Source organism: Peromyscus leucopus, chromosome 5 (assembly GCF_004664715.2).
Source record: "Peromyscus leucopus breed LL Stock chromosome 5, UCI_PerLeu_2.1, whole genome shotgun sequence".
Taxonomy (NCBI): Eukaryota; Metazoa; Chordata; class Mammalia; order Rodentia; family Cricetidae; genus Peromyscus; species Peromyscus leucopus.
Window position 1 is genome coordinate 134640352 of NC_051067.1, and position 288358 is coordinate 134928709.

Here is a 288358-nt window from a genome sequence, read left to right on the forward strand (position 1 = left end):
AAAACATAAAAGAGAACACTGTATACATAATAAATAAATAAATCTTTAAAAAAAACATAAAAGATTGTAAGTGTTATGATGTGAGAAAAGAAAACCCTCACACACCGTTAGTAGGAACAAACAGTACAGCCATTATGGGAAAAAGTAGTTTCCCCAAAAAGTAAAAAAGATAACTACTATTGTTGGGGAATATTATTTTAAGGTGTGTTATTTTTGTTTATGTTGCATTTGTTTAACTCTGTGAAGCTATGTTACTTTACCTATCTAAAACACCGGATGGTCTAATAAAGAACTGATTGGCCAATAGTAAGGCAGGATTAAGGATAGGTGGGGCTGGCAGAGGCAGAAAAAATTAATAGAAGGAAAAATCTGGGAGAAGAAGAAGAAGGAATGGGAGAGGGAGGAGGACATCAGGGGCCAGCCACCCAGCTACACAGCAAGCCATGGAGTAAGAAACAAAGAGGTATACAGGAGTAGAGAAAGATGAAAGCCCAGAGGCAAAAATAGACAGAATAATTTAAGTTAAGGAAAGCTATCTAGAAGCAAGCCAAGCTAAGGCTTGGCATTTATAACTAAGTGTAAGCCTCTGTGTGTTATTTATTTGGGAGCTGGGTAGCAGGCCCCCAAAAGAGCAAAAACAAACAATTACATACTATCCAATCCAGCTGTCCCACTACTGGGTATGTATCCAAGGGAAATGCAATCAGTATGTCAAAGGTATCTATGTTCCCATGTTTACTGCAACAATATTCAAATCAGCTAAGACACAGAATCAATCTAAGTGTTTACCAATAAATGAATGGATAAAGAAAACATGATACACACACAATGGATACTCTTCATTCATTTAAGTAAAGGAAATCTTGCCATTTGTGTAATATGGAAGAACATGGAGGACATTATGTTAAGTGAAATGAGCAGGCTGAGGATGTAACTTCATTGGTAGAGTGCTTGCCTAGCCTGCATGATGTCCTGGTTCCAACCTCCAGCATCACACAGAAACCAAGCATGTTGGTACACACCTGTAATCCCAGCACTGTTATGGTGACGTGAGAGGCAGAGACAGGAGAATTGCCTATCAAGCCAGCACAGGAGCAGAAACAGCAAGGGAAAGCTTGCCTCTACAAGATAGAAGAAAACTGACTCCTGAAAGTTATCCTTTGACCTCCACCAATGAACCCATACTCATACACACCACACACACATTCACTTATACAACAACAGTAATAAATTAAAATTAAAAATGTAAAGGTCATATTAATTGCATAGAAAGTCTAAAACAGTCTGGGTTACATGATACTCCAGCTTGAAAAAAAAAAAAAGTGAAATAAGCTGGGTACTGAAGTACAAATATTTCATGTTCTCAGTTATATATGGGATCTAAAACATAGATTCATAGGAGTACAGAGTAATGGCCAGAGAATAAGGTGGATAGCAAGGGGGAGTTGGAGAAGATGTTGGCCAAAATATAAAAAATGCCATTGAAATGGAAAGAACAATTTCAAGACATCTATTGTAAACAACATGGTAGTTAACCGTGTGGTATATTCTTGAAATATGTTAAGAGAGTACATACAGAGTGTTCCTATTGCAAAATGATAATTATGTGAGGTAATGCATATGTTAATTAGTTAGATACAATCACTCCACAACACACACACACTTCAAAGTCTCATGCTGTATACTTTAAATACAATCTTATCTGTTATATTTAAAAATAACTTTTAAAGATTTATGTTTATTTATATGTGTATGTGTCTATGCCACGTGTGTTCAGGTGCTCTCTGAGGTGAGAGGACATTGTAGACTCCCCTGGAGCCAAAGTCTCAGGAAGTTGCAAAGCCACCCAGCATGAGTGCTGGGAACCAAACTCTGCCCTCCACAGGAGCCGGAAGGGCTCTTAACCCCTGAACAGTCTCTCCAGGCTCTCAAAAGATTTTTGTAAAAAATAGCTTTTAGGGTGCTGGGTGGGCATGGTGGCATGCACCTTTAATCCTAACATTCTGGAGGCCAGCCTGGTCTACACAGTGAGCTCGGGACAGCCAGAGGTATAGAGAGAGACCCTGTCTTAAAATAAAAATAAAAATAATAGTTTTTTAGAGGTTGAAGAGATGGCTATTAATAACCTATCCTAGAAGCCCATTCTGAAAGCCATTTCACAGAAAATATAAAACACACTTTTAGAGTAATACTGTTCTAGACAGTAGTTATGACAGATCCTCTCCAACTTTGCATGTGTGGCTGTTTCACCTGCTTGTATGTCTGTACATCATGTGCATGCGGTGCTTGAGGCCAAAACAGGGAGTTGGATCCCCTGGAACAGAAGTTGCAGATGGTTGTAAGCCTCCGTGAGGGTGGTAGAAATCAAACCTGGGTTCTTTTGGAGAACAGCCAGGACTCTTAACTTCTAAGTCATCTCTCCAGCCCCCTCTCCAACTTTAAAATTTTTAATTACTCTAGAATGAAGTCCAATCTAAGTACATTCATTACACATGAACTACATTTTGCAAGTTTATTTCTGGAAGACAAAATTTAAATTCCAAGTTGCAGGAGCATCTTGAAACAATAACTGTTTTATTGTATTTAATGATTTTATGGACTAGGAATTTAGGCAGGCCTCAGCTGGTTGCCTTTCCTGCTCTGCGTGTCAATTGAGATTACTTACTGGCATTCAACTAATGGATAATGCTGGCCTGCATGTCTAAAATGGCTTCCCTAACAAGTCTGGTCCCTAGGTAGGAATGGCTGGGAAACTGAGATCGTCTGAGACTATTGCCTGGAGTGCCTACACATGACCTTGCTAGCATGGTGCTTTCTGGGTGGCTGGTCTTGATGTGGCAGTCAGAACCACAAAAGGAGTATTCCAAGAGATCAAAGTTGTCACTACAAGCTTTCTTCACAGTTAGTTTCAGGTATCATGAAGTGTTACAATTCTTCCATATTGAACAAGGCTCACAGGGCCAGCTTAGATCTTAGGAAAGAGGTCACACGAAGGTGTGAATCCCCAGAGGCCTGGTTCATTGGAGGGCTGTCACTGAAGACTAACTTAATCTGTACAGATAAAGGTATCACATTTTCCTTAGGATGTTGTGTTGACAAGTCATGACCTGTTTCACTACAAATGTTGTATTATGGAGAGTGGAGGAAGCCCCAAGTGAGTGTGTAAGGAGAAGAGGGGGTCCTGAGTGAATGCACCTTACTGACAAGGACTCCCATGCCTTAGACCAATAGGAATCTGCAAAGCCTTCCCTGGGTCAGGCTCAAGGTACCAACCAGCCTTCCTATGATCTATGTGCAAATGTTGACAGTTTACAGAAGCAGCTTCATCCTGGATCTTAACAGCTTGAAACTGCTCCCATACAGAGACCTCCCACTGAGTCCAGCTAACCCCTCCTTCTCCTGCTGGACAGAATAAGGGCCTCTTAGAGCACAAGCTAACCAATCCCAGCTTTTCTGTATGTCTGTCTGTCCTTTCCTCATTCCCCAGTCACCCTCGTCAGGTTTCCAGGACCAAGTCATGAAGGATCAGCAATTATATAATTGTCTTATTTACATATGGATGAAAAACTGGGATTACCAAATTTTAAAAATCAGTCTTGAGGGGACTGAAAAGGTAGTTCAAGGCCTGGGGAACATTTGCTACTATTCCACAGGATACCAGTTCGGTCCCAGTACCCACCATCAAGTGGCTCACAAAACCTGTAACCCCTGCTCCAGGAATCCTGTGCCTTAACTGGTACCTGCACACAAGGCATACACTTATATAGACATACACAATACACACAAATAAAAAAATAAAACAAACTTTTTGTTTTCTCATTAAAGTATTCCATATGCTTTTATTACCATAATTGTTTATTACCACAAAAGGTTGAGAAAGATCTTGTTTTAGAATTTTTCTCCTTCTTGTTTCTATGATGACAGGATGTGGGTGCTTCTGTACCCAAGTATGTACAGCAGGTCTGAAAGCGAAGGCTCTTGCAGGACACTTCCCTTTATGGCTTTTGTTTTTATGAGGCCTGAGCTTCCCAAATCTGCTATGAAGGAGGAAGAAGCAAGGGTGGAAAGGCCAAAGACGCTGGTTGTTGGGTCCTTTGCTCAGAGCAGCACCCCAGAGCATCCCTTCCAGGCCCGTTCATCTTTCTTTGCTTCCCATACCCAGGAGGCCTTCTGAATCACCTCTTGGGCATTCGTTTCCATGTGGAAGTCAAGGCTCTTAATCAATCATCCTTCAGCTATTCTGAGTTGGGGAGCATGGGAAAACAAGGGGGAACCATGAAGTGGAGGCTGAAATTCAGATGTGGACTACCACACTTCTCTTTTGCATGTAAGGAGATTAGGAAGCTGTGGTTCTCACTGATTGTAATTTTCAAGCCTGGGGGTATGGAAGAATGCTGATATTGGTAATTTAGCCAGAGAGTTGAGTAGTCACGTATTTGTAGGAAGTAGAGAATAATGGACCCAATGCTCGGAGTCTCTCCAAGGTTATTAACAGTCTTGAACACAGGCGCCTGTAAGTAGCTGGACAGATGAGGGTGCCACACACATGAAGCAGCCAATCACAACTGATACCGCTGGTCAGGTTTTACTTAAATCATATGTGCTGTGGGATGTTCTGTATGTCCTGTGGGAGCCCGTTCTCGGGTTCCTCATGGCTTTACCCAGCAGGTCTGCATAGAGGATGATTAGGACCACGGGCCTGAGTGCAGGTGTCTGAGATGGTCTGCACTTGGCTGTACTGTGGGATGGTCTGTATGTCAAGTTGCTCTGATTGGTCAATAAATAAAACCTGATTGACCGTGGCTAGGCAGGAAGTATAGGCGGGACTAACAGAAAGGAGAAATAAAAGAACAGGAAGGCAGAAGGAGTCACTGCCAGCCGCCACCCTGACAAGCAGCATGAAAAGATGCTGGTAAGCCACGAGCCATGTGGCAAGGTATAGATTTATGGAAATGGATTAATTTAAGCTATAAGAACAGTTAGCAAGAAGCCTGCCATGGTCATACAGTTTGTAAGCAATATAAGTCTCTGTGTTTAATTGGTTGGGTCTGAGCGACTGTGGGACTGGCGGGTGACAAAGAATTGTCCTGAGTGTGGGCAATGCAGGAAAACTCTAGCTACACATATGTTGTATAAATTATTCTTAAATTAATGGCTAATTTAATTTTAAAATTGGGGACTTACATCTAGACCTTCTGCCTTTTTTGGTGAGCTGAAAAAAAAAAAGGAGGAGGAGGAGAAACAGTTAGTGGCAGAAGATGAACTAATTCCTTTTGAAATTAGAGATAGTGATGACAGGCTATAGATATGATGAAGAAATCAGATGCAGGATAATAGGGCTGAAGAGGCAATAAAGTTAAAAATCTCAGTAGACTGGACTAATAATAGACATAAAGACAGATACAAACGGAGCAGAAAAAGGTATCCCTCTCAAGGACATGTTCCATCCATACAACATCACAGCCAATTCCTCCTATACTGACTGGGTTGCTTACTGAAAAACTGTTCTCTAAAACCACAGACTACCAGAAACTGTGGCTCCAAATATCAGCAAAAAGAAAACCTTCCACTCATGTCTGGAGGATCACAGAAACAGCAAAGCAGCCTTGATTTGAAGAGCTTCAGAAAAAGGGTATTCCCAAGACAACATTCTGCATACGTGGTAACTTTGTCATGTTCAAGGAAGTGGAATCTTGGCCCACTGTTATCTAGACCTGAGGGTGGTACCTTTACTCGGAGTTCTTCTTTGCTCGGAGCCTCTCAAAATACTGGATCATTTAAATTGTATCCAAATTCCACACTTTCGAGGCCTGATACTCCCGTCTTTTTCTTTATTTCTAAGATTCTCCACTGTTCCTCTGTTGTGAGCTCTCCTCCACTGCGGTAGACCAATGAGGCTGACTCTGTTGAACTCTGGATTTGTTTCCGGAGGTGCTAGAATGCTCCAGTGAGCTCAGGGGTCAGTGGAGTTTTTCATAGTTCCATCATTCCTTTTCCCAGCAAAGTCTGGAAAGCAGAAGAAAGGTTTCTAATTGTCACTGAAGTTTTTTCCCTTGTAGCACCTCAGAGCCTTTTCCACATAGAATTTTGTGGTATTTATCTTCTGAAAGGAGAATGCTAAGACATTTGTTTGTTTTTGCAGTGCAAGGGGGTGGTCGAAGCCTCCTGCTTTCTAAGCAAGCACCACACCAGAGCTACAACTCCAGCCTCCACAGTGTTTTTCTTATTAATCTAGGGCCTAGATTCTAGAACTTTGAAAGCCTTAAGCAATCCGTTCCTCTGTGTTGCAGCTGGGTTAAGTTTCCAGGTGGTGGGGTAGTGGTACCTCAGATTCAATGAATACCTTCTGGGATGCTGTGGGCCCACCTGTGTCATGGCCAAGCCCTGGGTAGCTGAAGGTGAGAAGTGAGGGGTTCTTCTTCCATCCCACCCTGCAGTTCCAGATCTCTTCGGAAACTTTTTTCGTTACTTAAAAGAAACTTCCCCTTTGTTATGTCTGTCCAAGTCATACCGAACGGGGGGGCAGGGATGGGTGAGTACTGCTGCACCCGGACCATGCCCCACCCTTCATTCAAATCTTCCCCAGTTTTGGCAAAGCAATTTGAAAAAGAAACAAAACCAAACCACCAGTGCATCAGTTATCATTTTCCCCTCTAAGGCCAAAATGAAAGCCAACTCTTCCTTTTAAGGGATCTGGTGTCATATTAAATTAAACAACACTGTGAAGTGGTTAAAACAAACTTCTCCAAAGAAAAAGATGAGTGAATCTTCCAGAGTTGTAAAGAATTCTGCTGCGGCCTCGGCACTACTCGCAGGGAAAACTTGATCTGGAGCCCAAAACCCACAGCTGAGGTGGAGCCAGCGGTGGCCTGCGGCCCGGCGCGGGCTATGATTGGCTGCTCGGCCTCTCTCCGCGCCTGCGCAGTGTCCCTCCCGCCCGCCCAGCCCGCCGCCGGTCCGGGGTCTGTGGCCTTTGGAGGGTTCGAGCGTCAGCTGGCGGGGAAGCCGGCGAGCTGCCGGGATAGGCTAGCGGGCCGAGCCGTAGGCCCGGCTGCCCCTCCCGGGAAGAAAGGAAGGAGCTGCTCTCCAGTCCCCGCAGCCTGCGGAGGCCGGTGAGGGAGGCTGAGGAGCACGGAGACGCTGCGGGCGCCGCCAATGGCCGCCATGATGGAGCGGAAGTGAGCTCCGGGCGCGGGCTGCCGGCGAGAGCGCTTCGGTCTCGCTGCCCGGCGCTGCCCGGGGTCCCCCGCGCGGCGCTGCGGAGCCCGGCCCTCCCGGCTCTCGCGACCCCTGCCCCTCGGCTCCCGCCGCTTAGCCCCGAGACCGAGCGGCGGGGAGTGGCTCCCGGCCTGCGGCCCCGGCTGCCAGAAAGATGGCGGACCCGGCGGAGTGCAACATCAAAGTGATGTGTCGCTTCAGACCTCTCAACGAGTCCGAGGTGAACCGCGGCGACAAGTATGTCGCTAAGTTCCAGGGAGAAGACACGGTGATGATCGCGGTGAGTGCCCCCCCCCCCCAGTCCCCACCTCGCGCGAGGTCGGTAAGGGCGGTGAGTTCTGGGACGTGGCCGGTCGCGGAGCCCAGAGGGAGCAGGGCAGGGCATGCTCTCCCGAGCCGGGTTTGTGGGTTCAGAAGGCCAGAGAGGAACGAATACTGATCAGGAGACTCCGTGATGGTTCGAGGGTCACCCCCAACTCCAGTTCCAAGCTCTGGCAACGGGGAGGTGTCTTGTCTTTTAGCCTGGACACTCCCCTACCTGGTACTCTGGAGGCCACATCCCAGGAGCTAGTTTAGGGCACGTGTGTGTGTGTGTGTGTGTGTGTGTGTGTGTGTGTGTTCAGGATACTCTACGGGAGCTGTCCGTCTGTCAGTCTGTGTCTGTATGTTAGGAAACTCTCCTCCCTGGGGCTCTGGAGGTTACGTCCTGGGAGCTAGTTTAGGACATATTCGTGTGTGTGTGTGTGTGTGTGTGTGTGTGTGTGTGTGCGCGCGCGCGCGCGCGCTTGTGTGTGTGTGTGTGCGCGCGCGCGCGCGCGCTTGTGTGTGTGTGCGTGCGCTTGTGTGTGTGTGCGTGCGCTTGTGTGCTTATTGTTCCTGATGCTGTTGGTGTGCACTATCTCCAACTTGAGAAGAATTCAGAGTTCACCCAGAACACTGAGCTATGGGTCTAACTGTACTGTACGGTAAATAATAGATACCTAGTTTTAAGTTTTAAGGAACATGCTACTGGAGTTGAAATCCCAGGGAAAGAGGAAAAGCAGCTACAATAATGCTTGTAGCTCAAATGTTCACCCTCTAGACTTTGCATGTTAACCGTAATAAGTGGGAAATTAAGGTCTGTAAAAAGAATTAGTGGCTTTTCTTTGAAATTAGAGTAATTATGTCTAATGTTACAGTAGATATAAGTGGATTCAGGTTGGGCCAAATAAGTGTCAGAAAGATCTAGAATTTCACTCTTTACTGAGTCTTATGGGATAACAATGTAGGAAATTTAGCTATAAATGAGACAGAGTGTTGTAAAGACCTTATTAGGGCAGGAGAAATCACCGTTATTACATTCATACTAATACAAATACAATCTATCTTGAAGAAAGATGATCTTGGTAATCTGAGAAGTAGTAAATATTCCTTTGTAGTGTAAAATATAACTGAGGTGATCGATTATTGTTAGAGAAACCTGAAAGAGAACTTTTCATGTATAGCATTGCAAGTTCTCTGAAAACAGCATTCTGAATTAAAGATTAAAGGTAAATAAGAGTTTGTATACAAAACAGCAAGCCAAACTAAAAAGAAAATTCACCATTAGTGATGATGCCATGTTCATTGTCACTAGGATTCCATTTTTAATGTCAGTTTTTACTCTCAATTGTTTTCTTGAGTGGAATTTTATATTTAGTCTATCATTTGGGCTACTTAATATAGAAATAGGGCAGAGAGGTCACAGGAGACAGACCATTGATGATTGAAAGCATTGGCCTGAAGATGGTACTAAAGTTCTCTAATGGGTGTGTTAATGCAAAGATTTCCAAAGCTCAGTTTTGGAAATTGAATGTGTTAGTACCACATCCTCTTGGTAGGCTTTTGGCAGAAAAAGGAAATCATTAGGTCACTACCAGCTACCGCTGTGTGGAGACTGTCAGGCCGGTTCTTTGTTAATAAGCCCTCAAGATGCTCTTGCTATAAATGAGGTCATCATAAGGAAGGGAAGTTAAGTGTAGGGATCCTCCTTTTCTTTAGGCGCCTGGGAGTGGGGGAGAGGGGTGTATGTGTGTGTGTTGTGCCTGCAGTCAGTAGAAACTTTAAACTTCAGGATTTGTTATCAAACTTGAGGCTACTTATTTCTGTAGGATCTATGATTATTAGCTTCAGCAGTAGTTTAGACAATAAGGGTGCATTTCATTTTCCACTTGTATTAAGATAGTCTTAGTTCTCTGGGGTTTGTGCATATTTAAACAAATCTATAAATATCACTAAGATTATTTTGTCTGGAATGTCAAAATTTAGGATTTCCAAAATGTTTTCAGTTATGGTAGCTCACACTTTTAATCACAGCACTTGTGAGCCTGAGACAAGAGGCTTGTGAGAGCCTGGTTTTGTTTGTTGTTGTTTTAAAAAGCCAGAGGTGGTAACTTAGACCCTTGATCTCAGCACTCCTGATGCAGGAGGATCCCCATGAGTATGAGTTTAGCCTGGGCTGTGTATCATCTCACACACACACACACCCCAGGGAGAGAGGGAGGGTTGAGAGAGATTAAATTAGAAAGTAATTTTCTAGTGTGGGCCAAATTTGGCATATAATACACAAAGAAACAAAAGCTAGCCACTACTACAGAAAACACATTTCTTCTAGGTCCTTTCCTTTGGGAAAATTGTTCATAATTTCTGTTTCAAAGTTTCTGTAAGTAATACAAATAAGTTTAAGTGATGAATCGAAACTTTGGGTAGATGGTGAATAAAAAGTATAGGGAAAGTACACTATAAAACCAAGGGAAACATTAAGGACACTAAGAAAATATTTAATGTATTTCATTCATTATTTTAGGAACTGGTTTCTTACATTTTAATATGCTGGAGTCTTTGTATTCAAAGTTTTAGTGAATTCTATTTTAAAAGCCTATTGGGAATTCATAAGAGGGTTTAAGGAATGAAATGGAAGTCTCTATGCCAAAGAACCAGATTGAAAAAAATTATAAAACATGATTTATTTTATTCATTTTATTGGATCCTGAACATGATAAATTAGAAGTAAATAGTTTAGAAGACTTGCAGCTGGTTGGTGGTGACATATGCTTTTGATCCCAGTGCTTAGGAGGCAGGCTGATCTCTGAGTTTGAGGCCAGCCTGATCTACAGAATGAATTTCAGGGTATCCAGGGCTATACAAAGAAACCTTGTCTCAAAAAACAAACTGGGGGGCGGGGGAGAGAATTTCAACAGCATAACATGTAAAATTAAATTATTATATTTTTAACTTTTATTCTTCTCTCATACATTACATCCCGACCACAGTTTCTCCTCCCTCCATTCCTCTCCCTACATCCCTTCTCTCCCAGATCAACTCCTCCTGTTTCCCTTCAAAAAAAAGGGAAAAAAAAAAAAAAAGAGCAGGCCTCCCAGGGATCTCCACCAAACATAGCCTAACACGATACAATTATACTGGGCACAGACCCTTATATCATAGCTGGACATGGCAACACAGTAGGAGGAAAAGGGTCCCTAGTGCATGCAAAAGAGCCCAAGACATAACCCTACTCCTATTGGGAGTCCCCCAGAACACCAAGCTACACAACCATAAGGTATATTCAGAGGACCTAGCCCAGACCCATACAGCGTCCGTGTTTGACACGTCAGTCTCTGTGAGCCCATATGAGTCCTGCTTGGTAGATTCTGTTGGCCATGTTCTCATGGTGTCCTCGTCTCCTCTGACTCCTACAATCCTTCCTCCCCTCCTCTTATTTTAAATATGATTTTTTAAGTATCTTGTCCATTTTCTTTAAGTCAAATCAAAATTTAAAACCTGATTGTGTTAATTTATAATGTCACTGAATAGTAATCATAACACTGCTCATAAAGGAAATAATTAAGGACTCTGCTTTTCTTCTAATTTTAGTTTTTAATATTTTGTCCAAAATTTTTCCTGTTACCCTCCAAATCAATCATTTTAATATAATATGACATTCTGATAAACAAACATTTTGATCTTATAGTATTGTGTATGTCTTATGTAGCTTTTAGTTTTATTTGTGACATAAATACTTGGTAAGGTGTCATAAATACCACACTGAATGAAACAAATTATTCCCTGAAAATCTTTAAACACTACAAAATATCCTATTTCACTTAGAGAGCTTACAAAAAAAGAGAGAAAACAAAAAGCAAAAACCCCACATGTTCCCCTGAACTTGATGAAAACCCCAAAGCTAAAAAGTTCATAGAAATTATTTCTGTATCTGTGTGTGCAGGATTAAATGTCTTCTAATCATAGTTCCTTATACAGTATATTGTTCAGGTTGCCAGGACCTAAGCCAGCCTCCTGTAATTCATTGACATTGGAAGAGAATTAAAACTAATTAGATTATCTTGCCCGTTTCCTTACCTCAAGCAAAACATAACTTGCACTTACAAGTCAAATACTGGTTTGATGTTTAAACCTTGGTTGCCTTGAATGAAAACTGAAAGAGAAGAGACATTCTTACTTACCTTCATGTGTAAGGAAAATTCAGCACACACTACAGTTTGAAAGATCACTGTTCAGAATTTCTATCGGTAGCATATCCCTGCTTCATGACCAAATTTGGTTTGATCTGTGCAACCTCATGGCAATCATTCAAGAAATCTAAGGTATGATGCAGTTCACTTAAACTCATTCCTTGGATTTATCCTCTTGAAGGCTAAGTCAGATAGGGATGCATCTTGTGACTTAGACTTGTAGAGTAATTTTGAAAACATAGAATTATAGGTTGTATAATGTGTATTTCAAATCAAAGAAGTGAACTGAAAAAAAATTAAAGAACTGATATATAGGTTTCCTTTGTTTAATTTATTCAAAAGATAAGAGATGTGTCTTAACTGTGAAATTTTCATTGACAAGGTCTTGATTTCTTCCAAGGAAGCCAGGTTCAGTTAGTAAATTCATGACTATGTCTTTAATGATAACATTTGCCTTACATAGTAAAATAAGTTATTTATTTTTAATATTTTTGTTGGGGTTTATGTGTGCATATGTGTATGCATGCATGTATGCAGGTACCCATCGAAGTCAGGAGAGTGCATTGGATTACCAGGGGGTAGTTACAGGCTTTTATAACCTGCCTGGCATGTTAGGAACAAAACTCAGGTCCTCTAGAAAAATAGTAGGAAATCTTAACTCCTGCGCCATCTCTCCAGTCTCAAAATTAATATCTTAGAACTGTAATCCAAAAAGAATGTTTTGTCAAACAAATTATCTTAACAAACCTATACGTATGGGATTGAATGTCAATGTGTCAGTAGCATCTTAGCAGAAGGATACTTTTAGAATAATCAAAATTGATACCATTTTAAATTGATGCCCAGATGAAGTCATTTTTCCCATTAGGAATGCTTCCAGTTGCTGAGGAAAAACAAGTGGGGCTTAAATAAGTAAAGTTTTATTTTTCTCATGTCATAGCAATTTTAGAAATAGGTTCATATTGCTGCTGCTTCCAAGCCCCTGTTATAGTCTGTCATGCTTAGTTACTCACTTTTGATTATAATATTACATTTGCAATATGGATGCTACAACTCTAGATTTAATTCCACCAAGAAGAAAGCAGTTTCAACTGGGTAGTCCCTTTTATCAGGGAAGTAAGACCTTTTCAGAGGCCTCCTAGCAGATCACCACTTTATATGCTCCAGAACTGGGTCATAAGACCACCAGTTGCAAGTGGGCTAGACTAGTAGAAAGTCAGAGGGAAAAGAGAAGGTTTGGTATAGGTAGCCTTGTAGAACAGGGCTTCTTAATCTTTTCCCACTTGCCTAAGGGATTCTTATGGTACTTACAGTATATGGGTATATAAAACATAAAATATCAGACATTTACTGATAATGGTAAAATTATTTTAAACATTCCTTTGATACTACTTGTTAAAGTTGAATACGATTTTACATATTAATGAGGTAGTTGTGCTTGTTTACTTTTACACAAAGAATTAAATCTGCAAGATATTGAGTATCTTCGTAGGTTGAAAAGAACCAACTCCTCCAAGTTGTCCTGAATGTCTGTGTGCAGTGCATGTACACACACAAATAAATGTAATTTAGTGATTTTTTTCTCTGTTTGTTTACTTATTTGTTTGTTTTGGTTTTTCAAGACAGGGTTTCTCCGTGTAGCTTTGGAGCCTGTTCTTGAACTCCCTCTGTAGATCATGCTGGCCTCCAACTCACAGAGATCCACCTGCTCCTGCCTCCTGAGTGCTGGATTAAAGGTGTTTGCCACCACCACCCGGTGTAATTTAGTTTTTAAATTAAGAAAAATCAGAATATAAAATGCATATACTCCAAGGAAAGGTAGTTGTGAACTGAAAAATCCCCGGTAACAAAGGTCAGGTTAGTGCCAGGGGTATGGGTCAGTGATAGAGCATTGACTTCAAAGGTCAGGTTATAATAGGTTAAAAAAGAATAAGAAGCAATCAAGTAGAGCAGAAGATTTGTCAGTGAGTCTATGAAGATTTAATTAAAAAACATTTTACTTATTTTTATGTGTACTGGTGTCAGTGTGAGGGTACCAGATTCCCTGAACTGGAGTTACAGACAGTTGTGAGCTACCATGTGGGTGCTGGGAATTGAATCCAGGTCCTCTGGAAGAGCAGCCAGTGCTCTTAACTGCTGAGCCATCCCTCCAGCCCCAGATTTAATTTTTAAAATAGGTTGAACACTAGTAGGAACAGTGTAATCATTGTGGAGAGCTGGCTTCTAAAGATGAGAAAAAGAGGGACAGAAGTTCTAAGTAGACACCTGAAAAAAAGCTGGATCTCAAAATATACAACAGTCATGTTTTTCTAGGGAAAACAATTTCAACATTATAGAGTAGTACTTACTAGGCCTCCTAACATGAGCACCAGGGGCTGAACTCATGTCATCAGGCATGGCAGGCTCTTTTATCAACTGAGCCATCTCACTGGCCCCATGTTCCGAATTTTTAAAATTGTCTAGGCTTCTGGCTATTTCGTAGACTATCGAAGTATTTCTCCAGGTGTGGTCTCTGTGGTCCCCAGTGTTCTCATATTACTTTCCATAAGGAATCCACAAGGCTTAAAGGACTTTCAAAATATGATTTTCACAGGGTTGACATTTGCATTTGATCCTTGCTGCTGCCACTTCAGACTTTGGTTTTTGAGTGTTCAAGCTCCTCTTGACTCTGGGCTCTTGAAGCATCTTAGCAATGCCTGCACTGCTTCCTCAAGCCAGCTGGCATTATGGCTGGTGATGGAAAGCGGGCCAGTGAGTCGGTGCTTTTTCTGTGACTGTCTGACGTTCTGCTCTTCTCTAGTGTACTCTCAGCACATCAGTTAAGTGCTGTAGTCACTCAGTTGTGTCGTGTGTACCCCACTGTTGCTTAAGCTTCCACTGAAACAGAGAATCTGTCTTGGTCAGTATGTCATCTGCATTCCATAAACATTTGTTAAAGAATAAAAAGCTGAATCAAAGTTGTTGAAAGAGGACTGAATTTTAATTGACAGATTTGTCTATTTTAATGTCATCATTAACAACAGTTTTTGTTCCTGTAAAAGTTCTATTTTTCTTATCTGCAAAGTAATATTAATATTGAAAATGGAAGCCAGTCCTGGAGGTGAAAGGCCTGAAATCTAAACTACTTTGGGAGTTTGAGCCAAGAGAATTTTATGTTAAGGGCCAACTTGGACAACTTAGTGCAACTCGGTCTCAAAACAAAAGTGCTTTTAAAGAAGGTGAGGAGGGCTGGGGCTAGACCTCAGAAGTGGCGTTATATGGATAGCAAGTGGAGCGGGAGAGATAGAAAATTGAATCTCAGTACTTACCAGAATAGATCCTCGGTACGAGGAGAGCAGAAACGGCTATGCTTGTTTTCGTGGAGCTAATTTGCTAAGATTTCTTCCCCTTGAGGTGCAGAGTAAGTATACTATTTTTAAAGAATGTCATGACATCTTTGAGTTTTAAAATGCCCACTCATCTGTAATTTGTGTAATACTTTTGCTTTTATTTTTCAGTCCAAACCTTACGCATTTGATCGTGTGTTCCAGTCAAGCACATCTCAAGAGCAAGTATACAATGATTGTGCAAAAAAAATTGTTAAAGGTAAATATGTTTAACTTAAACTCTGTCCCAGCAATAAGTAAAACTTTGTTTGTGATCTTTCCCATTTCCAAACATTGCTTTTTCTTTTTAATATCCCTTTCACATACATTAATTAGAAGAAAGTTAAGTAACAAAAATATGAATACAATTAGTTAATACATTGTACTTTTCAATGACCGTGATCTCATATATTGCACCTACTTAAGGCTGTTACAGGGATTATGTTACAAGCATATTCTTGAAAAGTGAGTTTCTATTCACTATTCACGGGAGAATTTCCAAGGTAGTATTATAGAAATGAAACAGTGTGAGAATGAAGTGGCTAGATAAATTTCCAAAAATTAGAAAATACATCTCTTTTTTCCTATTCCATTGTTCCTTCCTCAAAGGCTTAACTTATAGTCATTAATGAAACCCTAAGGAGTTTATTAGGGATTTCCAAGGATTAAAAGAAAAGTAACACCTATGAGAGTATTTTCCAGTTTTATATTTTCTAAAACCGTAGAAATCTCAAAGCAGAGTGGGTGCTAAATACTTAGCTGGAGTTCATGTTTACTGTAAAAATGCCTTTTTATCAAAGGGCTTTCACAGTTTAATTGTTTATGATTATTATATTTATTGATAGTTCTAAAAATACTGCTTAGTTTGAAGCAAAAATCTTATGATATCTGCCAGACATGTTAGGATTAAATATAAAAATAAATAAGTAAGGACCAGGCCTGGTGGCACAAGTCTTTAAGTCCTGGACTTGGACAGCAGAGGTAGGCCAGTCTCTATGAGCTCAAAGCTAGCCCGGTCTACATAGTAAGTTCCAGACCAGTCGAGTCTACACAGTGAGATCCTGTCTCAAAAAAGAAAAAGAAAAGCAAATGAGTTAGGATTAAATAGCAGAGGTAGTATAGTATATCTTAACAACAAGAGAAAATTGAGTTTATAGATAAAAGCAGGTTTATAAATGTGATGGGGAAAACTATAGACATTCTTTTCACAATAATTATATATTGCATATTGAATGTAAGAGCCAAAATCATCACAAAGAGTGAAGAATGGGGAGGTGGTTCTAGGAACAGGCATGAAATGGATGGATTGGGGCATGAGGAAGCATTGCTAGGCAGCATTAAGGGCCCAATTGAAGTTAGCTTCCAGAAGAATTGAATTTACCCATTTGGAGTTTTACCAGGCAAGGACAAAACAGGAGAGAGAAAGGCAAGAGAACTGATGATATTGTCAGTGTAACATTTATAGTGGTGTACCATGGTACCTAAGGTAAGTTCAGTATGAGGAACTGTGAAAGACAGGAAAAAATGATGGTGGATAATGGGCAAACTGGGAATGCCTATAATGTCAGCCCTTGGGAGGAGACAGGAGGATTACCAAAACTATGAGGACAACCTGGGCCATCTAGGGAGTTCCAGACCATCCAGGGCTACATATTAAGATCCTGTCTCTAAAAAAGCATAACAAACTGATAGAGAGGTTAATAGGTTATAGGTTCCAGAAGACAAAAGGCTTCTTGGACTCCATCAGTCAGGTGTAATAGAAGGTGAATGTTTAAATTAAGATTACAGTGGTGAGGGCTGGAGAGATAGCTCAGAGGTTAAGAGCACTGGCTGTTCTTGCAGAGGTCCTGAGTTCAATTCCCAGCAACCACATGGTAGCTCACAGCCATCTATAATGAGATCTGACGCCCTCTTCTGGCATGCAGGAAGAACACTGTATACATAATAAATAAATCTTTAAAAAAAAAAAAAAAAAGATTACAGTGGTGCTGTGGTTAGCTAACAATGAAAGGCCAGGGTCTCATTGTGAAATTGGCTGTCAGTCATATCAAGTATCTGAGAGGGCAGTCAGTGTCCCAGTCAGGTTATATACTGTTTGGACTTTAACTCCACCAAGAATTACAACAAGAGTGATATCGGTGAGAGGCAGTGAACTGGCTGCTAAAATTTTTGTAAAATGAGGGAGGATTAATTTGTCATTCTATAACTGCAACAAAGAGGAACAGTGGTGCTATACTGTGTTATAGCATCAATAATTTTTCCCAAAGATTGGATTATGGACTGTACTTATATTGCATTCTTTGCAACCCTACTTTGTGTATGTGTTTGTATGTAGAGGTCAGAGGTTAACCTCAGATATCTTCTCAATTGCTGTTTTGCTTTTTAAAAAAGATTTTTATTTTTAGTATGTGTACCTAGACGTCCATCTGTTGGTCTGTTTCTGTTTGTCTGTGTGAATGTTTGCCATGGATGTACAGGTACTCATAGAGGTCAGAAGAAATTGTCAGATTCCTCCTCCTTTTCCTTCTAAAGACTAAAAGCAAACAGTAAAATAGTGTTAGTGGCAGATTCTTGTTCATGGGAGTATTTACCATAGAACTCATTCTTAATATTACATTGAAAAATGTTGGCAATAAAATTATTATAAAAATTAAAGTCTGAAGCCAGGCAGTGATGGCACACGCCTTTAATCCCAGCACTCAGGAGGCAGATGCAGGCGGATCTCTGTGAGTTCGAGGCCAGTATGGGCTACAGAGTTAGTTCTAGGAAAGGCTCCAAAGCTACACAGAGAAACCCTGTCTCAAAAAAGCCAAAAAAACAAAACAATACAAAAATTAAATTTGAGTAGATTTGAAGATATGAAAAATTATTACAGTCAACCGTAAGTCTACCAACCTTTGGTCGAAAGTCTTTGAAAAGTAAAATATGCCATACCAAACATATACACCCTCCCACCACCCTGTTCATTATTCCTTAAATGATACAGTATAGCAACTGTATAGCATTGGCTTACATTTAGTAGGTAATTAGATGATTTAAGTAAATAAGAGGATATGAATAGATTATATGCAAACATGCCTGTCTTGTGTAAGAGACTTGAGTACCTATGCATTTTGGTAGGTACTCAGAGGTCCTAAAACTAGTCCCTCTTGATACTGTTCTTAACTGATAAAAATGCAATTGCTGTTGCCATATTTGAATACTTAAATGTAATCTTAGCATTTGTTGTCTTTTCCACACCCCAAACAACATAGATAATAGTAAGTGCTTAGTAAATATTTGAACATTGCATAATTCACACTCTCTGTAATTATATAAAACTTTAAAAGTGGTGCTTAAGTCTCAGATGTGTTATTGCCTCAATGTTATACAACTGTATGTAGTCTGGCAAATGTATTATGTAGGCATTTCTCTACAAATATTTACTTAGTACCAATTGGGAAGTAGCAGGATAATTTAGATCATATCATGAAAGGACATTTTACTTCTATTATTTCTAAAATACTTTAATTTTATTTTATGTGCTTGGGTATTCTGCCTGCATGTATGACTGTGCAACACTTGTGTGCCTGGTGTCTGCAGAAGTCAGAAGAGGCGTTGGATCCCCTGGAGCTAGTTACAATTTTGAGCCTCCATATAGGTGCTGGGAATTGAACCCAAGATGCTAGAAGAGTGGCCAGTACTCTTAACTGTTGAGCCACCTCTCCAGCTTCAGAAGGATCTTTTTAAAAGATATATCAAAACATTGAATTGTATGCTTAGGTATGTGATTGGTTGAAAGATCTTAAGCAAGAAGACAGTTTGACATAGACCTATTGAGAGTTATATATAAAGTGAGTAGGAATGGGTCTGGTCCTGTTTGCCCTGTTTCTTTAGAATTGCTGGCATAGGTATTACTATCCCATGTATTGTAAATGTGACTCAAGAAATGATTTTATTTCCCTTAAAAATAAAGGAGCCGGCGCTGGTGGCGCACGCCTTTAATCCCAGCACTCGGGAGGCAGAGGCAGGCGGATCTCTGTGAGTTCAAGGCCAGCCTGGGCTACCAAGTGAGTTCCAGGAGAGGCGCAAAGCTACACAGAGAAACCCTGTCTCGAAAAACCAAAAAAAAAAAAAAAAAGAAAAAGAAAAAGAAATGACCTACAGGCTTGCCTACAGCCAGATCCTATGGAGATATTTTCTTAACTGAGGTTTCCTTCAATGAGATGACCCTAGCTTGTGTCAAGTTGACATAAAACTAACCATCTCTCCATGCATTCTTTTGATGACTTTATAAACTCTTTACATACTAAACTTTAATCATTTCTTTTTTTTTTTTTTTTTTTTGGTTTTTCGAGACAGGGTTTCTCTGTGTAGCTTTGCGCCTCTCCTGGAACTCACTTGGTAGCCCAGGCTGGCCTCGAACTCACAGAGATCCGCCTGCCTCTGCCTCCCGAGTGCTGGGATTAAAGGCGTGCGCCACCACCGCCCGGCAAATCATTTCTTAAGTATTTATTATGAGAGCAATGCTTAAGAGAAAAAGTCCCGGAAATACAAGGTCTTTTGTTTTCTCATAGATGTTCTTGAGGGCTACAATGGAACAATATTTGCATATGGGCAGACATCATCTGGGAAGACACACACAATGGAGGTAACATTTCATAATCTGTGCTTGAATATAATTTGTAGCATAGATAAGCCACCCATTTTAATTCTTGCAGTTAATTCACCATGCTTAAATGTTTTTGTTTGAACTTTATTGCCTTTTCTCATACAAATGATACAGAAGTAAGTGTTGGGTTCTAATTAGCTCTCAAGTAACCTGTACTTGTATTTTATATTATAAAGTTTTGTCTTACTGGTTAGTGTTACTGTAAAATAAGGAACATTTTATAATTAAATATGAGTTTTTCTACCATGTGGAAAAATGTAGATGGTATTAAAAGTGATTAATATCTCCTGAGTATCTGCTATACTTCTGAAAAGATTGTTCCCGACTTTCTCAATTCTGCTCTTCAATACTAGATATGGCTGGCCCTTTCTAACTTTGCTCCTAGAAAACTGCCTGTGATTGGCCCCTGCTGCAGGCCCTCTGGGTTTATCATTTATCCAAATGTACTGTATAAAGTAAATGACAACTTATTTTGGTTATTTTTATAAAATAATAGAAATAAAGACATTCCTAGCATTTACATGAATTTGATTTGGTATAGAAAATAATGTATATTTATATGGAAAGAAATTAAAATCTTCTGTTTACTTTACAAATGCAGATTATCTAAATCTAGTACTTAAAGAATGTAGTTGGTGGCTAGGTGATGGTGGCACATACCTTTAGTCCTAGCACTCAGGAGGCAGAGGCAGGCAGATCTCTGAGTTTAGGCCCAACCTGGTCTACAGAGCAAGATCCAGGACAGCTGGGGCTTGTTACACAGAGAAATCCTGCCTCAATAGATAGATGATAGATAGATAGATAGATAGATAGATAGATAGATAGATAGATAGATAGATAGATAGATAGAAAAAGAACTTAATTGGTATATGCTTGTACAATATTACATGTAATAGTTGAAAATTTTAAATTAATTATAGAGCAACTTCTACAAAAAAAGGTAGTCACAGTTCTTATCCTATTAATTATATATTATTAAAGAGTCAAAGTGTTATCCCAGCACTCGGGAGGCAGAGGCAGGCGGATCTCTGTGAGTTCGAGGCCAGCCTGGACTACCAAGTGAGTCCCAGGAAAGGCGCAAAGCTACACAGAGAAACCCTGTCTCGAAAAACCAAAAAAAAAAAAAAAGTCAAAGTGTTTTGTTTTTAATTTATCTCATAAAATTTGTTAAGAATTCTGCTTTTCTTTACATGCAGGGTAAACTACATGATCCAGAAGGCATGGGTATTATTCCAAGAATAGTGCAAGATATTTTTAATTATATTTACTCGATGGATGAAAATTTGGAATTTCATATTAAGGTAAATTCCTGTGGGAAAGTTATTTTCCAAAATAGCTGCTTCCTGAAAGTCAGTTTCAAAAAGTTGTTAGAGATAGATAAGGTTGAAGGATCATTAGAGGTAGCAACCTGACTCTAGTACCTATGACATTAAATGACTACCTGGGTTAGCTAAGTCTGTTCTTAGCTTCTCTCTGTGTACAAAAGGCAGTTTGACTACAAAGCTTCAAGGTTCCCACCACACTTAACTGGTCTGTCCATTGGGGGTGATTTGTAACAGAAATGGGCTTTCCATTATTTCAGCAGCCTGGTAATCACACTTTCTATTAGAGTGTGAACTGCAGCTGGTGTAATGTCCTAGTGTGCATATCAGACACTTAGACTGCGTGGTTTACAAAGTGGACGAGCTGTTGTAATTTTGGTGGATTAAGTTTTTTCTTTGTTTTGCTTTAGGTTTCGTATTTTGAAATATATTTGGATAAGATAAGGGACCTGTTAGATGGTAAGTTAAATTCTTGCTCTAATAATTTTAATAGCACCTGTTGCTCTTCTAGTAATTTCATGAAGTGATATGTTATACATAGGATTACTTACAGCATATGCGTACATCTATTTATAAATTTCTTTCTAAAGGCAAGCAAAATTTATTAAGTAAAGGAATAGCTCTTTGTAGCTGGGAAGCTGGGAGGGGACCTGAACATGAACCACCATCATGTGGGCAATTCTTAAGTGATAACGAGAGCTTCAAACTAAAAGTTGTAGGCTTAAACCCAAAATGTTTGTCTCAGTTGTTATATTCATTGTCCTTCCCACGGGCCTAATGTTCTTATTTATAAAATGTAAGTGGTAGAAGTTTGATTGTACCTAAATTCTATATTGTTACATTCATTTCTAGATTACTCTCCTAGTATATTTAACAGGCCTTGCTTTTTTATAATAATACATATATAACATGTATAATATATATTTTTTAAGTTTTCCTCCTGTTGGGCTGCTAAGAGAAGCCTACCACTTGTAGTTATTTCATAGCTGATATTAGAGTTTAGGTAATACTGCTAATACAACTTTTCTTTTTCAGTTTCAAAGACCAACCTTTCAGTCCATGAAGACAAAAACCGTGTTCCTTATGTAAAGGTACTTATGAAAGAGAGTGATTACTGTAGAAAGCCCAGTAAGAGATTTTTAAAAGGATATTAATAATACTTTTTAAATTATTCCATAGGGGTGCACAGAACGTTTTGTATGTAGTCCAGATGAAGTTATGGATACCATAGATGAAGGGAAATCCAACAGACACGTAGCAGTTACAAGTAAGTGTAGTATTCATTAGTACTGGGTAGGGCATGTCAATCTTACATGAGGATAATGCAGTCTTAATTTCAAGATATTTCTAGTATAAAATAATGCGTATGGGGAAATTATTTGAAGGAACTGTATTTATAGTTGCTTACTAATTTCGTTGCAGATATGAATGAACATAGCTCTAGGAGTCACAGTATATTTCTTATTAATGTAAAACAAGAGAATACACAAACGGAACAGAAACTGAGTGGAAAGCTTTATCTGGTTGATTTAGCTGGCAGTGAAAAGGTAAACCCCCTCTTGAAATTCTGATAGATACTTAGGCATTTCTGTAAATTTTACCTTGAATTGAAATTTGTATGCTACCTACCTATTGTTGCGTCTTGAGAACTTGTGAAATTGAATTTGGTAATCTGATAATTGTAACTGGTGATACCAATTCTCTATGATAACTGAAAGATAACTTGTTCCCAAGTTACTGTCATTTAGCTGTATTTGATTCAGTCGGTAGATATACTGTTTGAATTAAGGTGAATGTCCTTACTGACAACTTGCTAACATGCCCTTATAACTTTATTCTCCATCCCTCTCTCTGCGACCTTTCTGGTTTGGTTGTACTGTTGTCCCTTGATATCATGGGGGAATGTTTTTAGGACCCCTCAGCACCCTCACCAGTATACCAACATCCACAGATGCTCAGACCACTGATAAAATGATGTAGTGTTTGCATAGACTCTACACACATTCTTCTATATATATTCTCTAGATTACTACTAATACCTAATGTAAAGACCATGTAATTGGATGTTAAACTATAATGTTCAGAAACTGTTGACAAGAGACTAAGTTCATATATATTCAGTACAAATGCAGTTTGTTTTGTAATGCTTCTCTTCCTTGGCTAGTTGAATCCATGGGCGTAGTTGGATTTTTTTTGTTCTTTAGGGGCCTGCCACCCAGCTCCCAAATAAATACACGGAGGCTTATTCTCATGAATGCCTGCCCTTAGCTTGGCTTATTTCTAGCCAACTTTTCTTTTCTTTTTTTTTTTCCTTTTTGGTTTTTTGAGACAGGGTTTCTCCGTGTAGCTTTGGTGCCTGTCCTGGAACTCACTCTGTAGACCAGGCTGGCCTCAAGCTTGCCTCTGCCTCCCAAGTGATGAGATTAAAGGCGTGTGCCACTGCCGCCCAGCTAGCCAGCTTTTCTTAATTTAAATAATCCTGTCTACCTTTTGCCTTTGGGCTTTTACCTTTCTCTATTTCTGTATATCTTTTCTTTCTTCTTACTCTGTGGCTGGCTGTGTAGCTGTGTGACTGGCCCCTGGCATCCTCCTCTCCTCCTTTTCTCCCTCCCTCCCTTGTTCTTCTCCTATTTATTCTCTCTGCCTGGCAGCCCTGCCTATTTCTCTCTCCTGCCTAGCTGTAGGCCATTCAACTCTTTATTAGACCAATCAGGTGTTTTAGACAGGCAAAGTAACACAGCTTCACAGAGTGAAATAAATGCAACATAAAAGAATGCAATACATTTTTGCATCATTAAACTAATATTCCACAACATAAATGAACATCACATAAATGAACATCACACATCTTGAACTACTTCCACAACACATGGGTATAGGAGGGTCATTTGCACTAATGGGGATGTTTGTCCTATATAATTCAATCTTAGTCTATAAAAAAATCAGTATATTTAAATGTTTTAATATGGACTTTGGTGACCATTATGCTATTTTGCTTCTTCTGATTTATAATGATGTAACTAGTCTTGTTTACCAAAAGTCTTATACATAGCTTATCTATTATTGATGATTACCTCTAATCTTAAAATTCTAGAAGCCATTTAGATAGTATACTTGTTTTTTTTTAATCATAAGTTAGCTTATGTAGTACTTTAGAACTGTGTCTTATTTTTAGCAGTTATAACATCTTCATTATGATTAGGTGATTTTCAGTTTCTCATTTTCTAATGTAGCAAAGAGATTAAAAATGAAAACTACATATTTACATCTAAATTTGTTATTGCCACAGATACACTAAAAATACAATTTAATATTTCTTTAATCACATTCTTATACAACTAGTTATTTGACCAAGTTCTTAGGATAATAGTAAGGGTGCAAGGAGTCTTATTTCCTCAGTATGAATACCCGTTTTCCTTTGTAATTTTATACTGCTGTTCATTGATGATTTTTTTAAAAGTTGAAAGAAAATTATCTTAACTTATTGTAATTTTACTTCATTCTTTGTGTTCTTTCTTATAGGTTAGTAAAACTGGAGCTGAAGGTGCTGTGCTGGATGAAGCTAAGAACATCAACAAGTCACTTTCTGCACTTGGCAATGTTATTTCTGCTTTGGCAGAGGGCAGTGTGAGTATACATGTCTGTTAGTTTCCTTTCCTATGGGTAGTTATTTATAGAGACCACATGTGTGCCGGAATGTAAAACTGAAAGAGCCACTGAATGAGTATGTGTGCTGTCTTCTGAGCTAGTGTTAGTATGTGCATCCTAGTTCCTATCTTGAAATCAAAGTTAAACGAAATGAGCCAGACCCGGGAAAGCACATCTGATCACAGCACTTGAGGCACAAACAGATGATTAAGAGTTATGGGACTTAATCCCAGCACTCAGGAGGTAGAAGCAGGTGGAGTTTAGTGAATTCCATCCAGGCCAGCCTGGTCTACAAAGCAAGTTCCAGGGCGACCAAAGCTGTTACACAGAGAAACCCTGTCTTAAAACAAACAGAAAGAAAAGTTGTCGAACAGATTTGATGTATAACCCCCTGGCTTTGTGTTCTTGGTTTTGTTTGTAGACCTACGTCCCTTACCGAGACAGTAAAATGACCAGAATCCTGCAAGACTCACTAGGTGGCAACTGCAGGACCACCATTGTCATCTGCTGCTCCCCGTCATCCTACAATGAGTCTGAGACAAAATCAACACTCCTCTTTGGTCAAAGGTTTGTCGTTAAGAAGTACAAAATCTAAAGCCGGGCGGCGGCGGCGGCAGCGGCGGCGGCAGCGGTGGTGGTGGTTGTGGTTGTGGTGGTGGCACACACCTTTAATTCCAGCGTTCAGGAGGCAGAAGCAGGCAGGTCTCTGTGAGTTTGAGGCCAGCGTGGTCTACATAGTGAGATCCAGGACAGCCAGGGCTACACAGACAAACCCTGTCTCAAAAAATCAACAACAACAAACAAACAAAAAACAAAGTCTAAAGACATTTTTGCATGAAATTTATTAATGTCAGATGGCTACTACTTTGTAAATCCAAATCCATACAGAGAGCTAGATCCTGTACATAGATCAGAACATAGGTAATATAAATTAGATCCATATTTTAGACTAATGAGCTTTAACTTTTCATAGACATTACAATTAATTGTGAAATTTAGTCACATTTTTTGTGGGAATTTAATTTCCCATTGATGAAGTAAGCATTTGAATCAGATGAAAAAGTTGAAGTTTGTCAGATATATGAGCCTATATTTAGCTCACTGACATACTTAACAGGGCTCAAAGTAATGTACATGAAATGGCTACTGTGGTTGGCTCGAACTGTTTGGGGGGCACCCAGGCAGGGGGATCGGGATCTGACCCTGATGCATGGGCAGGCTTCTGGAATCTGGTGCCTGTGGTGTGACACCTTGCACAGTCTTGGTGCAGTGGGAAGGGGCTTGGACCGGCCTAGGCTCAGTGTGCTGGGCTCTGCTGACTCCCCATGGGAGACGTCGATTTGGGTGATGTGGGGATGCAGGGTGGCGGAAAGAGGGCTGGGGGGTGGGAAGGGGGGGGTCTGTGGATAGTATGTGGAGTGAGTAGAAAATTTCTTAATAAAGAAAAATGAAAAAAAAGGAAAGAAATGGCTACTGTAGGAAAGTCAATGACAACATTATCTTAGACCTGCAATAATAATGTATGTTATTAATTCAACCTTGCAAGGTGAGTTGAGAAAATAAGTATATATTCTTAGTTTTGATTTGTTTGTTTGTTTGTTTAATGTTACTAAAGATTTAGGACTGACAGAAATTTATTTGGGTTATGAATAAACAATACTCTATGTGATATCTTTTATTGTTTATTCTAAGAAAAAACTAGATAATCTTGGACAAGTTGTTACTTAGCTATATATTCATATATTAAATAGGGATGTCAATAAATATTTTCATTCGTATCTTTTTTTTTTTAACTGCTACTCTTAATTATGTCATCTTTTCTGTAATTGCATCTCTTAGGGCCAAAACAATTAAGAACACAGTCTGTGTCAATGTAGAGTTAACTGCGGAGCAGTGGAAAAAGAAGTATGAAAAAGAAAAGGAAAAAAATAAGACTCTACGAAACACCATTCAGTGGCTTGAAAATGAACTCAACCGATGGCGTAATGGTAATGACTTAAGGATTTGTCATTTAAATTTTCTCACTTGGCGCCATTTTACATACTTGAAATCTTTATATGAATGCTAAATGAAAATAAAACCTATTTTCAGGTTTTAAGCATGTTTCGGTCTTCAAATAAAGATCAAGATCTGTCATTAAATGTTTGCTTTACTTAAAACACTAAGAGCCGCCGGGCGTGGTGGCGCATGCCTTTAATCCCAGCACTTGGGAGGCAGAGCCAGGTGGATCTCTGTGAGTTCGAGGCCAGCCTGGGCTACCAAGTGAGCTCCAGGAAAGGCGCAAAGCTACACAGAGAAACCCTGTCTCGAAAAAACCAAAAAAAAAAAAAAACAAAAAAAAAACACTAAGAGCCATAGCTGCTACAGTATAGTAAGGTGCCTAGGTTAGAAAGGAGTCAGTAATAGGCAAGATGTGATGGATTTCAAAGAAGCAGGTAAGATCAGTGAAATTCCAGATGTCCAGACCTCAGGGACAGAGCTTTGTGGTACTTGCCTAGCACTTGGGAGGCAGAACCTCAGTACTTTTGTAAGTCTGGCCCTGCCTAGCCTGTGTAACAATGCCTTGTATAAAATATGTGTACGTAAATACAAACACACATATTTTCGAACATATATATTTATGTGTATTATATGTAAAACAAAACTGGGAGTGGTAGCACATGATTTTAATCCGAGCATTTGTAAGGCAGGGCCTGGTCTATATGGCAAGACTCTACCTGTCTCAAAAACAAACAAAAAACTCAAGAACAGAGCCGAAGGCAAAGTTGTTGAGAGCTGCTGACATTGAGTAAGGAGGAGGAACAAAGAAGAGTGGTAAAATGGGAAATGCTACCTATCACCCTTTGCAAAAACATTAATTTTAATAACAGGTGAAAAGTAGAACTTGATGTAGTTTAATAATAAGCAAAGTTTCAATGAAAATGTAAAAAGGACACTTTTAGATTTCTTGGGTCTCCCTATTCCTTACCCAAGATAGGGAGAAGGAAAAGGAAATAAGTGTACATTGTACCCCACATCTGGGCAAACTTCCTCTGCTCCATACCTCAAACAGATGCCTACAGTCCCGACTCAGTGCCGTATGAGAGCTTACAGATTCAGGCTTTAAGTCTGTTAAATGGACTCTTGTCTCCAACTTTAGCAATCCCAGAATTTGGACAGCTTTCAGCAGCAGGCAAGCCTCATTGGTGCTCCAACTGCAGAAGCCCTGGGCTTCAGAACCATGCATACTATTCTCTCCAGCATCTCTGGATGGGCTGACTTTTGCTGGTCTTCGTTGAACAAATATAATCTGCAAAGACTAGAATAAGTTGGTTGTTCTTCAAATGTTGACATCAAAGTATACAATAAGGATTATATAGGAAAACATGGCGCCACAGAGATGTGAAATAAAGTGTCAATGGTTAATCCTAAAGAAATAGAGATAAGTGAATCACCTGATGATTCAGAGTAGCTATTGTAACCAAGCTCTGAAAATCTGCAAAGTATAGAGAGACAGTTGAAGGAAATGAAAACTGTGACTAGACAGAAATTAAAGTACTTTTTAAAGCTCAGACAAACCTGTGCTAAAATGGCAGGAGGAAGCACCAGCAGCAGACTTGGTCGAAGCAGAGGAAAGTGGACATGCGGAGGGAAAAGAATGTGTGTGTGTTTTAGATGTGCAGATTTGTAGTGACCATTTCGTTGTCTTATTTTAGGGGAGACAGTGCCTATCGATGAGCAGTTTGACAAGGAGAAAGCCAATTTGGAAGCTTTCACAGCAGATAAAGATATCACTATCACCAATGACAAACCAGCAGCTGCAGTTGGGGTGGCTGGCAGTTTTACAGATGCTGAAAGAAGGAAGTGTGAAGAGGAGATCGCTAAATTGTATAAACAACTCGATGACAAGGTAGATTTTGTTTTACTTGTTTTATATTTGTCTGTTTTGTTTTAGAATGCTGTTGAGATCAGTATTTTTAGTTTTTAATTTCAGTTTTAAGGTTCCTTGTGATTTACATTTTTTTCCTTTTATTTCTTTTAGCTTTTAGAAAGCCATGATGTTGTGGGTGTGGTAGAACATGCTGAAATTCTTGCACTTAGGAGGTGGAGGCAGGAAGATCAGGCATATGCTACCCTTCATTAAATAGTGATTTTGAAGCCAGCCTGGGCTATAATGAGACCCAAGATGATTAAAAGGAGTGGGGGAGTTATGTTAACAGGAAATTGAAGAGCTGATTTCAGGAGTTTGGGGATGTAACTAAGTGGTAGAATGTTTGTGCCGCATGGGGCTTTGGATTCCATTAGCAGCACAGGGGAAAGAAAATACAAACTGTTCCAAATGGGGGGACATACCTGTAATGTTAGCATACAAGAAGCCAAGGCAGAAGACTCGCCAATTTGAGGCCAGCTAGAGTTACCCTATCTGAAAAACAACAGCAGCAGCTCATTGGCAGAGTGCATGCCACGTGCCTGGAATGACCTGGACGTCCTACCAACCCCTTAGAAACAGACAGACAACACTGAACAGGAAAATGTGCAATGGGTCACTGAAGAATCATAATGAAGCAATCATTTCAAATTGGGGATCTTAGGACATAAGAGATCATGGAAGAGAAGAGAGGAAAGAACAAAGAATGGAGGGTTATCATCTTCCCTGCTTACATTGCTTAGCAAGAAGGCAGCATGAGCACAGTAGAGATAGAAAATCGTTTGGTTTGGTTTGTTGTGGGGGTTTTGTTGTTTCATTTTGTTTTTTTGGTTTTTCAAAGCAGGTTTCCCCATGCAGCTCTGGCTGTCCTGGAACTCACTCTATAGACCAAGCAGCCCTCAAACTCAGAGATCCACCTAGTCCTGCCTCTGAGTACTGGGATTAAAGGTGTAAACTAGGATAAACTAAGGCTATTTTTAGCCTTTAAAGTTATTTTATAAACTTTGGACCTTTTCTTGGTTGTATAGCACATGGTACATTGTTAATGAAGAAAAGCCTTCCCTTTTCAGTTTTCCTTAGGAATTTAATTCTGGGCCTGGTGGTGGTGCACACCTTTAATCTCAGCACTTGGGAGGCGGAGGCAGGTGGATTTCTATGAGTACAAGGCCAGACTGGTCTACAGAGAGAGTTCCAGGACAGCTAGAACTATTACACAGAGAAACCCTGTCTCCAAAATAATGATGATGATGATGATGATGATGGTGATGATTCTGCCAACTATTTTGAAGGGGTTGGTGTTGGGAAAGAAGCCAGGTTATAGTCTACTTTGCTAATGGGATCCTTTACATTTTTAGGATGAAGAGATTAACCAACAAAGCCAACTAGTGGAGAAATTGAAGACACAAATGTTGGATCAGGAAGAGGTGAGTTAAATGCTCCCTGAAAAGCTTTGGTGTTTATCATCTGAAGATATAGGAATCTGTGCAGCTCAGCTCGTGCTAGATATTATGCCTTACACCAGTAAAGTTGTAGAGTGGTGTGTGCATGCTTGCCAGTGTGCTATGAGATAAATCATGCCGTGTATTGAAGCAGAGACTGATTTCCTCCTTTAGATGCTTTTTGTGGTTTGGTTTTAAAGTTTGGATTTCCTCTTATATGGAAAGGAGAAGACAGCTTCTATAAAATGTTTATTCCTTGCCAGGTATAGTGGCATATAGTCCACATAAGCCTATAATGTCAGAAATAGGGGTACTGAGGCAGAGGAATTCCAAGTTTGAGGCCAGTAAAGACTACATAAGTGAGACCCTTTCTCAGAAACAATAATAGTGAAATTCTGGACCGTATGCTTTTGGGCTTTTTAACTGACTGACATATCATGGTTTGCTCAGCCTGCTTTCTTATAGCACCCAGGATCACCAGCCCAGGGGTGGTACTACCTCCTCTGGGACAGCTCCCACCCACATCAATTATCAGTCAAGAAAATTGACCATAGGCTTGCCCACAGGCCTGTCTGGTAGGGACATTTTCTCAGTTGAGGTTCCCTCTTCCTAAATTAATCTAACTTGCATCAAATTGACATAAAACAAGCCAGCATGGGCTGGAGAGATAGCTCAGCGATTAAGAGATGTGGCTGCTCTTCCAAAGGACTTGGGTTCAATTCCCAGCACCCATATGGCACCTCACAACTGTCTGTAATTCCAGTTCCAGGGGATCTGAAACCCTCACATGTAGATGTAACAGTCTTATTGAATAAGAAACACAGAGCCAAATGCAGAGTTAAATGCCTAAGAGGTCAGAGCAGTAGCTAAGAGCTGAGACTTAAAACTGCCTTCTTACCCTTCCTGCTGCTGCCGTCCTTCCCCTGAGAAAGGACCTACTTCCTGTGTATCTGTCTTTTTATTGACTTTCTGTTCTGCCTTCTCATTGGTTGTAAGCCCAACCACATGACCTCCTCATCATTGCCTATCTATACAGACCTCCAGGTCCTCTATGGTTGGTATTGAGATTCAAGGTGTGTGTCTCCATGCTGGCTATGTCCTTGAACACCCAGAGATCTATCTGCCTGTCATGTGATTGGGATTAAGGGCATGTGCTACCACTGCCAGACTTCTGCTATGGCTTGCTATTAGCTTTGACCTCCAGGCAACTTTATTTATTAACATACAAATAAAATCAATTTCTGCACAAATAAGATATCACCATACTCACACAGACATACATGCAGGCAGAACACCAGTGCACATAAAATAAAAATAAATAAATCATTTTTTTTAAAAAAGCCAACATGCTGGACGGTGGTGGTGCACACCTTTAATTCCAGCACTTGGGAGGCAGAGGCAGGTTGATCTCTGTGAGTTCAAGGCTAGCCTGATCTACAGAGCAAGTTCCAGGATAGTCAAGGCTACACAGAAAAACCCAGTCTTAAAAACAACAAAGAACCAGCCAGTATAATAGGTATATAAATCAAACATTTACTTGTAATAAATTAATAAGAAATTCATTTTAGAACAGTTCTTTGGTGTGCATTTATGCTTGCTACTAAAAATGAAAGTAGATTTGAATACCAATGAGTGCTTCACCATTTTTATATAAAGAATTAAATCTTGGCTGCACATTTGATACTGCAGAACACAGCATCTTCAACACTGAGTTGTTCAGTGTCTTGATTTTTTCATGGTTGATGCTGAGAATGGCACTTAGCATAAATATGTAGTACAAACAAACGATAGAAGTATGTTTAAGGGCCATTTCATAATTGCTGAAATTTCTGTCCTAATCCCAAGCCAAAACTCACTGAACAATTTTATGACTTAAGACAGGAACTCATGGCAGGTTTTGTTTGTTTGGTTTTGGTGTTTCAAGACAGTATGGTGCACGCCTGCAATCCCAGACCTCAGGAGTCAGAGACAGGCAGATCTCTGGAGTTCAAGGTCAGCCTGACCCATAGATCAAGTTTGAAAACAGCCAGGGCTACACAGAGAAACCTTATCTTGAAAAACCAAAATAATAATAATAACAAATTCTAAAACAATACCTGTGGGAGCCCACAGAGGTTTCCTAGTGAGACCTGAGCTTGCTTTACCCAGCAGGGCTGCATAAGGGAATGGATTGACCACATGGGTGGTTACCAGGTGTTTGGAAGGGTCTGCACTTGGCTGTACTAGGGAGAGGTCTTTTGCTCCACCCCTTGGCATTCTTTTAAAAAGCCCTTTACAAACAAAAGGGGCCAGTAGGTAAGGATCCAGGCCCTCCCAAGGCTATCCTGTGTTTTTATCTGTCTCCTTCTCCCCTCTATATTTCTATCTAAATCTCTTATCCCTCACTCCTTAAGAGTACCCTGGGGACCCCCCCCCCCACAAATACCACCATAAATTTGATATTTACATGTTGGGAGATGATGGTAGGAAAAATATTTGAAGTTTTATTTTCCATAATTAAATCACCTTATTTCTATAACAGCAGAAAACCTTGTATGCAAATTTAAAAACACTGTAGTTAATAACATACAGTAGTCTTGGAACATGAGCCCAGATATTTAAACAAAGTTCTTTGGTGTTACAGGCCTGAGGATGCACATATATTGTGTGTTCATATCTCAGGCTGCTGAGTTATGTGCTGCAACATGGCGGCGGAGAGGTGTGTGTGTGTGTGTGTGTGTGTGTGTGTGTGTGTGTGTGTGTGTGTGTGTGTGTGTTGTGTATTAAAGGGGATTTATCAGAATACATTACAGGCTATAACAACAACAGTTCAACAACTGCTGTCTACCAACTGAAGATCCAAGAATCCAGTAGTTGTTTAGTCCACAAGGCTGGATGTCTCAGCTGGTTTGCAACAACAGAATTGCAAAGAAGTAGGCCATAATGCCTACTTGGGAGGAATGGACTTAGCAGCCACAGTGAGGGCAAACAGGCAAGAGTAAAAAGTTCCTTCTTCCATGTCCTTATATAGGCTTCCAGTAGAAAGTGTGTCCCAGATTAAAGGTTGGTCTTCTCACCTTGAAAGATCTGGACTAGAAATGGGTCTTCCCACTTCAAACGATTTAATTAAGGGGAAAAAAATCCCTCACAGGTGTGCCCAGCCATTTGGGTTTTAGTTAATTCCAGATATAGTCAAGTTGACAACCAAGAATAGCCATCACAGTTGTTAGTAATTGTGTAATTTTCAATTTGATTTTTTTGGGGGAATGTGAATGTCACATGAATAAACTTACTTTTACTCCTTCATGCTGGCTTCCTACACCCAGTCTGTGCTACTTTTCATTTCATTTCTCCCATGTTTCTCTTAGGAGTTAGTTTGGATCCTTATTTTATTTCACCCAATATAGTGGAGATAATTGAAAAATAGTCCCTATTTAAGGTTTTTTTGAAAGTCTGAAGGAGTAGAAAAGGCTATAAGCTTCAGTAGGATGAAATATCCATCATCAGAAAAATCAGTCTTCATCGGTTTATCTTTTTGGTGTATGGAGACACGGTCTTGCTTTTTAGTTGGCCTGGAACTCCACATTGAGCCCCAGCTAACCTCAGTGTGTGTTGCTGCCTCAGCCTCCTGGTGTGTGCCACCATGCCTGGTGTCTTTCATTACTTCAACCATAGCGTTGTTCTTGGGGGGACTCTTAGCATTTGGGGGTTGATAATTTCTTTGCTGTTCTGTCCATGTACTGTGGGACATTTAGCATTTATGATTCCTGTTCCCCAGTGCTATTAATAACCACTACTAACATTCCCTTGCATTTCCAAATGTCTTTGCTGAAAAGTAACTGACCTGGATGATCTTTTGTCTTCTCTCCAGTTCAAACTTTAATGTGTTGAAATGTTTCTCTGAGGCATAACTCAGAGGCCACACTTAGTTTCCTAAAGTTCTTTAAAATCTAAGTTCTTTAAAGATGATTTACTTTGATTCCAAATGTATATGTGAGTGCCTGCATGTATGCATGTGTACAGAGTGTGTGCTGGTGCCCAGAGAGAGCAGAAGGCATTTGATTCCCTGAAACTGGAGTTAGAAGCAATTGTGTTCCTCCTGACATGGGTACTGGGATCTGAGTCCAGATCTTCTGAAGAGCAGCATGTGCTCTTAAGTGATGAGCCATGTCTCCAGCCCCAGATCTAAATTTTTAAAGAACTATTCATTTTGGATTTGAGGTTTTGTACATGGTACTCTCAAGTCTAGAATCTTTTTTTTTTTGTTTGTTTGTTTTTTTACATGACTAAACTCTACTTCTTCACTAACTTCTCCATGAATACTATCCAAAAAGATAGCTCTTTCCTATGGTACCAAGTGATCTGCTGTCTATGCTATTAAACTGTGCCTTGTATTGCCCTTATTTTCCTGGACTTCAGTTTTAGTAGATTCCTCAAAGTTAGAGTGTTACTTTTCTTCCTTTCTGTATTCCACACATGTAGCACAGTGCCCACGCATAAAGTATCAGTACCTTTAATAGTGCTACTCTTCATTTCTCTTGTTTTTGTAAATCATGACACGAATGAATGTTTTCTCACAAGTTTGTTAAAATTCCGTTTTACTCTTTCATATAGCTTCTGGCATCAACCAGAAGGGATCAAGATAATATGCAAGCTGAACTGAATCGCCTCCAGGCAGAAAATGACGCCTCTAAAGAAGAAGTCAAAGAAGTTTTACAAGCCTTAGAGGAACTGGCTGTTAACTATGATCAGAAGTCTCAGGAAGTTGAAGACAAAACCAAGGAATATGAATTGCTTAGTGATGAATTAAATCAAAAATCTGTAAGATGTATTTTGTTTTCTTTATACTTAACTACAAGTTATGTTAAATGAAAAGTTATTTAAGTAAGTTATTCCTGTATATGCCTAAGATATTAGTAACATCAGCCCTCAAGACACTCAGGTCTCACTCTCACTTCTTACATATAAAGCCTAAGAGGTAGAGTAACAGGGTTATAATTTTGGTTCCTAAAAGTATATTGATATGTAACTTAATTGTTAATTTAAATGATGTTAGCTGTTTCTTTTCTTTTTCTTTCTTTTTTCCCCAAATGTTGGCTATTTCTAATGTTAGGAAAAAATAGTAATATATATTTTAGTAAACCTATCAGATGATCAAACTCAAATTAAGAAATACACACTTGGGGCTGGAGAGATGGCTCAGTGGTTAAGAGCACTGACTACTCTTCCAGAAAACCTGGGTTAAACCTGGGTTCAAGTTCCAGCACCCACATACATGGGAGCTCACAACTGTCTGTAACTCAAGATCTGACATCCTCACACAGTCATACATGCCCCAAAATACCAATGCAAATAAAATAAAAATAAATAAATTATATTTTTAAAAAAGAAATACACATTTAAAAAATAATAAATGTAGCCAGATGTTGTGGCATGTGTCTTTAATTGTAATACTGGAGAAGGAGAGACAGGAAAATAGCTGCAAATTCTAGGACAGCCTGGGCTATATAGTGATGCCCTGTCAGCAAAACCAAGAAAGAGGGAGGGAGGGAGGAAATGCCATGTAATTGAGTTATCAGAGTAGTCATGGGATACATTATTCTGAATAATTATTGGTTTGCTTACTAGAGTACTGACTGTTCATACCTTCCCAACACAAGGAATAGGACCTCATGGTTCTGTAGCAGGTGGTGATTTGTGTGGGATACCTACTTTCTGGAGTGACGTCAGAAGTAGTAGATAGCTGTTATTATTTGAACAACACTGGTCTCATGTTTCAGTTACTAATACTTTCTGCTTAGAAATCAGTTCCTATTTGTATTCAGTATTGGTACCTTCCATATCTTTCCTATCTGTGCCTGCATTTTGGTGCCTTGCCATATCTTTCCTATCTGTGTCTGAAAGAAAGTAGTCAATACTAAGAAATAGTGCCTTTAAAAAGGTTTACTCCTCCTGAAGTGTTATCGAATAGCACCTTTAAAAGATTTACTTCTTCTGAGTTACTGCGAACTAATGCCTGTAAGGTGCTCAGTGGTTGAAAGCATTTGTTGCTCTTTCAAGACCAGATTTGATTCCTAGCATCCACATCGGGGGACACAAACCACCAACACTCATACACATAAAATACATTTTAAAAGAAATAGAGCTTTTAAATGAAAGGATTACTGCTCCCGATGAGTTTGTTTTCTGTTTTTAATTTCGAAAGTTAACAGTTAGGTTTGTCATAGTTAGTTGACAAGGATATCTAAGAAGGTTCCCCTTCTTCCCTGGTTGAATTATTTTATCAAACCTAATTGCTGTTTGGTAAAACATCAGGTGAATCTTAGAAGCAGTAGGTGGGCCTCTGTCCACTGGTTTTGGTGTTTAAGACAGTTGTGCTTGTAGCTCAGATGTGGAGCTGAAATCACCAGATTTTGTTGCTTATATATTTAAGCAGTATTGTTGTTTAGATATTAATGAAAATACCTGGCAGTTTGATTATGATAGAAACATGCTGAATTATGAAACCTGGAGGAGAGCTAGTATATTATAAATTGGGAGAACAAATGTTCTGCTGATAGGCAGAAACTAAAGGAAATGACCAACCACCAGAAGAAGCAGGCAATTGAAATGATAGCACCTGTACTCAAATATTGACTAAAAGACAATAAATTGCATTTAAAATGCTACATTTGATATTTGATATGTCATTTTTAACATGGGCCAAAATGGATTGTACTCTTCCAAATGTAATGACTTTGTAGCTGATAACCAGGTATTATTTTTAATGTACAGTTAGAGTAATTAAGCTTGATAACATTGATTCATCATTAGCTTTTAGGTAATTGCTTATATCATAGTAGTAAAAATAATAATTATGACTAGGTAAGTTCTCTTTAGTGAGCATATACAAAGTAAATAAAGGAAGCATACTAACTGCATAGAAAGCAGCTGTCCAAAACCAGGGAATAGCATTCCAAACATTAATTTCAAAAGATAAACAAAATATAGTAGTAGATGACAGTAGTACATAATTAATACTGAAGTTCCCCATTTCTATGTAGAAAATATCCAATCTGAGGAACTTAATGATACATTTATTATTATACCTGCTTTTACTGGGATATAAGAATAGAACATGCCTACTTTACATAGTTTGAAGTCTTATTTTTCAAGCTTGAACTAGAAGCTACTTCATCATTCATTATAGATGAAGAATCTCAAAACAAGAAATAAAATAAATGCTTTTATAAAGACTATAATGAATATTTGAAGATTCTCGTCTGTACTGTTTTCACTCCGGCAGGCAACTTTAGCAAGTATTGATGCTGAGCTTCAGAAACTGAAGGAAATGACCAACCATCAGAAGAAACGAGCAGCTGAAATGATGGCATCATTGCTAAAAGACCTCGCAGAAATAGGAATTGCTGTAGGAAATAATGATGTGAAGGTAATAGGGTTATTGAATATTACATGTAATTTTCTGTGTACAGCTCACCCTTTGGCTTACTAGTTTATTGTGTGTGTGCATTATTGTGCGGTGCAGATGCACATGTTTTCAGGTATGTGTGAAGGTCAGGGATGAATCTTGGGTGTTGTTTCTGAGCACCCATTCACTTTGGAATTTTCTTTTTCTTTGCGTCTTACCTTGTGTTTTTGAAGTAAGTCTCCCAGTGGGATCTGGGGCTTCCCACAGGGACTCTCCTCTACCTTCCTCCCAAGCATTGAATACAGTTACATTCCCACTACACCTGGCTGTGTTTTGTTTTGAATTTTGGTATTTTTAATGTGGATTTAAAAAAAAAATCCTCAGACTTTTGTGTCTTACTAACTATACTATATTCTCAGTCCTGCTATTTGTTTTTTTTTTACAAAGTTCTTTTCATACCTATTATCCTCATAACCATGTATGGCAGGTGGTATTAACTACACTTTTAGATTATTTTATTTTTTTATTTGTGTGTGCATACCATGTGTGTGCATGTGTCTTGAGTGCAGAAGAGGGTCTGGGATCTCTTGGAGCTGGAGTTAATAGGCTATTGTGGTGCCCCAATTGGGTGCTGGCAACCCAGTTCAGCTCCTCTGGAAGAGCAGCAAGTGCTCTCTCTTAACACTAAGACATCTCTCCAGCCCCTTAATTCTGATTTCAATAGATGAGAAAAGAGGGGGTAACAGGCACAGAAACAGTATTCACTAAGCAACCTCATTGGGCCATGTTGGATTCTTTCCTCAAATGTGTAAAGGTTTTCACTTCAAAATCACCTCACTGGGCTGGTGATGTGGCTTAGTGAGTAAAGGCTCTTACCACATAATCCTGATAACCTGAATTTGATCCCTGGAGCCCATGGTGGAAGGAGAGAACTGACTTCATGTACTTTATCACATGCACATTGGCATTTAAGCACATCATACATGTGCATGTTGATATTGATGGTAAAGTCTTTAAACGTCTTTATTTATTTGTGTATGTATTTGATTAGAACAGTAGTAAATGAGCTTGGAGAGAAAGCTCATAAATGAATTGACCTATTGTCACTTCATACTTTTTTGAAAATAATATGTGTATTTGTGAATGTGTATGGAGGTCAGAGATCAACATCAGGTGTCTTCCTTATTCACTCCCCTTCGTTATTGGGACTGGGTCTTTCACTGAACCTGGAGCTCAGTTAGCTAGCTTCCTGCCATAGAGATCCTCTGCTCCTGAGTGCTGGGAATTCACAGTGACCATTGTGATTGCTGAGCTTTTACCTGCGTTCTGCAGCTCAAAACCTCAGTCCTCAATCTTGACAGCAAGCATTTGACCTGTGGGGCCATCTACCTTCATACACATATGTTTTGGAACAAGGGTCTCATTGACTTCCTAGTCTGGCTGGCCAACAAGCCTAATTTGGGAAAATAGACAGTGAACAATTTCAGCTTTAACTTATTCTTTTTTGTTTGTTTGTTTGTTTGTTTGTTTGTTTGTTTTTTAAAGGGGGTGGTGTTTGTAGTGTTTTATTTTGAGACAGGTTCTCAGTTGGTTCAGTTTGTAAAGCAGGCTGTTCTTGAACTTACAGAAATCTGACTGCCTCAGCCTCCCAAGTACTGGGATGTTTGCTACCACTCGGCTCTAGCTTTAACTTACTACCTCATGTTTTTCTCCCAGCAACCGGAGGGCACTGGTATGATAGACGAAGAGTTCACTGTTGCAAGGCTCTACATTAGCAAAATGAAATCGGAAGTAAAAACCATGGTGAAACGCTGCAAACAGCTAGAAAGCACACAGACTGAGAGCAACAAAAAAATGGAAGAAAATGAGAAGGAGTTAGCAGCATGCCAGCTCCGCATCTCCCAAGTATGTGCTACAGAATGGTTTTCAAGTTCCTAAAAAGTTATATGTGTAAATTTTATTATAAAGGTTTTCACAAGCTACTGTGTTTTTCAGTAACAAAAGGCCTAGTTTTCTTAGTGTAGCTGTTTCTTAGTGTAGTTGAATGATTTAACATGTACATCCTAAGTATGGAAATTACCTAGAAATATGTGACTGACAAAATGGATGAGCAGAACTGCGGGGCCCAGTGTTCTGTCTTTCCTGATGCATAATGGTAGGTCCTACCCTGGAACTGTTCAGGGAGGGTCAGGAATAGCAGTGTCTCAGGTTTCAGGTGGTACATTTTAACAGCACAATGTATGTGCGGTATTTCCCTGCTTCATATAAGTATTTTTTCCCCAAAAGCACGAAGCCAAAATCAAGTCACTGACCGAATACCTTCAAAATGTAGAGCAGAAGAAGAGACAGCTAGAGGAGTCTGTCGACTCTCTTGGGGAGGAACTGGTCCAACTTCGAGCACAAGGTACTGGCTTCCAATTGCTATGTCCATATTCGTACTCTAATGTAAATTGATGTACACATATTCCCACTGAAAGAAAATAGATAATTTGGAATAGTAAATAAATTATCCACTTCAATGTGACTTTTTTAAAATTAAGGAGTGTCTGACCTCCAGACACATACACACACAGATAAACACATCCATATGAACATATGTGGCCGAAACATACATGTTTTGAAAAAGAAAAATTGTATTGAGTACAAATAGCAATTCAAGGGATTTCCCACAGAGTTCTTGTATGCGTGGGAGGGAGTAGGTGTGTATATGTAAATTCTAACATGCACTGGGCGGTGGTGGTGCCCGCCTTTAATCCCAGCACTCGGGAGGCAGAGGCAGGCGGATCTTTGTGAGTTCGAGGCCAGCCTGGTCTACAGAGCGAGATCCAGGAAAGGCGCAAAGCTACACAGAGAAACCCTGTCTCAAAAAACGAAAAAAAGAAAAAAGAAAATTCTAACATGCAACACTTAGAAACTATTTCATTTCCCTTTTGTGATATCAATACATTTTTGGTAATGAAGTATCCTAGTGTTATTGAACGTGGAGAGTTTGGCCAAGTTCTTATAGAACATGCTTGCTTTACAGTTTCTATTAGGAATCTCAGGCTCACTTTGGTCCTCCTTTTTTCCTCTCTCTCTCACACCCAAACAGAGAAAGTCCATGAAATGGAAAAAGAGCACTTAAACAAGGTTCAGACTGCAAATGAAGTGAAGGCAAGTGTGATGCTGTAGTGGGTTCTAAGGTTTTTAATCCACCACTGCTATTGACTTAGTCTAACTTTAATATCTTTCTCCTTCCAAACTCATTTAGCAAGCTGTTGAACAGCAGATCCAGAGTCACAGAGAAACTCACCAAAAACAAATCAGTAGTTTGAGAGATGAAGTTGAGGCAAAGGAAAAACTAATCACCGATCTCCAAGAGTAAGTGTTGCACTGGCCGCCTCTGCGTTGCTCAGTGCTAATTCAGAAGGTTGACTGTTCAGACAGGAGGAGCTCATTGGGTACTAACGGACAGACACAGTCTCACTAGAAACCTGCTGTTTTCGGCAAAATTAGATTTATTTCCACATTTTTAGTAACACTTCCCAAGTTTCAGGTCAGTTTTGGAAATATTTTTTAGACTGTTTGATCTGAATATTTTCTAAAAGATAGGAAAAGGAACAAGGGGCCCAGCTTGAACTCATTTGTGGAGAGATAGTTACTAGCTTCTAAGAGGTTTGAGAAGGGCATCCTAGAAAACTATGGAGATGTTTCTTTGTTTTTAAATAGTCATTGTCTTCTATCTAGAAGCCATTTCTTCTCTTCCCATGTTTCCTAGCTTCACATACATAGACTAAACAATAGAGAAATCTGTGATAATTGGAGTAAAAACCGAAAGGAAGGAACAGAATAGTGATGACAGTGTTCTGGGAGGTGGCTCTTGATCCTAACACCTGAGGAGAGTGAAGATAAAAGTTAGGGGAGCAGAAAACAGTGATCTCAGATGGTCAAGTGATGGAAAGGTCCAGGCCCTCCCTTTCCTGCCCTTAGAGAACGGAGCAGTGAGGTCCTGGCCAATTGGCAAAGGAGATAGAGCATTTTAGAGTTCAAGCCCAGTGTAGTGGCACACATCTGTAATCCTAGGCTGATGCAGGAAGGTTTCAAGTTCCTGGAGAGGAATGTGTAATTTCAAAAAGCAAAGCCCCCAAAAGTTCAATTTTGATGCTGACATTCAGACACCTTTGAGGTTGAGTCTTGTATTCTATTCTTCCATCAGCCAAAACCAGAAGATGGTGTTGGAGCAGGAACGCCTAAGAGTGGAGCACGAGAGGCTGAAAGCTACGGACCAGGAGAAGAGCCGGAAGCTGCACGAGCTCACGTGAGTGTCACCTGATTAAAGCCTAGAGTACAAGGTACTGCGGGCACTCCCAGGGCATGGCTGCCTTCTGCCTTGCTTCATTTGTGACACGTACTTGTCCTGTAGTGAAAGCAAGTTCTCACATAGACTATAGTTCTGGGCTGGAGAGATGGCTCAGAGGTTAAGAGCACTGCTTGCTCTTCCAAAGGTCCTGAGTTCAATTCCCAGCAACCACATGGCCCATGGGGATATGTGCAGACAGAACACTGTACATAATAAATAAATAAATAAATCTTAAAAAAGGGCTGGAGAGATGGCTCAGAGGTTAAGAGCAGTGACTGCTCTTTCAGAGGTCCTGAGTTCAATTTCCAGCAACCACATGGTGGCTCACAACCATCTGTAATGAGATCTGGTGCCCTCTTCTGGTGTGCAGACATACATACAAACAGAACACTGTATATATAATAAATAAACAAATCTTGAAAAAGAAAGAAGGAAAGAAAAGGGAATAAAAATAAATAAATAAATCTAAAAAAAAAAAGACTCTAGTCCTGTTTCTCAGACTGCCTGTTCTTTTCTTAGTGTCTACAGTACTTCAGAATCTATCATAAAAAAATCTTAAAATCTGATAATAATAATTTAGAAAATTGTAGAATATATTTCTAATACATTTTGTCAAATTTGGTTTTTCATAAAAAGGACATTGTTTTGGCTTTTTTAAAAAAAATTTTTTGAGTTTTTTAGTTGTTGGTGGTTTGTTTGTTTGGTTTGGTTTTTTGTTTGTTTTTTCTGTCTCTCTTGATGTGTATGGAGTGGCCTGCCCAGATTTATGCGCATGCTCACCATGTGCATGCCTGGTGCCCACAGAAGTCAGAAGAGAGGAACAGATCCCCTAGAACTGGAGCCACAGACTGTCTTAGTTAACGTGGTTGCTGGGAATCAAATGGGTCCTCTGTCAGAGTGACAAGAGCTTCAACTGCCAAGTCACCTTTCTAGCCTCTGACTTAAGGTTTTGAACAGAGAATTTTCACCATACTTTTCCTCATTCACTATGAGTTACTTTTTCCCCAGTCTGAGTAGGTAGATAACTCATGATAATAGTCTTCCACAGGCTTCCATAGTCTTAAGAAATGATTTGCAAATGAACTATGGTGGTTAGGATAGTTAAACTGTAAGACTAGTTCAGCAAGGATGGCATAAAGGTTCTGCTGAGGGCCGGGAATGTTGTCCAGTGGGTGGGGAATGTGCCAGGCATGCACAAAGCCCTGGGTTTAAGTCCCAGCACCACAGCACAGGGGGTTCTGCTAAATTGCAGCTGCAGTTTTGTGTAATATAAAGTATTTCAGTTTCAGACAAATTTTTCCACTGAATGAGTGTTATTTTGGATAAATTAACAGTATACTATATGTAGCATGTTTTAGAATAAAAATTTAAGCCATCCCTTATGTGAACTCTGCCACATACTGTTTGATCTCTTCCATTGCTATATGAGGGCTGTTTCTCCCTAATCAATTATATATTGAAAAAAAAAGACTGAAATATATACATACAGATTTCTTTGAAAGATACAGCACAGCCGGGCAGTGGTGGAGCATGCCTTTAATCCCAGCACTCAGGAGACAGAGTCAGGCGGATCTCTATGAGTTCAAGCCAGCCTGGGCTACAGGACAGCTAGAGCTGTTACACAGAGAAACCTTGTCTGAGAAAAAACTAAAAAAGAAAAAGAAAGATACAGCGTGGGCAAACACAAATTGTTGTTGAAATATGAGCATCTTTCTATTTGAGTTTAATAAATTTTGATTTAATTTTTGCTAGATAAAACTGATTTTTAGAGTCAAAGCTGAAAACATGTACCTGTGTTGCTTCAATTTAGGGTTATGCAAGACAGACGAGAGCAAGCAAGGCAAGACTTGAAGGGTTTGGAGGAGACCGTGGTAAGAAAATGTGAAAATCAATAGGACTGGGGAGTGTGTTTGGATTTTTCTGCTGTAGTTATTGTGAATGTAAGACTGGTGTCTTTATTCTTAATTCAAGGCAAAAGAACTTCAGACTTTGCACAACCTGCGGAAGCTCTTTGTTCAGGACCTGGCTACCCGGGTGAAAAAGGTGACCTCATAGTGCGAGGGCTGCCTGAGGAGTGCTTGCGGTGGGGGGCTTTTTAGTATGTGTACGTGGGCGTGCTTCGTGCGTCTTGCAGCATCCGTGTTCGTGTGGAGAAAGCCCGGTGTTTGATCTGCACACTCTCTGCTTTTGTCACCCTCCTCTCAGAGTGCCGAGGTTGACTCTGACGACACTGGTGGCAGTGCTGCCCAGAAGCAGAAGATCTCCTTCCTGGAGAACAATCTGGAGCAGCTTACCAAAGTGCACAAGCAGGTAACAGAGCGCGTCCTGTGGCAGCATTGCAGACCATAACTGGGGAAGCATGTTAACCCTCAGAGCCCTGAACCGTTAGCATTTGGTTCATTGCTCAGTGGTTCATTGAGCAGTTGTACAGAGACCAGGAACTTGCTGGGAAGTTCACATTTTCACTTGTTACTTTCTGAGCCTGAGTCTCATGTAACTCAACAATCTTCCTGCCTCTGTTTCCCAAATGTTGTGGTTATAGGTATGAACTACATGTTTTTACTAACCCTGTTATTATACAAATCCTTTGAAAAGTATGAAATACCCTTATTTCCTCTGTAGGAGTTCAAGGTTGAAATTTCTTGTAAATTTATTGGAAAGGCTATATTTTATAGTTAAAGCGTGGTCTTTTTCTTTGTTGATCTTTCTGAAATACGTAATGTAACATAAGGAGCAATTCATATTTTTTCAAGCATGTGTATGTTTGTTTTGCCAATTTTTAAAAATACAACTTTGTTACTACAAACTCAGTGATTACACCACTATAAAGTTAAAAGACTTTTTATTAGTGTGTTTACTTGGGCTTTTCATATGCCTAAAGAGCAAGCTGGAGACTAAGCTCAGTTAGTAGTGTTTGCCTAAGATGCTCGAAATCCTGGGTTCAATACCCAGCACCCCCATAAAAACTGGATGTGGCGATGCTTACCTGTAATCCCAACTGGGGCATAGAGACCAGAGGATCAAGGTCATCCTTCGCTACATGAATAGGAGGCCATGTGGGATACGTGGAACTCTGTCTCAAAAACCTACCCAAAGGGACGTTTGCTTTACCAGCTGAGTTGTACTACTGAAGGAAGTAACTGCACTAGCACTGTGGTCTACTTTATTGTCTGCCTAGGTACAGAAAGATTACAGTCAATCAGCCCCATAAAAAAATGAAAAGTAATGAAATGAACAGGGCTGGGATGTTAGCGCCCAGCATGCAGGACACCCTGGGTTCTGTCCTCAGCACCACAGAAAACCTAGTGTGGTGATGATGCCTCTAATCCCAGCACTCAGTAGAGTCAGGATCCGAAGTTTAAGCTCATCTCCACAGGGTGAGTTTGAGGCTATTCTAGGTTATTGTCTCAAAACAAATAACTAAACAATGTGTGCTTTGTGAGATGCATGTCTAGTGTGTATATGTTTTCACATGATGCTGCCTAAATGGAAAAGCTCAATAGAAAATGTAGTTTTATTTACTTTTCTAAATTGCAGTTATGAAATGCTCGTTTTCTTAAATCATCTTGTTAAAGCTGTCCATATTTTCTTTGCCTACCTTTAGTTAGTACGTGATAATGCAGATCTTCGCTGCGAACTTCCTAAGTTAGAAAAGCGACTTAGAGCTACTGCTGAGAGAGTAAAAGCTTTGGAGTCAGCCCTGAAAGAAGCCAAAGAAAATGCATCTCGTGACCGCAAACGCTATCAGCAAGAAGTAGATCGGATAAAGGAAGCAGTCCGGTCAAAGAATATGGCCAGAAGGGGGCACTCTGCACAGATTGGTTAGTAGAATATACAAAAAACAAAATCAAACTTTGACATGATGCCCAAGTAGCTTGTCCTTCAACTTGAAAGCATTTTCTCCTTTATCATGCTTTGTCAGGACAGTATTTCCTGTCTTTATTTTCTAAACTACTAAAAAGTGACAGTGTTGGGAAGGAAGATAGAAACCAAGAGATAGCCACACTCACTGGATACCTTATTAAATGACTTGTCTAGGTAAACACCAGGAAAGTAGAAGAGAATTTCTAGAAAGGAGAGACAGCAGCCATACTTAGTTATTCATGTATTAGAATAATTATTGGTGCAGAAAAAGAGATTGTAACAGCATGCAGGTGAAAACACTTCCTGTGCGAGCCTGATGGTTTGAGTTTGATCCCTAAATCCCATAGGTGTAAGAGAATTGACTTCTGAAAATTACCCATCTGTGAGTTCTAGGCCAGCCTAGTCCACATAGAGAGTTCCAGGACAACTAGAGCTATATGGAGAAAACCTACTTCAAAAATGAACAAGTAGTCGATAAATATTTTGAAAGATTGTTAGAGACAAGAGATTATATTGATAATTTCTGGAGAATGGGAAATAACCAAGAAAAAGAGATCAAGAAACAAAAATACAAAAAGAAATTAATACATGGAAATACTGGGGAATGGGTAGAAACCTAAGTAATCACTGCAGTCACTGTTAAACCATGTTCTAACTCCATTGTCTGTCACACAGCAAAACCCATCCGTCCTGGACAGCATCCAGCAGCCTCTCCAACTCACCCTGCTGCAGTTCGTGGAGGAGGCACAGTTGTTCAGAACAACCAGCCAGTGGCGCTTCGAGGTGGCGGAGGCAAGCAGGCGTAATCCTTGACACATCGCAGGTGTGGGTTCGGGCCTGGCTTTTGAGTTGTCACTGTTTGTGGAAGTGCTGAGCTACAGGCTTAGGATTAGTTTCACATTAGGATCAGAATTTTTTTTTTTTAAATGTGTGTGGTTTTATGAACGTAACTTGGCATGATTTCTTATGTCTGTTTCATGATTCAGATAATCTGTATTTTCAGTTTTATGTTTTTAAACTCTCGTTGGATCATTTAAAATAGTTATTTGTATCCTACCTAATGGTTATGCCCTGGTTTATAATATTGCCTTTACTAGAAATTTAATAAAGCACATTAATTTTGTTTCAAAATTGAAACTTCTATAAATGAAATGTGAAATGTGAAGTGTCTTTTATACTATCGCATCCTTTAGATTACTATCTGAAGATGCCCCAAACTGGAATTCCAAGGAGTGAACGTTTTTTTTTTTTTTTTTTTTTTTGGTTTTTTTTTTTTTTTTGGTTTTTGTTTTTTGAGACAGGGTTTCTCTGTGTAGCGTTGCGCCTTTTCCTGGAACTCACTTGGTAGCCCAGGCTGGCCTCGAACTCACAGAGATCCTCCTGGCTCTGCTTCCCGAGTGCTAGGATTAAAGGCATGGGCCACCACCGCCCAGCAGTTTTTAAGGCTTTTATAATTGCTTTTTAGAAGGACAACCTCAAATTGCATCTTAATAAAAATTAGCATTTGGTTGCATCTTTGTCAGCATTGAATATTGTTAATTTGTAATCTTCTAATTTGATAAGCCCCAAATAGCATCCCATTGGGTTATTGAGTGAAGGTGGATTCTATATGCATACTTATCTCCGTTTATGTTTCCTTTTTAAACAAGTTACTTCTTTATGTCCCTTTTCCATTCACCTATTGTGAGTTGATTTTTCTTTTTTAAAATTTTTAGTTTTATGTGTATGAGTATTTTGCCTGCATGTGTGTCTGTGTACCACATGCATGCAGTGCCCTTTTGGGTCAGAAAAGGGTGTTGGATCTCTGGGACTGGAGTTATAGGCAGTGAGCTGCCATGTTGGTGCTGGAAATTGAATCCTAATCCTCTGGTAGAGGGTACTGCTCTTAAGCACTGAGTTATCCGGCCCCTGTGAGTTGATTTTTCTAATGGGTTTCTGAGTTTTCCTTCTTTTCTTTCTTTTTCTTTTTTCTTTTCTTCCTTACTTATTTGATGTACATGTGTCTTCATGTTGTGTGTAGAAATTAGAGGACAACTTGGAGATTCTGTTCTCCTCCCACCATGTGGGTCCCAGGGATCAAATTCAGGCTTGTCATCTGTTCCTGGCAGGAAGATGTCATTTGAGGGCTTTCTTTGTATAGAGAGAGAGAGAGAGAGTGTGTGTGTGTGTGTGTGTGTGTGTGTCTGTGTGTCTGTGTGTCAGTGTGTCTGTGTGTGTGTAATAGTTGAGCACTTTTATTTATATACTATAACTTTGAAATTTAAGGTTCTGGAAATAACATACTGCACGTGTTCTTCATGTGGTACTTGATAGCTTTCTTTCTAATTTAGTGATAACCTCAAACTTTGTTCTGTATCACATTCATTAATAAATAGCTACCTAATAGTTTATGACACATTGCCATAAGTCTGACTTTTAGCTACAGAAGTCCCACAGTAAACGCTGAAATTTTGCTGGGTGTGGTGGCACACTCCTTTAATCCCAGCACTCTGGAGGCAGAGGTAGGTGGATCTCTGTGGGTTAGTCCAGCCTGGTCTACAAAGTGTTCCAAGACAGCCATGACTGTTAAACAAAGAAACCCTGTCTTGAAAAAAACTACACAGACAAAAGCTGAAAACTTAAAATACTAGATAATTATGAGATGGTAAACTCTTACTGCTTCTGAGAAATGCTAAAGCTGGTTTATTTTGGTTTTGCTTGACACTTTGCATTTTACTGTCTCTAACTTTTGAATAGAGATTAAAGCAGCAGTATCTAGTGTAAGATTTTAGTGAGAGATAAAAAGTGTGGGGTTTAGAAGTGTCAGTCTGGCAGCAGTCAGCCTGTTGCATTCGTGAACTTGAGCTAGTAACTTTTTTTTTAAGTTAATTCTTCCTGGGCTGGGGAGATGGCTCGCTCTTCCAGCTCAATGTCTGCCATAGAAGCGTGAGGACTTGAATTTGGCTTGGCACCCATGTAAAGGGTAGACAAGGAAGTGCACATCCGTAAACCCTGCTTGGAGGAGGGGAAATCCCTAGAGTTCACTGGGCAGCCAGCTAGTAAACCAGAGTTCTAGGTTCAGTAAAATGTCCTGTGTCTAAGAAATATATCGGTGAAGCAAATTACCCCTCTGGCCTCTACACACACAACAGACAGCACACATGAAAAGTTAACTCATTCTCCTTTTTAATCCCTTTGAAATTCACTATAAAAGTAAGTTATGGATTCATGAAAAATAAGTGTTTGGGGTTTTTTTGCGCAGCTGTAATAACAATCACATTTAACAAAATTAATATGTGTAATAGTATCTAATATCCAAATTGAGATTTCTCTCTTGTGCCTCTCTCTTGGGGTGCTGAGGACTTAACCCAGGACTTGTACCTGCTAGTCAAGGGCTGTGCCATTGAGCTATACCCCTCAGCCCTTCTATTTCTTGTTAATATCCTGTAAAGCTATTCTAAACCAGAGCATGATCTAGGACTTTTTATTTTTTCCCTAAATTTTCTTTTAATCTAGAATATATCTATACCCTTTTAGTGAGAGTGATTTACTAAAGATACCCCTTACCATGAATGTATGCTACCTTCTGGATGTGTTTAATTATGTGTGTTTATTCCTTTATTTATTATATATGAATGTAGATTGACTGATACAGCGTAAGCTTTTTGTTTGTTTTCTTTTTTTTGAGCCAGGGTCTCACTTGTATGTTTTGGCTTGCCTAGACTTGCTGTGTAGACCAGACTGGCCTTGAACTTACAGAGATCCATTCGCCTTTGTCTCCCAGGTGCTGGGATTAAAGTTGTGTGCCACCATGCCCATAATGTAAGCATCCCCACCTCCAACCCCCAACCCCCAACCCCCAACCCCCCCACCCCTGAGACAGGGTTTCTCTGTGTAACAGCCCTGGCTGTCTTGGAACTCACTTTGTAGACCAGGCTAGCCTTGAACTCACAGATTGCCTACCTCTGCCTCCCGAGTGCTGGGATTACAGGCGCCCAGGTGGTAACGTAAGCATTTTTGATTGAGCTATGCTATAGTGACACAGGAGATAGCATAGTTGATGTTCCTACACTGAGAGGTGCCCTCCACACTCCATGTCCTGTCTGCCCACTTTGGACTAATAACTGACTTCAACCCTCATTTATTAGTAAGATGGAAACAGTTCTTGAGAATTATATGAGTTAAGGTATCATCATGTAGCAGCAAGCTTTCATTACAGAGAAGCTGCCCCTTCTGCCTTCCTAGAGGAGGGAGTTTTAGAGCTGAAGTTTCTATCTTCAGATGTTGTTTTCATGTTAAAATTCATATGTAAACCTTGAACTCATTTCATTCGCATAGAGTAGACCATGTTCTTCTGTTAAGTGTGTACAGCTCACTTGTATAGCGCTAGCAGTTTAGCACATAGGGAGAAAGCTGGCTCAGCTGAGTGGCTGCTCGGGAGCTGAAAATGGATTATGAAGTATAATTGCTGATAGGTTTGTTGATTGCTGTATCAAAGGATGGTCATTTTTTATTTAATAATTTTAACTTTTTAATTTTTTGGTTGGTTTTGGTTTTGGTTTTGGTTCTTTGAGACAAGGTTTCTCTGTGTAACAGCTCTGGCTGTCCTGGAACTCAGTTTGTAGTCCAGGCTGTCTTCGAAATCACAGAGATCGACTTGCCTCTGCCTTCCAAATACTGGGGTTAAAGGTGTGTGCCACCACCGCCTGGCTTATTTTTATTAATATTTTTTAATTGTGTGTATATGTGTAGTGCCCACAGAAGCCAGCGATATCAGCCCCTCTGGAATTGGAATTATAGGTGACTATGGACCACCCAGTGGGTGCTGGGATCTGAACGAAGGCCCTCTGCAAGAGCAGCATCCCTCAAGCATTTTAATTTATTCCAGTGTATCTTAAACTGTGATGGGAAACTGATGAACTGTTGTTGAAAAGTTAAATATCCTGAAGATAAATTTTTTTATTTTTTAGAAAAACATTTCAAAATATGGATACATTTAGGGCAGTGGTAATAGTTTGTAATAGTGTTAATATGTTTTGCTTCCAGTTTTACATAACCAGTCTTCTGTCACATAGCACTGTGAACAGGATTTTACTAAATGCAGGCACTTGAGGATAATTGTGTATTGGGGGGAGTATGTCTGCAGGCCCCCAAGTACCACAGCATGTTTGTGGAAGTCAGAGGTCAACACTGGGTGTCATTCATTGTCCTCGACCTTGTTTGAGACAGACTCTATTCTGCACATTCCAGTCTAACTGTCCCGACAGCATCCAGACATTCTCAGGTCTCCTAGGATACACAGGCATGCACTCCTGTACCTTGCTTCATGTGGGTTCTGGGGATCCAAACTCAAGTGAGCACTTTTACCCAATGAGGCATCTCCCCAGCACTTCCTTATGTGTATTTAAGCCACATATATTTGTAACTAACTGCTGCTAATTAGTGGTCCTTTGATTTAAGAATGTCATGTTTAGCCGGGCGGTGGTGGCGCACGCCTTTAATCCCAGCACTCGGGAGGCAGAGCCAGGCGGATCTCTGTGAGTTCGAGGCCAGCCTGGGCTACCAAGTGAGTTCCAGGAAAGGAGCAAAGCTAAACAGAGAAACCCTGTCTCGAAAAAAACCAAAAAAAAAAAAAAAAAGTTTAAAAGATTGACAAGCCTGCTTTCCCCACTTCTCCATGCTCCCCATGCCCCGCCTCCAACTCATGGTTAAGCCTTCTTCCTGAAAATCCCAAATACTAGGATTACACGATTGAGCCACCATGCCCGGCTCTATTTCTTTATTAAAATTATTCATATATCAGCCCACCTATGGCTTTATTACTAGGGATGAAAAGAAATGATGGGCTGACCTTGTATGTATTGTCCTGCTCATAAATGTTCAAGTTAAAAGATAAGTAAAAGGGGCTAGAGAGACGGCTCAGCGGTTAAGAACATCTGGCTGCTCTTCCAGAGGTCCTGAGTTCAATTCTCAGCAACCACATGGTGGCTCACAACCATCTGTAATGAGATCGGGTGCCCTCTTCTGGTCTTCAGGCATACATGCAGACAGAACACTGTATACATAATAAAAAATTAAATCTTTAAAAAAAAAAAATAAGTAAAAGAAAGAAATCGGGCTGGAGAGATACACATTGATTAGGAGCGCTTGCTGCTCTTGCATAGGACCTGAATTCCTTTCCCTTTACCCACATACCTAATTCCAGTTCCAGGGGCTCCCTCATCTGAACTTCATGGGTACCAGTCAGTCATGTGGTGCCCACACAGGCAAGACACTTACGCACATAATTCTAATTGAAAAGTATTTTTAAAAGAAATTAAGTCATTCCTGTTTTCATCCTTCATTATTATCTCAAACATGAGTTTTATTAAAACTAAAATTTTCTCTGCTTTCTCCCATTTCAGGTGTTGAAAAGTAATTGAAGTTTGAAGAGGACATAAAATCAAAACAGTCTTTCAATAACTCTAACCTCTACCCCCTTGGGATTGTAGACTTTTGATTTTTTACTGTGTAAATTATTCCTAACCTGTACAGCTGTTTCCTATCTACTCTTGTAAACTCTGCTGCTTCCCAACACTAGAGTGCAATGTTGATGTCCTAGAAGGGAATGACAGTTACAGCTGCGGCCTATTTATTACGGTTTGTCTTTGGTGTCTGCACTGTGCCGAGTAACTCCATGACAGGACTGTGTTCCTTTGGATGCCTTTCTGTGTCTTTAATCTTGTTTACATTACCTAGCTGCTATTGCTGTTGGTTTCTTTTCCTACTAAATGTCTTCTTTTTTTAAAAGGAAATATGGAATATTTAGATTAAATGTCTTAAATTTTACCACTTACAAGACTACATGCCACAAAATATATCAAATCAGTGAGTACTATATTTCAGAAATCCCTTGAGCAGGGTATGGTGGCACACATGTTTAATCCCAGGCAGAGGCAGGTGGATATCAGCCAGTTTGAGGCTAGCCTGGTCTATCTATTACGTCCCAGGAGAGACCCTGTCTCAAAAAACAAAGACAAAAACATTAATAAATTTAAAAATAAATATCCCTTGAAATGAAATCAGAGTTTATGTCTCTGGAGTCTCTGAAGCTGGCCTCTGAAAACATTGAACACTGAGACCTGTGATTGTTTAGCCAGGAGTTCAAGACTGAGCAGGCTGCTTGACTGTTAGCTCATGAAATTCCTGTTGCATATTACTTTAAATGGAAGTATTTTACATATCAAAAGCAAGTCTCATCTTAAGGATGAGTGTGGAAATGAATATGTATTTCTACTCCTGCACTCAACATAGCTTAATGGGACAGCAGTGCCCTGCTTCATTCTGTTAGACCTGCCTGCTAGAGCAAGAATTGACAGATGCTAATGTCATCTTTAATATTAGGAAATATTATGGATTAAGACATTATAGAATTAAACAATTGTAAATTGTTAAATAATTGCATTGACTGTTATAAATTCATAGCCCTTGAAAATTGAGAAAAATTGTGAATAGGACAGATAAACCATAAACTTAAAAATACATGGTTAATTCTGCTCTGAAATCTTGAAGGTGGTTTTCACCTGCTACACTAAGTCATACACTATAATTTGTTTGGTTAGAAATAATAAATTGTTTGCAAGTCACTAATAATCCTCAAAAAAGTTAGATTGTTGGCTATAGTGCATAATTTTGTAATTAAAACTGTGTGTACCTATTTTTGCCACTCATTTTTCAGATGATTAAATTCAAATCAGGTTTATTTTAAGGAACTATAAAAGTAACGGAAAGATTTCAACATCTGCTTCCTCAGTGCTGGGGTAACTGCAACCCTATTAGCAGAAATCCACAGGAAATGGGGTATCTGAGGTTATTCAGTTGATAGAGGAGCTTTGGAAGTTCTGTGTTAGAATCTGGCTGTCAGAATCTTTGGAAAAGTTTTATATACAGATATTTGTATTATTAAATTTGGAGCCATAGTCAGAAGACTCAGATCGTAATTGGCTTATTTTTCTATTTCCTTAACTATTGTAATTTCCACTTTTATAATAATTTTGATTTGAAAAATAAACTTATTTATTTTTTTAACAGTCAAAATCTTTGCTGTTGTAGTCTGCAGCCTTTAATGATTGTGTTGCTTTTATGATTGAAAGAAACACTCCACAATTGAAGTGAAACCTTGATGCAGCAAGGTGTGTAAGTCGTGGTTAAGTAAGGTGCACGGCTCCTCTGGTCATCACTGTCTCTGTGAGAGACATCTGGCTGCATTCATAAGGACATTCTTTCCAAGTGAAAGTTTGCTGCTTTGGCAGTTTTCATAAAGGAAAAAAATCCTCTTTTGTCTGAATACAGTAGTTTTAAAATGTATCATGGGTATTGGTGCTGTGTAACACAATGAATTGTGACTAGCATGTTGTTAAGAAAACACATTGTTAGGTTTTTTTAAATTTTAATGTTTCTTTTCTATTTATAATTTCAAACTTTCATAAACTATACTAAGAATTTCATAAATTTCTTTTTAGTGAACTGAACTGCTCTTTTTTGCTATGATAGGTCATTAAATATAGCATTCACTTGAAATGGACATTTTTTTTATCATCTAGAATATTGAAAATATTTTAATTTGCAGTGTCTTTTTTGTGACTGGATATATTAATGTCCTTCTGAGTGGTATTGGTAATTGGTTCAGAAAAAGAAACTCGGTGAAATAAGAGTAGTATTTATTCATGGTGATCAATTAAATTATTTGCCTAACTTAAGGAGACTAACTACTATGCATAACTGAATTTATTTGCAACTCTCAGTTAGACTTGAGATAACAGAAGAGAGTCTGAGTCTACCTGTGGAATATGCTGGTGTATTGTCAGTGCTTAGAGTTCCATTCACACAGAATTGGTTTGGGAAGACGCCATACAATTTTAAGTTAACCTGCATGCTGTAAATGAGTTTAAATAAAGGAAAATCTTTTTGAAATGTAATGAATGGCATTTTTGAACTTTACTTAATGAAATATTAGCTTGATTTTATATAACTGAATGGCCTGCCCTGACAGAATAGCGGTGTGTGTGTATGTGTGTGTGTTTAATGTGTTGTTGCCTCTCGAACAACAGGCCAAAAATTAAGACCTAGAAATCATCAATCTCATTTTTGTTATTTTAATGTTATTTTGCATCTTTCTACTCATTTGTGTATATTTTAGCAATGAGTGACTTCTACTAAATTCAGGTGGGATTGGCTTGTATTTTGGTTTGTATCTTAAAATTATTATGGAAAGTTTTAATCATATATCAGCATATTATTTATGTATGAGTGCTCAGCTCTATCTGCATGTTCCTCTGCTCTCCAGAGGATGCCACTGATCCTATTATAGGTGGTTGTGAGCTACCATGTGGCTGCTGGGAATTGAACTCAGGACCTCTGGAAGAGCAGCCAGTGAGTGGTCTTAACCACTGAGACATCTCTCTAGCCCTCGTCCATAGTTTTTTAAAGGTATTTTCATGATGCTGTTATTGTCTACTTTTTAAAAATAAAAATGCCCTAAAGCATATAGCAAAGATAAATATGGTGGAGCATGCCTTTAATGTCAGACCCTGGAAGCAGAGGCAAGGTCAGCCTGGGCTGTATGCTTCTGTCTTAAAAAGAACACAAGACACACCAGATATCATTATCACACCAAAATAGAAATATATATTTTTTTTTGGTTTTTCAAGACAGGGTTTCTCTTTGTAGCTTTGGAGCTTGTTCTGGAACTGGCTCTGTAGCCCAGGCTGGCCTCCTCCCGAGTGCTGGGATTAAAGACATGCACCACCACCGTCCGGCAGAAATAATTTCTTAACCAGATTTTTAGTTTTTGTAAGAATTTTGTTTGCATCAAAATCCAGTTAAGGGCCACCCACATATTGCAGAATCCTCTTCTATTATTTTTCTCTTGAAATTAGTTTATGAAGACAGCCAGTAGGCTGCCATAGTTTCCCAGATGTTGCTGATTACAATCCTTGAGTATTTAACATCACTCAGTTGTTTTCTGTACATTTGTTTTTACATCCATTGGGATTTAGGTACTTTGTTTCATTAGAAAACTTACCAGTAGTACTACTAGGATTACATCAAGTGATACATAGTACCTTATAGTCTCTTATGAGTTATCAGGCATTTAATAATGCCATAGATGTTCAATAGGAGTTACTGAATGGCACCACTGTAATCCTATCATTCCTTTTGTTAGCTTCAGTAGAATAACTTGCCCTCTTCCTATTTGTTTACCCAAAGGTTAGTTTGCATAAGAAAGATGGAATAAATACCTGATTCTCTTCCCAGTCTCTCTTAAGTTTCAAAACATCTGTTGCTTCTCTTCATCGTTAGTGATGAGCAGGTGGTTGCTCAGGTTCCTCTCTGTATATACACATGTGAATGTACATATGGAGGCATGAGGCAAACCTCAGCTTTCCTCCTCAGTTGCTGTCTACCATTTTTGAGACAGGGTTCAAATTGAACCTGAAGCTCATCAATTCAGCTAGACTAGCTAGCTAGCCATTTCCATCTCCCCAGTTGTCAAATACTGTAGGTGGAGTTTTCCTGTCCCACCAACCAGCTTCCAAACTACCACACAGTCTTAATATTATAAATGCTCAGCCAAAAGCTGGGGCTTGTTACTAGCTAACTCTTACATTTATGTTGGTGCATATTTCTTATCGATGCTTTGCCATGTGCCTTAGTAACTTTTCTCAGTATGGCATGCCCATCTTGCTTCTCTCTGCATCTCTGGCAACTCTCTAGTTGCGCACTTCTTTCTCACAGCATTCTCAGTTTGGCCCTCCCACCTAACCTTATCCTGTTCAGCTATTGGCCAGTTAGCTTCTTTATTAAACCAATCCAAGTGACAGATCTCCACAGTGTAAAGGAGGATTATTCCACAAAGCCCTTTACCAGCCGAGCCATCTTCCCAACCCTGTTTCTGTTTTTTAGGTGTCATAGAAGTCTTCAGGGTGTTTCCTTTTCTGAAGAAATGTAAACAAAAAGAGGTTTCCAAACAAAATCTACAGGTAGTCCAAGTAAAGGGTGGGGTGATAAAGGGCTCCATCGAGTGAAGACGTAAGTGCAGATGTGTATGCTTGCATTAATGAGGCAAATCAGGATAGGGAGTAGATACATTTCAGTATCTAAATGAGAGGAAGGACCAGAGAATTTGGTTATTTCTTGCTAGGTAGTTGTTGCAAAACTCTTAAAGGAGTTCTAATGCCTTTGAAGTGATGGTCATAAGTAATGACAAATCCTCAACCATTAAAGGGATCAGAACCCATGGCTCTAATTCTCAGGCACAGGCAATAAAAGTTGGCATTGTTCTTTGAAAGTTAAGTTTCACATTGGCTACAGAGAATTTATAGTTTTGTATTCAAATATTGATAGTCTAAAGAAATTTACATAAAGCTGGAGCTGAAAGATATCTCAGCTGGTTGTGAGGACTTGAGTTTCATCCCCAGTAACCACATATAAAAGCTGGGTCCAATGGGAGCCTGCTTGTAATCCAGTGCTGGGGAGGCAAAGACTAACTGATCCCTGGGGCTCATTTGCCAGGCCATCCTAGCCTGAAGGATGAGTCCCAGGCCAATAAGAGGCCCTTGTCCCAAAAGACAAGGTCGGGGATATCTCAGGAATGCTACTCAGGTTGACCTTTGACCTACAAATTTATGTGCACACAATTTGTGTGAAGCAGTGGAGTACTGCAGGATTAAATTTGTGTTGTAAAACTCTGACAGTCAGGACCTCTAGGTTATAGGGGAGGGGACACAATGTTCCCATGGTCACAGAGACATGGGGTGGGGTGATAAATGGGGTTTTGGTGCTCCCTTCTGCTCCTAGAACTGTGTCCTTTTGGAAACAAAGAACTCAGAAGTCCTCAGATGAGTGTACTGTTCTGAAGGACAGTACTTCATTCTTAAAAATGTTTGTTTTTAGATGGCCTTTCAGTTAACACCGGCATCAAACTACTCTTACGCTACCATGCCAGCAGCTTGTGGGCTTTGAAGTGAGTGATCTGATCAATGGGCCCACACTCTGTACCTCTATATGAAATGAGAGTCCTGGTCTTAGAATGAGCAAGCTGTTGTAACCTCTGTCAATACTGCTTAAGATCCAGAAGCAGAAGAGACAAATCTCCAGCTCTTCCAGGGTAGTAGACTTAATGTAGTTACCTTACCGCCAGGCTGCTAGCTGATCTCTTCAAGGATGGCCAAGCCCATTGCCAAGAGGTAGAACATGCTGCCAAAGCAGTGACTGGATCAGACTTCCTAAGTTGGTGTCCTTGTTTTAGGAGCAGGTATGGTTTTGATGGAGCCCACTATTGGCACTCGGTTTAAGTACCATTCCATGCTGTGTAGGAATGCTTCTTCCTGGTATGTGTAGTAGTTCATATGTAGTTCCTGGCTTGCTCCAGCCTAAGCCTCTGTTCTCATCCAGCTAGTCATTGAAGTTTGAATGCGAAGTGTCCGTTTCATAGGCTCGTGTTTAAACGCTTCGTTCCCAGGCAGCACTGTTCAGGAAGGTTCCGGAGTCTTTAGAAGGCAGAGCTTTGATGGAGGAAGTACACTCGGGATAGCCTGAGGGTTTACAGCTGTGCCCTACTGGATGCATTCTAACAGGCTGAATTCATGCTTCTGCCGCCATGCCATCATCCCCATGACGGACAAATGGCATACCATTTGCTCTTACCTGTGAATACACACAGATTGATATTTCCTGATCTTTCTGCCAGAGTAGCTAGTGCTGACTCCCTTTGTGTTGTATGACAGGAGGAATCTCCCTCGTGACTAGGGTTGGTTTTTAGTGTGTTCCCTCTCCACGCTCTTCCTTTCTATAGGCCTGACTGAGCTCTTCATTTTAACATTCTTGCCAGGCACATCTTCCAGTGACATTCATTTCGTCTAGCTTTATCTAAGAAGTACTGCACATTCAGTTTTGAGGGGGTAACTGGATCTGTGGTGTTTTAGTTTTTGAGACAGTGTCTTCTAATAGCTAGGCTGCCTTCAGTGTGAATCCCCTGCCTCTGCCTCCCCAGGTCTGGGACTGCAGGTCCACAGCACCATACCTGACCAGATCCGTGGGTTTGTATCCCTAGTTTTAGGAAACTTAGGTTGTTCCTGCTGCAGACACTCCTTTACTGTCGTTATGTGGATGCCTTTGTAATTGTGCAAGTTCTTAGTCTACTGAGTCGTCCCCTCACTACATCTGGGGGGGTTTGACGGTTAAGAATTTCCCACTCGGTTTTCTGTGTTGCTCACATTTACTATACCAACTCTGTATATCCATTATACATTTTCGGGTTTGTTGTTTGTTTAGCGACAGTCTCATGTAGCCCAAGCTATCCTCAAATTCTTTCTGTAGCCAAAGATAGCCTTCAATTTCTGATCTTCCTGTCATCACCTCCTAGTGTTGGATTACAGGTGTGAGCCACCACACTCCACTTATGTAGTGCTGCTCAAGCTCAGGGTTTCAGACATGCTAAGCAACCCATAAGTTACTTTAAATTCTTAGTCTGATCCAAAGTCTATACTGATATCTGAATATGCTTCTGATTCTTTTCTGTATGTGTTCCGTCAAGAAATGTCTTATAATGTTTTGTTAGAAGCTGGACATGATGGTCTGAAGTTGAGTACTGGCTCCAAGAGTCATGCATGTAACTCCTAAAAGCATCACTACTTCTCCAGTTGACCAGGACTCTGTTCTCCTGTGTCTCCAGTTTGGGGACCAGGACTTTGTCCATGTCTTTTGGGAAGACCCCATATCTACCATGCTGAGGGCCTTAGGCTCCGTCTTCAGCACTGTTGATGAGGGCAGCATCGGGTCCAGCTTTTCTTTTGTGAGAATGGAGTGATGTCTTCCAAACTCCTGATCTGTTGACTGGAAACCAGAAGTCTCCCCCAAGTCACTATTGTTCAAGACTGTACATGAGATACTGCAGTCCATATTTGACCTGAATATATTCACGGAAACAGCCCATCTGTAACACAAACCTGGGATTTTCCTCCACTTCACATGGGATCACTCACACGATGATAGGTGTGAAGTAAGGGGAAAGGTATTGTCAAGGTAGTGATAGATGATACAGGTATCTGGGGGACCAGCACTTGGATTTTGCTTGTACCTGTGGTCTTGTTCATGCTCAATCCTGAATGCACCACTGACCTTGTAACATTCTGGCTTTGGTAAAAATCCATCTCTTGGTGTCATTTCCAAGTGGGATGTCACTTTGGGTTCTGTGTTCAGGTCTCCATCTCTGCTAGACCCAGCATTACACCAGAATTGTTTTTCCAAGAGCGTACATTTTACTGTAGAGTTCACAATCTTACTGCGGAGCTTTGGGGCCTGGGACTTTGGCCTCTGGGCGTTGCCGCTCATTGCATTTGGCCTCTTGTCCCATCTCCTGTGGAGCCCTTTCCTAGGCTGGATCACACTAAAGCCTAGCAGGTTTGTGTCCCAGGGGTATTAGTTACTCATGCATTGCTATGAGCAAAATACCTTAGAAACAACATAATGGAGGGAAGGTTTATTTGGACTTAGAGTTGTAGAGACGTTTGGGGTTGTCATGGCAGCAGGAGCATGCAGCAGAGGCTGGTTCACAAAGCACAGGCGGGCAGAAGCAAAGATGCTGACAGTTGTCAAACACCCACCCCTAGTTCCACCAGCCAGGCTGCACCCCCTAAGTCTCCACCACCTTCAGAGTAGCACCACTACAGGCTGGGGGCCACCGCTTGATATCTGAGCCTGCAGGACGCACTGCAGACTCAGACCAGAGAATCCCACCCCAGCCCTAAAGGCCATGGTATTCAAGCTAACATCAAGCCCATCATTTTAACAGATCCAACACTGAGTGTTCAAAGGTCAGTCTGCTAAGACGCAAATGCTTTACGTATTGTGTGAGTGCAGATGCGTGTGTCCCACAGCGTGTGTGTAGCTCCGAGAACTCTCAGAAGTCAATCCTCCCCAGCCACTTTGTGGGATCCAGAGGCTGAACCCATCCCATCTGCCTATGTGCAAGTGTCTCTACACACTGAACCGCCTCACAAGCCTCGAGCAAACTCTCAACTGCCAGAGTCTAGAACAGAGCTACCTCCGATATACAATGGCATGGGGTAAGCATTCCTGTCCTCAAAGGGAAGAACAGAGGAATAGCAAGATGGGACCCACAGCAAGGCTGAGACGCAGCAGGGCAAGCATTACATTCTCTGTAATCTGTCCAGCCTCCAGGCTACATGGTAGCACGATGTGAGCCTGAATTAGCTTCCCTTATACCTGTTGCTTGTTCTACTCAGTACCTACAGCTTTCCTCAGCAGACAGTCTGTTGGTCTCCAATATCTTGGGGTCTCACAACTTCATACATAGCCCACTTGGAGGCTTCCAGAAAGTAATCCAACCTCAGCACTCACGAGGCAGAGGCAGGCAGATCTCTGTGAGTTTGAGGCCAGCCTGGTCTACAGAGTGAGTTCCAGGATAGCCAGAGCTAACACACACACACACACACACACACACACACACACACACACACACACACACACACCTGTCTCAAAAAACAAAAGTAAAATCAACAAAAGAAAGGACTTGAGGCTAGAGAGATGGCTAAGCCATTAACAGCACTAACTGCTCTTCCAGATAACCTGAATTCAGTCCCCAACATCCATATTGGCTGCTCACAACCACCTGTAACTCCAGCTTCAGAGCTCCATGGGCACCTGCACTCAACGTGCACATGCACACACGCAGGCACATGTACCTACACATAATTGAAAACAGTGAAGTCTTTGAGAGAACTTGAAAGGTGACTGCATGCAGGACACTCAGTCCTGGCTCGGGCAGGCTGCCAGCGGCTAAGTTTCTAAGAAAAAAAAAATGGGACAGATTAATTGATGTATCATTTTGATAGGAGAGTTAATGCAATTGGAGTGCAGCTCAGGGCTGAGAAAATAGTACATAAAGCACAAAGAAGAAAAATTACTGATTCAGAAAAGCATAGGGCTTTCTAGATAACCCAGCGGTAAGGCCATATGCTTAGCCTGTACACGACACTAACTTTGATTCCAGCACTTAGGGGGCGGGGGGAATCAGAGAAGAAAGGAGACGTCATCATACTGTGTTATATGGCTCAGCTATGATTAGCAGTTCACCAGATTAACAAAATTCATAATTGAGAAGGAGGGAGATGGGGCAGTGGTCTGGTGGTGAGTTCACTCCTCATCTTACCTAGTGAGTTATAGGTGATGCCTAAGAATGGATAATTCAGAAGGATCAGAGGTTCGGAGATGAAAGTCGTGAAAGTGGGTGCTTGCTCCTGGGAAGGAAAGAAGTGAGTTGGGATGGAGAGCTGTGGCTATGGAGCAGGCATCCTGGAGCCAACTGCCTTGCCGTGTGGTCCTAGTTTCCGACAGTACTAATCCCTTTTCTCACTGCTATGACAAAATATCTGGTGAAAGAGTTTCTTGTGACTCCTCGGTAACGGGTTCAGTCCATGTCTGGGGGTCATGGCAGCAGAAGAGGGGCGGCTGGGCACATGGCACCCGCCGGCAGGCCGGGATGAATGCTGTCGCAGCTTGCCATTCAGGGTGGGTCTTCCCTGCTCATCGGTGGAACAAGGAATTGTCATTTGAAAACCTCAGGGTGACCCTTAGGTTTCTTGTTGCTCTCTGATTCCGAGATGTTGAGTGATCTTTTCTGAAATTATCAGTGTAGCAGTGAAGGAAGGGTCGGGTTTGCTCTAATGAAGCCTTCATAATCACACTGGATAAGAACAAGCCCACCAGATCTCGGACTTGGTGAGGTTTGCTATTGCCAGCCAAGGCCACGCTCAAGTAACTTGTTTTTCTAGACTCTTGCCCTACTGACCCCAGAAACGGAGGCCACGAAAGATGCTTATCCATTACCTGACATTCTGAAACTCCACTCACCTAGTTTCGCTTGCTACTCCCAGCAGCCACCAACCATGGACCAAGAAATGGGAAACATTCAGTCCCCTTGCCCCCTCCTAGCCACCCCAGGCTGTGAGTGGAGCACAGGCTCTGGGGCCCCTGGACTGGAGCACCCCTCTGCAGGTCTTACCCCTGCTGGTGAGCCCCTTCTCTGTCCGTTTTCCTTCTTACCAACTTCACAGTTACTGTTATCCTTCTCGAGACAGGTTCTAACTTGTAGCTCACGTTGGCCCTGTTGTCACTAAGTAGCCCAGGCTGGTCTCCCACTTGGAGCAATCTTTCTGCCTCAACCTCCCATCACCATACCCATCTGGAGTATAGTTACTCAGGGTTAAATAAGCAGATAATGGAAGAACTCCTTTCTTTAAATGAGTGCTTCCAGATTTTGACGATCTGAAAGAGAAATGTACTTTATTTAATTGTGGTAAAACACATACATACAATATTTACCATCTGGGCCACTTTCAAGTATACCATATGCAATGGTGTTGGAAGGAGTCTCCCCCCACCCCCAAGGAAATGCACGCAGAAATTGGCTCAGAACTAGAAAAGCTAGTGTCTTTTAAAAATTAATTTACTTAGCTAGGTGGTGGTGGTGGTGGTGGTGGTGGTGGTGGTGGTGGTGGTGGTGCACGCCTTTAATCCCAGCATTCAGGAGGCAGAGGCAGGCAGATCTCTGTGAGTTCAAGGTCAGCCTCCTCTACAGAGTGAGTTCCAGGACAGCCAGGGTTACACAGAAAAACCCTGTCTTGAAAAACAGAAACAAACAAATTACACTTACGTATTTGGGGAGGGTGGTGCATGCACATATGCCACAGCATGCTTGTGTGTGTCCGAGGACAATATTGCCAGGGTCACTTCCCTCCCTCTACCACATTACCACATCCCAGGGACCGAGCCCAGGGGGTCAGGCCTGGCAGCAAGTGCCTTCACCTACTTAGCCATCTGTCTAGCTCCACCAACAAACTTGCCGTATGTTTCATAACCCAAATCAAAATACTTGCTTAGAGTTTGTCACTTTCTATTAATTTACCAAAGTAGTGTTAATATTATGCCATACATTCAAACCATTCTTCCATAGCTAAAATTAAAATCAATGACAACTATTTAAAACGTTTAAGAAACTGGCATTTCCCACCCATTTATTTCAGAGTTATTTGAACTGAAAGCCACACAACAAGGTCCAAGCAACCAAGTTGGGTGCCCATTGTTTCCTGAGACAGACAAGATGCCACCAGTATGCACCACAGAAAATCACCACGTTCGCATCTCCAATATATTATTTTCTCTTTGAACAAAGCATTAGGCACACAGCTTCCCTGTACAATGACTAGAATTGTGCAAAACCTCCCTCTCACTGCTCTGAAAATGAACTTTTGTTTTAGGCAGATGTAGGCGAATCAGAATGCACAAAGGCCCACATTTTAAGGCTGAGAACATTCAGCTGAACGTGACAAAGGGGTTTTTCTTCCATTAGACGGGCGACCACATGGGTTAACAGACCTGAAATCTGTCAGTTGTCTCTGTTTCCGAAGGGCCTGAACACTAGTACTCTCTGAACAGTCCTGCTGAAACAGAAAGAAGCTGAAAGATCTCCAGGACTCCCGTGGCCCATACCTGTGTGGAGGACCGGGTGCCTCCCACACCACTGCCTCCCACACCACTGCAGCACCTCGTTCCTCAAAAGGTCTGGACTGCTGTTGTCCCACAGACACAGTGGAGGGGCCAGAGACTTCTCTGGACCACTAACCAGAACTCTTACAGGAGGGGAGGCCTTACCCCCATTCTTAAAGGGACACTGAGAAGATGCCTGGTTATTAAGGGACGCTGAGGTCCAGAGGCTCTTAGTAGAGGGAACTTCGAAGCTCTTCCCACCCAGTGCCACACGTACATTCCACGAGACTGAATTCATTCTGAATCCCAAGAGCTATCTCTGTGGAGAACCTCCCGGCCATCCAAGGGCCACTGTGTCCTCCATGGCTGTGGTTATTGGCCACAGCCCAGCAACTAGCATACCTCTGCTAGTCCAGCTTCCCTTACTCAGCACTTGCCCACTCATGGACTCTTTGAAATGAATGTGTATGAGTGAGTCTATCTGTGTGTTGGGGTGGGGAGTGCATATGCCCGAAGAGATGGAGCACTGGAGTGCTCTTAACTGCTCATCCATCTCTTCAAGCCCTGGAGAACTCTTAAAATGTGTGTGCTGTGTGTGTGTGTGTGTGTGTGTGTGTGTGTGTGTGTGTGTGTGCATGCGAGCGCGGACTCGTGTGTGATGGTGGGGGCACTGGTCACAACATACACGTAGAGGTCAGAGTCAGCCCTTGGGTGGTCTTCCTCACCACTGTGGAATGCTTACATTGAACTCAGGTCATCAGGCGTGCATGACAAAGTGCTTTTCCCTGCTAGGAGCTTTTTTGCTCCTGCAGCCCTGGAACTTTTTTGGAGGTAGTTTTGCTGTGGTCCCCAATCTGGCCTTCTATCCCTGAGCTCAAATGATCCTCCTGCCTCAGCTTTCTGACTATCTGGAACTAGAGGTGTGTATTAATAACACCAGGCATCATGGACTTTTATTTCTCCCTCCCTCTCCCTCTCTCTTTCTCTCTCCTGCTCTTGCTCTCTTGTTGGCTTTTTGTTTCAAATTGTTTTCCAAGACAGGGTCTCACTATGTAGGCCTGGCTGTCCTGAAACTCTCTGTAGACCAGGCTGGCCTCGAACTTAGAGATCTGCCTGCCTCTGGCTCCCTAGTGTTGGGATTAAAGGTGTGTGCCATGATGCCTGGCTGTATTCATCTCTTAAATACTGGTGGTCTGATTAGATCACAGACCCTCTAGATGCCCTTCTCCATCCTAGAAATCAGACCACTCTCTCCTGTAGCTCTCTTTCTGGCATAGAGCTGAGAAGCCACATTGTTCTGGGGCCTCCCAGATCAGACCCTTCCCTCAAAGCGGCAACAGAAATTTGGCATCCTGTCCAGTACCTAGCTCTGCTCATAGAAGCATCATATGGACTAAGCCATGTTAAGTGGAACTTACACCAACTTCCAAAAACTTTACAAAGTACTTTATCCCCTTTGTTCAGGGGATTTCTCTGAAGGCTGTTTTCCTTCAGATCCCCCATCATGTCAATGATTGCTTTCCTTTCAACAATATGTTTATTCTTTAAGAATTTCATACATGGGGCTGGAGAGATGGCCTGGTAGATAAGAGCACACTGACTGTTCTTCCAGAGGACCTGGGTTCAATTCCCAGCACCTGTATGATAGCTCACAACGGCCTGTAACTTCAGTTCCAGGGGACCTGACATACAGACATACATGCAGGCAAAACACCAATGCACATAAAATAAAATTAAATCATTTTTTTAAAAAAGAATTTCGTACATGAATACAATGTATTTTCGTCACGTTCATCCTTGCTTATTCCCTGACTCCTCCAAGATCTTCCCACCCCAACTTCATTTTTTTGGGGTGTGTGTGTGTGTGTGTGTGTGTGTGTGTGTGTGTTTAAACAGGGTCTTTCTACCTAGCCTCGTTGTCCTGAAACTCACTATGTAGTTCAGGCTGGACTTGAACTCACTGAAATCCACCTCCCTCTGCCTTCTGGGATCAAAAGTGCTGGAACCAAAGGTGTGTGCCATCATGCTCAGCCTCTTTTTTTTTTCTTTTTTTAACAACCCACAAGGTCCACTTTGTGCTCCCTACTCGTGGGTGTGGGGCTGAATAGGGGCCACAGTGTAAAAGGGAACTGACCCCCTTCTCTGGAAGCCATCCTTGCCAATAGCTCCTCAGGTAGGGTGGGTACATACAAGTGTCTCTGCTTGGGAGCCCCCCCCCCATCACCTGCAATTCAGTATGCACAAAAGGCAAAAAAAATGATGTTCCCACAAGCCTTGGGAACAAATGTATGGACTTTTGAAATTTTCAGAATGTAGAAAAGGTTAGTGCACAGTAGGTATATAAATAACATCAGTGGGCTTGAAGAACTCCATACACATTTTGTCTTCAACATACAGTATCCACTTTAAGTGGAATTTAAAAAGACTCAAAATGGCTGGTTCCAGAGGTGCACACCTGTATATAGTTCCAGAACTTAAGAGGGGGATCATTTGAGCATAGGATTTTTGTTTGTTTTTCAAGACAGGGTTTCTCTGTGTAGCCCTGGCTATCCTGGAACTATGTAGACCAGGCTGGGCTTGAACTCAGGGATCCGCCTGCCTCTCCATCCAGAGTGCTGGGATTAAAGGTGTGTGCCACTGCCACCAGTCATGTACGAGCTTTAAATAATGGAAATAAGCTGCTCCTCTAAAGAGCTCTTGATAATGCTCTATTCAAACACATTCCGGAACACAATCCTGGAACTCTGGGCAATGCGCCAATCCAGCCTAGACTGGTTTTGAGTGCATGCACAATAAGGCAAGCTGTCCTCAAAATGAACTCTGAGGATGAGTCCTGTTTACCATCTGTGCCTATACATTAATTGGGCATGCACTGATTAAAATCAGATGCCTTATGGGAAGGGGCATGAGCAGTAGAGACGTGGTTATATAACTTTATCTGTCAATCAAGAACCACTCAAACTGCACTTAGGAACCAAGCTTGCACTTGAAATCCATAAATGGGAGCTCCAACAATAATGGAGGCCTTGAAGACCTTCACTCACTCAGCCCACTGTCGACCTTGATAATGTATTTCTAAACTGTCCATGGCTTCACTTCAAATAAACTTCCTTGCTACTCTGCAATCTCTGGGCTTTTATTTCATTCATGATTTTAAGAGGCCGTGAAGTTGGAAACCCAGCTCAGGCCCCCATGACCTGAAGCAATTGGGATCATGACCTAGCTAGAAAAAAATAGATCACTGGAGGCAGGACCTTGAAAGGCTCACATGTTTCTGGTCTGGCCAAAGCTATCTCTGCTCCCTAACCCTCTAAGATATAATCAAGTCCCCATGGTCACAGATGAAGCCACCCTGGCCGCCTTGCCTGCGTCACTGAAAACTCTACATAAAAGCTATGCCCATTCATTAAATAATAACTCCATTGCCACCCCCCACCCCCCTGCCCTAGCCTGTGGCAGTCACCATTTTGCTTTCCATCTCTAAAAGGCTGACTACTTCAAATACCTCTTATGGCTGGAACCATATCTCTCCCTTTGCGACTGGCTTGTTTCATTTAGTATGAAGTTCTCACATGCCTTTAATCCCAGCAGTCTGGAGACAGAGCCAGGCAGGTCTCTGTGAGTTCGAGGCCAGTCTGGTCTACAGAGCAAGCAAGATCCAGGACAGGCACCAAAACTACACAGAGAAACCCCGTCTCAAAACAAACAAACAAACAAACAAAAGACCAATGAACCATCTCTCCAGCTTTTCTTTTTTTTAAATAAAAATTATTTTATGTGTGTGGGTTTTTGGATGAATGTAACCCTGTGAGTGTCTGGTGCCCATGGAGGCCTGAAGAGGCATCAGATCCCTGGAACTGGGGTTATGGATGGCTGTGAGCCACTTCTTGAAACCACACAGCAAGGCATGAGATGTGACATCCCCAATGGCCACCATATTAGTTACTTTTCTGTGGCTATGACAAAATACCCTGACAACAGCAATTTGAGGGAGGAAGGGTTTATTTGGCCCACAGTTCCACAGTACCACAAGCCATCATGGTGGGACAGCATGGCATGGTGGGACAGCAACAGCAGTAGGCACATGAAGTGGATGGTGATGCTGCATCAACTGTCAGGATGCAGGACCCCAGCTCTTGGGATGCTACCATCACCATTTAGGGTGGGTCTTCCCAACTCAATTTACCTAATAGAAAAAGTCACTCACAGACATACCCCCAAACTTGACATATATATCTTCCCTCACAAGCATGCCCAGAGGCTAGCCTAATCTACCTAATCCCTCACAAGGGTTCCCAGAGGCTAGCCTAATCTACATAATCCCTCATAGGTGTTCTCAGAGGCTAGCCTAATCTACATAATCCCTCACAGGGGTTCTCAGGGGCTAGCCTAATCTACTTAATTCCTCACAGGCATGCCCAGAAGCTAGCCTACTCTACATAATCCCTCACAGGGGTTCCCAGAGGCTAACCTAATCTATATAATCCATTGCAGGGGGTCTCAGAGGCTAGCCTAATCTACATAATCCCTCACAGGCATGCCCGGAAGCTAGCCTAATTTCCATAACACCTCACTAACTTGCCCAGAGGATTCTTTTCTAGACAATTCTAGCTCTTATAGTTGACAATCAGTATAATCCATGATAGCCACCCAGGAGGACATGTGATGAGACTTAAGTGTGGGAGATTTCAGGGCAGGATGATTCGTGGTGTGATTCCAGTGCTTCAGAGTCTAAGGTAAAAGGAGCACGTGTTTGAGTCTAGCCTGAGCTACACAGTGAGACCTTGCTTCAAAAAGCAAAGATGTGTAGGAAGCACATTCCGACATTTCGAAGCCACTGATGTGGCTCACATATGCCCATATTACTTATATTTGATTTGAAATAATACAAATTTCATATGCAGACATAAGTAGCATGTTTCTAATGGGGGCAGGGTTAAGACAGAATCTCACGCACCCTGTAGCCCTGGCTGGCCTGGAACGCACTATGTATACCAGGCTGGCTTCCAATTGTGGGTAATCCTCCTCCTCTCTTGCTTCCTGAGTGCTAAGATTACAGGCATGAGGTACTACCAAGGCAAACAGCATGTTTTTATGATCCTGGTGTGTGTGTGTGTGTGTGTGTGTGTGTGTGTGTGTGTGTGTTCTCTAAGGCTCAAACCTAGGCTTTTTGCACACTAACAACTGCTCCATCTATCAATGTGTTATATTCCCTAGCACATACCTTATATGAATTCAAGTATATTTTCCATACTAAAATTAGGGCTGGTAAAGGCCCTCACCCCCTAGTCCCATATGGCAGAGGAGAAAACCAGCTGCTAAAGTTTATTCTCTGACCTTGTGCTCCCTGTGTTGTGGATGTGTCGCTACAAAACTGTAAAATGTTTAAAAATGATCTAAAATTAAGTAAGAAGACTATTGTTTTCCACATTTGCAAATCTCTTTAATATTTGCTGACCAGAAAGCTTGATTTTCATTTGCTTTTGCATGCAAAGAAACATTTTGTTTTGGCTGAAGTGTCTGGAGATGATCTACCCTAACATAGGTAGGTATGTGGATATTTTCCTCTGACCCTACGTGCAGATTGGATGCGTAGTAGTTTCTTAAAGGTGAACTGAAATGTGGATTCCACATATTCCACTTCCTTAAAATCCAATGTCTATTTGTACTTTGGTCAGATCTTTTACCCAGACACAACACTGCAGTCCTTCTTAAAGGGTCTTGGGGGAATCCCAACAATCCACACTTGAACTCATTGCTTATTTATAATGGGCTTCTCCCAGTACTACCCAGCGGATAGAAGCTCCGGGGAGCGGGAATCTTGCGTCCCTGTACGTAGAACAGTATTTAGCTCATTGAGGCCCACAGCAATCATTTGTTCAGTGACTGGACACACGAGACTCTTCGGGCGGCCTTCCTGAGTCATTCTGTCACTTCTCTGATGCTCTAGCAACAGATTCGGTCGAAACATAAGAAACCCAAGGGTCTGGCATTTAGCTCAATGTCTGATTTGAGTGCTTGCCTAGCAAGTGCAAGGCCCTGAATTCCACCTTCAGTTCTGTGAAAAAGAAACAAGAAAAGCAAAACAAACAATCACTGTCATAAAGACAGATTAGCTTAAAACCAACCAGTTTCAGCAGGCATAAATTTGACCTTAAGAAACAGATTTGCTAAACCAGGCATGTAGCTTTTGCTTTTAATCTCAGCCCTGGAAGGTGGAGGCAGGTGAATGGATGTGCGTTCCGGGTCAGCCTGGGCTACATTACAAAAGAAAGAAAGACATCAGGCTGAGCAAGCTATGGGGAGCAAGCCAGCAATGCAGAATTTCTCCGTGGTCTGCTTCAATTCCTCAGGTCCTGCCTGCAGGTGCCTCTCTTGAGTTCCTGCCTTGACTTCTTTCCCTCAGTGATGGACTGTAAGCTGTGAGATGAAGTGAACCCTTTGCTCTCCAGGATGCTGTTGGTGATGCTACTCGTCACAGCCATAGAAAACGAACTAGACACTAAGCAAAGCTACGTGTAGCTTTCTCCTTTCTTGATGAACGTCCCAGAGAAAGAGTAAATAAGATGAGGGAAAAGGAACATTGTAAGAAAATAAAAGACGGGCGGGCAGTCGGTGGTGGTGCACACCTTTAATCCCAGCACCTCGGGAGGCAGAGGCAGGCTTGTGAGTTCGAGGCCAGCCTGGTCTACAGAATGAGATCCAGGAAAGGCACAAAGCTACACAGAGAAACCCTGTCTCGAAAAACCAAAAGAAAATAAAAGACAAAACAAAAACCATTACCTGGCACTTGTGGTGGTTTGACTGAGAAATGCCCCCACGCTCTCGGGCACTGGACTGCTTGGTCCTGTGGGTGGCACTGTTTAGGGAAGTTGAGAAGGTGTGGCCTTGATGGAGTAAGCATCCCTGGAGATGAGCTTTCAGTGCGGAAAACCTCCTGCTATTTCCAGTCCACTCTTCGCTGCATGCTGACAGCAACAGATGTGAGTTCTCAGCATCCTGCTCCACCCCCCATTCCTGCTGCTTGGGACCATGCCTCCACTCCACCATCACAGATTCTTATCCTTTGGAACCGTTAGCCAAAATATACTCTCTCTTCCTTGGGTTGCCTTTGGATGGTGTGTTACCACAGCAAAGTAACCATTACAGTATCTTTCTCTGTCTCTTTTTTTTTTTCCCCAGGGCTGAGGACCGAACCCAGGGCCTTGGGCTTGCTAGGCAAGCACTCTACCACTGAGTTAAATCCCCAACCCCCAGTATCTTTCAAGAATATCCATATATTGACTTTAAAAAGCAGTCTAGACCCTTGCTACTCAAAGCACATGTGTGATGTCAGCGGTGCTGGGATCATCTGGCTATTAGAGAAGTGATGCTATTTTATAAATATGACCACTATGGTAAGCTCCATTCCACATGCTCTTCTTCTAGAGTTTATGCCCATCCCATCAATTACTGATGTTATCACATCTTCCCTTAAATCTTGGCAGACCTTTAGAATGGCCTTGATCAGGGGCACGGCAGAAATGGCTGCCTGACTTTGGAGGTCAGGTTGAGAGGTACCACGTATTTTTACTCTCTTTGCCAGGGGGATCCTGGGTGGAACTCAGCCACCATGCTGTCGGGAAGCTTTGTGTCCACACATGGAGGAAGTGTGTGTGTTTTATGGTCAGGAGCCCCAGCTGTGGTCTCCATTGACAACCAGCACCAACAAACAACTATTCATACCAAGCCCTGCCCAAATTTCAGGATGTGAGAAAGTAAATGACTAGTCATTTAATGACTGTTTTGGTGTGATGTGTTTGGGAGGGTTTGCTGGCCTGCAGCAGCCACCCAGAAAATCCTTCAGCCCTCATCCGCACTCTCACAAGATTGCTCCATGATACATGGGCGCATCCAACTGAGATGCATTGATTTAAAGCATAACAGTCCCTTAAGAAACTGTCCTTATAACTGATGAAAAGCTGCATAATGAGTGAAAAATCGTATTTACAGCCATTATTTCTAAAGAGATGCATGGTTGATGCCTCCTAACAGTGCCGTATCTTCTGGGTGTTAAAAATGTGTCCAGGTTTCAGGCCAGACTCACTGCTGGAAGGTATCTTCCTGAGAACTGGCTGGAGAAAACTGGCAGGGTGCTGGAGAAGGGGAACCAAGAGGTTTTAGAAGCTCCGACTTGGAACTGTTAGGAAGCGGCTGGGCGCTGGAGACCTAGTACTTACCTGTACCAAGGGCTATAATCATTTTAATAGCTGGCTCGAAGAAAGGTTTAGAAAACAAATGACGTCATGCTGCCAAGTCATAGGTGTCCAGGGACACACACATTGCTGCCGCCAGAGCAGACGGAGCACGGAGCCTGGCCCTGTCCCGGGGCACACTGCCCTAGCACAAAGCTCAGTGTCGATCCCGCTCTGTTGTTAGTCAGCTTTCCACTACAGAAATCAACAATGCGGATCAACATTAAAAAGCGACCCTGGGGGGCTGGAGGGATGTGTCAGCGGCTAAGAGGATCCCCACAAAGAATGGTTCTGCAGCTGCCGTCACATTACATACTTGCTTGATTCATTACCCAGGTGTTGAAATGAGTGTATTCAGAAGCTTTTTGTTTTTTTGTTTTTTTGGTTACAGGCAACAGAAATAGACCCTGGCTAACTTAAGGGGAAGAGGTCTTACTGGCAGCCTAACAGAGGCCCATGAGTGGGAGAAGAAACACCAGCCTGGGGAAGGATGGGAACCAAGGAGTCCCCAGACTCTGGAAGACCTCTCTACCAGCCCAGCCCACATCCCCTTGCACAATGTCGCTGTTGCAGTGAAGCTCCACCACGGATGGATTGCTGTCTCTAGGGTCAAAGGTCCTGGGCTGCTCTAATAGGTAGATGTAATGTCCGGAACGTAAAAATGGCCCTGCTTGCAGAGGGAGAGAAATTATTCCCAAAGAAATGAGAGGAACGAGCTGGGCATGGTGGTGCACTCCTTTAATCCCAGCACTCTGGAGGTAGAGGCAGGTGGATCTCTGTGAGTTCAAGGCCAGTCTGGTCTACAGAGTGAGTTTCAGGACAGCCAGGGCTGTTACACAGAGAATCCTTGTCTCCAAAACCCAGAAATGAAAGGAACCCTGAACGTTATAAGGATGTAGGATAATGCTATGCTTCCAAGCCCTGGTCTAGATGGCACAAAGTGTGGTAAAATCATAATGCAAGCCCATTGTTCTCAATACACAGAACATGGGGGTGAGTGTGAGAAAGTACAATAACACATGCACAAAGGACCATAATGAAACCCATTATTTTGTCTACCAGCTTAAAAAATAGTGTAAGAAACGGTATCGTGCTCCTCTCCTCCGGATCGACACCATCATGGACACAAGTCACGTGCAGCCCATCAGGCTGGCTAGGGCAACCAAAGTGCTAGGTAGGACTGATTTGCAGGGACAGTACACACAGGCGCGTGTGGAATTTATGGATGACACCAACCACTCTATCATCTGAAACGTCAAAGGCCTCCTTTGAGAGGGTGATGGTTGGAGTCAGAAAGAGAAGCTCAGAGGTTACACTGACCTTGCTGCTGGATATCCACCGCTTGGTCCATGGGATGACCAGCAACTGCTAAATAATGTATTTATATTGCTTTTTTTGTTTTCAAGAAAGAAGCGATATAAAAGCTTAAAACTCAGGTTGGAGAGATGGCTCAGCAGTATTTGCTGCTCTTCCAGAGGACCTGAATTCAGTTCCCATTGCCCACGTCAGGCAAATCCACCTGTTAACTCCAACTCCAGGAAATCAGTGCTGTCTTTTGGCTTACAAGAGCACCTGCACTCATGAGCACACACACACACACACACACACACACACACACACACACACACAGAGAGAGAGAGAGAAAGAGAGAGAGAGAGAAATAAATCTTTTTTTTTTTTTTTTTAATGAAAATAGGCCAGGCACGGTGGCACACGCCTTTAATCCCAGCACTTGGGAGACAGAGGCAGGAGAATCTCTGTGAGTTCAAGACCAGTCAGGTCTACATAACAAGCTCCAGGACAGCCAGAGCTATATAAAGAGACCCTATCTCAAGAAAAGGGGCTGAGGAGGTGAGAGAAAAGTAAGTTAGAAACCCGAACTACATAGTATATTCTATGTTTTTCTAAGATTGGACCTCTGCTGTATTTAGTGTCTTTACAACCAACACTTTCCATCTAACAATATGATGGGTACTTCCTGCGCTGTTAGTTAGTTCTTCCTTGGCACTGTGGTTTTTAATGGAGCAACAGTATTTCTTTGTTTTCACTACTTCATGGTTTTCCTATGCTACTCTCCTCCACTTGAAGTCATCTTAGATGGGACATCTCCTTGGGGAGGGTCTTCTTGCGGTGCCCTGACATGGTGGACGGCATCACATGGCTGGACTGCAGAGGACAAAGTCACCCTTAGAACGAGCATATGAGTCAATTTAGGAAGGCGAGCCCCTGGGAACGAACACCCCCCCCACACACACACACACCAGTGCTTCCTCTCAGCCCTGCAGTGCCAGAAGCTGGGTTCCCAATGCTAAGGCTTTGGGGTGCATATGCCAGCCTAACAGGCTCTGATTTCTTTTTATTCACTTAAAAGAAACCTCGGGCCGGGGAGATACTCTGCAGTAAAGCACTTGTGTGCAGGCATGAGGACCCGAGTTTAGATGAACACCCACAGAAAAGCTGCCTGTGTTCTTGCACACCTGTAAGTTCAGTGTTACAGGGAGGGGAGGGGACAGGAAGATCTCCAGAGCTTGCTGCTTAGCCAGTCTAGCACAACTGGGGAGGCACAGGTCTTGTGAGAGACCTTGTCTCTAATGTAAGACAAATTCAGTACAAGTCCAGACGGCGTCTGGCAGCAATGCTTCGAGCTTAGGAACATGAGCACACACACCACACACACACACACACACACACTGTACACACACACACACATACACACACACCACACACACACATACACACACACACACCACACACACACATACACACACACACCACACACACACACACACACATACACACACACACCACTCACCATATACAACACATCACACACACCATACACCACACACACACACACACACACACCACTCACCATATACCACACATCACACACACCATACACCACACACACACACACACACACCACTCACCATATACCACACATCACACACACCATACACCACACACACACACACACACACCACACACACACACACACACACACACACACACACCACTCACCATATACCACACATCACACACATCTCACACATCCACACCATACACACACCACTCACCATATACCACACACCACACACATACCATACACCACACACACACCACATACACACCCCACACACCATACACCACACACACACACTTATTCCACACACACATACACACACACATACACACACACCATACACCACACACACACACACCACTCACCATATACCACACACCACACACACATCTCACACATACACACCATACACACACCACTCACCATATACCACACCCCCACACACAACACACACATACTGCACATACACACAAACTGTATACCACACACCACACACACACACCCACACACACACAGAACCTTTTTTGCATATGTGTGTGTGTGTGTATGTGTGTGTGTATTCATATGTTGGGCACACACGTGTATGTATGAGCCTGTGGAAGCCTGAGGTTGGTGTTGGGTGCCTTCCTTGACGGCTCTCTACCTTATCCTTTGAGGCAGGGTTTAAGCTCGCTGTTTTGGCTAGTCTGGCTAGCCATCTTACTCCAGCAATTCTCTCCTCTGCACTGGAATTGCAAATGGGCCACACCACCCTGCCCTTTCAGGGGTGCTGGAGATCCAAGCTCAGTCCTTCTGTGGCAAGTGTCACCCCAACCCTGGTCACTTTCTGGTGAGGCAGACCATCCTGGCAGGAATGTGTGGTGGAGCAAACTGTTCACCTCATGATGGCCAGAATGTAGAGAGAAAATTTGCCTTACAATGAAGCCCTTCCCAAACTTACTGAGCTACTATCTGTAGCAAGAATCTTAAAAGGTTATATTAATTAAATCAAACCTGGAGCCAGGTATTGGGGTGAATGCTGGAAGATCAGAGAAGCAGAACAAGCCACAGCTATCTCACCTCGCCAATTCCTCAGCTGATTTTGTTTCCTCAGACTGGATGCCTCTCAGTCTCATCTCATCTGAACAGTTCAGATGAATCTCATCTGAACTGTTGCTCAAAAGCCTAAAAGCTTAACCAGCTCTAGTTCCTAGTCTTCATGCCTTATATACCTTTCTGCTTTCTGCCATCACTCCCTGGGATTAAAGGCTCATTTTCTGGGATTAAAGACGTGTGTCACCAAGCTTGGCTGTATCTTTGAACACACAGAGATCCAGGTAGATCTCTGCCTCTGGAATGCTAGAATTAAAGGTGTGTGCTACCACTGCCTATCCTCTCTGTTTAATATTGTGGTTGTTCCATTCACTGACCCTAGAAAAGTTTATTAGTGTGCACAATATTTCAGGGAACACAATATCACCACAACTATCCATTGAGGAAGTCAGAGCCCTCATCATCCAGTGACTTCCCAGAAGCCCAGCTTCTGACTGTCTTCAATGGTATGTTGTCTTAGACAGGGTCACCATTGATTGCTGTGATGAAATGCCATGACCAAAAGTAACTTGGGGAGGAAAGGGCTATTTTTGGTTTATACTTCCAGATCATGGTTCATCATCCAAGGAAGTCAGGACAGGAACTTGGAGGCAGAAGATGATGCAGAGGCCATGGAGGGGTGCTGCTTACTGGCTTGTTCCCCATGGCTTGCTCAGCCTGCTTTCTGATAGAACCCAGGACCACCAGCGCAGGGATGGCACCATCTACAGTAGGCTGGGCCCTCCCCTGTCAATCACAAATTAAGAAAAATGCCCTACAGCCTGATCTTCTGGAGGCATTTTCTCAGACGAGGTTTCCTCCTTTCAGATGACTCCAGCTTGTGTCAGATTGACACAAAACTAGCCAGCACACACGTCAAATACTTCACCATGTTGAACACCTCCAGACACCATCCCCAACAGAGAAAAAAACAAAACAAAACCCCAACTTTATATCTACAGATTAGAAAAGGTTCTGCTCCCTCCGACCTTAGTCTCCATTGCTCACTTCCCTTTGGGTGTATTTATGCCACTCTGTGACTTGCTGCTGTCTTGGTCTTTTTGCGTTAAAACAGTCCTTCCCTCGAGGACTTCCTTGCCATACATAGCTGTCATTTATACTAAGCAGGCTAGTTCTCCATCATAACCATTCTCTGTCATTACCAACAGCCAGAGCATGAACCTCAGCTTTGTGATGCCAAACTGAGGTGGGGTACACGAGAGCACCCCTTTTCCCCCTTGGCACCAGGTGGGCTCAGGAGCTGGAGAGAAGAACACCATGCCAGTTCTGTTTCCTCTCCATTCACACAAGTGAGCTCTGTGCGAATGAGTACCTGTGAATTCTCCTTACTGGATTTCAGCAGATTCTAAGAACCCCATTTCCAACGTCTTGCCAGGAGCTCTGGAAACTACCCAAAGTGAAAGCCTTTCTTTCGGTTCTACATCAAGCCCGCTGCCTGTCTGGACACAGTTAAGTCTTGCAGAAGTAGCAGCATGCAGTGCTGTTCCCTGGGCTGTGTAATTAGCAGGACATGTTGCGAGCTGCCCATCGCTTGGGAAGACAGCAGTCAGCAGCAGCAGCAGTCCTGTGGTGATGGGAGGAATGGTAATTAGTTCCTAATTAAAAATTTCTAAATTATAGGGGCACTCACGGCAGGAAGTTACATCCCACTCGGTGTTACCTGGAAGTTAAAGATGCCATCCATCGGTGGGGCGGCTCAGTAGTTAAGAGCATTTGCTGCTCTTCCAGAGGACCCAGATTTGCTTCCCAGCACCCATGGCAGGTGGCTCACAACCACCTGTAACTCCAGCTCCAGGGGATGCAGCATCTTATTCTGGCTTCTGTGGGCAGCCCTCCTCCAAAACATACATACCTAAAAATGAAAGAGATGTTCCAAAGTGCCCTAGGGTATATGGAGATCTCTGGACACAGCGGCCAGGCAGGAGCACTTCGGCCAGCTTCAGTAGCATCTCTGTTGTGCCTTTAGCTCCCAGAGTTCCAGCTTGCCCTTTCATGGCACCCATCACAGCAATCTGGGGTTTAGGCTCAGATTGCACAACGTATAAACCTAAAAATAGCTTTATTTTATTGTGAAACCACCAGCAGAGAAAGGACAAGTTTCAAAGAAAATTGAGGTTTCCTCTTTTCCTTAGTAGCATATATTAAGAGGAATCAGTTTCATTTTGACATTTTATACACATATAAATACACTTTGATCATATTCACCCCCACATTACCCTCCCTTTCACCTCCATATGGCCTCTTCCTCCTCCCAAATAGCTCTCTCCTTAAAAAAAAAAAAAAAAATTCAGCTGGGTGATGGGCATCCATGCCTTTAATCCCAGTACTTGAGAGGCAGAGGCAGGCAGATCTCTGAGTTCGAGGCCAGCCTGGTCTACATGGCGAGGACAGTTAAGGCTGTACAGAGAAACCCTGTCTCAAAAGACAAAAGAAAACATTAATTTTTATTTTACACGCATAGTACAGGTGTTTTGCCTGCATGTCTGTGCACCATGTGCTACTATGTGGGTGCTGAGAAGCAAACCCAGGTCCTCCACAAATGCTCTTACGGCTGAGCCATCTCTCCAGCCCCTCCTGGGAAGATGTCTTGGGGGTTAAGAGTACACACAGCTCTTGAAGATCAAATTTGGTTCCCAGCACCCACATCAGGCAGCTGGAAACTGCCCATACCTCTAGCTCCAGGAGATTCGAAGCCCTCTTCTGGACTTCTCAGGACCTGCACATACACACACACACACACACACACACACACACACACACACACAGAAACACACATTTTTTAAAAAATTACATGGTACCCTGTGAAAATGTTTGTGTTTTTAATGTTTTATGTGTCAGTTAAAAAAAGAATTTAAATTTTAGAAAAAGCCATACACGTGTATTGGTTATATACTGCTATGCAACAAACTGCCCCCAAACTTAGTGCCCTATAAAAATAAGACTAGGTTGTAGCTAGTCTTTCTCTGTCCTGCCAGCCAGCTCCCAAATCACGACATGGAGACTTCTTATTATTCATGAAAGCTTGGCCCATAGCTTAGGCTTGTTCCTAACTAGTTCTTATAATGTAAATTAACCCATTTCTATTCATCTATGTGCTGCCATGTGGCTCGTAGCTTCTTACCTCATCTCCTCCACGCCATGCTTCCTCTGCATTCAGCTAGCGATACTGCTTTCTTCTTCTCAGCATTCTCTCAGCCCTGGAAATCCTGTCTAGCTATTGGCCGTATAGCTTTTTACTAAACCAGTCACAGTGACATATCTTCACACAGTGCAAAGGAATATTTCACAACACTCAGTGACTTCTCAGTCTGTGTGGATCAGGACTATGGGAACAGCATCCCTGGGACTTTAGGTCTCTTGGGAGGTTATCCGCAGGCTGTCAGTCTTGTCTGCATCCCAGCAGAAGACCCGACTGGTGGATGGCCGTTGTCTAGACCGTGTACTTGGTTACTGTTAGTTTCAGAAAAGCTGATTCCGAGATCACTATCACAGGCCTCAACGGAAGTAACTCACTACATTACAGCTGGCTTTCCCCATTGAGCATTCCAGAGAAAGCCGGAGCAGATAAGAACACCCACCATGGATGCAGCCTACAGGCTTTTACGATCTAATCTCAGAAGGGACATATCATTGGTTCTGCTGAATCTTTAGATGCCAATCCAGCCCACACTGGAAAAGAGAGGATCACAGGAAGTCTGAATACCAGAAAGAGCACTTATCACAGGAGCCGCTTACCACAGGGCACTGGTCTATGATGGTTTTCTTTCTTTTTTTTTTTTTTTTTGGTTTTTTGAGACAGGGTTTCTCTGTGTAGCTTTGCGCCTTTCCTGGATCTCGTTCAGTAGACCAGGCTGGCCTTGAACTCACAGAGATCCACCTGGCTCTGCCTCTCGAGTGCTGGGATTAAAGGCGTGCACCACCACCGCCCGGCCTATGATGGTTTTCTGTAGTGTAAATGGTTTTCTCTCTCCCCTTCCATCTATTTAGGAAATGACTCCTTTCTCAATTTTCAGATTCTGGTAGGCTAGCTGAAGGCTCTATCCATCTTGGCTCCTAGAGCAGGAGCTTCGGTATTCTTGGCCTGGATGGGAACAATATTTCAACTTGTCTGGCCTAAGTGAGTGATTCAGGGATGGGCCATCCAGAATCCCTCTCCCTTCATGTGGGGCTGGCTGGCAGTGCTGGGGCAGGAGGAGGATCTGCTATCACAGGCGCTGTGGGACACAGGAAACTGGGTGGTTTTCCAGTTTCCATGTTTTCACAGAGGCCACATTTGCTCTTTACGGGAACAAAGTTTTGGAAGAGAAGCAAACAAAAGTCAACATAGCTGAGGGGTGGTGGGCTAATGAGCTACACCAGCCTCTCTAACGCCCTGCTGTCCTATGCCCCGTGAAGTCTGAAACTCTCCTAATGTGAAAAAAAAAAATCATGTGCTTTCCATTGCTGCTGATATTTCTTGAAACAAGACTTGCTAAATGACCCAAGCCAGGCTTGACCTTGCAAGCTTGTCTTAGTGTCCAAGGGCTGGGGTGACAGACATGTGCTACCACATCTGGCTTGGAAGGTTTACCCAGACTTTAGGGGTGTGTCTCCGCAGTCTTGCTTCCCTTATTGAAACCACACAGGCTTTTGTGCAATCATCTAAATGTAATGAGTATATTTACATTTTTTCAGTCTTCGCAGTTTAACACATAGAAAATCAAATCCCTCCTATTTCCTATTGTGTTCCTAATCTTGCCGTCTTCACCGTGTAGCGGCAGTGTTTGGTCACATGACACACTCAGCAACTATCCAGTGGAATAACGAATCTTCTAAGCACAACTCAGATTGGTTTTCCCCGGAAGCGCAGTCAGCACATTATTTTGCCCATATGAAGACTGGCTCAGTATTTTCCGTCTACCCGGGTTGGCTCCTTCTGTGAAGACTTTTCCTAAACAGGAGAGCTTGCTGCCGCGGGCTCGGCCTTCCCTCCCCCAAACAATTCATAAAACAGGGAGGGGAGGCCAGTGCTCATGCTCAGCCCTCCAAGAAGCCCTTTTATCCTAAACCATTGTTTCTTGTCTCTAAGCAACCTTCTCCTGCATCACCCAGGCCCCATTCGACCGCGATGACTCCACTTCTAAAACAGTCTTTTGTGTGGAACTTTGTGAAAGGCTTTTTGAAAATCTAAATAGATGCCATTCACGAGTTTCTTTCCATGAGCACATGTGCCTCCATAAAAGGCTTTAATGGATCCATTCGGCTCAGCTCTCTCTTATTGACACCATACATCTCTTCTCGATCCTGCCTTGACTCACTCACTCTGGGGGAGAAGGGCTAAGCCCTCCCTTCCTTCCTTCCTTCCTTCCTTCCTTCCTTCCTTCCTTCCTTCCTTCCTTCCTTCCTTCCTTCCTTCCTGATCTACCTAATCCCTTGGCTACTACAGGACACTGAAGAGTTAAAGTCAAATCATGTTGTAGGGAAGTTAGCAAGTTGAGGTCAGAAACAGAAATATTGATTCATGTGTGGTAAATATGGGCAGGGAAAAAAAAGAAGCGGTGTGAAAAGCGTGGGCAGTTGGTGGTTGATATCAAAGGTCAGGAATGTTCTAGATACTTCAGGAATCTGTACTGTTTTAGATTTCTCTCCTCTCTTTAAAAATGCATATGTATTGTTGTGTGTATATTATGATGTGTCTGAGCGTGTGAGTCTGTGTGTCTGAACACACACGCACATGCTCGGTTGTACCTCAGTGCATGGTAGAGGTCAGAGGAAAACCTTGGAGAGCTGGTTCCCTCCTTCCAGGTGGAGCTCTGGGGATCAGGTTTGTGAAGCAAAGACTTTTACCCTCTGAACCACCTTACCACCTACCTCATTTTCCTGTTCTGCAAAATTCTCTTTTCCTAGATTTTCTCCACACCTCCATGCCTGGGTGGACAGACATTCCTTCTCTAGAGCTTTCTCTGGATCTTGTTTGTTTGAAGACAGTCACGTGTAGCCCAGGCTGGCCTCAAACTCACAATGGAGTTCAGTGACCTTGACTATCCCATCCTGTGCTTCTGCCTCGCAGGTTCTAGGGCTTCTTGGCCTGCACCATCACACGAGACTTTGTGCTGGGACCGAACCCAGGCCTTCGTGTATTCCAGGTAGTGCCCTGTCAACTGAGCTACATCCCAGCCCTAGGCCTTTCTGTTTTTGCCTCTTTTTTTTTTTAGTTTTTCAAGACAGGGTTTCTCCATGTAGTTTTGGTGCCTGTCTGGGATCTTGCTCTGTAGACCTGGCTGGCCTCGAACTCACAGAGATCCACCTGGCTCTGCCTCCCAAGCACTGGGATTAAAGGCATGCGCCACCACTGCCTAGCTGTTTTTGCCTCTTTAATGTGTTTTTGTCCCTAGAGCCCATCTCTAGTTTTTAATCCCTCCTTTATGTGGTAGTTTCAACAACTATATTGATGTTTTTTTTCAATTAGCTCCACCTTTTTCAAATTAAAAGTAAGTATCATTTCTTGGGTGTTTCTATTGATTGATTTTTTTCTAATTATTATTGTTGGGTTTTTTCCTCCATGTTTATGTATCTTAGGTCCTAAGGGCCCTTGGAAGGGGACTAGTAGGACCCTGGTCTCTCCACCTGTTTCCCAGCTGAAGAGGTAAACAGTTACTTGCTTTGGTATTTCTGCCTCACACAGACCCATGGATCTCAGTGTAAATGCAGAGAACTGAGCAGCACCTGATGCCCAATCCACTGCTCACCCTCCTGATGGACTGGGAGACTGTGGGCCCTCCACACTCAACAGGATCCAAACCAAATGCATCGCCAGTAATAAGGTTAGACCTCTGCATGTTTGTGACAAACCCCAGCATGTCACAGAATTTAAGGAGAAGCTGAACAGCATGGGGATCCAGAACTCTCTCCAGTCTGTCTCTGCAGGTTCTGTGTCTACTTGTCTCTGCGTTCACCCCACCCCCACCCCCATACAGACATTCCTTCTGCTTCTCAATTTGTATGGCGGAGAACATGAACATTTCCACCTACAGCCTCAGCCTCCCCATGTGAGACTAGCTTGATTTTCTCTGAGTTTTAAGTTTAAAATTCTGGTCTGGGGATGTAGCTCAGCGGTAGAGCACGAACAAGAACCTAGGTTTGATCCCTAACATTTCAAGAAAACAAAACAAAACAAAAAAATCAAAGACCTTCTAGATTCAATATCCTAAGGGCAAAATCCACTGGCCCAGCAATGATCCAGACAGACGCATAGACTACACCAACCTTCCTCCTGGGTGCAGGAATGCATTGTGGGATTTTGCTATTTATTCAGTGCTGGAGATAAAATGCAGAGTCTTATACTTCCTAGACAAGTGCTGCACCATTTAAACTATGTCCCCCTACCCTGTGCTATCGTTTTTCAGGGATGTCTCTCAAAGTTCATGTACTTCAAGCTGGGGGGGGGGGCAGTTCCATGGTTAGAGACGCTTGGTGTGCAAACTTGACAGCCTGAGTTCGATTCCCAGAACCCACAGAAAGGTGGATGGAGAGAACCCACTCCACAGAGTTGTCCTCTGGCTCGCCACACATGCTCCACGGCACACATGTGCCCCCACACCCAACAACAAGTGAAATTTTATTTTATTTTAAAATCTTGGTTTCCAGGAGGTACTGAACTTTAGGAGGTGGGGCCCAGGGGAGGCTCCTCTGTTCCCAGGCAGTCTTGTCAGGGACTGGGAGATGCCAGTCTCTCTGTTTCTCTGCTTCCTGGTTCCTTTGGCAACTGATATCACCACTACAGCCTTCTGTCTTCACCACAGGCCCAAAGCAATGGACCTGGCCCACCTTGCATTCAAACCTTCAAAACCGTTAGCTAAATAAACACAGAGCCAGAAAGGGGTGAGGGGAAACTGCACATGGGTTCGCAGAGGCTGGAGACACTAAGACAGACACATTGCTTGAACCCATGAGATTGAGGCCAGCCTGGTCAATCCGATGAGATCTCCACCTCAAAAATGAACAAATAAAAAGAAAAGTTTGCAGTGAATCACTCTATGAAACACAGGAAAAGAGGTTAATAATCCCCACTGCTGGTTCTAAGTGTTCATAAAGGGTTGCCCTTAAACTGGTCTAGAACTGACACATTTCTCTATTCTCAAATTCTGGTTTTGCTTTTTTTAAATCGAGTGTGTCATCAACAACATCCTCAGCTGTAGCTGAAGTTTCTCCAGTCTTCCAACCCCATGGACCCTGCAGCCACTTATAAAATAATCACTTAGAAGATTATATTAATTAAAACTGCTCGGCCATTTGCTAAGGCCTACCACTGACTAGCTCTTACACTTAAACTCAGCCCATTTCTGTTAATCTATATGTTGCCATGTGTTCCATGGCTTTACCTGTGTGCCATTACATGCTGCTGCCTGGATGGCGGGCTGGCATCTACTGACTCAGTCTTCTTCTTGCCAGAATTCTCTTTGTCTGCTTATCTCACCTATAATTCCTGCCTGGCTACTAGCTAATCAGCATTTTATTTATCAACCAATCAGAGCAACACATTCACAGAATACAGAACAACATCACCCAACACTCAGTCACGAGACCAAGAGAAACATCAACAAGGTGGTTACGTTAAAAGTGTGTGTTTGGGGGGCTGGAGAGATGGCTCAGAGGTTAAGAGCACTGGCTGCTCCTCCAGAGGTCCTGAGTTCAATTCCCAGCAGCCACATAGTGGCTCACAACCGTCCGTAATGAGATCTGGTGCCCTCTTCTGTCCTGCAGGGGTACATGCAAACAGAACACTGTATACATAATAAGTAAATAAATCTTTAAAAAAAAAAAAAAGTGTGTGTTTGGAGCCACTGAGACAGCTCAGTGGATGCTTACTACCAAGATTGGTAACCTGAGTTTGATCCCTAGGATTCACATGATGGAAGGAGAGAAATCCTGCAAATTGTTCTCCCATACACACACAAACACATATGCATACACATACACACACACACACACACTCCTGTGCATGTGCCTGTCCGTGCCTGTGTGGGGGTGGTGTGGTGTGTGTGTGTGTGTGTGTGTGTGTGTGTGTGTGTGTGTGTATGCACTTATAAATTTCCTTTTGCCTGGTTCCAGACTGTTTGGACACATTTGCAGTTAGCTTTATATTGAGAATAATCTTTTCAAGTCTTTTCAGCATGTTACAGATTTCTGAAATGGTGGTAAGGAATAAACTGTCAAGCCAACAAGCTCATCATTTAGTTCATGGAGAGAAACCCTTCCCCATCACTCAAAATAGAGTCACACGTCAGTGTCCTGTAGTGCATTAGATCACAGGAAGCTGCTCAAGGAAACAGACAGAAAGGTTAACTAGGCAAGGAGTCAGCTGTCTGAGATTCCCTGGTGGTTAATCTATGCTTTTGTCTGTGACAGTGTCTACAGTCTCCAGCTCTAGCACTTTGTTTATGAAGCTTGTATATCAATTTATCTACTCAGCTTCAGTGCTTTCTTTTCCTCTCTACATGAAAACTGAAATTGGGCAAATATCTCAGCTACAAAGGAGGCTGAGACAAGAGATCACCTGAGCCCAGAAAATCAAGGTCACCCTGGGTCACATAGCAAAATGCTGTCTAGACATAAGAAAATAAGGAAATAATTTTACACACACACACACACACCTTGGATTTCATCCCAAGTACCAGATACACATTAAATTATGTAAATGTGTAAATAAGACATGCTAACAGTCTAAAAATCAAACATTTGCGTGTACGTGCATACCCAGTAAGTAATCAGGCTCCCCTTCACCCCAGCACTCAGGTGAGACTCACTCTATGGTTTTGCTGTCTACCTTCCCATCTCTAATCTGCTGTTTTACAATGCACCAGTGTGTGCTGTTGTGTGCTGGTTTTGCTGCTGTTGTTCTGTCTAGTTTTGGAGACAAGGCCTTGCTCTGTAGCCCTGGTTGGTCTGGAATTCACAGTGTAGACCAGGCTGGCCTCAAACTTGCAGCAATCCTCCTGCCTCTGTCTCTTGAGTGCTGGGATTACAGGATGAGTCCACCATGCCTGGCTCTGTTTTATGAACTGTGGGCTGTTGGCCCTCCCTCCCGCCTCGACTTGTGCGATTCCCGAGGGAAGCGAGCATGACAAAACTCTTCCCAGTCCCTCTCCCACTCCTGCCCTCTCCAACTTGAATGAGGAACTCCTGAATACATACTTCCTCATCCAAAGGAAGCACTGCCCAGGGCTGGAATGCTTCTAGGATGCTGAATGAATTTCTCTCAACTTTTAAGGCACAATAGGGTGGTACACACTTTTAATATCAACACTCAGGAGGTGGAGGTGGGCTGATGTCTACCAGTTTGAAGGCAGCCTAGTCTACATAGAGTTCCAGAGCAGCCAGGACTACATAGAGAGATCCTGTCTTAGGAAAAAAGAGAGAGAGAAAGGAAGGAAGGAAGGAAGGAAGGAAGGAAGGAAGGAAGGAAGGAAGGAAAAGGAAGGAAGGAAAAGGAAGGAAGGAAAGAAGGAAAGAAGGAAAGAAGGAAGGAAGAAGTGTGTGTGTGTGTGTGTGTGTGTGTGTGTGTGTGTGCGCGCGCGCGCGCGCGCGCGTGCGCGCGCGCCCATGGAGGCCAGAAGAGGGCGTTGGATCCCCAGGAGTTGGACTTACAGGTAGTTGTGAGTCACCAGAACTGGAGCTAGGAACAGAACTTAGCTGGTCTGGAAGAACAGCACTGAACCTCCTCCTCAGCCGCACATCTCTTTTGTATAAGGTAAATTCTGCCATGCTATGACATTCAGTGACATCAGAGTGTCTCTGAATGGGACAAGTAAGACTGGCAGAGCCCATAGAGGGAGCTTCGGGTGCAATGTTCCACCTCATTCTAAAGACAGACACTTTAAGGAAAAGCAATGACACCTGGGAACTTTATTCACTAAGGAAAACAGCAAAACACCTCAGTGGTTTGATATCTTGAACATTCCCAACAACCCATTCAAGGATGGATGATGGCTTTCCCTATTTTTATCATTTGTTTTCCTTTGGTTTTATACCTGTATCATAAGCCAGTTGGCAGCTGATTTCTTGCCCTCCTTTTTAAATTAATATATACCTTGAAGCAGCCTACTGTAGGCTAATAAAAAATGAATGAGACGCAGTAAGGTAGCTCAGCAGATAAAGGCACATCCCACCAAGTATGATGACCTGAGATTGATTCTCAGGATCCAGGTGGTGTGAAGAGAGCCAATTCCTGAGAGCTGTGCTCTGAGCTCCATTTGTGTGCCATGGCTTCCACATGCTTTCTCTGTCTCCCTCTCTCTCTGTCTTTCACACACACACACACACACACACACACACACACACACACACACACACGCACGGACACACACGCACGGACACACACGCACGGACACACACGCACGGACACACGGACACACGGACACATGTGCACACATACACGCACATAAACAAATGTAATTAAAAACTATCATTCTGGCTGGGCGGTGGTGGTGCACGCCTTTAATCCCAGCACTCAGGAGGCAGAGCCAGGTGGATCTCTGTGAGTTCGAGGCCAGCTTGGGCTACCAAGTGAGTTCCAGGAAAGGCGCAAAGTTACACAGAGAAACCCTGTCTCGAAAAAACCAAAAAAAAAAAAAAAAACCAAAAAAAAACTATCTTTTTGGAGAGATACAGTAAGCCTCATGCTGGCATCTGGCAAAGAGCTTGTCAGTGCACAGTAGGAACTTATTGGTGATAATACGTTTGGAATTAATCTTCATGACTAAACAATAAACAGTAATTGATGCCAGGGATGCGGCTCAACTGATAGGGTGCTTGCCTAGCATGCACAAAGCCCTGGGTTCCAGGCTCAATACCGCATAAATGGCATGGTGGCACAAGCCTGTAATCCTAGAAATTGGGAGGTAGAGGCAGGAGGATCAGAAGTTCAAGGTCACCCTCAGCTGCATAGTTTGAGGCCAGTCTGGGTTACATGAAAACTGTTCTTAAAAAAATAAAATCAGAGAGCTGGGTGGTGGTGGCACACACCCTTATTCCCAGCACTCAGGAGACAGGGGAAAGGCCAGCCTGGTCTACAGAGGGAGTTCCAGGACAGCTGGAACTGGAATGAAGAAACCCTGTCTCAAAACAAAACAAAACCAAATCAGAGGCTGGAGAGAGACTCATTCAGTAATTAAGAGCACTTGCTTCTCTTACAGAGCATCTGGGTTCATTTCCTCAGCACCCACATGACAGCTCACAACCCTCTGTATCTCCAGTTCCAGTTCCAGGGGATCCAATGTCATCTTCCGACCTTCATGGGGTGCCAGGTATACATTTGGTGCCTACACACACACACACACACACACACACACACACACACATATATGCAGGCACATAAACACGTATATACATAAACTAAAAATAAATATTTTAAAATCAGTGTTTGTATTTTAGTGAAGGTATCATCTAAAATTTCCTTTTTACCATTGTGTTGCAGAAATGATACAGACTTGGTGCTTCTCAGACTTGGCACTGCTGATACGCTCTGTTTTGTGAACTGCCCTTCATATTATAGGGTGCTCAGAGGAGCTGCAGGCTTCCGTCTGCTAAATATGAGTGCCACCTTGCTCCTCCGTGTTGTGTGTGCAAGAAACATCTCCAGACATGGCCCAATATCCCTGGGCAGAAGGTAGGGGAGGGCATGTTAGTTGGAAACTCCTCTCACATAGCCACATAGAAAGTCAAAATTTATAACAAGCAACTGCAGGCAAAGGAATTTTTTTAGACAGGTCAATCCATTGATGTACTATTACTACAGCAAGGCTCAAAGGAGACATCTCTAAATAAGGAAGAGAAATGCCTAGTTATCTTGATGCTATTAACTGTAGTGGGGAGATTGTGCAATATAAAAACACTTGTTTTTAAATAATTCTACATTCATTTTCCTCATGTAGTTTATACACTTCAGCTTTAAGAAAAATACCATCTATGAGGTTGGAGAGATGGCTCAGTGACTAAGAACACTTTCTGCTCTTACAGAGGACCTGGGTTTGGTTCCCACCACCAACATGGTGGCTTACAACCGCCTGTAATTCCAGTTCCAGGGAATCCAATGTCTTCTTTTGGTCTCTACAGGCACCAGGCACACACAGGCAAATACTCACACACACACAACATGTAAATAAAAATAGTAAACAGAAAAGTAGCGTCTAGCTGGCATGATGACACAAACCTTTAATTCCAGCACTCAGGAGGCAGAGGCACATGGATCTCTGTGAGTTAGATGTCTGCATAGTGAGCCCCTGTCTTCAAAAGAAAGAGAAAAAAGGAAGAATAAGAAAAGAAAGAGAGGACTGGAGAGATGACTCAGAGGTTAAGAGCACTGCTTGTTCTTCCAAAGGTCCTGAGTTCAATTCCCAGCAACCACATGGTGGCTCACAACCATCTGTAATGAGATCTGGTGCCCTCTTCTGGCCTGCAGTCATACATGCTGTATACATAATAAATAAATAAATCTTTACAAAAAAAAAAGAAAAGAAAAGAAAGAGAAAGCCATCACTTAAAATTAGATTGGCACCAATATTCTTGCCATTAAAATACATCATATCTAAATTCCTTCCAAGTAAGTTTCTTTGTAATTAATGGCATTCTTGTCTTCCTCATCATGTGGAGTTCCTGCTCACTGAGCCACACATAATTCTTCTGGCTCTGCAGGTGATGAGTTACATAATCTTGGGCAAGCTGTTTATCCACTCAAGGCCTCAGTTTCTCCATCTGCCAGAGGGAAATAGTTATAGCATCTGCTTCTGCCTGTGTCATCAGAGTTCAAAGAGTTACTGCACGTGCTCAGAGCAGTGACTGTCACTCAGGGAACACCCAATGCGTGTCAACACTTATTATTAACATTTGCCAGCGTGCAGTCTGTGTTTAACACCAAATGACCCATTCTTACACTTCCCTCTCACACATGGCTTTTTGGGTAATCCAGTCTGTTAAATGATACTAAGAAAAGTAAACTAAATTCAGGATTATCCTCTACAGTACATAATCAGTGGTACATATTTTCCCAGACATCCTATTATACTATTAACAGTCTCTGCTAATATAAATGGGAAGTCGAAGATTTATGACAAAAGAGCAACAATAACTTCTCAAAATACATTATTTTTTTGGAGACAGGGTCTCACTGTGTAGCTTTGGCTATATAAATCAGATTGGCCTCAAAGTTAAAGATCCCCCTGGCCTCTGCTTCCTGAATGCTGGGATTAAAGACGTGCCACCATGCTTGACTCAGAATAAATTCTTAAAATTTCTTCCCCAGATATAAATAAGTGTTTTAGGCTAAATGTGGTGGTGCATGCCTATAATCCCAGCCTTTGGGAGACAGAGGCTGGAGGATCAGGAGCTGAAACCATATTTGGCTACCCAGCAAGTCTGAAGCCAGCTTGGATTACATTAGATTCTGTTTCAAAAAGCAAAAGAAAATAAGCTCTCTTTTCAATTGATGATTTGAGTAATAAGTATTTTTTTCTATGTGAATTCTAACAACAACCTGTACATGGATAACATGTACTCTGCCAGGAACTAGCTTAAGGAAGTTGTTAAATCCTCAGATAACCCATGAGATCAGAAGTGTATTATCCACACCTTAAAGATCAGGTCACAGCTGGCTAAACAATGGAAGAGCTGAAATAAGAGCTTTTGTCTGGAACCAGTGTCTGTCCTCCCAAGACTCCATGGCATAAATAAACAAGAGCCGGACAAAGACACAGGCATCCTGCTTAAAGGTTTGCTCCCTTGGGATTCCTTCACGTTTATTTAACACTGAAGCCGTCATTTTCATTATTACTGTGAACTTGCTGGTAATATCCCAATTCAGCGATTTATTGGTAACTGAGATAGTTAAGTTCTCAGTTGCATCCAAGTTAGCAACATATGCTCTTTCTAAAAGAACATGTTGCACCAAATTTAAAAACCATGATGTAAAGAGTGGGATATGAGTGAAAGGATGGGATGGGAGGCCTGAAATACTGCTCACCCATGGGGACACTGCCTTCAGATACACAGATATACAGAAATCAGTCAAGAGGCAAAAGCATCTAGGTTAGAGTACAAAGCCGCAGATAACTCCATCAACTGAGGAAGAAGCCTAGCTGTGCTATTAGATGCTTATATCCCAGCATCCAGGAGGACACAGCGCCAGCTGTCTTTGTCGGCATGGCGAGTTTGAGGTCAGCCCAGGCTATTTCAGACCCCATCTCAAGCAATACAAACAAAATTTTAAAAAAGCAGGTAGGAAAGTGTGTGGAATTTTGTCCCCACTAACTTCTGGAATGATCCAGAGAAAATCCTTACTCTTGGCTTCTCCCTCAGAGGGAAGAAGAGACTGGAAAAGGCGCATGTGATGGTAAGGTACCCAGAGGGGCGCCGTCCATCCGACTCAGATGCTGATGGAGACAGCAGCACAGTTGGGTTGCTCACTGAAGGCCTCATGAAAACAAAGGTGTCACCGGGGAGACTAAAGCACAATGGAGAGACATCGGGGAAGGAAGAACTTTCCTGCTCAGGACAGAAAAGAGAGGCAAACGTCTTTAACTTGAAAATTGAACACACAAACCCAGAAAACAGCTGGGCTTGGTGGCGCCTACTTGTAAAGCCCACACTCAAGAGGTGGAAGCTGGAGCATGGAGAGTTCAAGTCCACCCTCGGCTATGTAGTGAGTTCAGGGCCAGCTTGAGCTACATAAGAGCCTATCTCAAAGCACAAACAAACAGAACACTATAGAAAACACGCATCCCAAGAAAAAAAGTTTTAAATGCCATAGACAGACAGGCAGGCAGGCAGGCAGGCAATAGTACGCTGCATCTCTGAAGAGAGAAATCAGGGTCCTGTGGCAGCAGCGGGGATCTGTTCTCATACTTTCTAAGGATGAGTAGGTTTTACAGCCATAGCCTATAGCCAGGTTCCCCTGTTGCCAGGCAGGAGGCGGGGAAGGGGTGGGAACTGGAAGTGCGGCTTTGGTGAGAGTTCCTGGCACTGAACAGTCAGTTCACAGGGTCTCACGGTGTCTTAGTGTGGCTCCTGTCAGGGATCTGTGGTCGCAGGCTGCAGGTACCATGACCTGCATGGCTGGATCCCAACACTATGCTCTTCCAAAGGATTACTGCATGAAGTCAATCTATAGAGACCCAAAGAGACAGTGAAATCCATGTGCCCAGATTTCAACAGAAGATTACAAGCATACAAAGACAGCCAGACACAGAGAAACCCAAGAAGCAGAGAAATCTCCAGAAGTCATTGCTAAGGAAATAGAGATCTCTGAATTATTCAGTGAAGAATTAAAAATACCCATAATGTTGATGGACAGTCAGTTGAAGGAGAATGCTGTCCATAGAAGTCAACAAAATGATTCATGAGGGTGGCAAATGGCTCTGTGGGTAAAGGTGCTTGTAGTACTAGCTGGACAGCATGTGTTCAGGTCCCCAGAACCCATGTAGTGCCAGACAATCCTCTGACCTCTAACATGACCCTGTCTGTTTTTTTGAGACATCAGATGGCTCACAATCTGTTGTAGTTCCAGCACCAGAGAATCAAATGTCCTTCCTGTCCACAGGCACCTTCATGCATGAGGGCATGCTCACACACAGACACATAGATTAAAAAAATAAAGCTTGATGGGCTGGAGAGATGGCTCAGCCATTAAGAGCAGTGGCTGCTCTTCCCGGAACCCACAGGGCAACTCATAACAGCTGGAAACTCCAGTTTCAGGGCATCTAACACCTTCACACAGATATACATGCAGGCAAAATACAAATATGCATGAACTAAAAATAAATTATTTAAAAAAATAAAGTTTGTGTTTGTGTGTGTGTGTGTGTGTGTGTGTGTGGTTTTTTGTTTTTGTTTGTTTGTTTGTTTGGTTGGTTTTTTCTTTGTTTGTTTGTTTTTTAAGATGTTAAATGGCACACACACTTAATTCCAGCAGTTGGGAGGTAGAGCCAGGCAGACCTCTGCATTTGAGGCCAACCTGGTCTATAGCTGATTCCAGGACAACCAGGGCTACACAGAGAAATCTTTTCTCACCCAACCACCACCACTACCAAAAAAAGAAAAAAGAAAAAAAGGTAAAATGGCATTCTTTAAATTGAAATGCAAAACTTTGGGTCCTATTGAAGACACTCTCAGATGGGATCTTGCCAATCCCTGGAGTGCAGGCTGGGTCTTAAGCTTTTGTTAAAGCACTGTCAATGCTCAGGCCACTGACAGTGCTCTAAAGAGTTTGGCTCAGAGCTTAAGAACACCCGCTGCTCTTGCAGAGGACCTGGTTTCAGTCTCTAGTACTCCAAAGAGGCTCACAACCATCTGGAACATCAGTTCCAGGGAGTCTGACGATATTTTTCTGGCTTTAGTGGACACCTGTGCACATGCATGTGGTACACATCATACACTCAGGACACACACATACACAGAAAATGAACGAACAAATAAGTCTTTAAAACGTCACTAACGTGTTGATAGTGAGTAAGTTCTTAAAGTCAGCACTCCTAATGTTATGTAAATAAAAAATGATGTTGAGGGCTGGAGAGGTGGCTCAGAGGTCAAGAGCACCGACCGCTCTTCCAGAGGTCATGAGGAGTTCACTTCCCAGCAACCACATGGTGGCTCACAACCATCTGTAATGAGATCTGGCACTCTCTTCTGTATACATAATAAATAAATAAATCTTTAAAAAAAATTATGTTGGGAGAGCAATTTGACTCCCTAATTGGCAACTGCTGGACTCTCCTTTGCTGTACTGACTGCTTTAAAGGCCCCCCAGTTGAACAGCCAGTGAGACCATATATACAGACACAGAGAGACACAGAGAGGCCTTTCATTACAAAGGAAAATACCCAATGAGCAACATTCTTATCAGAAGACTGCTAGCTTACTATACATTATCAGTGTACAAAAATTCAAAGACATACCCAAAGAAGCTATGAAGAATTAGTCAGTCAAATCCCAAGAGCATTTTCAGGCAGAGGAGCATGGCAGGTGTCAATCCTTGTGACCCCACTTCCTGCATCTGTTCCACCTAAAATGAAAGCTTCCACAGAATAACAGAAAGCATCGTGGCGCTCCCTGTGGCCTCTTCAGAAAAGTGTGGCTGTGGTGTATCCAGTCCTTTCTAAATCCACACTGAAATTTAACCTTTGGTGCAGCAACATTGACATCCGGCCTTTAGTAGGAGAGTAGTCATTAGGGCTCTATCTTGTGGATAACATACAAAGGATGCCCTTATGAAGGGGCTTGAGGCTGACTGGAATGCTCTCTTCTGTCTCTTCTCTCAGGTGAGAGGAGAGCATTCCTCCCTTCCAAAGGGTACAACAGCAAAGTGTCATCATGGAAGCCAGAGAACAGCCCTTAGCAGATACCAAAGATGCCAGCACTCTGATATCGGACTCCCAGCTACCATAACTAGAGAAATAAATTTCTATCATTTATAAACTAGCCAGTCTACAGTGTTCTGTGATAGTAACACAGAGGGATTAAGAGAAGTACTAATCCAATTCACAAGGGCATGAATCTTGAATTTGGGGTAATTATAATTCCTTGAAATAAAGCTTGCCATTTCACATTCCTCACTGAACTACATGGATCTTGTAGGCAGATGATTTTCATCAAGTGTGGGAATCTAGGGTCATTATATTGAGTGTCTTTCCACTCCCCCACATTCCTCTCCTAGAACTCTGCTCACACATACACTGTACTGCTGTTGTTGCCCTGAATTCTGCTCAATTTCGTCTTGAAGTCTTTCTTCTCCATGTGCTTTATTTTGGGTGACTTATTGTGATGGACTCAAATTCACTCTCTTCTCTGCTGTGGCAGCCATCTGCCATTGATCCCATCCAGTGAGAATTTTTTTTTTTAATTTGCCATATTCAGGAGTTTATTGTGGGCCAGTAGCATCTCTGTATCTCTGTCATGGTTCTGTAATATGTGGAGTGCATCTGTAACAACTACATTGATGCCTTCATCTACCCGTTCTATCATGTGTCAGTTCCACGTCTGTTTCTATGGACTGACTTTTCTTGTCACTATGGGATATAACCCACGCCCCCAGTGCTGTGGTTCATTTGTATGCTGAACCTTGTGAGTTTTGTATTTCCTGGTAGACTGTTGTTTGCTATTCCTACATGTTATGAGCTTTGTCCTAAGTACAATTAACTAACTTTGATATAATTTTATCTTTTTACTTAAAAAAAAAAAAAATAGGGCTGGGTGGCGGCGGCGCACACCTTTAATCCCAGCACTCGGGAGGCAGAGCCAGGCGGATCTCTGTGAGTTCGAGGCCAGCCTGGTCTACAGAGCAAGATCCAGGAAAGGCACAAAGCTACACAGAGAAACCCTGTCTCGAAAAACCAAAAAAAAAAAAAAAAGGTCCAGTGAGATGGCTCAGAGAGTACAGGGGCTTGCCGTCAGGCCTTACAACCCGAGTTCAAATACTAGGACCCATATGGAGGAAGGAGTTGTCCTCTGAACTTCATGCTCGTGTGTGTGCACACACACGCATAAACAAATAAATATAAATGTAAAATACAAATTTCAATTACACTCATTGTGTGTGTGCTCACACATGCCATGGTGCACACGTGGAGGTCCAGAAGGCAGCTTTCAGAAGTCAGTTCTCTTCCTCTATCATGGGGGTTCAGGGATTGAACTGAGGTTGTCAAGCTTGGTGGCAAGAGCCTTAGCACTCTGAGCCATCTTGCTGGCCCTAATTTTATCTTTTCGAGGCTCATGGTTAATGTTCATTGGGACCCATCGGTAGTTAGCTGGTACTAATCTAGTCTCTTTAAATGGCAATACCCGGAGCTAGAGAGATGGCTCGGAGGTGAAGAGCACTGGCTGATCTTGCGGAAGACCCAGATTCAATTCATGACACCCACGTGATGACTCACTACCATCTGTAGCTGTAGTTCCAAGGGCTCCCGTGGGAGGCCAGCTGGGAGACGGCTCCCACATTTTACCCCAGGGTACTCTTGAGGAGAAAGGGATAAGAGATTTAGATAAAAGGAGAGAAGGGAGAGAAACAGAAACACAGGATAGCCTAAGGAAGGCCTAGATCGTTATCCACCAGTCCCTTCTGTCTCTTCTAAAGGGCTATTTATAGGAATGCCAAGGGGTGGAGCAAAAGACCTCCCCATAGCTCAGCCAAGTGTAGACCCTTCCAATCACCTGGTAACTATGCACATGGTCAAGTAATCGTCTAATGCAGCTCTGCTGGGTAAAGCAATCTCAGATCTCACTAGGAAACCTTTGTGGGCATCCACAGGATCCAAAACCCTCTTCTGGCCTCTGTGGGCACTGCACACATGTTGTGTGTGCATACATATTTATACACTTAAAATGCATTGAATAAAAATAAAATTTAAAAAGCCATTGAATGGGAATACCCTTCTAAGTACTTTATTCAATGTTCCATAGTTATGAGGTCTTTCATTCAGAGAACACAAGTTATTCCTCGCTGTTAAGGTTTGAAAATAAAATGCTCCCACTGGCTAAAGATTTAAACACTTGTTCCCCAGAGAGGGATCTACTATGGAAGGCCATGAAACCTTCAGGAGGAAGGGCCTAGCTATCTGGTGAAGTACTTCCCAAGGGGTACACCTTTGAAAGTTCAGTGTTTCCCTCTGCTTCCTGTTCTCCAGGGATGTGACCAACCTCCTGCGGATGCTCCTGTCACCACTGAGATGCTTTCCTGTTGTGGCTTCCTGCCAAGATGGAATGAAACCCTCTAAAACCATGAATCAAAATAAATCTTCCTTCCCAAAGATGTTTCTGCCATAAATTAGTTCTGGAAAACTAATATAAGAGAAGTAGGGCCTCTTCCCCGAGCCACACTTGATCCTGTGGCTCTTTGGCCTTTGGAACTAGTTTGGGAAGGGAATTTGGATTAGCAGGCTGAAAAGCCCTAAGCAGAGCTTGAAGGGCAAAAGACCAGAAAGTCAATAGAAATATTGACCATAAAGAGAGCGATCAAAAGGTTTCAGGTGGAAAGAAGGACTTTAGTGGGCACTGAACGACAGCCCAGTTGTGTCACAATCTGGCAAATAATTTGGCTACATTTTGCCTGTGTCCTTAAAAATGGAGTGAGACTGAATTCACAAGTCACGGACTAAGCAATTTGCTAATTTCTTTTCTTTTTTTAAAGATTTATTTATTTATTATGTATACAGCATATATGACGGCAGGTCAGAAGAGGGCACAAGATCTCATTACCGAGAGTTGTGAGCCACCATGTGGTTGTTGTGAATTGAACTCAGGACCTCTGGAAGAGCAGTCAGTGCTCTTAACCTCTGAGCCATCTCTCCAGCCCCACCATTTGCTAATTTCCAGAGAGGAAATTTCAAGAGAGAATAGCATCTTGGCCGGGACATGGTTATTGCTGGCGGCCTTTAGCCAAGTTTACTGTGAGAACTGGGAACGACAAGCAGAGAAAGATGGGGAAAACACAATTTGGTCAGAAAAAAGTACATTTAAAGTTGTGAGCAGTAAATAAGAAGGAAGTATAATATCACAGATGTTTGAAAATGCCATAATGAAACATGAGTTTGTGCGCTGTGGCAGTTTGAATGAGAAATGTCCCTCGTAGGTTCAGGCATTTGAACACGTGATCCCCAGCTGGCGGTGCTGTTTGGGGGGTTATGGAATTTCAGGATGTGAATGGGCTTTGAGAGTTTGTAGCTTTGCCCCACCCTCTCTACTTCCTGTGTGTGGTTGACGTGTAAACTTTCAGCTTTCTGCTGCCAGGATATTTTCCACCATTATCAACATCCAGTCTCTGGACACACAAGCCAAAACAAACTCTTTTTCAAGTTGTCTTTGGACATGGTATTTTATCACAGCAACAAAGTAATGAATACACATGCTAACTGAAAAACTAAATAAAAAAGCTGGAGAGAAAGAAAGCAGAGTTGTCTAAAGAGATTATTTGGGGGCTCAGTGGCTAAGGTACTGACTGTCAGGCTCCAAAATCTGAGTTTAATGTCCAGAGCCTGAATGGTAGAAAGAGAGAAAACTGACATATGCACACAACAGATAAATACATTTTAAAGGGGTGGAGAGGAAGATTATTAGCTCCGTTAAAGGAAAGCCATGCACTTTGCAACTGGGCAACAGGAAAGGTACCTTGAAGACATTTTAAGAATTAACAAGATCCCATCCATTGCCGGCTGTAAAGAGTAAAACTACAAACCCATTTAAGGGGTTGTCTTTTAAAGAGAGGGTGCTGAAGGTCACTGACCTCCAGTTGTTAACAGTAGCATGCCAGCTAAGCCTTTTCATTTTCACAATCCTCTTCAAGCTGGTGTAATACCTACTTTTTAGGAATGGCTCTGTGCAACATTTATTGGCCTCCTGAAATTCATTTAGCCCCCTTTGAAGATATCTTAAAATTTGTAAGCCTGAATGTAGCCATTATAAGACCATTAGTTCTGCTCCTTGTGAGCTGCCTGTTTTTTCTTTATGGTTCTTAGTTGTTCTTTTGCAGAGCTGCCAGCTTAAGTCGTGCTGGGATCAAGAAAAATGGGCCTTGGCGGTTTGTGTTCCTGGAGTTTTTCCATGCCAGTGGATGCCCACACGCTCCAGAAGAGAATTTGACATTGCTGCTGCTGTTGTTGCTGTTATAGCAGTGGTGGCCTCTGCTGCTACTGTTTCTGGGATTACCATTTTATAATTGGTTACTACAGCTAGCACAATGATGACCCTGGCAGCAAAAGTAGCTACCACAGTTAGTTAATCTCTCATTCTATTGGGCATGATAAATTTAATTCAATAGGTATATACATTTCGATTGGCTTTGAAAGTTATAAATTTATAAACTCAAGTTCCATTTGCTTTTGGGATACCATCTTACAAGGACTCCAATTTGCAGCAAGGCTCGTTAAGGAAGGGAATGGCTCAGTTGCCTTTAGCCTACTGGCTATGGGTGGGTTAGGACCTCTGTTGGTCTTTTCTGTGTTGAACACACAGATTGCAAGCCCACCGCCACTTTGAGATCTTTGGCAGCAGTTAACACTGCAGCTCACACATGATTGATCCTGTATGATAATGAGTATTCAGAGACAGGTAATACCTGGGGGGCACTCACCAACCTAAGACAGAGCACCTGTGTGGCCTGGGCAGGCGTCTCCATGATGGGTAAGGTGACCTGCTGATGTCCCACACAACCTAAGTCAGAAGCTCATTTTTTAGTAAAAGGGGGACCTGTAGGGTCCTGGCCCCGTTTTTGGGTAACTGTTACCTTGCTTGCTGACCTTGACCTTGATATCCTCCCTATGCTAATTCCTTGCCGGGTTCCACCCTCCTGAATGCCTAAGGGAAGTTCCTTGTCTGTGTATCCTGCATATTGGGCGTTAACAGCTTAGATGCAAGATTGTAAAACATCGGTAGCGAACTTCTGCCCTCTGGGGTTCTCCCATTGTGCTGTAAGCCTGTATTTAAGACCTCCTCCCTCCTTCAATAAAAGGCATTTGGCATTTAAAAAAAAATTTTTAAAAAAAAAGCCAAGTTACAACGCAGTAATCAGACTTCATGGGAGAATCCATGTCAGCCAGCCAGACCTCCTCCACGAATATAAAAAGCATTCAACATTGTGTAAAACCCTGTAACAATGCAGGATTTTTTTCTTTTGTTCTTTCTCTGTTGTAGAATATTATTTTAAGGTGTGTTACTTTTGTTTATGTTGCATTTGTTTAACTCTGTGAAGCTGTGATACTGTGTCTGTCTAAAACACCTGATGGTCTAATAAAGAACTGAATGACAAAAAAAAAAGAAAGAAAGAGAGAGGGTGCTCCCACTGCATTCTGCTGTGTCTTCACAGGCTCAGCCACCCTGGCATTCAAAAGGCACTGCAGCTATTGTCCAAGAGGGCCCCAGCAGGAGTTGGCATCATCAATGTGGTACCGGGTTTTTTTTTGCAGTTGTGAAAAATACAAGAGTCACAGGATCCTGAAGACTTCCTCCGAGATTCCAGAGAAGCGCCTATGAGAACAGGCATTGTGTGGCAATGTTGGGTTCCCAGCAGGGAGCTCCTGACAGGCAGTGTGAAATTGCAAGAGTAAGGCCTAAATTGTACTGGAGAATCTATAACGTTGGAGATGCCTGCTATGAAAAGCCAGGCCAGAAAAGGAGTCATGTGGGCTACAAATGGCAAGGCCAAGGAGGTGAAACTGCCCGTGCCTGTTGGAGCTCCAATGATGCTATACTGGTTCAAATATCAGGCATGAGCTACAGAATTAAATGTATGTCTGTTAGTTTCAGTCATATTTTGGTTTCCTCCCTTTTATAGAGGGATGTTTAGTCAGCCCATTGTATATCAGATGTATTCAACTTTTAAAATTATTTTATAGAGACTCAAAATTTAAAGATTGCCTTGTGCCTCCAGGTATGATGGAATACAACTTTAATCCTAGCATTTGAGAGGCAGAGGCAGGCCTGTGAGTTTGAGGCTAGCCTGGTCTACAACTATATAGTGAGTTCCAGGACAGCCAGTGCTTTGTAGAAAGACTGTCTTTAAAAAAATAAAATAAAATAAAAAATAAAAAAAAAGCCTTGTGTATTAATATAGACTTTGCTCTTAGTCTTTTGAACAACACTAGACTGTTAAGACTTTGAGACTTTTAAAGTTGGATTAAATGCTTTCTGCATTATTTGATGCCCCATGAATCTTTGGGGTTCAGGGACAGATTTTATGGTTTAAATCTGAAATATGGGGGCTGGAGAGATGGCTCAGCCGTTAAGAGCACTGGCTGATCTTCCAGATGTCCTGAGTTCGATTCCCAGCAACCACATGGTGGCTCACAACCATCTGTAATGAGATCTGGCGCCTTCTTCTGGCATTCAAGTATACATGTGGGCAGAACGCCATATACACAATAAATAAATCTTTAAAAAAAAATCTGAAATACACACCCCAACACACCTTGTGTTTTGAATAGCTGACCTCCTGGTGATGTTTGGGAGTCTGTGGAGCCTTTGGGAATATCTTGGGATTTCCACTGGTGATCAAATTTAGATGTGGCTTCACATCTCGTCTTATCAGGGGCTCCTGGAGGGAATCCAGCACCACCACACAATGCCTCATCTCACAGGCTTTTCTCTGCATCTGTGTGGATGCCTCCATGATCCTTCAGGAAATAGGACCTAGCTGATACCAGTAGGTCACTGGGGTGGGCCTCTGGAGGTTATACCTGGCCCTCCTGGTCCACTGTGATGTGAACAGCCTTTGCTACATGTTCCTGCAGCCATGAACTGATGTGCTTCTTCTGTGCCTGCCCCACCATGAGGGACTAAAAGCCTTTCAAAGTGTGAGCCAGAGTAAATAAAGCTCTTCCTCTCTCGGTTGCTTCTGTCAGGCATTTGGTCACAGCGATACAACGATACAACGAGGACACCTGCCCAAGGCAGTCTCCTGGTGGGACACTTCCCACTCTCAGGTGATTCCTTCACAGACGTGTGCTGATCTGTACTCTGGTGAAGACCTGAGAGAAAGTTCCATGAAGTTGTCTTTCTATACAATTCTTTCCTCTCCAGTACCACAAATTCTACTTTTTCGTTTGTTTTTGAGACAGGGTCTCACTATGTAGCCCTGGCTGGCCAGGAACTCACAATGTAGACTAGATTAGTCCTGAAGTTACAGAGATCCACCTGCCTCTGCTCCCTTCGTGTTGGGATTACAGGAATGTGCCTAGTTTTGTACCACAGTTTCTCATTGTGTTCATTCCAACTCAGTCATTTTCAACTCCATCTCCTCAACCCAGGGCATTCAGGAGATTCTATTTGTGTTTGCCTCACCATGAGCCAAACAAAGCCCAGATGCTCCTCTTTAGAGAGTAAGCTGGGACCAGGGGAGGTCTCAGCCCATTTGCTTTTCTTCTTCCAGGGATCACTGTCCGGAGTGAATGCTGGTCACTGTGTGGAAACCTGTGCTTCATACATGTTCAGTCTCTTGGTTAAGGTCAGACAGTAAACTCAAGTCTTGTCTCTCACCATGGCTGGAAGCAGAAACTACTTGATGCTTTCTGGTCCGACTAAGTGACCTCCTTATAGTCTGCCAACTGGCAATACAGTAATGGGTCTACAATTAGAGCAACAGTTGAGCCCATTTTCATCCTCATTAGTGATACATTTTTAGGATTCTAAGGACTGAAACCAGACCTCATTTTTGGTAAGTACTCTAGCACCTAACTGCACCCTCAGCCCAGTGATAACTTCAATATGTGTGAGGAACCTCACCCACTCTTGAGAACTTTGCAAAGACCACCAAGTTTACATATCTTCTCCTCTCCCAAGTCTTTTTTGTCCCTTTCTCTTCTTTTTGAGGCAAGGGCTTCCTAAGTAGTCTAGGCTAGCATCCACTTGGTTCCTACGCATTGGGATTGTAGGCATGTGCTTCAAAGCCCAGTCCTCACAACCTTTTATTTAGAAAAAAAAATGTGAAGATTATGTGAAATTGTATTTTATTTATTTTTGTTTGTTTTGAGATAGGGTCTCACAATGTAAGCTCTGGCTAGCCTGAAACTGACTAGGTAGATTAGGTTGGCCTCAGAACCACAAAGATCCAACTGCCTCTGATTCTTGAGTGCTGGGATTAAACATAGGTGCCACCACACCTGCCCTTACGTCAAATTTTAAAACATTGACCAGTGAATATGCACATAGTCTTTGTCTGGATTCACTAACTTTTAGTATTTTACCACAAATGCTTTATGTCCTTTAAAAATTTTTCCATCAGTTGAAAGAAAGATTATCCTGCATCTTCAAGAAGAGAACGTTCTCTTATAAAGTCACAACATTAGCCGGGCGGTGGTGGCGCACGCCTTTAATCCCAGCACTCGGGAGGCAGAGCCAGGCGGATCTCTGTGAGTTCGAGGCCAGCCTGGGCTACCAAGTGAGCTCCAGGAAAGGCGCAAAGCTACACAGAGAAACCCTGTCTCGAAAAACCAAAAATAAATAAATAAATAAATAAATAAATAAAGTCACAACATTAGTCTACCTAAGAACCATTACAATATACACCTGCATATAATACAGACACAACAGTACTAGCTAATACAGGACTGAGTGATAGCTTAGTCAATAGAGTGCTTGCCTTGCAAGCCTGAGGGCCCGAGTTCGATTCCCAGCGTCTACATAAAAGTGCCAGGTGTGATGGCACACGCTTGTGATCCCAGGACTGGGGATGCAGACACGGGCCGTTCCCCGGGGGCTTTCCGGCTAGCCAGGATAGACTAATTGGTGAGTTCACGACCAGGCGAGAGATCTTGTCTCAATAAACAAGGTGGACAGTGCCTGAAACAACAGCTGAGGCTCCATGCGCACTTACAACTGTCCACACCCTACCTCCCAGCACACGTGTACACGTGAAAAACACCAGCGACTATGTCCTTCACGTTCACATTTTTCCAGCTCTCTCTTGCAGTTTTGCTTTTTTAATAGATTACAGTCCAACCAAGAATCATTCACTGTGTTTAGTAACTACCTATCTCATTATCTTTTGAAACAGGGTCTAGATAATTTAGTCTAGGCTGACTTCCAACGCCCGATTCTCCAGCCTTAGTCTCCAGAATTACAGGCAGGTACCACCCTGCCAAGCTCACTCTACTGTATTTTTTTATAGCAGCCTGAACATTCCGTCCTGTTTCTAGTGGAACAATCTTGAGCAACTCACACCTGCTATCTTGTTCCTGTCGATTGTGAAGAGCTGTGACAGCGCTGGGAAATTCTGTGACAACTTATGAAAGAGAAATTCCTCATTGCATTAGACTTACATTTATCTTGTCACTCTGAAAAATGTTAAATGCTGAACACAAATAAACGTCAGTTTACAAACCAAAGTGCCCTAGAATTGCTCAGGGACTCAAGTGTGCAATTATAGAATTTAGCAGCAGGATTTTTTTCCCCCTCAGCAAAAGGCGAGGTAGCAGAAGGATTTCAGCTCTGTTTTATTTTGTCATTTTGTTTTAGGATCACAGTTACATAAAAACATGGTCCAACTTTTTCGTAAGTATTACTCTTCTGTGGAAAATAGATCTGTCATCTGTTCGGCCACCGGACCTGCTAAATACTTCCCTAAGTGAAATAGAGCAAAAGATCTCTTACTTCGGAACCCCAGGACATCCAGGAGAGAAATAAACACATTTTTCCCTCAAGAAGGACTACTTGCTACATAAATTTCAAAACTATCTTCTGGTGGCCAACCCTGTTTTTCCAGCAGATGGCAACAATCCACAAAGGGTGAGCAGGGTGAATGGACAGCACACAACATGCAGGGTACGCATATTGCCGGGGCATGAGCTCCAAGTGAGAGGGCAATGATGAGCACCAAGGCAAGACAGGATACAACGCACAGTTGCACCCAGCATGCTTAGAGCCGGCAGCATGTCTCATGAAGAAGGGCCGTGCCTTTCGTTTTTGATCTATAAGTTAAGAGCAAAAAGAGCTATACCATTTTGTCACTTTGTTTGTTTGTTTTGTTTTGTTTCTCGAGACAGGGTTTCTCTGTGTTAACAGTCCTGGCGGTCATGGAACTTGCTTTGTAGACCAGGCTGGCCTTGAGCTCACTGAGATCCACCTGCCTCTACCTCCCAAGTGCTGGGATTAAAGGCGTGCACCACTACCCGCCCGGCCCATTTTGTCAGTTTTAAACTTTTGTTTTCAGAACCACATATTACAGAACAGCTGATAAAGGGTGGAGGAGTGGTTGATATTCAAATTGAACTAATTACATTCAGTACCCAAAAGATAGTGTGTGTTCCGAACAGAAGCAGCAAATTCCGAGAGGAAGTGCTTGGGGACAGAAAAGGAGGAAAGCAAAGCTGAGGTGCTGTTCACGGAAGTGTGGGCTCTGCCTGCCAGGAGCTGACATTTGACGCTTCTCTTCCACAATGTGTTGTGATCTGCTTACCATGGCGGCACCAGGCAGTATCAGTACACAGGGAAAGGCAGGGCTTGAAGCTCCGGGCTAGCCTAGGGTACAGAGGCAGTAGAACAAGTATAAGAAGAGATATAAATAGACTCCCTGGCTTGAAGTGAATGCAGGTCAACTGGGCTGTTCTCACTGTGTGCTAGGGAATGTCCTGACCCAGGCTTGTTGGCTTGGCGGAGCTTGAGACCAGAAAGTAAGCCTCAAATGCTGACAGGGATCTATAATATCCACCATCATACTTGTCAAGCAACTTCCCTGAATTTCTAGAGGAAATACAAAAAATAGGGATAATAAATGTTCTTCTCACCCAGTGATTTTTTTTTTTTTTTGCCGTGTTTTAATTCCTCCACTGCTATGAAAACTACCTGACCAAAGCAACTTAAAGAAGACAGGGTTTATTTCAGCTTACGATTGGAAAAGAAGTCTTAATCATGGTGTGTGTGGGGGGGGGGAGGAGGGGCAGAAGGCACTGGTCATATAGTATTTGTGTCAGGAGACACAAAGTCACAAATGTGGCTGCTCAGCTAGCTTTTCTGTTTTATGAATCTGGAATGTCATGGTGCTGCCCACATTCTTGATGGGTTTACCTACCTCAAGGAACCTAATCTAGAAAATCCCTCAAAGATATGCCCTGAGAACCATTTCCAAAGTGGATTTAGATCCTACAAAGTTGACCATTGATGTAAACTATCACACAGTGTTAGTGATTGAACCCAAGGCGTTGTACATGCTGGGCCAAGAGCTTTACTACTGAGCCACATTTCCAGTCCCCAAAGGTTATGTTATAATGATGCTCAAGTATGACAGCAAAAGGATTCCATATTATTTTTCCTCTTCTCTCTATAGCTCTGACTAGCCTGAAATTCTGTCTCAGCTTCCTTGAGTCTGGGATTATAGGATGCAGTACCATGCTTTCTCTCTCTTTCCTTTGAAACATATAAGAAAGGATAGGAAACCAATAAATGCAATCTCTACTAAAGATGGGAAGGAGCTATGTGGATGGTGGCATTTGGGAGTCTGTGGTAGAAGACCTCTGAGTTCAGGACCAGCCTGGGCTACACAGGGAATCCCAGGACAGCCTGGGCTATAGTCTCAAAAGGAAAAAAAAAAAATCTACTTCAAATAGGCTAAAAAAATAGATATAAGATTTTTCTGACAATAAAATGTGAATGTACGTAAACAAAATGCCATATGTCTAAAACTTTGAGAAATAAATACCAAAGAGCAGATGTTAATCAAAGCCAAGCCTCTCCAGAGTCATATTTCAGGCTAATGCCATTCTCTATCAGCCAGCGTGTACTGCAAACACGCAGGACGAAGGTCACTGAAATGAGGTGGAACCAGTTTGACAGAGAGTGTGCAATCTTGTTTCAACAGATTGGTTAATATGAGAAAAAAAATAAGATGGATAACACCAAGAAGGCAGGCTCTGGGGTGACTTCAGAGGAGTACCATGGGTGAGGACCCAACCTTCTTCTCGGGCATTTCAGTGGGAGTGTAAGGCACCCCAGAGATATATGGGTTGGAAAGGAGCTTCAGAGTCAATAGATGGAGGTACCATTGACAAAAGATAGGGAGGAGGTGAGCAAGGTGCTTTATTTGAATGGAATTGCGGGAAACTGTACATTAGCAGATACTTTTAAGCATCTTATAGGCAGACGGAGAGCTGCCAGAGAACTTAGCGAAACCAAGAGTGAAGCTTTTCTTCTCTTCCTCATTTTCTTTTCCTAGTTCACAACTTCTATGTCCCTTCATATACTTCACCCAATCTAAATAATACATAATAAATATCGAGCTGTACAAAAGCCTTCCTTTCACCGCAAACACACATTCAAGAAACGTAAATAGAGCTGGGTGTGGGATACAGGCCGGGAGCCCGAGTACCTGGGGGAGAGGAGGGTTGCCTCCACTGTGACAAAAAGTCAGCAGAGAAGGTCAGTGAGCAAGTTCTACGCTTCAGTAACTTTCCTGGCACTTTTCCAAATTATTTGCCTATTTTTATTTCTTCTGTTAAAATGAATCTTTTGAGTGTGGTGTGGGAGTGCATGCCTGTAATTCCAATGTTTGGGAGAGTTACTAAAGCAGAACCACTGCTGTGAGGAGTTCAAGGCCAGCCTGAGCTACATAGTAAGTACCAGGCCAGTGGTACTGGTACATATTTCTCACAGCAAAAGTCAAAACAAAACAAAACAATTAAAAATCAATAAATTCAAAGCGGACTGGAGAGAGGGCTGCATGGGTAAGAGTGTGCTGCTCTTGAATCCAGCACACTGCAGAGAAAATGGTTCAAACTGCAGTTCATGCTGATATATCTCATTGTGGGGAATACACAAGTCACAGGAGCCTTCCCACACTCCCGAAGTGAATCTGGTGGTCCTGGGGATTCCGGTCTATGGTGTAGTACCAGGACACGAACACCAACAACATCTCACTTTAGCCATTACTTTCAATCTCTTTTCTCACTCGCCTTCAAGTAAAGCCAGAAAGGCAGTAACAGAGCTGTTTTACATCCCTACCAACCTTGTCCCGAAGAGGAAAGCGACGTGTTGTGATTTGACCGAAAGACCTAGGACAGGAAATAAAGGCCCCCATCAGGACGAAGTGTAAGCTCAGCCAGTGGGGCTGACTTTAGAGGCAGATGACCGAAGTGAGCAGTTGGCTCTTGCGCAAAGTGTCACGGATCACACAGTGGCTTCGTTTTATACCCCCTGAAAGGGTGCCTCTGGCAATGCTGAGGGAGGACGCTGGTGCCTTCCTGACTCAGAGGCAGGAGTGTGCCACCCGCTGACTCACCCTCCTCACTTCCGGGGATGCCTGGGTGTTCCGAGACACTAATGGAGGATTAAATGAAGGTTGCCAAGACAGCTATGTAAATGCTCTCAATGATAATATCCACAGACTTTGTTCCGTCTGCCCTGGAAGTTGAATTCTCTCCCTTCTGAACACTTATCATTTTAGCAGTTGTATTTCTTCAATCACTAAACAACATTGATTTACAGAATGATAAATTCCGAGCCCCCTCCCCCCCGCCCCCGCTTTTTTTTTTTAACCTAACTGAAAAAACAAAACAAAACAAAACCCTCTAAGATTAGCAAACAGAGCACTAACATTTATCTTCCTGACTCTATGCGCCTGTGGCTCCTCATTCCCTTAAATACTCAGAAGAGACTTGCTAGGACAGGAGATGCCTATTAGCCAAATCCTTTATGTACAACCGAGGTCTTCTACTCGCCCCCCCCCCCACGTTAACTTCAACTTCATTTGTCTGCCAGATTCACTTTACTCTACCCCTTTGTGCCCTTGTTGATACTGATCTTTGGTTTTGATGACTTGATTCTGTTTTTCTTCCATGTCTATAATATATTCTAATCACTTTACCCCTACCCACTAGTCATCAGTGGGGATACAACTGAAGCCAGCGAGCATCCCCTTCTCTGAATCTGTCCGTAGCAAATGATTCAGCAGTAAATAACCCCTGAACCCTCCTCCATTGGTGCCCCCTGACTACCGACGGCCCATTCTTATGCAGATCCAGTAGAGGCCTGCGGAGAAGCTGTGAGTTCCGGGTCGCATCTCTTCCTCCTTTCTCCTGCCTCCTCTAGTCTTTCTGTTTCCTCTTCTGCAATGGTCCCTGAGCCTCAGAGGGATGCGCAATCCTAATCTCTTGTTTTAATCTTGCCAAAGTTTTACCTAAAAATGAGACCCTAAATTTCGAGAATATGTCTAGGCTAATGTGCACCCCGCCCCCATGACTGCTTAAATTGCTGGCAAATGGGAGGACAGTGCTTGTTGGGGAGCCAGCCTCCCCGATTTCATTCTCCAAGTAACAGCTCAGGTGCTAACTCCTGGCAATCTCCATCCTAATCAGAGGGACCATTCCATGCACTGAAGACAACCCCCCAGATAATGAGGATGAGAGCCAAGGGCATTCCCAAGGGTGTGGCTTTTTAAATTTATTATTATTATTATTATTATTATTATTATTATTATTATTATTGGAATTTTGGTTGTTGGAGAGTTAAAAGAATGTTGGGTCCTAGCTAGAAACCGGCGTAGCCTGTAGTGAGTACTTCAACAACCTTCCCTTGCTCAGGCTGTTGGAGGCCAACCAGATTCCCTTGCTCAATGTGACTTCACTGCATTGGGTCCCCTCTGGTGTGCAGGGCAGTGTCTGTGCTGTGACAGTTCCACACGGTGTACTTGGATAAATATTTCCAGCAGAGTGGAAGAGGAAGCTTTCAAACTTTCAAACCGGCTAATTTCCATAGAGGGGGTAACTTCAAATGGTCCTTTCAGATGAGGAAACGCCAATTTCTCAGCTGTTTCCAGCTGGCTGCGTCCCTCCCCCACGGTTCTTCCCTGCAGTTTCCTTCTCTCACTGGGGCTAAGTCTCTGGCTTCTCTTTAAGACTATTCTGTGCTGTTTTAACATTTGTTGATATGACACATCCTCCAGAATGTTAAGACCTCAAGAGTCTGGGCTGAGCTAACCAGGAGTCAGAACCAACGTAACCCAAGAGACTTTGGTTCAGAACAAACAGGTACTTGGTGCCCCTCATTAGCAAGTGACTTCAGTTTCTCAAATGGTACCAGCCTCAAGGATCATTTCTTTGTTTAAATTTCTTAAAAATTTTATTTGGACACGTGTTTTGTGGTCATGTACGTCTGTGTACCACTTGCAAGCCCGATGCTTCAGGAGACCAGAAGAGGGCATCGAATTCCCTGGAACTGGGGGTACAGACAACTGTGAATTGCTATGTGGGATTGAACCTGGGTCCTCTGGAAGATCGGATGTGCTTTTAATCAGAGTCATCTCCCCAGCCCTCCCGGCTTAAAAAACATTGTTCCATTTGTTCATTCATTTTGTGGGGTGAGGGGCCCCATGTGCTATGTAGCTCTTGTGAGGAGGTCGAAGGACAGTTTGTGGGACTGGCTCTCTTTTTATCACATGGATCTCAAGGACAGAACTCACTGTCTAGCTTGGTGACAAGTGCCTTTACCTGCTGAACCATTTCACTAGCCCTTGGCATCCAAGGCTCTGATACAGCATCAGATGAGCCAGCCACTCTGATGCTGTCATGGTACATAACTGCCTTGACCATCAGTGCTATCTGCCAAAGGGCTTCCATCAAAGGGGGAAGTGTGGGGGCTCAGAGGTTAAGAGCACTTGCTGTTCTCCCAGAGAATCCAAAGTCAGTCTCCAGCACCCACATCAGGCAACTTATAATTGCATGTAACTCCCAATTTCAGGGGATCTGATGCACTCTTTTGACATCTGCAGGCACCTGCACACATGGGGTTCACACACTGCATACACACACACTGCATACACACACACACACACACACACACACACACAAATGCAAAACATTTTATTTTTTAAATTTTTTTATTTTTTGGTTTTTTTTTTTTTTTTTTTTTTTTTTTTTTTGAGACAGGGTTTCTCTGTGTAGCTTTGTGCCTTTCCTGGAACTCACTTGGTAGCCAGGCTGGCCTCAAACTCAAAGAGATCCGCCTGGCTCTGCCTCCCGAGTTCTGGGATTAAAGGCGAGTGCCACCACTGCCCGGCCTACACCACCACTGCCCAGCCAACATTTTAAAACAATAGAAAAAAGCCAGGCAGTGGTAGCACATGCCTTTAATCCCAGCACTAGGGAGGCAGAGGCAGGCAGACCTCTGTGAGTTCGAGGCCAGCTGGAGGCAGGAGGCTCCGGAAATCATTGTTACCTGTTATATAGAGAATTCAAAGCTTGCCTGGGCTACATGAGATAAAAAGGGGGAGATGGGAAGGAAGAGAAAAAGCAGACTGATCCCAAGAAAGGTTTCAAGTGGAAATGACCCTAAATTCTTAATGGAGACAGGCAGGCATTTTTCTGGGGTGTGTGTGGGCCTTTCACTGGGCGCCTTCATGTTTTAACTGTGTGATCCACAGCATGGTCTCCCTTAGTCTCACCTCACCATACTCTCTCAGTTTGCTACCAAGCACTGGCTAGCGAGCTGTGATCTGCAATCCACAGTCAGGACCTGCACCCTTCATAAGTCTGGAATTTTCTGTGTGCAAGCCTCCTCTTCCCACCATTCAGGGTGCACTTCTCTTCATGGTGTGAAAACTGTTCTCTCCTCTCTCTGACCCCCCCCACCCCCGACACCCCTCCACCCATTTTTGTTGACACTGATAATTTTTAGTTGCATAAACACTTATCAAAGACTTGTACTGTCTTAAAATGCTTCTTGTTTGGAAAACACTGAAGTCAGGGTGTTAATCAGGATGTTGTCAGGAAAAAGTCCACTCAAGCGGACTTAATAGAAACTAACATAAGGGGGCTGAGAGATGGCTCAGCAGTTAAGAGCTGGCTGCTCTTCCAGAGGACCCAGGTTCAATTCCTAGCACCCACATGGCAGCTCACAACTGTCTGAAACTCCTGTTCCAGGGGATCTGATACCTTCACACCAATGCACATAAAATAAATTAAAAAAAAAAAAAGAAACTAATGTAAGGATTGGACCATGCAAAAAGGGTTGGCTAAGGCCAAGTGGAACAGGTGAGGGGATGATGAGGCATCCTGAGACCAGGGCGTCTGAACCTATCTCTATCCACTCCAGGCCTCTAGTCACAAGTTGAAGGGGGAGTAGACAGCATGAAAGAATGACTGTCCAGTGCAAATGGCCTTTGTAGAGGTGAACAGCTACTTCTAGAAACTGAGCAAGGCAGAGCACAAAGGGAGATGAAAAATTGGCTTTTCTGTCTTCTCACTGCTGTTAGCTGTGAATGACTTTGTATGAAGGGCAGAACAAGGAAGCCTTATTTTATTGATATAGTTCCTAGGAATGAGCCTCCAGGACACAGAGGGGTAGAGAAAGAATCTGAAAATTGGTAAAGCAAATGGAGAATAATCATCAGACTATGGAACATATGGGAATTTAAATTGCATACACCATAGCAGCCCACCTTTTTTCTTACATTTTGTTATCCAGATATTTGGACAGTTGATATTGTCTTGTATCTGACTTACAGTTTTGTAACCATATTACTGTTTCTTTGTTTGTTTTTTTTTAAGATAGGGTTTCTCTGTGTAGCCCTGGCTGTCTTGGAACTCGCTCTGTAGACCAGGCTGGTCTTGAACCCAGAGATCCTCCTGCCTCTGCCTCTGGAGTGCTGGGACCAAAGGCATGACCACACCTGGCTGATCATGATGCTTTCCTATTTCTAGTTTTTGTTTGTGTGTAGTACTGGGGGCGGGGCATGGCATCTAGGACAGGGCTTTACCAGAGACAACACCTGCAGACCAGATCATTATTGACATTGGGAAATGACAAGGTTGTGCTTTCTGTAGCAATAAAGATGACAGCATGCATTTTACTATTCTAATATTTTTAGAGGACAGAGGTAGCTCAGCAGTTAAGAACACTGACTGATGTTCTAGAGGAACCATGTTTAATTCCTACCTTGTCCAGAGTCCGATCACGCCAGGATATAAATAAATAAATGAATATTTTTTAACAACTCAAAAACAATTTTTCCAAGTCTGTAATAAAAATTGCCTGAGACTGATTTCTCAACCCAATCCTGTGCACAGTGGTAGGGGTGAATTGTCAGTACAAACTCTCACACAATGGAAATCTCACATCATCATCTCAAAGTAACCCAGATCCAACTAGGAGAGCTGGCTGCATCCTTTGCTCTGCATTGAAAATCCCCCACAAAGTCAAGTTCAATTTGAGCTGAGCAGGAAGCTCTAGGTTTGATCCGTGGAACCCTTCCCTTTCATCAACAAAAGAGTTGAAAAAAGTTTTCTTTCACATTTCCTGCACTCTACCATTTGCCCATGTTTATTTCTGAAACTATTTTCCGGATCTGTTTCTGAGATTGCTGTCCTGTATTCCTCTTATCTCTTTCTCAAACCAAAGCAAGGACAGATAACAAAAAGGAAGCTGTGCCGGGATAAGAATGTGCTGATCTGTTATTTGGTTTGGTCCTCTACACATCCCGATATACTGATTAGACATTTAACAATGTGTTGTTTGGATGTTTTATCTATTGAGCCAAATGACAAAGCTTTCCTAAAGTCTTCTCTTCAGATGGACATATTGCTGGACATCTACTAGAGCTTTCAGGGCGAGGGCTGGCTAGAATTGGCAAAGGCCTTGCTTTGTTCCTGTATCAAGGAAACAAACCATGTTATTTCTCTCTGAGCTGTGCCCCAACTGTGACAAACAGTGACAGTTTTACCTGCCATGTGAAGAGGCACAACTTTTGTTTGTTTGTTTGGAGACAGGCTCTCACTGTGTAGCTCTGACTGTCCTGGAATTCACTGTGTACACCAGACTGACCTCTCACAGAGATCCACCTGCTTCTGTCTCCCCATTGCTGGGATTAAAGGCATGCTCCATTAAGTCTGGCTTTATAAAGCAAAATTTTAATGGCTGTTCAGTGCCTTTATCTGAGTTATATGTAAAACTAAAATGAGTTCACTTTTACTGTAAAGAGCACAGCATAACAATTTATCAACGAATGTATTGGTAAATTATTGACTGGCTAAGCACTGCTTAAAGTTGAAGGCCAATTACTGGTTTTCTTTTTTGTTTTTGTGTGTTATTTGATTTGAGAAAGACTGACTTGCAATCCTCCTGCTTCAGCTCCCAAGTGCTAGGATTACAGGTTACGTCCTTCTACATTGATTTTCTTTTATTAGGCAGCCCAGGCTATGTAATTTTGGAAACAAAGCTCCATATGGCAATTTACAAAGCCAATCATGTGGGTAAAAACAGTGATATTTCATAAGAAAATATTAATGTTGAAAGAAATGGTGTTCTGTTAATTTAGCTACTATTGTGCCCATAATTACATCTGAGGTTTTTAGAAATAAGCACAATCAAATATGAAACATCTCAGCTAGCACTGCTTACAGGGCATCTGTGGTAACCCATGGACACAAAAGGCAGCCGATGTTACAAAGTGGGCGAGAGAACAAGACTGACAAATTCACGGCCTTGGAGTTTTTCCTAAAGTAGTTTTTTTCTTGACCTTAATTAGCAGACCAAAAAATGGTCTGTGAAATTTTAATTTTAATGTTTACACTGGAGGAGCCAAGCAATTAAAACTTGTTTAAACAAGGATCTACTTAAAACACTTCTGAAAATGTACAGGGGCCAGGATGGTAGTACAATGCCAACGTCCTGGCCTTCCTTGCATGGAGTCTTGTGCTCAATCCCCCAGTAGTGGGAAGGAAACCAAGAAAGGGAGAGACCCGGAGTTAAGCCAACTCTCTGGTAGGCAGACAGTTAGGGAGAGGGACCACGGCTGGGTAAGAAGAGGGACAGTTCCTAAGGTGGCCAGCTTCTTCCTCAACCTCTGTCTTAGTTCGGGTTTCTATTGCTGCGTCTATGAAACACTAAGACCAAAAGCAAGCTGGGGAGGAAAGCGTTTATTTGGCTTATACTTCCACACCTTAGTCCCTTACTGAAGGAAGCCGGGACAGGAACTCAAACAGGGCTGGAACCTGGAGGCAGGAGCTGATGCAGAGACCATGGAGGAGGGCTGCCTATTGCCTTGTTGGTCCTTATGCTTGCTCAGCCTGCTTTCTTATAGATCCCAAGACCAGCAGCCCAGGGATGGCGCCATCCACAATGGGCTGGGCCCTCCCCATCACTGATTAAGAAAATGCCCTACAGCTGGATCTTATGGAGGCATTTTCTCAATTGAGGCTCCCTCCTCTCTGGTGACTCTAGTTTGTGTCAAGTTGATACAAAACTAGCCTGTACAACCTCCTCTTTTGTCTCACACTAGCATGCCCCTGCTGACAGACTCACTCAACAAGTTCAAGGCCTGATCAGGACAGATCACACACAGTTGGACAGTCAACAATCCTGTCTTCAAACTGACCAACCCTAGATTAGGGGAGAAAGATTCTTCAGAGGTTGTAAAACCCCCAGGCCTCAAGAAAAGACTGGAGTTTCAGTTTTCTGAGTCCCCCCTCTGCCTTGTAGAGGGTCTTCTCTGGGTGTCTGCTGTGTGCATGTTACCTCACCCCAATAAATGGCTTCCTTTACCTGCAGATTCTGTTTGCGGTACTTGAGATTTCTCTGCAGCCACCTGTTGCACTTCAGAGTTTTCCTGCCTTTTAATTCTTTTTTTTTTTTTTTTCCCCCCTGGTTTTTGGAGACAGGGTTTCTCTGGGTAGCTTTGAACCTTTCCTGGAACTCACTCTGTAGCCCAGGCTGGTCTTGAACTCACAAAGATTCGCCTGCCTCTGCCTCCGGAGTGCAGGGATTTAAGGCATGAGCCACCACCGCCCGGAACCTTTTAATTCTTTAACTGGCAGAAAAAAAAAATCAAACCTGATCAAGACCCCTAGACTCCATCATTTCTAGACTGTATCAGAAGGAAGACAAAATTACATTTATTTGTTAAAGAACATACCTAGTCTCAAAACTAATTGTAGTTTGTTTTCTGCTTACTGAGTTAGCATACCCCAAATAAGCTAATTCATAAACTAGACTATTTCTGCATTTTTACTTAAAAACTTAAAATCTTAATATTGAACCAGAAAGAGCTTTCTCTTTCAGTTCCTAGTTACACAACATAAAGCTGTATCGTAACTGATTTAGTAGTGTTCTACTGATGTACATTTATGTTGTAGCCAATATTTTGATATTCTCTACAACAGTACATGTTAGTTTTTCAGTACTATAACAAAATGCAAGAGACAAGTAACCTTCAAATCGAAAAGGTTTGTTTTTGTTGCTAGTGTTGAAGATTTGAGTGCATGATTGATTTGGTCCTGCTGCTTTGAACTTGTGATCAGGCAGCATGTCCTGGCTGGAATGTGTGTTGGTGCAAAAAGCTGTTCGTTCTTATGTATAGAAATGTCTTTTCAAATTCATGTGCATTTGTAATTTTGATTCTGCCAGTTCCTGTTTTGCTCTAGCCTGGCCAAAGTAGCGAAGCTACATAGATGTTAATGCTTTTCAGTTAGAAATATGCCAAGTAAGTAGGTTTCTTATTAAAGAACTAGAAAGTAGGACAAGTATATTCAGCAATGCAGAGTTAATTTTCACTCAAAAATACATTCAACAGGAATTTCTTTTGAACCTATCCCATGTCAAGAGCTTTTAGGCGCTTGAAATATATATACACCCCAACAATTCAAACTCATATCCCTGTCTGTATATGGAACTTACACTTGAGTTCTACAGTTTGAAACTCTTTGCTGCTTCCTAAGAAGCCAGTTAAATGTCAAAATCCTGAAAAGGATCTGTTGAGATTCTCCACATGGGAGCCAGACATATGCTTCAAAGTGTTATTTAAAAACCAAGTAGGGGCAATGTTGCCCATGATTTCACCACTCTGTCAGGTCCTCTTCCAACAACATACCAACCAGAGAGCTCTTTTTATCCGCCTCCATCTGCTGTTGGTAGTGATCAGCATACTGTGGGACTGTGGTATCAGCTGAGATTAGGTTGTGAAATAGGAAGTGGAGTTACAAGCAGATTTGCAAGTGTATGCAAACTGTTCCCTGCTATCACTTGCTGAAACTCTGGGTGCCCACTTCAGGCTTGGGAGGAGGCAAGACAGGGCCATCAGCACATTCTTATCAAGGCACAGTTTCCTTTTTGCACACTGTCCTTGTTTTGGTTTTTGGAAAGGGATCAAAAGGGAATTCTGTGGAAAGCACTTTCAAAGGCACACAACCTTACTATGTATACCGAACAATGGCATATTTTGTATATCCTGAACAAGGGCATGGAAAAGGGAACATGTTAGAAACTGGGGGAGACCAGAAACATGATGAAAGCCAATGAAAGGGAATAGCAAGTGCAAAGATACAGTATAGTCTTCTATTTTTAAATTCTCTTCTTGAGCATCTAAGAGGAGAGTTTCTTAGAACATTAGCCCGGTTAGATTTAATAAGGATTATGAGAGACAGCTGTTAGAAACCTTGCCAACATCCCAATGGGATTTATTTATTATCACTTAACAAACAATTCAGAGTTCAGCTTGTGCTAAGCTAGACACTGCTGCATCTTTATGGATGAAACCAGAAAAGAGCTATTTCTAGAACCTGGCTCTTGAACCCTATGTGGCTTTCCCATCTTCTCTGGTGTTATTGAAATCTGATCTGGGCATCTTAAGAGGCACAACCAACAAGTGCCTAATGAATAATTTCTGAATTCCCAATACTTAATTTTTTTTTTCAAAGTCTTCCGATTTTTAGCGCCGGAAGATTTTAAGTCAAGAATCTTCACGTGATAGTGGAGATGCAGAAAACCGGTTAAGTGACAATGAATCGCAGAAGCCAGGCCTCTGCGGATTTTCATTCTAGTAACTCTCACCACATGATCACCACCCAAACCCTTCACTGTGGGCCACTTCCGGGTTCCACGCTGCCACACTGCAAACTTGGGACAATGACATCCTGGCCCACAGTGATCACACAACAGCAGGCTCCATGGGCTCAAAGAGCAGCCACGCCGCTCCTGGGTACTGCTCGTCCAGCACCCTACGCAAGGCTGAGGCCACCACTAGCGCCGCAGGGCTCAGGCTACCTACCACTAGCTCGGCACCGACCTAGTAGCTCAAGATCACCAGGGTTCCATTTCGTGCCAATGTAAGTGCGGCATGTTCCCCGACTAGCAGGGGGTTGCCAGCCTGTGGACCCGTGACCTAGGGCGCCATTAAGCCCTAGACCGCAGATTCCTTGCTGCTGTAGTACTTTCAGCTCTCCATCCCACCCCCCTCCATTCCCACTAGCGTTTTCCCAACACTTCCCACTAGATGTTTACAAAGTGTTGACACCCACTCGGCCGCCAGCTTCCGCTCCCTCCCTAATTCCTCCGCACCCCCCAACCTGCCCAACCAACCTCCCGGCACCCCGCCCATCTGGAACTCTGCGGCCATCTCTCCCTGCCCGCCCTTTGATGCCAGGAGCTTGGAGCCCCGCCCACTCCAGCGGTCACGTGAGCCGCCCGCGCTTCACAGCGCCAGCGCCCCCGCCACCATACACGTGACCCCCATCATCCCCGCCCATCCACACCACCCGCCACGCCCCCCGCTCATCACGTGGGCCCTCCGCCCCGCCCCACACGAGCGACTCGCCACGCCCTCTTTCACCACGTGATCCTGTCGCCACGCCCTCCCCAGCGACCGCCCCGCCCCTTCCATCACGTGGCAGGGACGCCCCGCCTTCCCCTTAGTGCCCACCCCGCCCCGCCCCGCCCCCGCGCCGGCGCGCTCCGACGTGCCCTGGAACTTACCCTCCCTCAGAGACCAGCCTGCGGGGACGCCCGGCGGTGGCGGCCCCCGAGTGCGCGCTCTTCAGGCGGTCTCTCCGTCGCTCGGCCGCCGCGCCGGCGGAGGAGGGAGCTGCCCGTCGCTAAGTCTCCGACCCTTGGTAAGAAGGCCGGGCGCGGGTTCCCGCGGAACGCACAAAGGCGCTCGGGGGCGCGGGCTATGCCCGCTGAAGGCTGCGCCCGGGAGGGCGGCGGCCGCCTGGCCCACGGGGCGAGCAGGTTTACATGACCCGGGTCTCAGCCTGGGCTCCCGGGCTTCCTGCCTGCGGGCAGCGGGCCCTCGGGAGGGCGGGAGGGCCGGCCCGCCCCCCGCGGCTGCTGCCGGTGGACACACCTGCCACCTGGGCCGCGGCGGGGACCGTGGACGCGAACGGCTGGCTCTCCCCGGCTCCGGAGGGGTGCGTCTGCTGCCTCCGGCTCTGATCCGAGGAGTCTTCCGAGCCCTCGAGTCCATCAGAAACAACAGACCCCGCTGCCAGCGCGCTGCCTGCCTCCCGTCTCGGGTGCTTGTTTTGTCTTTCCGGAAAGGCTGCCCTTGACACGTTGTGTCTTAAGTTACTGCAGACCCTCGCAGACAGAATGGCCACAAGGTGGTCATTAGGGAGAAAGGCACGCCCTTCAGTTTCAGAGGCGGGCGATGTTTTTCTTTTCTTTTTTTTTTTCTTTTTTTCTTTTTTTTTGCCTGCAGCAGCAGTTTAAAATGCTTTGCATAGGCGAAAGCTAAATGTTTCTAGTATACCGTTTTTTAAAAGTTGGGATGCCATTCCAAGTGAAGTGCCACGGGTAAAGGTTTTTAACACTGGTTACAAGGTTGGCAGTGTGTGGTTCATGTTGACACGCGGAAGTAGATTTTATTGACCATTTAGGCACACATTCCTAAAGGGAGGTACATTGGAGGAAGGAGCATTGAGGAGTCACCCGGGTTCTGGTTCAGATTCTGCTGTCCGACTTAAAGAGGTGAGACCTTGGAAGACTCCGAATGTTGCAGTGAGAAATTGTTCAGAGTAGCTAGCCCGTAGCAGGGCTTCTTTTGTACTTAAAGCTGAGAAATGGTGCCTGGAGGTGTTTATTTGCTCACGTCCGGTTTTGCTTACCTGATCTCTAAGAGGGTGTACTGTGGAATGGATCCCCTTTCCGTTTCTGCACTTCTCTGAGTCTGGCTGCAGGTGCACTATTTTCTATTTTAAAATTGAACTGGAAGCCTTTCAGAACAGTTTTTGGAACCCCAAAGCAGACGGGTTCCTGAAGGTATGATTTTGCCATGCCATCGAAGAGTTAGGCCACAGGCCGAACATAACTTTGCACCTTTCTGAGGTGTTTTTCTGTCCAGGAAACAAAGCATAATGTTCTCTCTCTCTCTCTGTGTGTGTGTGTGTGTGTGTGTGTTCGTTCTTGTGTTCCTTAGTATTTATTCTGTCCAGGAAACAAAGCATAATGCTGTGTGTGTGTGTGTGTGTGTGTGTGTGTGTGTGTGTGTGTAAGTAAGTCCTTAGTATTTATTGACAATCTCCTGGTTTTTTTTTTTAATCACCCATGGAATTGGAGATTGCTCATTGAATCATGATATGACGCTGCTTGTGTAGATAGTTGTGCTTATATAATTATCAATCTTTTAGTTTTTGAATATACTCCAGTTGTGAGGCATAAATGAAATATGTAAATGCTGCAGAACAGATTATTAATTGTAATCATTTGACTTTTTAAAATCAGAAAATGTTTATTCAATACTTTTAAAAAATGGCCTGGTAAAAAAAATGAGGTTTGCTAATTTAAACCCTGAAAGTGCAAATGACATTACTGGGGTTAAGGGTAATAATTTTATTCATTTATGTACTTTTTTTTGAGATAGGGTCTCACTTTGTAGCCCCAACTGGCCTAAAACTCTATGTAGACCAGGCTGGCCTTGAACTGACAGATCTCCCTCCCCCAAGTTCTGGGATTAAAGGGTGCACCCATCAGGTCCAACTAAGAATAATAATTTTAAACTGATTAAAGTAAGATAGTGATCTATAAAGTCACTAAATAGTAGTATTATTATTTGAGGAAATGGATGTTGCAATTTTGTAATAAAGAAAAGTGAAATTAAACCCTTACCACATTTTGTATTAATCTTATTTAGGAATGTGTGCTACTGGAAATCAAACCCAGGGCCTTGACATGCTAGGTGAACGTTTTTTTTTTTTTTTTTTTTTTCTAATAAAAACAACCCAATAAATATTTGTTATAATTATAAATATGTCCTATTCTGTAGACTAAGTCAGATTTGGAAATGAATCTTTGTAACAAGGATTCATTGTACTTCACCTCACCTTCGGTAGAAGACCCAAATATTGGGCTACCATCTTTGTGACTCCACTTTTCTTTGGTTAACTGGTCTAATTGTGCCAGAACCACGTTGTTCCCATAGACCCAGTGAATGTCCTGTGGTGTCAGTTTGTAGGTGATTTGAACTGAGCCCACAAATGCTGATGCTTCATCTGGAAGCTCCTCACCTCTGTTGACAGTCTGGGGCTTCTCTTACCCTGAAGTACAGGGGAATCACTCTTCTAATAAGCCCCCAGGTCACATGTACACTGTTGCATCCAGACTACTGACAACTGGAGTGTCCTAGAAAAACACTGCCAGCTACCCGGTGATTTTAATTTCTAGTACTCGAGTTACAAAAAAATGCCAAGTGAGCAAACTACATAACATAAATCTATTTAACCTCGTATATTAAAAATATATAATTATCATGAAAATTACTCTCATTTTTTGATTAACTTTTTGATAGGTTGTGTAGCTTATACTTAGAGCACATAGTTTTTTCTGCCTGTGTTTCAAATTTTCATATCAACAGTGGCTATTGTGTTATCCTGTTGGTTAGTCTGAACTTTTTTTTTTAATTTTCAATTTTACTTGTTTTTATTTTATGTGCATTGGTGTTTTGCCTGTATGTATGTCTATGTGAGGGTGTTGAATCCACTGGGACTGGAGTCACAGACGGTTGTGAGCTGCCATGTGGGTGCTGTGAACTGAGCCCGGGTCCTCTGGAAGAGCAGCCAGTGCTCCTAACTGCTGAGCCATGTTTCCAGTCCCTAGTCTGAATTCTTGATACACTGTTCTAAGTATGTTTGCAGATTATCACAGCAGCAGCCCTTGGCAATGTGTTGATTTTGAAGTGTAGATTTTGGGGCCTCAGTTTCATTCTGTCCTTAAAATTTCTAGAACTGGGACTCATACCCCTTGGTTTAAAAACTCTCCAGGATATGTTTATGGAATGTCTGTCTAGATGGGATCCTAGATAAGAAAGGTGGGGGTGGGGGCAGTAGGGAAGAGCAAAGAAAATCTGAACCAAGCATGAACATTGTTATGCATCAGTTGATTTTGATTTTGATTTATAGACTAAGAAAAGTGTGCCAAGTGTAATGTTTAATGAGGCAAATCGGGTCTTAGGCACATGGGAACCCTTCTGAACTATTATTGTAATAATTCTTTTTGAAACAAGGTCTTATGTAACACAGGCTGACCTTGGATTTTATATGTCATTGAATGTGACCTTGAATTTAAGATACTCTTGCCTTCACCTCCCAAGTGCTGGGATCATAGGCGTTTGCCACCACACACAGTTTATGCTGTGCTGGGAGTAGAACTCAGGGTCTCTTGTATGCTGAGCAGCACTCTACCTAAGCTATAAACCAGCTCTAATTCATTTTTTTTTTTTTTTTTTTTGAGAGAGGGTTTCACTGTGTAGTTTTGGTGCCTGTCCTGGATCTCACTCTGTAGACCAGGCTGGCCTCCAAATCACAGAGGCCTGCCTGACTCTGCCTCCCAAGTGCTGGGATTAAAGGCGAGCTCCACCACTGCCTGGTTTACCAGCTCTAATTCTATAAATCTTTTGTTTTTGTTAATTTTGTTTTTTTGAGACAGGGTTTCTCTATGTAGCCCTAGCTGTCCAGGAACTCAGTTTGTAGCCCAAGCTGGCCTCAAACTCATAGAAACCCGCCTGGCTCTGCCTCCTGAGTGCTGGGATTAAAGGCGTGTGCCACTACTCCCACCGATTCTTTTTCTTTGGGGCGGGGGAATTCTATAAATCTTAAACTCTTCTAAAATAAGAAATGTATTTAAAAAAAATAGATGATCCAGGTGATGCCATTGCTCCAAGTATGAGAGTCAGTGCTCTGAGTCACCAGTGACTTGCCCTTCTGCACCTTGGTTGGCTGAATGGAATTTAGTATTGAGTATTTTTGCCAGAGGAGATAAAATTTAGGAGGGACTTACTGTATTAAATACCTATTCATAAAATCAGGGGAGATGGCACATGCCTTTAATCCCAGCACTTGGTAGGCAGAGGTAGGTGGATCTCTGAATTCGAGGCCAGCCTGGTCTGCAGAGCGAGTTCCAGGATAACCAGAGCTGTTACACAGAGAAACCCTGTGTTGGAACCCCACTCCCCTTCTTTCCCCCCCAAAAGGTACCTGTACATTTAATTCTTCCAATATGTGGTACGTGTTACTAAGCAGCCTGATGTGCAGTGGGAAACGAAGGGGCTTGGAGAGGTTCAGTGCCTTCCCTTGGATCACATAGCCAATGAGACAGGGACTAGTTTCACTGTATTGTGTTTTTCTACTCACAAGTTTTGCTTCCTAGGTATATGGTGATTAATATGGATACTGTGTATCATGTTTTCATTGACAGAGTTCTCCTTTCTCTCTCACAGGGATCTTTTGAGGTTTGAATTTTTTTTTTTTTTTTTTTTTTTTTTTGGTTTTTCGAGACAGGGTTTCTCTGTGTAGTTTTGCACCTTTTCTGGAACTCGCTTTGTAGACCAGGTTGGCCTCGAACTCACAGAGATCCGCCTGCCTCTCCCTCCCAAGTGCAGGGATTAAAGGCGTGCGCCACCACCGCCCGGCAAATTTTTTTTTTTTAAACTGATAGGATACCCAAGGAGCTGAAATGGTACAGCCCAGTTTTAAACCTTAGATCTCTGACCTTGAGTTCTGTGCTTTTTCTCTTCTACCACACAGAATTTAGAATATCTTTTTTTTTTCCCTTTTCCTTTCTTTTTTCCCTTTTTCGAGATAGGGTTTCTCTGTGTAACACCTTGGCTATCCTGTAACTCGCTCTATAGACTAACCTGTGTCCTATTCTATAGACCGAGTCACAAATGGAAAGGAATAATTGTGATACTGAGACTCATTGTACTTGATGTCATCTTCAGTTCAGGACCCATGGGGCTGCCATCTTTCTTCTCACTTGACTGTTCTTGGGTCAACTGGTGTAATTGTGATAGGTCCTGGTGACTGAGCTGTTTCCTTGTTGCTTCGTCCAGCTGACTGATATCCTGCAGTTTCAGTTCATAGGTGATTTGCTTTGTAGTTGAACTGCTAAAAAAGTACTGAAGTCTTGAAGGCCCTCTGCCTTGTTGCTAATCTAGGGTTTCTCCAACTTTAATGAAGAGGGGAATTACCTGCACTTTTAGTAGGTCCCAGGTTGTATGTATAATGTTCCTCTGCCCAAATTTAAGCTTACTTTTATTGAGGTGTAGTATACATGCATTGGAAATACACATGCTTAATAAAAATGAGTAAACTCCTATGAATAAATACATATAACAACACAGATGTGCTTCAGAAGCATTATTCTAAATGATACAAATGAAGCACAGAAGGCTGTTTGATCCCCTGTGATTTCTCTTTTTCTTTCTTTCTTTCTTTCTTTCTTTCTTTCTTTCTTTCTTTCTTTCTTTCTTTCTTTCTTTCTTTCTTTCTTTCCTTCCTTCCTTCCTTCCTTCCTTCCTTCCTTCCTTCCTTCCTTCCTTCCTTCTCTCTTTCTTTCTCTCTCTCTCTTTCTTTTTTTTTTTTTTAAAGATTTATTTATTTATTATGTACACAGAAGAGGGTGCCAAATCTCATTATGGATGGTTGTGATCCACCATGTGGGTGCTGGGAATTGAACTCAGGACCTGTGGGAGAACAGTCGGTGCTCTTAACCTCTGAGCCATCTCTCCAGCCCCATAAAAGAGTACTTTTTTAAAAGTCATTTTTGCTAAGTTTGGTGGAACACCTTTTCTTCCAGCACTCAGGAGGCAGAGGCAGGGAGAACTCTATGAATTCAAGGCCTGCATTGTTTATATAGTTTTAAGCCAGCCAGGCTGTACAGTGAGAGACTGTCTTTTAAAAAAATTGGTAAATAAGTAGTAATGTCTAGCTGTTTGACTTAAAATGTGCAGTTTGATGAGCTTAGTAATATGTATGTACCTGTAAACATGCTGTAGTTGGAACATGATTTGAGTTTGTTTGTGTGTTGGAGCTTGCTTCTCAGGGTGGTGATGTTGCAGGGTGATTTCAGAGTTTCCATTTTGTCCAATAAGGTCTGAGTTTGTACCTCCAAAAAGATAAACTATGGTAATCCCAGCACTCAGCAGGCAGAGGTGGGCAGATCTCTGAGTTTGAGAACTATCTCATCTACAGAATGAGTTCCAGGACAGCAACGGCTACACAGATAAACCCTGTCTCAAACCCCCTCCCGCCCCCCAAAAAAGCTATAACGGTGGCCCCAAACAAAATTGTAGTTTAACTTAAAACAAGATGCTTTTGGGTGTGTGGTTTTAAAAATTCAGTCACTAAGTTATTGAGTGTGACTTTTGCAGATGACAGCATCTTCTTGCAGTGATGAAAGATGGAACAAGCCAGTGAGAGGAAAGGCCTGTGTGGAAATTACAAGGCTATTGAGTGCACCTCCTTCAGGAGGAATTTGTGCATCTCTTTGGATCTGGCTAGTTTTAGAGAGAGGGTTATTGGTAAGAGAGCTAGCCTGGCTTCTCCTTGTCAGCTTTGGCTTCCTGCTCTGTGGTCCCCCTTCTCTGTTGTCCTCTCACCACTTTGAAACTGTTTGTCATGCGCTCTCACCACAGCCTAGGCAGTGCCAGCACCATATCATTAAACTCCAGAACCACGAGCTAAGTACCCAGCCTCAGGTATTATTGTATGTAAATCCAATACAGAAGGCATCACCATTATCAAGATGTGAGTGCACCTAACACTCCATCACCCCCCAAATTTCTTGATTTCTTTTCCATTTTCTGGCATCAGCTCATCTGTTTTATGTCATTATAAGTTAGTTTACATGTGGTGATACATTGTGTACCCTAATAAACTTGCCTGAGGATCAGAGGACAGAGCCAACCATCTGCAGGAGGGACCTCGAGAAAGTGGCTAACTCCTATGGTTTTTTCGAGCCAAAAAAAAAAAAAAAAAAAAAACTATGGAGTTTGCTGCAGAGAGGCTGCAACAAAAACTTAGCCAGCAGGTTAGGGACAACCGGCCCACGTGGGGTGGAGACTCTGGCCATGTGCAGCTCAGGCTTGAACTGGGGCCTGTGAGGCCATAGGCAAGCAGCTGTTTTTTTTTTTTTTTTTTTTTGTGAATTCATGCCCCACATTGGGCGCCTAATGTTGTTTGAATCTTAGATGGTCTTTTAATAAAAAACCTAGAGCCAGGGTGAAAGCTGAAAGATCAGAGAAGCAGAACAGCCAGCCACTAGTCCTTACCTATATGAAATCGTCAGCCTAAAGAGAGTGAGTTCCTGTTTGCTCACACCTTATATACCTTTCTCTGCCCTGCCATATTACTTCCTGGGATTAATGGCATGTGTGCTTCCCTAGCAGAGGCATGAGATCTCAAGTGCTGGGATTAAAGGTGTATGCCACCATGCCTGGCTCTGTTTTCTCTCCTACACTGGATCAGTCTCATGTATCCCAGTGTGGCCTTGAACTTACAGAGATCCAAATGGATCTCTTGCCTCCTGAGTGATAGGATTGGTGTGCCACCATTGCCTGAACTCTATGTCTAATTTAGTGGCTGGCTCTGTCCTTTGATCCTCAGGCAAGTTTGTTAGGGTACACAATATATCACCACATTTACATTTCCTAGTATTTTGTGCAGATGAACTCTCATGCACTGCCTTGGGGTTATCTCCATAAAATTATTTGAGATTTAATTTGTTGTGACATTAGTTCATTCCTTTTTATTATTGAATAATGGCGTTTCTTTGGTGGGTATACTGCAGTCAGTCTGTCCATAAACTTACTGACTGATCCTTGGGCAATCAAATCAGCTGTTAAGAAACCTACTGTTGTTAAATGGAAACTGTGCTTTCATTTTTCTTTGGTGAATCCCTAAAAGAATTTTTGTCATGTGATGTAGTTAAATTTTTAAGTATTTGATAAATGTAATCAAATATTCTTTCTTTTTCTTTCTTCCTTCTTTTTTTGACCATTTTACATCCTTACATGCAATGAGTTCTAGCTATTCCCTATTTCCAAAAACATGAGTATGATGTGACTTATTATCTTAGTTTAGGTTTTCATTGCTGTGAAGATATATCATGACCATGGCAACACTTATCAGGAAAACATTTATTTGGGGTGGCTTGCTTACAGGTAAGGAGGTTCAGTCCATTATCATCATGAAGGGGAGCATGGCAGCATGCAGGCAGACGTGGTGCTGGAGCCGAGAGTGCTATATCTTGCAGGCAACAGGAAGTCGACTGGCTGTCACACTGAGTAAAGCTTGAGAAAAAGACCTCAAAATCTCACCTCCTAATAGTGCCACTCCCTTTGGGGGCCATTTTCCTTCAAACCACCACACTTAGCCATAGTAGGTGTATGGTGGCATTGTTTTTTGTTTTTCATTTCACTATAGTGAAACCAGCTGTTTCTTGTTGGAGGCATTTTGCTGTTGGGAATTAGGACCTCTTAAATTGGTAGACTGCAAGCCAAACATAGGTGAATTTTAAAGTAAAATGAGGAGAGCAACGTTCAGTCTATGGAACATCCCCTAGGTTAGTGGCCTGATGCTACAAGGGATGAACTACAAATAAAGTTTTTTTTTTTTTTTTTGGTTTTTTGAGACAGGGTGTCTCTGTGTAGCTTTGTGCCTTTCCTGGAACTTGCTTTGGAGACCAGGCTGGCCTCGAACTCACAGAGCACAGAGATCCACCTGCCTCTGCCTCCCGAGTGCTGGGATTAAAGGCGTGTGCCACCACTGCCTGGCCAGATCAAGTCTTGATGATACACCAGAAGACAAGGAAAGGGTTGCATTAAGCCTATTACTTCACATGAGACAAAGTGGGCTTGGCTAGTTGGTTTTTTTTTTTTTTTTTTTTTGGTTTTTCAAGACAGGGTTTCTCTGTGTAGCTTTGTGCCTTTCCTAGAACTCACTTGGTAGCCCAGGCTGGCCCCGAACTCACAGAGATCCGCCTGCCTCTGCCTCCCAAGTGCTGGGATTAAAGGCGTGCGCCACCACCGCCCGGCCCTGGCTTGGCTAGTTTTGAGGGCAGTTAGCATCTCTCTAACTCATGCCTTTGTTGCCACATGCTGAGGAACTCCAAAGGAGCTTGGTGAAATCCAGTTTGAATATTTGCCTTTTTTTTTTTTTTTTTTAAATTTTTTTGGTTGTTGTTCATTAGAAGAAACTGTTGACAAAGCTGAATGTGATTGTGAATGCCTGTAATTCCAGTAGTTGAGGGGCTAAGGATGGTGAGTTTGAGGTCAGCTGGGCTTCATGGTGAGACCCTGTCTGGAAAATAAATAAATAAATAAATAAGTAAATAAATAAATAAACCTTTGCCAAACCAATAATCACTAATATCTTCCTGGTCATAAGCTTTTAAAAGTCTGTTTTCTGTGAAGTATATGGTATAAGAATGCTATATGAATGTGGAATTTTTACTGTTTATTGACAATGTCAGACTATGGATATGACTTGGCAGGTAAAGGTGTTTGCTTTCAAGCCTGACAACCTGAGGTGGATCCCTAGGACCCACATGGTGGAAGGAGAGAAACCCCCCCCAACTCCCACCACCCATTATGAACATTCCCACACCAGACCAGAGTGGTTTGTTCCCTCCCTTCCTCCCTCTCTGTCTCTCTCTCTCTATATATATAGATACCTATATAGATATAGATCTAGATATGGACACAGATATAGATATAGATATAGCTTTGGCTGTCTTGGAACTCATGTAGCCCAGGCTGGCTTCTTGGAACATAGAGATGCTCCTGCCTCTGCCTTCGAGTGCTGGGATTAAAGGTGTGGGCCATCAAGCCCAGTGGTATATTTCTTAAAAATCAGTGAGCCTGTATTGTTGTTCCTGAATGGTAATTTATACAAATGGAGTTTGAGTTTAGTGGTGTGTATTATATGAGTTTGTGTATCCAGTGTTACAATAAAATGCACAGTATTTCCACCACAAAAGTCCCAGGTTTTGGGGACTACACTGTTTATCTTCGCATCTCATAGCCCGTGACAATCCCCAGTTTCCTTTCTGATCTTTTTCACTGTCTCTGTAGTTTGCTCTTTTCAGGGTGTTATACAGTTGGAATCATACGGCATATTTCATTTTCAGACTGGCTTTTTTTACTTGGTCATACGTTTCCTCCATGTCTTTTTATGGCTTAATAGCTTCTTTTGTGTGTGCTAAAATTACATTGTACTAAATTACTCATGAGGGTGAGGCAGGAGGATGGAGAATTTGAGGTCAGCCTGTGCTAAATAGGGAGATTCAGTCTCAACAAAACAAAACAAATTACATTTTGGATGTCTCAGAGTTTATGCATTTGCCTACTGAAAGATACATTAGTTGCTCCTAGGTTGTAGTAATTATAGACAGCATTGTGGTTATCACCTGTATGCAGGTTTTTGTGCAGACTTTAGATTTTATCTTCTGTAGGTAAAAATCTAGGAGCTATCAGGGCAGTGGTGACTCACGCCTTTAATCCCAGCACTTGAGGCAGAGGCAGGTGTATCTCTTAAGTTCGAGGCCAGCCTGGTTTATAGAATAAGTTCTAGGACAGCCAGGGCTATACAGAGAAACCCTGTCTCTAAAAACAAAAACAACAATAACAACAACAACAAAAAAATATCAACAAAATCAACAAAAAATAAAAACCCAGGAGCACAATTCCTGCAGCATGTGCTAAAAGTAACATGTTTAGTTTTGAAAGAAACTTCCAGTGTCTTCAGTAGTGGCTATACCATTTCACATTCCCACCAACGATGGAGTACCTGGAACTCCATCCTGGCTGGTACTTGGTGTTGTCAATATTCTGGACATTGCTCTTCTAATAAGTATGCAGTAACATGTCATTGTTATTTTAATTTGCATTTCCTTGATGGCAAATGGTATGAATAGTTTGATCTCCCCCTGGCCCCCAACTGTCCTGGAACTTGCTATGTAGACCAGGCTGGCCTTGAACTCAGAGATCATGTGCTTCTGCCTTTCAAGTGCTGGGATAAAAGGCATGGGTTACCAGGGCCTTGCTGCCAGTCTTTTTTGATACGTTTATATGGTATCTGTGTATCATCTTTGGTGAGGTATCTGTTAAGGTCTTTGGCTCTTTTTTTTTTTTTTTTTAAGATTAATTTTTAATTTTGTGTTATCTGTGTTTGCACATTGAGTTTAGGTACCTGTGGAGGCTTGTGCATTGGATTTCTTAGAGCTGAAGTGATAGCTGGTTGTGGGCTGCCTGGCATGGGTGCTAGGTACTGAACTTGCGACCTCTGCAAGAGCAGTAAGTGCTCTTACCTACTGAATCATCTCCAGCCCTGATCTATTTTTTTAATAGACCTTTTCATTAAATAGATGGATTTAAAATTTGTTACTATTGCCGGGCGGTGGTGGCGCACGCCTTTAATCCCAGTACTCGGGAGGCAGAGCCAGGTGGATCTCTGTGAGTTCGAGGCCAGCCTGGGCTACCAAGTGAGTTCCAGGAGAGGCACAAAGCTACACAGAGAAACCCTGTCTCGAAAAACAAAAACAAAACAAACAAAAAAATTTGTTACTATTGTATTAAATGTGTATGGTGTTTGCTTGCATGTATGTCTGGATACCATTTGTGAGCCAAGTGCCTGAGGAGGCCAGAAGGCAGCTTTAGGATCCCCTAGAAATGGAGTTAAATAAATAGTTTAGCCACCATGTGGGTGCTGGGAGTTAGTTGAACCTGGGTTCTCTGAAAGAACAGCTGGTGCAGTGCTGTTAACTTCTGAGCCATTTCTCCAGCCCATAATGATTTTTAAATGATCAACTTTGTACTGTTCTCGGACTTGATACATTATGATTTGAAAATATTGTTGGAAGGTAAGCATGATGGTTGGTGCGTGCCTGAATCCCAGAAGTTGGAAGGGGAGTCAGGAAGATTGAGAGTTTGGGGTCAGTAGGCATAGGCAGTTCACGGCTGTTTTGGGCTCCATGAGATGATGGAGGGTAAGGGGGTCCAGTTTGTTACAGTTGGATTAGCAATTTTTGTGTCTATATTCTTGAATGATACTGGTTAGCATCAGTTTTTCCTCTTTCAGCATTTTTTGATGTTGCTATAAGTATAATGTTAACTTCATAGAATGAGTTAGATTTTTTTCACATTCATCTTTCACGGAGGTTTTTGTAGACATAAGGTTTCTCCCTTAATTTTGAGTAAAATTCACCAGCCAAACCATTTCGGCTAGGAGTTCTTTTTGTGGATAGCTTTTAATATATATATATTTTTTTGGTGTATGTCATGCATGTGTGCTTGCATATATGTGTGGAGGCCGGAGGTCCCACTTCTTTGTTTGTTTGAGACTGAGTTTCTCTGGACTGGAGCACATTGATCAATAGGCTGGCTGCCCTGCTAGCCCTAGGGATCCTGCTGTCTCCAGCCTTGGGTTGTAAGTGTGGACCATCATGTTAGGTTTTCTACCCGGGTTCTGGGAATGTAACTCAGGTCACATTGTTTGCTTGTGGGGCAAGCACTTCACCAGCTGAACAATCTTGACAGCCCGTGGCTAGTTTTTAAATAATCAGTCATTTTGTTGCATAAACTTAAGAGTATTCAGTTATCTATCTCTTTTTGAGCAAGTTCTGGTAATTTTTATCTTTTAAAACTTTTGTTCTGTCTTACTTATCAATTTTATTGTCATAAAGTTTATAATCCTTTGATTTTTTTTCACAGTGTTTTAGAACCTGTAAGTATATTTATTCCTAAGATCTTTTTTTTTTTTTTTTGACCCTGGTAATTTGTGTCTCTCTTCTGCTCTTGAATAGTGTGATCATAAGATACCAGTTTCCTGATCTAGAAGAACCAGATCTGGTTTTACTGATTTCTTCTAACATTTTCCTGTTTTCTATTACTAATTTTTGCTCTGCTTTTTGTCAAATACCTCTGTTAATTTTGTATTCTGTTAGTTTCTCAGGGTGTCATTTAGTAGAGATTTAAAAATGTTTCTTTGTAATAATATTAAATAGTGTAAATGTTGAGAACTATTTTTACTTAGTGTACCATTGAGTTCAGTTCAGGCTTTCTGTCTGATTTCTTCCTTGACTGTGTTTCTTCTTTGACTGTGTTATATGGAAGTGTATTGTTTTAATAGCAACAATTTTACTTTTTTTTTTCCAGACAGGGTTTCTCTGTGTAGTTTTGATGCCTGTATCTCACTCTATAGACCAGGCTGGCCTTGAACTCACAGAGAACCACCTGGCTCTGCCTCCTGAGTGCTGGGACAAAAGGCGTGCGCCCCCACAGCCTAGCTATGTTTTTTTTTTTTTTTTTTTTTTTTTGAGTAGAAATTATGATCTTTAGAGTAATTTTTTTTAAAATTTATTTTATGTACATTGGTGTTTTGCCTCTATGTGAGGGTGCCAGATCCCCTGGAACTGGAGTTACAGACAGTTGTGAGCTGCCTTATGGGTGCTGGGTATTGAATCTAGGTCCTTCAGAAGAGCAGTCAGTGCTCTTAACCACTGAGCCATCTCTAGCCCCTGTGGAGTAGTTCTTTGTGTGTGTTTGTGAACGTGTGTGTTACAGCCAGAGGTTGACTCAAATGTCTTCATAGTCTTTACCTTTTGTGACAAATAATCTGTCTGTGAATCCCAGGGATCCTAATGAATCTACCTTCTCAGTGCTACAGGTATATGCCATTGTGTATGGGTTTTTTATATGGGTTCTGTGGGACCAAACTCAGGTTCACATGCTTGCATGGAACACCAACTGAGTTGTCTTTCCAGTCCAGTATTTTCTTTAAAAAATTTTTTTGAATTAAAATTTTATTTGTATGTGTGTTTTGCTTGTATGTGTTTGTGCCTGCAGAAGCCAGAAGGTGGTGTCTGATTCCCTGGAACTGGGGTTGCAGATGGTTGTGAGCCACCATATAGGTGCTGAGAATCAAACCCAGGTCCTCTGCAAGAGCAGCTCTTACCTGCTGAGCTGTCCCTCTAGCCTATATTTCCTCTCTCTCTCTCTCTTTAAATTTTACCCCCCCCCCAAGGTTTCTCTGTGTAGCTCTGGCTGTCCTAGAACTGGCTCTGTAGGCCAGGATGGCCTGGAACTCATAGAGATAAGCCTGCCTCAGCCTCCTGAGTGCTGGGATTAAAGGTATTTGCTACCACCACCTGGCTTGTATTTCCTCTTAAAAAAAAATAGAGGACAGAAAGGTCTAGGGCTTTGGGAACAATAGTTGATTGCTTGTGTGCTGCTGAAATGCTACTTTTCAGTTTTCTGAAAGTCTGATGTCTACTTTTTAAATATTTTACTTTGAAAATAACTATATGAGTAGGTGAGTGATTTAAATTGTACTCTGTAACCCCTTTTTGTTTTCTATCACCAAGCTGTATCTTAACCCTGTAATCACTCTTCTTAAGTTACAATATGCCTAAAATTTCCTATTTTAAGGTGTGTGTGTTCCTGGGAATTAAATTGTGGGCCCCGTGCATGCTAGCAGGCACTATTCCACTGAGCTACATCTCTAACCCCATTTTAACCATTTTTATGTGTATCTGTCAGTGGCATCTAGTAAATTTGCATTGCTGTACATTCATTACTATTATCTTGTTCCTCATCACAAACTGAAATTCTATACCCATTCAACAGTAATAATTCTTTATGGTCTCGCTGTCCCTCGATAACTGCCATTCTCCATTCTGTCTCTATGCATTTGACTACTTAGGTACCTCATGTAAGTGGAATCATGCATGACATCTTCAAACTACATCTTCATTGTACTGTGTCAAACGTTTTTTGTTAAAGACTGAATACTCAGGGCTGGAGAGATTGCTCAAAGGTTAAGAGGCCTGGCTGCTCTTCCAGAGGTCCGGAGTTCAATTCCCAGCAATCATGTGGTGGTTCACAACCATCTGTAATGAGATCTGGTGCCCTCTTCTGATGTGCAGGCATACATGCAGTCACAACACTGTATACATAATAAAGTAAATCTTAAAAAGACTGCCTGGCGGTGGTGGCACTGTGGGGCGTTTACCCACCACCCCCACAGCTTCCTAGAGTTTTCTTGAGTGCGATCAGCAGGAAATATTAGATAGAAGGATTTATAGCGGAGAAGCTTGTGGAGATAAACAGATAGAAAATAAAGGATAGCCTCGAGAGGGCCTGGAACCTATTCCAACGGGCCCCGACTGTCTCTGGTTTTTACAGAGACGCCAAGGGGTGGAGCAAAAGACCTCTTCCCCCAGCACAGCCAAGTGCAGACCATCTCAGACACCTGCACTCAGGCCCGTGGTCTTGATCATCCTCTATTCAGACCTGCTGAGTAAAGCCACGAGGAACCCCAGAACGGGCTCCCACATGGCACACGCCTTTAATCCCAGCACTCGGGAGGCAGAGTCAGTCAGATCTCTGTGAGTTTGAGGGCAGCCTGGTCTACAGAGTGAGATCCAGGACAGGCACCAAAACTACACAGAGAAACCCTGTCTGGGGGGGGGGGTACCTGAGTACTCATTGTGAGTATATACTACATCTTATCTTTTCCAGTGGTTGTGGGTATTTGGTTTCTGTGCACTTCGGCTACTATAAATCATGCTGCTGTGAGCATGTGTATGCAAATACCTGAGTCTCTGTTTCAGTTCTTTTGGACTTGTATCCAGAGTGGGATTGTTGGGTAATGGTAATTGTAATTTTATTTTTAGAGGAGCTATCACAATGCTTTCCCTACTGTTTACAATTCTCCCAACAGTGTATAACACTACTGATCATCCTGCTTCACCACCCAACTGTTTATATATTTTCTTTAAGATTTATTTATTTATTATGTATACAGTGTTTTGCCTGTATACATAATTCAGAAGAGGGCACCAGATCTCATTACAGATGGTTGTGAGCCACCATGTGGTTGCTGGGAATTGAACTCAGGACCTCTGGAAGAGCAGCCAGTGCTCTCAACCCCTGAGCCATCTCTCCAGCCCCTGTTTATATATTTTCAAGAAGTGTTGTTACATTGTGTGGTTGTGTGGGGGCATATACTATGGAGCACATGTAGAGGCCTGTAGCAGGAATCTTAAAAGTTCTTATTAATAAAATCAAACCTGAGGAGAGTTATTGGGGTCCATGCTGGTAGATCAGAGAGACAGAACAAGCCACAGCTATCTCACCTCGCCGGATCCTCAGGTGGTCTTGTCTCCTCAGACTGGAGGCCTCTGAGTCCTCATCCGGAATGGGTCTCAGCTGAATTACTGCTCAAAAGCCTGAATGCTTAACCAGCCAAAATCTTCTTGTTTCTGGTCCTCACGCCTTATATATCTTTCTGCTTTCTACCACCACTCCCTGGGATTAAAGGCTGGCTTTCTGGGATTAAAGGCGTGTGTCACCATGCTTGGCTATTTCCAATGTGGCCTTGAACTCACAGAGATCCAGAGGGATTTCTATCTCTGGAATGCTAGGATTAAAGGTGTGAGTGCCACCATTTTCTAGCTTTTGTATCTAGTGGCTGTCTGTTCTCTGACCCCAGATAAATTTATTAGGGTACACAATATTTTGGGGAACACAATACCACCACAGAGGCCAGAAGTGGGATCTAGAACAGCAGTTCTCAGCCTGTGGTTCGTAACCCCTTTGAGGGTCACTTATCATGTATCCTGCTTACTAGATATTTACATTATGATTCATAACAGTAGAAAGATAGTTATGAAGTAGCAACGAAATAATTTTATGGTTGGTGGTCACCACAACATAAAGAACTGTGTTAAAGGGGTCTCAGCATTAGGAAGGTTGAGAACCTCTACCCTAGGTACTTTCCCAATCCTGCTCTCTCCTGACTTCAAGCTCTGGTAACTGCTGTCTCAATTTCATATAAGTGAGATCACACAGGATTTGTCTTTTTTTATTTCTGACTTATTTAACATATGTCCTGTGGGTTCTATTCATGTTGTCACAAGTGATAGAATTCCATCTTTTTTTATGGGCAGCTACTTTATTGTGTATACTCAGCATTTTTGTCATTCATCTGTTGGTGGAAACAGGTTGATTCCATTTCTTGGCTGTTGTAAATAGAGCTGTAATAAAAATGGAGTTGCAGCTGCTTCTTCAGCATGCTGATTTAAAGAAATTTTTAATTTTAGTAAAGTCCATTTTTTTCTCCCTCATGGATTATGAATTTGTTATATGTTAAAATTCATTGCCAAATCCAAGCTTGTAGTTCTGGTTTCTGTTTTGTATTGAAGCACAACCCCGCTTCCTCCATGTGTACACTAAACCTTGCACATGCTGGGTATTGCTGATTATAACTCCAGCCCGTGAACTACAGTACTTTCTACATTCTAGTAGCCATTCCCGGGAAAAGTCATTGAGATGGCCCCATTTCTGTCATTCCTGGCACGTGGTCTGCAGATACCCTGTGCAAATTTTCTTTCTAAAAATTTTAATTACATTTTATTTTTCCTTTTTTTGAGACATAGTCTCACTATACTCTGGATGACCTGGAAATTTACTGTGTAGACGAGGCTGGCCTTTGAATTCAGATCCTCCTGCTTCTGTCTTTTGAGTGCTGGGATTAAATGCCTGGTTTACAAATTTCCTTTTTATTAGAATATGCTCACTTCCCCACATGCTTCTTTTGCTATTTCCTCATTTTTGTTTCAGACTGAATGAAGTCTTGAGTTGGCACTTCCCTCACTGGTTCTCCTTGGTTGCCTCCTCTGCTACCCTACAGCTATCAGCTTTTTCCTGTGTTCTGTTTTCGCTATTTCTTTACAGATATTTGCCTTTCCTTCTTCTTCACATAGCCTGTTTCAGTTCAGAGAAGTATTTTATATTGTGTATCTGTTCATTCTTAGAAAACAGGGATTATTCATTAAGAAAACTTGAGGTGCTTACCACTGCCTAATGATTATAAATGTATAACTTTGAAAGCTAGTTGGTGGATTTTTATTGTTGTGCTCATTAAATTTGATTTTATTTATTAGGTGCCTGTTTAGGGATTTTTATTCTTTTTTTTCCCCTTTCGTGGTGCTAAGGTACATACTAGGCAAGCAAGCATGCTACCAACTAAGCTACATCTCCAGTTGTTGTTTTTAAAGAAATAATTGATTTTACTCTTTGACAATTTTGTATATGCATGTATTTCTGGTCATACTTATCCTCCACTTTTTTATCCCCATACCACCTCCACTAACTCCCCATCTCCAGTTATTTTATTCTTTTTTGTTTTGGGGCCCCATAAATGTTAGAGAGTGCTCTACCACTGAGCTATGGCATCATTTTTTTATTATTAATTTTAAGCAATATTAAAAAAAAATCTAGGTGAACATAGTGCCAAGAATTAGTGAGTTAGCTGTAATATTTTTATATTGCTTAATATGTACAAGCTTGAGGCATATTATCATTTTATGTTCTAAGTACTAGAGTATTGGAATTACTGCATGTGATGTGCATACCTAGATTAGTCTTAAATTATAAACCTTTAACTATGGATGTATTTACTTAAGTTTTTGTTTCTCTTTAAGATTTTATTTTCTTGTTTATTTTGTTTTGGATATATCTAGTAAAATGTAGTTGGTTAGAGCAGATGTCCTGGGGGAGGAAGATAACATTTGCTGAGCTGTATAATTTGTGGTAGGCTTCTTAGTAATTTACATGAGAAAGACAATTAAAAAACATAACAGATGGGAAAAAGAGGTTATCAGATGATAAAGTACTGTGATAGAAAATTCCGAGTCTGAGTTGAGGATAGAGCAGTAGTAGATGTTTTAGGGCTCCTCAAATGGCTCAATTGGGAAAACTTGAGTTTGGTCCACAGAACTCACATAAAAAGCCAGCCAGGCATAATGGCACATGATTGTAATCCCAGTCCTGGGGAGATGGAGACCTGGTATATCCTTGGGACTTGCTGGTCAGCCAGCCTGGACTAAGTTGTGCATTCCAGACCAATGAGAGTTCCTGTCTCCAAAAACCAAAAAACCAGAAAGAACCCCAGCAAAACAAAGCCTGGTATGTTGGCTCACATATTTAATCCTAGGCAGAGGGAAGAGGATCTCTGTGAGTTCGAAGCCAGCCTGATATATATATAGCGAGTTTCAAGACAGTCAGAGCTACTTAGTAAGACTCTGTCTTAAAACAAAACAAACAAAAATAAAAATAAAAAATAGCAAGGTGGATGGCACCTGAGAATACCTGAGGTTGGTATGGCAAGGTGGATCTCTCTCTCTCTCTCTCTCTCTCTCTCTCTCTCTCACACACACACACACACACACACACACACACACACACACACAGAGCTCACCCCCCCCATATACATACAGAAGATGTAAGTAGGTGCTTATGTGTGTGTGTGGACATTTAAAAAATTGCTGAGAAAAGCAGGGGGTGTTCAGAGCAGTAGATATGCAAAAACTGAATGTTCTGGCGATTGGGTGCTTAGCAATTTGTGTTTGGGATGAACACAGACAGAGGCATGTGGTAATAAGTACTGAATAGATTTTATTTCAGGAGTGTTCTGGTGAGAGAGTTCTCTAGTTAAATAAGCAAAAGCCTATCTAAAGTTATCAGAATAAACAGCTTTTGACCTAATCTAAGGAGAAGAGGAAGAAATAAATCCAAATCAAAGTAAGCTTTCATTTTAATATAGCTTGTTCTTACACAAAATAGAATAAATGATTCACACAGTTGTATATAATTCTCACATAAATCTGTTTTTAGAGCTATTCCATGAATACCTCAATCTTTCAATAGTTTATAATAAGACTTTTCTTTCATTTTATCTAATTTTCTTGAAATTGTTTGTAGTGTATAATCTGCTATGTAGCTTTTTAGATGTTTATGATTTTAATAATTATCTTAGGGCTTTCCAGTTTCATTCCATATTCCTTACCTCTGTTTAGACTAATAATCTATGTGTAGCTTCTATTCTCAATTTCCATTTTGTTGTCTTGCTCGTTTCATTCACTTCATCCTCCTTGATAGGAGACTACCTTTCTATATATATTATATCATTTAACTGCCACATTTGCCTTGCCTTTTCACATCTTACCGCCTTTATCTAAAGCGGTAGATTGAATGTTTCATGTTGAACTAGTGAAATGGACTCCCTTGTATAACCCTTCTCTTTCTGTTTGTGCACACTGGTCTTTGTAGTTACTGGGTGGGTGCAGTCATAAAGCCTGGCAGTAGAGGGAACATGGGTTGGCCAGAAATCCACTACTGTTCTGCAGTGCTACAGCCTTGATATACTAGCATGAAGCAATCACTGTCTGAGAAGTCTTGATGTTTCTAAGCTACAGGAGCCTTGGGAAAAGTAGCTGCATTTTCCTACTTATCTCTGTGTCTTCAAAGGTACTTTTTATTTTCTGTTTCCCTGGGGGCAGGGGGAACCTAAGTCACCCCAGAATAAAGTACAGTATGTTTCATTTAACAGTAGAATTGTGAGAATCTGTCATTGGCTGATTCCTTCATTGTTGGACCATTAGTGTGTTTACACAGACCTGGACAGTCACTTACTTCATGTGCCTTATTGATGAAGTCAGTGAGTGATGTAGTAAACACATGATGTGTGATGGTGCTGCCAGCATTACATGGCCAGACTGTTGTAGGAACTTTTTTAAAAACAAGTATATGTATTAGATCATAGTTTCTAAAATATCAAAAAAATACAGTATAGAAATACAACCATAACAGTCATTTATTATCATCAAGTGCTGTGTTCTGCATTTAATTGTTTATACTATGCCTTTTATACTCGTGCACCTTGGTAGTTGTGTGTACATCAGTATTACTACAAACATGACTAATGTGTTATACTAGGATGTTAGGATGCCATGACAACAATTTTCAGCTCTATTGACAACTTAGGGTCCACTGTTGTATTTATTGTCTGTCTCTTTTTTGTACTGCACATGTATATGATTCAGTATGAACTTTCTGGGCTTTATTTTGTTTTTTCCAGACAGGGTTTCTCTATGTAGTCCTGGCTGTTCTGAACTCACTCTGTAGACCAGGCTGGCCTCGCACTCCAGAGATATCCCAAGTACTGGGATTAAAGGCGTGCACACCATCCAGCTGTTTTTTGTTTTTTGTTTTTTAAATGATGTGTGTGTGTGTGTGTGTGTGTGTGTGTATTATATCTCTTTGTATGTGTGTCGGGGGTGGTATGATGGAAACCAGAAGAGTTCATTGGATCCCCTGGACTTGGAGTTCCGTATAGCTGTGAGTGTGGGTGCTAGGATCTGAACTCAGGTCCTCTGGAAGAGCAGCAGGTGCTCTTAATTGCTGAGCCATCTCCGCTGCCCTCAGGATGGACTTTTGAAAAGTTGTGAAAAATGTATGTGGGATGTCCAGTCATGTATGAAAGCAGAGACGAACATTTCAAAGGCTGGAAGCTCTCTTCTACTGTGATGAGCAGATGTGACAGGATAGGGTGGTATAGACAGGAAGTAGATTTTGGATATGGTAAATTTTAGGTACTTCTAACCAAACAGTTTTGCTTATAGAAATGTCTGATCTTGAGGAGTCTCTTCCCTTTTTTAGTTTTCATGACACTGACTCTTTGAAGAGTTTAGTTCTGTTGTCTAATGGAATACCTTGCCTTCTGGATTTTTGTGTAACCATTGCATGAGGTGAAACAGTACAGGAGACAGTCTGTACTTTAGGTATGTCTTATTTAGGTATTCACTGTTGATTGATAGATTTGATCATTTGGTTTAAAACTCTTGATTGAAAAGAAGCATTATGATGTCTGTTTCCCTTTTTGTAAAAAGTCATCTGTGGTGAACAATGTGTTAACTTTAAACACATTATCTATGCCCACTGAATACCATGAACTTGGAGAAACAATTATCTTAGCAGTTTTACCAAATTTGTTTATCATAAATCAAAAATTTAAAAAAAATCGCTGTTTGTCAGAATAAAGTAAGGGATGCTGAAATAGTAATGGCAACAAGCGCAGGTAGTGGCCACACTGATCTCAGTGGCCCCAGTGGTTTTGTTGGAGCATGGCACTGAGAAATCATACAGTATTCCCTTATGTTCCTTATCACTATCATAAAATTATGCTTCAGAATTATACACATTATGTTCCTTTAAGGAATCTTGGTTAGAGATAATAAACAATTTTATTTATTTTTATAGGTTTAAATGAAACACCAGATGTTTACAGCCTTCTAAGGTAAGTTTACTTTTTTTTAAACAGTGTTACTGTATTTATTAACTCAAGTAGCTTGTCTAGAAATAAATTGCATGTGCTGAAATTGTGTTGGTAATCCATTTACTTACCACCTCAGCTTATTGGCTTTATCTTAGAGATGATAGTCCTTAGGAGAATGATTGTTTCTACACACAGTGTACAGTAACACCTGCATCTGTGTTCAAGCTGTGACCCATCACTTGGGAACAGGCATGGAATTTCCCACTTGGTTCATGTTAGTGTGCAAAAAGTTTCAAATTTTTTAAATTTTGGGTCAGTGATACTGTACTGTAAATGGGTGGTTTTTAAACAGTGATGTTAATCTCTGCAGTGGGGAGGCTGAAGCAGGCAGATGAGGCCCACCTGGGCTACATGATGAGAACCTTTATCCAAACGTATCCAAGTGTTGGTGTTGGCAGTGTGCTTGTCCTCTGTGGACTTTAGAGAAGATCCTGCCTTGCTTCATCATAGCGTCTTGTGTTTGCTGGGAATCCTTGATGCTCTGCCACTTTCTGCCTTTGTCTTCTTTTTGACCCTTCTGTTTTGTTTCCTTCTCTCCTTTCTTTGCTTTCTCCTTTCCTTCCTCTTTTCTCTCCTCCTCCTCCTCCTCCTCCTCCTCCTCCTCCTCCTCCTCCTCCTCCTCCTCCTCCTCCTCCTCCTCCTCTTCTTCTTCTTCTTCTTCTTCTCTCTCTCTCTCTCTCTCTCTCTCTCTCTCTCTCTCTCTCTCTCTCCAGGGCTCTCATAAATCTAGGCTGACCACAAACTTGCTGTGTAGCCTAGCATGTGAATAATGATGAGGACATGACCACTCCTAGATATGGTTGAGGAGAAGGGTTTTTATTGTGGTTATGAGCGAGAGATGTCTGGAAGGGTCCAGAGAACTGGGCCATGAGAGAAGCAGGGGGGCAAGAGAGCAAGAGAAGAGAGGTAAGCAGACCAAGAGAGAAGAACAGGAGGTCGAGTGGCCAAAGTGGCAGGCTTATACAGGAATGAGAAGCTGGAGGAAGGGAAGGGAAGCCTAACCCCTGGGCTAGAGGAGTTTAGGGTGGTAGGGGGCGGGGTGAGAAGTGCTGGGAAGAGCCACAGGTACTGAGCAGAGTCCAGGCCTTCATGCGTGCTATGCAAGCACACTACCAACTCAACTACCTCCTCCTCTCCTGTCTATGTTTCTAAATGTCTCCTTCCTTTTGAAAGATTGGGAAGAGGCACAGCTGGAGGGTTGGGCAAAGGCTTATCTGGTAAAATGCTTACTACACAAGTCTGAGGACTAAAGTTCAGATCCCTAGCTCATAGGCAGTGCTGGATGGGTGTGCCAGCCTGCCTATAATTCATCACATAGCAGGTGTAGACAGAATCCTCAGAGCTAGCTGGCCAGCCAAACTATCCAAACCTCTGGGTTTAGCAAGATACCTGGAGAGTAATAGAGGGAAATACTTTGAGCCTCCATATGGACATGCACACACGTGTGCTCCAACACACATAAACATATATATGTATGCATGTATATATATGTGTGTGTGTGTGTGTGTATATATATATATAAGAGAACACACACACACCATATAGTAATATAACAAAAAGATAGTGACACAGGGACTTTAGGACATTCTAATCAAATATGACTGTCTTAGGGTTTTTATTGAGGTGAAGAGACACCTTGACCATGGCAACTCTTACTTTAAAGATTTTATTTTTTTTTTATTATGTATACAGCATATATGACAGCAGGCCAGAAGAGGGCACCAGATCTCATTACAGATGGTTGTGAGCCACCATGTGGTTGCTGGGAATTGAACTCAGGACCTCTGGTAACCTCTGAGCCATCTCTCCAGCCCCCATGGCAACTCTTAAAAAGGAAACCATTTTATTGGGACTGGCTAACATTTTAGAGGTTTAGTTCATTATCATGATGGGAAGCCTGGTGGCCCACAAGCAGACATGGTGCTGGAAAAGTAGCTGAGTGTTCTTCATCTGGATGGGCAGGCAGCAGGAAGAGAGAGTGAGCTACTGGACCTGGCTTGAGCATCTGAAAAGTCAAAGCCTACCCCCAGTGACACAATTTCTCCATTAAGGCCATATCTACTCCAGCAAGGCCATATGTCCTAATTCTTTCAAATAATGCCTTTGTGCCTATATGGGGGCCATTTTCATTCAAATCACCACAGTGATCTTGTCTTACCTTTCATCTGCAAAGATCCTGTTTCCAGATAAGATCACCTTTACAAGTCCTGGGGTGAGGACTTGGCAGGCCCATCTGTGGGACACGGTTTATACCAGTGTAGCAGTGTTGACTCTCCCTCTTGGATCCTAAATAACTGAAGAACTGGAATGAAAGTGTCGTAAATGTAGGATGAGACATGTGCTTTTAGACATGTTTACTTTATAGCGCTTGAGCTTTGAAGGTAATCATCTTTAAATGGTATGTACAATGTTTATAAATATCAAATCTAGATTATGTTAATTTTTTCTTTATTCTTTTTCTCCATTTGAAGTGTTATATTAACGCAGCAAGGCACAAGGCATAATGTGGCATACCATCGGTTTTGAGAGTGAGTTTTACTGAGTAAAAATGGCTGAGCGAAGTGGGAAGACTGCTGCAGGACAAGTGTATATTGAGGTGGAGTATGATTATGAGTATGAAGCCAAGGACAGGAAGATTGTCATCAGGCAAGGGGAGCGCTACCTCTTAGTGAAGAAGACCAATGACGACTGGTGGCAGGTCAGGCCAGACGAGAATTCCAAAGCGTTTTATGTGCCAGCGCAGTATGTCAAGGAGGTTACCCGCAAAGCGCTGATGCCACCTGTGAAGCAGGCAGCCGGACTGCCAAATCATTCTGTGAAGCCGGTACAGAGTCTGCACCTCCAGAGATCGACAGAAAATGTGAACAAAATGCCTGAGCTTTCAAGTTTTGGAAAGCCACCGTCATCTGTTCAAGGAACAGTTCTTATTCGTGATGCCAATCAGAATTTTGGATCCAATTATAATTCAGGCCAGACTCTCAATCTAAGCCTGGACCTGACCCATAATAACGGAAAATTTAACAGTGACTCACATTCTCCCAAAGTTTCCAGCCAGAATAGGACACGCTTATTTGGTCACTTTCCCGGGCCAGAGTTCTTGGACGTAGAGAAGACTAGCTTTTCTCAGGAGCAGTCTTGTGACTCAGCCGGAGAAGGCTCTGAAAGAACACACCAGGATTCCGAGTCTGGAGACGAGCTTAGCAGCAGCTCTACTGAGCAGATGAGGGTAAGAGAGAAGTCGGGTGAAATGCGAGCTCGCCTCAGTGAAAACGGCACTTTAATTAAAACCGTAGTGTTCAGAGCTGGATGTTTGGCTTTGTATGTTCAGAACACATGAATTCTATCCTGATTTAAATAGGGAAAAAATGTGAAATAGTTTGTGACATTCTCAGAGGGCTCCTCTGTGGTATTCCTAATTCTTATATCTGTGTGGGGCTGGAGCTGCTTTGAGCATGAGAGTGTTTTCCTCCCTACTGATGTGCATTGCATTAGGCGGGAGCTCTTGCTTTAATGGTGGGTGGTGCTTATTTTGGCAGCGAATGTGTTCTGTTTTCTGGTTGTACTCACTTTAACTTGTTTCTAGCAAGTGCTCAGGTGCAATGCATGGCTGTATGAGGAAAGGTGCCGCTGGCACGTAGGTGGCTGACCTCCTCATCGAGACTTGCTGCCCTGTAATACCAAGCAGCAGAGTGGATAGCCCTCCTAAGACACAGCAAATGACTGGAAGGTGTTTCCCCTTGATGGCACTCAATATTGGCAGGGAAAGAAATGTGTTCCTGGTTTGGTTTTTACTTTTTCCCCTACCTGGCTTTCTTTTCAGATTGTGTATGCTGGTTTATTTTTCAAATGAAGTCATTTTAAAAGCTCATGTATGAAATTGAAACCTCGTGTATTTTGGCAATTCTGATTTTTTAAGTAAATTTTTTATTTCCAGTTTAAAATAAATTTAAACGTAACTTTTTGGCCTGAAGTTGTGCTGCCTTCTGGGTTGTTTGTTTGTTTGAGAGTGAAGAGAACCCCCCTCTAACTCCTTTTCCCTTTTTTTTTTTTTTTTTGGTGCTGGGAACTTAACTCTAGGTCTTGGGCTTAATAGGTAAGCACTCTGCTGCTGAGCTAAACTCTTCTAACCCTTGCCCTTGTAATAAAATTATTCAGGGTCAAGTCAGTGAATAATTAGGCTGCTCTTAGATATGGTCCAGTTGTACAAGTTGTAATGCTGTTTAGAGCATTTTTGAGTGGATATAGGAAATGAGAGAGTTCTGTAGAGAAACTTCAGTGTTTGAGATCAAGGCATGAAGTAGCACCGCCATTGTCGTCTTCCATGGGCTCTTCAGTTTTAGTGTGATACTCTGATTAGAACATGTAGTGTTCGCTGAGGCTGAATGTGGCGGCGTGCCTTTCATCCTAGCACTCACGAGGCCAGGCAGATCTCTGAGTTGAAGCCAGGATGTCTATATAGCAAGTTCCATACCAGACAGAACTACATAGTGAGACCTTGTCTTTAAAATACGTGTATATGTTTGCATATACATACATATATATATGGAGAGAGATTCTGAAATTTTTATGTGCATTGTTCCTTATGGAGCCTGGAGGGCTAGGGAAAGATGTATTTTCTATTCCATCCAGTCCCAATCGCTGTTTCACAGCTAAAGTTGTACGTTATATTTGTGTTCACAAACAACCCTATGTTCTTTTGGTTATGATAGTCTTCAGTCCCCTGCACTGGAAGTTGGTGGCTCCTGTTCTGTGCCGCAGCACTGTTGGAGAGTCTTAGGAGGAGTTCTTTGGCAGGCTCTTGACTCACCATGGCAATGGTCTCAAATCTTTTGCATTTTCTTCTTTTCGCTGATTCACTTGTACTTTGCTCTGCTCTTATCAGATCACTTTGCCTTATATTTCACAGCAAAAAAATAAATCCCCAAACAACACACAAAAAAGCCGTGGTATAGAAATAGGGAGCACATTTGCGCAGTAGTCAATAATGCTGGCTTTCAAACTGTGGACTGGTGGCTGTGGAGCCCCCATGGGACTGGACTAGGCCCTCTGGACACGGAAGACGGTTGTTTGGCTTGAACTGTTTGGGGGGCACCCAGGCAGGGGGATCGGGATCCGTCCCTGATGCATGGGCAGGCTTTTGGGAACCTGGTGCCTGTGGTGTGATATCTTGCTCAGCCTTGGTGCAGTGGGAAGGGGCTTGGACCTGCCTAGGCTCAATAAGCTGGGCTCAGCTGGCTCCCCATGGGAGACCTCCATTTGGGGTATGTGGGGATGTGGGGTGGCTTGGGAAAGAGGGCTGGGGGGGGTGGTAGGAGGGAGTAGGGGGGTCTATGGATAGCATGAGGAGTGAGTAGAAAATTTCTTAATAAAGAAAAATAGAATAAAATAATGCTGGCTTTCATTTTTAATCTGATTTTAGCATTTGTCAGATGTGTGAGAATTAGGGGAAATTTACTCATTTTGTAATGCTGTGGGTGAACCTTGGGCCTTGGCACATGCTAGGCAAATACTCTACCACTGAGCTCATCCCAAATCTAAGGAAATTTCATTGGTTTTATGTGTGAGTGTTTTGCCTGCCTTCATGTATGTGCACCATGTGTGTGTCTGGTGCCTGCAGAAGTCAGAAGAGACAGTGGCAGATTGCCTGGTACTGGAGTTATGTATGGGTGTGAGCCACTGTGTGTGCACTGGGAAACAAACCCTGGGTCCCCTGCAAGAGCTCATAATTCAGCCACTTCTCTGGCCCTGGCCCTGAGGGGAAAATTCCTTAACCTGTGTTAAGCAATAGTCACAGGGATGTTGAGGCACATAATAAGGGCATTGGGTATCTGTTGCTGCTTTTAATTAACTACCAAGTTTATCAGCTTAAAACGGAGAACACGTCTTTTCTCTTTTTTTGTGGGTCAGTACATCAGTTGAAGTTTGGGGTCTTTTAAAGTTGTAATCTTAGGCAAACTAAGCTAAGGTGAGGAATTACTTGTAATGGTGCCTTGCTTACAGTGTTGCTATTGAAGCCTCCTCGCAGCTGTTTGAATATAGCAAGTAGTGAGAACATGGTAGACGCTCCACCATCTTCAGTTCCTGATCTTGGAAATCCCACTGTTGTATCCTGTTGATGATGTAGTCATTCCTCTTTTCTGTTGGAGACTGCACAGGCATATGAGTAACAGGTTTTGAGGACTAGTGAAGAATACCTTGATGGTTGTCTGTTAACAGATACTCAGTAAAACACACTTGCCACTAAGATTGTCCTTTCTACTGTTATTTTTCACCATCAAATCTATAAGTACATCTGTGTTGGCAGTTGCCTTTCTCTTGATACAGTGCAAACATTTCTTGTTCCATTAAAGTGTACTTTCTTCATATTTGCTCTTTTTTACTTTTCTCCTAGCTTCTGCAAAATAGGTGTTATGTTCATGGCTTTGGACTCACTGTCAAATCTTTTCTATTAGTGTTTTATATATATATATATATATGTGTGTGTGTGTGTGTGTGTGTATTATACATATGGGCATGTATTATATATATATATATAATAATTATGTATTATATATATAATACATAATACTATAAATATATATATAGTGTGTGTGAGTGTGTGACCCACATGCAAGTCAGAGGACAATCCCAGGTGCTTTGCCTTCCACCTTGTTTTTGAGGCAGGGCCTCTTTGTTTGCAACTGTACTGTGTATTTAAGGCTAGCTGACCTGTGAACGTCTGAGGAGTTCTCTTGTCTCTGCCTCCCATCTTGCCAAAGAGTGTGCTGGCATAACAGATACTGCTACAGCATCCAGCTTTTTGTTTGTTTCTTTTTTCCAGACAGGGTTTCTCTGTGTAGTCCTGGCTGTCCTGGAACTCACTCTGTAGACCAGGCTGGCTTCGAACTCACAGAGATCCACCTGCCTCTGCCTCCCGAGTGCTGGGATTAAATGAGTGCACCACCACTTTGGGCGCATCCAGCTTTTTACGTGGGTTCAAAGGATTCAAACTCCAGTCATCAGGCACTCTGGTAGTCAGCATTTTTACCTGCTGAGCCATCTTCCCTAGAATTTAGATTTGCTTGTCTTTTCCCCATTTAGTAGAAGTGTGTAAATCTGCTTTTCCTGTGTTGCGTCATTACTCCTTCCTTTACCGACTGAGCCATCTCCCCAGTCCCCTCACCACCTCCCATTTAAAAGGGAATTTGAGAGTTCTTAGTAGTCTGGAATACTAGTCATCTGTCACATAAATAGATGGCTTGCAAATATTTTATCCTGTTTTGTAACTTTTCTTTTTATCCTTTTGGTTGGCTCTTTCCCAGAACCAGTGTTTCATTTCCATGAACTCCAGTTTATCAGTTCCTTATGTGGGTTGTTTTGTCAAGTCTGGGAGCTCATAGCATAGCAATCTTAGGTATATTTGAAGAAACAGAATCACTAGGGTGTGTGTGTGTGTGTGTGTGTGTGTGTGTGTGTGTGTGTGTGTGTGTATATGTATGTATGTATGTGTATTTGTATTTTCTTAAGTACACACATACACAAGGTGGGGGTGTATTTTAAGCACTTGGTTGCATAAGCATGTAGACTTGCAAGTTCAGAATCCATGGATTTCCTGGCAGGCTGATGCTCCAGGAAAACAGTGTTGTTCTGGTACTTTTGTTGTTGTATCCAAGAATCCATTGCCAAATCTGAGATTGTGAAGATTTACTCTGTGCCTTCTGACAGTTTTATAGTTTAGGTTTTTAATCTTTTTGAGTTACTTTTTAAATAAAGTGTGAAATAAGCATCTAACACATCTCTTGTCCCTGAAACAGAGCTTCTCTGTATAGCCCTGGCTGTCCTGGAACTTGTTTTGTAGACCAAGCTAGCCTCAAACTTGGAAATCTGCTTGCCTCTGCCTCCCGTGAGCTGGGATTAAAGGTGTGCATCATCATTTCTGCCCTCCAATTAATTTCCTTTTAAAAGTGACTGTCTAGTCCTTCTAGTGCAGTTTGTTTAAAGACATCTGCTTCATCAGGTAGCTTAGCACTCCTTGTTGAAAATCAGTTGACCGTAGACACAGTGACTTGTTTCAGGACGTTTAGTGCCTGCCTGTTAATTTATTCACTTACATCTGTAGGGACAGTCTTGAGTGCTCTTGTTTTGTAGTATTTTCAAACTGTGAAGTGTTAGCCTTCTTCCTTTCTTTTTTTTTCCCTAAGAGTTGCATCTTTTCTGGTTCCTTTAACTTCCATGTCAGTATTAGAATTAGCTTGTCAGTTCCTAGAAATAAACTATCTGAGATCTTGCTAGGGATTGTCTTTGAGGCTGTACAACACTTTGTAGTATCCATTTCTGTTCCTCTTACTCCCCTCAGGCTGAAATCTTCAGACTTATTGGCTCAAGGAAAAGTTATGGCCTGGAGGATGGTTGAATAGGTAAGAATGCATATTGCTCTTGCAGAGGATCTGAGTTCAGTTCCCAGAATGATATTAGGTGGATCACACTTATTTGTATCTCCAGTTTCAGGGGATATGACAGCTCTGGCCTCCATGGGCGCCTGTACACACATGCACATACCTACACACAGATACACATATACATAATTAAGATGAAATTTAAAAAGCAAGTATTTATGCTTCATGTTGTTATATAATTTTCTAGGTACAGAAATCTTTTTTTTTTGTTTGTTTAGTTTTGTTATTTTTCTTTCAAACTTTTCTCTCTTTTTTAGCATGGTTTCTAGAGAGAAGTATATATATATATATATATATATATATATATATATATATATATATATTTTGTTTTTTCGAGACAGGGTTTCTCTGTGTAGCTTTGTGCCTTTCCTGGAACTCGCTTTGTAGCCCCAGGCTGGCCTCGAACTCACAGAGATCCGCCTGCCTCTGCCTCCCGAGTGCTGGGATTAAAGGCGTGCAGCAGCAGCAGCAGCAGCACCACCACCACCACCACCACCACCGCCCGGCGAGAAGTATAATTCTTGTCTTTGTTCTTTTATAAAGATTTTTTTTTTGCTATCCTTCAAGATTTTTTTCATTTTGGATTTTGTAGCTTGAATATGATATGCTTGTGTGTAGGTTTTTTGGTTCTCATCCTATTTCCAGTTTGGAAAACTTGGATTGGGATATCGTCAAACAGATTCTACTCCCAGCCATGTTCAGTCTGCTGTTCATACCATCAAATCATCTTGTATTTATGTTATAGTTTTTTAACTTCTTGCTTGCATTTTGATTCTTTGGTGGGATTTAAAAAAAAAAAAACTGTTCCTATGACTCATTTGTCTTTGCATATTGTCCACTTTTTCCTTAATAACGTTAAACATATTAACAGTATCTTAAGTTCTCTGTCTTGGTAATTCTAGCATCTTTACTGCATCCGAGTTTGATTGTGTTACTTGCTTTCCTTACTGTGTTTTGTTACCTTTCAGCATGCTTTGCAATTTTTGGTTGAAAGTCAGATATGTATCAAGTAATAGTAACTGAATTAAATAGGCCTATAGTGTGAGGTGTTAGGCTAATTTGGCCAGAAATTGGTCTGTGTTTAATGTTTGTTGTAGTTGTACATACTAGATTCTTGAGATTGAAGTATCTGTGAGTTTGGCTCAGTTGCTTTGGGGATTTTTGAGGGTATTCATTTTTTTTTTTTTTTTTTTTTTTTTAGACAGTCTCAATGTAGCCCACACTGGCCTCAAACTTGCAAGACTGGCCTTTAACTTCCTCCTGCTTCCCTCCCCCAAATGCTAGGATGACAAGTGTGTGGCATTGTGCTAGTCCCTTCTAAGAGCTTAGGCAGGCACTTCTTGAAGTCTCTCTCTGTGGTCCACTGGAGCCCCCAGTGGGGAGGTGTCATAGTATTCTGTAATCCTGTGGTTAGTCTCACTCAGGCTTTCACTGTTTGCTATTGGGCTGTGAATTTCCTGTCTCTTAGTTCTACCTTTTCCCTTAGGGAAGACCAGAGCCTCTTCTGAGGGCTTTGGATTATAGGGACCATTTTCTCCAGACTGGATAAACTCGGCTGAAGTTTTTTTCCCCCCTCAGACAACCCGTCTGTATTAGCCAGGACTACCTGAACTTAGATCACTAGGTTACCTTTTCTCCTCTTATCAGAGCCATGAAAATGTTTCTGTTAAACCTTTACTGAAGGAATCTGGTGGTGGCTTTGGAACTAAACCCCACCAAAGTCCAGGGTCTCTCAGAGAAGCTAGTCCCTCTAGTGTGGCCATTAATCCTTCATGCTTCTATTAGGGATCCAACAAGTTTATAACTCCAGTAGTTTCTGTTTAGTTGCATCTGCTCTGCAACTCTGGATTTACCCTTCCAAATGTTGGGGCAGTAGTTTGCCATGAGAGGTTGTCTGATGGATGCCAGAAATCATGAATTGTTTGATTTTTAGTTTTGTCTTGATGTTAAGGGAGTGATGACTTTGATATTTTCTGCAAGTTAGAACTAAAATTGGGGGGCTCGAGAAATGGCTCAGAGGTTAAGCCTGCTCTTCCAGAGGTCCTGAGTTCAATTCTCAGCACCCACATGGTGGCTCACAACCATCTGTAATGAGATCTGGCACCCTCTTCTGTATGCATAATAAATAAATAAACCTTAAAAAATATTAAAAAAAAAGAACTAAAATTGGAAGTCGATAGGATCATGAGTTAAAAAAAATTAAAATGAGTATGTGTGTTGAGTGAGGGTGTGCATGTGGAGGTCACCTGAATTTTCTCCTGCCACTGTTCTAAGGATCAAATTCAGGCAGTCTCTTGTGGCAAAAACTTATCCACTGAGCCATCTTGTAATTTTGTTGCTGCTTAGCGTATTAATGTATAATATATTGGTTGGTTTTTTAATTCTGGCCATCCTTCTTAGCTAGTACTATTTTTGGTCATGGTCACATGAATAGTCTAACTGGGTCAATGATCTTAGGTATTGCTGAAATCCGTCTATTAAGTTTTCTTTTGCACTTGTACTAAAAAGATGTTGGTTTGCTTTTTCGGTGCATGATCTGTTGCTCATTAATCAGGATGTCAATGAAATGAGTGGGGAAGTACTCCCTCTTTGTGCTTAGTGAGAGGATGTGTGGTTTTGATAGTGTTTTCCTTTGAATCGTCCTGGGTGTCACGTTTGCTTTCTTTAATAATGTTAGAAACAAAGAATAATGGTGGTATGGGACGCGGGAACATAGGAAAAGTAAATGTAGCTTGGCAAGGCAATGTCTTTTTGTAAAAAGGGTGCACCAGAACCCATTGAGGCTAGCAAGCACACTTGAAAAGATGATTTCTATCTTTCTATCCCTGATGTAGGTGGTGCCTGCAACTTATCCCATTGGTGGAACTTGACTTCACAACCTGATTAGATTGGCAAATCAGTGTCAAGGGGAAGGTTCAAGAACTGTGAGCCCTGCCGGGTTAGTTACTTTTCATAGGAAAAAAAAAGAACATTTCTTAAAATAGTTATTGAGGTATTAAAAATTAGCATTTCATTTTGGGGAGATTAGGACACTGAGGCAGGTTTCATTGAAGGTATCAAATTTATCCTGTCAGTGTTCTTGCCATTTCCCTATGTACGGTGTCTTCATTTATGTTTCTAGTTCATTCACCATGTTTGTTTTTCTTTTCTTTCACTTTTCTTTGTTGGTGTTGTAAGGGGTTTGTAAGTTATCGATCTTTTCAAGTAGTGCAGTACTTGTTTCATTGATTTTTGTTTTTATTTTTTGAGACAGTGTTTCTCTGTATAACAGCCCCAGCTGTCCTGGAACTTGCTTTGTAGACTCAGGTTGACCTCAAATTCAGAGATCCACGGGCTTCTGCCTCCTAAATGCTGGCATTAAAGGTATGCACCATCATGCCTGGCCGCTAGCTGTGATTCTTTTTCATTGGTGTGCTCCTCTTCTACTCCGGTTTCTTGAAGTGGGAGCTTAGTTAATTGGTTTGAAACTTTCCCCATTTCCTAATATGAACATGTAAATCCAGCAAATGTGCTGTCTTTTGTCTTCATACTGTTGAATTCAGTGCATTTTAAAATTCTCAAGACTTGCTTTTATGCTCTTGGGATGCTTGAGGAAGTATCTTGTTTAGTTTCCAAGTGTCTGGAGATTTTTTTTTTTCCAATTTTGTATTACTGGTTTTATGGTTTGGTTCCTTTGGGTTTGGGTAACAATCTGTGATTCAATTTTTAAAAAAATCTGTTGAGAGTTGTTTAATGTCCAGGAAAGGATCTTGGAATGTATTCTATAGACACTAAAATAGTGTATTATGTTGTTGGTCTGTACTTTTGATGAGACCCTTTAGTTTGATGGTGTTGAGTCTTTTGTAGTTTTGTTGGTTTTATGCCTGCTTGCTGGAAGAGTCCTGCTGGTAGGTGGCTCTGTCTTCTCAAGTTTTTGTGCTTGGGGGTTCATATATTTTCATCATAATTTCCTGTGGCATACTTTGGTACATACACTTTTCCAGATTATTATGCTATCCTGTACATTTGATGTCTTTATAAATATTCATAGTCTGTTTCTGGCAGTTTTCTTTGCTCTGAGATCTACTTTATCTGCTCTTATAAAAACATATAGATAGGCCTTTTAAATTGTTCCTCTTCAGTCTGTTCTGTCAATCTTTGTCTTTCAAGGGCACAGACTGTTCAAATTTAAATAATTATTGATAGCTAACCCTTAAGTCTGCCACTTTACATTTCGTTTTCTGTTTCTTCTTACACTGGCTTTCCTAGGGCATTTTTCAGAGTTCCCTTTTGGATGCTTTCATTTGTGTGGTTTTTAGTGCTTGCTCCACGCATTGTGTATATGGGCATGGGCTGTCATTCTGCTGGTGTCATATTGCCAGTTTATGAGTTCATGCTCCCTGGATTTTTTTTTATTCTACCAACTGTAATTGTCCTGTCTTAAACACAAAAGCCCTTACACTGTATTTTTGTTGTTGTTGCAACTACTAAACATAGTCTAGAAGCTCTAGAGGTGAACTCAGAATTCTTTCTTCTTCCTTTGCCTTCCAGATCCCTCCTTTCATCATTTCTGTCTTGCCTAGAGAAACAGCAAGCTTAATTATTCATTTAGGGTCAGCTCTTCAAAAACACTCATACCTTCTGACTCCTATGGTTTTTGATGAGAAGCCTTTTGTTGTTGTTTTAACTTTCTTTTATAAACGAGGCCTGTTTCTTTTGTAACTGCTTTTATATTTGTCTTGTTCAGTTTGACTGTGGTGATTTTAGAGTGGATCTCTGTGGGTTTATCCTGTTTGTAGTTTGCTCCATACTCCCCACCCCAATCCCGCTTGGTAAGTTTCTGACATTCTACAATTTTTTATTTCAGCCCTACACTCTCTCATTCTCTCTCCCCTGCTCTCTCTCTTTGGGACTTTGATGATATGAATGAATGTTAGATCACTTATTACAGTTTCATGGGTATTTGAGGCTCTGTTTATTTTTATCTTCTACTTTCTTTTTGTTGATGGGATTGGCTAATTATTGTTAATAGTCAGAATGATCTGGAACTTGAGGCCAGCCTGGGCTGCATAGCTAGGTTCTATCACAGAAAGCAAGTACTTCAAGTGGGCTCTTCATCTTTCCATCACTCCATTCTGATGTTGAACATTCTGTGTATTGCTTTCGTGATTTTCAGTTCTAAAGTGTCTGTTTCCATTTCTCTCCATATACATATTGTTCTAGTTAGCTTTTTGTTCCTATGATAAAGCACCATGATCAAAAGTAACTTGGGAAGAGAAGGCTTTATTTGGCTTATAAGTTACAGCCCATCATGAGGGGAAGCCAAGGCAGGAGCTCTCAGGAGCTTAAAGCAGAAACCACGGAAGAATGAGGCTTGCTGGCTTGTTTCCCTGGCTTGCTCAGCTACCTTTCTTATACAGCCCAGGCCTGCCTTCCTGCTTAGAGATGGAACCACTTATAGTGGTTTGGGCCCTCCTACACCAGTTAGCAGTTCAAGTATACCGTATAGACATGTCCACAGGTTAATCTGATGGAGTCAATTCCTCCATCGAGGTCTGCCTTCCTGGGTGTGTCAGGTGGTCACACATATATTTTCTTTTTATGTTTTTTTAAATTTAATATTATTTTTAGCAGGGCGGTGGTGGCGCACGCCTGTAATCCCAGCACTTGGGAGGCAGAGGCAGGCAGATCTCTGTGAGTTCGAGGCCAGCCTGGGCTACAGAGTGAGTTCTAGGAAAGGCGCAAAGCTACACAGAGAAACCCTGTCTCGAAAAACAAAAACAAAAAAAAAATAATATTATTTTTGCAGATTTGGGTGTCAAACCAAGGGCCTTGCAGATGCTAAGCAAACACTTTTGTCAGTGAGGGACATTCCCCGCCCTTCTAGATTAGCTGCCTTACTCTGACAGCAGCTATTTCCTCATTATTACACGGTGAAGGAGGTAGTTCTGCTTGTCAGGGTTTGGCATGCCATGTATTTGGCCATGTGACTCTCATTACTGCTGGTGCTAATACGAGTTCTACTCTCTGCAAGGCCTTCTTCTCTCTAGTCCACCGAAGAGTGGGAAGAGCTGCTCTTTACTGTCAATTGGAAACGTAGTCTGGACATGTATGCGTGAGTACGTGCGTGCGTGCATGCGTGCGTGAGTGCAGTAGATGCCTTACTATTGACTTGCATTGATTATTCTGGTTCCTGCCTCTGCCTTTCTGACACAAGTCGGCAGTGGTTGGGGTACTTGGTTAGAGCCTGGTGAGTGTAGAAGTCTTTGTCTACTTAGACATTTTGGTAAGGTATGGGTGAGGCTGATATTTCCCCCATTCCTTTGTGGCATTTTGCCTGGAGTAGAGTGTTTATACGTGAAGGCTTTTATTTAGCTAGAACGTCTCTTTTTTGGTCTTTGTCTGATAGGGCAGGGGTTTGTTTCAGGGACTTTTGGGTCTTCTATGTCTATTGGTGTTGCTGACTTCTTCCTTTCCAAGTCTTGGATGTAGGAAACCAAGAGTAAATGAAGATGACTACAATAGGAAGCAGAAACAGAACATGGCATCTCCAGGATGTTATTCAGAGAGGAAGGCACAGTTGTCTACATGTGGTTTGCTTAATCTCACTTAGGTTGGTTTATAAACCAACATCGGTCAAATGAATAACAAAAAAGGAACATTGACTTTTTTACTCTCAGATTTCACTAAAATACCACTCAAGTAAGATTCAATTTAAATAGAACCAGCTCTTCATTGCATAGAAACTGTGAGCATTGTTGTGAAAAATTATGGGTCTTTTCTTTCCATCTTACTCCCCCATTAATATTTTCTGTGAACAAAGCAAGGGTAGTAGAGACAATGGAATGGAATGTCAATCATTCACATTAACTCAGAGATGCAGTTAAAGAACAATAAAAAAAATGAAGGAAATACTAAAAACTCGCAGCCATTTGATTATTCCCTCTTCAGACTGCACATGAATACTTTTATTTTTTTATAGGCAGGCATAATTAAAGATTACTACATATATCTTTAATTTCATATCCTTTCATTCTTATTCTGAGTATTTTATCTTTTTAGTTATTTAAAATTAATGCTATGACTGGGGAAATGGCCCAGTGGGTAAGGGCATTTCCACCAAGCCTCATGACCTGAGTTTATTCTCCAGGACCGGCATGGTTGAAGTGTTAGACCCTAAGTTAACCTGTAAGCCCAAGGACCAGCTAACTTCCTGGGATTCTTGGAGTTGTGGTTCTTGGAAAATAATTGCATAGTCTCATGGGAAAGTACGGTGACCCATGAGTTTTGTCCATATAAGCTCCACCAATATGTGTCTGGAGGCCACTTACCTGGCAGATTTCCAGGTGATGGTCCTGACCAAGTTCCATTTTGGTCAGTATTCAACACTTTAATAAATACTTGCTTTAATTTGGCTAAAATGGTGGAACGTGTTTTTCTCTGGCGAATTTCAGGATTAATAGAAGGAGAGAACCATTCCTGCAAGTTGTCCTCTGCCCACCATATGTACCGTGGCACATGGGTGTGTTCCCCAGACCCACACACAAACAAATATACATTCTTTTTTTATAAGCTGAATGCTAGTTCTAGTTTCCAGCTCTTCTAGTTTGACCTTCTAAAGATACAAGTCACATGCTAACCCATTCATGACTGTCTTAAACTAAGTTTTTCTACCTTTGAAAGAACTAACTACAGGGTGCTGGCGGCTGCGGCTGCGGCACACGCCTTTAATCCCAGCACTCAGGAGGCAGAGGCAGGCGGATCTCTGTGAGTTCAAGGCCAGCCTGGTCTACAGAGTGAGTTCCAGGACAGGCACCAAAGCTACACAGAGAAACCTTGTCTTAGAAAACAACAACAACAAAAAAGCTAAGTATAGTTATTATGATTTAATACATTCTAGGCAAGGGGACAACAGTACAGCTATCCTGCAAGCCACAGAAGATTATGTGCAGCATCAGTTAACCTGGGCTCTGCCAGCAAACATCACCTTTTTTGAGTGATCTTCCCTCTGTTTCTGTATAGATAGTATACCAGACACCAGAATCTATCAGTCCTAATTAAGGGTGTAATGTGAAGCTCGCTTTGGCACTCAAGTACTGCCTTCTCCTGTCGAAAACATTCTGAGTGATGTGGTAGTGTTTTAAACCCTAGTAATCCCGTAAAAGGATAGAAAACGATGCACTGGGACCTTGACACTCACTTGCGCTTCGTCCTTATGATCTCTAACACCACAGGGTATGCACATTGATAAGTAGTAAATAGAACTAACATTTTATGCCACTTGGCTTCTCCTGTGCCAGACTCAGAGGTAATTTTGTACATATACCAGGTCCCATTTCAACCTAGCAACAAGCAAAAAACTTGAGGCTTAGAGATTAAATGGCCTACATCTGTCCTAACTCAAATTCAAACATCATTTTGTCTTAAATTTAAAAGAAAGAAAATTAGACAGCAGTTATACTTGTGCTCAACAGACAGTTGTAGTCTACAAACAGGTTGTTTCTTAAGTATGACAGTTAGAACTTAAACAACATAAATTAACAACAGCAAACCACCATATCCATACCAGGCTTGGGTCTTCAAACAGACTCATCAAATAGGCAGAGATCTGCTACAGGAGTACTATGGAATAGTACTGAAGCAGCCCTCTCCCTAAAACTAAGACTTCTGACTTTGCACTGGTTCCAAGCAATAAAGCTTCATTAAGTGGGAAGTTTGTGGAAGGCCAGGAAGATGTCAAGGCACATATCACTAAGCTTTGGGAAAGCCAAGAGTCTCCACTGAGCCCAGTACCCTGGTGGGGAGGACCTAAGAAAAAGATCAGCAGAGAGGAGGATTGGGATGTGTGGTGGTTTAAAAGAAAATGGTCTCCAAAGGGAGTGACACTATTAAGAGGTATGGCCTTGTTGGAGGTAGTATTTCACTGTGGAGGTGGGCTTTGAGGTCTCTCTTGCTCAAGCTTCCCTCAGTGGGACTGTTCAGTCGACTTCCTGTTGGCTGCAAAGACTCTGAGCTATTTCTCCAGCACTGCATCTGCCTGCATGCTGCCATGTTTCCTGCCATGTTCAAATTGTGGAGTCTCTACACTCAATTACTACTTCTTTCAACTCCCATCTAATGTTCTTCTTTAAAGGTTGTGTTCTATCAGGTAGACGAGATGGCTTACTTACTAAAGGCACTTGGACCAGACCTAACAACTGGTGTTCCATCCCCAGGATCCACGTTGTGGAAGTAAAACAATCAATCAATTCCCACAAGTTGTCTTGTGGTCTCCACATGTGTACTGTGGCACATACATACAATAAGTAACGAAGGAAATAACCGTGCTCACAACAGTACTGTTTTCCAAACAGAAGCAAACAGCATTCATCTAGATCTCTTAATCTATCTATTGGTGGCTGGGCAGTTGCAGCATACGCCTTTAATCCCAGTAGTCAGGAGGCAGAGGCAGGTGGACTTCTGTGAGTTCAAGGCCAGCCTGGCCTACAGATCTTGAGTTTTAGGACAGGATGGGCTATACAGAGAAACCCTGCCTGTGTTTGTGGTTTAGTATATCTGTTCTACAGCAGATAATACCAGGTACTACACTAAGCAACATAAATACTCAGATAACCAAGTGTGGCCTGGAGATTACAAACTAGTGGAAGAAAGAGAGCAGTCACAGCTGTGATGTGCACAGCAGAGGGAAACCACAGGTAGAATGGAAGCTTGCCGTGGAAGGGTGCACTGCAGGAGCTGGGGATAAGCAAGCTTGTTAAGAGACCCCCCTCCCCCCAAAAAAGGTGGAGAAATGGCTTAGCATTAAAGGGCTATGAGTGCTTGCTCTTTTTGACTGGAGGCTCACAATCACAGGCTCACAGCTTTAGCTCCAGGGGGACATAGCACCCTTTTTTTGGCTTTTACAAGCATGCACACATGTGTACATACACTCACGCACAAATAAAAATAAGGTTTAAATTTTTGGGTTTAAGCAGTAGTTTCACATGCCTTTAATTCCAGCACTTGGGAGGCAGAGACAGACGAATGAATGTCTGTGAGTTTGAGGCCAGGCTGAGTTCCAGGACAGCCAGGGCGTCTACATAGAGAAACCCTTCTCAAACAAAACAAAACAAATTTATATTTTAAATAGATTATTTCCAATTTCAGGAAGAATAAATGTACTTTTTCCTATTTCCCATTAAATACAACTATAAACTTTGAGATTAACAGATGATACAAACCCACAAACTCTCTTGATAGGAAGAAGACAGACAAAACAGTGACATGGGAAAAGTTGTTCATTTGACCGATGTTGGTTTATAAACCAACCTAAGTGAGATTAAGCAAACCACATGTAGACAACTGTGCCTTCCTCTCTGAATAGCATCCTGGAGATGCCATGCTCTGTTTCTGATTCCTGCTGTAGTCATCTTCTTGTCAAATCTTGCTGCTTAATTAAAACAGGAAAGAACAGTGATTCTTAGATTTTTATTTGACTGTGTATTCAGAAAATCAGAAGACTTGAAACTTTATGAAAACTGTGAACTTCTTTCCTAGGGAAGTCATATTTATATCACATTTTACTATAGTTTCAAGGTATCCAGAGACCCAAATTAGAGTGGTTTGGACCAAATAATTACAGAATAAAAAACAGCAAGACTTCAAGAAAATGGAGGCATAGATGAGTAGGTGGAAGAAAGTTTGGGAGTGAAATAAGACAAACTTGAAATTACATTTGTATGAGTCTGAAAGGCGAAGCTGACTCAGCTGGAAAGAGTGATCTCTTTCTTTTGGCAACACTTCCCTGCCCCAGGAAGATAACAACAGGGGTCCTTCCACAAGAACTTGTTGATACTAGAACACAAATACTTTAGCCAGCTCCCCCGGAGCAAAAAGCTCCCTTTATTTGGAGATAGCTCTGTTCCTAAGGCTCCTTCCTCACTTAGTTGTGACCTTTTAAAGGATCTAGCACAAAGCTGTGGATTGTCTTCTAAGAGAATGACTCTGTGTGTGTGTGTCTGTTCACACATATGGTTTTATTAGCTCACAGGCCACATGAAAGCCCTCTGTTCTCCCCTACCTCTTCACATTGTTTCAGTGGTCCTTGCTTTTATCTTTCCTCAACATTTCCCCCTCCATCCCTTCTTTCCCTTTTTTGGAGACAGAATTTTACAGGATAGTCCTGGTTGGCCTTGAACCCATGATCCTTCTGCCTCCACCTCCCAAGTGCTGGAATTATAGGCATGCACCATGCCCAATTCATTATCTCTTTGCTGAGCAAACTGGGCTGGTTTATCTTCTAAATTGTACTTGCCCTAGATATAGTTGGTTTTATTTTTATATTTGTTTGTTCCCCCACACCCTCTTTCATATTTGTGTATTAGTCAGAGTGCTTACTAAGTACTAGAAACTTGTTCATGAGTAGTTTAGGGAAAAGAACTTCCTGGTTTCTGAACATGAATTGCGGAATGGGTTTCTTCACCTGTCAGTAGAAGGATCAGAACAGGGACCTGTACACAGTGAGGATTCTCCGTGCTCTTAGCGATGGTCGTCTGTTTGTGATGTTGTTTCATCCCCCAGACTAGAGGCTAGTTGCCAACAACTGCCAGGTATACCCTTAGTTTTTCTGTTCAACAATCTGGTTTTCTTTCCTTAGTTCTAATGGAGCAAACTTTGGAGGAGTCTGGCTTGGCTTGATTTGAGGCAATGCTTGTACTGTTTTTAACAGCCAGAGGTTTGACTTATGTCCAGGGGCATGATTGAAGCAGATCCAAACTGCATAGCTAGAATTTGAAAAAGAGTTTCCCCAAAGAAGCTTGTAGATAGGCTGTTTGCAGAATAAGGAGTGGTGCCAGGCAGACAAAGTGATATTATTGCCTGCACTTCCTAGGTCTTCCCACATTATACTTACTCTGTGCCATGATGGCAGTTGACACTGACTGCTATAAAGGCCAGGGGAGAGTATAGGCAGGAAGTAAAGTTCCCAAGCTTACTCTGGGCCAAATAGGAAAATTTGAAGATATGAAAGTTTAAGTGATATAAAGTAAAAAGAATAAAATACTTTGAATAAATATGTGCATGTCTGACTCCTCAAGTTATAAATTTCTCAATGCCAAAGGTTTTGTCTTTTTGATAATCACTATTACAGAATATATTGATTAGCAACACTCAATTTAAAGCAACAACAAACAACCCATAGGGCTGAGGAAGTGGTCAGTTGTTAAAATTTGTGTTGCAAGCATTAGGACTTGAGCTCAATCCCCAGAATACATGAAAGAAAGCCAAGTGTGGTGGTGCATTTGTAATCTCAGCTCTGGGGAACTGGAGAGAGTGGATTGCAGGGGCCAGGTGGCCAGTACCAGGCCAGTGGAAAACTGTTTCCAAAAAGCAAAACAAAAAATAAGAGGTGAATGGTGCCTGAGTAATGACACTTGAGTTGTTCCCTAGCCTCCACATATAGGCATACATATGTGTACACATACATGCCTATGTACACAAACATGCACATACATACACATGCAAAGCATCTTAGTATGGTTTGTGTACAGTTGACAGCAAATAAACTTGTGATAGTTTATGTGCTGACTCATCCGGTCAGCACTGCCCAGATATTTTGATTCATTATTATTCTAGACATTTCTGTGAAGGCGTCTCTTGTATGAGAGTAACCTATATTTAGATTTTCAGTAAAGCATATTACCCTCCATAATGTTTGGGCATCATCCAGTTCTATCCAGAATTCTTGGATAGAACAAAGACTGATTGGGTAGGAAGGAATTCTCTGGACTGTGACTACCCTTGTATTCCCTGGATCTCATCCTGTTTGCAATCCTGCAGATTTTGGATCTGCTAAGATTTTGATCCTGTAAGTCAAATCCTTAAATCCCCTTCCCGGTTGTGTATGTAACATACACATACATTCTCCTTGTTTGGTATGTTTCTCTGGAAACTCTACCTGATATAGCTGTTGCACACCCTTAAGTTTTTACTACCACAGTTAGGTGCTCAAGAAAGGACCGAAGTTCACATGGAGAATCCTTTGCAGAGACTCCCTATCCTGGTTGATGATGTTACTCTGGTAGACTAGATGAGCACTCAGGAGGGTATGAGGTATGCAGGACAGTGTTATTAGCAGTGCTAATGAACTGTATCAGTTTTGGGAGAGAGCAGATAATCAGAGGAGGGAGTGTGGGGATGGTACCTGTGCAAAAATGATGTGTGTTCATAATAGCACAGTTTTTTTTTGCTATGCATTCAGCTACATCTAACATTCAGAATATGGAACCAATATTATTCATTATGTCTTAGGGTTCTTGGATACCTTATAAAGTGATGACATATAAATTTCCTTCACATTCTGATAGATTGGAACAGTCATTGCTTAAACCTGCAATTTAAAAAGTCTAAGATGCTATATTTAAAGGTTGGTTAAAATCACAGTGTCATCTGGAGTTTGAGAAATTTCTCATGCACACTCATGTGTTATTAGAGAGTAGCATTACATCCAGAGTGTTTAGTGTTGTCTACCTGCCTTCTTCCTGTCTAGGTGACTTGGATCAGCAGAAGCAAACCTCAGGTATGCTCAGAATACCTTCTGCAGTTCTTCGGTAAAGCCAGCCAGATAGTGGAATTTGAATGATCACTTAGATAACGTGACTGCTGTAGTGTATCCAACACTTCAGGTCTGAGGTTGCAAAGTGATGAGTGAAATCAGCTGTATAGGAACTGGCTTCTGAGTCAGAGCAGTTGGGTCTCTGGCCAGTGTGCTGTACGGGGACTTGACTTTTGAAACCTTGTCACCTGTGGTGAACACCAGTTGTTGATTCTGTTTTTTGTCTCGCATCTGAGTTCAGTGACTTAAAGTCATTGGGAGCTGGACGTGGTAGCGCAAGATTGTAATCCCGGCACCTGAGAAGCTGCAGCAGCAGGAACATTCTGTGAGTTTGAGGCTGCATACTGAGTACTAGGCCAGTCAGTGCAGCATAGCAAAACTATCTCCCACTTCCTCCTCAAAAGCCTACAAAACAAATGAACCAACCTAAAAGGGCAGCTGGGTTCTGAAGCAAACACTGAACATCTTGAGTTGTGGCTTCTCAGCTGCTGTGGAGGGAGAGGGAGACATTGGTTTGTTTTTACATTGAATGACAGCTCTGTTCCCAGTTCAGAAGTCAAGAGACTTCTGCAGAAGTCAAGAGACTTCTGCAGCATTGACGCTCTTGTTTGTGTGAGCCTGAGCTGAGCCAGCCACTTCACCCATAGAATTGCCAGTTCTACCTGACTGAGTGACAGCAACGCATTGGACATTTCCTCAAAAGTAAAGTAAACTGCCACTTCAAAGAAAATAGTTCACTTGTGTTAAAATTACAAGATTCAAAGTTTGAGTGGAAAAGTAGAATTTTTTTTTTAAAGACAGGATTTTACTTTGTAGCCCCAGCTGGCCTGGAACTTAATATGGAGATCAGGTTGGCCTCAAATTCACAGTGATCTGCTTGCCTCTGCCTACTCAATACTGGGATTAAAGTCCTGTACTACCAATGCCTAGCAGAAAGTAGAACTTTTTAAAAGAAGATGATATGTGTGTATGTCACGTTGCAGGTACCCGGGATGGCCAAAGGCCTCCGAGCCCCTGGAGCTGGAGGTACAGGCACTCCTGAGCCCCCAGCGTGGGTGCTGCAGACACACTGAACTTCCTGGAGAAGGAGCAAGTGCTCTTAATGCCGAACCGTCTCCAGTCCCCAAATGGGATTTTGGAAACTTGTATTTGCCATATTTGTAAAGCTTTTCTGATGAAAAAGTGTGATTTTTTTTTAAGCTTTTTTTTTTTTTGGTCTCTTTATTACTTGTTTTGGATAGTGAAATTTTAGCAAGTGTGCAGTTTTAATGTGACTGTATAGTTTTTGTGATTTTAGATTCCACCAATCTTAAGAAACTAAGAATGCTCACAATTCTATGAAATGGCAAATAAGATACATTCACATGAGAATATAAGGCTATTTTTTTTTTTTTTTATAAAATATACTTCAGCCCAGGCAACATACTCCAACAGTTGGAATGTAGAAACAGATATGAGAATCCAGGTGACAAGGGAACACAAACAGCCATTATTATTTTAGAGGGAGATGGCCATTTCAAAATATGCTAATATAAACTATGCGGTGGTGTCATGCACCTTTGATTCCAGCAACTGGGAGGTGGAGGCAGAGACAGGCTGATCTTTGAGTTCAAGGCCAGCATGGTCTACAGAGCGAGTTCCAGGACAGCCAAGGCTACACAAAAAAACCTTGTTTTGGAGAAACCAAGAGGAAAGTACAGTGTATAAGAATATTCAGGCCGGGCGTTGGTGGCGCACGCCTTTAATCCCAGCACTCGGGAGGCAGAGCCAGGTGGATCTCTGTGAGTTCGAGGCCAGCCTGGGCTACCAAGTGAGCTCCAGGAAAGGCGCAAAGCTACACAGAGAAACCCTGTCTTGAAAAACCAAAAAAAAAAAAAAAAAAAGAATATTCAGTTCATGATGTGAAATGAAGGGCGAGAAGTGAAAGACTCATGTCTTTGGTGAGGAAGACAGAAAGAGAAGACTGAACAATCTCTGTGCTGGCGTTGGAAGTTGGAAAGCTTAAGAAAACGTACTGCATTAGCTTCTTCACCAACTTCCTGTGCAGTGAGGGATGGGGTAGCCAGTGGATAGACTTTCTCCACATAATGTGAATTTCTTTCCTTTTATTAATTTATTGAACAAAAATTTGAAGCAAGTTTAGGTAGTGATTTAGTTATATAAGCCTTAAAGGACTATATAGTTTTTATTTTTAAAAAAATAGATATGTAAAAATTATATGTCTATGGGGTATATACTGTGATGTTTTGTTTGATACATGTGTTAATTGTATGATATTTGAATCAGGTAAGTACACCTACTAAAATATCTGCCATTTCTTTGTGATGAAAGCATTGTTAATCCTTTGTTCTAGTCCCCCCCCCCAATAATTTATTTTTGTGTGGGCATGGGTGTGCAATTGTGTGGAGGTCAGAGGTCAACCATTTCATTCAGAGGTCAGTCATTTCTCTTCTTGCATCTTGTGTTCCAGAGATTGAACTCAGGTTGTCATACTTGGCAACAAGCGCTTTTACCTACTGGCCCATCTTCCCAGCACCCCCCTGCCGCCCCCAATCTTCTTTCCTCCCTCCTTTTGAAGTATACAGTGCATTGTTAGGTCAATTACTCCACAGTGGGACACAAACTTCTCTTTCTGAGTTAATACTCAATGTAAGCCTTCCCCCTCCCCCTTGTTTCTACTGGCCCCCGTCTTGGTAAACACTATTCTAGTCTCATCTTTTTTTTTTAAATTTTCTTTTATATATATATTTTACAATACCATTCAGTTCTACATATCAGCCATGGGTTCCCCTATTCTCCCCCCCCCCCATCCCTCCCCTTACCCCCAGCCTACCCTCCATTCCCACCTCTTCCAGGACAAGTCCTCCCCCAAGGACTGCGATCAACCTGGTAGACTCAGTCCAGGGAGGTCCAGTAGTCTCAACTTTTATCAGGTAAATTTTGTAATAAATTATTTACTTACTTATTTTTTTTGCATGTACGTATGTGCCTTGTGTGTGTATGACATAGCTTGTGTGTGGAGGCCAAAGGACAGCTTGCAGGAGAGAAAGAGTCACTTTTTTCCTTCCACCATGTATGGGGTTCCAAGAACTGACCTCAGGTTATCAGGCTTGGCAACATGTCTGTTTACATGTTGAGCCATCTTACTAGCCTGAGAAAAGCTTAAAAACAAAACAAAACAAAACCCTAGATATGACTGAGATCAAGTAATACTTACCCTTCCGGATAGCTTATTTCACTGAACATAATGTCCTCCAGTCTCATGTATGTTGCTATACAAATGATAGGATTTTCTTTTTATGGCTGAATAAAAATGATGCATATTCACCATATTTTTCAAGGATGAATTGAAATTTCACCACACATAATTTATCTTGTTTTCTTTATCCATTTTACCTGTTACTGGACACTGGTTAATTATATTGGCTATTATGACTGATACTAAACACGATAGTGAAGATGTTTCTTCAACTTCCTGAAGTGTGATTGCTGAGTCATGTGGTTGAGGAGTTTCCATATAGTAGCACTCCTCCCGACTGTGTGTTAGCATTGCGGACTCCTGTCCCCTCACCAGCAGGGCTTACCTGTTTGGTTATGTCTCAGTGTAGCTTTAGTTTGCATTTATCCTGTGATTAGTGTCACTCAGCATTCTTTGGTAAACCTATCCCCTTTAAAATTTTTAATTTTTATTTTTTGAGAATTTCATACAATGTATGTTGTGCATGTTTATCTCCAGCTCCCAGATTTCCTTTTCGTTCTTGTTTGTTTTGCTGTGCAGTTTTTTAGTTTTATATAGTCCCTCCTGTGCAAGCCTGTCCATTCCCATCTTCTGAGTGTTCTCTACAGTGTCTCCTTGTAGTGTGACTCAGTTTCAGGTCTCGCACATCTCTAATATATTTTAAATTGGTTTTGTAATTGACGAGAGATAGGATCCTCCTGACTGGATATCCATGGTTGCCAGTACTGTGTTTTGAAGGCTGTCCTTCTTCCATCCTGTGTTCTTCTCACTCCTGACAAAGACCTGTTATGGCTGGTTTACTTCCAGGCCTTCTCTTGTCCTGTTTCAGGCTAATGCTTGCTCTTTGACTTAATGCTTCGAGACGTGTTGTGAAGTCACATAGTGTAAAGTTTCCTTGCCCCCCCCCCCCATTTCTTGGGTTATTGGGTGGGGTTTATTACATGATTCTCTGGATTTTAAGATTTTTTTTTTTTCCTCCCTGGTGTTGAGAAGAATGACACTATTTTATTAGGCATTGAGCTGAATCTGATCACTTTGGTAGTTTGGACTTTCTAATGTACTGATTTAGTCTGCCAGCCTCTGCCCATTGTAGTCTTTTTTTCTATTCTGTGTTCTCAAGTACTGGGCAGTTCTTGCTGTACAAGGGGCAAACTTAACAGGTCTGTCAATTTGGGGGAGGGACAGAGCTTTTTGTGTAATAAAACAGGGATATTCAATATCTAATTTCTTTTTAAGTTTTTTGTTTGTTTTGTTTTTGTCTTTTTTTTTTTTTTTTTTGAGATAGAGTCTCATATAGCCCAGACTAGCTGTGGACTTCTGATCCTCGTGCTTCTAACTCCCAAGTACCAGGATTGCAGGTATGCTCCATCAGGCTTGGCTTCACTTCTCCTTTATTCGGCTTTCATTGATGGCATGAGGCTGTTTCCCAGCAGAACAAACTTCTGCATTGTTAATGATCTTGCTATTACTTTCCATAGCAAAATTAATTGGAGAGTTAGAACATGGTAGATAAAATTCTGTCTTGTCTATAGAGTTTCTGCCCCAAAGAACTCATAGTTTCATGAATTTTAGTCCACTCTAAACTTATTTTTAAAAATTTATTATGTTATTTTTGTATGTTTTTGCTTGCATGTGTGTCTGTGCACTGTATGCATACAGTGTCCTTGGAGTCCAGAAGAGGGCGTCAGATCCCCTGACTGGAGTTAACAGTTGTGAACTGTCACGTGGGTGCTGGGAATTGCTAGTGCTCTTAACCACTGAAGCATCTCTCTCTCTCTCTCTCTCTCTCTCTCTCTCTCTCTCTCTCTCTCTCTCTCCCTCTCTCTCCCTCTCCCCCTCCCTCCCTCCCCCCCCAGGTCTATATTATTATGGTTCGTTTGTAATGTGTTCACATATTTAATGTTACTTCGGAGAAAAACAATATACTAAGAAGTACCACTTGCCTGATGGATTGCTGGCTGTTGGGTGTGCTCCGCCTGATATTTTGAGTGTAGATGTAGCTGCAGAGCTTAGGTCTGGTTTTCTTATTTCCAGGCAGCAGTCTACACATCTTAGAAGCTAGCTCTTAAGCTCCAGTCCTGCTGCAAGGTCCCTCCCCATCAGGAAAACTGATTGAGCTGCTCGTGGTAGAAGGGGTTCCACCTGTGTGAGAGACTGTCAGGGTTGCATGTTGTCAGAAATGTGTTTGAAACTCATTAAAAAAAAAATTGGTGAGTCTATCTTGGCAGTTAATTTTGTAATTTCTCAGTTCAAGTATTCTTTGTGATACTGAGGAACCATGAACATTAATCTTGAGAATTATTTCCATCCTTTTACTAAGAACTAACTAGTGCCTCAGCTATGTTAGCTGTCTCCATATTAAGGTGCCAGCAGAACACACTTGGGAAAGTGATAATCGTCTTTTGTTTTGCTTACCAAAGCTAGCTATAGAAACAGGTTGAATAGGAACTCTGGCACTGATACAGGCTTGCCAGCCATATTTTCCAGACAAAGATAAAAGTTGCTTTGATGACTATGAGAAGTGAGAATGTGCTTTTGGGCACAGGAGAGAATATTTGAGATATGAACTGGCCTGTTGGTTGTCATGTTTACAGAAAGATCATTGCTTAATTATTTGAAATATTATTACCTATATTGTGTCAGACATGTTTGACACAGAAAAATTAAATCTTCTCAAGTCTTTACTAAAAGACAAGCTGAGCTCATGTGAAATGATATAGTACTGGTCTCTGGAGTATTTCTCTAACTACAGGGAAAGAAAAGTATGGGGTTCTTGAATCCTTTACACTGTGGTGACACATGTTCTCAGCATAGTGTGAGAAGTGGCTTGTGATAGTTCTGGTCGATTTGGTGGGGCAGTACAGGTAGTGACTAACAGTCTGGACTTTGGAATGCTTCTGTAACTTCCTCCTAAAGAGGAGTACATGTCTGGATTGTTGAGGCCGTTGACAAAATAAGTCAGTCAGATTAACCTCAGAGTAAATATTTGATAACATTAACTGTTATTTATTGGTTTTGATCTGGCTAAAAGAAAAATTCAAGGCTTTTTGAATTTCTCTTTGAGATCTTTAAAGAAGACTTTCTAACTACTAAGCAAAAACTTTTTAAAATGTAGTTTCTAAGTTAGAATTAATTAATTCATTTTTATATTACCAAGAATTGAGCCCAAGACCTCACATGAGTTTGGGAAGATCTCTTGGTTCGAAAAGCTTCTCAAGGACAGGCCTTGGGTCTGTTACTTCATTCTTAAATTCAAGCAGTGTTGTAATGGACATTTTCCAAATTGGAGAGAAGCTGAATGAATGAATGAATATAAAAAACCACTAGTAAAGTCAAAAGACCCAAACTGTATTTTCCTTCCCATAATAAGGCATACTCAAACAGGAAGGTTGTTTTATTTTCTGCCTGAAATACTTCTGCTTTTTATGGTCTAATCTGTGATTTTCTGAAGAATTTTTAATTGTGGTATGGTTTACTTCTTATAGCTTATAATCACTAACCTTTTCTAATCACTGTTAATTTTTATATTAAGTTCATAGCTTTAATAAACTGTTCATCCTTCAATAAAGTGTTACAGGCAATAAGTATAGCATATGGAAGATGGGGGACACAGATTCTGAAGTCAGGTGGCCTGAGTTCCGAGTCTGGATGAATCACTTTCCAGTTTTCTGTCCCTAGGCAAGTAGGTGAACTTTTCTCAACTATTTTTTCCTATCTGTATAATGGGGTTAAGTAGTGACATCCATACAGTGTCCTAGAAACTGTCCTTTTCCTGTGATTAACACCATTCCCCAAAACAACGCGTGGCAGAAAGGGGTTATTTCATCTTACGCTTCCAGAAAACAGCCCATCACTGAGGGTGTCAGGACAGGTCCTTGAGGCAGGAACTGAAGCAAGGCCATGGAGGTATACTGCTTACTGACTTGCTCAGCCTGCTTTCTTTCTTTCTTTCCTTCTTTTTCCTTCTTTCCTTCTTTCCTTCTTTCCTTCTTTCCTTTCCTTCTTTCCTTCTTTCCTTCTTTCCTTCTTTCCTTCTTTCCTTCTTTCCTTCTTTCCTTCTTTCCTTCTTTCCTTCTTTCCTTCTTTCCTTCTTTCCTTCTTTCTTTCTTTCTTTCTTTCTTTCTTTCTTTCTTTCTTTCTTTCTTTCTTTCTTTCTTTCTTTCTTTCTTTCTTTCTTTCTTTCTTTCTTTCTTTCTTTCTTTCTTTCTTTCTTTCCCTTCCTCCCTCCCTCCCTCCCTCCCTCCCTCCCTCCCTCCCTCCCTCCCTCCCTTCTTCCTTCCTTGCTTCCCTCTTCCCCCTTTCTCTCTCTCTCTCTCTCTCTCTCTCTCTCTCTCTCTCTCTCTCTCTCTCTCTCTCCAGAATTTCTCTGTGTAACAGCCCTGGGTGTCCTGGAATGCACTCTACAGACCAGGCTGGCCTCTAACTCACGGAGATCCACCTCCCTCTGCTTCCCAAGTGCCGGGACTAAAGGCGTGCACCACCATCCTCAGCTCATCCTGATTTCTTGTCTTTCTTTCTTTCTTTCTTTTTTTTTTTTTTTTCCCCCGAGACAGGGTTTCTCTGTGTAGCTTTGCGCCTTTCCTGGGACTCACTTGGTAGCCCAGGCTGGCCTTGAACTCACAGAGATCCGCCTGCCTCTGCCTCCCGAGTGCTGGGATTAAAGGCGTGCGCCACCACCGCCCAGCGTCATCTTGATTTCTTATACACCCCAGAACCACATGCCCAGGGGCAGCACCACACACAGTGGGCTGGGCCCGCCCACATCAATTATTAATTAAGAAAATGCCCTATAGACTTACATACAGGCCAATCTGATAGAGACTGTTTCTCAGTTGAGGTCTTCTTCCCTGATGACTCTGGTTTGTATTCAGTTGACCAAAACTAACTAGCACATACAGTTTTGTTGAACACTATGTAATACCAGCTTTTAAAATGGTGGGCAGTTGACAAAATATGCTATGTAAAGCCTGCTTATGCTCTTCTTTATATATATATTGTAATGGAATTCAAGCCACGCAGGCAGCACTAAGATATTCTGTGATATTTTTTGTTTTATTTTTGACATTTTAAATTAAGAATAAAGGAAAAATAGCTAAACTGTGTTTTAGTATTTACTGAGAAAGTAAAACTTAGGTTAGTTAGGCTTCAAACCCAGGTCAAAAGGCTAACTGAGGTGCCATTAACATATCAAAGTACATCCTGGCCATCAGGTCTCCCTGCATCCTTCAGTCCGTACCCATTACAGGGCATGGCTGGTACACTACACCCCCTCCCCTTCTCTAGTCCAGGGGCTGGGCTGCCCTTACCCCAGCTACCCTTTCCTATATAATCCAGCCATTTTGGTTGCCTGGCCCTTGGCCCATCTCTTGACCCGTGCTGACCCTCTTGATGAGTGACTCCTCTCCTCTCGCCCTTACCTTAACTTCTCCTCACATGGCCTGCCTCAAGGTAATGTCCACTGTGGACTTTGTCAGATGTCCCTGCCTCTGGCTATGCTCTCCCTTTTATCTACAGTAAACTTTCTCCTCCTTCCTTTTTATTTATTTATTTATTTTTCATTCAAAGTGAGCATATGAATGTAAAAATTACAGGATTGTGGTTTGTATCTTATTGATGTAATAATAGCAGGGACTCAGGATTTGGTGGCTTCATATTAAGAACTGTGAGACTGTTGTCTTAAGGGTCTTTCTAGTGATGTTTATTACAAGACAGTGTTGAAATAGAATCTGTACTCTCCTGTATTTCAGAAAAGTTTGAACCTATCAGTGAAACAGTTTTTTGTTTGCTTGTGTTTGGAATTCACAATCTATTGAGTGCTAGGATTATCTGTATGCTCTACCATGCCTAGCAGGAAGCAAAAATTTTGAACATATAATGTGAACCAAAGGCTTTAAAAGACTGTTAGTTTGTTTTCCTTATATTTGTTAAATATTTTAATGATTTTTTTTTTATATTTGGAAAGGAAGAGGAAAATAAAGCAAAAGCTGACTTCAGATTTATTTGAATAATTCATTCATAAATTCATTACATAAATATCTATTGAATATCAGCTATGTATTTTGTGGTTTTTTAATTTTTTTGTGAGACAGGGTTTTCACTGTTTAGCTCTAGCTGGCCTTCTCCTAATTGTGGTCATCCTGTCCCTACTCCTAGTGCTGGGCTTACCGTTGTGGACCATCAAGCTTAGGAATAGTATTACATTTTGTTTAGGTTTATTTTATATTGTGTGCATGAGTGCTTCACCTGCATGTATGTATGTATGACACATGTCTGCCTATAGATCTGCATGGGTGCCACGAAGCCAACCCTGGTCCTCTTCAAAGTTAGTATGCACTCTAAATACCAAATTGTCTCTCCAGACCCAAGATTAGCATTTTTTAAAAAAGATTATTTATTTATTATGTGTACAACATTCTGCCTCTGTGTATGCCTGCAGGCCAGAAGAGGGCACCAGATCTCATTACAGATGGCTGTGAGCCACCATGTGGTTGCTGGGAATTGAACTCAGGGCCTCTGGAACAGTAGGCAGTGCTCTTAACCTCTAAGCCATCTCTCCAGCCCCTAGCGTATTTTTTAAGAGGCGCTGTGTTGTGAGTAAATCGTGCCTTTAGTAAAGCAGACAGCGAGCGGCTCATGGGTGCATAGTCTGGTATTAGGAAATTCTACAGAGGCAAGTGCTGTAATGATTTTTTGGGGGGAGGGAGGTGTTGGGTGTCCTGATTTTTATATCTTAGAAAGTATAAAACAAAATAAAATATCCAAAGTGCAAAGCTGCCAAATCGCTGTCACACAGATAGATGGCACCTTGAGACATCTGCACTGGAAGTCCTGCTGCTGTCCTGCTTGTACTGTGGGAGGAGCTTTGGGAGTTTCACTGTGAAATTCTAAAAGGCAGACTGAAAGTCAGCTGTTGTGTGTGTGTGTGTAAGGTCACCTGAATCAACTGTGATTACCTTGTCATTTAAGATAGCTACAGAAGTTACACTTGCGGATGGATTTCTGCATTTCTTCCCGTTAGTTCTCTGTAGTGGCTAACTTACTTTACCCATTGTATTTATATTTCATAATTTAAAGGGGAATGTTCTAGGTAGCTAATATATAGTTTTTCTAGTGATGCAATTGTGGCTTTAAATTTTGTTAATTATTTTTATTTAGATATCTTCTTTAAGCACGCTGGATTTTCTTTTATTTATTTTGAATGCTAATGGGGCTGCAGAAACAGCTCCGTGGTTAAGAATGAACGCTCCTTTTGCAGAAGACTGGAGTTCGATTCCCAGTTCGATTCCATGTGGGTACATGGACAGCTCACAATCCTCAGTAGGCTGAGCTCCAGAGGATCCAGTGCCCTCTTTTGTCCTCTTGCAGGCACCTGCGTGCACACGGGCGCACACATAGAGACACAAATAAAAATTGATTTTGACTGCTTGCTTTGAGAGACCTTGTCATAGCTAGTGTTGATGAGCACTCAGGATGTGTACACCCAGGGCTAGAGTGTCAGGGAAGGAGAACCTGCCCTTCACTTGTCAGCTGACTTCCTCTGTAAAGCTTTGTTAGTATATTCTTAGTGAGAAGTCTTTTAAGTAGGGTCAGCTTTAAAGATAAAATCAAACAGGAAGGAATGTGATCTTATGATTTAATGCTGTAAGTTTAAAGACAGAAAGGGAATTGGTAGATGTTAGTGTCAACCTAGTAATTGGCACTCACATGGGACTAGTGCCTGCAGTTTTCTGCTGGCACATCATTTTCATGTTAGTACTGTCACTGGAGACTGCGCAGACTTGTTCTTTCCTGTGAGTAGCACTTCTTCCTTGAAAAGGAACCAGGTGTTTTCATGCCTCTCAGTATTCTTCATGCCAAAGAGCAATGGCAGACCAAAAGGAAATGCTGGGCAAGAAGTATATCTTAGCTGAATTTAAATCTCTGTGCAAGTTTTGTCATTCATGGTGTCTATGTGTTCAAGTACCATGTGTGCGTATGGACACACAACTTGGGTGCCTTGGAAAAAAGACAGTCTTTAATTTGACTTATGAGATGGATGTTTTTTGTATTTTGAAATGTTTCTCAACAAGCCTGAGTTGGGTCAGGCATTGCCTTTAATCCCAGCACTTGGGAGGCAGAGGCAAGCTGATCTCTGTGAATTGGAGGCCAGCCTGGTCTACAAAGCTGATGCCGGGACTGTTACATAGAGAAACACTGTCTCAAAACCACAAAAACAAAACATAAGAAAAAAAGAGGCAAACCTGAGTTGAGAGCCAGTTTTTGATGAAAAAGGAAGCTTGTAATAGTCTTAAAAAGATACCAAAGGTCTTGGAAAACAATTTGCAGTTTTGATCAGACATGACTCCTTATGAAGAGTGGAACATATTTGTTAAATGCACCTGTGTTTTCCGCACTTTTTAATTTCAGTAAGGGTATATGAAGAAGTAGAGAGAAACAACTTAAGTTGCTATGTGTGTGTGTTAGCAGGGGAGGTTGGAGTGATGCATGTGTGGAGGTATGTTCACCCATGTATGTGTGGTGGCCAGAAGTTAACACACCAGGTTTCTGCCTCCATTACTATCTATTTTTTTTTTTGAAGGTTTTCAAGACAGCTTTAGGAAATCTCACTTTAAGAGCATTAACTACACATTCAGTGTGGAATTAATAGATTATCTAAGCAGCTGTGGTCTAGAGTTCTTAAGCAGGCTTGTTAATGAATTGGTACATGTGGTATTCTAGAAAGCCATTTATTAAAGCTTGAAGTAACAGTTTATAAATTCTTTTCCTTAAGCCGTATGATTGAACATTTTTTTGTTTGTTTGTTTCAGAATATTTTCATAAAACAAAAGAGATACTCTGTGGACAGAAAAGAAAAGGAATTATGGCATGTCTGGAATTTAAACACATAATATAAAACTGTAGGCTAATTTAGGGATTTATAAAATTCTGGGTCTGTCAGAACCCCCAACTTTTAAACTTAAACTTATACATATAGTATGTGTTCAACAAGTAAGTCACAGAAGCCCTTTTTTCCAAATCTGCAATTAACCTTTTAAAAAAGATTTTTTATTATACTTGTTTTGTGTGTGTGTTTGCGTATGTGTGTGTCTGTGTTAATGCAATGTGTGTGCAAGTGCCCAGGGAGGGCAGAAGACGGTGTTGGATCCTCTGGAGCCAGAGTTTACAGGTTCTTGTGAACCACTTGCTATGGGTTCTGGGGGCCAGACTCAGATCCTCTAGAAAGAGCAGTAAGTGCTCTTTACCACAAAGCCATCTTCCAGCCCCCACTATTAGCTTTTAATCCCTAGAAATGTTAGAACAACGTGTCTTTCGTCATTCTCTGAATGCTGATGATGGAGTTACCATTCAAGTCCCTTGGGAGAGAGATTTGTAACTGTGAATGGCAGAGGACCAGGTTATTGTCCACTGCTTCATCAGCGTAAAATAGCAGCTAAGTCTTGCTACCTCAGCATAATGTTCTGTTGGAGAATTGTGTGTGCTTTGCGGATGAACAAAGACAAACTTATCTGGATGGTTATTTATTTATTTATTTTTAGCTTATCAATAATGACAAGCCATCAGTATATATTTGCTTCTTATAGCTATCTCCTTTGCTTTTATTTTTTTAAATACTCCATGGATTTAGAAAAGTCAAGGAGAAAATATGATTCACTAAAGTCTGTTACTTATTTTTGTGTATGTGTACTCATGGTTGTGTGAGGGTGTACACATCATAGCACATATTGGAGGCTAGAGGATAAACTCATTCAGCGTGGATCTGAACAGATGGTCAGGCTTGCTCAGCGGATGCTTTTATCCACTGAGCCATCTTCTGGCCCCCAGCTTAAATTTTAAATTTTACTTAATATAAGTTTATTTGTTGGAAAGTTAAGAATTTTGATTAATTCAAGTATGTTGTATTTTCAACTATAAGTTTTATGAAACATAAATATAAGTCATAATGAATCTTTAGGACCTAAATTGAAATATCCTATAAGATATACACTGTTTTAAAAACATAAGTTTAAAAGAAACTGGATATATTTTATGTTGAATATGTAAGGAAATGATAATATTTTGGATATGCTAGAGTAAATAAATATATTATTAGTATCTTTCATTTTAACCTTTTTAATGTGGCTACTGAAAAATTTTAAATTTCATACCTGGCTCTTGGTATATTTCTGTTCGTGTTGTTTCAGATGTACAAGAAACCTGTGTGAATTCTGCTTCTGGAAACAGAGAGTGGCTCGGAGAGTTTGAGCCGGCTTTTTATTTGATTGTCTCCAACCCCAGGGGTTTTAGGCTGTTATAGAAACCAGAGCCCCGGGCAGTTGATAGGAAAAAGCCTGGGTGGCAGGACATCCTGCAGCTGTATCCAGTTAGGTGAACAGAAGGAGATGAAAGGAATGCATTCTGCAGTGAGCCACACCCCGAGCTTTGTAGTTTATGCATGGTTTGCTGGGAATGAGACTTCAGAGGTAAGATTTCAAGGTACGGAAGAGTAGTATGGGCTTGCTGGTAGGATTGAGGAGCAAGGGGCGTAGAGCATTGAACACAGAGCACTGCAGTGAGTGGAGGCGGCAAGGAATGGGAGTGCTTAAGAGCTTTAACTTCTGTGTGGGATGTGGACTTAGTTAAGCACGTGAGTAAGAAGGAGCGTGTTTCTAGAAATTAGAAATCTAATTTCTAGAGATTATTAGCTAGTGGTACTAAGGAGATTGGACAAGACAGAGAAATGGGGTCAGTAGACACCTCACTGCAGGCAGTTGGAGGCAGTTTGTAGTCATTCCAGCAGAAGGAAGAGGCCTAGACTAGGTAGTTACTTTGGGTAGGGTGGGAAGAATTGAACTGTTATAATGGGAAAACAGTAAAGCTGTTAGTCACAGAATGACCTCAGGCAATGAGGGTTTGTGGTTGACAAGTGCAGTGAGGTAGGATTCTGCGGAAGAGGGTGAGGCAGAGCACACAGTGAGTGCGCAGTATATGTAAACTGTCAGCCACAGGGTGTCTTCAGACTACTTACCTGTGGCTCAGGAAGAGAGGTGTGTTGGAGGGAAAGATGTTGGTCTTGCTGAAGAAATGGTGATAGGTCAGATTTCCCATGAAGACTGTAAAGATAGGAAGAGGCATTGATTTTAGACTCTGGTCTCCGCTGTAGCTTCCTGGTTTAACAGCTTCCTTAGTTGTGTAAAAGTAGCTTTCACCTAGGAACATGATGAATGCTTATCTGCATAGATGCTAGCTAGGCTTTGAAGATGAAGGGATAAGCCAGGCAGACGCTCTGTCTTAGAGGTAATTGAGTTCCGGAGGGAAAAGCAGACAAGGAGATCTGGGCTGAGCGTGGTCTATTAAGCGCCCTTACAGTCAGCTACAGAGCAGTGAAGCTGGGGGAAAGGGTGCTTGTGAGGGCATAAGCAGGAGCGCCCAGTGTGTCCTGATCTGAAGGAAGAGTTTTCTTTCATTCCTTCCAGTAAACTGACTGGATAAGCTTCCTGACTGGACGCTAACATGGCGGTGATGTGTTGGTCACTAACACCTAGGACTTGCACAGCCACTTCCCCGGGCTTTGGTTTCTGTTGTGGCATGTTGACAGTGTCAGTAATTTGCACCTGTTACTGGGGGCTAATAGCACATAAATGGCTTCATTAGTTTGCTGTAGGATTTCTAGAAATGAGCATTTATTGGGTTTCAGAATTTCTCCTTGGGACCTCTTTGTTAGTAGTGCTTAAATATTAAATAAGTAAACATCAAGAATAGCAGTGTGCTGTGCAGAGCTTGGAGCCTCGGTGAGGCTGTACTTTAAGATAGTGTTTGGATTTATAAGTTTATATTTCAGAATCATTAAATGGGTACTATGCTGTTTTTTCTAATAGTTGCCTTAGGTGAAAAACTTTGCTTTAGAGTTAAAGTTGATAGGTGATTTTTAGTTTTGAAACAAACAGGTCTAGCCATGTTTTTACTGTTGGCTGCTTAGTATGTTTTGTTTTGTTTCCCATTGTCCTGTTAACTGGCCCACTGTAAAAATAAACAGTTATAGCAAAAAAAGACAAAAAATAAAACTTGTTTAAATAACTAAATAATAAAAGACAGATACACACTTTTGTTCATCTGTTTGTTTGCTTTGTTTTGTTTCAATAGTGTCTCACTATGTAGTCCTGGCTCTTCTGAAGCTCACTATGAGGACTAGGCTGGCCTTGAATTTGGGCTATTCCTCTTGCCCTTGTGCTGGGATTGTAAGTCTGTGCCGTTTTTCCTGGTGCGTGTACACATGCACATGCACACACATGTTTTTGTTGCATGAATTAGAGTTAAAAATAATTTAAATTCAGTTTTGGAGCCTAGTCCTTACCTCCCTCACCCCCATCCTAAATCAATATGATTATTGGCTATAAGGATTTATTCTACTCAGCAGTCTACTCTGCAATTCTAGTAAAGATTTAAGGATTATGCTGAGTAGCATATATTGTTTAATAAATGAGGTATTTCTCCTTGGCTGACTTGGATTCTGCCATTCTCTGAAGTTTATTGTAATACAGTTCTTAAGCTGACGTCAGAGGTAAAGAGACAAATAGTACTTCCTGCATTGAAATAGAACTTGAGATGAGTTTAAGTTTAGAGCTGCCTTTAGATGTGCTTCCCAGAGTTCCTTCTTGGAGATCCTTTGAGGATGAAGTAGGACAGGCCAAGTCTTTTTTAAAGTATAAAATCGGGTCATGAGCAGTGGTACTAGTCCCAATTCAGTTGTTAATTAACAGCAGATATAGCATACACAATTAACTTTCGGTTTTTTTGTTCTCCTTTTAAAGGTTGATTTTTTTCCTTGCATGAAAAATTCACCTTTGTTTGTTGGTGACAATATACAAACAAGGTTTTTCTTACAAATGTTAGAAAACTAATCTTACTTTGATTCATATATTTTAAATGATTGTTAATTCTTGCTTTGATTCCTGTGTAGGAAGAGGCAGCTAGAGTGTAGACTGAAGATTGGTGCTTAAATATTTGCTTTTTGGATCAAGGGGATTAAGTCCACTGATTGAGTTTAATCAGTCTTCTGAACAATGTCGTTTTATCATATACGATAATTTATACATGTAGGCTCTTGACTACTTCCACCACTGTTTGTAATTCTGTGATCCAGTGCAAGAATTGTAACACCCCTAAGTGACTGATACAGATGCTGCATTGACTGCCCTTAGGAAACCCTAGTTGTTACTGTGTTAATCCTGACCCAGCAGGTGCTTGTGTCCCTAGACTCTGGTTCCTAAGCAAGCTCTGTGGGTAATCATCCTTATACTGATAACGTCAGGAGATGAAATGTAGAGAAGGTCTACCTATTACTTAGAGAAAACAGTTTTGGATTTTCTTCATGCTTTCCCGTTTTTAGATGGGACTTACTGTGCAGTTTTATATTCTGTTTTCCTTATCCTCATAATTGTTTTTGCTGTTTTAAATCAATTACACGTGGTCTTTTCAAAGCTTATATAATATTACTAAATAGTACTAACCATGCCTTTGTTCTTAGGTATTCAGTTTTACTCTGCTAAGTAATAGTACAGTGAACATCTTTGTTAGGAAAGGATTTTTCTGTAACTGGAATTTTTATTTTTATTTTTGTAAAGGATTCTAAAAATATTTCTAGAGGGCTGGAGAGATGGCTGAGAGGTTAAGAGCACTGCCTGCTCTTCCAAAGGTCCTGAGTTCAATTCCCAGCAACCACATGGTGGCTCACAACCATCTAAAATGAGATCTGGTGCCCTCTTCTGACATGCAGGCAGAACGCTGTATGCACAATAAATAAATAAATCTTAAAAAAATTATTTCTAGAAGTCTTCTTAAAGGAATTATTTTTAAAATTTATATATATAAAAAAATCGAGGGCTGGAGAGATGGCACAGTGCTTTAAAGCACTTGCTGCTTTTGTAGAGGACCCAGGTTCCATTCTGGGGCTTAATGGCAGCTCCAGTACTGGGGGATCTGACACTCTCTTCTGGTCTCCAAGGGTACTGCACACACTTGACCTAGACATACAATCAGGAGAAACACCCATACATATAAAATAAATAATAATTTTAGCTGGGTGGCACACGACTTTAATCCCAGCACTTGGGAGGCAGAAGCAGGCAGATATCTTGAGTTTGAGGTCAGCCTGGCTGACAGAGCAAATTCCAGGACAGCTAGGACCACACAGAGAAACCTGTTTTGAGGCCCACCCCCCAAAAAGTGATTATTTCATCTGTACATGCTGTGTAGGCACCTGAGCCACTGTGCACATGTGGAGGTCAGAGCACAGTTTTGTGGGGTCAGTCCACACTCCAGGTATCACACTTAGACTTGCTAGGTTCACACAGCAAACATTCCTACCCCCTGAGCTGAGCCATATCTCTAGCTCTCTAGAACTTGAAGCATCCTGCCCAGCTGCTTCCAAAGTGTTTCTGTACCCATATAGTCATAGAAGAGACCCAGTCCCTGCAGGTTGTCCTCTGACCTCCTCGGCACAAGCACATCCAAACACACAAATAAAATTAAATGTATATATGTGTGTGTGTGTATGTTCGCTAGACAAAATAGTACATTATTAATCCTTGCTGTAACTAATGCTTGTTTTGGGTACATAACGAAGAATTATTTTGATATTTTATACTAAGTATTTATACCAAGAATTTATTTTTTCAGGAGTTATCAAAATAGTTTGGATGATTTAAAGGATGGTAATTCCTTTAAATTTTCCTATTAGTTTAGGAAGTTAATAGCAAATATATGTAGTTCTTGGATGTTTGAGACTCAGAATTACACAAATTCTGGGTTCTGTTCTTTTTCTATACACTCTGAAAACTGAAGACTTAAGCCTAGTGTGGTGGCACATGCCTCTTATCTCAGTACTCTGGGAGACAGAGGCAGGAGGATTGCTGTGATTTCAAGACTATGCACGGCTACATAGTTCAGTTCATGACCATTGTGGACACACAGTGAAATACCACTTCAAAAGCTGAAACTAGGGGCTGAAGAGAGGCTCAGCGGTTAGAGTGCTTGCTGTAGAATCATGAGGACCTAAATTCTGATCTTAACATCCACATGAGCTGGATACACACGGATAGCCCCAGTTCTAAGGTAGGCAGAAACATGAGAATTTCTAGGACTTGTTGGCTTCTAGTCTAGCCAATAAAATGTGAGCTCCAGGTTTAGGGAGAGGTTGCCTCAAAGGTCTGGGCAAGTGAATAGTGGAGGACACTTAATACTGTCTTTTATCCTTTACACCTAAGTACGGATGCATGCACCCTACCTCCATCCACGATATGCATATATACTCATCCCCACAATAAATGAATGAGTAATCTTAAAAGAGCAAGTAGGTTATGAATATGGAATAAACTGATTAAACAGGGCTAATATTTCTCCTAGAAGCTCTGTGTGTGGAGTATGCATGTGTGTTTATATGCACGAGCACTTGTCTGTGTGGGTCCACGTGAAGACCAGAGGTTGGCACTGGAATCTCTCTCAATCATTCTCCGTCTTATTTTGAGACAGGTTCGCAGTGAACCTGGAAGCTCACTGCTTAGGCTAAGCTTACTGCCTGTGAGCCCCAGATCCACCTGTCTCTGATCCACAGTGATGAGGTTACATGTATGCCATCTTTCATGTGGGGCTGGGGACCTGAACTTAGGTCCTCATACTTAGGTCCACTTGCTCTGCGAGTGGTAGGCCAGATGCTCCAGGCTGATAGCTGACTCTTGGTAATATGTTGATTGCTGAGTCGGGTGACTTCCAGCCCTGCATGTTAAGATCTATGGGTTTGACATGGGGAGCATCCTTAAGAAGCTCCTTCTAGCCGGGCGGTGGTGGCGCACGCCTTTAATCCCAGCACTCGGGAGGCAGAGCCAGGCGGATCTCTGTGAGTTCGAGGCCAGCCTGGGCTACCAAGTGAGTCCCAGGAAAGGCGCAAAGCTACACAGAGAAACCCTGTCTCGAAAAACCAAAAAAAAAAAAAAAAAAAAGAAGCTCCTTCTTTGGCTTTCCAGTGCAGCATTTTGCTGTAGATGTCCCTTACTCCTTATCCCCCCTCACTGGATCCTTTTGCCAGGTCTCATCTGTTACTAGAAGTTACTACCCCTTTGACCATTGATAGCTTTGAACTTGAGTTTGAATAGCCTGTGCTCGCTTGTTCCTGTCTTCACAGTTTTCTGTGGTTCTCTTATATGTGCTCCTAACTTACTGACCCAGTATCTTTACATTTATAATTTTTGCTCTATTTTGCCCTCAGTTCCCAGTTGATGTATCTAGTCTGAGCATTTCCAGTTATACATTTATATAATCCAAGGAATGTCTCCTTTTCTTTCTTCTTGCTGTACTGTTCTCCATTGTGACATTAATCTATAATTAAAAAATGTAAAGCAAACTATTTCACATAAACGTAACATCTGCATGATAATTTAACCTGGTTATATCTGGACTCTAGATCCACTTGTGTGTTCCCACCATTTTTATTGCAGTTCTCCTCATCTTCTTTCTGTGCTATTGGTACCCATCTTCCGGCTGATCTCCTGAGAGGGATGTGGGGGAAGGAGACACTGTCTGTCTCTCTCCTTCCTCCCTTCTCTTTCGATAGGGTTGTCCAGGCTGAATTTGAACTTGGTATGTAGCTGCGGATAACTTTGAACTCTTGAACCTGCCTCCTCCCAACTGCTGAGATTACAGGCATACATCACCACATTTAATTTTGTGTTGTGCTGGGAATCAAATCCAGGGCTTTGTGTATGCTAGGCAAGCACTCTACCATTGAGGTACATCCAATATTTGCATTCCTTTTAATGTTATAATAGTTTAGAATGTTCTTTCTGGCTTAAAGCCTTGGTAATTCCCAAATACCACATTGGATGGCATCTATGGTAGTTCTTCTTTCTCTCTTCAAGGGGACTATACTGAGAGTTGAACTCACAGATTTGTGCATGCTAGACAAGTATTTTTGAGTTACACCATTAGCAACATTAATGCTTTAAACATGGCATATAGGGTTGTCTTTATTCTTGTTCTCCTTAGGTCTTCCCCTTGCCTACTCTGTCACACTCTTTGTGGGTTAGTATGAGTCTGTGACAGGTGCCATGCTATCCTGCCCCCCCCTTTTTTTTTTGTCCTGGAACTCATTGTGTAGATCAAGCTGCCCTCAAACTCACAGAGATCCCCCTACCTCCTTCTCCTGAATTCTGGAATCAAGGTAAGTGCCACTACACCCGGCTTCCCGCCATACTGTTTTCTTCACCTGTTTCTGCTGCCTCCCAGCCAACTCCCTCTAATTTTTTCATCCCAAAGGCCTACTCACTCATGTTCAGGATGCTTCTTTTTGCTCCCATAAGTATCTGTTCCCCGTGTAGTCTCAACATTGTCTATTATTCATTCAGATGATTAGTTTCACTGTTCTTTTCTCTGTTCTGAGATCCTAGAAGACAGAATTTTTACTTGTGTTTGTACATGATACTCAATTCATTTGGAGATGTTGCTCAGATAGGGACACAGCTGGTTGTCCTTCTCCTCAATCTAGAAATGATTGCTCCGTCACCTAAGCAGTTCCAGTTCCTTAGTTTTGGGTTTATTTGGACATTGTTCAGATAATTTTGTTATCTGCTGAGCACTAATGTAATAACCACACTACCCTCTGAGATTGTATATTAATTTGTAGAGAATTACATGTAACTGAGTTTTGAAATAGGAACAGGGTTTGTGTCTGTTTACGTTTCTGTGTGCTGAGGAATGAGTGTGTGGTTTTGTGATTCTAAGCACACACTATATACCACTGAGCCTGTCCTTGGAGGAAAGTTTTCTATGTATTCTCATTTGTTTTTAGATTTGTTTCTAAGTAGTTAACTCTTTGTTTTCCTACAGTGATGGGTGTTTCTTTTTCCAATTACATTTTTCAATTACATTCTAATTATTTATTGAATTGAGAGTGATTAGATTATCATGTATCTGACTAAGACTATAAAAATATAGTTTAAAAACTGCCGGGCGGTGGTGGCGCACGCCTTTAATCCCAGCACTCGGGAGGCAGAGCCAGGCGGATCTCTGTGAGTTCGAGGCCAGCCTGGGCTACCAAGTGAGCTCCAGGAAAGGCGCAAAGCTACACAAGAGAAACCCTGTCTCGAAAAACCAAAAAAAAAAAAAAAAAACTGTCTAGGAGCTGGAGAGGTGGTCTTCCAGAGGACTCACTCATTTCTCACCACTTTCACTGGGCAACCCACAACACTTGTAACCTCAGCTTCAGGGAGTCCAACACCTTCTAGCATCATGTAGCATACATTCACACAGACATGTACATACACAGAAATAAATTTTAATTGCCTAAAATCTTAGAATTTTAGAGCCAAAGGAAACCTTAGTGGCTTAGTCCCATCCTTTCATTTATGGGTTAAATATTTCACTTTTGGATAGGTGAAGTGGTTTTACCCAGTGTAGTACAACCTTCTGTTCAACAGATCTTGAATAGAGCCTACAGCTGTCAGTTAATTAACTATTGCTTTCGACGGGAGGGGGATCTGTCAAACACACTTTGGATTCTGTTTGAAGGTACTTACATTTTAAATCTGACTGTGAATATTAAATCATAGCACTTATGCCCATGCTTTTATATATTTTCATTTTTCCTTTTATATATTTTCATTTTTCCTTTTTCTCGGTCATTTTCATGTATTGTCTTGAAATACTTACTTGCTCATTTATTTTGTAGTGCTGACAATTCGACCTTGAGCATTCTGGGCAAAGAGCGTATCACAGAGCTACACCCCCAGCTCTTGATATTTTTCCCAAGTTTTGAAATACATTAGTATAGTTATTTATAAGTCTCTTAGTGTCATTTTAATTTATAAAATGTTATGCCATTTTAAACATGAAATTTAAATTTTATTTTACAGGCAACCACACCCCCTAATCAAGGCAGGCCAGATTCTCCAGTATATGCTAACCTGCAGGAACTGAAAATATCACAGTCTGCTCTCCCTCCACTTCCTGGGAGCCCAGCAATTCAAGTTCATGGAGAATGGGAAACTCACAAAGACAGTTCAGGCCGTTGCTACTACTACAATCGTGCAACCCAGGAGCGAACCTGGAAACCACCTCGATGGGCTCGGGATCCTGGCACAAGCCGAGATTTCCAGAGCCCAGGAGAGCAGGAGGTAGGAGTAAAGCAGAGTCACCCAGTGAGGCTCCCAGGGTTTGTTCATTATTCAGACATAAAAGAAGGGGCTTGGTTTCTTGGTGTCAGTGTGGTGGAACACTTTTATCTCTATAGATACCAAACCTTTTCCCAAGCTTCTTTCTAACCTCTAACTACTGCACAGATGCTGGGTTTAAGGAGCATTTGATTGTTCCTGGTTTGGGTTAGAGCTGTCCTCTGCCCGGTCCTCTCTTCACTGCATCAGGAGGCACCAGCACAGCAGATGTGGGCACTTGGGCTCCCAACACTTGGGGGATGGGGCCCTAAAATCACAGTCAGGGCCAGTCATATTAAGTGCATATCCAGTCTGAGGCTGGACCTCTCAATAGCTCCCTCATCCCCAAAAGGATGCGTATTGCATAAGTCAATAAAAAAGAAAGAACGTACCTGACTAGACCTAGCCAGAGCAGTAAAAACTTATCAAAGCAATCACCTTCTTTTCCTTGTTAGTTTTTTGTGACCATCAAACTCTTTCATGTTTTCCTGTCAGTGGGATACAAGGTGACCTTTTAATTCTGATTAAGGGAAGTTATAATTCCCTTGCTGTGGTAGGGTTTGTCGAGTGTGGGGTTAATTCCCTCACAACCTCTTTCTCCTAGGGGTGGATGACTGTTCTCCTGCTTTCCTCTCCCCTCGCCACAGGCTCTTAGAGAGAGGTGACTAGTTCATATTTTAGCGAAGTACTTGTTTTTTGTAGCTTAGATGTGTAGGTAAGAGGTGGCTGACATTGATGGGATGCAGTGAAGCCCTGCCGTTTTGTGCCAGGCCATCCACAGGGACACCGGGTCTCACAGCTAGCTACAGGGATAAGTGCAGAGCTCCAGGAAGGAGCTGGGTCACCTGTCCTGCATTTAGCAGAACCTAAGAGCTTTGTAGCTAGTCTTCTCCTTCTTGTCCTACTTTTCAATTGGCTATTCATAGTTCTCTTTCATGGTGACTTGCACTTTTAATGTCCACAAATGAGAATAAAAATAGAAAAACCATAGCAAAAATGTTCATCTATACTGAGAAAGCTAGGAAACTTGTGTCTGGATTATAACTCTAGAAAGATTTGAAAAGAAACCATCTTGTATATCAATAGTGAAATCTTTATAATTATTAAGGAAAGGTTAAATTACAGAATAGTAGAAAAAATTAGATATACACAGGAAATGTCTATGCATTTCTTGCCTTTCTAATTATATAAATGAAAATAATTTGTCTATCAGGGTCTCAGCTTAAACTTTCAGTGTAAGAATAGGTATTTTCAGAGTTTCTGGAGCATATCTTTTATCACCTCCCTAGAAAAGGGTGCTCATGGAGGTAAAAATGAGACTGTATATCTGAAAATGCCTTGTTCTGCTTTTGTATTTAACTAATCAAAGGCCAGAGTATAGAATTATAGGTTGGAAATGATTTTCTCTCTCAATTACAAGGTGGTGTGAACTTCACTTGAATTGGATATTTATGTCAATTGCTTTCTCCCCTGTTAGACAGACCCTTTGGGTCTTTCCCTGTGGACTGACTCATCTCCACAGAGGTCTTCAGTTATTTTGCCTACAACATGGGTGCTTCCAGGGTGTCCACGTCATCATTTAATTCTCAGATACTTCCTTAGTCTCTGCATCCATGGCTTGACTATGTTTTGCTTTAACTGAGGATCTTACTGATTTCCCTCTTGAGGGGCTTCACTCCCATAGTTCTGCGGGGAGCATGCCTAGAGGACAGGCATGAAGCAAGTGATTCTGACACCGTTAGCCCTCTTGTCTTTAGTACTCTGACCTTCACCCCAGTTCTGGTGCTGTTGGCTCCTGAACCATCTCCAAATCCTGCTGAGGAAGCTCCCTGTTCTCCGCTGCCCCCACGCCCTTGCCTGCCCGTTTAGACCCTGCTCTCTTCTGCATGGCTAGTTGAGGTGTTTTATCTGCAGACTCTGCTCTCCCTGTTCTTGTGGGTGTGTATCTTTGTAGACATAATGCACTGCAGTTATTTTTGTAAAATTTGAAAGGAAGTAAGTGATCATGCCTCTGTCATACTTCAGAGCAGTGGTTCTCAACCTTCCTAATGTTGCCATCCTTTAATACAGTTCCTCATGTTGTAGTGACCCCCAACCATAAAATTATTTTCATTACTACTTCATAACTGTAATTTTCTACTGTTATGAATCATAATGTAAATAACTGATATGCAGGATATCTAATATACGACTCCCTAAGGGGTCACAACCTACAGGTTGAGAGCCGCTGCTTTAGAAGCTTTTCTAGTGGTTTTCTTAGAACAGTGGTTCTTACCTGGTGACAGTGCTTTGCAGAGCAGATGTGCTTTCCAGGACCTTGGCAGTGTTTGTAGACTGGTCCTCACAGTGAGGGAAGTGCCATTGTGCAGAGGCCAGAGGTGCTGCTGCTGTCTAACAGCACATGACAGCCTTTCACAGCAAAAAGCTTCTGGCCTGAGGACAGCAGTGCTGCTGCCCACCGCCGCCCCGGACATCCACGATGTCTGCTTTATCACAGTCCTACCTTTACGTCCCCCGCCCTTAAAGCCAGCTGCTGGATGCTCCTGTTGCTGCATATTTTATTTGTTTGTGGTTTCTCTATTGTGTGTTACAGCTCAACAGTTCATTCTCTATTTTATTTTTTCCCCTCAAATTTCTTCTGATTTTAGTATGCTTTTAAATTCCCTTGTGAGCTTTTCTTAGTGATAGAATTTTTTCATTTTAATTTTTTTTTTGGTCTAGAAATTATGTGTGTGTATGTGTGTATAATTTTTTTTATTGGCATATGTTTAGCAGACACAGTGTTGAGTTACTTTTATTTAAAGGACTTCTACAGTTCCACGTTGGCTGTTGACTTGGTTATTTTTGGTTTGGTTTGATTTGCTAATTTCATTGTTCTCATGTTTTCTGGCTTCCTTTGTTGATACTGAAAACTCAGCTGTCATTTTATCCTAGAAAGAGTAGTCTGTCTTTTCTTGCTGTTACTTTTCTGTCATCTCACTAGGATGTGAATGGTGAAGATGCCGTTGATAACCATCTTTCTGTTGTGACACCACACTGCAGAAAACCAGACCAAAGCAGGGAGGGGTTGTTTGGGCTCCTATTGTCAGTCTGGTCGGTTGGGTCCGTCGTTTCTGGCTGTGTGGGGAGACTACCATAGTAGAAGACATAGAGCAAGACAGCTGTGAGGGAAGAGAGGAGGAGGGTGGGAGACAGTGAGGAGCGAGGGACAAGCTACACCCTTCAAATGCATACTGCCTGCTCCCTGTTTGCTCAAGCCAGTCCTACATTTTAATAGCTCATTCAGCCTTAACCTGGGGATGGATATCTTTAATCTGCATGGTTAGCATCCTCTCAGTGGCACCAAGAGCTGAGAACCAAGCCTTTCACACATAAAAGCCTTCCAGGCTGTTCGGTGTCTAAATGTAACTATTTTTATTTCCTGTCAGAGCTTTTTCCATGATTGCATTAATATGATCAAATAACTTACCATTATTAATTTTACCTCCCTACTTATAATGTACTAAAGACAATTTATTTTGAAAATTAAATATTTTAATATTAGTATATTCAAGATATCCTAGTATTTTTAGTCAAGTAAATTCAGTCTTTTTAGAGTCTTACTTACTGCATATTTGTATTGAAAGAAGAAAAATCCTGTGTTTCTGACTGTTTGTAGCCTTTTTCATCAGAAGAAAACTACTACAGCAGTTGTTACAGCCAGTCAGATAGTCAGTGTGGTTCTCCTCCAAGGGGTTGGTCAGAAGAGTTGGATGAACGTGGGCATACCTTATATACCAGTGACTATACTAAGGAAAAGGTACTTTTCTTTTTCTTCTTTTCTTATCTAGTATACCTTGGCAGAATCCTCTCATGAGATAATTGTGTGCTCAGTTTTAATAGCAATAAAATAAACTCATAAGTTGGTAAGGAGGTATATGTTTATAATCCAGCACTTGGGAGGCAGAGATGGCTGTGAGGGGTTGAGTTTGAGGTTAGTCTGGATTGATCAGCAAGGCTCTTTCTTCAGAAAATCTCATGGGAAGTATTCCTCATGGTAATTTTACAATAGAGTACTTAGTAATACTACAGATTCATGGTTTTGTTTGTTTGTGTGGCTGGGGATGGAGTACTGGACTTCACACATGATAAGCGCTCTACCACCGAGCTGCACTATGATCCCTGTTTGTCTATTTTTGGTTTTTTGAGACAGGGTTTCTCTGTGTAGTTTTGGTGCCTGTCCTGGATCTTGTTCTGTAGACCAGGCTGGCCTCGAACTCACAGAGATCCCCCTGCCTCTGCCTCCCGAGTGCTGGGATTAAAGGCGTGCGTCACCACCGCTGGCCGGCTTCTTCCCAATTTAATGGGCTACAGCAATGGTGATTTTGTGGTACTGACAACCTACCCGGATGGATCTCTGAGGGCTGGCCTGCTGTCATTTGCTTAGGCTTCTTCACTAAAACTATTTGAATTTCTCTTGGGAAAGTTGAGGGTTTTTTTCAATGATTTTTCTCAACCTGCACTTATTACACACTCTCACACTGGTTATATTCCTTTTTCCATTAGGACCAAATCTGTAAAACAAAAACCATGAATCTAGTATTTTGTGATTAATTAGTTTATAAATGAATGACAAATTTTATTTCTCACCTGTGAAGTCATTTTAAATGGTAGCTAACTGGTTTGCTAGTTAAGGTTGGGGGGGGGCGGTTAGGCAAATAGCTCTCTTCCTTGCTTCACTTACTTAGCTCCAGAATACATAGAAGCTAGTGTTTTAGTCTTCTATAATAAGAAAGATGATATAGTCATGTCAGCAGTAGTCTTTTTCCCTTCATGTCCTGTATTACATTGTGTGCAGTTCTCTTGTTGTTGTTACTTAAAGTGCATTGAGTACAATGCACTGGCTAAGGGAAATAATAAGGATTTGTGTAAAATAAGGCCTAAGTTGTAAAATTTTATACCTAAATATTGAAAATAATTTTTTAATGTTTCAAACCTATTTTCAAGATGGATTATACTCTATGCTAGCAAATGTGTGTCTCCATGTATCTTTATGTCATATGTTTCTTATTATGTCGTTAAGTGATATTTGAATTACTACCTAACATTTGAGGAAGGAGAAATCGATAATATAGTGAGTATTATACTCACCGAACTTAAGTGCAATTTGTTAATGTGATAAGCTTGTTGAGCTCATTTATTTACTTATTAGTTTGTTGCAAATAGGATGAAATTCCTGAGAATAATATCTAATAACTCTTATAGTAGCTATTTAAAGTAGCCTTTATTTAAAATAAATAAAAACCTGTTGTGTTTTTATAGTGGCTCAAGCATGTTGATGATCAAGGCAGACAGTATTACTACAGTGCAGACGGATCTCGGTCAGAATGGGAATTGCCAAAGGTAAGAAGCTTAATGTTGATCTTATGTGCATAATGAATGTCTAAAGACAGTTGTACTAGACTCAGTTTACTTTTTACTCTGTAGCTCAGGCTTGTCTGAAGCTTTCTGTGTAGACTAGGGTAGCTTTAGACTTACTTTGCAGATTCATTCTTCACTTTGTTTTCTTCATTAAAAAGCAGCTAGACTACTGGTCTTGGAGTTCATTTGCAACCCTGTGATTCCCTAACGTTGTCAGAGATGCACATTTATCACTTCTTCATCCTGGTTATTCTCACTCAGGAAATCTTCTGATTTAGCTTGAAACTGGTCTCTTATCCCTCGAAATAAGAGTTTTACTTAGTGCCAGTAGTGCTAGCCTGTGTCTAGTTATCTGAGGTTCTTATGTGGAATTGGCCTTGTATTTAGTTCTTTTTAGGAGAAAGGACAGTGATGTTACTCAAGATCGTCATCAATGAAGGTGTCTATAAGTGAATCAGTCACTGACCTCTCTCTCTCCCTTCCCCCCTTTTACCCCCCATCCCACATTTGCCACTGCCAGGTATTGATGAACATAGGATGTTGTGCAGTGTGTCACATTTTGCTGCAGTATTATAAATTGGTATTAATATGTCAAACATGTCCATGGTAACACAAAGGCAAGACTGTACAGTATGTGTGTAATGTGTTATGACATAAGTAAAAACATTCAAGATCAATTTTTAAAAAAAGATTTAAGTATGTGTGAAACGATTTGCTTATCTACATGGGCATTACATTTTGAGTATTGCCTGTGGAGGCCAGAAGAGGGTGCTGGATCTCTATAATTACAGGCCATGACAATCTCCTCCATATGGGTACTGGGAACTGAACCTGGGCCATCTACAAGCACCCTTAACCCCTGAGCCATCTCTCCAGCTCCTTGAGATAGATTTTTTAAAGCATCATGAAAAGTTAAAAAAAAATCAATTTAGAGAATGATAATTATATTATATAAAATATTGAAACTTAAAAATATATTGATACTAAGATTTTTATCAAAATATGAGATGCATGTGGATGATGAACATTGAGTTCATCATATAGTATAGCTAAGAAGGGAAGGAGAGACCTGATATCTGGAAGTTGTATTCAGAAGGCATCAAATGTGTGTTCCTCTTACTATGTTTCTTTAGAAAAATCACTAGAAACAAGTATCTTATGTTAAAATAGTAAAACTCAGTGCTAGGTTTTTTTTTTTTTTTTAAATTTTATGTGCTTTTGGTGTTTTTTTTTTTTTTTTTTAAATAGTTTATTTATTTTTACTCTATGTGCCTTGGTGTTTTGGCTGTATGTATATCTGTGTGAGGGTGTTGGATCTTGGAGTTGTAGACAGTTAGGAGCTGCCATGTGGGTGCTGGGAGTTGAACCCAGGTCCTCTGGAAGAGAAGACAGTGTGCTTAACCACTGAGCCATCTCTCTAGCCCCGCTTTTGGTGTTTTATATGTGTGTCTATGTGAGGGAGTCAAATCCCCAGAAACTGGAGTTATGGATGGAAGAGCAGCCAGAGCTCTTAACTGCTGAGCCATCTCTCCAGCCCACTAGGTTCTTATTATAGTCTATTTTTATCTATCTGTTTAAAATAAGTCACAATAAGATTTCAGTTGAGCTTTTAAAATTTTTTTTATGGGAATTAGGAACATGTTAAGGTTTGGCCATCTTTTTAAACTAAGGGTGTTTAAATTGTGGGATTTCTCTTGTGTTTTTCTTTGATATGTGTACTTTATCATCATCGAACATTTCATTGTGCTCTTTGCTTCTGTGACTATTTTGCACCTAGTAAATTGTGAGCACATTTAAAATTATGGTTATTACCCATATTAATTTTACATTATTTTTGTGGCTACATAGAAAGACTTACCTAAATTGTAGTAATTACAAGCTCAAAAGCTAGTCAGAGCCCTATGAAATTTCATATACAAGTTTACACACAACCACACAGTGATTGCTAGTGATGATTGTGTTTCAGAGAAGCCCTGTGTAACAGTTGGGTCCCTTTACATTTGAAATGTCTGGCACAGGATTTTGGTGGTCTTTCAGCAGCATCATTGTTTAGTCTAGAAATGATAATCTAAAAACTGCTGTTTGTCAGAAAAGGCTGACTTGAAAACAAACACCCATATGTGTTGATATCTTTGCCCAATTTCAGTGTGAAGAAAGAGTAACAGCTTTGTTAGATGGCTTGTATGCATTCAGTTTGGAGAGTCAAAAAATAACATATTGTGCAGGGAAAACATACTCCAAATATAATTGTTGAAATCATAATCAAAGCCATTAAAAGCTAAGGTTTGCTGGACTATTTTTAGGGTCAAGGGGAGTGATACAAGATTTCCTGCAGTTTCAGGAGAAGAATGCACCTATTTAGAAGTTGACTGCTATTGTTATTTTATTACAACTTAAAGCATTTAAGTTGGCTACATAAGAAGGCACAAAGCTCAAAGCTTTATAGTTCTCCATCTTTCTTGTGTGCTCTGCATAACTTTCCAGATTCCTCCATGGTTTACTACTGCACTGAGAACACATTAACTTCACATGAAGTTTTCTTTTGGCAGCGATTGCCTATCCTGTTCTTTCTACACAATTAGTATGTTCAGATCTCTGTGAGTCTGAGGCTAGCCTGGTCTACAGAGCGAGATCCAGATACGGAGCCAGGACAGGCACCAAAACTATACAGAGAAAACCTGTCTCAAAAAACCAAAACCAAACAAACAAATAAACAATAAAAATAAAAAACCTTCTTTAAACCTTATGATAATTATGGTAGTGTTTAGGAAGAACCAGGTGTTTCTACTTCATTTGTGCTTAGAGCAACTCTGTGAGGTGACAGGTCTGCTCTGTCTTTTTTTGCAACTGAAGAACAGTTTATGGGGAGCCAATATTTTACAAAAGATAACAGCAGCTGGGTATATCCAGCTGTAGAATCTAGAATCTTAGTCATGTCACAAGGCTGCTCAGTAAGGAAATAGACCAGACAATTCTTAGTGGTGTTCACTTGAACATTGCCTAGTGATCATGTGTCATTAGGAGCCACTATAGATTCACATTTGTGTCTTTTACTTATGGAGTGTGTTTTGTTTTCTTTAGTACAATGCTTCATCCCAGCAACAAAGAGAAATAATTAAAAGTAGGAGCTTGGACAGGCGACTGCAAGAACCAATAGTGTTAACAAAGTGGAGACATAGCACCATAGTGTTGGACACCAATGACAAGGTAAGAGCTTGGAGAAAATGTGTGGAGAAGTTCAGCAAGGGTTTTGGGAATTGCATTGTTCACAGTGAGTTCTAGCCATTTGTACTCATGTTTATGTAGTATTTTACTGTTGTTAAATGCAATTCTTGGCGAAATATTGACTTCCTTTGAGTACAAGTTATTGTTTTATTTTTCCACTTTGATTGTATCGCCCCCTTACTAGCCTTTCTTGTACTGTTCCCACTGAATGCCTTCTCTCTCTCTTTTTTTTTTTTAAAGATTTTATTTATTTATTATGTATACAGCATGTATGCCTGCAGGCCAGAAGAGGGCACCGGATCTCATTACAGATGGTTGTGAGCCACCATGTGGTTGCTGGGAATTGAACTCAGGACCTCTGGAAGAGCAGTCAGTGCTCTTAACCTCTGAGCCATCTCTCCAGCCCCACTGAATCCCTTCTCAACAAATCTCCCTACTTTCATTTGTTTGCTTTTACAGCCTGTTACATATAATTAGGGTTTCTTGAATGAGCTTGGGTGATACTTACTTGGGCAAGGGCAACTTATCAGTGGCTACACCCCTGAGGACTATGATACTTCCTCACCCCCAGTCATTAGCTGCCCATATTCCCAGTGAGGGATGAGACTTCATGGATTGATGCCTAGTCTTGTCAAGGCTTTATGCAGGCACTCGCTATTGCTTTGAGTTTTTGGATGCAACAGCCACTTCATATCCAGAAGTTTCATATCAGTTCTCCCCATCCTCTGACTTTTTCTGAGTTCTTTCTGTCCTCTCTTCCCTGATGTTCCCTAAGCCTTGGAGGAGTGGTACAGTTATTCTATTTAGGACAGAACACTCGATAGTCATTAAGTTCTTGCATGCAAGTTAGTGTTTTTGTCAACATGCACTGTGAAAATATTTTCTTCTTAACTAAATGGCGTTCATTTGTATTTAGCACCAGCTTATTATGTAGTAGTTTTTGGCTTATAGTATTCTCAGATTTTGACCAACTTTTTGAGACCTACTGAGGTCTGATGTATGTACTTGACACACTTGAGCTAGTGTATATATGTGTGTGTATATGAGTGTGTGTATGTGTGTGTGTGTATATATATATATATATATGCTCATACTATACTACATATGTGTTCATACATTACACTACACATATATACACACTCTTACAGTATTTTAAAGCCACTTTTGCTATCTTTAATCTCTAGGAAGGTTCATACAACAGTAAAGATTTCATTTTCTCTGTCCCTAGAAAGGCTAGGATCCTACTTGCTTTATTTTCTCACATAGTATTGCTTTCATCAATCTGAGAAGTGATGTTCTTTGTTTCTAAGAGGGGATGAATTTTGATACAGGTTTCAGAAAAGGTGCTTTTTAAACTTCTTCAGTTACACATAGAATATGGTTTCCTTTCAGGGCATGGTGGACATTTATTGTGCATTTGTAGAACATCAGCCATACCCCTGTTAGAAGATGATGGAAATGATAACATTTTAAACTGAAACACATTACCTTCAAAAGATTTCAGTTACTGGGGACTCTTTTCTTTCTCTGTAAAGCCACCATCACTTTTCTCTTGTAGAATAATTAACAGGTTTTTCCACAGTTTTGCTCCTTTTCTTTCTTTTGAAGCAGGATCTTTCTCTGTAGCATAGACTGACTTGGAACTTGGTGACTATCTTAGTAACTTTTCTATTGCTGTGAAGAGACACCATGATGAAGGCAACCTTATAAAAGAAAGCATTTAAATTAGGGGCTCAAGATTAAGAGAGCTATATTCTATGACCATCATGCTGGGGAGCATGGCAGCAGGCAGGCAGACATGGTGCTGGAGTAGTAGCTGAGAACTTACAACTGATCCACAAACACAAGGCAGAGAGAGAGAGAGTGGGAGGGAGGGACCGACAGACCTGCCGGCAGTAACACACCTCCTCCAGTGAGGCCACATCTCCTAAAATTTCCCAAACACTTCAGCCTACTGGGGACCAAGCTTTTAAATATATGATCATGCCCACGAGGGCATTTTTCATTCACGGCACCACAGTGACCCTTCTGCCTTGGCCTCCAGAGTGCTAAGATTGTAGGTGTACACCACTATGCCTGGCTGAAATGAACTTTGTTGGTACAACTTTGTTGGTACTTTTCCCCCATGTTTGGCTACTTTTAGTCTTAAATCCTTTTATAAACAATGTGATTTCATTCAGTTCAAAAGAAGAGGTTGTGTTAGTGCAATTGAGTGTAATAGTCTTTGTATGTAAAGCAAGGTAAATTTTTAAAGTGATGTACACACTTTCTGTATTTATAATGTGGACTTACAGAATAATAATGAAAGTAGACCAATTTATGGTTTTTATTTTCAAGAATATTTTATAACTAAATGCAGAAGTCTAGAAGACACACTAAATAAATCACATTTTTAGAATCAGTGTTATTGAAGATGTATTTGAAAATTTATTAGTATTGAGATTGGCCTAGGCAAGTAAGATTTCCTAGAGTTGTTTAATGGGAAATACAATCAACTCCAGGAGCTGGATTATATTTCTAGGTCTATAGAAAACCCGTTGACAAAAGCCATTGTTGAACTACCTCCACTACCTCTTCCAATGAGAATAAAAATGAATGTTTTGGTAAGATATACTTAGAGTTCCTATTTTCAAATATTCTGTCATGTTCAAGGGTGCGTGTGCACACAGGCATCCACATTTCTGTGAGGTTCAGCTTTAATCTGATCCTTGAAGTCACCTTCACCAAGTATTACTTCATGTCCTTTTTCATAATTGCCCTCAGGCAGCAGCAATGTGACTGTCCTGAGAACAGACGTTTACTTATTTTTAGTAGAAATCTCTCTCTTCCAGTTTGCCCTTTGAAATAGATTCACAGCTAATTGCTTCATCAAGTAAATATTTCCATTTCTTTTTATCACCCTAAATATTCCTTCTTAAAATAGGGCAGTCTTTGAGGTTATGAAAAAGGACTGCACTAGAACAAGCTTGTACATAATGGGCATATATAACTTACATTGAATAAACCCACTATTGTGTGGCAAGTGTTCTTACAATGACATGGATCCTAGTTCAGCTGGCAGAAAACCTTGAAAGGGGTAGTTGTGGGTATGACTATGTTTAGTACATCCAAGTGGATTTCCTTGATTGTGCTTATGTAAGGTTCTTACTAAAACTTTTCATGGATGTGAAAGATGTATGTGTACATACATACTTACAAAGGTACATAAGTGTACACTTGCTTCTTTACTGTAGTTATAATTATATATTATTACTCATAATTGTGGATTTTATGTATGTAGGACCCATGTTGCCTTTCTTCAGTTGCTTTATAGTTTTATGGTTCATTAAATCTTTACTTTTTCAGGCTGTTTTACACATAGAAGTAATGTGACTGAAGTCAGAAAAATTATTCAAATGAGGTGAACTGAAATTTGGATAAGCTTAGTTTGTTTTTCTAGAATTTGGGATAGAATTTGAATATTTTGTCCATCAGTGGTGTTAGCTTTGGTTGTTTGGTTGTAAGATTGTCCTTTCAAAGGTTCCCTCTCAGTCTTGATTGTTGCATAGCTTCTGTGGATATAAATTGTACCAGGTGCAAACTGAAGATATTTTTCTAAGTGAATGAGTGTTGAGAACAGAGTTTTGCATTGTTACTTACATTTCTAGGTTTGTTGTCAGAATCTTCCAGTTTCATAAGTGTAGACGGTGGGATGAACAAATGTGGAGATGAATGATGGCATTGTTTGGTTGGATTGGAAATTAGTAAGAGATATTGGCATGGCTTTTCTCATTCTCTTTTCCTCAAATTATTGAAAGCATCTAGGAGAATGAAGAAAATTTAAGTAGAAGTAGGTGTTGATACAAAAACTACTTTTCAGTCTTATCCTTCATCAGAAATACTTATCTTTTAGTTTTGACCCTCTTGCTCATTTGCTCCTAGGATATTCTTATAAACTTAAACATGAAAACATTCCCCCTAGTGCATCACTAATCTTTAAATGCTAGATTTCTGTGGTATATGTTTTTATCTTTATATATAATTATTGGAAAGTAACTAAATTCCTTGAAATATGGATAACAATTAAATTTATTTTCTGATTACTTTAGATTAAAAATTCCATTGTGTCAGTTACATGTAATTCTTGTGAATGTTTCTAGCACAGCCCTCAATAATCGTGTCTATCATGCTAATAGCGTCTTATATGGTGACTAGTGCATAAGTAATTTTAAATAGGGTTAATTAAAAGTGATACACTATTTTAGTCAACATAGTTGCTATAAAACATGCCATAGTTTCAACTTTAATAAAATCTGTAGTGTTCAGCTCAGTGCTATCCTACTTTTAGAGCTAAGATAGAATAACAAGGAAACAGTTATTTTGTTTGCCTTGCTAAGCTCTCCCATGTGAAACAGGCAGAAACAGACATGTTTAAAATAGAGTAACATTTTTCATTACTTATTTCTTGTAGGATTCTCCAACTACCACAAAACTCTGCTTACCTGAAAATGAATCTTCTCCTACCTCATCAAAGCATCAAGATCCAGTTAGTATATTAGACACATACAAAATAAATAGCCTAGTGTTTTCAATCACTTTCAGTAAATTAATTTTTTAAAAATATAATGTTGAATTATCTCTTGTGCCTCTATTAAATTTTATTGGCCTTTTCGAAAAATATAATTAAAGTAGTTTTAAGAATCAAGTTTTGTTTTAAAGCCCCTTTTGTGCAAAATACAGTATTATATGCCATATTTCTAAGTGACAAATTTATACTTGATTTTTAAAAATAAAAATTTCCAATCCTGGCAGTGGTGGCACATGCCTTTAATCCCAGCACTCGGGAGACAGAGGCAGGTGGATCTCTGTGAGTTCGAGGTCAGCCTGGTCTACAGAATGAGTTCCAGGACAGCCAGGGCTATACAGAGAAATCTGTCTTGAAAAAACAAAAACAAACAGCAACAGAAAATATTACAATTACACCTCACTTTCTTTCCCAGGCCAGCAGTCTAAAGGTAAGACATACGTCCTTTCTTCTGAGCAGCATGGCTGCCCTTGTGCGTCTGTGATGTGGAAGGCCTTCAGTGTGGCCAGGGAACCCTGGAGATAAGTCGCCTGACTGGAAACCTCCAAGCAGCTCTTCTAACAGTGTACCTGGTCTCCACCTGATGTTCACACTCTCTGGCTCTTCCTGTCACACCCATCTGCTATTGGCCTGCACCGCTGTCCCTTACTGGGTGACCTTTAACATTTTTAAGGACAGGACAGCAAGACTACATGCTTGGGCTCCTGGCTGTGTCCCTAGCTCATGCTTCCTGTGTCTTCTTCCCCCACACTACATGACACTTTGGTTAGTCTCTCAACCTCTCCTCCGCCACTGAGACTCCCCCACACCTCTGCCTGGCACCCTGTGCGTATTCACCAGAATGAAGTTCAGACATCACTTCCACAGAGAATGTAGGCCAATCCCCTAGGCTAGGTGAGGTTTCTCTGTGATACTCTTCATAGCATGAGTTCTATTTACTTATTTCATAAAATGAAGAGCAGTATCGGCACCCTCTGTGATCAGCTCTGTCTCTGACTGTCTTCCCCACCGAGGGGCGCTACTGGCAGAACCGGGAATACCCATTCCTGCTGCAGAGCCACGTGGTCACTGCTCAGCAAATGCTTGCTGAATTAATAAATGCAGCTTTAACATTTTAAAAAGACAAACTTTCATCGCCACTATTTGATGGAAATTATGTTGATTCTGTATAGGCCTGGATTTCTTCGCAATCATTCTGACCTTGTTTTTCTCTTTTCCACATATTTTTGTGGAAATATATGCATGTTTTTTAATTGTTGTTCTCTTTCTTATATTTTGTGGTTCCCATCACGTTGTATATACTTCCTTTTTATTTTTAATTAGCACTAAGTAAGCTAAGAGATAAGGATGTAAAAGCAGAACATTGTCTTTAAACCTGTTTTTAAATGTAGGTGATACATAGTTCACAGAAACTTCCTCACAGACTATGTTTTAATAGAAACAAATTTCTAAGTAATTGTAGAAACAAGAGTTTGTAAATCTACAGTTTCAAAGCACTGTTTGCCATTTTTCTCCCTGTCCATTTGACATCCATTAACCTGTCCTGGATGCAGGGTGCCCTCTGATGGCCACCATAGGAACTGCCTCGCCAGTGGAATCCTGTTAACACGGAACAGCTGTGTTGACTCTGCCAGGACCACTATGTTTCCACATAAACAGGGTGCTGCTTTCCTTCCCTGTGCGCTCTTCTGCTCTCTTGCCTCCCACCGAGACTGTTACCCCTTTGACCTCTCTCCTGGGTGTCTACTCTCAAGGCCCCTCCTCCTCTGCCTGCCCTGCTTCCAAGGCCTACCTGCCTGTCTCTTCCATTCATACCTAGGAACTACAAAGCTGTTCCCCCTTCTCCCTCTGTGTGAGTTAAAATCTTGGTGTAAATGTTTAGTGGACATGAAGGTACAGTTTAGGAAGTTTTCTGAAAATGTGACATTGAAACAGATTCTGCTGTCTACCTAGGTGTTTAAACGTGGCACTTTCCCTGGTATCCTCCATTTCCCCTGTGTGTCATCCCTGTCCCCTCACGTCCTGTGTCTCTCTGGAATGTAGCCTCTTTCTCACTACTCTTGGTCGAGCCCAGAACCTTGGCATTTCTTAGAGTGTCAGGAGATGGGTGTGGCTTTCTCAGCCACACCGCAGACTCTTAATGCCTCTCTTCTTGCTGCATAATTGGAGGGCCCTGGGGTGTGCTCTTTGCTTTTAATTTTTATCTCCCGTCTTCATCTTGTTGACTACACTTGTTAGTTCAAGGGGCGGCTCCTCAAGGAGGCTGCTCTGATTCTGTTCTTTCTCTTCCAGGGTGAATTCAGTTCTTTTGTCCAGGTTGAGATAGGTGTCCATTTCTCATAACACTCAACATGCTGTGTGATGATTGGTTTGGGGTACTTTCTATACAGTTGGATGTAGCAAGTTTTGTTCTTTTATAGTCAAATGAGAGTACTTAATACTTAGAGCATCGGTACTTCTGTCCTACTCCCTGTGGAAAGTTGCTGAAAGCTCTGACCCCTTTTGAACAGCGCCTAAACAAATGCAGCTTTCTGTTTGTCTGTTTTGTTTCTAGTCAATTTTATCCATCCGTTGACTCTGGTAGGAATCCCTGATTTTTGTTGTTTCTCATTTCTGCACATACACTGTCTGTCTCTACTGCTGTTGATTTTCCCTCTTTATTTTCATACCTGTATCTGTCCTGCTGCTGCTGCTTTTGTGCTATTCCAGCTGTGGCTCTAAAAAATATCCCCGACTCTCTTCTGTCAATTCACATTAAGTGGCCCGTTCAGAAGGGTTAATGTTGTCACTCTCGTTCTTTGGAAAATTTCTCTGTATCTGATGGAAGGACAATAAATTCAGAAGGCTCTTATTTAATATCTTACACATACTTAAAATTGCATTTATGTAATATCTTGTACATACTTAAAATTGTGCCATTGACATTCTGGTTGAAAGGCAAGAGGATTCTTATCAAATTTGCATATCTGAGATCAAACAGAGTTATGCATTGTAAAATAATTGAGGTAAAATTATGACTACATTATTTCCAAGTTTTCAATATGCCAAAAATAGAAGTTAACAAATTTTCAGCTAGAGAGGCAATGTTTCAAACATCTTGTAAACATTGCAAAGATATTTAATATTATGTTTATTTGCCATACAAGAAAGATTCATATTTTGATGAATTTGCTGAGGAATCAGTCAAATAGAAATAAATTTTGGGGCTGGAGAGATGGCTCAGTGGTTAGCATTGCTTGCTGCTCGTGCAGAGGACCTGAGTTTGGTTCCCAGCACTCATATCAGGCAGTTCACACTGCCTGTGATTCCAGCACCAAGGGACCTGACACCCACTGCTGGCTTCTGCAGGCCTCTGCTTCTGTGTGCACATACCCACAAATAGACACATATGCATAATTGGAAATAAAAGAAAATTTTTAAAAAAGAAATTCTGAATTTATTTTCTCTGTATATGTGTTTCATTTGAGTTATATAATTGCTTGTTGTCTCATGTACATATTTGGAGTGTTGATAATTATAATAGCCACCAACTCATTTTGGTTAATCCCGTTTATGTAGGAAACTAATACGGTGAGAAAGTATTACTTCATTTTTATCTGCAAGACTTTTAAGATAACATCAACTAGTGATGGTTAATGATAAAGCTAGTGTCACTTTTTCTGGCAAATAAATCTAGTATTTTGAGGGCCCAGATCATGTGGTAATATGTTTAATGAAGCACATACTGGCGCTTCTTCATAGCACATTAAAGTCTATGTAGCATACTAGGTACTTCTGAATAATTATCAGTCCCTTCAGTCCCTTCATTTGTTCTGCCTAGTCATTATTATGTTCTGACAAGATTAGTACGTTATTTTTCATGTTAATTTTTGTACTATTTATCATCATAACATCATGTTATTTGAACAGGAAGATGTAAACTTTTTCTGGTGGTTATTTGTGAAACTCTTCATTGCTAGCAAAGTATCTGATGGCTGCTGTGACTTAGGAGAAGAAGGTGTTTTGCTGGATGTGGTTGGGCATGTCTATGATCCTCTACTACCTGTGAATGGTAGAGGAAGGAGGGGCAGGCATTCAAGGCTAGGCTTGGGTTTATAGCAAATTACAGGCCAGCTTGGGCTGCAGGAGCCCTTTCTCAAAAAAAAAAAGGTCTTTTATTATAAATTACTGACAATACATTAGAAAAATGTGAAATGATTAAAGCACTTTAATAATAGGTGTGTTATATACTAACTGATCTTTTAAGTTTTTAGACTGAAAGACCATTTGGATTCCATTGATTATTATAATTTGAATATTATTGTCTATATGAATGCCTCAAAAAAGTATCACTTTGTTCCATAGGGTCAGGAGAAATATGGATTGTTAAATGTAACAAAAATTACTGAAAATGGCAAAAAGGTTCGGTAAGTATAAAGTCTTTAATAGTCTTGATGTTTATCTGATTGAAGTAAATGAACATTCTAGTAGAACTGATAAAATGGGTTAGAGCAATTTTCAATCATGGTGTTTTCTAGTTTTTTCCATACTCTCTTTGTTAGCATCTTTAAAAAGTAATATTCAGAAACAAGAGGACCCTGGAGAAACATATGCTTTCTTTAGATATTTTTTTTCTTTCAACAGGCAGTTAGTGGTGTTACATAATAAAAAACAAAGATACAGCCGGGCGGTGGTGGTGCACGCCTTTAATCCCAGTACTGGGAGGCAGAGGCAGGCAGATCTCCGAGTTTAAGGTCAGCCTGGTCTACAGAGTGAATTCCAGGACAGGCTCCAAAGCTACACAGAAACCCTGTCTCAAAAAACCAACCAACCAACCAAAGACACACTGAGCACTGTAGGAAAAGCCTTCACCGGCTGTGTTCCTGGCTCAGGTCCCCTGAGCAGTAGTGCTTTCTTCCAGAGAGGATTTACATGTGGATGTTTGTATGCACTTAGGTGACATTTTTGAACGTGCTCTGTTTTACATTTATCTTGGAGATGGTTCTGCTTCATTCCATCAGAGCTGGCACAGCATGTGCTGCTGTAGTATAGTTAGTCACTAGTGAGTTAATCATTATTTATCTGCAAGAATGTAACTAGGCCTGCTGTTGGCAGGCATTAGGGTGCTTACAGTTTTTGCTGTTATACACAGTATCACATTGAGTGTTTTGTATAGATAATTTTGAAAGTGTATAAATGGTTCAGTGGGTAGAAGTGCTTGCTTTGCAAATACCAAGTTCAAATACCCACTACCTATATATAAAAGCCAGACAGGACCATGTGGTGGTAGTGGCCCCGCACGCCTTTAATCCCAGCACTCAGGAGGCAGAGGCAGGATTGGCCTACAGAGTGAGCTCTGGACAGCCAGGCCTACACAGAGAAACCCTGTCTTGGAAAAACAAAACAAAAAAGCCAGGTGGGGCTGCATGTACCTGCCCCCCCACCCCCAGCATTACAGGGGTTGGAAATAGGCAGATCTCAAGGTCTCACTGGTCAGATAGCCAGTATGGTCAACATGAGTTCCTGTTGAGTGAGGCATCCTGTCTCAAGACAGTGAGGCAGAGAGTGATGGAAGAAGTCATTCAGTGTCAGGCTCTGGCTTCTGCATGTGCGTACATAGTCGTGTGCACCTGTACACTTGCATGCAAGTAACACACACACACACACACACACACACACACACACACACACACACACACACACACACACCGTTCCCTCCCTTCCTCCCTCCTTCTTTTTCTCCCTTCATTCCTTCTTCTTCCCTCTCTCTTTCTTTTTTTCCTGTCCTACAACTGGCTCTATAGACCAGGCTGGCCTTGAACTCAGAGATCCACTACCTCTGTCTCCCAAGTGCTGGGATTAAAGGTGTGTGCCACAACCATTGGGCACATATAATATTTTTTTAAAGAAAGGAAAATAATTCTCCCATTACAACTGAAGTTGGAAAGGGAGAAAAACATCTTAGTAGAGAAGGGAGACCAGTAGATGACATGCAAAGAAGTCGAAGCACCAGTATGAAACAGGCTCACAGATCAGTGAAAGCCCCTCAAAACAGCATGAAAGAGTTCCACACAAAATGAAATCGAAAGCAAATTTTAATAACAGTGCTAGAATCTGCACTATATCTAACATGCACATAGACTATTTGGATCTCCTAAAAGAGTGAGTTCTCAGATTGAAAGACAGGGCTGTGTTTAAAAACAGCCTAAAGTGGTTTAGAACTATGAGCAGGGATGTTAAAGTGTGAAAGATAAAGTAGGCGTAGGAACCCAGTAAAGGGGAAGAGCATTTGAAGCATTACAAACACGGATACTGTAAAATGGCAAAGCAAGGAGCTAGCGAGGTGGCTCAGTGGGTGTGAGTGCTTCTTGCACAACCCCGAGGACCTGAGTTTGAATCCCAGCACCCTGTAACAAGCCAAGCATGGTCTCATCACATACCCGTAACCCCTGTGCAATAGGGGCAGAGACAGGAGGATCACTAGGATTTGCTGGCTGCCAGCCTAGCCCCAAACAAGAGCTTCAGGTTTAGGGAGAGACCTTGCCCCAGAGGAATAAAATGGAGTGTGATCGATCCTATGATAGAGTGGTGATGCTCTCTTCTAGTCTGTGGACGTGCACAGGTGCATGCACTTACACACATGTACATGTGCTGTACTTACATATGCACATACATACATGTGTGCATAAAATAACAGCTTTGTGAACCGGTTCATGGTTCATGAGTAATAACCATGGATGGGCTAGGGATGTAGCTCAGTTGTAGTGTGTGTTCCACATACACAAAGCTCTGGGTTTAATCCCCAGCCACAGGTGGAGAGAGGATCAGAAAAAAGTTCAAGGTTGTCCTTGGCTAAGCCCTGGGACACGTTACACTTTATTATGCTTAATTACACTTTATTGAGGGAAAAAGTTGTGTATAACTACAGGAAATAAATGGAAAAGTAAAAAACTTCATCTATGAAATTCAAATATGTATAAAAAGTGATAAAGTAGATCTCATTGATAGGTATTGAATTCTACATTACGAAAAGTAAGCCAGCGTGCGTCCTTGCAGAGTTCCCACAGAGCTGGCTGTAACTGGAAGGGGAGGGAAGCCATACTAAATATCTATAGCACTTGGAGTTAACGTTCTTTCTACCTCCCCCAGCAACTGAATTCTCTTATAATTTTATCTTCTTATTTGTAAATACTGATCTATGTTTGCTATTTGAAAAGAAATTTTCTAGGCTTGAAATAGATACAAAAGTAAATTCTGAAGTAATGTAAGACTCACTCCAATGGGAGAAACATGTAAGCAAAAAATCTTTATTGGAAAATTTAAGATAACAAAGCAGGGAAGTTGAGTTAATTCTGACCAGAGTATAACATAGTCACCTTTAAAGTTATTAGTAGGAACATTAGTTGTATTACACATATTTATTGTGAACCTTACTGTGTATCTGGAGATAGGACAGTAAATCAGTGGATAGTCTTTTAAATTTTTTATTTCATCTTAGGAGCATTTTGTCTGCATGTATATATGTGCACTGTGTGCATACTGATGTCCAAAGATGTCAGGAGAGGATGCTGGGTCCTAAGGAACTGGGGTTACAGATGGTCATGAACCACTGTGTGGTTAGTGGGAATTGAACCTAGGTCTTCTGCAAGGACAAAAAATGCTTTCAATCATTGATTACCTTTGGAATGTGGACTGGAAGAGAAATGGGAGCCTTTTCCTTGACACCAGTGGCTCTCAGCCTTCTAATGCCGTGACCCTTGAATACAATTCCTCGTGTTGTGGTGACCCCAGCCATAGAATTATTTTCGTTACCACTTCATTAACAGTAATTTTGCTACTGTCAAGCATTGTAATAGAAATACCTGTGTTTTCCCGTGGTCTTAAGCAACCTTTATGAGAGGTCGTCCAACTACCAAAGGGGTTGTTACCCACAGGTTGAGAACCACTGCTTTACACATTTTGACAGTGATTTGACATGGAGGTTGGAGAATTGTGGGAATTTTCTTTTTACAATGTGTGGGTCCCAGGATTGAACTCAGGTCATCGAGCTTAGCAGGTGTCTTTAGCCATCTCACTAGGCTGCCCTTTACACATTTTTTATATTCAGAGTTTTTACATATATGTGTTGCCTTTGTAATTTATAAATTTTTAAAATTTTCATCTTAGTGAGCAATCAGTCAGTAATTATGTACCTTTAATGTATTTGATAAATTGCCTGTTGTTCCAAGTATGTTTCATCTGTGTGAAAACAGTTGGGTATTTGGTTATAGGTATTTTGATTATTTACATTTTTGACTAACCTCATTTGTTTTGGGGGTGCTATATGTCAGATTGAGGCACTAAAATGACTATAGATGCCATTAGAATCATCTATCTAATATAAATAGTTAAGGACTAACCACTAAATTGTGGATAACAGTGATTAGTGCTAAGTAGGTTTTGGTTTCTGAAGTTTGATTGACAGTGTTCCTTTTCATTTGTGTAATTGCAGAAAGAACTGGTTGTCTTCTTGGGCAGTGTTGCAGGGTTCATCTTTACTTTTTACCAAAACTCAAGGAAGTAGTACAAGCTGGGTAAGTGTTTCTCCTCTGTATACATGTTATACACTTAAATTATGTAAGCGTATAATATCTAAATGTCAAGAGTCTGAATTTCCGAAGTCTTTGAAACGCATATAAAAATAAAAGACGTTTTTCTGAAGATGCATTTTTGACTTGCAGGAGACTATTAGAAAAGTCTGGCTGGCTGTGTTAAATTCAGCAGTTGGCTTTATCATTTGAACCAATACCTCGCAACTTCAGCATTGCAGAATATTGACTCCTTTTCAGGATGTGAAAGCTTTTTTGTTTATAATTATTATTTCAGATCCTTATTTGAAAAGTGGGTAGTCATATGCTGGGCCCACCTTTGCTTGTCTGACCCTTTGTAACTAGGGGGTGACTCAGATGTCCATGTCTGTGTAAGTCAGGCAGCTTTTAGGAGACAAAGAAACAGGCTTTCTTTGTGAGTTATTGACACTTTTTATTTTAGTGTTGTAGCTTTATGGTGGATTGTTTGATTATGAAGGTAGAAATGTTAAAAATAAAAGTTAACCTTATTTTTGTTTTAGTGATTTCAGTAATAAATTCCATTTGGTCCCTATTTCTTGTTTTGTTATAACAAGCACATTTATGTAAGTCTGTATTTCTTACTGAAAAACAGAAGAAAAGTGAAGTAGTTGAAGTCTGGTCATTTCTCCTCGCAAAGCTGCTAAGTAGAGGACTGCTGTCACAGCGGTCGGTATCGACCACAGTGGGTGGGCATGGTTCCAAAGGCAAGTGCAAGCTGACATGACAACTTGGAACAAATGGAACTTCTTCTATAAATTCAGGAAATACCTATGAGCTTTATTACTTGTAGATTGTAGTTCTTAAGTTTTAAAGTAAGAAACCATCGCAGTGCCATAGGTATACTGGTTTTCTATTCTTATGTAGCAGACTAAGTAGGAATTTTAATTTATCAGAGGCATGTCAACAGAATAAGTATGTATTTAACGCACATTTTATTTCTGCTAATCCCTTTCTTGCTTAGTTAACAAAACATAATAAATAGCTAAGTGTTTTTTCCTAACTACCCATGCTACCTGTTTTCCTGTTCATTTTACAGATCTTATCACGTTGCTAGAGGCTTTTCAGCATCTGACTTATAATTTCTAGCAAAATCTTGAGTAAATGCTGTGGCTTATGGTTTTGTGTTTTTGTAAGTCATTAGTTATTGGAAACATAAATAGTTGATAAGGAGGTGAGTCTTGAAAGCACAAAACAGGATTAGGGGATGTTTTTTAGAAAATGTGCCTGGCATCTGCTTGTGACTTACATGTCTGGCATTGCCTTTCAAACATAATCTTTTATATAGCCACATAGGGTCTGGCATAGTTCCAAGAAATAGAACTGTGAAGCTGCAGTATACCCGTGTCCGCCTGTTTACAAATAACAGCATTACCCGAGTCCTTCTCTAGGAGTTACCGTCATCATAGATTGGAGCTGAGGTCTATTAGTTTACAGGTTCGTCAGATTTGGATATACTTAAACTTTTTTAAATCTGAAAAGAGAAGGATTTAAGATCATCTGTTTATTATACATGTTAGTCTTCTTTTTGAATACATATATGCATGTATATCACATAGTCCTTTCTCTTTTTTCTAAAATGAAGTTTGGGAGTAATCAGTCCAAACCAGAATTCACAGTGGACCTGAAGGGGGCAACAATTGAGATGGCATCCAAGGACAAATCCAGCAAGAAGAATGTATTTGAGGTAATACATCGTTTGCTAAATAACTCACATTCTTGGCTTTAGTATGTATGTTTTGTTTTAGTGTTTTGCTGTGACAAATTTAGGCAAAGTTTGTAACTAAGTCATCTGTAACATAATGCTGTAAGAACTCTGTGTGTGTGTGTGTGTGTGTGTGTGTGTGTGTGTGTATGTGTGTGTGTGTGTGTGAGAGAGAGAGAGAGAGAGAGAGAGAGAGAGAGAGAGAGAGAAGTCAGCTTCATTTGCATGTTACAAGAAGTGAGGGTTTCAGGCCTTTGTTTCACAGATTTTCTCTTTACTAGTAGTAACAAAAAGACATGATTCCCTAATATTAGAAAATAACTTTAGGGGGAGGTATTTCTTGGAGAGCTGTGTAAGTGTGTGTGTGTGTGTGGGGGGGGGGGTCTCGTGCCTTCTTCTTAGTGTTGCTGTGGCCCTAGAACTATTCTGCAGAAACGTGAAGCCTCTCTTCCTGTTGCCCCAGCCCTTCCACTGCAGTTCGCGGTCTTGTATCAGTCATCACAATATAGCAGACCACTCCCAAGCTCAACAGCTTTGCAGAAGGGCCCACGCTTGCTGCAGTTAGTTGGGGATGAGAGAATGGCTGGTGTGCTCTCACCCCGGACTCTTCCTGAGACTCGGAGAGAGTGGGTGTTAGCGCTGACCTCACTTACTGGCTAAAGCTAATGGAAGGCTTCCTTCTCCCTAAGACCTCTCTTTTTCAAGAAAGCTTACACAGGCTTCTCCACAGTAGAGTGAGAGATGACCAGGCTCCTCAAAGCCTAGACTTGGAAGTCGGCCTACCTGCAGTGTACTCTTCTAACACGGCTCAGAAGTCTAGCTCCTCCTATGCAGGGCCCTGGGTACTAAGAGTTCACCTGGGATGGGAACAGTGAAGTCAGTCTCGTTGCAGAAGGCTGGAGGAAATCTGGATGTGTCTGTAAGCTGTCTTGTAGCTCCCGTCCTTTATAGCCTTCCATGCATTGTAGACCAGGCACTTTGGCTTCGTCAGTGTTTTCCAAGGAGAACCTACCTGGTGATTACTCTTTTTTGTCACGTGTTGGGTCATGGGTACTCTGCCTCTCAAATGCAGTGTATCCAAGACTCAAAACAAATGCTACAACAAGGATGCTACTTTAAAAAGACAAAACCTTAAATTTGTATTTTAGTGTACTTTGCCTTTAGCATCATTTGTAAATTGTCCTAGATTATACCAATCTTTAGGTTATTAAAGTGGTTAGCTTTGTTTTGCTTTAAGAAACGATTTTAACTTTGATTAGGAACCCCTCCCCTGTCTACAGCAGCGTACATTCAGTGTGGGAGGGAGAAGGCTGGGGGAGAGAGGTGCTGGCTTGACCACCGGTCTAGAAACATGCATGAGAGGATATCATTACTTCCTGAACCAGCTGTGCAGCTTGAGAGGCTGGTTTCTGAATGAATAAAGGATCCATGGCGAAATACATTTTGGAAATAGTATGTATTTGTCCCTCTTTTAGACAATTTTAGTGTTCTCTAGATTGTCAAGTTCCTGAGAATTCTTAAAGGAGAGCATCTTGTTAGACTTCTTTAATCCAGCACTTCCCAGGTTAATATTTCATCATATTTTAAGTTTAGTTTTCGAGAAATAGCTTTATTAAATATTACTTGGGAAATTATGGGGGAAATGATTCTCAGAACATTGTTGGGGAGGAAAATGCCAAATGTTCCTCTAGAAAAACAAACTCAGTTACTAGCCAGGAAATGTGAGGGATACTTTCACAGTTCACAGATATTTCTTTGAAGTATAAAAATTGAGGTCAAAGAGATGTAAGTTGTTTTGGGTTTCATATAAAATAATGGATATCCATACTTGTTCATGATTGGACAATTAGTAATATTTCTGCTCAGAAGGCGTATGAAGGTTGTTGAGCTAGCTCAACAGGTAAAGGCACTTGCTGCCAAGCCCGATAAGACTTGAGTTCAGTCCCTGGGACTGGCATGGTGGAGGAAGGAACTGACTAGTTGTCCTCTTAACTCCGTACGCGGGTCACGGTACACATGTCAACACACACAATAAATAAATGAATTAAGTTAATAGATAGGTGTATAAAATTTGATGTATACATTTTTAAAGGGATATGACATCATTTTCATTTGTGCCTAGTCTTCCTACTCAGTCATCATTGTCTGTTAAGTAGGAAATACTGAAAACCTAACATTTATATAGTCTTTTTCTATATTTATATTCATAACCAGACCAAAACAAATCTCAGGCTATGAAAAAATTCTTAAGCTGTATGAAATACCACAGACTTCTATTTCTTTGCAGATGTTTCAGTTTTAATTGTAAATGCATTACTTTGGTACTTGGGTTTATTTTTAAATGATAAATTATATTACTTTGGGATCCTGAATTATTAGATTTTTATTCAGAATTTATTACAAAAATCAGCCTCATGCTCTAAAACAACTAGACTGGCATTCCTAGCTGCCTAGGTACCTCTGTTGCTGTCACTGTGAGACCTAGTGCACTGGAGACTGCAAGCTTTGAAGTGCGTGTTCTCATTTGTTGTGTTGAAAGCACTGACGTGTTCTTCCCTCACCCTTCTTTTCTCTAAAGCTGAAAACCCGCCAAGGAACAGAACTGCTAATTCAGTCTGATAATGATGCTGTTATTAATGACTGGTTTAAAGTTCTTAGTAGTACTATCAATAACCAGGTATGTATTTGATTTAAGTAAAAATTTTTCTGTAATGTTTGTTACATTTATTTATGGGAAGTGAGCTTGCTGTGGCACTCTTTTTTTTTTTTTTTTTTTTTTTCTCTTTTACATTGGTTCTGTGTTTCTTATTTAATAAGACGGTTGGTTACATCTACAGAACTGGGTTTGTTAAAAACAAATCACCCCCTGAAACGGAGAAGCTTCTGCAAGACAAAGGACACACTAAATAAGACAAAATGACAGCCTACAGAATGGGAAAAGATTTTCACCAACCCCACATCTGACAGAGGACTAATCTTCAAAATATATAAATAACTCAAGAGACTAGACATCAAAATAATGAACAATCCAATTAAAAAATGGGCTATAGAACTAAACAGAGAATTCTCAAAGGAAGAATTTCAAATGGCCAAAAGACATTTAAGGAATTGCTCAGCATCCTTAGTCATCAGGGAGATGCAAATCAAAACAACTCTGAGATACCATCTTACACCTGTCAGATGGCTAAGATCAAAAGCACTGCAGACAGCTTATGTTGGAGAGGATGTGGAGCAAGGGGAACACTCCTCACTGTTGGTAGGAATGCAATCTGGTACAGCCACTTTGGAAATCAGTATGGCAGTTTCTCAGAAAATTGGGAATCAATCTACCTTGAGACCCAGCTATACCACTCTTGGGCATATACTCAAGGAATGTTCAATCATACTACAAAGACACATACTCAACTATGTTCACAGCAGCATTATTCATAATAGTCAGAACCTGGAAACAACCTAGATGCCCCTCAAGACAGTTGTGTAGTTTGATCTGCTTGAGGGGGGGGCCCAAGCAGTAGGATCAAAATTCATCGCTGGTGCATGAATGGGCTTTTTGGAGCCCAATACCTATGATGGGACACCTCATGCAGCCTTGAGGCAGGGGGATGAGCTTGGATTTGCCTCTACTGGATGTGCCTCCCCATGGGAGGCCTTGCCTTTTTGTGGGTGGGGGTGGGTTGGGAGGGGAGACTGGGGGTGGGAGGAGGGAAGAGGGGGATCTTTGATTGGTGTGTAAAATGAATGAAAATTTTTTTCTTAATAAAAAATAAAATAAAATAAAAAGAAAACATAATTTAAAAACTTTAAAAAAAAAGAATCACTATGAATTCATCCTAACTTGAGTTAGCATCAGAGTTTAATTCATCTGTTTTCCCCAAAAGATATTCTCTGGACACCTCCACAGACCCTGGGTTTGTAAAGTCTAGTTGCCAGTTACCAATTCCTAGCTCCAATTTTCAGTTCATTTTCTCTTTAAAAAGTGGCCTTAGTCCATGTTCTCTGGAGGAGAGATGTGAAGCAGATTCTTGGCAGGGCTGACATGACAGGGCTGAGTCATCCAACAGTGGCCATCTCACACAAAAGAAGCTGAGAGCCTGGGAAGGGCTCAGTTCATAAGGCTGGGTACCTCCGCAGTCCCAGGATGGTGCTGAAGGTCTGGAGCACTCCTGGAAAACCATTGGTTTTTGAATCAGACTTGAAGGCTAAAGAAACTGAAGGCTGATGTCATAAAATGGAGTCATAGGGTGGAGTCTGATGTCATAAGGTGGGGTCTGATGTCATAGGGTGGAGTCTAACATCAGCAGCTGTTGTCTGATGTCAGCAGGTGGCAAACACCAAAGACACAGTCATTCAGATGGAAAGGACTCGTAAGAACATGTGGTTACCTTCTTCTGGACTTCTTGTTCGTCAGGCCACTAGCCTGTTGTAAGGTGGCAGCCGATCAACGTTCTAGGCAGGTTTTCCCCCATCCTAAGTCAGTTCCCATTTGCCAATCATCTCTGGAAACACTCCTACAGGCACACAAGTGTGTGTCATCAGTCTATACATCTCTTAATCCAATTGACAACTGAGTCTAACCATCACTGCAGGAATTCACCATCACATCTCCTGGGAAAGCTGGAGAAAGCTATGAAGGTCACATTCTAGGTAGGCTGATGTGTAGCAGGAATCTTAAAAGTTCTTATTAATAAAATCAAACCTGAGGCCCGAGTTATTGGGGTCCATGCTGGTAGATCAGAGAGACAGGACAAGCCACAGCTATCTCACCTCACCGGATCCTCAGCTGGTCTTGTCTCCTCAGACTGGAGGCCTCTGAGTCCTCATCTGGAATGAATCTCAGCTGAACTGTGTTGCTCCAAAGCCTGAATGCTTAACCAGCCAAAAGCTTAACCAGCCACATGCTTAACCAGCCAAATGCTTAACCAGCCAAATGCCTCTAGTTTCTGGTCCTCACGCCTTATATATCTTTTTGGTTTCTACCACCACTCCCTGGGATTAAAGGCTGGCTTTCTGGGATTAAAGGCGTGTCACCATGCTTGGCTATTTCCAATGTGGCCTTGAACTCACAGAGATCCAGAGGGATTTCTATCTCTGGAATGCTAGGATTAAAGGTGTGAGTGCCACCATTTTCTAGCCTTTGTATCTAGTGGCTGTCTGTTCTCTGAACCCAGATAAATTTATTAGAATACACAATATTTTGGTGAACACAATACCACCACATCTCCTCTCTTTTTGTCTAAAATTAAAAAAAAGCTTATAACTAATACAAGAAAAAACTATCCAATAAGTATATACAATATATACAGCCAAAAATTACATTAATGATGTCTAGTCCATTAACATTTGACAGATTCAGATAAAAACTCCATTATATATATTAACAATGTCCAGTCCAGTAACATCTGATAAACTCAGACCAAAACATTTTCATTACTTATCTTATTTAAAACAAGTAGTTCCTTTTTAAAAGTAGATTCCATAATCTCCCTTTTTATCTTATCATATCCATATTCTTTTTTTTTCTTTTCATAATAGATTCAGTAGTCTACCTTTTGTCATTTTTATATCTTCCCCTTTTTCTTCAGTGTAGATTCAATGATCTACCTATTTATCCTATTATTTCTTTATCTTTTTTTCTCAGAGTAGATTCGATGATCTATCTCATATCTATATTCTCTTTTTCTTTTTGCTTTCTAGGGGTGAAGATATCTTTAGGGAATCTTGAAAAGAAAATTTTTGGGTTAATTGTCAAGTCCTGTATCATTTGTCCAGTCTCTGCATAAAAGGAAAGTTCAGGGCTTGTTTCAAGTCCTTGTTTGAGTAGTCTGTCAGGCTGGATCTTCTCAACTAGTCCTCTCGAAATTGTTCTGATCAGTTTGTAGTCCAAAGTCGATTTTTCCATGGTGTTAATTGGCTTAATGGCTTTATCATAGTCCATGTGGAATCATCATTGTAGGATCCTGTCATCTTTTTGAAGATTTCAAAGTCACTGTTAGGCATGGTCATGGTTTCCTGCAGACTTTTTTTTTTTTTTTTTTTTTTTGCCTCCTCTGTGGTTTGGAGCAATCATAGTCTGATAAATGTCTGTCTCTCGGAACCATGAACATTCTTCCCTAGAACAGAAAATCTTCACAACAATTTCTCCCCACCATTTGTCTTGCCAAACTTTTCCAAACTGACCTTTGCCGATGCTTTCTTGTAACATGATGGTCCTGGCAATTCTTCTCTGAACCAGCAGCAGTAAACCCTTCGTCCCAGGTAGCAGCATCACCGCAGTCACCAACATGATGAGAAGGAGCTGGCAACGTGGAGCAGTAGCCACTGCTTCCATGGTCCCACCACTGTTTGTGGTTCAGTCCAGGCCAAAGCTTCTCCCAAGCCTCCTAGGCCGGCTCAAACTTGGGATCCTCCTGCCTCTGCCTCCTTCAGCAAATCCAACCGGCGTGCGCCACCACAACCGCCTGAGTATAGCTTGGGCCTGAGCTGGGGCTCACAAGGCCACAGGCAAACAGCTTTTTCATGAATTCGTAACACGAACGTTGGGCGCCAGATGTAGCAGGAATCTTAAAAGTTCTTATTAATAAAATCAAACCTGAGGCCCGAGTTATTGGGGTCCATGCTGGTAGATCAGAGAGACAGGACAAGCCACAGCTATCTCACCTCACCGGATCCTCAGCTGGTCTTGTCTCCTCAGACTGGAGGCCTCTGAGTCCTCATCCGGAATGAATCTCAGCTGAACTGTGTTGCTCCAAAGCCTGAATGCTTAACCAGCCAAAAGCTTAACCAGCCACATGCTTAACCAGCCAAATGCTTAACCAGCCAAATGCCTTTTTTTTTTTTTTTTTTTTTTTTTATTTTTTTTTTTAAATGTGCATTGGTGTTTTGCCTGGGTGTATGTCTGTAAGGATGTCGGGTCCCCTGGAACTGGAATTACAGACAGTTGTAAGCTGCCATGTGGGTGCTGGGAAGTGAACTCAGGTTTTTTGGAAGAGCAGTCAGTGCTCTTAGCTGCTGAGTCATCTCTCCAGCCCCTAAGTAAAATTTTTATTGCAGAGCCAGGTGTGGTAGCACATGCCTTTAATCCTAGCATTTGGGAGGCAGAGGCAGGTGGATCTCTGAATTTGAGCCTAACCTGGTCTATATAGAGAGTTCCAGGATAGCCAGAGCTACTTTGTGAGACTCTTTCTCAATTTTTTTCTTTCTTTCTTATTTATTTATTTATTTATTTATTTATTTATTTATTTATTTATTTATTTATTTATTTATTTATTTTTTGAGATAGGGTTTCCCTGTGTAGCTTAGGAGCCTTTCCTGGAACTCACTCCGTAGCCCAGGTTGGCCTCGAACTCACAGAGATCCGCCTGCCTCTGCCTCCTGAGTGCTAGGATTAAAGGCGTGCGCCACCACTGCCTGGCTCTCAATTTTCTTTAATTGCATAGCTGTTTTGTAATTGCTTATTATATATGCAAATTTCAATTTACAGATGGAAAGACGGAATGTGTGCATGTATGTGCTAACCCAGGTGGGAAAGGCAAACTTTAGCAATCTGTGTCTAGTGATGTGATTCAACATTCTCACTTATAAAACGTTTGTGGGTTTGCAGCAGTGTTTATATTAGACATTGGTTCATGAAGAAAGGGACCGACAGGGCTTAGTGCATAGTCCTTACTCAGTTCCAGAGTTGTTGGAAGGCATGCTGTTTGATGGAGAGAGACCAGAGGTCGAGTTTTGAAGTGTATGCAGCAGTAGCCTCATCCGTGTGTTTCTAGTGATGTTTTGTCTGCCTTTCTGCTCCTTCTCTTCTGAGGGTGTTCCTTGTTTCCACATTGGGCTGCCAAGGACTGTGTGTTCCCTGCATTCTGAACCACCTCTCACGTTGAGGGTCATCTAGCTGAGAGAAATGCAAGATAACACTTACTAAGGGAGAGGCTAGCTTTTCTAGCAGATAGATCATGAACTATATATAGTGTAATATTGTGTAATGTATATTTTTACTTTTATACCTTTCTATTTATCTCTGAAACCATGACTGACTTTTATTTTAATACCAAAATAAGAATAACCTTCTAAATCTTTTTCCTAATTTAACATACTGATCATTTTGTCTGTCTCTGGGTTTGCTATGCTTGTTTTTGGTAGTGTGGATCAGCCTAGGGCCTGTGTATGCTTCCACGGAGCTCACCCTTAAAGTCTAAATGTTTTTGGTGGCCAGTGGTTCATTCCTAGAAACCTCCTATGACCTTCATTAAAATCTAGCAGCTTGAGCCCTGTCTCCATCCACTTGGGTATGTCCTTTTCTCTAGCCCATGTAGGTTCAGTTGTAACCACAGTACATGCATCCTTGTGTTAAGTAAGTACATGCGTGCTCGTGTACTAGGCAGCAAGCAGTACTGTAACACAACTTTCTCTGCCAAAGTTACAAGCAAAGACAGAATAACCAAAGAGGGTAACTGTACATGCAGTCATATGTAATGTACTGTAGTGATGAGGGAGTGTAGCATACTGCACAAACATGAAGAAGGGCTAGTCTAGGAAGGCACTGCAGGGCAGTGCTGTGTGTGTTTTGTTTTGTAGTTGAGCTCTCCAGAAACAGGGAATGAGGCAAGGGAAGAGAGAAGAGCATATGTATTTACCGTGAAATGGGAAAGTACCTGCTGTTTTCATAGTGCCAGAAAATAAAGAAGAGCAAATGCCGTTTGTTTCTGGAATCCCAGCCCTTGGAGTGAGGCAGGGAGACTGCTGTGAGTGCAAGCCCAGCCGGGGAGAGAGCTGATCTGAAGAAACACTTACAGTGTCACTGAGAGACACTGAGTCCAGAAGACTCGATGATGTAAAGATGTGTTTCCTAAACGATTTCTAGATTGGGGAATTTTGATTCTCATTAAAATTCCAAGTTTTTCTGATAGAATTTGAGAACCTTATTCTAAAATTCCTTTAGAGATAAAAAAAAAAGGGGGCTAAAAATATGCAAGACTTACTTGAAGAAGACCTGATGTATTGCAGATTAGGACTTGATAACCTGTATTAAACAATGAAGCTGCCTGTTTAAGCAGGGGTAGATATACAGATCCGTGGAACAGAGTAAAGTGCCAGATACAGCATTGTGGAGTATATGCTTTGTAGTAAACAGTGCTGGTGCAGCTGGGTATCCAAGGAGAAAAGGGAGCTAGCTGTTCCTTATATCATAAACAGAAACAGACCCCAGTGAGAAGAACGAGACAAAGTCCTTAGCTTTGGGAATTCAGTCCATCCTTTCATGCTATGCAAGTTACATTAGTGAGTCCTAGAAGAGTACTGGGTGCTTTTCAGCACCTAATACCTATGAGCATTAAGTCTGTCTTCCAGTTGTTTCCACAGTGTAATAATGTGCTCTTAAACTGCTGTCACAGGCAACATGGCCGTCCTGGCCAGGAGTGTAAGTCTGACCCTGTTGTTGTGCAGAAAGTAGCTGCTTTGTCTTTTCTTGCCCCGACTTCCTAACTGCTGTTTGTACCACCCACATGTAATTAATGTCAGTGAGGCAGGTATACCTAGCGTTCTGTGAGTTACCACCGCTAATTTTTTTTAGAAGTGAAAGTTAATGTCATTAAAGGAAAACATACTTGTAAAGACTGATCAAATACCTAAATCATACATACTACATACTGTTTCCTAAAATCACTGGTAAGAGTCAATTATGGCTCATTCTGAAAATTATGCCGTTCAGCTACAGCAGTACTAGAAGTGACGTGTGTGGAAAACCTCTCACCAACAGGCAGCAGCAGAGGCTGATGAAGCAGTTGAAGAGGAGGCACCAGATTCGCCGGGCGTAGAAAAGCAGGATAAAGAAAAGGACCAGAAGGAGCTTAAAAAACTACGCTGTAAGCTGTTCCCTCATTTGCTGGTGGTGGATCCTAGGTTTTAAATAAATGCCCATATAAAAATGCAGTTTCCAGTACTAGAAAAGTGACAGGGCCAAGTACTGTCTTGTTCTTCATTGTTTTTAACCACAGTGTTCATCCATATGATGTCCTCATATTCTACAGTACACTTCCCTTGAAGCCTCTAGGAAGCTGGACTTTGTTAAGTTAAAAATACATAGTTTTGCATAGAGTCTTAGGCATGTGGAAGCCCAAAGTCAAGGGAAAATTGTTCTACCCCTCCCCCAGGCACCAGGCAGCCCACGGTCATGTGCTCATGCACACAGCCATGTTCTCAGATCTCCAGAGCACGGACAGGCGAGAGCAGAGCTAAGCCAGCCGTTTTAAGAAGGACAGTTTTGAGCACAGAAGTGTATTACTGATGTTGGCCATTAGCTGTGACTCTACACCTTTTCCAGTTTCTCTTAACTCATCCACGTGCTTAACTAAGGATTTCCTGACCTCCTAATTAAATGATTAGAAAGTCAATTCTACTTTTGTTTTCCAACAGTATAATGAAGATTTTACACACACATCATCACCACCACACAGCAATGTTAACACAAAATTTTGTGATTTGTAAGGGGTTCTATGTAGTCCAGGCTGTCGTTAGCTCCCTGTGAAGCCAAGACTGGCCTTGAGCTCTTGATCCTCTTGCCTCCATGTCTCATAGTGTGGGATTATAGGCATATGTCACCAAGCCTGTCTTAAAATTTTTATTCTTGATTGATATATTCTTTGCCGTTAATGTTCTGTAAGCATAGTTATTTTTAACAAATAAATTTCATGTTAGTATAGTTCATAAATCAGGATCAAAGGTATTATAGAACAGGCTTTGTGTGCTCCATTCTTATGTCAGAGTACAGATAATTATAAAATCATCAGATACAAATATGTGGACTGTTCAGACTCTTAAGCAGTTCACTAGAATAGGAATTTTGGTTTATGTTGTGAATTTTGTGTGTGTGGTCTTTTACCTCCGACACTTATGGAAAAGTAAAATCACTTGTTAAGATCTTGACTCATACCAAAGAAAGTATAGGTGTAGCCTGCTTTTAGTGATAAAAATGATAATTTTGATTAAAATTAAAATAACCATTTCTTCTGTGATGTTTGTTTGTTTGTTTGTTTGTTTAATTTTGGGGCCATGGTTGATATATTTTGAGTCATCTGTGGAAAAACTTTTACTAGAAAAGTTTCCTGAAATAACCTAATATCTGTTTGTCTAAAGCAATGAAAGGATCCAGCATGGATTCTTCAGAGCAGAAGAAAACTAAGAAAAACTTAAAGAAGTTTCTTACCCGACGCCCCACATTGCAAGCTGTTCGTGAGAAAGGTTATATCAAAGGTATGTACAAGAAGTGGTATTTACAATAATGAACGTTAGCCGAATCAGAAAATAGGGTGTTTGAAGTTAAAACTGAACATTTTTAACGTTTTCATTTTTTATCCCTTAAGTTTTCAACTACACAGATGAAGGCATTTGAATAATTACCATTGATTTTTTTTTTAAATGCATTTGTAAAGTGTAACTGAAACATGGAGCCAGGCATAAATCCCAAACTACATTTTTTGAAGCCCATTATCAGAGAAGGACAGATGAGATGTGTGCTGGATGGGCATTGGAGTTCTTAGATGTCATGAAAAATTTTGATTTTGCGTTGCAGAGATCAGAAGTTAGAAATGTGACAGACAACCACAAACAGCATGAGAGCAAACAGGAACGAATAGTTCTGTTCCTGATTGTTTGCTTTTAGTCTAATTTAAGGTAATTTTAAAATTGGTAAAAGATGTTTCCCCCAATTGTATGTTTCTTAATTCATTTTTGATCACTGTAATGCACCAGCAAGTAGGAAAGTGTTTCTTAAAAGCACATATGTCTTCGTATATCTACAGTTCTTATAACTGTGTTTAACACCGAAGATTACAATTTTAAATTTGTGACTCATGTCACTGGCATTTATTCAGAAATAAAGGTGAAGGTAATATATCATGTGCATGTATAAGTCTGGTTATGAGGTTTGTAACAGAGACTCTCACCGGAAATCTGTTTGCAAAGCATCTTCTCAGTTGATAAGCAAAGATGAGTCTCATTAAGGATAGATATAAGACTTCTAAAATATGTAAGAATTGACTGATTCACATTAGCAACTGTGCCTGGGTTTAGTGGAACACATCTATATTCCTAATGCTTGGGAGGTGAAAGTATATAGGTCAGAAGTTCAAGGTTATCCTCAGCTGTATAACTCAGCATGGGTTGAGATCATGTTTCAAAAAACACCAGCAAAAACAGAAAAATGTGGCTCAAGAGATGAGTCAGTGGTTAAGAATGTGTACTGCTCCAGCAGAGGACCACTGTTTTGTTCCCAGCACCCTAGGAGGCTTACAACCTCCTGTAACTACAGCTCCAGGGGATCCAGTGCCTTTGACCTCTGTGGACACATGCCCATACCCATGCACAGACACAAAATAAAAATAATTAAAACCCCAACAAAACAAAACAAAGTAACAATCTGTCTTAGTGTTTGTATTGTTGTGGAGAGACACCATGACCACAGTAACTCTTATAAAGGAAAACATTTAATTGGGGATGGCTTACAGTGTTAGAGGTTTAGTCCATTATCTTCATGGTGGTGGGACATGGTACCGTACAGGCAGACATGGTACTAGAGAAGGAGCTGAGAGTTCTACATCCTGATCTGCAGGAGCAGAAGGAGAGACTGCCACACTGGGTATGGCTTAAACACGTATGAGACCTCAAAGCCCACCTTGATAGTGACACACTTCTTCCAACAAGTTCACACCTCCTAATAGTGCTACTCTGTATGGGCCGAGCATTCAAACACATGAGTCTGTGGGGACCATAACCATTCAAACCACCATACAATCTTAGGGGTTACAAATAAGTACTAATGGATAAAGCATGTAGGTTGGTTTGTTGGTTAGAGCCTTCAAAAAAGAGACAGAGGAGGGTCATAGAAACAACTAAGTTCATCAGGCTTTGTGGAGTTACAGCTCTTCAGACGTTTTATTATCGTCAGTACTCAGCATATATACGCAGGGTCTGAAGTGTTTGTTTAAAAGATTGATGGAACAGCTTTTGAAACACATTTTGTGGAATTGGGTGTCAGCACAAGAAGAGTGCATAGCTTGTTTTGGTGGTTTTTAAATTATTTGGGTATTTTCTAAGTGCTGTGTGTGCATGAGCATAGGAGCCGTGAGCCCTTGCTGGTAACAACTGCAAGGTTCTGGCCCTCAGGATTTACTGGAGTGGCAGGCAGACGGGGTAGTAATGTGAACAGTGGGGAATACTGCGAGCCTTTTCCAGTAATCCAGTAGAAAGTGATTGGAATTGGTTATCTTAGGAAAGGATAGTCGGATTTTTCTAAGGAGGTGATTTTTGCCTGAGACCAGGGGTAAAGAAAGGGAACCAACCATATTTAGGGACCATGCTCTCTGCAGGAGGAATAAAAACACAAAGCCTTCTCAGCAAGAGTGAATTGTAGTGTTAGAATTTGTTTATTCGGGAAGATTGATGTGAGGTTGGAGGAGGCACGTGTGTGCATGCTGAAGAACTTAGCTGTTTTCTGAACTGACGTTCAGCAGTGTGATACATTTAAAAAATCTCTTTCAGATCAGGTATTTGGATCTAATCTTGCTAATCTGTGTCAGAGAGAGAATGGGACAGTGCCAAAATTTGTGAAGTTATGCATTGAGCACGTCGAAGAACATGGTAAGAGGATGCTTCCAAGTTTTGTCTTTCACGTTAAGCAAAACAGCTCATTGTTTCAGCACCAGAATCGCTAGGGCTGGGCCAGCAAGGTGACTCAGCCGGTAACATGCTAGCCACCAGGCCGAGGACCTGAGAGAAAAAGAACTGTTTTCTACAAGGTCCTTTGACCTTCACACAAGTACTGTGGCACCCCTCGCACGTAGGCATAGTAAATAAGTGTAACAAAAGCTCTTAGAAGATTTTATGATAATTTTGAGTGAGGCAACCAGAAGTTCCTTATGGTCCTGAAAGTATAAAAAGAAATGAAGCATTTGTGTGTGGAAATATTACATAATTTCACCTGTTTTAAATTATGGCCTTCAGGCATCATTCAGTGTTTGATATGTTACTATGGTATCAGCCCAAGTCGTTTGGAGTTACCAGTGCTTAATGAAGACAGTGGTGACTGAAGCTAAGTTCAGGGACTGATGTGCTGGTGGGGTTGCTCCAGGAACTAGACATTGTTTAGGTATTTATTACTTGTATATGTTGTGTATAGTTACTGTAGTTTTGTATATAGTTTTTCTTATGCTAGTTAGAAGCTTTTTCCTTTTTTCTTTTTATTAAAATAGAAAAGGGGAAATATGGTGATACTTTATTTGTATTAAAATGTTATTTGTATGTTAATAAATAAAGTTGCTCGAGTTCACTCAACGAGAGAATGCTTGTGTTAGGATAGAAAGGAGAGCTCAACTACAGAGTATCGGAATGCATACGTCCTTATAGGTCATTTCCTGAGAGTACGACTAACTCATTAGTATTTTATTTAACTTTAACATATACTTATTCTAGCGCCTTCCGTCTTATGACTGACAGTGTATTGGCTGTAGTCACAGCATCTGTGTGTATCAGAAGCATCTTGCACAGTTAGCAGCTTGTGTTACTTCATTTGGAACTTCTGCCAGTTTCGGATCTTTGGCCCATTGACTCTGTCAATGTGGCAGTCAAGGCTTCACACTGTTTACTTGCTTTATTTGAGGCTAAATAATTAATAGTTATTATAAATGTGCTTTGTTCAGTATTTGTTCAGCTTTGTTATTTAATAAATATTAATTTTTTTGGTTTAATTATATGAGTTTCAAACGATTCTGGCCATACCTGAAAGAATAAGTATTATCACACGATTTGCTCTCTATAGAACCACTAGTTACGAGCTTTTGATAAGTCTGCCATAAGCGATCAGTGTGACAGACACTGGAAAAGAGTGCCGGTTTCTTTCGTATATGCATTTACATTTTAAAGTTGTGTACAAAAATGGATCAAAACATTTACTTTTTAAACCATCTCAGCCTTTGGTATTTCGAGTTTTGTGAGATGTTTTGCATGAGCAAAGCTACAGTGTACTTGACAAACAGTAGAATTTTGGGTGTTTATTAAACAGAATTCATAGTAAATTGCCACCTCATTCCCCTGCCAAGAGTCTAAAAAGCCATTTAGAGAAAGAGAATATTTGTCCGTTTCATTTTCAACTAATGCTGAGAGTAAGTAAGACTTCTGAAGCTGGATGCAATGTGTCTGTAGCTCCAGCTGCTTGAGCAGCTGAAGCAAAGGACTGCTTGAGCCCAGGATATTGAGGCCAGCCTGGTCAACATTGTAAAATCCCCAAATGGAGACATTTATGCATCTTTAGAAGCAGCAATGAGTTTCTTTCAAACATGAACTATTATTTCCTTGTAGGTTTAGATGTTGATGGTATCTACAGAGTAAGTGGCAACCTTGCAGTCATTCAGAAGCTGAGATTTGCAGTCAATCATGGTAAGAGGGCACGCACTACTGTTACATCCACCAGCACTGCCCAGAACTTTAAGAACTGGTTCAAAGCAGCTTTTAAAATGTCTTGTCCCCCTGTTTTCAGATGAGAAATTGGATCTGAATGACAGTAAATGGGAAGACATTCATGTCATCACTGGAGCACTCAAAATGTTTTTTCGAGAATTACCAGAACCCCTTTTTACATTTAATCATTTCAATGACTTTGTGAATGCAATTAGTAAGTATGTTGTTTACTCAGTCTCCCCCCCCCCCCCCAATACTGAAAATCACTTTACAAATTAAGCTGTTGGATTGTTTGGTCTTTCAAACAAGTTTTTTCAGTGGGTTGTATAACTCCAGAGATTTTATGTGTGACCACCAGATGTCACTGTGTATCACCAAACACGAGCTTCCCAACTATGTCACTGCCTTTCATTCTACTTCCTACTGTTTTAGAACAAGACCCAAGGCAGCGCGTCACTGCCGTTAAGGACCTAATCAGACAGTTGCCAAAGCCAAATCAGGATACAATGCAGATTCTGTTTAGACACCTCAAAAGGTAAGAAACTGCATGGGCAGGAAGTGTGGGGTGGTACAGTGGAGGGAGCCCGAGGGGCAGGGAACCCAGGCCATTCCATTCCTAGATAGGTCACTTGCTGTCATTGTAAGTAAAAGAAACTCAACTTGTAGCATTTATTTCTTCTAGTAAAAGCGTTAGTGTGAAGACTTGGTTAAAGTTGGTGTTTTCTGTAAAGTGTTTATATAATGCTCACCACACAGGGGGTGTTCTGACAAGACTGAAGTTAATTGACACCAAGATGAGATGCCTAAGTGAGGCATTGTTTAAAGTGTTACATTGTTTTAAAACAGCACTTTCATGGCTCTGGATTACTGCTTCACAGCTACTTTAATACATGCTTTTGTTCATCTTTGGCACATGGATATAGTAAAGCAGGGCTGGCGAGATGGCTCAGCGTGGAAAGGCTTGTGCCAGTGAATCTGAGGATCTGTGTTCGGTCCCCAGGACCCACACGATAGAAAGAGATAACTGGTTCTCACAAGTTGTCCTCCTGACTTCCACATGTGCACTGTGGCTCATGTACATACACGCACACACACTAAATACGTGTGAAAATAATAAAATATTAAAGTACCAATTAGAGACAATTTTTTAATAATATTAAATTGAAAGTTGTAATTTTTATTCGCCGATGAAATACTCTCCCCATGTAGAAGATAGATCACTGTTACCTGAATTACAACACACATTTAAGTCTATATCCTATTCTGAAAACGAAGCTAAAATACCATACATTTAAAGTTTGCTACAGTATGTATAATGCTAACCTTTCAGCTGTTAATTAAGAACCTGGCTCCATGTAGCAGCCAGGTTGAAGTTACATGGGTAAGCCTTGCCTGTCTCTCTTTCTAAATGCAGACTATTGGGTTTGTAAAACGATTCAAAGTTCTCCTCTGTTTTTTAAACACGTTTGTTTTCTCTTTCTAGGGTTATAGAAAATGGAGAAAAAAACCGAATGACCTATCAGAGTATAGCCATTGTTTTTGGCCCCACTCTGCTAAAGCCAGAAAGAGAGACTGGTAACATAGCGGTTCATACTGTGTATCAAAACCAGATTGTAGAGCTGATTCTCCTGGAATTGAGCACTGTCTTTGGACGCTGACTCACGAGAAACAACCTGTGGAATAGAAGCTGGATTCCAGAGATTTCAAGTCTCATCCATGGTGTGTTTCATTTTGGACCAAGCAGAGACTGATTTTGCACTTTTTCGAGGGTCAGAGAGGAAGAGGAGAGCGGAGACGCCAGCAGGGCCCTCATTTGCTGCTTAGTTGCAAGCAAACAGCAAGCTATGACTGGGTGTAATTTTGGGTTCGTTTTTTCCTGGATGCTTGCATTTCATACTCTGAATATCAGTGAAAATCAAAACTCAGAATTCTGACCAGTCCTTTACACTGGATAATTTGGTAAGGAAAACTGTGTGGGTCCCTGTGTTGTTGCCCTTGCTGTCCCCAAACTGGATAATGTAGATTCCTTCTCATGCTCTGTAAGCTCTTTACTTGGTACAATGATAGTCACTGTCATTTTAAAAAACGCTCCTGGCGTTGAAAACAAATGAAGTTGATCCATTTGAGACCTGTGTACTGCCTTTTTCAGGGTTTCTGTGTGAGTGCTGAAGCTCATAACCCAGGTAGAATCCCTGGGTGAAGGTTGCTGTCTAATTTTGCTGTCTCACGACATCCTTGCTGGAACCTTAGTTGCTTGTTGGGACAGCACACTGACAGTACTTAAAACACTGTGATATACTGGAGTTCTGGTTAGTCGAAGTCAAATCAGGGTATTTGGTACCTGTCTTGCTGTTCTGAATTATAGCTAACAATCCTGATTATATTTAGTGCCATATTGAGTTCTTGGTATGACCCTGTGGAAACAGATGTTGTTTGATGTAAATATGGGCTAAGGACTTAATATAATTTAGCTTATGTATATACCTGTGTTGTCTAGAGTACATCTAACCCGATGTGTTTAATCATGACATTGGTAACCGTTTCCATGAATATTAGGCTTTCTTCAGAAATAGGCCATTATTTGGGAAAGTTAAACTGTGCACTTTTAGGTTTTAATTACATTTACAGGCAGATCACTTCAATGAGAATGGTACTGGGAAATACTGACTGAATAGACTTGCTAAATAGTGAACACACTACAAGAGGAGCTTTTTAGGTTATTTAATATGTACAGAAGACATTAGGAAAATCATTATAGAATTCTAACCCCCACTTGAATAGTGGAAACCTGTGTAAATTAGATGGATGTTGGATAGAAAATGACACTGCGAAATTTGAGTATTTTCTTTTTACATTACTAATGTAGATTGATTTGTATAATAAAACAGGGTTTGGAAGGTTTTGTTACAGGGAGGCATGGTCTGTTGAAGATTTTTAAATGTATTTTTCTAGATTAACTGCTGTATATGAAATGTCTAATCTAATAAAGGAAACTATAATATGCTTAGAGTTTTTTTCCATTGGAGATGTTCGTTTTGGTTCTTAATTTTTTGTTGTTGTTTTATTTACTGACATACTTTTATACCTCATTTCAGAAAATCAACCAAACCCATATTTCCTGTGGCCGATCAGCTTCCCCCACTCCTCTGTTTTCTGTTCTTTCTGTACCAACAGCTCCCTAACACCACACACTTCTTCATCAGCGTTTGGAAGGAAATGATTTGTGACCATGATTCTCTTTATAATTTCCAGATTGCCTTCCTGGGGAACAATTTATGTGTGTGTGTACGATCTGTGCAGAACCTTTTTCCTAAGTCTTGTAGCTAAGATACGTCTGTGCTGTAATCTTCTTAAATACACAACAAACTAAGCTGCTTGCCAGCGGACGCAGATTGCTTCGGGTGGGGAGGCGTCCCAGGTCAGCATGTGCGGAACCGCAGCTGCCGTTAGTAACGCAGTGGGCTCTTGTGGCTTAACTATGTACCAGTCAGACTTAAGTCTGTGATCTGTGGTGTTCTTCCTCTTGGTGGTCATGAACATGTCAAAGGGTTAAAATTGTCCTGTGTTTCTTGTTTCAAAGTACATGTGTGTATGCAAAGTCCTTAATGTTGTATTGGTCTACCACTAATAATTGTATTGTAATAGTAGTGTATGTACAATGAGATCAGTGTCTTGTGTTTTCATCCTTTGTGAATTAAAAATTATCAATTGTTTTTGTAATAACAAAACCAGTAATATTTTCCTGTCTTGACAACTCGATTTTTTAGCAGAAAATATATTAAAAGCTAAAAATAAATGTTATCAGTGGAATTTCATTTACTAGCAGGCCTTTCTTCAAAATATCACAAAAGAGACAATGGAAAGAAAAAGTGTATTCAAATACTATTAAAATTCTAGTTGAAAAATACTTCCTTAAATTTTGTGTCAATGAGGTATTTTACCTTTTACTCTGAAGAATATGAAATATCTCTGAAAAGATGTTGTTTTAGGTAGTGGTGAATCCAGTTAATTTTTTTTCTTTTGTGAAGACTATAAATAAAATAATGAATTCAGCTCAACTTCAGACTTAATGGCCGAGAGGCCATATTCATAGAAATAAATCCACACATAAGTATGTGTATAGTTTTTGCCCATGGACGTGAAACTCACTAAAAATAGTAGTGGCTGATGCCTGGAGACCTGTGACTATTCTAATGGCAGCACTTTCAACTTTGAAAGTCACAATACTGGATAGTAAGTCTGCAGCAGCAGAAAAAGTTACCCCTACTTGTGCCAAGAATGTTTTTTTTTTTTTTTTTTTTCACCTAGTGAGAGAAGCTTCTAACGAAAGTAAATGTGGAATTTCCTAGGAGTTAGTACTCCTCAGACATCTATATAGGAATATACAGCAGTGTCCAGAATACTTAGAGGAAACCTGCTCTCACTGGTCTAGGAAAAATCACATGTTCTAATACTGCCCTCGGACAGACGTGTGGAAGTGCTTAGAAAGTAGGATTTTGTGTAGTTCACTTTGTATCTAAACTCTAGCCCTCAGCCCTGATCTGACGGTCCTCATTCAGGAAATGCACCTCCAGACTAGAAAAGGTATTTAATATGCCCGATGTTCAGTTTATGTCTCACTGGTGTTGGAAATGGAGCACATTTAAAAAAAAAAACATTTTCTAGTACAACTAATAGAGTCCTCTTAAACGTGACATTTCGTTTGAAATAAAAGAAAAAAAAAATAAGCAAATGGGTTCAGAAAACCAGCAGACTTATGACAATGGTGTATTGAAGTCTCCTGGAAATCCATGAGCTTTAAAGTCAGGCCGAGCCAAGCCAGACTGCTTATTGGAGAAAGGGAGGCACAGGATGCCTGATGAGATGGTCTCTAACTGCCAGGGCAAGTGGGTCTCCTGAAGAATCCCAATGAGTCTTCTCCGTGCAGCTCCAGTCCAAGGGTGGTGGTGAGTATATTCAGCTTGGCTGCACTTTCACACAGTAGCCGTATGTGGGTCTGGCACTTGAGTGAACCCTTTGGTTTCCTTCTGTGCTGCCCTTCTCCCATGGCACCCCGTGAGCAGAAGCACTTTCGGTTCTCACACACAGCAGTTGCAGAACAAGGTAATGACTGGACAAACCACAATACACTTAGCGAAGTCTGATTTCTTTTCCTTCCTACATGCTCCCGTTATTTTACTTCCTGCCAGTGTACTCAGATAAGCATGCTTTGGTAAAGATGTTTAATGACTGAGGCTGGTAGTCGGCGCTTCCAAGTAGTTCTGATACTTGTGGTTCATGGCCAGTGACACTGAGACTTGTCCTGAGCCATACACTACTGATGAAAAAACATCAGAATGACGGCATCCAGTGCTGAGTGTGCAGCTATAGCAGCAGGCCCTTCCCGGGGAGGAAGTGGCTCAGTGACCTGGAGGTTCTGCATATCATTCAAGGCCTTCGATCCCTCTGGGGCATTTTTAAGTTCACATTTAGGCAAGTGCAATGGGAAACAGTGTTTTGAACTGATAAATGAAAGGCTAGTAGGAGCCTTCATAGCCATGGGGAATTTGTTTTAACAGGCCTGGATTGCTTATGAATGCCCCAAATTACAAAGCATACTCATCAACTAAAGCCTGAGGCTGAAAGGAACTAGTTCCCCCTGTCAATAAAAAAATCTATTAAGTATATTAATAAACTCTGGGCTGTTTGATCAAAGTTATTTTTATTAACATTTTCATTATATGATATATTTTGATCATGTTTTACTATTCCAGTTTCTCCCTGCTTCCCTACACACCAAACTTCATGTTCCTTATCTCTCGAAAAAAGAACAAAACAAAAAAAATGAAAATCAAAACAACCAATAAGACAAAAAAAAAAAAAAGACAAAATAAAATGAAAAAAAAAAGCCACAAAACAAATAGACAAAAGTACCACATGGAGTTCATTTTGTGTTGGCCAGCTTCTCTTGGGCATGGGACGTTCTCTGATATGAGCTTGCTATGCCCAGTGAGACTCCATTGGAGGAAACTGGTTCTTCCTTTGCCAGTGGATAGCAATTGCAGATAGCTTCTTAGTACAGGGTCGAAGCCTGTGTCTATTGTCCCTGCCCCCCATTTCAGTGCTGGGACCCCATCTGGCTTGAACACTTGTAGGTCTTAGGCTGCTACAGTCTCTGTGAGTTGATACGTGTATCAGCCCCGTTGTGTCTGGATGACACTTGAAGTTACCCACCACCTCTGGCTCTTAGAATCTTCTCTTCTGCAGAGATCCTAAGCCCTGAGGGGAGGGTTTTGATGAAGATGTTTCCTCTAGGACTGAGTGCTCCAAGGTTTCTCCCTCTCTTTACATTGTCCAGTTGTGTATCTCTTGATTTCCTTCTAATGGAAGAAGCAGCTTCTCTGATGAGGGTTGAGCAATGCACTGAACTATGGGTAAAGCAGCAAGTCATTAGGAGGCATCCTATTGCTGTGAGGAACTCCTTTTGATTGTTAGTTTAACATCAGTTTGAGTTGTGCCTTATTCATAAATGATCACCTTGGGAGATGCCTAAAGCTTTGGACAGTACCAAACTATTTATTCCTATCTATATCCATCCATTTACATATATTTGTCTCTTCTTATGTATGGGCTCTGTATTTGTGGATTCAGCCAATCAGCGATCAAAAATATCCAGCATAGCAAATATTTACATTTTGTAAGTGATCAAGATGACTTAAATTATATGGGAACATGCGTAGGCTCAAAACTAATACAGTAAATACTGTAGTGTTAAGGCTTCTGTGGATTTTAGTGTCTGCTAGGGAAGACAGCCTTAGAACTGAGAGACCAAGTCACTGTTTTCCAGTGTAGCCTGCAACATTGTCATGGACAACCAGCGTTAATCTGTCCTTCCGTGTTTTGTTTGTATAACTCACTTTTTTTTTAATCACTACACTTGCACTGTGGGGGCCATCATTAAGTAAAAGAAGTTAACTTGAAAGCAAAACACTGGTATACCGCCGTTCATCTGATAGCCCCAGATAACTACCAGGTGATACAAGCCGTGTATACAGTGTGGCTTCGCCAAACAAAAGGATGGTTTGTCTCAGGCAGGATAGAGATTTCATCTTTCTACTCAGAACAGTGAACAAATTTATCAACTAATTTTTTGATTTTCCATTTAATAATTTAGAACTACCGATGTACAGTTTTGTCACAAGCAGCTGTAATCACAGGAAGAAAGTTCAGGAAGGGAGGGGTTATTGTAAGGCACATTCTAGATCTAGATCAATACTGCCATGTGGGGGGGTATAACTTGTTTCTTTTTTTGTTTTGTTTTTCGAGACAGGGTTTCTCTGTGTAGTTTTGGTGCTTGTCCTGGATCTAGCTCTGTAGACCAGGCTGGCCTTGAACTCACAGAGATTCCCCTGGCTCTGCCTCCCGAGTGCTGGGATTAAAGGCGTGTGCCTCTGCTGCCTGGCTCATTTTGTAGTCTTATTGTCAGACTAAGATAATTTTATGTGACATTGAAATTCTCCTCTTTTACACATTATGTAGGTGGCATGGGCTGGGGCCTGGCTTCTATCTCTTCATTCTGGCTGAAGAGAAATAAACCAGCATCTCTCTCTCTCTCCCACTCCCTCCTTCTCTCCCTCCCTCCCTCCCTGGCAAAGAATTAAGACTCAAGTGTTCTGTTTGCACCCATTGGCGTTCCTGGACAGGCCATTGTGTGTATTCATCTCTTCAGTGTGTGGACTTTCAGTTAGCTTTGTATGACAGAGCTGTCCAAATGCTGTCGGTGTCAGCCACAGGTGGAAGAAGTTCTTTGTGGTAAAGCACAGTTAAGATTTGCTACTTTAAGCAGGAACTGCATGGCTGAACAGTGATCGTGTGCAGCCATGTGCACCTCCATCTCCACAACTTCACCTGACCGAGACTTGCCCCCTTATTGAACAACGACACCCACCTCCACCTCAAGCCCTTGGCCTATACATTTCTGTTTTCTGTCTCTGTAGTTGTAACTAATTCATCGAAGTGGAGTCATACAGTATTTGCCTTTTTATGACTGGCTCTCCATTTCCTCGTGTCTTTAAGGTACTTTCATTTATAGTATATGGTGGGGTTCCCATCCTTTTACAGGTTGAATAACATTTGTTTTTTTCACTCATTGTTCATCTGTAGGCAAGGTGGTTCCCACATCTTGGTCACTGTGGATAATGCGATTAGAAGACAGTATGGATAACTATCTCTTTATATCCTAGCGCTTGGTGGGAAGCAGAAGCAGGAGGATCTCTGTGAGTTAGCGGCCAAGCCTGTGCTACAGAATAAGAACTAGCCTTGTGAGGCCCTGACTGACAGCAGCAAAAAAGACTTTTGGCAGTGGTGTTGAATCTGACCCCAAAGACAACAAGACAAATTGAATGTCATGACATTTTGTGTTTAAAAGAAATTTTAAAAGTGGGCCAGGGGGGACCCACAAAGATGGATAGAATATTTACAGTCATATCTGGTTAAGGAACTGAGATGCAAAACTCAAAAACCCAATTCAAAACAAGCAAAGGACTTGAATATTTCCCCCCCCCCCCCAAATACAGGGATAGCCATTGAGCGTGTGAAAAGAAGCCCAGTGTCTGGTCAAAGAAGTCAGTTTGGAAAGAGATTTCAGCTCACACCCATAGGACGGCTGCTTGCAGGAAAGGTAGATGTAAGGACGTGGAGAGACTGGAATGCTCACACCGATTAGCAGTCCCCTCTTGAGGATGCAAAACCACTGTCAGTTCAGAAGACTTGTTCTTCTCAATAACTCCTTAGTATAGTAACCTGTGGTGACATATTGTGTCCCCCAATATATTGTGTACCCTAATAAAACTTACCTGGGGTCAGAGAACAGAACAGCCACTAGATTAGACATAGAGGCCAGACTGGTGGCACACACCCTTAATCCTAGCATTCCAAGGCAGAGATCCATCTGGATCCCTGTGAGTTCAAGGCCACACTAGAAACAGAGCCAGGCATGGTGACACACAGTGATGGCAGGAAGCAGAAAGGTATATAAAGTGTGAGGACCAGGAACTAGAGGCTTTTAAGCTTTTAGGCTTTTTAGCAGCAGTTCAGCGGAGACACTTTGGGTGAGGACTCAGAGGCTTCCAGTCTGAAGAAACAGTATCTGATGAGGAGTTGTCAAGGTGAGGGTAGCTGTGGCTTGTTCCTATTCCTCTGATCTTTCAGAATTTACCCAAATATCTGGCTCCGAGTTTATTATTATTATTATTATTATTATTATTATTATTAAGGCCATTTAGCAATTTGTGTTACAGTAACCACATTTCAGATGCCCATCTTGTGGTCAGCATTATCTCATCCTCAGAGAACATTTCTGAAGATTGATTGTGAAGAATAAATAATTACAAAAATTTTTTTTTTTTTTACCAAGTTCTTAGGTAAAAGAACTAAGGCATAGAATGTTTGGTTGTTGCCTAAGACACTAGAGTTTAGTGTTAGGGAGGGAATATAGTTTATATAGAGGCTTTCCAAGCCTGAGGACCTGTCGCAGCATGGGCCTATCTATGCATTAGGGCTACCAGAGAAGGCAGAATGTAGTGTGATTCCCAGTTACAGCTTCATCAAAAATGGGTTTAAAAAAAGGCACATTGCAACTGTCTTAAAAGAAACCTCATTCTCGTCACGGGTGGGCTGCACTGAGAACCTTCTCAGAAACTGTGTTACAAACTTATATTTAAATGTTAGGAGTTGGTGGGAAAGATTTTCTAAATCCTATTTTAGGGACTCTGTAGAAGCAGTGAAAGCCTTGGGATCTGAGCTGCTTCACTTCACCCCTGCAGACTGCAGGGGTGTCCTGGAGCGAACAGAGGGTGGGGGTGGGCGTGGTGGTGGTGGTCTCTGGGTGCCTGCCTACCATCCACCCCTACAGACTGCAGTGGTGTCCTGGAGAGAGCAGGGAGGTCTCTGGATGCTTGCCTGCCTGCCATCCACCCTCTGCAGACTGCAGGGGTGTTCTGGAGATAGCAGGGGGCGGGGGTGGTCTCTGGGTGCCTAACATCCAGGCATGAATGGAAGAATGTTGGTATTCTCGAAACAAGTCACTGGGTCTGCGTGTGATTGCATCAGCCGCCTGCTGAAGTATGGATTAAACTTCACAGGAAGAGCCTCCAGAACAGGTGGGCCATTCGTATTTTTGTTTTTCATCAATTACTGTTTGGTTTATTTTAAGAGTGCAGGCCATGCTCCCCCCCTCCGCCCCCCAGAGGTAATACTCATGCATAGTTAACATACAATGTTCTAGTTGAAGAAGCTGTTATGGATATATTTTTAACCTTGTTCTAAAGGCTTTCTATGAATAAGGTTCTTTAAGTTCTGGAAAGGGAGTGTGGTTCCCTTCAATCCAGCTTATTGTGTTTCAGTTCAGACTGAGATCATGGGAATTCGGCTTCGCCCTCCAGAGCGGTGCGTTCACCCCTGCTTCTCCCCAAGAGCCCAGGGACAGGAAGCTTCTTGTCAGCCTTCTCCCTTCCTACTCTGTTCCCGTTGTTTGCTTTCACAGTTGAGTTGCTCCCCTGGAGCTGTGATAGGACTTCCTGAGGACTGTTCAAGTGTCCAGCTTTTCCTGGAGAAGATGGACTCAAGTGACAAAGGCATGGGGTGGGGGGAGGCGGTGTGTGCCAAAAAAGCCAACACCACCATGTTGAGAAAGAAACTAGATCATTTCGGTCAAGCAAGAATCCTAGCGTCCTTGGGTAATAGTTCTATGTGTTCTGTGAATCCCGCCTTTGGCTAAAGAACCAATCTAAAGGAACATCCCTGATACACAGTTACTGACCTATAGTTACATCCTGTCTCCCGACCCACTGGTAGTCAAGCTGGTCCCCGAGCATGGCCAGTGACCATGGCTGGGCATCCTTAGCCATGACTGTTTTTGTCAGTGCCCCGCTGCCATCAAATTCCACAAAACAAACACCACCCGGTATGAGGTGGCTCTTTTAAACCATGTGTCCAGAAACACCCATGGGAAGAGTGTGAACAACCTACCAGGAAGTCCTCCCTTACTCACTGAACAAATTCTGTGCATTTGTTTGATGTTTAGGATTATGCTGTCCTCTGGGACTACAATCGTGACCAGGACAAACAGGGCGGCTCACACATTCCCAGTCAAAACTGACGTTGGCTGCTGCATCTCGGACGTATTGAAGAGGACCAGTTGCCGTAGTAGCTCTTATAAAAGTTCCTCAGGACCGAGCATGGTGGTTCATGCCTCTAAAGGATGACCAGTAACTTTGCAGAGTTCCAGGATGGAGCCTTGCACTAGGGAAAATGTGCTGAAAGTAAGAGAGTGGGATGCAGGCGGTAACCAAGCTGACGTGGACCAAAGTGGGAAAGTGAAGACGCCACAAGCCAGCTGCAGGCTATTTTAATACAAACAGCACCAGAATGAACTCTGAAGGTGACAGGAACCTGGTCTAGTCTTATCTCAACACTTTGGGGAACTAATTTTGCATAAAAGTAAGCAAAAATAGTATCAAGGTCACATCCGTAATGGAACAGGGAGCAGATTAACAACACGTGGGGAATTCAAGCACGCCAGAAACACCCAGGAAACTGCAGCTCACAATAGCACAACAATGGCACGGAATATCTAGGGTTAGAAATGAGCCAGTAAGATGGCTCAGCAGTAGAAACACCCACCACTAAGCCTGATAACTGGAGTTTGATTCCCAGGATCCACTTAGTGGAAGGATCGACTCCCACAAGTTGTTCTCTGGCCTAACATGCACCATGGCATGCACCCCCACCCCCTACACACACATAATAAATAAAGTATTTAGAATTAGATTAAGAGAACTCAGAAAAGATTTAGAGATTAAAATTCAGAATTGCAGAGCAGAAACATAAGAGCAGGTACAACGATGCTTCAAAAGAGAAGCTGCAAAGGGGATATTAAAACAAAACAAAACAATAAACAAGTTCCAGGGACCGCACTTAGAGGCGCGCAGAGTGGTCCAGCGTTTGGCAGGCTGTCGTAGGTTTCCTCTGATACATCTTCTAACAAAACTTTGTCGTCCCAAACCCCTGGTCATAGGATTGTTTACCTTTCTTCCAAACTTATGAGAAGGTTTATTTTGGCTCAGGATTCCGGGAGTTCTAGTCCACCATCTGGAAGCAGCTTTGGGACTCTGGCAAGGGCTGCACACCCTGCCAAGAGCATGAGAGAGAGAAAACGTCCCCCAGAGCCAAGCAGTGGAGATGGGACTCCACAGCTCCCTTCAGGGGGCTCCCTAGTCACATAAGCATCTCTGCTAGGTCCCAACCCTACCCCAAAGCATCACCCTGGGGACCAGCTTTTATACCCTGTCTGTGGAGGATACTCATCCAAATCATAGTCCCCGAACATGAGATATTTAATTGCTCAGAGAAATAAGAACTTTATGAGGGAGAAATTATGCTACATACTGTCACAGAATTGAAAATTTTGTACTGTTTTTACAATGAATACACATTTAAAAAAATGTTTTCAGCATCATTTGGTATCGTCTCTGTGGTGTATATAATATGAAATTGAGCAAGTATGTTCACGTGGGATATTTGGGTTTTATCCAGATTCTCAGAATGGAATAAAGGAGCTATAGCCGTCAAGCTAAAACAAAACTCTCGACTACTGAATTTCAGTTGGCAGTCACAGAAGGATTCATAAGCCATATTGTGTATGGATAAGAACACACAGTAAGTTATTAACCGTGGCTACCAAAGAGCCCTCCAAAACATGATCAGCTGAAGGAGAATCACTAGCACCTGCCCTTTGAAGTCCCCTTCTCATTAAATGACAGCACAGCCTGTGGACATAAAGCTGATTCCAGGTGTGAAGCAAAAAGTATACAGATGATCCTGCAAGGTCAGGTCACGGCAAAGAACCTACTGAATGTGACGAGGTTTTTGTCAAAAACATCGTGACGGCGGCTTGAATACCACAGGCAAAAGTAGGACAGTTTCAGCTTCAGCGATAACTGCGACAAATCAAAACCTATTCCTATGCACAGCTTCATTTCAAACTAGATTGGTCACGTTGGGGTGGGGAGAGGGAATCTTGCCATCTTGTAAGTAAAGGGAGAAAATCCAGTTCATCCTACCCACAGTGTACCAGAGACCAAAGGCAGATGAGCTAATGATGGACAAGGAAGTGAGAAAATACCAGGTATTCAGTTACAACCCATTGAATTAATATGCTGCAAGAAACCGCTATTGGCAGCATTCAGAGATAACCAGTGTACAGGGATCCTGGGGGAAGGAAGCAAGACCTCTTTGATTTTATCACACAGGAAGTGGACCTTGAGTCTGGGTCAGGGTCTGAATTCAGCTCCCAGCAAACTCAAAGGCTAGAGGACCAGTCATCATGAGCCCCTATCAGAAATATCCAAACTGTGCGAACTGTAGGAAAAGAACATGTGGAGAAGAGCATGATAAATGTGTGTATCTTTTTTCTCAGTTAAGACTTAAGCATGGTTTAGAAACAAAGTCAATGGCCAAAATTTAATTATTTGGCATTTTGTTACATTTTCTTATTATCTGCACTTTTCTATTGTTCTTTATTGTTGTTTGTTTTTGAGACAGAGTCTAACAAGTAGCTTTGGCTGACCTGGAACACTCTATGTAGACCAGGCTGGCCTCAAGCTCACAGAGATGCACCTGCCTTGGTCTCTCCTGTGCTGGGCTCAAAGACTTTGAACCTTGTCCAGCTTGTCTGCACTTGGAGGACATACTGTATGTGCTGGAATTCCTCTATGATGTGGACACCCCATATGGTTCCCCTAATCAGTGTGTAGTGACATCAGGTTAGCATTGAGACCAACTTGGATGCCTGGATTGTTTGGTTGACTTGTCAAAACAGCCGATGGAAGGAGTGTTGCTGCTGATGAGGGCTGAGAACATGCCTGTCTGCTTCACACTGTGAGCAGCACAAAAACCGACAGAATAGTCTCCCAGGACTCCAAGACGGTGACGTCATTCAGCAGAGAAAGACGGATCACCCACAAGGGGAGTGCTGACACATGCCTTAATTGTCCTCTTTTGTTTTCTTGTTGATGCAAATGAAATATCCGCCAACATGCATGCCAGATTACATTCATTAATCAATTGTAACCGTGGGATGGCTGCAGGGACAAGAATTTTTGGGAAAAGTCAATAAAAACACCGAGAATAAATTGTTCATGTGGAATTTGCCATAAAGAGTGTTATAAATAAAATATGCATCACTAAATTCATTTATGTATGTGTATTTTGTGCTAGCTATTAAACAGCACATTTCTGGAAATGTAAATGTTAGTAATAAATGTTAGTTGCTTTTGCTATTAGCAAGGTAATAGAATTATTACAGTCACAGAGGAGCAAGCTAGCACAAGAACATGGAGTTTTGCTACAATGAAGCATGATACATACATAGTGCCACCCACATAGGAGGAGGACTGGGGTCTGTTTACTCAGTATGGACTACACAACATGTTCAGATATGATTCACAGAGTCAAGGGCCTTCATTCATCCTGACAGAGTAGAAGTTTGAAATCAAGTCCCACCCCGCTGCTAACCTTCAGAAGGGCGCAGCTATGTGGTTACTTTTAGCAATGTTAGTGTGGGCGTGGAAATGAGAGGAAACTTGGGAGGCCAGGATCCCTTTCTTCTGAAGTTCATAGGAAATGGAATAAGGTGCTAGACCTAGCCAGCTATGTGGAGTCTGATCTCAGCAAACTCAGGGGACTGAGAGTTTCAAAGCAAATCGTCCCGTGGGGACGCGTTCAGGAGGGGAGATTACAGACACACTTTTAATGAGAGCAGGGGTGGGAGAAGAGCGAGGACACAAAGAGGTGTGCCTGTCTGGGATGCTCTGACCGACGTAGGTGACAGCAAGAACAATGTCCCCTCATGGAGCACATCATCAAGATGCCCACGCAACAGTACGGCTTTATGAGGATGTTAGGAATTCTTCGTGAAGGTTAAGAAAGCTGCTTAGGAGAAGGCACTTCTGAACTATAGCCAGAGTCCCAGCAAGCAGTGCTGGGTAAAACAAGGCAGAGATGGATGGATCCCAGAGCCAAGGAAAGCCATGGAAATAAGCTAGCAGTTCAGATGGGCTCATCTCCAGACCAGACCGACTCTGGTGACTTCTCTCTCTAGAAGAACCTGTCAACAGAAACCCAAAACATCTTCCGTGATGCCGGGGTAGGAGTGAAGAGAGCATCCATAAGCATCAGTTTAGGAAGGAAAACTATCAAGCATGGTGCTGGGCACATGTAATCCCAGAGCTATGGAAGTTGAGGCAGGATGACTAAGTTTGAGCCTAGCCTGGGCTGCATAGTGAGGCCCTGAAAAAAAAAGATTTGAAAAATCTTTTGTTGTAATCAACAAAGCCTTGTATGAAACTGCACCCAATGTCTTAGATAACACTTAGCCCCTGGTACTTCTTGGTGTAATAGCTGCCACAAATATAAATAAATGGTTTCATGGGGGCTGGCTGTGCTGGTATTAACGAAGCTGACCAGTTTGCTGCTTTATACACTGGATGTGTCAGCACTGGAAAGATGTACACTCGGTGAGCCTACACCATCCAGTGAAGACCAGTGTGTGAAGACAGAGGAATGAAGGTAGTTGTGAGATCTCTTCAAGGTGCAAGGTAGATTTTAATTTGCAAGTAAAGGATGGAAACTTCGACTTGTACTTGCCATGTTCTGGTGTAGTGTGAAAGAACGCTGCCTACGATGATCAGGAAAAGTGGTTTAAACACTCCGCTCTCCAGCTACGGGAGGTTAAAGGGCCCCAAACAATCAGAGCAACAGATCAGACGCTGAACTAGACCCAACAACCCCTGGCTCCTGTTGGTCCAGGTATTAATGAACTTTAGAGATTTATAAAAGAATAGCTGTGTTGTTTTGAAAACATACTTATTTTCATAAGACACGACCTGAACTAGATTTATTTTTGATAGTATTTTAAGCTCTGTGTCTTTGCTTTTAATATGATGAACAGCAATAGATAGAATCCAGAGAAGCGATTTTCGTTCTGAGCAGTCTCACAGTGTAACCCAGGTGACCTGGAGCTGGCAACATCCCTGCCTCAGCCTCCCAAGGGCTGGAATCATAGGTGTGAACTTCATGGCGTGAACTTCATGGTGTGAACAACTTCATGGTATGAACTTCATGTGTGAACAACTTCATGGTGTGAGTAGTAGTCTTTTTTTTTTTAATCTTCAAGGTCTGATCATTTATTTGTTGCTTTCAGATTCGTTGGTTTTTTTTACTGGATTCAGAAGCAGAAGCTCTCAGGGAGGACAGCCTCTGTCTCTTGGCAACCCATTACTGGTGTTTTCTTTGGCTTCCTTCATTCACTTGACCAAAAGTTTAGCATATTCCACAGCCTCCTCCTCATTTTTCTTAGTGTGTTGTAACAAGCTGCTGCATCTTGCCTGCTTTGGTCCTGCTTCTTACCCTCTTTGTTTAAGGACTTTCCTGCCACGTGCTGGTGGACATCATCTGTAGAGAGACTGCAAAGCTTTCAGACTCTGCTGGTTCTTGTGGGCCCCAACTGCTGAGCACAGTGCTATCTGTCAGTCCAGAATTTTCTTTCTCTCCTTTTATTTCTCCCACAGAAACCATTTTGAGAGAACTCAGCTTGGCATCCACAATTCATCCCCTAACAGACTCATACTTCCTCTCTCGAGTTCTCCTTGGTCTAGAACGAGATTGCCCTTCATTCACCAGCACTCTAGAGGGTCAAGACACTTTGTTTCATGGGCAAATCTTGCTTGTCATTCCCACCACTGACTGGGACCACATAACTCTCCTACTCTTCACCCAGAGTATCAGCAGCTACTTCTTCTCATGGAAAGCATGACATTTGTGGTCATTGTCCACTTCTGTGAGTTCCTGACAGCTGGTGGCTGCAAAGAGATATTCAGCTTCATCTTGAGGTAGCTGATGCCTAGGAGGTCCCACGAAAAAGGAACTGAAATGGTTTTGTTCGTTTGTTTGTTTGTTTGGTCAATTGATTTTTCTTAGCATTTTTATCCTATTTATCTTAATTTTTACATAGCTGATTTTAAAATTATTTTATTTTGTGTGTATGAAGTGCATGTCCGTTGCCTATGGAAGCAAAGGGAGGGCATTGGCTTCCCAGAAACTGGAGTTAGAGATGGTTGTAAGCTGCTATGTGGATGCTGAGAACCAAACCCAAGACCTCTGCAAGAGCAGAAAGTGCTCTTACCTGCTGCACCGTCTCTCGAGCCCCAAATAAGCTATTTTTCTAAGTGATCGTGATGCCACTGACTTGAGATGACACCTTTATCATATACTGAATTCTGTGCGTATTTTGCCTTTGGACATTTTCTTTCTTTTTTTTTTTTTCCTAGTTCGGGAGTATTTCTTTTTCTTTTTTTTAAAATTTATTTTATTTTATTTTATTTTATTTTATTTTATTTTACAATACCATTCAGTGCTACATATCAGCCACAGGTTCCCCTATTCTCCCCCCTCCCACCCTCTTCCCTTACCCCCAGACCACCCCCCATTCCCACCTCCTCCAGGGCAAATCCTCCCCCAAGGAATGCGATCAACCTGGTAGACTCAGTCCAGGCAGGTCCAGCCTTTGGACATTTTCTCTGTGCCATTGGTCTATCAATTCATGTGTGCCTGTTGAAATCTGAGGCATAGTTTTACTGACCTGCTTTCCTCTTTCCTGTGATCTTTCAACAACCGCCTTGGTTTACTTGCTCATACTTTTCATGTGAATTTTGGGGACCACAGGTCAGCTTCTCCTTGTATGCTTGCCTCGGATAGGGGAACGTGTGTCTCAGCCTGTGTTTGCTGCCAGCTCGGTCACCAGTTAAGATGGCTATGATCAGGGCTGCAAGAAGCTGTGGCATGCAGAGGGAAATCTTTTCCTGGCTCATGCCAATGTGACACAAGATGTGAGAACTGAGTAATCTGTGGGTGGTGTCATTCTGTATAAGTATTGCTTTGTTTGTATTATGGCAGCAGAGGGTAAAATTAGAATACAGTATTTATTATTATTGTTGTTGTTGTTATCATCATCATCATCATCATCGAGTTCAATGTAGTTCAATGAGGAAGTTCCACCAACCTAAATTCATAGGAGTCTGCTTCTTGAGATGGTTCTGTGTTCTCTTACTTGACCAGTATCCTGTCGCACCAGGTAGTTACCGAGAGATGGCTTTGCTCTGATAGGCTCTGAGAGAGAGAGAGTTTGTGTGTGTATGTGTGTGTATGTGTGTGTGTGTGTATGTGTGTGTATGTGTGTGTATGTGTGTGTGTGTGTGTATACACATCACAACGTGCATGTAGAAACTGGAGGACAACTCACCGAAGTCATCTCTCTCCTTTCACCCCATAGGCTCTGGGGCTGGAGCTCGTCCTCGGCTTGGTGACAAGTGTCTTTACCTGGTGGCCGTCTCGCCAGCCCTGCTGTCCTTATTATCATACCATCCCTCTCATAGTTTCGTCTCTGAGGTAGAACGAGCCAGGACTAACCTTCTTAGGCTTCGGGACACAATTGAACTTCACAGAGAAGGACATCTGAAAGACCCTCCCTGCTGACATCAGACCACGTGGACCTCTTGGGGCCCTCCCTGTTACCCAGGTCTTCATAGAATGGTTTGACCAAAACTTTTCACACAAGTGTAATTGAAGTGTAGTGATCTAGTTCCCATGTTGACGTAGGATTTTCTTTTTCCTTCTTTTTTTCAGAGTTATGGTCTCACCATGTAGCTCTGGTTGTCCTGGAACTCACTATATAGGCCAGGCTGCCCTTAAACTCACTTGGGAGGCCTGCCTCATTCTCCTGAGTGCTGGGATTAAAGTCGAGTGCCATTCCACCCAGCTAACATAGCATTTTCTTCTTCCTTCCTTCTTTCCTTCTTTCCTTCCTTCCTTCTTTCCTTCCTTCCTTCCTTCCTTCCTTCCTTCCTTCCTTCCTTCCTTCCTTCCTTCCTTCCTCCCTCCCTCCCTCCCTCCCCCTCCCTCCCCCGCCCTCTCTCTTTCTTTTGGTTTTGTTTTGGTTTTTTTGAGACAGGGTTTCTCTGTGTAGTTTTGGTGCCTGTCCTGGATCTTGCTCTGTAGACCAGGCTGTCCTCAAACTCACAGAGATCCACCTGTCTCTGCCTCATGAGTGCTGGGATCAAAGGCGTGCACCACCACCGCCCTGCTAACATAGCATTTTCAATGACGTACTTCTGTGTAGTTATGGGTTGGCATAACCAGCACAGAGTTGTTAACTCAGTTAAAATGTCAACATTTTGCTCAACATTCAAAAGGAAAGGAGAGAAACATCTCTTGCTACATGAATACACAGTATGCCGGCTTTTCTGCCTCCCCTAAATGCAGTGACTAGTGTCATATCTGTTGTCACGAAGATGCATACTGTCCTAGGGTTTCTATTACTGTGATAAAAACACCGTGAGCAAAGGGAGGAAAGGGCTCATTTCCATTTTCTACTCATTAATGCAGGACAGGAACTCAAGGCAGGGACCTGGAGGTAGGAACTGAAATGGAGACCCCAGAGGACCACTGCTTACTGGCTTGCTCCTCGCGGCTTGCTTTGTCTGCTTTCTTATATACCCCAGGACCACCTGCTCCAGAGTGGCACCATCCACAGAGGGTTGGAATGCCCCATATCAGTCACTAATTAAGCTTTCCATAAGGCAATCTGATGGAGGCATTGTCTCAGCGTGGTTCCCTCTCCCCAGATTAGTCTAGCTGATGTCAAGTGGACAAAAAGATAAAGCAGGACACACACTGTGTTCTCCAAGATGTCAAGCCTGCTTAAAACTTTATAATACTGTTTTTATTATTGGGCTGCTTAAACTTTTCCTCTTAGATAATGGTATATTTTGTTGAGAATGATTGTGCTGTCAGGTAAAAGAAAATAATCATTAAACACTGATGCTATCTTCTTGACGTGTCTAATTTCCCCGGTTCATAACGCACCGAGGCTCGGCTGATGAAATCAAGCAGGAATGGTAAATTACCTGTCAGGGCCATTTGTCTGCTCTGCTCATTATCTTTGGTACCAAACACCCTGAGATGACTGCATACGTGTGTCTGCTTCTGCATGCGCGTGCGCACGCCTGTGTGTGTGTGTGTGTGTGTGAACACGTGTGTATGTGTGTGCATGAACATGTGTGTGTGTGCATGAACGTGTGTGTGTGTGTGTGTGTGTGTGTGTGTGTGTGTGTGTGTCTGTTTTAATTTTAAGGAATGTAAGACAGTACCTGGAAATATCTCTGCAGAAGGAAACTTGGTATATAGCCTAAAGCTAGCCATGCATAACTGAGTTCCACATTCAAAACTGATCGTCAAGTTCAGTTCTTTTAGCTTTGATGGTTTCTTCTGATTGTCACTATTTTTCTTTTTTCTTTTTTTTCCAGACAGGTTTTTTTTTTTTTTTTTTGTTTAAACTTTGCTGTCTTGGAACTTACTCTGTAGACCAGGCTGGCCTCAAACTCACAGAGATCCACTTGCCTCTGCCTCCTGAGTGCACTGTTTTTCTTAAGGAACTCTACGTATATGCATGAACACATTACTAGGCCAGGCACCAAACACAAGGTTTCCCCTGTTCTTTACATAATCTAAATTGAAAAACACATTGTCAAATGTGCTTAAAGCTTTCTAAAGCACAAAATAGCAACTGTAAATCAACTCCATAATAACTAAAGTTTTTTTATTTTTTTTTAAGCTTAGGCAACACTGCCTTTGGATGCAGAGACAATGACAAAAATTTTAAAACATTTTTAAGATTAGTCATCTTAAAATTATAGTCAGTTTTCTGTTAAGGTAACGAGATGCCTGACGCCATCAACTCATTAAGAGATTATTTTTTTGTTTTTGAGTTTTAGTCAATGATCAGGTAGAGTCATATTCTGGGAGCCTGTGTTGAAGCATCTCCCATAGCCGGGAACCTCTGGTGGCACCCAGCTCATGTCATGAAGCAGAGAAGTGGGCGGCTTGGAGTCATTGAACGTGGACCCCTTCCCCATGGTTAATTTTGGGGCCACCTTCTGTCTCATTGACATCTTTGTACTCTTAAAGATGGAGAAATCATCACAAGTGCTCTTAGAATTCTGAGTGGCTCAGCAGCTATGGGTACCAGCTGCTCCTCCAAGGGACCCGGGTTTGATTCCCTTAAGGCCGCTCACAATCATCTGTAACTCCAGTTCCAGGGGACCCAACTCCTGCTTCTGGCTTCCACAGGCACCAGACGTATCTTACATAAGTTAAATAAATTAAAGAAAAAAAGAATTCTAAACACCATGAAACAGGAGGGAGGGACATCACAGCCAGTCTTGTCTCTGAAATCCCAGGCAGAAGGGAGAAGGTGGAGGATGCAGGCTTTGGTCGGGACCGGCAGAAAGATTATTTACTCCTGCTAAGGTGTGACTATTTCAGAGACTTCTGCATTTGTTTTTCTTAATTAATTTTTTTTCATTTATTTTCCATCCTGACCGAAGCTTCCCCTCTCCCTCCTCTCATTACCTCCCCCTCCCCTCTTCTCCCCCCCCCCACTTCCAATCCACCCCTCCTCTATCTCTGTTCAGAAAGGGGCAGGTCTCCCATGGGTGCCAACAAAGAATCTACCCTGTTACACGATTTCTGGTCAGGAGAATAGGATTTGAGTTGTGACTCAGGCCCTGGGTGGAGATGTGACATTCTAAACTGCCATTGTCCCCTCCCTCCCTCCCTCCCTCCCGAGTTCACCCAATCCTGCCTGTCAGTCACCTGGATGGGAAGCTGTATCTTACGGAAGCATGACTTGCTAGAGAGGGTATCAACATTGGGAGGATCGCTGCTCCTTGGCGGGCTGTGTGTCTACAGACCGCGGACCCCCTCCCTCTGTACAGTTTCTTATGTCTTCCCAGCTCGGCCAGCCTGCTTTTCTAACTCCGCAAACACAGCTTCTGCTTTTCCCTCTTTCTACCTTTCTTTTCAGACACTGGTCCAAATCCTAAGTCTACTTGCTGTGACACTGGGCGCCCCCTCTTTAAAGAAGTCTCCTCACCAAGCTGGGTGCAGAACTCCAAGGCTGAACCTGCCCACTTCCCGGTCTCTAGATCGGACAGCATGGCTCTCTTCTCCACCCGTGCGGCTCCCTTTTCTCCGCAGCGCGCCTGCAATGCTGTTTTAATTTCCTAAACTCCATTAACGGAGTCTGTGTGTGTTTTAAAAGTCTCCTTTTATGAGACTCTGCACTTGCAAAAGAGACTATTTCCTGGTGACAGACCTAGTGGCTCCACTTTCTCTGGCCAGCCAGGCCCACCTCTTAAACGGTCCTCCCCTGCCCAGCTTGCACACTGGGGACCAGACTTCTCACGGGGCCTTTGGGCACACTTCAGATCCAAGCTATCAGAGGCTTGAGATGATTTTTAAAACCTCCCTTTATTTAGTGTCAGTTCCTTCCTGCCCGATCTTTCTACATTGGAGGAAGAGTCTATTGTGGAACTCATTGTGGCAAGAGTGAAGCCACTATGAAACAAAGCAGATCATAGGCAAGACGATGGTCACCAAACTTGTGGGAGAAGCACTGTGAGGTGACAGGTCAGGATGTACTGTGGTCTGGGTGTTGTTTAACTGTATGTGCCCCAGGGACCGTTGTGGCTGAAGCCTTGGTTTTGCAGATATTGCTATTGGAAGTGACAGAATGTTTGAGCATGAGGTCTGGTGAGGGTCCCTCAGTCCTTGGGGCTGTGTCCTTCCGTGGGACTTGTCTTTCTTTCTCTCTGCCCCAGTTCAAGAGGGGCCTTGGGTCCTCATCCATATTCTTTCCCCCGTGTACCACCATCTGCCCTCACCACAGGCCAAACCAAGTGAGGCTACCCAGTCTTATACTTTGAACTAAAGACGTCTTTCTTAGGAGGAATTTCATCTCAGTAACTCAAACTGGCTTTCTCTGCCAAACCTAGGTTCTTGCCAGATTACCTTCACAGCTGTGCTCTGGTAAACTCCTGGTGATTTTGGGAGGTCACAGATAGAAGAGGACCTCTGCTGCCCAACCAAGTGGTCACTTCCAAGACGGATGCTCGGCCTCAGGGAAGTCCTGGGTGAAGTGGCACCCCAGGGCAGGCACAGCTACAGGGTGCATTGGTAGGTGCACACCTGTAATCCTGGCTCTGGGGAGGCTGAGACAGGAGGATTGTGAGTTCAAGGACAGCTGGGCTATATAGTCATATCCTGTCTGTGATCTGATAACTATGTAAGCAAATATGTAAATGTGTACGGTTCCTGAGGCAGATGGAGTATATGCAGATTCCAGTTTTTAATTACAGCTGAAGCAAATTGCTCGCACTTTAAAAAGATTTTGTTCAAAGAACTTAAGAAACTAAACATCAAGAAAACAAACAACCCAGTTTTAAAAATGACCTTTGGGATGAAGCAGAGCGTTCTTAAAAGAAGAAATACAAGTGACTAAAAAACATTTTTTAAAAAACATGCTCAACATCTTTAGCCAGCAGGGAAATAAAAATTAAATCACCTTTGAGATTCTGTCCTATCCTAGTCAGAATGGCTAGTCTCAAGAAAATAAACAACAACACGTGTTGGTGAGGATTCAGGGAAAGGAGACACTTTATGTATTGATTGTGGGAATGTGAACTGTGCAGCCACTATGGCAGTTAGTGTGGAGATTTCTCAAAAAGCTAAAAATAAAGCCCCCATGTGAGCCAGCTGTAATACTCCTGGGCAAATACCCGAAGGACTTCATGTTTCACTAGAGGGGCTTGCACATCCATGTTCACTGCTGCTCTGTTCACAATAGGTAGGAAATAGAATCAACCTAGATGTCCACCAGCTGATGAATGGATGATGGAAACATGGCACATACCCACAATAGAATTTTATCCAACTATAAAAGTAAGAATGAAATGATGAGTTTTACAGGCAAATGGATGGACCTAGGAAATATTATCTCAAATGAAGTAACCAAGGGTCAGAAAGACAAACACCACATGTTCTCTCACATATATGGATCCATGCTTCAAATGTCTAAACACTGACGTGTGTGCTTACATGGGGCTTCATATATATATTTTATTTTACAATACCATTCAGTTCTACATATCAGCCATGGGTTCCCCTATTCTCCCCCCTCCCACCCCCTCCCCTTACCCCCAGCCCACCCTCCATTCCCACCTCCTCCGGGACAAGTCCTCCCCCGAGGACTGCGATCAACCTGGTAGACTCAGTCCAGGCAGGTCCAGTCCCTTCCTCCCATGGGGCTTCTATAGAGGTCAGGAAACTAGAGAGGGTACACAACGGGGAGGGGAAGAGGCCTTAATGGGGAAGGAGGTGCAGAACACACAGGACCTGGAAGTGTGAAGTAGGTTCTGGGAATCAAAGGTTGGAGTGGAAACAAGGGAAGGGGGAGAGGGGAGAGGAGGGGGTGAGAAAGGGGTTGACTAAAACCGAGGATGAAAAGGACGTATGGAAACCTACTTTAAAAATACAATGTCTGCTGGGCGGCGCTGCACGCCTTTAATCCCAGCACTCGGGAGGCAGAGGCAGGCAGATCTCTGTGATCGAGGCCAGCCTGGTCTACCAAGTGAGTTCCAGGAAAGGCGCAAAGCTACACAGAGAAACCCTGTCTCGAAAAACAAAAACAAAACAAAACAAAACAAAACAAAAAAAAAATGTCCACAGGTACAGTTTGGCATGACCATTATGGGGATGACCAACCACTTTCTTAGTGGGTTTGAAGCCTGCTCAACAGGAGGGATGTTTTGCCTAGTACTGGAAACCTGGTGGAAAGCCAATGGCTAGGGAGAGCAAAGGCTCGGTGCGTGCGTGCGTGCGTGCGTGCGTGCGTTCATGTGTTGCTTTGCTAAATGAACATGTTGTCAAACATGCTTTTCTACCCAGAGGTGGTGCAGCTCTCAACGTTGGTCGAGAGGCTTCTCTCTGGAGTAGGAAGCAGTTATTGCAGAGACACCAGTCAGAGTGCTGAGGACAAGGGACTGTTGAGGCCTGGCTCCTAAACAGAACGTCTGTGCCGCCCACTCCGAGGCTGAGGGGATACCTCAGAAAGCGAGGCGTGTAAGCGCTGGATAACGGGATGGAAGGGGGTTAAATGCTGTCTTCTGGGTATGACAAGGCCATGGCCCTCATGAACTCATGGCAACTGTGGTTGCCAGCACAAGACCTGTAAAGGTCGAGCCAGCCAGAGTCCTGGCATTGGTGGGAGAGAGACTCACGAGGCTCCAGCCTACCTGAGGAGCTGTTGGCCATCCATTGCTGCTGGGGCAAGGAGTCACTTTTCTTCAGGGGTGTGGCTGCTGGCAGTTGCCCATGTTTGTGTGGGCAGCAGTAATTGGACTCAGTGTAAAGAGGACATGAAGGTAGGAGAGCGATGTGTTGTAGGGGGCAGAAGGGAAGTGGGGGTGGGGGTCAGAAGTGGACATGATCAAGATACATTATATACATGGATCAAATTGCCAAAGAATAAATAAAAATGTATTTTAAAAAAGTTTACTTATACTTATCCACCACAAAAAGGAAAAAGCTATGATGGAATTAAAACTAGGAGGAAACAAGGCTTTACATTTTTATTTTTTCATGACTCATGTGAATAAAAATGTGGTTTTTTTTTTTTTTATAACAAAAGTGTAAAACCCTAAGTGAAGCTCCATGACTTCAGAGTGGCCACTCTGGCTGTGTAGAAGTTTACTGAGATGTGTAGATTAGCTTCCCTAATGTAGCTGTGGCGTGTTTTTATTTTTGAGCTAATAAAAATAGCGTGGCTTTATTTATTTTAAAAATAAAAAATTAAGAATTAAAAATGATCTACATACATGTCCGTGTGTCTGTGTGAGTGTATGTGTGTGCTCACACAGAGAAATCAGAAGAGGACAGTGGATCCTTGAAGCACTCTTAACTGGTAAGCCAATTCTCTAGCTACTCAATTTCTCAAGTTTTTAGGACCTGAATCTCTTCATATGTAGGATATAGATAGATATACCTCTTCACAGTTTTAAGAATAAGGATTAATGAGATACTATAGGTGGAGTACTCTGCATAAGTATCTGGTTCAGAGTAAGTACCCAGCCTGACCAAGCCATTTAGCAAAACTACTCTAGCTACAATCCTAAAATAAAACTCCATTGTAGCTGGAGTTATCTCCAGTCCTGCCTGGGCCTGCAGCCACTCAAACCCAAATAAACACACAGATGTTTATATTATTTAAACTGTTTGGCCTAATGGTTCAGGCTTCTTGCTATCCAATTCTTATATCTTAAATTAATCCATTTCTATCAGTCTATAAGTTGCCACATGGCTTGTGGCTTACCGGTACTTGGTACTTTCACATCATGCTTCCTCTGTATCTGGCTGGCAACTCCTGATTTCCTGTTCCCAGAATTCTCTTCTCTGCTTATCCAGCCTATACTCTACTTCCTGCCTGACTACTGGCCAATCACTGCTTTATTTATCAATCTATCAGAGCAACACATTCACAGCATCCCCAGCACTCCATACAGGCGGGAGATCAATGTCCAGTGCCTTCTTTCTTTCTTTTTAAGATTTAATTATTATATATACACTGTTCTGTCTGCATGTATGTCCAAATGTCAGAAGAGGGCACCAGATCTCACTATATATGGTTATGAGCCACCATGTGGTTGCTGGGGATTGAACTCAGGACCTCTGGAAGAGCAGTCAATGCTCTTAACCTCTGAGCCATCTCTTCAGCCCTGTCCAGTCCCTTTCTAAATGGCTTTCTACCCTAGGTTTTTGAGACAGGGTCTCTCCCTGAAGCTGGAGCTCATTGATTCAGCTAGAGTGATTGATTGTCCAGCAAGTTCTAGGGAGCTTCCTGTCTCTGTCTCCCCACTGCTGGGGTTACAGCACACACCACTGCCTGCCTTTTTAAAATGGGTTGGGGGGGGGTCCAACCTCAGGCCCTCATAGTTATATAGTTATATAGCAAGTACTCTTACAGGTGACACTGTTTTTCCAGTTTCTGAATTCCATTCATTTATATCTTGGGTTTTATTTGATCCACCAGTTGGGGTGTGTCTTTTAATTTCCTTTTATAACTAAATTTCTGAACACTCAAGTGCCAGGCAAAGGTACAAGGTAAGCAATAAGGTTGGGACACATCTAGTCTCATCTGCTGAAGTATAGTTTTGATAAATTCTTAGGAGTGCTACCAGATGTATTTCTAGATATAAATGCAGTTCAGTGAGGCACAGAGATATTAAAATAGATGTTTCCCACCAATAAATGCAGAATTAAAAATGAATTCAAGCCCTCTGAAGCTAAGAGGCTCAGGTCTTTAAAGGTCTCACAAGGGACAAGGCTAACACTTGGGGTCAGAGCAAGTGTCCTTGAGGAAATGCTGCCGCGGCTGAAGTCAAGAGGATGAGTTCAGGAGGATGAAGCTGGTCTCAGACAGTTCAGAGCCCCGTGGGACAGCCCCAAGTCAGGAGACAGCTGTTTCCTGGAAGTAAGAGAGAGCCACAAGGGCAGAGGACAGGACAGGCAGAGCGGTGGGAGTGGAGGTGGACCAAGCCGCCATGGCTGTGTTTGCCAAGTGAACTGGGCCAAGCGGGGGCCACCATGCCCTCACCACTCAGGGGTGTGGCTAGGCGTGTCCTTCCTTTTCCCTTGCCTTTTCCCCCGTAACCTGCACGGGTTTGCCTCAGCTGTGCCACACCTCCATCTCCATCTCTGCTTAGAGAGAGTTAAACCTGTGATTGCTGCCTTGGCCTCAGCCCTCAGGGTGAAGCCAGCTTCTGGGTTCTCTCCCACTTCTTGCCTCCTTCCTGGGGAGCTGCTCCCCGGCCAGCCCGGCACAGCCTCTAAAGAGTTGGCTTTATTCTCTCCTGTTTCCTGTTTCTTTGCAGGGGGCAGCGTGCTCTAAGAGTATGGCATGCCATTGCAGAAATCAAACAGCCTCTGAACCATGTGCTTCTGTGTTTTGCCTGAGGAGGCCTTTTTAGCCTGGAGGCAGAATACACACACACACACACACACACACACACACACACACACACACACACACAGGAGACTTGGGTTTTTCCTCTTGGGAGGAATTCCGTAGAAGAACTTTTTTTTAGTGTGATAAGCATATACAATATAAACTCACCATTTAAACCATTTTGAGTGTACATTTCCATGACATTACATAGGTTTACAATATTGTGCATCAACTTCTCTGTCCTACTGTAGATTTTTATTGCCCTGAAAGGAAACTCTGCCCACTAGATCCTCACTCACCTCCACAGCTCTTGATTCCCTCTCTATGTGCATCAGGGAATATGTCCACTGCAGGTACCTCATCTAAGAAGACTCACATATTTCCCTTTTCTGTCGGTTGATTGTTTCAAACAAGATCACACGTTCCAGTTCCATCCATGATGTCGCATATTCAAACCCTCATTCCATTTTCTGCCTATATTTATATTCTTTTGTGGGCACAAGGCACATTTTCTTTATCCACATGCTTATCCATGGATGTCTGGGTTGGGTGTGTCTATAGTAACACTTTCGTGGATACTGGTGGGCAAGTGTGTTTTGAGTCCCTACAGTGGAATTGTCAGTCTGCCATGATGGGCTGCTGTGGAACATCAGGCATGTATTCTTTGAAATCATCCTTCTGACATGCACTTCTGGCCCCTGGCCTCTCTTAGCCTCGTTCCTTGCTACAGTGTCAGTCTGAAGTGAACCCAAAGGTCCGTGTAGTAAAAGTGTATTCTCTAGAGTGTTGCCATTGGGAGGGGGTGGGAACGTGTGAGGGCGGAGCCTAGTGAGAGGTCTTCCACCTCTGGGGGTGTGGCCTGGAAGGGGAAGGGGACAATAAGACCCTCTTTTCCCTATCCACGAGGGTCTGCCCTGGGTTCCCGCCACAGTGTGCAGCCTCATCACAGATGGGAAGTGATGATGCCAATTGATCCTGGGCTGGGACCCCTATAAGAACGAGCTAGAAGAACCTTTCTTTTTAGAGGTTAATTAGCCAGGTGTTTGTGATGGTGTTGGGACGTTGAAAGGTGTCATGTCCTCTCTGGGACAGTGGCTCTGTGTGCTGCTTCAACGTACCTGCCAGCCTGAGACCACACAGTCATGGCTTCTGTGCCTCTCCAGGAAGTCCAGCAGCATGTGGCCTGTGTCTACACCTAGCACTGTGCACTCTTCACAGCAGAGTTTTGAGGGGCCTTTGAGGGGCCATTCTCCCCTAATCTAGGGTTGAGCATCTTACAAATACAGGGAAGCTGTTAGGCCCACAACTTTTGGGTAAACATGCTCTGTTTTATTCTTGAACTTGTCAGGCTTGCTGGGGCCCTGCTGGTGGGAGAAAAAGTCCATCCATCAGGCTTGGGTCTCCAGAGGCCAGGCCTTTGTTTCAGGTCAGGAAGGTGAAGAGTAAAGCCAGAACTTTGCCACTTTTATTATCTACCTATGTATCCTCTCCTTACCCCATCAGGATTCGAACACAGGGCCATCTCATTGGCCCAGGTTTAACCTTTCAGCGGCATTTGTACATTCACATGGACGTGCGGCTTCCTGTGGTTTGGGAAATACCGCCATTAATTGCCAAAACAGATTTTGTCTTTCTAAATACCAAATGATGTTTACCTTCAGGAGGCAGACTGCCCTGGAGCCTGTGCGTCCAGGAATCTGCAAACAGGAGGGAGACGGAGCCCGGGCCGGCGCGTTCTCTCTCTCCCTCCCACCTTCTCCTTCCTTTGCTTCCCCAGAACCGGAGCCCAGTCCTCAGAGGTTGTTCACCTCTTCTCTGAGGCGTCAGCGTGGCCTGTATGCCTGCAGAACCAAGCACGCCGTGAACTGTTCTAATTAATTCTACCTTCTCTCCGATGGGGTAGGTGCAAAGCGACACGGAAGAGTTGGAGCTGGAAGCTTGTTTTGATTTTCTTTTCCCCCTCTAAGCATCATTGTTTTAAGCTCTGAACTTGCGAAGTTTTGTTTTATTGTCATTTCAGAGAGGGGAGATTTCAGAGCGCACCTCCACAGCAGGCACTTAACCCGGGGTCACGGTCAGCTTAGGCATCAGGGTGGCCATCAAGAAATGTAGTTTCTGCCCTCAGCTTTACCATGAACCAGAGGCAATGGTGATTTCTAGAAATTCAGCCTCCTGCAGGACTTGGTGACACAAGCCTTAACCCCCAGCACTCTAGAGGGTAGGGTAGGAGGAGCCGGAGTGTGAGCCATGTGGCCTACACACACAGACCCTGCCTCAAAATCGAAACCAGGGAAGAACAGAGAAGAAAAACAAAAGGAAGATTAGGAGGGGAGATGGGAGGAAAAGAGATGAGGAGGGGAAGAGGGACGTAGGGGAAAGGAGGGGAAGGGGGGCAAGGAGAGGGAGGGGGTGGGAGGGGGACGGGAGGAAGAGGGGCAGGAGATAAGGGGGGAGGGAGGCAGAGGAGGGGAAGGGAAGGAGGCCAGTTAAGCAAGACTGTCTCTAGGCAGTCTTGTGTGGGAGCAGAGAATTTCATAAGAAGGAGGACGGAAGGAGGCTCGCCCTGTGCCCCATTTTATAATGAGCCCACCTCAGCTTCCAGCCAGGTGAGTCCATCTGGCGCTGTCTCGGCCTGAGGAAACCACCCCGTTTCCCTCCCAGCCGCAGGGACAGTGTGGCTGGGGCTGCTACGCTCCTTGGAGACCCAAGAAGAAGCAGTGAGCCCAGGTAGGGTATCCCAGGGCTCTGGAGGGTACGGGGTCGGATCCCTGGAGGTCCTGCCCCACACCCAACCCTCACAGGCTTGCGGGAGGTGCCATCTTCTGGACGGCCAGACCCCTTTTATCTGCTTTTCCTTTATCCAGGCCACGGTGCGTGGATCCACGGTTTGCAGGAGTCTTCCTGAAGAGGGTCTGTTGTTGATTTACAAGGCATGCCTCCTGTGCGCATAACTTAAGGGGATCTGTCACCTTCAATGGGCCCCCACACAGCTGCCGCGCTGTAGCAGCTGCCTGCCTGGCTTTGTTTGGTCTCAGCTTTCCTCTTATCCTGCAGCCGTGGGGCCCTGTCGACTCCCAGCACCTTGATTAGTGCTGACTGTCTCTCGCCCACCCACTGCTTCGGATGGCCCATGAATATACAGTGTCTTACACACAGTTTAGATTAGCAATAGAGGGCCAGGGCCGTCCATCAGCAGTGAGTTGCGGGTGGCAGCATTAGCTCTTAAAAATCACAATCAACTCTCCAGGTGGCCTTTTAAGTTTGTGTGGGCCTTTCCTCCTCATCCACAAAGCAGGCCCCAGTGCTGGCAAGAGTGCAAGACGCATGTTTGGCCTTTAAGGATCCCAAATTAGAGCACAATTCTCCTCAGGCTGCTGGGAATCTGGCTCCACAAACACATTCTCTCTGTCTCTGTCTCTGTCTCTGTCTCTGTCTCTGTCTCTGTCTCTGTCTCTCTCTCTCTCTCTCTCTCTCTCTCTCTCTCTCTCTCTCTCACACACACACACACACACACACATACATTCCCCCCAAACGTGCAAATACATACACATTCTCTCTCACATACACACATACTCACACACACACCACAAACATCACATACACACACACACACACACACACACACACACCTCACACACCTCACACACCTCACACACTCCTACTCACCTACCCCTGCTTCCATTAGCCCTGGTCATTGCAGGCTGCCTGGGCTACCACACCAGCCTGCCCCCCACCCTGCAGATGTCAGGATGGACCCCTGACTGGCACTTACAATTACCCGCAGGACCAAATCCAATAGCACTCCCCAGAAGACAGGACAAGGGATTTATTTCAATTCCAGCTTCCCCACTTCCTGGTCACAAGACCTTAGAAAATGACCCCCCTTCTCTACTTATGTGCATGGGTGTTCTGCACATACAGTCACCACATGTGGCAGAAGAGGGAATTAGGTCCCTGGAACAAGATTACAGGTGCTTGTGTATCAACATGTGGCTGCTTGGAACCAAACCCAGTGTAAGGATTCTGTCCTTATTACATCATCAGCCCGTGACAACATCCCAGCCTAAAAAATGGACGTGCCCTCCCACTCCGTATTCTCTCTGTACTCCGTGCGGTCTCTCTCCTTCTGTCTCTCTGTCTCTGCCTCTGTCTGTCTGTCTGTCTCTCTCCTTCCTCCTAATAAAGCTCTAAAAAGGTAACAATGGCTTGCGATTCTTCCGCCACCTGCGGCCAGCCATGAGCGCCACATTAACCCCTTCACCCAGGACCTCCCCAAGAACAGCAAGTGTTCTTAACCGGGAGCTACTTCTCTTGTCCCTGAAAATGATTTCCTAACTCCTGAATGCAATTTCCTCATCTAGAAAACAGACGTAAGAGCTCGCCCTAGTGGGGATGTTTGTGGGATTGTGGGGGAAGAATGTGGGTGATGGTCTGATCCTGAAGTCCTTTTTCAGACTCAACACCTGCAGCTAAAGTAAAAAAATATTATTTTATTATGTCTTTGGTTCAAAGCTTCAGTCTGAAAAGGAGAGGCTCTTGAGGCTCACACATATTGAGAGAGCCCAGTGTTGGCCTCAGGGGCGGGACCACAGTCCCTCAGATTTCATTTGTAGATCTTATGGGGAAGTTTTGTGTAGCAATTCCTCTGAGATAAAACATTCCATCTTGGAGGGAGGTGTGTTAAGACATAGGATGTTCTAAAGGGAGATGGCACATTCCATCCTCCTGGAAACTCCTTAAACTCAGGAAGTATACTTCTCAGAGGCTTCAGGAAGTCCCTGAAACTGAAGAGTTTCACTAGGCCTCTTCCTCCCTTAGTGTATATAAAAAGAAAGGCCTGCTGGGAGATGCTTTCAGATAGGTTGATCTGCCTCACAGAGGCTCACACCAGACTAGCCACTGAACGAAACAGAGACCAGCCCAGTGGCCTGGAAGAAGAGATGTAGAGCTGCCTACACATTATGCGGTGAACTCCAGGGCTCCAGCTTTGGTAAACCTTTACCCATGCTGGCATGGACTTTGGTGATGCAGCTCTCTTTGAGTCATTTCTGCTCCTGTAAATATTCCCTCACCCAAACTCCTGTAAGTTGTGCCAATAAAACTCATTGGTTTGCCAAGTTGGATGTGAGTGGTATCTGGACTTTGGTCTGTTGTTGAGTCTCTGTCCGGAGTGTATAGACCTTCGTTCCCATCTTCCCAGGAATAGTGTTCACAACAAGAGCAGTCTGGGCAGGCAGTTTGGTGGGCTGCTCATGGCTTCCCACTCACCCCAGGGTTCTTAGGCTTTCCCAGTATTTGCCTGGTACTGGAATGCCTTGGACATCTAACCTCCCTATGGAGACTACAGAGAAGGAGATATGGGACTCTGTCTACCAAGGCTGATGGTCAAAGTCACCTCAGTGGTCTGCCCTGGGCTCCTATGAGTACTTAAAAAACTGCTAAATGAGAGAGAGACCATGTCCTTGAAGAGCATTGTCAAGAGGTCAAAGAAAGCCTGCATTCAGAGGGTGGCTGGGAGATTGAGAGCCAGGGGCTGGAGGGCTGAGAAACATCATGTCTGGGGTCCATAGCTGTGGCCCGCTGCTCAGAGTTTCCCAGGATCCAAATTATTTCACTCCAATTTACTGTGTGAAGTGCAACTTTCTCCTCCTGCCAGGAGGACCCAACCCTTGATGTCTGGCACAGGAGAACAGGATTGGTGCCTATGAGCATCCCTTACAAAAGACAATGTTATGATAACCCAAGTCTTCGCTGAAGTCCAGGCTAACAGTCTTTCCCAGTCCAGGAAGTTTGTCTTCTGGTTGTAGTGTGTGTATCTGGTCCCTATTTAGTTTACACACAGCCCCTGGCTCGTCTGAGGACGCTCAAGCTGAGTCCTGGTGCCGCCCTCCCCCCCCCACCACACACACACTGTGGATGGGTTGATGCTCAGGAACACAACACCGTCTTTACCTTTTGGTGATCACATGTGTTAATCGCTTCTCTTGCTGCAAATACTCAAGGAAATTAACTTCAAAGGAAGAAAGATTTGGGTTTACAATTGAACTCTATGGGCTGAAGTCATAGTCACTTGGCTCCACCCCTTTGGGACTGCACAGCCCAGGGCATTATGATGGAGACTGGGCTAAGAGGAAGCTGCTCATGTCAAGGTAACCAGGGAAACCAAGAGACCAACCAGGAAACCAAGAGACCAATCGGGAAACCAAGAGACTAACCGGGAAACCAAGAGACCAACCGGGAAACCAAGAGACCAACCGGGAAACCAAGAGACCAACCGGGGAAACAGAGACCATGTTCTGGTTCGAGTCTCAAGGTCTCCTACAGGTTCATGTTTTGAAAGCTTGTCCCCAGCTGGGGGCTCTAAGCTGCTGCTCAGCTCACAGGGGAGGGTGAACCAGCGAGACCTCCTTAGCTTAAACTTCTTCCCTCGAAAACTGTGAGCTATAGAAGCTTATTTTCATTATAAGGTATTTATCCTCAAGTATTTTGCTATAAGAGAAAATGGACTAATGCAGGTTGGCACAGGAATAGCAGGAATTAATTATTCTTAGAGAAACATTTTTTTTTTTTCTTCTTGAAACACTTTGTATAGCTCTGGTTGTCCTGGAACTCACTCTGTAGACCAGACTGGCCCCAAACTCAGAGATCCCCCTGCCTCTGCTTCCCAAGTGCTGAGATTAAAGGTGTGTGCCAACACACCCAGCCCTAGGTAAACATTTTTATTTGCCTCCTTCCATTTATGAGTTTGAACTATTGTGCCATTTTGTGAGGGTTACTAGTTTGGAGAATATAATCTTTTTTATTCAAACTCTCAGATCCCTGGATCACGTGGAAAAATATGGGAAGAAATTGAATATAGTTTTTTGTAAGAAAATATTGTGATGCTTATTCTTGGTTGTAAACTTGACTACATCTGGAATTAACTAAAACCCCAAAATGGAGGTGCATACCTGGGAGGGATTTTTGCTTAATTTGAAATGGGAAGATCCACTTCTAATCTGGATCTTTGAGGTGGGAAGACCCACCTCTAATCTGGACCACACCTTCTGTTGGAAGCCTATAGAAGGACAGGGAAGAAGGACGCTTCACTCTTTGCCTGCTGGCTCTCACCATTCGAGCAAGTCATCTATTGGATTCTTGGAACTTCCACTTCATTAGTCATTGTTGGATTAGCTAGACCACAATCTGTAAGTCATCCTAATAAATCCTGTGTGTGTGTGTGTGTGTGTGTGTGTGTGTGTGTGTGTGTGTGTGTAGATACAGATAGTGATATTCATTCTATAAGTTCTGTTATTCTAGAAAACCCTTGGGGTTGGGGATTTAGCTCAGTGGTAGAGTGCTTGCCTAGCAAGCACAAGGCCCTGGGTTCGATCCTCAGCTCCTCCCCTCCCCTCCCCCGCCAAAAAATCACCTGTCTCTAGAAAACCCTGACTAATAGGTTAATGATATGCATAGAAAGAAGTTGTTGAATATCTGAAGAAACAAATATTAGAAGCCATAGGGTGAAGTGGGAGATCTTCACATAGTGGGATGAAAGTACATATTTCCAATGTGATTCAGTTATGACATCTGATATATTTTATTAAAAAAATGAAATATTCTCTTTTTTTAAAGATCAACCCATTTTTTTGTTTGTTTGTTTTTTTGAGACAGGGTTTCTTTGTGTAGTTTTGGTTCCTGTCCTGGATCTCGCTCTGTAGAACAGGCTGGCCTCAATCTCATAGAGACCTGCCTGGCTCTGCCTCCTGAGTGCTGGGATTAAAGGGGTGTGCCACCACCACCCAGCCCATTTTTTAATTTTTTATGCATGGTTGTTTTGTCTGCCTGTATGTCTGTATACCACGTGTGTGCCTGGTGCCCAGGGAGGCTTAGAAGAGGCCATTGGACCCTCTGGAATTGGAGTTACAGATAGTCGTGAACTACCATATGGGTGCTAGGAATTGAACCCAGGTCCTCCAGAAGAGCAACCAGTGCTCTTACCCACTGAGGCCTCTCCCTAGCCTCAAGGTATGTGCTTATAGGCCATTTTTAAGAAAGATAGCTGAAGGACATATATTTTCGACAATGACAAGTTCATTAATGCACAGTCTGTCTGTTTCTGTTACTATAAGAAAATGCCTGAGAGAATTAACTTATAACCAGGAGGTTTGTTTTGGTTCACAGTGCTTTGAGCCTGTGGATGGAGCTTGAGGTGGATCAGAACTGCTTAACTCACAGACAGGAAGAGAATGATGAGGCCAGGATCCACCCTCTGCTTTAAGGGCGCATTTACGAATGACTCAGAGACCTCTTACTAGGCTCTACTTTCTAAAGGTTCCACCGTTACAAATAGATTCCAGGAATCAAACTTTTAACAAGTTGGCCCTTGAGGGACACTTAGGATTCAGTTTAAGGAGGAAACACATTCCCAATACTGTAAGCCTGCCCCTAAGCCCATAGCTAGGGAGCTCACAGGTTCCAGGGGTGAATCTACTACTGTTATTATAAGTGGATGCAGAATTGAACTGTCCTCTAAACTCCTGTTTCTCTACTCATAGATTACTGGATGTCTCTGACCTCATCAGAGAAGTTTCTTTGTTCAGCGGACAGTGAATTTTAACTCATAAATAGTCAAAGTGCGGAGAATGAGCACTTGTGAAGTGCTCAGCCACAAGGAGACAGACATCTCTACCATTCCCCTCCCCACAAAGCTCAGGGACCATCATGGAAGCTGAGGTGAAAAGATTGTGTGAGCCAGAGGTCAGGGAGGACCAGTGTGAAACATCGTCTTCAGGAGATTACAGGATCACTGTGCTCATGAACTCTGACCGCTATGGCTGTCTGCAGAAGACCTGCACAAAATCAAACCAGACAACATTCCAGCATGTGTGTGTGTGGGGGGCACAAGTCCCTCCCTTAGCCAGGGCGCTATGGCTAGTTGATGGTTTCTAGGGGAGGAAGAGTCAGTTTGCTTTAAAGGTGTGGCCTGTGCCAATCACCTGTACTTCGATGGATGGTCTCAAACCCATGAATATATGGGAAGCATGAACTAGACTTGGTAACATTTTAAAAAAGGGGGTTGGAGCAATGTCTCAGAGGTTAAGAGCACTTACTGCTCTTACTGAGAACTCAGGTTTGGTTCCCACACCCACATAACTGCTCACAGCTGTTCACAGCTCCAGTTCCAGGGGATCTGATGCCCTCTTCTGACCTTTGGGGAACAGGCACACACATGGAGCACTTACATACATACATTTATACATACATACATGCAGGCAAAATAGTCACAAAATAAGATAAATAAATCTTAAAAAAAAAGGATATGAAGTTGGGAGTGGGTGGGGAGGTAGTCAGGGAGACCTTGGAGAGTTGGGGGTGAATATAATGTACTTTACAATGTATGAAATTCTCCGAGAATTAACACAAATATTTAAATAATAATAATAATAGTAAAATTATATATTTTACTATAGACATAAATTCAGCCGAAGCGCTGGTGTCAGCTGCAGTATCTAGGTTCTTCACCATCATTCTTCTCACTTAGTGAGAATGTTATAGTATTTTTTTTTTTTTTTTTTGGTTTTTCGAGACAGAGTTTCTCTGTGTAGCTTTGCTCCTTTCCTGGAGCTCACTTGGTAGCCCAGGCTGGCCTCGAACTCACAGAGATCCACCTGGCTCTGCCTCCCGAGTGCTGGGATTAAAGGCGTGCGCCACCAACGCCCGGCTTATGTTATAGTATTTTAAGGACATAGATTATGAACAAAATATCCTTTATGCATACAAAAGTTGTGTGAGTATTTTGCATGAAATTATGAACAATAAGCATAAAGATGAGTTAGTGACATGGGGAAGTGCCAGGGTCTTGTCCTTATGTAGCTGAGGCTGGATTCGAACCTCTGATCTTTAGCCCCAGCTACCTGAGTGCTAGGTGACAGTCACAAGCCACGTTCTTGGCAAGTTAGGGATTTTGTGAATTTCCATTTTCTGTTGCTTAACTTTAAAATTGTAAGAAAAATGTCTGTCATCTGTCCCTTCCTGTCATAGTGATGCTTAACAGTGAGCGAGGGCATGACATCATTGGCAGTGCTCTGGTTTCCCGTGTGACGTGGTTTGTATTGCTAGGAGAAGGAGGCTCACATGTTAAAAACTCCTACATTTTACACTTTAAAATGTAGAGACAGAATTTTCTTGTTTAAAGGTCTGCCAGTGAAAATGTTAGTGTTTTGAAATGTGAATGTTTAAAATACAAGAAATTTAAAAGCTATGATTGGAATCATAGAGGTAGGAATTCACTTAGTGTTAGGGTCCTGGAGAAGGCCCACAAAAGACCACCATCCATGTATGCAGTCAACCAGAGCATTTATTATCCCCAGAGTAAAGGTACCAGCATGCTGGGGCCGCACATTTGACACAAAGGCAAATGGTGACCCTGAGAGAAGCTCAAAGGGTTAGGGGAATTCCAGGGAGGGGAGGTTAGTCTGGGGGCTGATCGTTAGGTTTGAGCAAGAAGTTTATGAGTTGTTATAGGATTGGTAAGTGGCTCTAGTAGTCAGGGACTTTCCAGTGGCAGGGTGGGGAAAGCTATTTTTAGCTAGCAGAAGGCTGCAGGGCGCCTGCTGATTGGATGTCCCTGAGTTGTGGTCTTTCCAAGTACTGCTTGCTCAGCTTCAGTCAGCTCTAGTAAACCTGAAACTAAGGCCTGGTGTAGCTAGAGTTTTCCTGCCTTGCCCACAGTCAGGACAAATCTCTGTCACCTACCAGTCCCACAGCCGCTCAGACCCAACCAAGTAAACACAGAGACTTATATTGCTTACAAACTGTATGGCCGTGGCAGGCTTCTTGCTAACTGTTCTTATAGCGTAAATTAACCCATTTCTATAAATCTATACCTTGCCACATGGCTTGTGGCTTACCGGTGTCTTCACATGGTGCTTGTCATGGTGGCGGCTGGCAGTGACTCTCTGACTCAGCCTTCCACTTCCCAGAATTCTTCTCCTCTTTGTCCCACCTATGCTTCCTCCTGCCTGGCCACTGGCCAATCAGTGTTTTATTTATTGACCAATCAGAGCAACAGATTTGACATACAGACCATCCCACAGCAGCCTGGTCTCTGGCAGGGATACTAGAAACATTTCATGGCCCTGATCTGGCTTCCTGGCCCCCTCCTTTAGTCCAATTTCAGTAAAAAGTATGCTTGAGACAGCAAATGTGCCCAATGATGCACTGGTGCTTTTTTTTTTTTTTTTTTCCAGTTACAACAACTATTGTAATGAAGTATTTGGACCACTAAGTGTTGAATGACAACTTTAAGAAGTAATTGAAGCTGGGTGTGGTTTCCTGGCTGTCATCTCCACACTGAGGAGGCTGAGGCAGGAGGATTAAGAGTTTGAGACTGCACATCAAGATCTTGTCTTAAAAAGAAAAACATAATTATGCAAATACAAAGTCAAATTGTACTCTGTGGACCTAATTATTTTGTAGTATTAATGAATAAAATAAATTTAAAGCATTGCTTAAAATGTCCATATTTATGCATTTGTGTGCAATATTTGTAATTGAATAGTACTCATATAGTTTATGAAAAACATATATATCTTTATTAGCTCAAATACTAATTTTCATAAGGTTATGTCATAGTTGACTCAAAATACAGGAAAGGTCTGAACTCCCTATTATTGTGTAAGTTAGTTCCAGTACTATTACTTTTTAAATGATATAGTGAGCATCACGTAGGGCAATTGCCACAGTCCTGTTTCTTTCCTAGGGACCGACTCCAGGAATCAGAGTATGTTGGTTCCAGGGCATTAGTTAGGTTTGCCACTATAGCTTGAAGTTTCCCTACAGTGATGCCAATAATTGACGTTACTGTGATAAGAAACCCGACAGACAACTTCAGGAATGAAGGAAAGGGTTTGTTTTACCTCACTGTTTCAGAGCAATTTCAGACTATCCTGGTGAGGAAGGCAGCTGTTCACTTGGCTGTAAGAGCGCATGGCAGAGGCTTCTCACATCGCGGCAGAGCAGGAAGCCAGGCCAGTGGGACAGAACTGGGCTGGTGCAGGACTCTTACTCCTAAAGGTTGCACAGCCTTTCCAAACCACCAGCTGAGGACCGAGGGGACTCAAGTCACAAGCTTCTAGGGGCCATTCTAGATTTCAAACCGTAGCACATGTCCACCAGCAACAGAGACAGAATGTCCGCCAGCCCTTGGTTTTGTTTTAAACTGACTTTCCCCACTGGTTTGTCTAACTGGGAGCAGTGGTCCCTCGGGGGCTTTGAAGAATAGGGTTTTAAGCAGCATGACCACAGGTGACGGCCCCAGGGGCCGCCTCTGGCCCTTCCTCTGTGAGACTCAGCTCCCGGGAGACTCAGGTGGTGGGCTCTCTGGTTGTGTGATGGTGGGCATGCAGGGTAGGGTGGGGAAGTGACCATCTGTTTAGAGGTGGGGTGGGAAGGCTGCGAGCAGACTCTGGCTGTCTGTGGGCGGGTGGTTGTCCATGAACTGCTGTCTGAGGATCAGAGGAAAAGTGGAAAGATCCTCCTCCTCCTCCTCCTCTGCCATGTGGGAAGCATTTGTCTCCACTGGAAACCCCACGGAAGAAGGAAAACACATCCTTGTGGAAGGCCTTCAGGTCCTGAACAAGTTCTGTGGCTGCTTCTATCAGCATTTGCTGGGAGAAGAAAGAGGCTTCCTCCATCCAGGAAGCCAGACTTCATCAACAGTCGAGGTTCCCAGCCCCTGCCCTGGTCTCAGTTGTTTGGCTCCATTCAAGAAAGCACATTGCTACTATTTATCCATTTAGCATGTTTTTCTGTGTGTTGTTGACCCTTTAAATGACTATTAGCACTCTCTCAATGTTATTTTTTGTTTCCATAAAAACCTCCAGAGAAACTCACAGGAACCAGCCCAAATCACCCACCCCCAACACAGTCTCATTATACAGCCTTGGCTAGCCTTGATCCACTTTCCTCTGCCTCCTGAGTGTTAGGATTAAAAGCATATGCTACCACATCTGGTTCAAAATCTAGTCTTAGTCTAGGTAGCAATTCTCCATACAGGAGTTGCTCCTTTCTACCATTTTGTTGTTGTTGTTGAACTTGTGATGCTGTTAGGGTCCTAGGGTCATCCTACAAAAGACCACCATCCACGTATGCAATCAGCAAGAGAGTTTATTATCTCGAGAGTAAGAATTCCAGCATGCTGGGGACACATCTGGTACAAAGACAAAATGGTGACCCTTTCTGTATGTCTCTCTATCCGCCCTACTGACTCCCTTACTCTCTATGGTTTTTTCTTAATAACCTATGTTCACTTCCTGTCAACTGGTATCTTGCTCCACCTCTTGACCTTTGGTTGACTTTATTTAATCCTGTTTACAATAGTCAAGTAGAAAACTCTTGGATTACAGGTGTGTGCTAGGGCTAAGCCACACCACAACTAGAAACAGTTTTTCTAATAAATAACACAGTCTTGGGGTTCACAGTGTGATCAAATATCCTGCAACAGTTCCTGTTTCTTTTTTTCCTTCCCCCATCAGGAGTGACATAAAGTTGAGATGACCGAGGGGAGTAGAGAGGACAGCTGCTCTCCCCTAGGGAATGGAACTCAGTCTGGCTCTTGACTGCCCGATTCCCAGCAATATGTACAAGACCCATTGTTGTCTCCACTGAAGGCACTTAGGAACGCGTGGACTCTTAGAAGTTACTGTACCAAGTCCAGAAACCTTCCCCAGAGAATGGCTGGGTCTTAAGTGGGGTAAGGGTGGGGAAGCCATCACTGGCAATGGGGACATTACATCTTTCAAAGGTATTTCAGGCCCCTGGATCACAGGAAGCTACACAAATAGGCATTGCCAAAGACCGCAGATGAGAGACTCTGAGCCACCCCGAGCCCAAGGATGAGAGAGAGCTAGCCACAGGCCCTGCTTGTTGGTGGGCTTTCAAGTCATTAATACTTAAGCACTAGTATCGAGAGATCTCATGTGCACCCTCAGACCATGTGTGTGAACCATCCAGGGAGGTTCAACCCAGTTGTTCTTAAATGCTGATGCTCTGTCTCACTAAGCCAACAGAGCCCTGAGGGCTAGTACTTCTTGTGAAAGTGGCAAATGTGTATCTTTTGAGGGGGGCATGGAAGTTCCATAAACACTTAGCTAGGCTGAAGGAGGTAGCCCAAGAAGCAGGAACTGGGTTTGGTGAAATGCAAAACATTTGTTCCTGGATGGTGGCCAAGTTTAACAGACATCAAACCTGGCAGGTTCGGTGTCATTTGGGAAATAAGAGAATCTGGCCATCAATCACGACGCTGCCAACCTAAAGCTTTACAGCCCTGCTACTAGCCACTTTGGAACTTGAAACCTGCGGGAAGTCCTGCAGAGTCAAAGCCTGCCTCTTGCAAAGCCACCATAGCAGAAAAGGTACTGATTTTTATCTGGGCTCTTAAAACTTTTTTTTTTTTTAAAGTTACATTTTAATTTATTTTTCGGGAGACACACACATGCTTGTCCTCAGGGAACAACAGCTTGCAGGAGTCCGTTCTCTCCTTCCACCGTGTCGGATCCAGGAACCAAACTCAAACTGGCAAGCTAAGCAGCCAGTGCCTTACTGGCTGAGCTATCTCACAGGCCCGCTATGTGGGCTCTCGACAGCTGGGTGGCCTTGCACAAGTCTTCTCACGTTTCTGGGCCTCCTACTCATCTGTAAAGTCTAGGGGTTGGACTGGATTACTTATGGCCCTGCTGGCTGACATCTGACAGTCCCATCAATCCTCAGCCCAGAGCTGTTCCACATCTCCTTGGCTTGAATGGAAAATTCATCTCCTTTGCAGATTAAAAACCTATTGATTTTCCCCTCTTTGGAAAGCGGGAATGAGACAGCAATTTCTCTGCCTGCAGAGACAGAAAAATAAATAAATAAATAATAAATAAATAAATAAATAAATAAATAAATAAATAGTCAATTCAGCTCCCATCAGGTGCTTTACGGTTCAGGTTTGAATGCTAAACAGTCCTGCTTTAGAGGTCTGGAGTTAGTACACACACACACACACACACACACACACACACACACACACACACACACACACATATTTTCGAGACAGGTTTCTCTGTGTAAACCACTCTGGCTGTCCTGGAACACGCTTTGTAGACCAGGTTGGCCTCAAACTCAGATCAGCCTACCTCTGCCTCCCAAGAGTTGGTGTTAAAGGCTTGAATCACCATGCCTGGGCTTGGGTCTTCTAATCAGAGGCCAGACCTTGGGATTGGGAATGAGCTAGTGCTTAGAAGCACCGTTTGAGGGCTCTTTGGCCACTGGCACCGGCCAGGGATGGTTATTGAGGCTCGGGCACTCACAGTGCTCCCTGGACCTACGTGGCTGTAGGTAATGCTGTCGCCTTTGGCCTTTCTGGCTAGGGCTTGCATTAATCTCAATTAAGGAGGAAGGCTGGTTTCTCCAGCAGGGAACGACTTCGGCCACCAGGAGTCTCTCCACCCTTTGTAAGTCGATGCAAAAGACCATTGATGGCTTCGTGGAGCGCCGGGGCCGGCGGCCAATGGGGACCGCGGGGAGGCGGGGCTGATTGGTGGGCGGAGCCAGAACTCGCGAATCAGTGAGCTGCCGGATGGCCCGCCCTGGCTGCGAGCCGCGGCTGGGCTGGTGGGTAGTGTGGGTTACTGCTAGACCCTAACCGCGGGCTACCCGGGAAGAGGCTCGGGAGGGAAGAACCCTGCATCCTGTCGGCCTGGCTGCAGCGCACTCGGACCTGTTCTGGCAGAGACACGCTATCCTGAACGAGGACCAGTCACCGCCCACCTGGACGGCCACGCAGGCGCACCTGCTTCGCCAGGATGCAGCGCTCAGCCTGGCAGCCGTGGGGCGGTCCTTCCGCAGCCGCGCGTGGGGTCCCGCCCACCACCCACTGCCCCACCCTGTCCTGTCTTAAGAAATCACCCTCTGACGACACTCCCTCACCCTCTAACGACACCTGCTCCTGCATCATTGCCATCCAGCGGGGGACCAGGGGCTCGAAGCAAACGACAAATGCTACCCTTTCCTTTTGCTTTCTTCTGATATTTATGACCCTCCTGACCCTGACCCCCAGGACCATTCCCAGACTTCACGACCCCGCTGATGCCTGTCCTGACCCAGCCCACCAACAGCATCTACCTTCTGGTACCTGTAGACTTCACACTGTAGAGAATGAAGTCGACAGTACAAATTTACCCCTTATTGTTGTGAAGAGCTTCAAGTCCCCTTTCTCCTAAAGTGAATACAATAGTATTCCCACCTAGGACCTACCTCTAGAGGAGCTGCCATCAAAGGAAGTTGTCTGGGACCTTTGGATTGCACAATCGCCCCCTCCACCCCCATCCTTGTCCTTCTTTAGTGGCCATGCAGGCCAACTACAAATTTCATCAAGCAGGCAGTGGACCTATCTGAACCTCTATTTTGCAGCCTTGAGGGGTTGAGGAGCATGAAAGGACAGGCTGCCACCAAAGGCGTCTCTCTCAGGTTAGGCTTGTGAACCTTTCAGCAAATAGAACCTCCTCTATTTCCATCCTTGAAAAACAGTCTTTTCTCATAAACATTTGTGTTCTCAAAATTTATGGTTCCTGATTTCACCCTGGCATTCTAGTCACAAGGTCCCTGACTGTACAGTTTGAAGTGTGGAGTGGGCTCTGATGGGCCCGATCTGTCTCTCACACACAGTGTGGCTCCTGCGTTCCTCGAGTCCTGCCCCACATACATACCTTCTACCCGTTGAAGGTCCTCCCCACCTGCAAACACCCTTTCTCCACTCACATGTGGTCTATCCTGAAGTCCATTCCTTGAGAGCTTTGACCTAAGAAAACTCAAGAATGAAGAAAGCCTTTCAGATGGGAGGGTTAGTCTAGTTCTGGGAGAGAGGCCTCCATGTCTCTCAGTATCTGTCTGCTCAGAAGATCCAGCCTGACTCTGGTCTTCACATGACCCTTGCCTGGAATATCCTGGAAAAGTCTGAGGAAAATGGGGTTCATTTGTAGCGAGTGTGTGTGTGTTTGTGTCTGTGTGTGTGTGTGCTTCTGCCGCTCTGACAAAATACCCAAGAAAATGAAGCTTACAAGATCTATTTGGGATCACTGTTCCAGGCCACGGTACCTTGGCTCTGTTGCTTTGAGCCTGTGGTGAGGCAGAGCATTACGGCTGGGATCATAGAGAGGATGAAATCTGCTCCTGGATTCTGGGGAGTGGTGAGAAGGAGAGAGAGGAAGCTAGGATTCCAACATCCCTTTTAAGGGCATCTCCAGTGACTTAAATTCCTTTCAGTGAGCACATATTAGTTACTTTATCATCATTTTAACCAAATACCAACAGAACAACTTACGGTAGGGAATGTTTCCTTTAGCCCACAGTTTCAGAGGGCTCAGTCCAGCAGAACAGAGCAGTTTAGTCCGGGAAGCAAGAGATGGGCAGATGGCAGAGCCTGGCAGGGTGGGTCTTCCCCCGTCAGCTATCTCTGGAAAGACACACATCTCAAGATGTACCTCACCAATCTCCTAGGTAATTTATAACCCGGTCACAATAACAATGAATATAACTATCCCAAGGCCCCACTCCCTAAAGGTACCAGCATCCCCCAGTGGTGCCATCAACCACCTTCATCACGGAAGTGTTTGACCTTCAAACCACAGCAGCCGCCAGGGACGCAGGCAAAGTGGAAAGAGGTGTTAGTTCAGGTCAGCACCTGCAGCCGCTGAATCCTGTTTGGGATTTGTCCCAGATGCCATAATAACCTAACCTAAGGCACCAACACAATTTGGAGAGCTGTATTTTTCCCTGTTAAATTAGTACTGGCCACGTCCGGCCAAGAAAAAGGTGGAGGAAAACAGGCCAGGAGCAACCTGCCAGGAGACTCGGCAGATACGGCTGAGTCTGAAACAGGCAGATCTGAAATTGCAATTAGCGTGGAAATGAAGATCTTTTCAGAAAGGAAAATGGCCCCAGAGCATGTCCCCATTGTCTGCCCTATCTCCTGGCTCCCACCCAGACGTCCCTGAGACAGGCCCTTGGCTCAGAGGCCTGTGAATTCCCAGCCAGCACGAAGGAGAACAGTCACCATCTTCACCTGCTGGCAGGGCACACTGCCTGCGGGAAGAGAAACCCAGACTCGGCAGGCAGACGGGAGGCTGGGCAGCCCTGCGTATCTACAAACACTTGGGCAGAGTTAGCTGCGGACTCTTCCTTACATCACTGTTGACTGCACTTCCTAATGGAAACCGCTTAAGGGAGGAGAGACTTATTTGGGCTTGGGATTCAGACAGTTTCAGTGCTTTAGAGTGGAGAAGGCCTGGCTGGGTCACTCCCTCCATAGTGTTAAGAACAGAGGCAGAGGCTGTTAGTGTGCCAGCCAACCACCAAGTAGAGTTTGGCTGCAGGGGTATAATCTGAAAGGCCCGCCCCCATGCCTTCCCTCCTAAAAGTTTTAATACCTAAACAGCTGCGACCCAAGTGTTCAAAATGAGAGCCTATGGAGGGACATTTGAGATTCAAACCATGACACAGACACCCAAAGGCATGATCTTTAGCTAAATGCATGGTGTTCCTGAGAGCTGCCCCCTCACATTTTCTGTGGGAAGGCATTGACTACCCCTAAAGTAGGTGTGTTCTGTAATGCCTAGAATCTTGAAAAAAGAGAGGACTCAGGCTTATTTACCATTTTTGGTCATAAAGAAGACAGGATGCCTTTTCTTTCTCATCTTACTAGGAGAGTCGGAGTAGAGGCTTACAGGGTTTGGTGATCCCTCAAGTCTGAGCACTTACCAGGAGGCTGACCCGGGGAGGTGCATCCAATCGACGGTTTCATTTCATTTTACAGTTACTGCCTCTAGCGAGTCCTGGTATCACACCAGTTCATGGAAGAAGAGCTGGAGTGCAGGGAGGTTAAGTAACTTGCCAAAGGCCACGTGGCTCGTGAGTGATTGAAACTGAAGGGGTCTGACCCCACAGTGCACAGGCACAGGTAGGAGGAGACCTAGCTTCCCGGGAAGGATCTTTGTAGGCAGAGGTGAGAAAGGACAGAGTGTGAGGACTGTATGGCCTAGGACAAAAATAGTGTGGAGAACAGCCCAGACATGGGAAACCGTGGGCGGTGAAGACCTGCTGATGGGCGCTGCTCTGTGGTGTCGGCTCTGGAAGGCTCCAGAAGACCTCTGGCCAGGGCATTTTTCTGCTTCCCTGCTGCTGCTGTGCCATGGGGTCTGGCTGCTGTTGTCCATTCTCTTCTCTGCAGCCAGACCTTGGCTACCTCTGGGTTCCTGCACCAAAGCCCCAGGAAGGCCGCAGAGCTGACCTTTCTCTTGGCCTATGCATGTGCCCCCTGGATCCTATGGCAGCCCAGCACCTAGCTCTCAGGTGCTGACCAGCCTGTGCCAGGGTGGCATGGGTGATTTGCACCTAGGTCACAGGGGTGCCGATGTGGGTAAGAGCAGGTCTGATCAGTGGTCACCAATGATGGAATGTCCCTGGTGTGTGGTCTGTGAGGTTCACGTTCATAACCTTTGAGGGTAAATGTAATCTCCTATTTTACAGTTAAATAGAGCATCAAATGGGATAAAATAACTTGCCCAAGGTCATGTCAAGGTCACCACGTTGGAAAGCATCAGAGTGGACCTGATTTCCTGGACAGGGAAGGAGACTGTGGGAAGGAGAAAGTGAAAGTCTGAGGGAGGGTAGGGAGTGTGGGAATATGGGAGTGTGGGAATGTGGCGACCTGTGTTTGGACATGCCTGTAAGAGGAAAGGAGTGGAGTAGACAGCGCCACCTCCAGGTCAACAGTGGACATTACCACCACTCTTAAAATACGTTTTCAGTCACATGTTATCACCTATTTTGTTGTGGCCAGCCACCACCCGACCTTCCCGGGACTCCCCAGCTTCCCGACAGGTCCCTGTCTCTTCCTCTGCCTGCTTCTGTCTGTCCCATGGGAAGGCTGACTTTGGCGTGCCTCTAGCAGCCCCTCTAGGAGGTCTGCCTGCATTGACCCACTCCACACGGGACCCACATCCACTGCCATCTTCATCCTCCAGTCTGCGTTAGTGGAGGGGCTGTTGCCCTTCCAATTCTCTCTACCTACAGTGCCAGCCCTTCTCCAGATAGCCAACCGTGCTTGCTCTGCCATGTTTTTACTCAAAAGCAGCTTCCAGAAAGTGTCTCCTGTGGGAGCCCGTTCTGGGGTTCCTCGTGGCTTTACCCAGCAGGTCCGAATAGAGGATGATCAGGACCACGGGCCTGAGTGCAGGTGTCTGAGATGGTCTGCACTTGGCTGTGCTGGGGGAGGAGGTCTTTTGCTCCACCCCTTGGCGTCTCTATAAAAACCCTGGACCAGAGACAGTCCGGGCCCGTTGGAATAGGTTCCAGGCCCTCTCGAGGCTATCCTTTATTTTCTATCTGTTTATCTCCACAAGATTCTCTGCTATAAATCCTTCTATCTAATATTTCCTTCTGCTCGCACTCAAGAAAACTCTGGGAAGCTGTGGGGGTGGTGGGTAAACGCCCCACAGTCTCCCTGGCCCTTTATTTGGGACTTACACCATCCTTGTCCCTTCGGACTTCCTGCTCTGCTTTTTTTTTTTTTCTGACACTCTCACTAACTTACTTTATACTCTAATATTTATTCTGCCTCCTCAGCTAGAACAAAACTCCACACAGGCAGAGGTTTTTGTCTGTGTTCTTTATTGGTGGCCCCGTCTACCATGCCTGGCATATATCACCTACTTAAACAATAATTGTTGTGTAAATGAACGTATGGATGAAGCCCCACAGTATACCTCATGTTGTAGAAAGATTCCAAAATGTTCTCACAGGGCAGGAGAGGTGGGAGTAGGAGGCTTGTAGAAAGAGAAGTTAAGGAGGCCACGTGCAGGGGTGAGAGGACTCTTATCCAGGGAGGCAGTGGGTGTAGGGAGCCTTACTCTGTCTTCTGCTGATACCCCTGTGCTGCCCTCTGGGAACTCCCAAGGGTAGCTGGCTTCAGGGACAGTAGCAAGGACAGATAGGCAAGGACCTCAGGATGTGCAACAGCATGCCCAGCTCCGTGACTGGTGGGAAATGGCTTGCCTCAAGTGACCAGAGGCAAAGAGGAAGCATAGGTGCTAGGTCAGAGGCACACTTTCCTCTGTCAGGGCTGTTCTGACCCTGGACCCCCCAGATGGCGTCATCTCAGAGTGTCTCGTGAGAGATCCAAGGGGTCGTTGGCAACACTAGTCCCACTCAGAGGGTGTGCAAAGCCAGGCAGCCGTGGAATGCAGTGGAAAGACTCCTCACTAGACCGACCAGCTGTGGCCACATAGAGGATGGGGCAGAGTGAACCCCAGTCTCACACAGGTCTCCCAGCCCTTCCAGCAACACAGGCTTTTTATGCCCAGATGATGGGCTTGAAGTGGGACAGACCCGGGTTGAGTTCTGCCTCCACCTTCCTTCATGTGTGCGAAGGGAAGAGGAATGTGTCAGGGTGGCTGTCAGGACTAAATGGGATGTTTACAAAGGGCTTGGCATGCAGTTGCTTAGTAAGCAGAGGCCTATCAGGTCCTGTTTTCTTTTCTGTCAATCATATGCCGAAACTGGATGTAAGAGATAGATGTAGAAAGCGAGAATGGAACACGGAGTGAGGAAGCCTGGGCCAGGACCAGTTCCAGCTGGTTCTGTAGGCAAGACAGGGTGTGCTGGTTAGTTTTCCCCAACTTGACACAAGATAGAGTCACCTGGGAAGAGGAACCACAACTGAGGAACTTAGCTTGTTCTGTGGTCATGTCTGCGGGGCATTTTCTTGGTTGATGTTTACACGGACATGTCCAGACTGCTGTGGGCAGTGCCAGTTTTAGGTCTGTGGCCCTGGGTTCTATAAGAGAGCAAGATGAGCAAGCCATGGAACGCAAACCAGTAAGCGATCTTCCTCGATGGTCTCTGCTTCCGTTCCTGCCTACAGGTTCCTGCTTGAATTCCTGCCCTGGCTTTTCTCAATAATGACTGTCACCTGCATGCCAGAGGAGCTCCCTAGCCTCCCCAAGTGGCTTTTGGTCGTGATGTTTATCTTAGCAACTGGGAAACAAACTGAGACACAGGGTTATACCACCTCTTACCACTGCTCTCTCTTACAGACAAATACAGGCTTTAACTGCTGGACCCCGTGATGCCTCTGGGCCTTATTATCCTGTGATTTGTGTGCTACTCAGGCTGAGTCATTTTTCACTGAGCTCTGTCAAGCAGAGGGAATCTGAGGCAAGGGTTCATCGCACCTCATGAGGCAGTTCTCAGGACATGCTGGGTATTGGTGTTTTAACAGTGTCCTCGGAGCAGCTGCGCTGGTAAGTTGTTATCCTCACCGACAGCTGATTGAAGTGCCGCTCATCCACCCCGAATGGGGCCGTGCTCTGGTCCCCAAGGTGCTGAAAGCAGAGGTTCCCAGACCTGCCTGTCAGGGTCTGCTTTAGCATCTCCGAGGGACCTCAGGAGTATTCAGTCATTCAGCTCACAGCGGTGATACTAAATGACACATGGCTTGGGATACGTTGGAGCAGGGACTTCATCACTGCTAGGAAGGTTCATGGTGGATAGGAAGTACACTCTCCCAAATGTCTTAACAGTGGTGGAAGTTGCCCCTTTGGAGGGAGCCTCCCATGAGCATGCCTGGCCCAGTCTGGTGGGAAGAATGAGCTTAGTTTTGAGAACTTGCTTCTCGGGTGGTTTCTGAGAGCTTCTAGGACTAGTCACTAGCTGAGCCCTGGCTACGGCAAAGGAGGGCTATAGAAAGGTGTGGGGGGCATCAAAGCCTGGGTGACTTGAGCAACAGGCATTCACTTCCTCACAGTTCTAGAGGCCGAACGGCAAAGGTCACGGTGCCTATAGAGTTGATTTCCTCCCAGGGCTCCCTGGGTCATCATGTGGTCCTGCCCTCTGGGTTGGTCTGTGTTCCGATCTCTCATAAACATATAGGTTACAGAGGAGGAGATCCCCCGATGATCTCATTTTAACTTAACCACCTCTTTGAAGGCCCTGTCTCCAAGATCCTGTTGCATTCTAAAGTCCTGGGGGTTAATATTTCAAAATATAAATTTCACGGGGAGGGGGGCAGGTTACACAATTCAGCCCAGAGTAAGTGTACACAGGAAGGGAGCCGCTGAAGAGGGAGGCAGGCCAGTGCCACATCCTTTTCGTTTGTTCCAAGGTTCTCTCCACTGGGCGACCTTTGAGGTTGCACAGCCACCATGCCTCAGTGGCTGGGTTTGCTAAAGCTCTTTCCTGGTTCTTCCCCACATAGTCTTCACCTTCTGAGACAGGGCAGGGTCTTATGGTTGTCCTCAGGGGAACCAGAAGTTCACAGCGGGCAAGTGGCATTCCTGAGGACACCATGATGGTTACCCAGATTTCCTGGTTGTTTTATAGTAATGCTGGGCCCCTGCTATGAATACCATCTTTCCCTTGTCTTTCTGGGTCTTGGGGGTGCAAAACCAGCAAAATCTATCGAGGGAGTAGTGCACAAGCGATCACTCCTTTTTTCCTTTGAGCACGACTCACATTCTGCTCTCACCCCTGGGAGAATAGTCCCATTTAGTGTATTTGGCTAAGTGTCTCCCCTGGAAAGAGGGGTTCCCAGCAGAACCCCTCTTTCGCTTTGGCGCAGACAGTGAGAAAGGTAAGAGTCCAGGAAACCAGGCGAGCTCATGTCAGGCTGTGATGTTGGGGGTTTGAGGCTGAGCTGGGAACTAGTGGCAGGTCCCGAGGATTCAATTACTTTGCAAACACTTAGCAAGCGCTGTCTGTCCTAGGTGGTGGACAGTGACATTGCCCCCGCTGCCACTTCGAGGAACTACAGGAGGAGGAGGCAGTAAGGGATGAAGACAGACAGGTTGTTAGCAAAGTGATGGAGATGTGGACCATGAGAAGAGGGGTGAGGCAAGGTACCGGTATGCTTGTGCGTGTGCATGCATACATGTGTGCACATGCATGTGTGTACATGTCTGAGTTCAGTAAGGGAATAGCTGCCACTAGTCATCTGTTGTTTTGGGATTTATTTTCTATTTTTAATAATGTATATTGTGGGTGTGGGTATGTGCATGTGAATGCAGGTACCCCCAGGAGGCCAGAAAAGGGTACAGGATTACCTGGACCTGGACTTACCGATAGCTGTGTGTGTGGGTCCACAGAGGCTCCCTAGTAAGGCCTTACTCAAGGTCAGAAAGTCTGAGCGTGCCTTACCCAGCAGGGCTGCATCATAGGATGACTTGGCCAAAGGCATGGTTACCAGGTGTTTTGAAGAGTCTACACTGGGTGTATGTTGTGCTTTGATCTTGCAAGTGGGAAGTCTTTTGCTTCTCCCATTGCTAGTGTATAAAAAGCCCATTTAGAAATAAACTTGGCTGCTGGGGCTTGACCCAGGGCCCTCCCGAAGTATCCTGTGCCTCTGTCTTTTTCTTTATCTCTATTTCTATCTAGCATTTCTCAACTCCTTACTCCCCTCTTCAAGAAACCCTTCGATAGGTCGGAGCTGAGCCCCGACAGCTCTGAGCTACCTGACTTGGGCACTGGGAACTCAACTGGAGTCTTCTGTACGAGCAACAAGTGCTCTTAAGTGCTAAGACGTCTCTCCAGCCAGACTAGCCGTCATTTTGTGCCTCTCAGCCTGAGCTGACTTTTGAGATGCACTGTACTGGTCTGGCTTGTATTGTCTGTGGTCTCTGGAACACGCACCACAGCAGGTGGAAGCTCCACAAGACTCACATTGGGGATCATTGCAGGCTGGGCTCTGGTCACCCATAAGCCAAGTTTGATGCCCAGGGACGCTTCTGACAAGCTTCTGAGTCACCAGGAGTGTGGGAAGGAAGATCAGAGCCAGGAAGTCAGTGGGCCGACAGCAATGGTAGACAGAGAACAGCGCCAGGCTGCTGGCAGTGGAGCAAGTCAGGGCTTTGTCACTAGGCTATTGTGCTCTGTTGGGGACATCCAGAAACGGGGCATCTGTGGCCTGCTGATGCCAGCAGGACAGTGCTCTCTGGTAGACACGGGTGCCACTGGTTACTAGGGACCACGTTACCTCCGTGACTGAGCCGGGAGGTCACCTTCAATACTGTCCCTGGACGAGACAGTTGCTTTCCTATCTCGGCACTGGCAGCAGTCTAGGTGGATGAAAGAAAATTGCAAGCTGCCCAAGGGCCGTGGCCTTCTGTCAGTTTCTAAACGGGTGAGGCCTGAACGCTTTGCTTGTGCGAATCGGGGACTCCAGGCTTCTAATCAGACTTAGAGAATGGCTTTGGGTCCTTGAAATTAGTGCTCACTCCCAGACCAGTTTCTTCAGTTTGTAGGAGCTGGAGTTCCAGCGTCCAGCAGCCTCAGAGGAGCAAAAGCAAGGGTGAGGTGACAGTTTTCTCTGGGCCGCCAGTCAGGCTCCAGATTCGTGATTTAGTGAGGAGACAAGCCCAGGTCCCCTCTGCCCCTGTCCCTCCCATTTCCCCAGGCAACTGCTTGGCCCTCAAGGCCTGAACCCATCAATCCTGGCACCTGCCAGGGTGCCAGACTCGACCACGGAAGCAAGGAGGTGTCCTATGCCGACCTGGCCAGGTCCCAGGGGCCGCCTGGGGTGGGCTCGGTGCACTGGGAAGGGCCTTTGGTACCCAGTGGGTTTCACAGGGGGAGTGGAGGCCGGGCTGGGACAGCTGCCAGCCGACAGCTTTGTTTTCTTGTGACACTTCTCTTTGCTGAGACGCCAGCTGACGAGGGGGAGGGGAGAGGAGACAGGCATTGAAAGGGGACAGGCTGCAGCCACCTCCAAAGAGTGGGAGCAGTGTGGGGCTTGGCAAAGCGGCCCTGTCACCCTCCCCCCAATCTCCTGCATCCGCTCTTCAGATCTCCCGGCCAGGGAAGCAGATGTCTTGCTGGAGACGTCCCATCAGGAGCCCCCCTGCCCACACTGGCCTCCCCTCCTTTCTGAAGCCTAGCTGAGAGGCCTGCCAGCTGTTGGGCTCCCTTGGGTGCTGGCCCTGGCTGGGCTTTGTGTGCCAGGTGCCAGGTGGGGTACTGGCCCTGCAGTTTGCAGCAAAGGGCTGGGAGGGCAGGGCAGGGGTACTGAAGACATTGATGGTGAGGGACTACTAGACATTGCTATGTCTTCTGGGTTTGTATTTGGAGGGCTTTGGAAGGTCTCCTGATAGAAACAGCTACAAAATGGACTGGATGCCAGGTGGATAAGGAGATAAAGTTTTGAGCGAGACCTAAGATTCCACATAATTCAGTTATCACAAGAGAAAAGACAGCCTCCGACTAAGGTCTAATCCTTAGACTTTCTCCCGGAGACTTTCCAGGGGAGTAGAGCACATAAGTGCCAGGAGGCATTTCTCAGGCTTTCTGGCAAAGAAAGCCATGCTCTCTGGAGAACCCTGACTTCTGCTGGGAGCCCCAAGAGAGGCAATTGGCTTTGCTAAGTCAGTGGCCAGGACTTCCCTGGGCTTGGACTCAGCTGGAGCTGCCCACTGCCCACAACCCTTCCTGGGAAGCCATTCAGACACCTTTGTGATGGCAGAGCAGCTGCGGGCTGTGAGGTCACCATGGTGACGGGTGATAGCCTGCACTCTCCACCTGCGTCCTGTTGTGGTCCTGGCAGCCTCTTTGGATGCTGAAGGGCTGCAGGTCAGAGCCTGCCCACCAGCTGCCCAGGAGCCGCAGCGGGCCCCACAGTGCCCTCCGGCAGCACCAACTCCAAACAAGTTCTGAACAGAGGCAAATGAGTTGGAGGGGTTACATAGATAAGCTATTGTTCTTATAAATAAACTCGAGCTCATTCCTCAGGAGCCAATAAAATTCATGATGTTAGAAAGAACAGGGTCACTGAGATGGCCCAGCGGGTAAAGGCATTTGCTGCTAAGCCCAGGGACCCGAGTTCAAGCCCAGGAACCCACATGGAAAGAGAGCTGAACTGACTTTTACGAAGTGTCTTTTGATCCCCACACAGGTGGCACATTCAGGCACACAGAAACAGATACAAAATGAATAAACAAGTCTAAGGGGTGGGGGAAACACCTGGTCGAAATAGTCTGGCTCTACCCATCTCCCAGACCCTGCGATTGCTTCCCTGTCCCTTCTTTCTGGAATTGCATTGACGGCATTTGTAAGATCATCTGCTTCCGTGCTGGCTGGAGGACGAGGGACAACCTGATTTTTCCAAACTCTTCTACTGTTTTAAGGCTATCACTGAACCAAAGCAACCCCGACTATTTTAGCGAGTGCTTTTAAGTGACCAAATAGCTTTTTTCTTTTAGAGTGCCATTAACAGTTACTCAATCAATTAATGTCAGCTGGGCGACTTAGGCTTTATAAGTTCACTTGTCAATAAAGATGAGAAGACAAAGAGAAGGAGGAAAAGCAGGGGAGTCCTTTTACAGTTCCTCGAAAAAGGAGGGCCAACTGTCCTCTAAAATAACTGTTAGTTTAAATGTTTTTTCAGGACGCCCTAAAAAAAACACTTAAATAAATAAAATATTATATATATTTTATTATATATTAATATATATTAATATGTGGAGGCCAGAGGACAACTTGCAGGAGCTGATTCTTCTCAACATGTGGGTTCTGGAGTTCCTCGGGCTTGGCAGCAAATGCCTTAATCTACCGAGCCTTCTCGACGATTTCCCACAATCTCTGGTGCTCCCCATAAGCCGCTTTTAGTTTAGTATCCTTTATAAAGTGTTTATCAGTGTTGTCCCATTCCTCATCGGGGCTTGAGCTGCTACACTGTGGTGGAATTGTTTCCTCCTGTCTGAGTCACAGTGTGTATTCTTGGCTGTAGCCCAGGGATAAGGGTAGCTTCGTTATTTTGTTTCTAGTAACACAGTTGCGTTATTTTATGGCGGTTTTTGGTCAGCCCCGAGGATCTTTGCTGATGTTTTCTGTGCTGCACCGTCAGCTTACCCGGTCTCTTTGGATTAATATGCCCCTGTCGCCTCTCTTCAGACTTTCTCACCGGAACACGATAAACACATATTAAAAACGTACATACTGTAAGAAGAATTCAACTTGGTAAGCTTGTACACAGAGACCCGCCGTGGGACCAGCACAGTCCATTGTCTTCCCTTAGAAGTCCTTCTGTGTTCCTTCGCCATCCTTGTCTCCCCCAGTCTCTGCTCACCACTCTCTGTCCTGATTGCTAATGCCGACCGTTCATCCTGCCTGTCACATTTTTATAAAGATTCAGTGACACTGCAGCTCAGTGTTTAACCCATAGTTATGGTTCAGACATGTGCTGTAGGGCAGGGCAGGCATCAGAGGCAGGGGAATGAAGTGGCCAGTGTCCCAGAGCAGTGACCCAGCCCATAAGGCATGATAGAAGGCGGTCATATTTATAACATAGAAACCTGAGAAAATGGAAGAGAGATTTTTGTAGTGGTAGGTGAGAACTTGTAAGACAATGTTTAACAGTTATTCAAATATACATATTTATATTTACGTATCTGCCTATAGATATTATGTGTAACATGTATATATATGTTCATATTTAGCAAACATGTTTATTATGTAATTATATTTAAAAAATTGCATAGCACTTTTTTTTTTGTTTTGTTTTGTTTTTCGAGACAGGGTTTCTCTGTGTAGCTTTGCGCCTTTCCTGGAACTCACTTGGTAGCCCAGGCTGGCCTCGAACTCACAGAGATCCACCTGCCTCTGCCTCCCGAGTGCTGGGATTAAAGGCGTGCACCACCACTGCCTGGCCCGCATAGCACTTTCTTTATGAAATTCAGGGGTGATTTTCAATAAGTAGAATTTTAAATTCAAGTGAAAGTATTTCACATCTATTATTGTGGAATTAAGATGTTGTGGCTTCCAGAGCAATCATGCATTGTTGGAGAAATGCTGCATTAACTACGTTGGGCAGCAAAAAAGAGGGACAGCACCCATGACCTTGACAGAAATGTCTAATGTGTGGGGATGGAGGGGGGCTACTGCATGCAGCATGTCTTTTGAGAGTACACCCCATGTGGCCCCCTAGGGCTATGGGTTATGCTTTTAGCTACACAGAGCACAGAGCCCTTGGCAGCTCATGGGCTCTTGCCTGTGACAGCAGCTGCAGACTCTGTGGCTGGCTGCTCAAGTCCCCGTGGTCAGGTGGGGGAAGGCAGAGCAACAGGTGTGAACAGTGCTCACTGTGAGTGCTGTCCACAAGCCTGTGGGCCATGTCATTAGACCCCATTGTTCCTGGATGCCTCCCAAGAATCCTTAGGCCACTCTGCTCCAGCATAGCCAGGCCCTCCCTGCTCAGCTGTGGGTCATCCCACAAATATGCCTGGAACTAGTAGTAGCTCTGCAGTTTGTTCATTGTTTGGAATACTTTATTTATTTTTAAAATTTAGTTTTATGTGTGTATACACATATGTGTGGAGGTCATAGGACCACCTTGGGAATTGCCCTCAGGAACACTACCCAACTCCATTGAGATTGCCCTGGAGCTCCAGTGAGGCCCAGGGACCCTCCAGTCTCCACTTCCTCAACACTGGGAATACAAACATGCATTACTACATTTAACTTCTTACATGGGTTCTGGGCATCAATCAGACTCATGATGGCCTAGCATGTACTTTACTGACTGAGCTACTGCCTCAGTCTCCACCATCAGGAATATTCTTCCTAAGATGTTTAGTGTCAAGACACAATGTTCTAGACACTCTTAGCAAGTAAACTAGTGTCTGAGCCAGATAGACAGGGAGACTCTCTTGAAACTACTGTCCTTCTTATAAACAATAGGTTTTTAAAGGTGGCTGCATGCATGTGGAGCTGGGGACCTTTACACAGGGTACAGGTAAGTGAACCACAGGTTCAGAGAGTGTGAAACACTGGGAACAGAAGGATTGACACCAATGAGAGCAATAATCCATTCTAAATTCAGCATGACTCAAGAGGTTGGCAATAGGCGGTAAATGACACTTAAGAGGTGCGAGAGTGAGGGGCTACTTCCACATCTCCCCTCAATTCCTAGACTTGGCTATTCTGGCCATGCTCTATAACAACACTCTGTGTTGGCTGCTGGCTCTTATAGCCGCATTTGTTAGCACGGCGTCTGGTTTGAGGTATTGCCACATCCCAGAGACAGCGTCATCTCTGCAGAATGTCATCTCCCCACGGCTTTATGAGGTCACCCCACTGCAGTACCAAACAAACCATCTGCTTCTGGGTGTCCTGGTATGTGGAAGACACATGGACTCCACTTTCTATATGTTACGATGAATGGCCCAGGTGATAGTGATGGCGTGGGAAGAGAGCCAGGAGCCGAGAAAGCAAAACCATATAGAATATAAATCCATTCAGAGGAAGCCAAATCTTTGCCCCGTCAACCCACCACCAGGTGGCCCACTGATGAGTGCAGGAATCTTGCCTCTCGTGGAGCTCAGTACTGCCCTCTGCTGTTAGCTGTGTGTGGTTCACCCCCGCAGTCTCTCAAAGGTTGGAAGGACAAGCTGAGGCTTCTTACACCCTTGTGGTTAAGGCTGGGCACACCCTCAGGTAGGAGGTGTTCACATGGGTTCTATATATTCTTATGGTCTGCACCTGTTCAGTGAAGTCTATGTGCGTGTCCACCCACGCAGTCCCCCTTGCTGCCCGTCCTCTGGCTTTGTTGAAGTTCCTAGTTTTTGTGTATGAATCAATGCAGATGCGCATTTTGGATTACGCTTCTTCCAGTTGCAGACAAGCTGCACAAAGTGATGCCCACTGGGAGACAGCCCATCATATGGTCCTCTACTGCCAGTGGATTCTGTGGAGTCTAGTCTTGCTGATTTGTTTTTCCTCCCTTAAATTAGTCAAAGGAATCTTTATCCGTGGATAATCCGCACATGTCCTGCGGGAGGGGCAGCTGGGCAGCGGGCACAGAGCTCACAGGCACATAGTGAATGCTGGTATTTTGAGGGTTCACCAGAGAACGGGATACACAACATGGCTTTAAGGGTTTGGCTCTTGGGAGTGTGAAGGATTTGTTGAGAAGAAACTTTAATGGGGAAAGGCTGGGACTCAACAAAGGGCTGCAATTCAAATCCCGAAGCAGTTTGCTGGTGAATTCTTGTTGTTTGGTGGTCAGCCATTGGTTCTGCTCAAGCTTTCATGGAATCATACGAGGCTCAGCCATGAGGAAGGGCATTCTGCTTCTCTTAGTCGATCAGTTAAATGTGATTCTCTTCCGATTCACTGGAATCCGCCTCTAGAATAAGATGTGACTGGCTGTCTAGATACTGTTGCCCACCCAAATCGACACATACGGAGTTTTCTTGTGTTTAATTTTGTAGAGATAACATACTCTCATCATGGGTGGGCCTGCTCACTTACTCTTTTGGTGATGTCTGATGGGAGAATCCAGTGGTGCTCAGAGCCTAGGGCCAAGCCATAAGCCACTTTTCTGTTGGAGAATAGCGGTCAGCCATGGAGACTTTACTGCAGACTCTAGGGATCTTCATGCAGTTCCCCGAGAGTTCTCTGCAGACAGCATTTCCTATAGGCTGGAAAGGTCTCTTTTACTGCCCTCACTACAGCCAGAGGATTTCTGGAAGTGGTGCTTCCAATGGACCTGGTAGCTTCACTGGGTCAGAGCAGCATATACCAAAGTGTGCCAAATGTCTTTAACAAAAACTACCAAAAACTACCAAAAACTCTCTCTTTCTCTGTAGTTGGAAGTGCAAGATGTCACAATTTTTTGCACTGACTCCTGACATCTTTTGATTCTCGAGTCCTTAGAAATCTTACACTGTAGAGTGACTCCAAACTTTCACAAGATTTATCTCCCACATCCAAAAATGCAACTGTATTACTAAGGCATGTAAAACATGTGCTACGTCCTGCTCACCAGTTCCAGCTAGCACAGCATCTATGGTGAAATACTTCTAAGTGTCTGTATGATGTCAAGATGTTCAAGTCTTTGAAGACTATGTATGGCAGAGGGCTGGAGTGGATGTAGCCCTGCGGGAAGCCTTAGGTGGATGTGACCCAATGTTGTCCCAACCATTGGAAGGCAACTGTGGTGTTCGAAAGAAAATGGCCCCCCAAGGGAGTGGCATTATTAGGAGGTGTGACCTTGTTGGAGGAAGTTTGTCACTGTGGAGGTGGGCTTTGAGGTCTTATAAATGCTCAAACCATGCCTAATGTCTCAGATCACTTCCTGTTGCCTGCTGATCTAGATATAGCTCCTTCTCCAGCATCATGTCTGTCTGCATGCCGTCATGTCCCACCATGATGGTAATGGATGATTATGAACTAAATCTCTGAAACTGCAAGCCACCCAGTGAAACGTTTTCCTTTATACGAGTTGCTGTGGTCATGGTGTCTCTACACAGCAATAGAAACCCTAAGACAGCAACTATCTTTGCTGCTTGGAAATGGGAAAGAGAAAGAGTCTTATAGCAAGAGATCTACATACCAGGTACTAGGCAATTTGGTTTGCCTTACTAAAGGGTCCCAACAACCTGCAGCAGAATCCTGTCTGATCTACAGGCATGCTCGATGGTCCACCAGGCTTCCGAACTAGCTAAACACGTGATAAGGATCCTATGCATTCGTCTTCGAAGTCTCTGATGGCTTCAAAATTTTCCCGTGCCTCCATGGTTCTGCCAGTGCTTTGGACCCACGGTCTCGGCAGTGGGGAAGAGACGGTTTTGGTTGGAGTGCCTCTTTGTTCCTCTCCTGAGGCAAGGCAAGGGATCTGGGTTTGGGGGTCTGAACAGTAAGTTTTACATCTCCACTGTGATCTTGCCTATCTGACCTGGAATTTTTCTGCCTACATATCTCAAGAAGAGCCTCAGTAGTCTCTGTATCTGTTTGAGCCCTGGAGAACTCATAACTCACCGGTACCACCCATCCCTAAAAGCTGGACGGAACTGTTACTTCCCAGTCTTGCAGTTCATTACGGGGGCAGGGTGGGGAACTATGTTCCGTCGACCTCTATACTTCTGGATCCCATTAAAATCAGGGGGCCCAATCCCCTGTAGCTTCCCCAGGGCCGTTTCCTGCTTACAGCCAGCAGCTGGGAAGAGCTTTCTCAGGGCACCAGTGAGCACCATACCGATAATAGTCTTACGGGCTTTGAAAGGAGTGTCCTTGGGCCCTCAGGGGACTGTGCTTGAGGAGTAGCTAAACATGCTGCATAGAACAAATCCCTTCCAACACCCCCATGAACATTCAGTTTCCTTCCCTTCAGAATTCTAGAATATTCCTTATTAATTGCCAGCCACAGTTGAGTCCAGGCTAACATCAGCCAACAACGCTCTGATGCCTCCCAGGTGCTCATGCCAGCACCTCAGATCCCAGAGCTCGAGTGAGCCCTCCTGTATCATGAAGCCCTCCCTGATTGAGTTCCATGTCCCATTCTCCATCCAAGGCTCTTAGAACTGCCTTTCTTGTCAGCTCTGCAGACTCCTGCTGATTTCCTTTCCAGGCTTTTGATGTCTAATTTCTTTCCTCCCACACTCTTTCTCTCTGTCTTGCTTATACTGAAATAAAACTGTCATCGTGGGCCTGGAACAAAGAGAGACGTGGAAGTGGGTCCTGAAGTGACTTGATAGCCACATCTGGGGCTGTTTACATGTTCCACGTCCCCACTTATGAACAAGGGTCCCACCTTTTGCAGCCAGTGGAAAGCGTGAGAAATCTAGTGGGGTGGACATTTTGTAATGGTTCTGCTTGGCTGTCATTGTTTGAGCCAGTTTCTGGGCTTGGCCCCCTGCTCTGTGGGAGATAAGGAACTCCCTAGCAACACTAGCAACCAAGGGTTTTGCCTTCCCACCCCTGTTCCGAGTTAGCCATTCAGGAGCCTTGGTCTGTCCCTTCACTGTGTAAGGTTTTCAGGGCTGTCAAGGAAGCCCTTCTGGCATTTTACATGACGATTCATGCCAGTAATCCCAGCACTTGGGAGACTGAGGCAGCAAGACTGTGCATTCAATGTTGACTGCCATACCATAGGGGGTTTGGGGCCGGCTGGGCTCATCTAGGGAGACTGTGCTGGTTAATTTTATAGTCAACCTGGTGGGACATGTAAATTAGAAATGGAAGCTGGAATCGTCAGCATGTGAGTGGTACCTGGCATCCCGAGAGACACTAAGCTACTGGGAGCTTAGGGGAAGGATAGACCCACTGCCCTTTGGTACCCAACACATGCTCTGTACGCTCCAGTCTTTCTCTCTGTGTCCTCTCTCTCCCAGGCCATGACTAGCATATGTGTAAAGCCTTTCGTTTCCATGTTGGCTCCTCATGCTTAGGGCAGGCTCTTTTTTCCTGCTTGTCAAACCCTAGTCTCTTAGGGCTCAGTTATCATCTCAATGAGTTGCCCTTCGGAAGCCTTCCCATGCCTTGTCTGAGCTCCGTGGCACAGTTCAGTTCCCAGCACTGTTGACCAGCATGTCCCTGCCTCCCCTACACTCTGGAACAGAAGCCCAGGCTGCCGTCCAGTGCCATGCTCAGTGCTGCTCACACTGTAGGAATGCTGCTCTCTCTTGCTTCCCCACACTCCCCTGTAAGTAGGGAGGTGGAGTGTATAACAAGGGAGCAGTGTCTGGAACGCCACAGGGAACAGCTTGGGCTTGATCTTGCAGACCACGAGGAACCAGAACATAAGGTGACATGTGTGATATGGGCACCCACGAGGCGGCCACGCTCTTTCTTGTGTTTGTTGCTTCACCAATTTCAGCGTTTGGGTCAGGGCCAGCTCACTCCAGTCTACTTTAGCTGGGTGCGTCACTGTGGCAGGTGATGGCCTCATGGTACTAACCCCACTCACACAGCAGGGCCTTCTTCCTGGGGCAGGAGAGGCTGTGGTGTGGACAGGCTGGGGCTCCAGGGGAAAACCAGCGTTTAGTTCACGTGTTCACCAGGGTACCCATGGCAAACCTGGGGAGCTGCCAGGGGCACCCCATCCTGGGCCCCTCCAGAGCTGTCCTGAGTAGTGAGTGCATCGCAGTGAACAGAGTGCAGCTCCTGACTCCAAAGACGTGCAAGGTGGTACCCGGTAAGGCATTTGGAGGAGATTAGAACATTTAAATAAATATCAGAGGATCTGGAAAAAATGAACTGTGACAATTTGCCACCGGAGGAAGGAATGCCTCAACTTTGGGCAGTTTCAACAAGCGCCTGGTATCTGCAGTACATTTATAATAATGTTCTCCACAGAGGGTTGCATGTGAGTACAACAGGGAGCCAGTGGTGCTGATCTGCACTGGGAGGCAGGTGGGCCAGCCTTGGTTCAGTTTTCTCTCTGTGTGAAAGATAAAGAGTTAAGCGCATAACAGGTTGACTGTGGTTTCCCATTTCCCCAAGGAGGTGGGAGTGATTGGGAGCATTCCGTAGCTCCACAGCTGTCAGAAATCTCTCTCTAGCCTGAGTGAAAGGACAGAGTCTGGCAAGAGGCAGATTCGTGGGCACCACTGTCACCTGCTTACAGCGGGCTGTGGTGTAGGCACCTTCACATACCTAACTGATCCGCTAGTGGAGAGTCCCAAGTGTGGTAAAGTGTCCCCCCAGCCCAAGGGTCAAGAGTGGAGCGTCTTGTCCTGCCTGCTGGTAGCCAGCTGTGGAACCTTGAGCAACTTGCCTGACTTCCCTGAGTGTTCACCTGGATGGTGGTGATGTTTATGGAAAGCCACCTTTTCTGCTTAGTCTGATTTCTTTTTTGTCTCCCGATCCCCATAAAGTGCTGCAGAAAGCCGTGAGAGACTGTGGCCTCACACCACGCACTCAGTACACACAGTGATAATCGAGGGTCGGATGGCAAGGGTCGGACGGAGTCAGTGATTCGGTGAGATACGAATTGCTGTCATCCCTTTACAGAGGACACACACCTGTCCTTGGGTGTTAGCTTCCATTTGCTGCGATTCCAATTTTTTACAAAGCTAGGGCCTCCAAACAAAACTGATCTGTTACTTTATAGCTCCGGAGATCAGAAATCACGAAGTCAAGGTGTTGACGGCGCTGTGTTCCTTTGGTGCCCGCTCCGCGCTGTCTTTTGATTCATCAGACTGTGTAACTCGAGAGGAACTGTGTGACTCCACGTCTCCTCCCAATCCCTTGTTGTTCCCTCAAGGAGAACTTGACTCAAGGGGCCACCAGTCTCTCC

General features: G+C 42.7%; 2 protein-coding genes, 1 long non-coding RNA gene and 1 pseudogene across 9 annotated transcripts; all 4 read left to right on the forward strand.

Annotated features, from left to right (window-relative positions):
• Positions 1–6936: 6936 nt before the first annotated feature.
• Positions 6937–54566, forward strand: Kif5b (kinesin family member 5B). The gene is made up of 26 exons (XM_028873020.2): positions 6937–7498; positions 15206–15293; positions 19630–19703; positions 20921–21025; positions 21457–21505; positions 22082–22137; positions 22226–22313; positions 22469–22593; positions 24569–24673; positions 25116–25261; positions 26534–26682; positions 28390–28583; positions 29957–30025; positions 34634–34840; positions 37305–37448; positions 39144–39332; positions 39714–39831; positions 40519–40580; positions 40678–40787; positions 41623–41724; positions 43577–43637; positions 43738–43809; positions 43972–44076; positions 45371–45587; positions 46306–46453; positions 52014–54566. The coding sequence occupies exons 1-25, from the start codon at positions 7373–7375 to the stop codon at positions 46434–46436; spliced, it is 2892 nt and encodes a 963-aa protein (XP_028728853.1). The 5' UTR covers positions 6937–7372; the 3' UTR covers positions 46437–46453; positions 52014–54566.
• Positions 54567–73511: 18945 nt separating this feature from the next.
• On the forward strand, positions 73512–100334 carry LOC114695483 (annotated as a pseudogene).
• An 18248-nt stretch (positions 100335–118582) lies between these two features.
• Positions 118583–228157, forward strand: Arhgap12 (Rho GTPase activating protein 12). Of its 7 annotated transcripts, XM_037206389.1 has the most exons (20): positions 118583–118663; positions 140923–140959; positions 143470–144224; positions 185123–185383; positions 189078–189218; positions 190721–190801; positions 193901–194026; positions 198495–198569; positions 199024–199038; positions 202953–203014; positions 207079–207160; positions 208779–208880; positions 211477–211575; positions 218650–218755; positions 220026–220142; positions 222429–222527; positions 224244–224321; positions 224422–224556; positions 224775–224877; positions 225826–228157. In XM_037206389.1, the coding sequence occupies exons 3-20, from the start codon at positions 143547–143549 to the stop codon at positions 225998–226000; spliced, it is 2535 nt and encodes an 844-aa protein (XP_037062284.1). In that variant the 5' UTR covers positions 118583–118663; positions 140923–140959; positions 143470–143546; the 3' UTR covers positions 226001–228157. The 7 variants fall into 7 exon arrangements, with proteins under 7 accessions (XP_037062284.1, XP_028728796.1, XP_037062285.1 ...); XM_028872963.2 differs by lacking the exon at positions 199024–199038; XM_037206390.1 differs by lacking the exon at positions 189078–189218.
• Positions 228158–258420: 30263 nt separating this feature from the next.
• On the forward strand, positions 258421–263730 carry LOC119087977. The gene is made up of 3 exons (XR_005091524.1): positions 258421–258743; positions 259333–259463; positions 263508–263730. It is a non-coding gene; the product is annotated as an uncharacterized LOC119087977 (long non-coding RNA).
• Positions 263731–288358: the final 24628 nt, after the last annotated feature.

Bases quoted from the DNA above. Each gene is read 5' to 3' on its own strand.
- Kif5b (XM_028873020.2), top strand. From the start codon at position 7,373: ATGGCGGACCCGGCGGAGTGCAACATCAAAGTGATGTGTCGCTTCAGA. The intron at 26,683-28,389 runs GTAATGACTTAA...GTCTTATTTTAG, and splicing joins ACTCAACCGATGGCGTAATG to GGGAGACAGTGCCTATCGAT. The intron at 41,725-43,576 runs GTGAGTGTCACC...GCTTCAATTTAG, and splicing joins CGGAAGCTGCACGAGCTCAC to GGTTATGCAAGACAGACGAG.
- Arhgap12 (XM_037206389.1), top strand. From the start codon at position 143,547: ATGGCTGAGCGAAGTGGGAAGACTGCTGCAGGACAAGTGTATATTGAG. The intron at 185,384-189,077 runs GTAGGAGTAAAG...GACTGTTTGTAG, and splicing joins AGAGCCCAGGAGAGCAGGAG to CCTTTTTCATCAGAAGAAAA. The intron at 194,027-198,494 runs GTAAGAGCTTGG...TATTTCTTGTAG, and splicing joins TGTTGGACACCAATGACAAG to GATTCTCCAACTACCACAAA.